Source organism: Anser cygnoides, chromosome 5 (genome assembly GCF_040182565.1).
Source record: "Anser cygnoides isolate HZ-2024a breed goose chromosome 5, Taihu_goose_T2T_genome, whole genome shotgun sequence".
NCBI lineage: Eukaryota > Metazoa > Chordata > Aves > Anseriformes > Anatidae > Anser > Anser cygnoides.
The window spans coordinates 16066477-16354834 of NC_089877.1; the positions used below are offsets into that span (position 1 = coordinate 16066477).

General features: G+C 36.2%; 1 long non-coding RNA gene across 2 annotated transcripts; it reads left to right on the plus strand.

The window, feature by feature from the left end:
- Window positions 1-23842: 23842 nt before the first annotated feature.
- On the plus strand, window positions 23843-181023 carry LOC106044287 (uncharacterized). 2 transcript variants are annotated; one of them, XR_007157497.2, is made up of 5 exons: window positions 23843-24611; window positions 105690-105795; window positions 170715-170763; window positions 171576-171710; window positions 180517-181023. It is a non-coding gene; the product is annotated as an uncharacterized lncRNA (long non-coding RNA). The 2 variants fall into 2 exon arrangements; XR_010831695.1 differs by lacking the exon at window positions 23843-24611 and adding an exon at window positions 57782-58580.
- The last annotated feature ends 107335 nt before the right edge of the window (window positions 181024-288358 follow it).

The window sequence follows — 288358 nt, forward strand, 5'->3', positions numbered from 1 at the left end:
CCTCTCTGTGAAGCTGAAAAGGAGCTCATTTTCAGCTCATTCCTCTGCCAAGCAAGCTATTGTTCAGCTATGTGCCAAGAAAATACTTGATTACTTTAGAGACTACATTGTTTAGGGAATCTGATTAACAGAGGTGCATGGCCATAGTTGCAAGTAGATGGGGAGAACGCAGAGTTTCAATTCAAAGTTTTAATATAACACTTGACAACCCTAATTAAGAGTACATTAACTTAACAAGCACAGCCCATGAGACATTATAGCACTGAAGCTAAATGGTTTGAGCTTACAGTAACAAATGTTTTAGCTATGTACAGTTTTTCATCTCACATGGTATCAGAGTGCTCTACAAACTAGTACATAGAAGAACTACACAGGCATTCTTAGCTAAGAGAATCAGGAGAGTGTAAGGGTAGGAAGCATAAGTTTGGGCCAAAGATACCTCTGCAAATACTGCTCTTGTGAAAAGTTTGGCTGAGTCCTTGAATAATGCAGCTACCTCAGAAGCAACAGCTGCTTTATCTGTTTACAAATAATTCATTCAATAAACCTTTATTTTATGAATGTCTCCCCAAATATTTATAAAATACTTTGCATATTATCTGATGGAATATTTCATGCAAGCAGCACCACTACATTATCTTGCAAAAATTAATCTGTGTACTTGTGTAATTTAATTATTAATGTGCTGTTCCTGTTTTGAATAAGTGACTTAAACTTCTTAAATTGTAGACTCATGAGCAAGGAATAATACACTTCCTGGCAGCCTATTTTTTTCCTTCTCAAGTACATTTGTCCCAAAATTTTGAGTAAACATCTATTTGATTTCATTAAATAAGGAATTTTTTCCTTATTTTAACCCTACTTCAAACACATGCTACTTTATCTTTGTTTGGAAGCATTTTTAAAGGTATTAATGGCAGAAGACACACACCTCCAGCCACATTTTTCACCTACATCTCCCCCTAAAAATAAAAAACTTTTCTTTAGGGGATTACTGCCAGTGTAACATGGGTGTTAGAAACAAGCTAATCTTTTCAGTTAGAATGCTTATTTTTCACAGAGGGCATGTTAGGAAGAATGTTTAAAATAATGTTCTTTATTTATGCATCCCCCTGCTTCTCCAAGCCACTAAAAGCCTTTACAAATCCCCACACATTTCCTCTTAAAATGAATATGCCTCCAGCCTATGTTCTTGTCAGTTTACTGTCTCACTTGAATCCAGAGTCAAAGCTTTACCCTCTAATCACCCTGGCTAGCAACCTGCATCAAGACTGCACGCACATCTCCAGTTCCGGGTGCTTCCCCCTATTCCCCTTTGCCAGCCACAGGGCAAAGGGATAATATCAGCTCATAAGAATGGCTGCCTTGAGGTATATTCACCTCCAAAGCAATAAAACAAAAGTACCTCAGGCAGCATGTGCAGACTGCTAAAATCATTCATTAGAATTCTTCTCAGCTGTTTTAGTCCAGAATTTCAGCTACTAATCCAGGTTAACAGCTCTCCAGCTTTTGAGAGAGGCAGCAAACAAGAAGATGGCATTCACCAGGCATTTGAGAGGAATCGTTGGAAGAACAAAGGTATGAGGCAGAGCACAACTTAAGTTAACTTTTTGTCATATACAAACTTGCTTTAATAAACTTTCAACTTGTCAAGATCTCAGCTGAAACATTTCTAAGGTCCAGCACCTCAGTGCAACTAATGTTCTTGACATTTTATACATTATATGAGGAGCTTCAGCTGTAAAATGCATTGTAGACAAAAGACTTTCTTGTCTCTGAAAGAAACTCGTAAAATGGTTGAATTGTCAGAAAAGTGACAGCCAGGAAGGGACAAGAATGTAAATGGATTTAGAGCTGTGAGAACTCCTGAAAGACACAGAGTTAAGTGGCAGCCTGGAAGAATCTGAATTTACATCCTCCTCTCCAGAATTCTCTCACCTGTAGTTATACCATACAAAGCCATCAGAAAGCAAAAGGCTTGAACTGAGTTAAAAACTAAGTCAAAGTAGGAAAAAGCAAACTATTGACATACAACATTTAATCCAGCTCAGAAATATTAAATTCAGGGTAAATTGATTGAAGTGTATTTCTTTGTACCATCTTTGAATCTTTTGACATGCTTATCTTTGAATCTTTTGACATGCTTATCTACTGCAAGCCAAATTCAATTGGTATTTATGCTTGCATATTAAATAAAATTCAGTGATGTGCATGGTAGCCATAGATACTAGGAAATAGCATTCCCTCGTAAAGTAAAGCTAAATAACCCCTATCATCTACTCCCAAATACATGAATATATTTGTTTGCTTTTTCATAGCTGTTTTGCCTGCTTTGACACCTGGGCACCCAAAATGAGACAGAGCCACCCGGATTCCTCTATGGTACAGCACATACATCCATTGACTTGGCCCTCTCTAGTCTTTAGTTGTCCCATACTATGTTCAGAATCTCCTATTCAAGGCATGTAATACACTGTTATATCTCTTTAATCCTTTCCACAGCACACATTTGGATCTCTGCTGAACCATGAACACCCCACTTTTGTTAAGGACACCAAAATACTGCCCACACTTTAATTGGTAGCCACACAACCTTTCCTGGTGTTCCTTCAAGCTTCACCCTGGTTCACAGTACTTCACAAAGAAGGATACATCAGTCCAAACTTTATCTCATTCAAATAAACACAAGAGAAAGGAGAATAGCTTCTACTGACATATTACATTTCTAAACAGATCTTCAAGCAGTTAGCTTAAATAGGGGCTACTGACTATGACACAGCTCCACAGGAGCACAGCCCTCCCCATCACATCAGCAATGGTTTTAAGTTGCAACAGCAGAGTGGTGTGACCAAAATCATCTGGAGAAAGAATATTTTTTTGAAAATCATGCATGTACGTGTTACATCTCTCTGCAGGAACCTGCTCATTTCCCCCTCAGAGGGAGCACAAGAAGACTAAGCTTCAAAATCAGAAGATTAAAGTCAAGCAGTGAAAAATACCCCTTCAAAATCAGCCACATAAGCTTGCCAGCAAATCCAGGTATGATTGAGCTTTACAAGTAGAAACTGCCATTGCATTTTCCTCCATTATTAAAAGTTGTAGAACACCTCTCCCTTCCCTCATCAATTCCCCTCATCAATTCCTTAAGCTTTAGTTAGATTAAACTTGTCTAGATTTAGGGCTACCTTGGCCAAAAAAAAAAAGAAAAACAACAAAAAAAACCAACAACTCATCCACAAGCAGCAAGAGCAGTCACCAGTGAAGGAAGGCCTGCAGTACCCAGTACAGCCTTACCCTCCCTGAAGGGCAGGGCCCTCTAGCAGCCCCCATAGCTACAACCCCTAGGTGCTCCCCCAGCGGGAGCTAAAAATAGGGGCCCAAGCCCGCGGGCAGGGAGGCAGGGAGCCAGGTGGGGCTGCTCAATCCATTGAGGCAATGAGTGGTCACAGAACACCTCAGGTGTGTGCGGCAGGTGGGGAGTGTGGGGAGAGCTATAAAAGCTGGAGTAACTTCATAAGAAACCTTCATTTTATTTCTTTGCAGGAAAAATCCAAAAGGTAGTGTGGAGTTTTTTGTTGTTGAACTTTTTGTGTTATTGTAAAGATCTAGAGAGTTCTTCCATTTATGTTTTTGATTTAATGCAGCTTGTATGTTTTTCTGTGTGTTGTTATTATGGGTTGAGGTATTCAAAGTTTGGCTTTTGAATTCTTAGTATTTAAAGTCTTTTGCTCAAAGCACTCTTATTTCCCCTGTTCTGGCTATATTTGATGCTTTATGGGAAAGGAGCGTCTGCTTAGGACACCTCAAATTTTCAATATTTAAGTATGTATGTAACAGTAAACAAATGTCAGAAGGCAATATGTGTTTTATAATTCTGTCAATAGAGAGAAACATTTTAAGAGATAAACATAGACTTTACTAGAAGCAAGGACTGCTTCAAGCAGAGTGCTATTATGTCATCTCTATCAATTAAACTGCTTTTCTGTTCTGTGCTAAGCAGTTTACAAAGCTGCAAGATTATTGATAGTGCAATTAATTCATATGCATGCATATATATGTACTGATGCTTATGTATAACATGAAGTATCATTTTATGAAGTTACTTTATTAAACAAGAGATAGTGAATTCAAAGGAATTGTGATATGTGCAAGGGTTAGGAGGGAAAAAAGCAGCACGTGCTTTCAGTCTTAAATTCAGGCTTCTATATCTACAATCAAGCATCAAAATAAAAGCTGCTACTTTTTTCCCAGTTGGTGAAAAGCCATAAACATAAAGAAAAAATCAATGTAAGGAGCAGGTGTTCAGGTACTGCTCTTAAGCACTGCTAATACACTTTCAAGTACACTTTTTCCACTCATAAAATGGTGATCCTACTGTGCTAGCCATGTTAGCTGCACAGGCTAATTCTGCTGTTGTTAAGACAAGAAATGTAATTTAGCCATGCGTGATGAGCTTCTCTCAGCTTAAATAGAACTGCCTGTCTATTGTGTGTCCCTGCACTTCAGAGAGTAAAGAACTGCAAAAGTAAATTTTTGAACTGTTTGGATACTTGTTCAAGCCAGATGGGAGTTCCACTTTGTATCCTTATGTAAGAAGAACATAAATGATTATCTGGTGATCTTTTTTCTCTTTTGACTATCCCTCATTTACTGAGATTAGGACAGGATATTGAACAAATACCCTATGTTTTTTTTATGGTCAAAAATCTGCAGGTGCTTATCTACTTTACCACCTTTTTAATATTCCTGTGCAGCAATGTTAGATTGAAAAAAATACATTTCATAGTGCAAAATTGGGAAAATATTGATGTAGCAACCTCTTTCTGATGTTATCACTTAAATCGTCTCTTCCTCTATTTGAACCTATCCTTACAATATTCATTTTCACTGCTTGTTTTTGTTTCCAGTAAATCTTGGCTATTACATCAAGATACATGATAGGGTCAATGTGAAAGCTTTATTTTTGCAACTCAACATGCATTCTTCCACTTGCATTTGCTCTGTCAGTGCAGTATGGTATGCTTTTGTTAATAACCCCTGAGCAGATACTGGTAGCTCATTCTGCTTGACTCTAACAAAATTCCCTGCACAGGGTGATATGATTCCTGAAAAAAATATACATAAACAAGTTTCTGTGATTCTTCTGGAGTTTTGCTTCCACACAGACTATTGCAGACGTTGTTTCTTTTCATCAGTGGCTTTTAGTACTGTACCCCATGACATTCAATAATGTTACCCAGTAAAAAGGTAATAAAACTGGTATTAACCTCAGAGACCACTGAAGAATAGAGTCAGCCAAGTAGGGGTCAATGACACTGATTATTTCTCAACAGTTTACCTCAGGGTCAAATGTAATAAAACAAAACAGTGATTTGAGCAGGTTAGAAAGGCCTGTGTAATATACTTCAATAGTGAAAGGTTTATGCTTTTTTTTTAAGATAGCAGCTGTCACTTCCTCACTGAGCTACCCATTGCATCTAAAGTGTATGTACTTCTCCTCAGCGCTATATTTAGGTATTATTTAATGTTTGATTACCAGTTCTCCAAAATTCAGTGATGAATTTGACAAAGGTCATTTAGATTATTTTCTTAATCTGGCATGTTTACATATAAAATGGTTTTGTGCCAGCTAAATTGCTAATGAGTTTTACTCACATTGGAAGTAGTATTTGTAAAAATTTCTTGATATGTTGTTGGGCTGACAATGTGTCTCATTCACTTTTGTCTTTTTGTTGTTGCTGCATGGACTTCTTAGGAAACATCAGTGTTTACAACAGTTCTGACTATATGCGAGGTCTGATTTGATTAATATATGAAAACCTTCTCCAAAGTCTACAGGGATTATATTTTACATGTACGCAACCTTTCCAGTATACATACAAGTATTTTCTGTGGGACCACTGAATGCTTCAAATGCTAGTAAAGAAGAAACTGTATCTTAAAACAAATAGAAAAGACCTTGTTATGGAAAATTACTAGTCTGATTACTTTACACAGAATTGTAAAATCCTACATTTATTTTTTTTAAACTTGAGGACTGTTTCTTGTAAAATAGAAAAATAAAACAGGAAAAACTTAGCATAAATAGGTGCCAGCTTATGACTTGCTCCTTGCTGAGGACTCTGTTTTAGTTACCTCAGGAAACCTTTTAAGATACTTGAGCTAACATGAGGGCAGAGACAGACAGTATCTGACCCTACGCTATGCCAAACTGCTCTGAGTGCAGAGCATTAGGTGAATAGATCACATACCTCCCAGAAGAGATGTGCAGTGACAAAAGTTGTGCCTTTTGTCTGTCTGTGCCTTTTAACTTGGAGTCCTGCCACCATGAAGAGGTCTTGGCAATACATGGAGTGTTCCTTGCTTAAAGTACACTTTCTGGGTGCTTTTATGTACTGTTCAAGAGCTTTCTGATGTGCAGTAATACCTCCCCACATCTGTGCCAAAAGTACTTTCTAACTGAGAAAGTATTTTTCCAGACCTGTTGATTTTGCAGGTCCCGCAAATTATTTACAGCCATGATCCAGGCAATATCTCTACTCTCAGTGTAAAGCTGTGCTTCCTTCTTAAGCCCATAAGAAATTTTTATTGTTTTACGTGAAGTCTCAGATATTGTGTTGTTGTTGTTTGTTTTTGTTTTTAGAAAGCCTTCCTGTCTGATTACAGTGCTTTCAGATCAGAAGATTGAAGTCACTCCTCCAGACTAATTTAGCTTTGTGGTCCAGAATAAATCATTGTTTCATACAAGTGTGGCTGAAGGAATTTCTTTCCAAACACTCTGAGTAAAGGCCATTAATTTATCATCTATCTGCCTTTGGGTACTGATTCTTTTTAATGATCTAGATAGACCAGTGTTTTTTTATTTTTTTTTGCCCTCAGCTAGATTGTTTTTTCTTGGTCCCAGAGTCCAACAGAACAACTGCCATCAGGTTTTCTCCCAAGTTTGGACAATTGGTATGCCCCACTAAAATGTGTCTCTGCATCCTCCACTGTTTTACCTGCAGAAATCCATTCTACTGCAAAGGTCTGAATCATTTGCTTTGTAGAGCTTATACTCTACAGCTGAAAGTTGCAGGTTTCCAAGAAAACATCAGTCTTTCAGCTTTTTAGGATAGGTATCTCTTATCTCTTGGATGGTTTCTACAGCTTTAGCTGTTGCTTTTGGCTTCCAGCTTCACCATAAACTCCTGCTTGATTTTTATTGCCCTTTAATGATGAATTCCTAGAACTGGCTTTTTTCTGGGGGTAATATCGTGGCAGGAGGAGGGACATATTACACTCAGAAATATCAACGTATTAATCTTTCTGTTACGTATGGCTACATGGTTAAAAAAGATGTTCTTACTGTGTGATGCACCAGAACCCACCTGAGCTCCAAGCTTGATCTAAACTATCTCAATGTCATTGACAGAGCCTTTAAAACCGTCTGTTTTGTCTGATAATTCCACCTGAGATAGTTTTACACTATATATTTATTCTACTCTAACTCATATGACCGTGATAAGCTTATAACTTGCCCCAGACAAGAGACAGGTCTATGTACTGTCTAAAACTGGCACTGCGTGTGTTCCCAGCATATGGTGCAGCTAGAGTGACTGACACATGACGTGTGCTGAAAAAGCACACTGGATAAACACCTTCCTGTTTCCTGCTGTAATATAATACACAGAAGAAAATGGGAGGATATGTAAGAATCCCGTACAATCTGTACAGTCTGTACAATCTGTACATCAGCATGGATAATGTAACTTGCTTAGACAGACAAGAAATCTTTTTGTTGTGCTTTATTCTTTTTTTGGCATGCAAGCCCAAACTACTCAAGTCATATTTGATATTTTAGTGTCACAAAGTGAAATAGCAGTTGCTACTTTGAAATGATCTGCTTGGGTTTGGGGTTGCAGATTTCAAATCAGGATACAGTTAACAAGGATGTCTGAAGAACAAAAGGCCTCCCTAGGAAGAGGCTTGTCACCCACTAGTTTCTTGAACAGTTTCTTTAACAGAAATCTGCTAACTACTTGAACATTCATTGAAAAAGAGATTTTAGAGACAAATTCTTATTTTGTGTGGTCCAAATAAAAGTAATATAAGGAGGTAACAAGCTGTCATGCCCACTAATAAGTTTAAGAAAAAAGAAAAAAAGCAAGAAAGAAAAGAAAAATAAATGTGCACTTTATAGCTTACCCCCTTTGTTTCACTTCTCACCTCAAAATCATCAAAACAAGGAGATGGTTATGGAAGTAGGTGCTATGTGTGCTAGCCACAGTGCTTCTGGGGGCAATTTATGTCATGCTCTGAGTAGTAATATATGCAGTAATCTAGAAGGTTTATAAAAAGCTTCTGCTCTACTTTTGGCTGGAAAACCAAAGAAGAGATTGAGTGCAAACTTTTGGTCTCTAATAATGTGAGCGTTGATGGACTGCATGTTGAGGAAACATTTTATATAATAAATCCAGATAATTTCTACCTGACGTAATACCACTGAAGTGGCATTTGTGCAAGAAATCTACTTCTGAAATTCCCCAGAATTATTCTTCAGAGAACAAGATGTTTTTCAAACTGGTGAGAAGAAGTCCCTTCAGTCTCTTTTTCTTAGGTTTTAAAACCATAGCATTATTTCTGAAGGCTTGTTTCGAAAGTAATATATTTTGATTTTGTAGCTTTACTGGTATCTATGTTAATTCACCAAGCAGAGAAAAAGTAGTTTATTTTCTGGAGCAGAAAGAGAAGGCAAGAAATAGACTGCTTTTAACTCTGCTTGGAATAGTGGTGAGGAAAAGTGCTTAGGAAGATTACATATCAAAATGAGGTTAGAAGAACAGTAGCAATTTTATTTAAAATGTTTCAGGTTTACTGTGAGTTGCCTTACTTAACATAACGGTACTGAAAACGAGAAGTAAATCTGATGAATGGGGTGATAAGTTACTCAGGTAATATGAGATGCCTAATGAACAACAAAGTGTCACCACAGTAGAAAAGTACTGAAACAACTATTTGATCACTAGATAAAAATCATGTTGGTCTGTCATTCACTCTGTTTTAGCAATGGGAAAACCAATCTTTATCCTATAGTCTTTACTCCTGAAAAATGACTTATTTCAAAGAGCACAAAAGTGACTTGAAACTGCAGTGAGGGTTAATTAAATACTCAGTTTTTCTTGTTGTCTAGATCTTTCGGCACTGCTTGAATTACCTGCTGACACTTGTTGTAAGCATTTAACGTAGCTCTTGCTTCTATTTGACTGCTGTGGTGCCATTATAACATCATACATATTTGGAACACATGAATTAATATTTAGATGTATGAAAGACTACATGCATAAGTCCTAGTTTAATTATTACAACCTATAATTGCCAAGAGTATCACTGTTTTTTTTTCTTTTTCTTTTTCTCTTTTTTTTTTTTCCCCAGATATTTTATTAGCTTTTGTAGAATCATAGAATCATAGAATATCCCGAGTTGGAAGGGACCCATAAGGATCATCAAGTCCAACTCCTGGCACCGCACAGGTCTACCCAAAAGTTTAGACCATGTGACTAAGCGCACAGTCCAATCTCTTCTTAAATTCAGACAGGCTTGGTGCAGTGGCTACTTCACTGGAGAGCCTGTTCCAGTGTGCGACCACCCTCTCGGTGAAGAACCTCTTCCTGATGTCCAGCCTAAACTTCCCCTGCCTCAGCTTAACACTGTTCCCGTGGGTCCTATCGCTGGTGATAATGGAGAATAGGTCACCTGCCTCTCCACTCCCCCTCGTGAGGAAGTTGTAGACTGCGATGAGGTCCACCCCCAGCCTTCTCTTCTCCAGGCTGAACAGGCCCAGTGACCTCAGCCGCTCTTCATATGCCTTCCCCTCTAGGCCCTTCACCATCTTCGTCGCCCTCCTCTGGACACTCTCCAACAGTTTAATGTCCCTTTTGTACTGTGGTGCCCAGAACTGCACACAGTACTCGAGCAAGTATACTGTCTGCAGTGTAATGCAAGAATAGACAGACAAATTACCCTTAGTCAGCTAATTAACCATGAGTAAATTGTCTAACAAACGCATCAGTTTGCAACCAGAGAAGTACTGATATTTTTTTTACCAGTAAACTGTTTAATTATTACTTTAATCTATAAAAATAACTCTAAGAACAGTCATCCTGAAAAACAGTTTTGAAGAGTAGCTGAAGGTAAAAATTGCCCTTAACAGCAAATCGGCAATTAAAGGGAAAATTTAGTCTTCACACTATAGAAGTGTTAATTTCATTGTCATTCTGATGTGATTGGACACTAATGTCATGGAGAAGTGGCTATCCCATGACTTAACTGCAGAATTTCAATATTGTTGAATTACAGCTCTTCTGGATTAGATTAAAAATCCATCCATCATAAAAACATATCTTTCTGACTGACAGCAAATCAGAAAATAGTGTCAAAAAAGTTTGTAGCAATACTTTTCTACAATACTTCCAATACAAACACCTCCAGACTTAATAACTTGCATCGTGCATCAGTGTTTTTGCAAATATTAATCATGGAGACCATTTCAGGTATCAACCTTTAAATGTGTGGTTTACTTAAACATTTTCAGGACTCAGTAATATTTTCAAGGAAAGCAATAGGGATGTAAATACTCCAGCAATGATTAACAGGGCTCTTCCCTCATCATTTATAAGACTTCTTTCCATAACATGTCTTAACTTGGGAAATGATTAAGAATAGATATTTCAGAAATCTCTCTCTTCTACTGCATAAGCCTATTAAAGCCCATCAGTGAGGACTAGAAGGTACATGGAAATGCATTTTAAAATCTTTAATGCATTCTGCTTGTATTAGTAGTGACACCATAGAGGACTTACAGTAATGATTTTCATCAGCTCTTCCAAATGTTTTTCAGTACAAGGCTGTATAGGCAACTCTATTTAAAGTAGACTACATAAAGATTCTGTTTCAGTGAAGTGGTTTTGTTGTTGTTTTTGTTGTGTTTTTTTTTTTCCAAAAATGCAGTTGTGTCAAAACTGATAATTTATAATTAAGTTATTTGAATCAAATTCTCACCAGAAGAGACAGTCTTGGACACCTGTCACATCACAGCCAGTACTGTGCAGTACTAGGTTAAAGGTTGGACTAGGTGACCTCAGAGGCCTTTTCCTACCTGAATGATTCCATGATTCTATTGCTCAATGTGAGTTCTGTCAAGATATGAATCCAAATGTGGCATATGCCAAGTATTGCCTGAATTCTTCTTAGGGAGTAAATATCTACGTGGTTATAGTAGTGCCTATATAAGGGTACAGATAAAGCAGGATCTGGATGCAGAGGTAATACATTCTACTCAAATAGACAGTTTATTTGGAAAATTAAAATGGGTATTTTGGGCATACATGGTATGTGTGGGAGCAAGTCTGTCATGTCTTTTATATTATTGTCACGTGCAAACAGTTGTAATTTCTAAAGATCGTTAAGGGAAATAAGTTCTTTATCAACTTATTCAAACTATGTGCTTAAGTCTGCCAAAAGCAGAAACTCTATATGCTTATTTAATTACAATGAGATTTTTCTTATCAGCATAATCAACTGTAATCAAAATTAGAGCTATATATTTTTAAAGCATATTCAACCAAATAAGCAGTTTTACTTATGTAAAACTTATGAGCTTTACTTATGTTCATATGGATACACAGACATTCAGATGATTTTGCTTCTATCTTAGCTCAGTTCTTGATGCTAAAACTCTGTAAAGCCATTTTCTTTTGAAGGCTTACATTTTAGCTCCCTTGCACGTTTCAGATTAAGTTGTATATAGCTCATGGGGTGACTTCAATTCAAATTTCAACACTTGGTACCAAAAAATGCAGAAAAAGGTTTCTATAGGCTGGAGTAGTCAAACACTTCTCAAAGCCATTTCAAATATTTCCATGCTTCATTTCAGCAAGTAATTCAAACTACTCAATTTCTGTCTTTGCACAGTTGATATTTAGTGGCGGATATAATTGCCTCTGAAAACTACCTCCTTTGCCACATTCAGATGGCAATATAAAGGTTTGTAAAACACATCCTGAAATGGTGATGCCTCTTGGATGCTGCTTAAAATGCAATCATCATGAAATAGGTACTTAGTCAAACAGCATCTGGAATGTTCTTTTCCATTTTGAACATTTTGAGAGACATTAGCAGAGAAGAAATTCAGGAAAGAGCAGTTGCAGATGATTACATATCAGGAGGAATAAAATTATAACATACAAAAATGTTTTAAACATGTCCAAATGAAGAAGCTCTGATGAACGTGATAACTGTAGTGGGGCTATTTGTCCCTTCTAAGCCTCCTTTCAATAGTGGGAGTTCAGGAAGGATTCTCAGAATCAGAATTGCTCGCCCTGACAAACCCTGGAAGGGTTTTGCACAGCCTCTGAACTCTGGGACTGTACTAGAAAAGAAAATGAAGCTCTGGGAAAGACCTTGGAGGGCATTTTCTTTTCTTTCAAGAAAATGCCCTCCAGACAGATCAGGATGGCATGCAGGAAGAGATTTTAGGACAGTGAAAGGGCAAGTTTGCTTAGGAGTTCAGGAGCAAGCCATATCGTGGATTCCCATGGCTGAAGAGCACTCCTGGCCAGGAGATGAGGGTGCCATGTTGAGGCATTATCCTTGACAACTACCAGTCCCTTTCTGTTCAAGGGAGGAAGGAAGAGATGTTAGTGATGTGGCAGAAAGCCAGAAGGATGACCTGTCCCACCGTCACTTCTGTTCAGATGGGAGTGGAGATCTCTAAAAAAGTTCCTGGAGGGCCTAGAGTTCACCTGGGGTAAGGACATCTCTGAAGAAAAGGTAGGCTCTTAGAGCAACAGACATTTAAGTTGATGCCTGCGGCAGAGAATTTCATTGCTGTGTACTTGTTCTGCTATTTGGAAGAAGTGATATTTTTGTATCCATATAGATTGTGAGTCACCTGAAATCAAACTGTCAAAGCAGCCAAGAGAAAAATCATGGATCATGAGAGGCTGAAGGAGGAACCCTTGATCTGCCAGGATGTAGAGCGCTTTTGAACAAGAATCTACAAATTTTTATTTATCTGCATACCAAATTAAAAACAACTACTTGAATTCTATTGATGTTAAAGTAAGGGTAATGGTATGGAAGAATTATAAGCAATGAAAGGAAGTAAGTCTTAATATTGAAAGCTAGGAAATGTAAGTATTACTAGAGTAATTGATGTTTATTGCATCAAATGATTCACTAAAATAACACTGGACAAGGCATTGAAAATAGGCCTGCATTAATGGGAAGATGAAATAAATGATCCAACATCAACAGTTTCTCTACTAAGCTCCTTATGGCATAAACTATTGATATGTCTGTACACATCTTTGCAACTCATCCAGAGTATTCTTTGCCAAACTAAAATAAGGGGCTCAATGCATCTTCTGTAGTATTTTAAGTGGATTTAGTAGTACTTCTGGAAATATCTCCTGTTCTTTTGAAAAGCTTGTTGTGCCATGAGAAAAATAAAAATAAAAAGTGAGAATTTGCTACAAGTCTTCATTACTTAAGTTTCTGAGTGTGAGTTATGATGCTAAAGCAGATTATTTCAATCAGTAAATAATGCGTGTTCCAAACTGTATTGTTACTGTGATATTTTAACCACTAGTACAAGCTCAGTGCTGATTATTATTATTATTATTATTATTATTACATTCTGAAAATTTTCCTCAGTATCCTGAAATTAGGCTCATATGAGAATAGGGCTTCTGTGGCTGCTCAGGTGAAGTGAGGGATGAATTGTTGTTAGAACTGTGAATGGCATTGCAGTGCCATCTGTGCTAGAGCCAAAGTTGACATCAGATGCTTACAAGAAAACATTTTTACTTAATTATTGAGCAGTGTCTGAATCCTACTTTAAGAAAGATTAAGTTTAAAAATATTTTAAACAATTCATTTTTAACATCGCAGTCAGTAAAATAATACAAAATAAAATCTAAGGAAAAAAAAGCTAGGCGTACTTCACTGTCAGACACAAACAGAAGGAAAGAGGATAATCATGATGTGTAATTAGTAGCAAGAAGAGAAATATACTCATTACCTTCACAAAATGTAAAAGGAAGCCCTGATTAGGATTTATAATTAGTGCTTTTCAAACAGAGATCTGTGAATCCTACTTATTTTATGCTAAAATATTCTGCTTGGTCTTAACTCTTCAGTTTGTTCTTGATTTGCTTCCATCTTTCTATCTGAAAAATAACTGATAGCTAAAGATGCATTAAATATTTTTCAATTATTTCTCCATGTCAGTAGTCTCTAGATTTGCCACTGGAATGTTAGGAAATTGTGGAAAAAAAAGAATTCACAAGATAATCTTTGATGAAGTAGAGTTCAGCAGATAAAACATTCCCTAAACTTTTTTAAATAACATTATATTTTGCTATGCTTTTTTTTTCCCTTTAATTTCTTCAAAACTACAACTTTAGTTAACCTAATGCTAAATATAATGATATAGAGAGATTTGATTCTACTGGGGTTAACGCAGGGGAAAGCATTTTCAGCTTTGAAAGGAAATACAGAAACAAACTATACTCATTTGTCTATAATTTCATTTTTCTTTTGAACAGTGACTTGAAAACAAGTCAGGAGTTGGATTTATCCCATTTATATAGGTTTATTCAGTTTGTATATCTTTCATGCAGAATGGTGACTGCAAACTGCCATGGCAATGATGCAAAAGGAGCCATTGAGCCCTGTCTTACATGTGGGTGCACTTTTGGTCTCAGGTCAGTCCTATGACATGAATTCTGCTGTAGCATGGAGGTGGACAGACCCTTCTTCTCATGACTGCATTTGCTCTCCAGCTCTTCAACACAACAAGGAATTCAACCCACTTCTGGAAGAAATCAGTGGGCCTTCGTGGCAGATGTATGAAATTCCAAGGATGAAAAATGTAGCTAAGTATTTTATTATTGCTTAAAACAATAATCATAAAATATTTGGATAATCTGACCTTAAAATCCTTGGAAAACTAGATGATGCCAAGGGGTTCTCATGCCATCACAGAATGATTCCTTGCTGCAGTCAAAATCTAAGTGAAAAGTCCCTAGGCTTGGAGCCTAGCACACATCAGACTTATGATCTGAGTAACTACTGTAATTCTTTTCCTGTTTTCATAAGTAAATATGCAAGCTAGCTTAATGGTAAGATATGTTCAGATGTGAGTTTAGTTTGATACTTTCTCCTTTCTCACCTAAACAATTGTAATAGGAAATAAGTCAACAGTTATTCCAAGCACATATCACATCTTTCTGGGTATAAATAAAAATCCCCTTTTGACTGATTTTGATGGCTTGAAGAAACATCACCAGCAGTAGCAGAACAGGAAAACATATAAGCAGTGTAAGTTCATTTACACACAGAAGTCCAAGTTCTTTCCAAGTAGCAGTTTCCTGAGAAAATCTGCAAGATTATTACAAAATTGACAGTTCTTATGCTCCTTGCTCCTTTCTTCATTTCCACAAGTTCAGAGTGATTTTGTAGCTTTCAGTATTATACAGCTGGAGGTCTATTTTTTTATATATTTTTTTTATTTTTTCCCTCACCGGGCAGTTTTCTAGGTATTGTTTTTGCTCTTAGAGTTCTATTTTACTGCTAACTGTAATGGTTTAACATTCTGTGTAATTTAGTGGAAATAATTATTAAAGCACCTCAAGTTAACCATATGCACAAAAGCTGGCAGGATGAAGCTCAAATGGTAATGCAAAAGAGTGATGATGAGGATTATCTACAGTTTGAAGGCACAATATCTTGCACTGCTTTCCACAAGGGGTATCTGTTCTGACTTTTTGCAAAGCTTAAGACATGTCCACTGTATGCATCATACCTCTCAACTGATTCCTAATGAAAATGTAACCGTTGGGTTTGTCGGAGCTGGTTGTTTAAGCAGAGTTTAATGGCTTTGGAATAATTTCTATTTGAACACCAAGCATTGTGCAAATAGGAGGAGAAAAAAGTACAAATACTGTATTTTGAATAGTGATGGATCAAAAAGGAACAGTGTGTCTGAAATTTAAGATTTGAATCTGAAAGAGGATTAGTAATGTTTTGAAAGAATTGGTGTAAGGTTTGGGGGAGTTCAACCAAAAGAAAGAAGTTGCAAATGTTCGGACAGTTGATATTGGTGATGCTAGTTTTCATATAAGTAAAGAAGAAAGGTTTTCTCCCTGAGTTACAGTTCTTTGGTATCTCTTTCTGAGCCAGTAAATAAAGTGGAACGAACTGGCTTCTGGCACCCTAAAAGTCGGTCTTTCCATGCATTGAAGTCATTATGTAATTTTATCAGTTATGCATTTCCATTTATATTATGACCATTAATCTTTCCTTTCATACTTTTTTTTAGCAAGCAAAATCATAATGTATGCACCAGAGTCATTGGTGCAGAATCCACTAAGCTCCTGAAGGCACATCCTCTCAGTCCATGCAAAATTGATTTATTATGCTGTATTTCACATGGAAAATTTACACTATAATTGACCTGTAATAGATTGCTTTTGATAAATGCTTCAACATACAGTGGAAATTGAATGTAAATGTGAGATTACCTTAGGGTTCTAACTGGAGTTTTCCCAAATGGAAAGACTAAAAGAAAAATGTCACTTGCAAATTTGTTCTAAACCTGCAGTTTGTAAACCCATGTCTGAAATGGGGAAGGTGGAACTAGAAAATGCAGCAATGCATCAGGATCAAACCATTCTTTTCCTCGAGACCTGTTGTCAGTCTAGTTTGCAGATCCAGCTGCAGGGAATTTCACAGTACTTTTTAAGAAATCATTCCATTCACCACTCAGCAACTTTTTTCCAGTATCAGTAAAAGCAGTTACCCCAATCACATTTCATTTACTTAGCCAAAGATTGAGATTTCCTGATGATGGGTTGTTATGGTCACCATTTGACATTGCAGATGGCTAGGGCTAATGTTTAGAATATTAGTTGTATACTGATAAATACAGTCTTTGCTCTGAAAGTAACATTGGTATGCCTATTGTAAAGACAGGCAACTTTGTGCAGGAAATTATGCTTGTATTTCTTTTTCTTCCTTTTTGGTCAAGAGGCCAGTAGGAATAAATGCAGCTAGTCACATGCAAAAGTAAATGAAGATTAGGTGTGATACATCTTTTTTATCCAGGATGAAGTTTTTCTTATTTTATTGTTGGTGTCATACCCATGACAATAAGCAGCTTTACAAATTGACAAATTTATCATCCTGACATGCAATTTTCTGTGCAACGTTGTTTTACAAAGTTGTGGTTAAGCTGTGAGGATATTTCTATTTGGAAATATAAACTGATTATGAATTTGTGCAGATTTTTACACTACATTCACATTTTTCTCTCAAATTCTAACCTTGGTCTGTTGTACTGAGGTGTCTAGATTTCTGGTGCCTGATAATATTCAGTGGTTAAGAATTGGAGCAAAAGTCATGGTGCTGTGCCGACTGTGAAAGTACTGTGATTTAGTCCATCTTTGAATAAAAGTACGGAAGCTCTGATGCATGAAATGTTTTCTCCAAAATGAAGCTATGAATTTAAGACTTGGTAACATTTTGGCCATGGAACAGCAGCATTATAAAAGTAATGTCTATGTGGTGAGCAGGAGAAGAGGGGCAAAATGGGGGACTGTCTAACCAAACCCGTGAAAACACAAGACAGATTTAAAAATCAGTGGTGAAATATGACATAAACAATTTTCCTTATAGATGCTTAAAATTAAGTAACCCTTTTAGAACAGTTTTACAGGGGTCTAGATGTTTTACTTTTCAGAAAGACTGTCATTTCAGGAAAGCTTAAGCTATTTGTGTATAACTTAAGGTATTAGAGTCAACACAGACCGTTTGTGACCAAGCTTGTAACTCTCCTCAGGTCAGTTTGCTCTGAACAAAATTCACTGAAATAAGTGAGTATTGTGCTATAAAGAGGAAATTGGCTTTATGAAAATAGATATGAACCAGCAAAATAAGTTAACTAGCTATTATGGATATTAGCTGAAGCAGCTTCAGATTATGCTGACTACTTTCCAGTGGCACTTCAGTGAAATGGCTTTTTGTACTGTACCCTTTTTTCTTGGGAGGCTGGGGCTGAAGTGGTCCTGTGGGTTGAGCCAAGCTCCTGGTAAACTTGCAGAAGGAAAACTGGGTTAAACAACTTCTCATAATGGCAAGAAGTCTAAGGGAAATGCTGAAACAAGAGAAAAGGGTATAATAGGTGCATGAACCCAGACAGTTGTGGGTGCAAATGTTCAAAGTGGTGCCATCCATTTTTGATCTCCATCCCTTTGTGGAAGATGAATGGTAAGGAAGGGGGATTCTGTTTAAAATGCAGTATAACTTCTAATGATTGAAAATGCTATTATGGGTGACTTCTTTGCAAGCCGTGCAAAACCAGTAGTGTTCTTATGCTAGGTAGTCCTAATGTTCATAAAAATAGTGGGCAAGTGTTAACACTGTTTTCAACCTCTAACTGAAGTTTAAAATAAATTGCTCTGTGGATGAACAGAGGACTCAATTCTCTTGGGCTGTCAACATAGCACCCTTCCAAAGTAATAAAATTCACTTACGCAGAAAGAAAACAAAGAAATCCAATAGCTGTAAGACCTGATAAAGTACTAGCTAAAATGGGAGACCCAGAGGAGTGCAAGTATGATTTAGTGTGAAAAATATCATTTTCACATAGTAGTGCATCATGTCAATGTTGTTATTGCCAAGGTAAAAAGAAGTAAACAGGTAAGAACATTTTAAAAAGAATAAAACAAATTACCCAATCCAAGAACCAATCTTCTCTTCGTTCTTTTTGGTACAGCAGCTTTGCTATAAAATCAAGGTTCAGAATAGGCTGATGTAAGGTCAGAACTATTTACTAGCCTAGATGACTTCGTGTATCTGCACCTGTGGGTTGCAGATATGGTTGAAAAACAAGCTAGAGAAAATTCCACCTATCTAGGATAATACCAGGTTGGCTTTATGCATATTATCAGTGGTGGTATAGGAAGCATAAAATCCTTCCATAAAAGGAATGCATAGCTCAAGTTAGAAGATATAGTGAACCGTGTTTTCCTTTGTGTTAAAGCAAATAACCTAGTTTACTAACATGAAGGTAGTTCCCTAGTACAATTGCACTTCAGTCCAGGCCAGAAAGCAAAGGACTACCGGACAGAGTCCTAGGGCATGGCAAGCTGTGGACCTTCACATTCTGTTTCCTATTTCTGATGCGTCTGAGGTCTGGTAAGGTTGTAGCTTACAATCATGAATACATCCACTGTCATTAATCTGTTAACCTTCAGATCCAAAGCAGAAATTATCTAATTCTAACATATCTGTGAAAGGGTATAAAGGAGCTTAAACTTAGAAACCAAGGTTAATGTCCAACGAACTGATGAAATAAACTGAGTATCCTTGAAAAGTAATTCACTTAAATGGTTTTGTGCCCTCAATCCTGTCAACATCTGCCTTATTCAAAATGGATAAAAATATTGGACATGTTCAGTTCATTTAGTATAATAAATACTAGTCCTGCAGTGATTTATGGAGCAAATAATTTAAAAACTGACTTTTTGGTATTGCAGCATTGTAGTCAAAAGGAATTTACATTGATAGTGGATTCAGTCTTAAATGGTCTGAAAGCATTGCAAAGAGCAAAACGATGAAATGGCTTTCCTGAATGCCATTTAGATCTTTATCTTTCCACTTCCATCTTTCTCTATAACATGATGAAATTTACTTTAAGTTTGGGTAGCTATAGCAAATATTTCCTTGCCTGCTGTCACTTTTTGTCTTTAGTCAGCACCATTTATCCTTTCTGTTGGTCTGACCAGTTTCTTCAAGCCTGATAACAGAACAAAAAGTTCAGCTCTATAAATATAAAAATATGAATTTATGTTAATCTGTTTAGGAACCTATTTTAGGCACCTAAGTTTAAAAGTTGATTTAATCTTTTTCCTTTAGGGCCTAATTCAGATATCAGTTGTTTGCTGGAATTGTACTGACCTCATATCTCTCAAATTAGATCACAATCAAAGTAGTCAGCCTCTGAAAAGAAAAGTTTTATTTCCTTGTACATAGGGTTCAAATTGTCGCAGTACCATAAATGGAGAATAACTGAATTTAAAAAGGAGGATTGGAATGTTAAGTAATGCCAACACCAAAAATTTTCAGTCATGGGTAATATCTTCAGCAGCAGTTTGGCCTTGCATTAGCTAATGCCTGCATAGCTTTGTAATTTTGTTAACGTATGACTACAACAGCCATTTATCTAGTGAGAAAAAATTTATAATGAGACAAAAGAACAGTAAGTAGATACCCTACATATTTCTAGGATTATCTTCTATTGCTCCCCTTCTTGGACCTAAAGTGGGATAGGGCCTCATTCCTTAAAATTACCTGAGAGTCTCACATGAAGGGAAACAAGCTCTTGCAGTAAGTCCTGAAGAACAAAACAATATGAAAGACCCTTAGAACTGCAGCCAGACATGTACAGTTTGATATTTCTTTTAAGTTTCTGTGATGAATAAAACACATTGCAAAAGAGATTTTGTTTTTTTTTTTTTAATGACATTGAATTCTTATTCTCTGGGTTAGAGAATACCAGCCCCCAGCAGTTGTAAGTTACAGGAGGCACCCCTTGTGTGTGTAAACTAACAAATGCTTTTACCATTTTACCCATTTTTACTAACAATCACTCTTTATGCCAGGCAGTGAGTGAGCCCTGAATATTTTTTAGTCTGATACTGATACAAAACGCCAGATTTTAATTGTACATTTTAGAGGAGATTTTCATACAAGTATGAGTAACTTAAAAGCTCTTTTGACTATCATTGAAACAAACTTCTATCTGCATTTATTAAAAATGTGATTTTGGTCTGTATATTAAACACTCTTGAACATTTCTTGACTAATATATTTAAAAATATAACTCTATAAATGGAGAAGATGCTTGCTTACATATGGAGAGGTATTTGTAAAAGGAGTGGTAGCATGAATAAATCCAGTCTAAGTCCTGGATATAGTAAATTTTCTGAATACTATGGTTGGATAAACATACTTTGTGTGTAAGACTCAATGTTAAATTGTCTCCTTACAGAGAATTCTTAGCCCAAATCCTCTTTGTATCTGAGCTGTACACTTGGGAACAACCCAAACTCACTCTCTGGTGGTAACTTAGTGGTTCTTCCACTGGCTATTCTTATTGTCCTGACATGACTAACAAACGAAAAAATATAACAGTTGTCCTGGTTCCAGTTAGGACAGAGTTAATTTTCCCTCATAGTAGCTGGTAGGGTGCTATGTTTTGGATTAGGATGAGAAGAGCGCTGATAACATGCTGATGTTTTAATTGTTGCAGAGCAGTGTTTACACCAGGCCAAGGACTTTTCGGCTTCTCGCTCTGTCCTGCCAGCGAGCAGGCTGGGGGTGCAGCAGGAGCTGGGAGGGGACAGACCCAGGGCAGCTGACCCAAACTGGCCAAAGGGGTATTCCATACCATCTGACGTCATGCTAAACAATATATAGGGGTGGCTGGCTGGGGTGGGGGGGCCGGCTGCTCGGGAATAGGCTGGGCATCGGTCAGCGGGTGGTGAGCAATTCCATTGTGCATCACTTGTTTTCTTACACATTATTATTGTTAATACTATTATCATTACCACTATTATTATTATTATTGTTATTATTATATTCCTGTCTTAATAACTTTCTTTATCTCAACTCACCGGCTTCACTTTCCCGTTTCTCTCCCCCATCCCAGAGAGGGAGGGTGGAGGGTGAGCGAACGGCTGTGTGGTGTTTAGCTGCCAGCCGGGTTAAACCACAACAACAGTCTAGACAAAGACTGAACAACTTTGTACATGCTTGGTTGTTTGGATGTCTGACTCGTGAAGATTTTTGGTTTCCATAACACTTAATGGAAATTTGTATGTGTATATGTATATATATTTCCCCCAATATATAATCTTAATAACGGGTGTTCTCATCATTTATTTGTCAGAACATATGTTTCATTTCTAGGAAGTTATAGAGCTGCATTCAGTTTAGGTGCACACCGCTGACATTGTGGGTAAGGCAGAATTATTGCAGATAGGTTGGATTGTGCTGTCAAATTAAGGACTGGTCAAATGCTGCATGTAAAACTTTAAAGTTTAATCCTTCCTAAAGTCAGCTAGTCAGCTGTGTCTATAAAATTAATCCATTTTTATGATTGTCCCTTCCATCTATTGACTCTCATTTTTTTTCACTATAATAACCAGAAGTTAATTCACTCAAGTGATCACTCTAGATCTTTGTGAGCTGAGTGTATCATATTATAGGAAGGGAGATTCCTGGAGACTATATGCTCATTTGCAAAGGAAACAAGCTTTACATATTAAAAAGTGCAATTTCCATATCCAGGAGACATAAGGGAGGGGACAAAACTAGCTAACTCATAGAAATGTCCTTACTATTTATGGATCATATGTGTCTTTGTATATTTATGTGACTGTTATGTGACTTGCAGCCTTTAAATTGTAGATTGTACCCAGTACACACTAGCCTGAATTTCAAACATTTTCAGGGTTCACTGACCACTAAACAAACAAAATTCTGTAATTGAGGTTATAGTTCAGTGTTTGCTAGGATATTTGGTGGAATATTTTGGGAATATATGAGCTCCCTCTGAGCGCTGACCAATAAGGCTTCCAGAGAATTGATGCTTTAAGACTTGACCTAAAAAGTCCTATCTTTCTATAAGATTTAGTGGTGTGCTATATTACACAAAAGTACAATTTTCAATAATTACATCTGCTATTGTGTAGTTCATAAGTAGATATAATAGCATTACTTTTAGTTCATCCATCCTTGCATGCTTCACTGTGCATCAGCAAGCATGCAATGACACTTCTCTTTGTATAGTTATTTTCAGCCAGAGAGCAGAGGCCTTCTGAAAGGTATCACTCTTTAAGATGGAGAGGTCAGCCAGATCCTTGATAGAAGAAAGGAAAAAAAAGGATGAAGGGAAACTTCAGAATAGAATTTTTCCACTTAAAAGTGGACTAAGCCAAAGCTTCATAGTATCAGTAGTCACTGTTCTTGAAAAGGTAAAGTTAAAATGGAACATGCACCTACAGCAATAATGTAGTTTCTAGAGGGTCAAGAATGTGTTCTGTGGGGAAAACTTTCCCTTAAGTTGTGAATACTTCTGTAATGGCATACATATTTTTGGTTTCAATGTGCACTGCTTTTTGTCAAAAGCAGTATTCAGCCAACAGTCTTCTAGGAAGTTCTCAAACATTTACATGACTGAAATGCAGAGGTCTTCATCTTTCCTGAAGACAGGTTGGTTGAATTAGTGACAGATTTTGAGTCTCCTCTGTTCCGTTGCAAGATTCAGTGAACCACAGTGATCTATGAAGATGATACAAAAGACCTAGTTACAATTTTCATTACTGAATGCTATTTTATTTGGCTCATCTTCCACAGAACAGCAATATAGAGAAGCTGCTGTTGGACATTTAAACCAAAGTTTCTAACAACAACAACAAAAATCAACAAAACAATACAATCTGTGTGGGGTAAAAACTTGCAGAGGTCATAGAATCATAGAATCATTAAGGCTGGAAAAGACCTCCAAGATCATCTGGTCGAACTGTCCTCCTACCACCACCATTACCCACTAAACCATGACCCTAAGTATCACATCCAAGCTTTCCTTAAACATTCCCAGGGATGGTGACTCCACCTGAACCTCCTGATGGTGACTCCACCTAAACTGTCCAACCTGAACCTCCCCTGTTGCAACTTGAGGCCATTCCCTATTGTCCTATTGCTACTTATTCCCTATTGTCCTATTGCTACTTATCTATTTGATAATCTATTTGATGAAATTTATAATAATGTTTCCTAATAATGTGATAGTGGGGAAGGACAATTATTAAGTCTTAGTGAATATCCAGAAACACCTAATAAGCAATGGATGGAGAATCCTAATTACTTTAAGGTGCCAGGTTGTACAGACTAAAATATTTATTGAGATGATGTTTAGGGGGATTAAAGTCCACATACTACAAATATATCAAGATTTATTTGGCATTTAACCAGAAAGTTCTATTTTAAAAAGTTGTAAATATATCGCATGTAACTGTTAATATTCACTGACAATCAAGGCCCATTTTAAGAGTAAATGAAACTGGTATTGGCTAGTGTAGACACAAATGAGGTTCCAATCAGTTCTTCCACTCATGGGCATTATCTTATCCTGCAACTATATGGCATCCAGATTCTGAGTTTCTTTCCTTTCCTTTCTATGTTCTGGGTGACCTTAGGGTTCAAGCAGTTGAAATTCAAGTTAGGTGGACTCTGTAGCAATTTTGGAAAGGTAAAAGCTATCCAGCATAACTTATTTTAACATATCTGCCTTTTCTTAATCTAATATCAATCAAGTTGTCCAGACTGAAAATGTGGTTAAAGTTTTTTTGTTGTTGTTTTTTAGTTTTGTTTTGAAGTTCACATTAACAATACTATCAATATTAGCTAATTGCCAAGAATGATAGTGATAAACAGAGAACATATAAATTTTCCTTTATCTTTACAGGCTTTTGGAAGCTGTGAAAGTGTATCTGCTATGCAGCAAGGTGAGAAAATGATAAAGTTAATTCAGCTGGCATATTTTGGTAGAGAGAAGGGAGGGGATTCTGAAGCTATATGGGAAAACCCTTGTGTTTTATTACCCCCAACACTCCTCCCCCCCTCCAAAAAAATAAAAAACTAAAAAAGTAAAAAATGCAAGAATGGAAATTGGTCTCAGATAAGGGTCAGAAAAATGCAACAGTGGCAAATAAATTCTGCAGGCTAATGCTAGCATTATATCACTCGTGCATTGGCCATGTTTTGTGAATTAATACTGAAGTCACTGAGACTCCTCATAGATAAGGAGAGTTGCATGGGTTAGACTTGTTAGGTTCAAGTACTGGAAGAATGTGCTTTAAATCAAAAGGGCATGGATGATATAAGTTGTGCATCCCACCTAGTTTGTCCTTAAAAGGGGTGGGTAGTGGAACCACTACAAAGCAAATCAAACACTTAGAAATACAAGTTTAGTGATGTTAGATGTTGCAGGAGCATATCCCCCAATATTTATGGTTCCACACAGCTGTTGCTCACTGTGGCACCACAGAGTTATCTCTCTGCAGCACTGCCTGACCCCACACACTGACAAATTAGACTCTTCAGGAACACTTGCCTCTAAAAGACTGTGAGAAGCACATTCTCAAAGAGTAGTGTTTTTCAAAAGCTGCAGTGTTGCTAAGGAAATTGGTCACTTTGAATTGTAGTATGAAAAATATGTCCCACATCTCAGTTAGAATGTCTTATTATTACACTGCTACGCTATAGTCAACTCATTTTTTTTTTCTTCAACTGATCTTGCAGCAATTAGCACGCCATACAAGTCAAAGGGATTTTGGGGTCCACAGAACATGGACATGTCAAATGCTCTTGTTCCATACAGGACTACAAAGATGGAGATTGCAGTGCACTGTAGTAGGCCTGTAGTGAAAGCAGAAACTTATCCAAGACATTTTCTCATTTTGCAAGATTGACTTGATTGTTCTTTTCTTCAAAAAAACTGTTCAAGGAATGGCATTGCCTTTAAGATATCAGATATGCAATGTACTTATGCATTTTGTTCCTTTATTTGTAATAGAAAAACACTCTTCCCTTCTTTTTTCAGAACCTTAGCCTTAATATATTCTACTGAGTTTTCCATTTGAAGACTTTATATAGTTTTCTTATCTCAGTACTCATTGGGCTTTATCTGTCTATATTAATCTTTGTCAATTTTAACTCAAAATTCAAAAATGTTCACATAAGGCACTACACAATAGAGCATTATGACAAACTGCAGTTTCCTCAAAACTCATAATATACAACCGTAGTTCACTTCCAAAACTTACTTTAGAATAATTATCTTTTTATTAAGGAAGATGAGTTATATGCAGGCACCCAAGTTAATGTTCTTTTTTTTTTTAAATGATATTTCTTGGAAGAAAAATATAAAAATAAAAATAAACAGAAATAATATTGCTTATACTTAAAGCCTAGCCATAGGCTGAACACCATTGTGACAGGCAGAGCACTGGCATTGGGCTAAAAAGTACACATATCAGAGAAAAGAAGACTAAGATTCAAAAAGAAAGGGAAGGGAGGGGAGGGGAGAGGAGAGGAGAGAAGAGAAGAAAGAAAAGAAAAAAGAGAAAAACAAGAAAAACAAGAAACTGCAAATGTTGTATCTATATGATCAAGGTATGATTTTCTTTGAATGCATAGTATGATGTCCCATGCATGGAATAACTAGCTATACTACATATGATATCATGTTTTTTCCAAGTGAGGTTCATTCTTTCTAACTTTGTATTTTTACTGTCTCCATCTGTACTTTCTGTTAGAGAAGAAAGGAATAACCGCATTCAGGGTGTGGTTCATCTCATTTGAAAGTAGACTTCTAAAATGTTATAGGAATTGCTCCCTAAATGTATTTTGATTCTGTTTCCTTAAAAATAAATAAATAAATAGATAGATAGATAAGCCCCTTTACACTGACTCAAAATGGGGACATCTACAGTATAAATGTTTCACTGTTCATCTTTCTTTACCATCTCAAGTTAAATTCTAGAACTCACCTAATCTGTATATTGTGAAGAGTGGGCTACAACTAGAACATCCCAGGGAATGTATATTGGTCAATATCAGCACATGCCCCTCTACTGAAGGAGGCAGCACCTTCATTAAGGCTCAACAGAAGGGTTTTTGGGAGATTAAAAAGCATGGCAGCTGTTTTTATGTGGAATTTGACTATGTAGCAATACCAAGAAGTGAGTAGGGTAGGAGGGAGGAGTTTTGCAACCAAACTCTTTTGTGGAGGCAATAAGAGTTCCAGGTTAAAAAAATAAATAACAATAAAATATATCTTTTGTAATTATTGTTTTTGGAACGGGACAATACCTCCCACTCTTCTGCAGCGTTATGACTTTTAACACATCTTGTATAGAGAACACCTGTCAGTCCTTTCTTGTTCTTCAGCACATGAGCTAATGCAATAATTATGCTTAAACAGAAATTATTGATGCTGAAAAAGACAGGTGTTCAAGTTAAAGACCAGAACTACCATATTTTAATTTGGCTACTCCGTAGGTGTGCATTACAATATAATCTCTGATCATATAATTATCATTCAGTTTTCTGAAGAAACTCATCACACTCATGGGAGACAGACACCATACTCATTAGATAAGCATTTATTTAATGTAGTCTTTTAATCTTGCTGTCCGAGTCCCTCACTCATTCTAATTCTCATTCCTAGTTACTATCTAATGGGACATTTTAATTACTGCTTATTCCAATTCTAGAGACGTATGCAAAAGAACAACTTTTGAACAACTTGAAAACTTTCCAGCTGCTGTCAATTGAATTTCTATTTATCTGTCTGTTCTTTCAATGTTCTTGTGAATACTATAGTAGAAATTCAAGTATGACCTGTCCTTTGAAAGATATAGGCAATAACAAAATCTGTAGGAAAAAGCTTGTGAAACACTTTCCAGACTTTTTCAAAATCTGACACCTAAAGTGGATGAAGCATGTTACTTGCAAATTTAGAACAGGAATCTTGTCATGCAGTAGGTGAATAGATGCTCTGCTGCTCATCTAACTATTTTTCTTTTGAAAGGACCACTAAAGTCTGTGAATAAGGCTTAGTTTAAACAGGCAGAAACTTTACCTGATGTTTAATGTCAATTTTGGTTTAGAGAATAAATATCTGTATCGCCTTGCCTAGTTTTTATCAAATTTATTCCTTGAAATATGTTGTTGATCTAATAAGCACTTTCATTCCCAGTTAATTGAAGTTACAGCCTTTGTTACAGATGAGCATTCTCCTTTCAATGAAAATCATATGTAAGAGGGCTAAGCCTTCGACCTTAGCATACTTCAGTGCATCTGTATTCTTTGTCCTCCCTTGACTGTTCTCCTGGGACTGTCAATTCCCTCAAAGGGAAAAATAGGTTCTCCCAGATTAGGTCTTCACCAAGCCTCCCTGTCAACCCACTGCCTGCTACCAAGCTTTGTACAGCCATGAAAAAAAAAACGTGTAACTTCTGTAAAAGAAAAGGAGATACTGCGTAGAGCTCTACAGCTTCTTTTTTTCAATTCATTGTTTCTCTTCCTTGCCATAGACCCATGTGTTAGAAACTTATACAAATGAATATTTATCCATTTTTGCAAGTGATATTTAAGTCTGCTCATAATTACCATTTTTTGTTAGTAAATTTTAAGTGGTTGGCTGTCTACATAAAAGGGGTACAAAAATTATTTTCAAGTTAATTCTTGTAAATACATTTTAAAAATATTGTTTATCTACTTGCTTTTCTCCATTTTACTTGGATATACTTTGGCAAAAAAAAAAAAGGAAATATCATGTGATTGAGAAAGACTAACTAAAGACTAACTAACTAAAGACTAACTAAAAATACTAAGCAATTATGAGGAAATTAGAAATCTAAAGGAGGGTAAAAATCTCATAAAAAGAAAACTAAAATGTTTGGTTTTATATGGATTTATTTTGGAGGCTGTTTGCCATATGCATTTAAATTTTTCTATCACCCTTACTCCCCTCTCCAACTTACACAAAAATGGAGTTTCTGGAATAATCTATCATGAGTGACAACACACTAGAGGTTTTTTAATTGTCAATCCTGGTTGAGTTCAGGCAAACTTCCTTATCTTTTTCAACTCCTCTGTTCTTCCTACATGCACAGAAGATGAAGAGTTTCCAGTAAAGCTAGCTGAGTTCTGTTTCTGAATTTTGAAGTGTCCTTACCAAAAAAAAAAAAAAAACTAATTAGTAACAATTAAGTTTTTATAGTTTTTGTTTTTATTTTTTTATTTTTTTTATTTGAACTGTTTAAAAGCAGGAAGTTTTGTATGTTTTTTTACTTAATTGAAACCATTATCTTTTTCATTCTTTTCACATTTTTCCATGTGATAAACTAATTTTGAAAAGTTAAAGAATTAATGAAATTAGAATAGTATGGGTAGGAACCGAAAATAAAATGCAGCAGAGAACAAATTAAGTTTAGTCAAACTAAATCGATTAAATCAAAAAGGATTAGGGAAGGAATGGAAAAACAAATGTGAAACTTTGTGAAATAACAAACACTTTCTGTCTTGGAAGTGTTTAATATATAATTATGTATTTGACTTCTAAGTAGCTTTTCACAAAGGATTGGCCATTTTAAGAGGTAAAACATTTCTATTTGAAAATCTTTATCTGATCTTTACCTGCTATAGAGTATGCATGATTTAATCTGTCTACCAGTTCTGTCACCACTTCAACGATGTTTTCGCATTGCTTATGGGAAATGAAGCATTCATTCAGATTGCAAATTTGTGGAGGAAAAAAAAAATCAAATCGAGTTACATCTTAAGATTTTTCTCATTGAAATTCTGCTTTCATATTTTTGACATGTATCATGTATCTTCTGTATTTTAGTTGAACTAAGAGCTATACATTCATAAATGAATAGATCAGCATCAGAAAGTAATATATATTAAGAGTTGCTTACCTGAAAACTGTTACATGACTGCGTTCCTGGGGTGACAACTCACCACACTATTAAAGGACAAGCATAATGGCTCTGCTCAAACAGGGTGTAACGAATGTTGCATGGAATTGATGCCCACTCGTTGTTCAACCTAAAAGGAAGAATGTCAAATGAGGAAAAGGTGTAAGTCTGGTGGCAGCAATGAGGTGCCACGGGGTCAACCATATCCTTCAGAGTCAGAGGCACCTCTAGAAAGTTCTGCATCTAGAAAGCTCCTTCTGTTGCAATAGGTGGGAACAGAGTACATCTAATTAGCTACTCATTTGCTTATCAAAAGCTATGGTAATTGAAGCAGTTTATAATTATATGACAATGTATTTGCTTCTCTGAACTCCACCTGCTTAGAACAGGGATGGTTCAGGTAAGGATACTCATGAGCAATGAATAACTTAGGAGAGAGAAATATTGCTCACTGAACTACTATTTTTCATTTTATTCCTGTAACTAAGTTGCCCTTATTTCTCATGGCAAATACCAAACTCTTCTGGAAGTTCTGCATGCTAAAAGGAGTTACTAAAACTGGAAAACTCCCAATGTTATCTTGTGCCATCATGTTTTCTCTTGGTTTTAGGGTCCTCTGCAATAGAAACACAGAAAAGCAATAATTCAAATTCCAAAGGGAATTAGTATTCCTATTACTCTTTATATATAGATAAAAGGCTACTGTAACATCTCCTAATGTGTCTAGTGTAGGTGAAGGTTCTTCTACTATTCCCATATAATTTCTCCAGAGAAAAATGCCTAGTTCTTTATCTTTTCCTGTTTGTGTTATATAACAAAAGAGACACAGGCAGTCCTTGACTCTGTACTTCAAATGAAGTTTAAATAAATAAATAATGATTTATGCATTTAGTTCAATTAAAGTCTTGTTATAATACCTCCAGATATTCCTGACCTTTACCTAAAACCTGGGTTGTGCTAGCTTGGCATGGCGTTTGGTATGGAGTAACATGACGTCTGGCTTGGCAGTACCAGAACAGCTGAGAGCTCAGGCCAGGACAGAGCCTGTAAGGTCTCTGATGTCTCAGTATGGTTCTGCTCCCCTTGCACTGCTGAAATACCATGGTAGGGCTTTATAGCTCTTCTTTACATCAAAATGTTTTTGTTCACAGCACTTAGAAATGAAGACTATGTCAAGTATTTTGCCTGTTTCATTTACTCCGTGTAATGCAGAGCATGTTTTTACATTTTATGTCTGGTTTTGACAGAAGTTTTGGCTTAAATCGTGTTTGGTTTTTAATAAGTGTGCTTGAGATAGATGCAGTTTTACACTGTTTGACATAATGTACTGTGTAGGACAGAATATAGTTATATGTTTGCAAGTAGTGTTTGATACAGAATCAGGATGGTAGTTACTTATGCCCACTTTTTTTTTTTTTCTTCTTCTTCCATACTAGTCAGTACAAAAATCAGCCCCTATATCTTCTACTAGAGTATACAAGGTTAATCACACTTAAAATACCTTTACAGGTCAGTGATCATTATATCTAATGTAAAATGATTAAATATTAACATATAGCCAGTAACACAGTTGGATTCCCTGGTTCCCACCCTGCTGTAAGCTAGAAAGGAAGGGGGAAGCAGCAAAAGAAGAAAATGATCAGGAGTGAATATAGAATATGGCAGAAGAATTACTTTTTTTTTTTTCCCATTAAAAGCTGAGCATACAGTTCATGTTGTGTATTAAATATTCGATAGAAAAGCTTATTTTTGGTTATTGGAAGTACAATTTCCCAAGTGATGGGAGAATGTCTGGATTGACCTCAATCTTTTGGGAATCACTGCATTTTCATGTAAGTAAAAATGCTTAGATGGCTCTTTTGAGTGGAAATTTTATAGGCAATGTTCCTTTTGCCTTATGTACTATATTAAAACAATGATGTGGTTAGACTGCGCAGATGAGAGAGCTGGTCCTCTGCACACTTTCCTGCTGACTTAGAGGAAATCATTTAATTTTCTTGATCTTCTGCGTAGAAATCATTTGACTTTCTTGAGCCTCTGAGTCCATCTCTACAGGACTACAGATGTCCATAGTCCTTCAGAACTCTTGAAAAGCATATTTTTCTCATGGGGAACTGCTGGATCCAATTTGATTTTATTTTATAGCAAGTGAGTCAATGACGGTAGATTAGATTTTTTTTATTTACTTTTCCCCAGTAAATCACTGGTCTCTCTTATTTCCTTTCTCCATAGTGATCTCATATATCCAATATACTTTTATGTTACGAATTTCCTACAGAGGTAAGGCATGGGCATGCAAATATCCTGAGATGGATGAGGGAGAGGAACCATGGTGTCTCTCACTCTGGATGATGAGATGATTCACTAGATGATTCACTCGTTCTTTCTTATCTTTTGTGAAACTATCCCTGATGGGTTTTTTTGTTTCTTTCTTTCTTTCTTTTCTTGCAAGCACTCAAGCCAAAACATGTAGTTGCCATGCAGATATGAGATGTCACCAGATTTGTTTTGACTTTTGTACTTTCTTTAGTTCAGTTGACATAACCAAACTGCTAAATAAATGACTTCTGGAACTAACCATGTTGCAGTTGTTTGCACGAGGCACTCTAATAATGCACCTCATTACAGGGCTTATAGTAAGGTAGCTGCTCTCAGATCCTTCTCAGTTGGAGGAATGCGATAAAATTCTGTGCCTTACTGGCTAAAGCTCCTTGCTACAGTCTGGATTGCCTTGCTGTGCTGAAACCCTGGCTTCAAGCCTGCCTTGTCCTAACCCAGGATTGCTGCTGCTCATTGTTTCTTTATTCTGTCTCCCTTTTCTCCTTGGACAGCAGGTTCCTCCTGCTGACAGCTGTAGTAGTCACGGTAAGACTGAATTTCTACGTCTGTTGGTATTATCCATATTGATTAATTTTGGAAGAATGGTGGAGAAATACCTGGTTGACTATGGTCAGAGCTGACAAGTTTGGTTGATTTTATTCACTTAGGACTCCCACTGTGCCTCCATTGCAGTGCACATCCACCTCTTTAAGTGAAGCCAGGGAATGGCAACAAATGGCTTTGAAAATATATTTGCACATGTATTGCCCAACATTCTGTATTAATTTATGGTAGTATGCCGTATTGTGGAAGCCTAGGCCCTGTGCAGCCTCAACAATCAAACTGGTAATCCAAGTAGCACAACAGAAACTTTGTAGTTGGCATTCTTCTGCATAGCACAATTTGTCTCAACGGATCTGTTCTGAGTAAAACCTTGTTGGCAGATACAGTTCTTATCACTAACTTTTATGCTGTAAATCAGTCTAGCTGTCACTTTATGTAGTTTTGAGCTTTAGTTTGAGCACTAGTTAAGTGTTAGCTTATTTTATCTTTAAACATGGAATATTTATCGATACACCACTTCATGTATACAATTTGGTGTTTAAATGTTTAGCCAACATTAGCCATGTCTTTAAAATATATTTTTAAACTCATAAATAAAGGTAAATATTGTAGAACTAATTCTGTGCCATCATGCATGTCTCTGATAATGGTGAAAGGGTAAGAGCAATTTTTATCATCAGACAAACCACAAAATCATTAATGTTCTGTATCAATCCAGGTATGATTTATGAAGGGGAGAGAAGTGCACCAGGCAGATTTTTCAACTTTTCCTGCTTTGTCTTACTGTATTGCAATGAGGCAATGTGGTTGTATTATCAAGAGTAAGAGAATTTTTCACATACTGTGTTGTACATATGAGATCTCTCATTATTTAGGTGTGATTGTACCATTTGGATTCATACTGATATTATATTATTCTAACAGTGGTCCTATTAGAACAGAAGGTGAGAAGAGGGCAGAAATAAATCCTTAAAGTGTGCCTGAATTCTGAAGTTATGGCAGTAAATATGTGGAAATAAAAACAAAGAATTAGTTGTTCTTTTATGCAAACTGCTCCTGGGTTAACTTCACAGGTGTTCTCTCCTGCTAAAGCTTCATGGAGGATGGGGTTAATGCTCTGTACAGCTGTGAGCTTCCCTTAGAGGAATACAGAGATACAGAGCAGCCCCACATGGATCGGAACATTTCTTACCGTCTTGCACAAGACTGAAGTTACGGGCAAAAGTATCCACATTCCCACTGCTGTCTAGCCTCATGACCTCTTCTCATCTCCCTTTTTACTGCACCAAAATGGAATCTTTTGTGTTGCTATGATCTTTCAGTACATCCAAATCAGTTTCAAAAAAACTATCAAGAAAATGATGCATAGCACGCACAACCCATAGTCAAGAAACAAAAGCATTCCTCCATGTTTTTAGTTCTCTAAAGAGTAATAAACGTCACTTGGAACACAGATAATATTTATAGTGACATAAAACTAGACCAAAATGTCCTGAAAAGAAATTTCATTTTTAAATTGACACATATTGTATCCTCAGAAAGCAAATATAAATCTTTGCTTTCATCTCCCTCCATTGTATTTCAGTGAGACAACCCTGCTGTGATTCAAGACACCACAACTCTTTGCGAGAGTCAAAAAATACTGTAACAGTCATCTGTTTAGGAATGGGAGGGGCCGAAAGGCACACTTAACGCTTACTTCCGTTCAAACTTTTGTTTCTTCCTGGTACCTCATATGTAAAAATTGCACTGATTGCAATTCACAAATTAAATAAGTTCACAAGCTGTTTATAGACTAAATATAGAGCCCCACATTTGGATGATCCCTCTTTGCTCTTATAGACTTTGTGATCTTCGTTAGTGACCTGGAAACCTCAAAAAATAGGCCACTTGATCAACAGCAGCAGAAGCAGTCATAAAGGTGGAAATTTCCTATCAAAAGCTTTTCAAATGGCTTTTTATTAATTATCTCCTTTTTATTAATTATCTCCTAGCCAACATTGGAAAAAGTAAGTTTACTTGCACAGAAATGGCAAATAAGTGGAAATGAGGAAGTTTGCACGAAGCTTGTGAAAGCTTTCTAAGCTGTTGCTGAAAAGGTTTGAAGGGATGGCATTGCTCTATTCGTTCTCAATGAGTTCGCAACCCCCTAGTGGCCATCTAATACAAATATGCAGGTCCACACTGAAAGCTGGAAAATCCCATTGTCATTTGGGTCAAATGACAAATTGTTACTGTTAGAGACTAAAATTTTTTAGTGATTCCATTGATTCACGTTTTTTAGGGGGTTTAAGAATCTACTTATTTGAAGCTGTTAGGCTGAGTCATTTCACATCAGCTTCTCAGATCTTTTTTTTTTTTTTAAACAAATATATTAGAAGACCTAGATATTCTACCTTATACTAAATTGCACGTGTTGCAATTGTGATGATAATTGGCTGTATATCCCCACTTTACAGTAGGCATTGAACAGCAGATGGTGGCTTGATGTCTCATTTTTCAAAAATATTGTAGTTTACATTCACTAGTGTGCTATAGAGTATCATCATAAATAATTACCACTGAAGGAGCTGGTAAATTAAAAACATGTATTATGACACGCATTTCAATAGAAGTTGCAATGCTTCCTACCTATTCAGAGAAAACTTGTAAAGTGCTGTAGAGTACTTTGAAATAGATGTTACATATTAATAATTGTTTGTGTAATACTTTTGTCTGCCTGTTTCTAGACTATATTTTGCCTGTGACTAGCCTGTGTGATATACTGCATCTGCATACACATTACAGTACATCTTTATTTCTGGGCTTTTAGTTGCAGGATTTAAATCATTCTTTAAGGTTTATTCATTTGGCTTTGTCTTTTAATTGTATGCTCTTATATTTAATTAGGCTTTTTGTGGCATCTGCTCCAGTAGTGCTATATAAATGTTATGATTCATACATTTATGAATCATAAATATTTTGTTCCAGCAAAAACCAACACACAGAGCTGCCAACACCTACACATAACTAGCAGAGTTATAAGATGCCTGAAGCTGAAAGTGTTGGTTTTTTTTTTCCAGATTTTGTGAAACAAAGTTAGAAAACAGTGCACCTATTACTAATTCTCGTTATACCACTGAATTTGTTTTAACATTAATATATTAACTATTTGAAGATCTGGTATATTGTTTTCCTTTAGAACTTGTAGAACTATAATTTCCTCCTTCAAGTAGGTTAGGAATAAACTTTTTTTGTGGAAATGATAGTGGCTGACTTCCAGATAACTAAGTATTGTTTATCTGCCTGACTGATACCATTCCTTTCTAGAACTTGAAAGCTCACTGGTAGCTTCTTGTTGTTATGTGGCAGCTTGTTGTGATACCTGACTTCTTTCCCTAATTTTGCTGGGAAGTGCCAGGCAGATATTGACAACAGTGAAGACACCAAAAGATTATCACTCTATCATCCCATATAATCTCTAACATTTAAAAATTAACATTCATGGTATTTCTCATATATCCACGTAAGCTGCTATACCCATGCAGTAAGAAAATCAGATAATAGATGTGAGTACTAAAAAGACTGTTATTTGACATGGGCCTTCATCTGATTCTGACTATTCACCTGCTTTAAAAGACTCTCAATGTTATAAACACATGTAGTCTCTGCTAGTGGCTTCTCCTGATTGCTAGTGTACAGCTTGCAGACATACAGCTCAAGTTTTCATGTGTACCAATCACTTGCTACTATGACAGTTGTTTATGAACTGTTCTAAACTGTTCTAAAGAGCCTCCAGTGTCATTGTTGACCAAAAATCAGACAGATGCAAGGATGGCCTAATTCTCCTGTACATATTTAAAATAAAATAAAATAAAATAAAATAAAATAAAATAAAAATTGTACTTCGTTTTCTTGTTCTATGCAAGACTGACATATGTTTGGATGTTCTAATCATTGCTCAACTCATTGGCAGGCATAGTTCCATTTTCATGATTCCCTAGTTTTTAATTCATGCTATCACACTAAACACAATAAATGTTCTAATTTTTATGGTCAATGTTCAAAATTTATCTGCAAAAGCTTCTTATAGACTAGGAATTAGAATACAGCATAAAAACACACTGCCACAGATCAAACAGGATTCGATCACTGAAGCTCTCAAAGGCCTGTGACAAATGTAAAGGCATGCCTATGGAAAATGCAAGAACTGGGCAAGCATAATAGCTGGATGTGTAATGTGTGTATTCTGTAACCATCTTTATTTATTCCGTTACATTATCCAGTGTCTCCCTGAACCCGTGTAAATATTTAGCAACCTCAGCACACTTTGGTATAGAGTACTAAAGTTCAACCTTCAAGTGTGTGACAAATCACCTCCTTTTTTGTGTTTTTGAATTTTCTCCTCATCTGACACCTTCTAATTCTTGCAATGTAAAAGGCTATTTTCATTTCATTCTTATCTATTCTTTCCATGCCCTTTATACTTCATAGTATATCTCATCTTCAGTTTTCTGTCTTCTAAAATGCATATGCTTGGTAGTTCAGTCATTCAACCTGTGGATATCATACCATATCTCTTTCTTATTTTTTTTAGTTCTTGAGATGGGATGCCAAAACTAAACAACAAATTTGCTATGTTAGGCAGAAACACATAGAGGCATAACTGGAGGATCATTACTTCAAAAAATTAATAGTTGCTATTGACCCGAGAAAATAATCATTACAATGGAATTTATGAAAGGGTTTCAGCAGGGGAAAAATGTCATAGGGAAACTGAATTAAGCTATGTTGCCTTTCACCTAAAGAACATGTTAAGGTCTTCATACTGGCCTTTGGTAGAGCTGTTTGTGTATTTTTTGGTCTGCTTAAAGATACTCGATACTCCTAATTCTGAAGATGGTGTCCTAACTGTTGGTCTCCACGGTTGGTCACGTTAATAGGGCTGAACTAAGCTATTAATTCTTTGAGAGGGTAACTACCTTAGGTTTGATGCTTGGCTATGCATTTGCTAGCATGCATGTCCATATTAACTTCCCAAATAATAGGTTTAACAATACTGAGGTGTAATATATGAACTGCTGCATACCCCAAATGAATCTCCAGCTGCCTTAACAGATTCCTGGAACTGATAATGCAAAGTCTTTTCTGGGAGTATAAGAGAGAAAGGGTGACCCTCAGAAAGCAAAACTAATTTACTCATGGATAAAGCTTCATGCTGTTATAAACCTCTGCAAAATTTTGCTTCTAAATGTTCAAGGAAGGTTACAAGTAGAACCGGTACTGGAAGGGGTGGCTAAGATGACCAAGAAGGTAAAGCTTATTTCACAGAAGACATCTGACAGATTGGCTTGTCTAGTCTGGGAAAATGAAAGATGAGGAGGAACTGATTCTCTTTATCAACTCATCAAGAGAATAAACATAGAGAAGAAAAGAACTACTGAGTTTAAAGAACAATGTTGGTGTAAGAAAAAACTCTCCGTGAATAAATCTAGGACGGAAATTAGAAGGTTTCTGATTGTTACAGGCATAGCATTCTTAAATAGATCTGATTTCAATCAGAAACAGTAAAGGCAAAGTCCAAGTCATTTTTAATAAGACTGTAATAGTTTATGGAAGACTTGCTTATGACTGCGGACGATCAGGTGAAAGATTTCCTGTTTGAAATTCTTAGTTCAGTTTCTGACCTTTTTCCAAGTCTCTTAAGACCTAATTCTTAGAAATGCTAAAAAAAAAAAAAAAACAAACAGGGTTAATCCTGTTTGGGTTAATCCTGTTCTTCTGTGAGCGGTTCCTTCACCTGTATAATAGCTGTGCTACTTAAGTTGAACAAGCACGTGCAACCCTAAGGATAATTTAGGATAATTATTTTTTTTTTGACATAACAAAGGAATGTCAGGTTTCCAAGGTTAATTAACCTGTAATTGATATAGGCAGCTAAACTGATAAAGGTTTTTTGGAAAATCTTACAATGCAGAGGTAAGTCTAAACCATGGCATAACCTTCTTCTTGCTGGGGCTCTTCGGTTACTTTCTACTGCGCACAAGGAAATTCTGCTAGCATAGTGCACAGTTAAGGAGCACACAGAAATTTTTTATTAATGAATACTTATAGTGAGTAGTCATTAGTAGCATACCATTAGGTTAGACACTTGCATCCTCACGGGGCAGGCAGTTACCAGCCAGGAGGGAGAAGGTCTCCTCTGTTGCTCAAAATTCTGCTGGATTTCTGCATCCAACTGAACATGCTTTTTCCTAGGCTTTTCTATCTTTTCATATCGATGCTCGTCTCTCAAGCCTTTGAGTCACTAACTATTGCCATCTGTGCTTCTGTTCTTTTCTATCTTGCATAGAGTTAGCTTTTGTTCCTTCTCACGGCTCAATGACCATTTTGTCAGTAAACCTAAGCCAAGGTCAGAAAGCTGTGTTTTAAAAAAGGCAGGCTTTGGATCACACACAGCTGAATCCTCAGGCTGAGTTATAGTAGTATCAGCTCTGAATGATCAAAATGTAGAGGTCCACAGATCCAGCACGTAGTGTAAGAAACTGCGCTCCTCCAGAACCTGTAGTACTACCCCATTCTGAAGATGCTCAGGGTAAAATCTAATTTTCTTTCCCCATCTCCTTCGCTGTAATTGTACTCTACAGACTAAAGAAATCGAAGCTTTTCAATTACTTCACTGCAGTTTTGCTGTATAAGTAGATTCCATTGTGTGTGCATGCTAGGAACAGAAACCTTTCTGATGGGAATTAATATTTTGCTTAATTGCAAATACACAAATATAACACGTGACTGAATAATAAACTACCTGGGTAGGGAAGAAATTACATTTGCCTCACTAAAAAAAAAAAAAAAAAAAAAAAGGAGGAGACAAATATAGTTTAGAGTTTACTGTAATCTTAGAAGAGCCATCCATCCAGACATTTTTTTTTTTTCTAAAATGGACAATTTCATTATTTAGGAGATGTTTTTCCATATGACAATAGCAATCAGTGTTGTTTGAAGAACAGTGATGCCCATACACTTAGCTTCTTATTTATTTTTTTTTTTGTGTGATGATTACCCCTTCAGATCTGGGGATATCAGGAAAGTAATTTAAGTGGTAGAAGGTTTGACAGCAGCATATTTGGCCTTGGCCTTGGGCTTATGTTTACTATAAACAGAGACAGCTTGGGCTTTAAGCAAAAGTTATATTTATTTTAGCTTTTGTACTGCTTTGATTTTGGTAAAGTTTCCATTTGAAGTAATAGCTCTCCTTTCTCTTTATAAATTATCCCTTTGAAAGAAGCATGAGGGTACTCCAAATGGGAGTTTAAAGGTTCTTAACTGAGGTTAGACTTTTAAACCTTGAATGTTCATCAGAAACAATGTACTCCATTTTGGATTGACAACATTATTTATTATGTATTAAAAATAGAATAATGGTTGGGCAAAAATTCTGTGCTTTTAAATATAAAACCCATTTTTATTAGGAAAGCATTGACTGATCTTCAGGCTCATATAAAGAGCAGTGTGTGCCTAGTCTAGCTTGCCAATATGGAGTGGTCAAATTAATTTACCTTTTACTTGTGGCTTATAACTCCTGAAACAGACCACTGCATGTTAATTTGTGCAATTGCACACAATTGCACTTCTATTGCAAACTGTCATAAGTAATGATTTCCCTCTGTGGTGTTCTTCCTGGATAGCTGGTAGATACATACTGAATTCATTGCTACATTTGATGTTAGGATACTTAATGGATCAGAGAGTTTTGCAAGTTTTCTCTAGTCATGACATGACATCAGCAGTCTCTTCCTTCATTTCAGATCATGGTAATTTCCATGTCTTCAAATTTGCTACAGCTTTGCATGAACAAGATCACTAGAACTATATGAATATTAACAATTTGACATGAACAAACTTATTTAAAGGGAAAACTCTGATCTCCATCAGTGCATCAGTATATTTTTGGATAAGATTCTCTCTCCCCCACACACACACACTTTGGAAAAAACTTATTTACTTATTTACTGACAGTGGTGGTGTTTTTTTGTTTGTTTGTTTTGTTTTGTTTCTGAAACTTAGTGTACTGGCACTAAGTAGACTTACAGCCTTTGCTGTTCAAAACTGACATTCTCTTTTGTCCTCAGGACAAATGCCATTTTCTTAACAGGTGTCTTAATGCTTGGGGAATGTCAAAAGACATTTAATGAGAAATCGCATGTTTGAGAAGGGATGTCATATTTCCAGGCATGATTGCAAGCCCCCACACACACACTTCTTTGTCCCTGATATCTTATTTTTCTTCTACTCTCACAGCTTCATGTTAGTCACACACTGCTAGACACAACCATATTCATCAAACAGACTATTTTAAGCTATTATCCAGCAGTTTATATTGTCCAAACTTGTCATAAACTTCATAGATATTTTTGCTGCTTCTCACTATAATGAACAAAATGGTAACAAAGCTTACTGGAACTATAGCCATAGAAAGAAATCTTGCATACTCAATGAGAAAGCTTAGAGGATTACAGGTAACAGTTGTAGCAGCAGTGCGTGAATATTTAAAGTTGCAGAGAGGTTGTACTCCCAGCTCTCTCCAACCATATCTTGCTGTACATTCCCACTGGTTATATTAGCATCTACATGCCTGGTATTTCCACAGTGCTAACTGGCAATTGCAGAAGGCATTTCATGGAAAAACTCCACCGTTTTAGATACAAAAGTTAGAGGAAATCTTGGACAGAGGCTACACCAGTTCATATATGCACACATAGGCATTTGGTGCATGCAGCAGTTATTACTGCCTACTTTACTTACAGATAGAATTTCTTAAAACAGGTAGATATCATTTAATGATACCAGTCCAAAATGGACCCACTGATTATCTATAAAATTCAACCATAACCAGTTTACTTTACAATTTATATGAAAAAAAAAAAAAAAAAAAAAAAAAAAACACAAGCAGACTTGTAGACTCATAGACTTGTACAGGATTGGTCAAATGACCATTGCATCTGAAGATTCTTCAGAAGAGCTTCTTGTTGATGTTACATGACTAGACTATAATAAAGCACCTCTGCTTATAGCCTTGTCTTTTAATATTTGATATAACTTGGCTCAAGTTATGAGTTACTTCCCACAGCATGCTTCATCTTGAAATGGGAAGTTTGTGACGATCCCATGACATCCCACTGATCTGATGTACTTTTTACATTGAGGGACAGAGGACCTAATCTGCATTAAGGATGACTGTGGAAGACTGATTATCAGCAACAGTGATCCGCAGGAAGAATGATTATGATTAATTTAAATGCCAGCTCATGATAAAGTGCTTGTAAGAAACAGAAAATACCCTTGTTCAGAAGGCAGCACTAAAAGGTGTCTTCCCAGACACCTAGATTTGATTCTAATCAGATTCTAATGTGTTTGTCATCATCATATACTATTTTTTTTAACCAAGTTGTTACTAGCTATTAAAATTTAGGCATTTTTCTTGCTTTTTGTGAGTCTGCAGTGAGCACATAGAAGATGGCAGGAACATTCAGAGCTTACTTCCATGTTATCCTCCCTGTTTGTTTTGATATTACTAGCACAGAATCTTAGAGCTTTTTCTCTTAGGTGTAATGATAGATACAAAAGTAGGTAAATTTACAGGGTCTGGTATAGATGTAAGTGACACCTCATTTTTTTCTGAAGAAATGTGTGAAATCCGTTGCCAATGTTTATCTTATTCTGTGCTACTGATTCTTGTATTTATTTTCCAGTTGCATGAGATGTTGAGATTGGTTGGTTCACCTAAGTTAATTCAGCAAATCTGTGACAGGTTGGAAAACAGCAGCCAATGGTACTCTTCTCCGGCTGCTACGTAAAAAGAGTTGACTTGATGTAGTGTTTATGAGTGTCCTAAAGAATTTGAGTCTGGTCTTGCTGTTTGTTTTTTAAACACCTACTAATTTTCATAAAAGAAAAATGGGCATAAATAATGCAATTAAAAATAATGGTATGTTAATCTTCTATCCCTAAGCTTCCATTTAATTGCTTGAAGGGTGATGGGTTTGGATCTGATACTTACTAGGGATAATTGCTTAGCCACTTACCATATTAATATTGACAGATGTCCCAGAGGGATAAGTGAAAGCATATCAGTAGTTTGCAGTCATTTAATGTTAGCATATAATGCTACTTAATACATGTTGACTTCTACATTTCGCTTCTCTGGTGAACAGAAGAACAGCATGAGAGACTTTTGCAGAGTTATTCTCATCAAATAAATGTAAAATGACATGGAAATAAACTTGCTTTTTAAAATGACAAATTTAATATTTTATTCCACTAATGTGAGGAAAAAATTGTAACATGTAGCTCTTTTACCAGCTGCATTTACACAATAGATGACTCAAGGTGTTTTTTGAAAAGCTTTTGAGCAGTAGTTATGATAGGAATTGTGCTCTCAAAGGCTGTACAAAATTCAGAGAATTAAGGGGACACAAGGTTTTCCACAAAATTTCCTTCCTAAAATTTCATGGGGAAAGGAAAGAAACAAAGATTGATAAACTCATTCATTCTACCCTTAGAGGGTGTGTTGTATTGTTCCATAATACATTTTATAGCATTTCCTCATCTAGATATGAAAATGTTGAGTGATTAATCTGTACAACTGCCCTCGAGTGATTCTCTCGTTCTCAAATGTGTGAGAAATTTTCAGTACTTAGATTTGAATGTAAAGTAAATGAAAATATTGTTATTATTAATAGTTAAAAAAAAAAGAGGGGCTGTTTACTTATTTTTAATGATTGTGAAATGGTATGAAAACATATATTGTGCAGGTTCATGTTTCTACCACAGTTTTTTAATGCAGTTCACCTGACATGCAGGCAGTAGGAATTTAATTATCTGTCTTAACACTGTTAGCAACTCTTTCCATGTAGTAACGGCTAAATTAATATGAATTATTCTGAAAGGTATCTAGGAGCTTGATACTTATATGGCTTTTCTTTGATTCATATCAGATCTGCAAAACGTAGCTAACAACGTTTAGAGAAATCGGCTTGTTGCCAGACGAGTGTCGTCACCAATATACCCTTATTGCAGAGCTTTAAAAATACTCTTTATCCCATAGTAGTGATAGCAGTTGACATAATTATTCAGGATTAGGGAATGGATTTGCTTTTGCTTTTTTAAAACATATGCCTGTTCTGTTTCCTGTCATTCCCAGTTTGGCCGATGTTCATCCATTACCTTGGAGAAGGGCACAGACTGTTTCAGCAGAGGGAGGCTATGCTGGTTTACTGTATCTTCGTTGCAGATTAAAGAATCAGCACACCTGGATAGTAAATAATAGTCTGCTCTTATTCACTACAGTTCTTCATCTGTTGCTACAGAATACAGCAGTGATTCTGGAGTAACCATGAGTCATTTCCTGCCATTGCCTTGAGGAAATCTGTATCAAATGAAGTAGTACACTGAGCCATATATCAAACTGTGATTGAACAGAGCAGAGGAAGTGCACTGAAGCTGTCTGTAGAGGAAACGGTAGGAGGGGTTGGGTTGGAACAGGTCAATGTGTGAACAAATTATTCAGCAAATGGAGCCTTTTGTTATGTTTGCCTGTAGAGCACCACTGTGGATTGGAGCCCTAACACAGTGAGCACACACAGGAGTATGGACAGAGGTCAGTTATTACAGGGAGGAATAACTTGATTGTTTGTTATTGGAAAAAGAGCAAACTCAGTAAAACAATTACAGATTTTATTCATTAATTCAAAATATAATTTGATATAAATCAATCCCAGAAGAAAAACTCTGTGGGCAGTGAGTGACTGCTTATTAAATCAGGATGAGTGGGAAATAGCTACATGCTTCAAGCTAAGCATTGTTGTGTCATATAAGTCCCTGATGTCTGTCAGAAGTTTTGAGGACCTTTTTTTATCAGGAACAACAGAAAGAAATGACAGTTTTAGAGAGAATATACAAGCCTGTTGTCCTCAGTTTGAACGAATAAATTCTGATTGGGAGAAAAAAAAAAAAAAAAAAAAAGGCACAAAGGGAACAACTCGTTTAGACGCACTTTTCCTGCTGAAAGAAGGTGGCTGATTTTCTCACAAAGCTGAAGAGGTCCCCAAGGGATTAGGATGTGTTCCACAGAGAGACTTAGGTCTGTTTTTATGAGGACTAATCACTAGGGATGCTCTTAGCTGGGTGATAGTCAGAAAATGAGAAGAATCACAATTTCTATGTAGAAACTCATATTTTTAACAAGGCGATCTTCAGTTTTATGCTGTGGTAAAGGAACATATTGGTGCAAACTGTTTACAGAGCTAAAAGGGAAAAAAACACCACAGATGCTAAGATGTGCTAGTTAGAGTTCTCCAAATTTTCTGCAACTTGTTGTATATTCAAGAATAGGCCAACAGACTGTTAACACTTAGTGATTAGTTAAAAATTGAAGTCCGTTCATAATTAAGGGTATCAGCATGCACAATCAATTCTCTTTTCCATTTCTGCTGTCAAGCTGCTCAGTCTTGGGATTTTTTATTCATTACCATCCACGGATAATTGCACATTTTGGAAAATGTCCAAATATTTTTTTTCTCATGGTGTGATGGTTATGTCATTCAGTGGTATGATTGGCATACAGCCCTGAAAGTCTTCGACCAACGAATGTTGCAGTCTCCTTAACAAACTGGCCAGGGAAGATTGAGTTCAACTCATTCAGTAACAATGAGATTTACTTGCTTTTTAAAGGATAGAAAGAAAAAAGATGGAAATGTGTGGTAAAGTTGGTTTTATACTTATTCTTGTCATTTTGTTCATTTGTGTTTCATTTCATTTCATTGTGTGTGATGGCTTTCGTGCTACATGCAGAAACATAGGAAATGCTTGAAGCTGGTGTTCCTCCTGTAAGTAGCTAACAAACTTAATAGATGTGATTTTAAGTTTGGGAGCAATGAAGCAATAGGCCCTGGGAAGATGGCTACTGTTTTACAACAAAATTATTAAGCTGCCCATGCGTCAGTTGCTCATAGAGAAGGAAAACTGATCTTGGCCAGCAACAGTCAAACGCTGTTTTGGAAGAGAAGGCTTTAAATATATATTTTTTCAGGCAATGTATAGAAGTAATTGGACCTTGCAGGTGTATTGCATTAAATTAAGTGAGTATTAATGCAAACAATTCTGTAAGATTGCTATTAAAAAAAAAGTTTCAGCTCCTTTTTCACTTTTCTTCCCCACTTTGAACATGAAACAGCAAGATTAAGACAGAAATATTTCAATTTCCTCAAGTATAATATGTGACTGTGATAATCCTACTGAAGATTAACTTCATTTTCAATGTTCCTCAGCGCCATTCACAAAGGAACACTCAATCAGAAGTGCTATAGCATTTTTTTAAGAATTTGGAAGGTTCTGATTGTGTTAAATCGGGTCAGGCTGGCAATAACAGACTTGATGTGAAGATAGCTCCTCTGCTTAGTCGTGTTTTCTCAGAATTCAATACTGTCTTTTAAAAGATTTAGTTTCCACAGTTATTTCACTCTGTTGTACCCAAGCATAAGGGAAAAAAACATAGAATATCCCAAGTTGGAAAGCACCCACAAAGATGATCAAGTCCGACTCCTGGCTCCATGCAAGACCACCCAAAAATCAGACCACATGTCCAAACGCTTCGTGAACTCCAGCAGGCTTGGTGCTGTGACCCCTTCCCTGGGGATCCAGTTCCAGTGCCCAGCCGCAAATGAGGAAAGGTAAGAAAAATAGTATATAGGCAACCAATACATCCCTTCATATTACTTATTTATATCTTACAAAGGACATTTTGATAGCTTCTGGATCTCTTACCCTTCGTACTGATCCAACATGCATCATTACCATCAGAAAGCCAGCAGGAGAAAGCAAGGTGAATGTAATTGTATAAAATTCTTTTAAGCATAAAACGCAGGAACATATGATTTTTTAAAATTACATAATTTACAGACATTAATGGCTAAGATTAAAAAAAATAATAAATAAAAAAAAAAAACTGAAGTGTTTAATCCTGCATTAAAATCAGTTTAAAGCTCTGGCTGCAGTTCAGTAAAGCATCTGAATGCGTGCTTAACTTTATTTTCAATTTTATGTCCTGCCTTGTTTTAGGCATATTTAGTTTGAATTGTGAAATGTGTTGCTTGCTGGATGATTAAGACAAAAAGGAAGAACATCTTGGCACTATTAGTTTAAATCCCAGATATATCAGAAAGGCTTCACACAAAAAAATAAAAATAAAAAGCATATGTTTGTGTCCCTGACAAAATATCTGGGGCTACGTTACCAGAATAAATAGTTCTTATTAATAACATCTTTCCTCAAACAATAAAATTTTCCTTCAGTAAATCAAAGGCTAGCTGAGAAGGAGAATTTGGGGATTATCTGTCCTATTTCACAAGTGCAAAATTTTGTTTATTCAAGCTGAATCCTTAAATTTGTTAATTTTTGTCTCTGATCACTGACTGTCCCCCTAGCATGAACATACTCTTGCATGTGCTCTCTTCAACTAGCTTCTCCTACATTTATGTTTCTGTTGTGCTCAGGTACTACAGACAAGAAAAGGGTTGGAGATTAGTTGAATTTTGCTTTACCAATAATGTATGTGTATGTTTCTCCTTAAAATTTCTGGTGTGCTATGTCAGTCAATTTGATTAACCTTTGGGCTGGGAGTTAACTTCATACCTGATGATTATTTTGATAGTTCTAATGCTGCCATTTGTTCTTATGTCACAGAAATAGAATAGAGAAAATGTGCCTTCAGTTTATTCATAATTAAACACCTAGCTGCCTGTCTGGTGTATAGCTGTTAAGCTTCAAAATCTAGAGACGTAGTCAAGTTAATTACAATAACAATATATTTTTAATTCAAATCTTCTCTCTGTTTTTTGGTGGTTTTTTGTTTGTTTGTTTTTGTTTTTTTAAGTAGACTCCTCATTAATTTGCCATCACTTGCTGAGTAAAATCTACCACAGGTTTTCCTTTGGCTTATGACTTATACTTTTCTGGAAACACGGCTCTTTGGTAAATATGAAACTTTTTGAGGAAGGCAACTCAGAAGCCAAACATGTCTCTCTATCCAAAACGTTACAATCTGTACCCAAAAAGCTGGAATAGCATTCCTTCAGAGTGCTTCACTTCAATTTAGGCTGACCTTGGTCCTCTCTATCAGCTGATTTCACTTACATGAGCACTCACCTGAGTCAGTAAGCCTCTGAGCCAGCATTTTGTGAATTACAAATGGTAACAACAAAAAATGGAAAAGATTTATTTTATCCATAGAAAAGTCAATGATTGTAGCTAATGTCCTCTGCCTTGTTTTTCTTTTTTTCTCCTATTATCCAGTACCATTTTGGACCGTATCAACTTGGTCCTGCTATGCAACTCCAAAAGGGCTGAAATATATTCCTTTATAGCTGTTTCCTAGACAACATTTACAGATTCTAGCACTGCCTCTGCCTCTCCTTACTTAAGTAACTTTGTTTGTTTTGAGGTGAGTAGTTTAACAAACAGTGTCAGGTGAAGAAAACAATTTCAAGGTAAATGTGGTAAGTGGTACTAACTGAAGAGAAATAAACACAATTAAATTGACATATTTCTTTTAATACTGACAAACGATGTTCTGAGGAAAAAAGTTCCCAATGAAAACTTACTAACAAGTTTTGGCTTGTACAAAATATTTTGGGAAATATGAAATACATTATTTTGCTCAACCTGAGATGCCATTGTTCCAGTAAACTCAGCAGGTCCTTTTTTCCCCCCACTAAAGCTAAATTCAGCTTTATTCCTGGATTCCCTTTTGCTCTTTCCCTTCTTCTACTTTCTCAATTGCTTTCCAAGTGTTTTTGTGTTTGTTTTTCTTTTATCTGGTAGAAAGTGATACTAAAGGTGATAACTACTAATAGCAACAATGGATTAGAAAGCAAATTGGCTATCACAGGAAAGAAACAGTAACTGTCCATTGTACGGATATATTAAGTGCATGTAATTTCTTAATTAAAATGCTTAAATGTGCAGACCAAAGCTCATGTCAGTGAACTCTAAATTTCTACATATTTTCCTATTAAGATGCTTGAAACTTTTATGAATATTTATTTTTTCCAAACAGAAGGAGTTAAACTGTGCCTAAGAAAGACTGAGAAAACAAGTAGAAACCCTTCTGGTGTAATGGATACATAAGTGTGGTGTGGTGACAAACTGAGCATATTAAATGAACAGAAATGACACTTCTATTGTAAAGATGTACTGTATTAGATACAGGCAATTTCATTCAAACAGCTTCATTCCATTGCTTATGTTTAAAACAGCAGATTAAATAGAAACATTCAAGGTTCTCAAGTCTCAGTTGTTTTACATGTAATGTTCTTGCGGAATACAAGTAATAGGTGTAACTGGAGACACACCAGGAGAAATCAGAGTTTGTAAGCTGTAGCTTTCATGCTGCATGACTACATTTCTTTCTGAATTCTGTGTTGAATTTGGGCATAAGATTTGCAGTCTCATTACTTTCAGACTTGTTTCACATTACATCATCACAGGAATTTGGACTTTTCACATGACTGATCAAAAATGTTTAAAATCATTAAAAAAAAAAAAGAATATGACTTCACTGAAAAAACATCCAGAAATTCTTTTTCCAGTGAATGACTGCTCAATTTTTTTAAAAAAAAAAAAAAAAAAAAAAGGCAGCATAATGTTTTTGCATTGTTGTATTAAAGGAGCAGAAGCACAGACATTGTGTTATGGAGCGTGAAGTGCCGAGAAAAATATTTAGATGATTAAAAAAAAAAGAAAAAAAAGGTGGGAATGGAATAGCCTCGTTGCTTTGTAATGCATTCATGGAACGCTGCTCTTTGCCATGCTATTCACAGAGCTCCTGTTAGTGGTTTTATCCTCATGAAGCAAGAAACTAGACTGAGTATCTCTTGGATAATATGGAATACAGGATATGCAGCGTATACTTCCAAGGAAGTTCTGTCTTCTGGCATGAAAACTACTGCTAAATGCAGTTGCACTGCCAGTATGTTTGTGAGCTGACTATTAATTCTATGCACTAGAAAATGGATTTAGGTAGGACATGATAGCAGTTAGATCTTATTTTCATATTGCTTTTAACAAAAAATTGAGGTTTACACTGTCTACGGTAATATCTTTTGATAGACAATAATTTCTCCACGTTTATTAACTGGAAACATTAATTTGAGGATTTAACCAGACTGAGAAAGCAAAACTATTTATGATGCAGGTACGTACATTTGTAAAATAATTTTTCAAAAAAATAAGATGAAAAAGGAATCAACATCCCCATTAAATTATATTAGACTTTTTTGTACAATTTCAAACACCTTGAAAATGATTCATAAAAGCCAATTAAAAGGTAGCCTGTTGGCTCAGCAGGGATTCATATATCCCTTCAACACAATCCTCATTGAGGTATGATGAAATGGGGTGAAGGTAAAGAAATAGTGAGTTTCTAAACTTAAAAATGACAAAGTATCTGGTTACTCCTTGCAGCAATTGAAGGGGAAAAATCAATTATAATGTCTCTGTATCTAAAAATACAGCTCATACCTCCTCATGGTGCATGATCATCAGAGCTGAGCAGATGAGAGCGCAAAGAGGGAATGGGAGACTGAGGAAGTGATCACCAGCAGATACATTAGAAATTTTGTGAGCTGAAAGCAATTTCAGTTGGAAACGAAGAAAGAAAAATATTTTGATGTTAATCCATTCATGCTTCAGCAGTCAGGGCCACCTGCTTTGTAGCTTATTTACTGAGAGCAAGTAATTTTTTTTATGCCTTATTCTTATCTCTCATCACGCTGAAGTAAATTGGAAATGAATCCAGTAAAATCAGTCCAGATGTATTTATATAAGATTAGTGTAAAAATCAGTCCCTTATATTCAGTGGTATTTGTGTGACACAAATCTCTAGGATTTATGACTTTCTTACAGATATCGTTCAGTTCTTTGGACAGGATGCATACATGCCATTGAGAAATTCTGCAGTTCCTTAAGTACTTGCAAGCGGCTTTATTCCTGGTTACGTCCTCTTCTAAGAGGGGAGTCAGCACTTTGCCTTCCCTTCCTGAGGGGGATATATTCATCTTAGACAAACTCATGATTGTAAGAAGTGTTTGTTTTCAGTTCTGGATGAAAGGTCTTGGCTCCTACTGTTTCCCAACCAGGTCAGTCTGTCCCATTAGAGTAGAAAGCAAAAGGCCTGCCCCAATCATCATACCCTCTCTTTGCCTATGAACACTGCAAGCATTGACTGCAAAGGAATGACGGCACTTGTGCTCTCCCTGTACCATGGGCAATTATGCTTTGTTACAGCAGCATTTGGACATCTGATACTCTAACTCTCTCTGCAGAAAGCATGGGCACTTCATACAGAAAATTCAAGGGATGCCATTCTGTGATGGCCAGACAAGGCAGAAGCAGTTATTTTAGAGATCGACACCTAACCAGTTTAAGAAATATTTCACTTCAAGCATGACACTAAATTAGTAGAAGATCCTGAAGTGCTGAATAGCATGCCTAGCCACTAGGTCGTGTTCATATCATTTTGGCAATGTTTCTTTATGACTATCACCCTGCCTATGTTTCTCTGAAACATAGTTTGTCTCCCCTTTTCAGGCTTATTCACCTCTCACCTGCAAAACAAAAAGCTTCAGTTACCTTTAGAAATATAACTCAGAGAAATCCATTTTCTCTGTGAAGAAAGACAGCTAAGCCACAGCCATTAAAAGGTTCAATACAAGGCAGCAGAACTAAAGCTCTGGCAAACCAGCAGCCTCCTTGAAATACTGTGCTTGGGGTAAAACTGCTGCAAATGGCTATTTTCCCGTTGACTTAATTGGTACTTCACCCAACCAGAGCAGGATCTTTTCTTTCATATTTTTCTGTTCAGTCACTAGGGAAAGACTCCATTAACTGCTATGATGTATACCAAACCATTAGTCAATGAACAGAATCTAGCAATTTGTTCAGTCCAGTTCTCTCTTTTGCCTCTAGTTGAGGCAAAATCAGAAAAAACCTTTAGTCCCCTTTGGTGCTGTGACTGAGCTGCAGACAGAGCTGTCAATAGAAGAGGACTCAAACAGTGCATTTGACTTAATATTTTGGACTCCATTGCTATGGCCGGAACTGAAAACACAAAACTCAAAAGGCAGATCACCTCCCCAGTATCTCTTGTGCTAAGATGTATTTTCCAATAACATACTTAGAAGAATTTCATTTTTACAACCTTTTGTTTTTCCACAAAATTTGTGATTTTTATGTTGCAGAAAAAGGTTTTGGTTGGCATATGATTATATTGTCTAACATTGTTCAGACAAGGCTTTGACCCATCTGTAGCAATGGTAAAACACCTTTTTAGAATGAAATGAGGATGAAAAAATACAATCTTAAAGCAAAAGTATAATACAAGACAGTCTTTGCTTGATGCTTTCACTGAAAAAAGTAGGGCTGAGTACTTCCACAAGAAACAGTATTTTTAACAGAAAAAAACAGAAAATTGCCTGAAAGCAAAGTGAAAAAGCAGTATCTAAAGTATGTCCACCAGGATTCCTTTTGGCATTCCTTCACTTTAACTTATAAAAAATAAAAAAAAAAATAAAAAAACTAAATTATAGAACAGAAAGTGCTAGAAATGATATGTGTATTTATCTTTCAGTGAGATTTCTGGTTTTAAAAGCTTCAGAGAAGCAAGGTCTTCATTCAAGATCAATTACCGTACTGTAGCTTGAAGCCATACTGTGCTACGCAGCTTGGCATTTAGTGTAAAGACTGGATAGAGATCCTCTAAAATAAGATGCTTACTTGATCATGGCTTCTGAATCATTTGAGTTTTTCCTGTAACAACTTCCTAGCTTATACTTGTCACAGGGGAAAAAATAACTTAAACTGTAAACACTAACAGCTGTGTGTGTGGGGTGAACGTCCAAAATTAAACTGTTGAACTCTCAAGCAGAGCCTGATGCTCGCTGGCTGCAACTGGTATGGGCTGCTTGTAAATTCTGAGAACACCAGATCTAAAGAAAAGTGGCATGTCCTGAATCCTCCAGTTAACAAAGACATGAGCCAGAGCTGTCAATTAGGAGGCTGCTCACACGTTGCGCTTTCTCATACAGATTAATCAGCTTGTGAAAATGGGGGCTTGGCATTCTTTAAACAAGAGCAGGTGGTGGAAAACAAGAGTTCCATAAATTAAGTGGTTTCTGTAGAAGGTAACCTGCAAAGAAGGTAAAGATCCTGGCTGGAGGAACGATCCTGGAAGTCGGGGAAGATCCTGAAAATCAGAGACCTGCATGGAGACAAATGCCAAGGGCCACACAGGGATGATGGCTTGTTGTGCCCGCGACAGGTGACTGTGAGCAGCGGTGCAGCAGGAGCTGACATGACTTTCTGCCTGACCATCCTGGGCCAGCAGTGATCTCCCTGCTGGGAAGCCCAGACCTAGCGAGCGGGGAAAGAGAGTGAGTGCATGAGATCAGCAAGCAGAAAAAATACTGTTGGTTCTTAAATACACCCCAGTATCCAGTTCTCCTATGGACAGTGTTTTACACTATACCGTCCATGATATAAGTGGGGTAAAAACTGGGATGCTGATGGTTCAGGTAACCTTGATATCAGGGCACTGGGGCCCTCTAGCTGAGCTGTGCGTGTGCATGAGCATTACAGCACTGATAGCTGTCCTTCTTGTGGGTGGCAGGTGCGCAGCTTACCAGCTTGTTGGGGTCTATTCAGCTTGGTGGAAGATTAAGATGCTGGTAACCACAATGCTTCTGGAGCCACAAGTGCAGGCGCTGGGCATTTAAATCAGGTCACCTATTGTGCATAGAAAGTAATGACAAATGAACTCTGGTCTCTAAGATAATCAAAGAAAGCAAAGCAGGATGAAACCAGTGCATTGAAGTCATCCATATTAGTAAGCACAAAAATATTTTAGTCTTCAATTTCATTGATGTTATTTGGATTTGTATCCATTGTTGCTTTCTCAGGAGGTAAACTCATGTTTCCTCATGTGGCCAACATAATTCCTCAAAATATGACTGAAACTGAGAGGAAGTCATATTCTGAATTTATCCACAGGACTAGACTTTGCCGATTGCACACACAAATTTAATCATGGAAAGTAGAAACAGGGAAAATTTGGAGGGGAAGATGAAATTCCAGAATATCCACATCAGTAGACTGAGTAGAAATAACCTGAATAAATTCAAGTTTTAAATTGGAAAAAAAAAAAAAAAAAAAAGGAAAAAAGGGATGACGGAAAGGAAGGAAGGAGAGAAGAAGAAAAACAAGAAAGTAAGAGTAGGTTACTCAGAGGAACATGCTAGGAAGCTGGTACAAGGCAGGCATGCTGTCTTAAATTAGACAACAAATACAGGGGTTGTGTGAGATTTAAGTCCTCTTAGGACTTAAAAACCAAAAAGTGCACTTACTCTCTGTGGCACAGTTTCACTGTATATGAAGAAACATAAGCTTTAATCATTTAATGCCCCTCAATGCTTTATCGACTTCTTGTTTTTTTTCCTAATATTTGGTTCTCTTTGTTGTACACTTAATTTCTACTGTAGGGTTGCTTAGAAGTGATGTTGATTTGTAAGTACTTAGCTGTTAAAAAATACATCTGGCTGGCATTTTCAGAGGCTTACAGTTTTTGTTTTATAAGAAAAATACAGAATTGTCTGTTTTGACAAATGTGCTTGGAATTGCATTAGGTTTTGTAAAATTCAAAAGCAGAAGATCTGTTAAAATACAGGCTGGTCAAACATAACGGTTGCCATTTAGGTCTCTGCCGATGTATACCCGTGCACATAGCTCTGTGGTGTGATCCCGAGATCGTTCTCCCGAACCTCCCCAAGATTATTGCAGAGAAAGCAACCATTAAACTATTTATGGTGGAAGCAAGGCAATTTAACAGTGAGTTCTCTAATGGTTCCTCTTAATATTTTTCTGCACCTCAGAGACTAGGGATTTGGGTGTATTGCCCTCAGGGAGGATTATTCAATTTTTGGAATGCTAACATGCATCACAACTTTTTTTTTTCTTCCATTGAGTTATAGGAAGGTCAGCGTCCCCATTCTTAGAAAGAAGGGCAATCTGTTTAAATAATAAGCAGTGGGAAATTAGTTTATAATTCAAAATCAAGTTTGGAATCAGTGCTAGTGAGCCAAAAGCTGATTAGATATATCCTTAACAGGAAGTATTGCCATAGAAACTGAAGGAATCTTTGCTAGCTGTTAGAAGCACAGAGATAGAACTTATTTTAATTGTTTGTGCTTTTTTATTATTATAAAATCCTTGCAGTTTCAGCGGAAGCAATATTTATAATCCCCTGAGATTTATACCTTTATTTTAAACTTCATCCTTCATGATGTACTAAACTCTATAAACTTCCCTGGCCTGCAGAAGCATTCTAACTTCAATTCACTACTTCATCATAATAAAACTTATTTCAAGGTACATTAGGCGTCTCCAGCCAGAGCTCTAATATGATATGTTTGTTTCCAAAACAAAACAAAACAAAACTGACAGCAATGAGAGGGCCCTCTCTTTCTCTCTTTCATTCAGCAGTCAGTGAGCTGAGACTGTGATGTCTCAAAATCTCTAGTTCGTTTCAAAGTTATTAACTGTGCTGTGCTTTGCCCTCTGCTTTAAGTGAATTGAAAGAGTAGGAACAAAGTGATTCATGTAGTTTTAGGGGCACACCTGATATCAGAAAAATATCTCAAGAAAAAACAATTCAAACAATATGAGAAAGGTAGCAGGGCAATTCCAAATGGTACTTTCTAGCTACTCTCTTGGTAACTGCATACATGGCAGAGTTTTCAAAAGAGTTAAATATATATATGTGCATATATAACAAAGGAGTTGATCATCTCCCTTCTGTTTTTCCCTATATATTATTCTGTCTAAAAGCTAACCTGTCTCCGTTCTTCAGTCAATTCCCTAAGTCCGTAAATGAATAGTATATTGTTAACTTGTGGACTTGGAGTACAGTCCTCAAAGACCAACTTTTTATTTTTCCTGAGAATCCCTTTTAAAATTAAAAAAAAAAAAAAAGAAAGATGGACCAGATCCTAATCATAATTTTATATAGTATTATAGTATAAAGAAGATATCTTCTAAGTGAGACTCTAGAATTTTGTTAAATTATATAGTAATTTAGAACGGATATTTATCCTGAAATAGTTGGAAACACATTCTGTTAGTTGAGAAAATTGAGGAAAATTTTATTTTTAAAGTTTTTACCTGAAAATGTGCGTTCATATTAATTGTACATTTGCAAGTTATCTATGCTGGCACAAATTCAAATTTGCATAAAGAAGAATTGGAATATATAGTTTTTAATCCTTTGCGTATCTGACCAAAATATATGTGCTGCAAATACTGAGATTTCTTAAAGTGTCTTGCTGTGTGCACATTAACAGATAGTCATGTAAGATCAACTACAAAATTTGTTTTCTAACATACACAAAAGATATACTTTGTGTTTCACCTATGCAACTGAAAAAGCAAGTTTTAACTGGCTCTAAAATAGCATTGAAAACTATGATTTTTTTGTTCAACAATTAGTCTATCTTGCATGGCCATTTTGAATGCTTGCTCTGTAAACTCTATACAATAGCCAAAACTCAAAGTAGATTTCTGAAGCAGGAGAATTTGACCCTGGATGTACTGGTTTACACTGGCTTTGGCATACTTCGAGTACAGAAGTTAAGTCAGTCAATCGGGAAGAATTTCAAAGACATAGAAGACTACATCGGATACCATTCTGACACAATCACTTTTCTGATCCAAAATAACACGTTTAAGAGTGAGTGAGTACAAAATGAAATGAGGACTTTTGGTAGATGAATGTAAACAAGTAGAAGTAATTCTGTTCACTAAAATGCTACACTGCGTCATTTTCTGAACAGAACAATAAAATCATACATTAAAGGACCCTTTATAGCATGAATGTTAAATAGCTTTAGTTAGGAAAACTGTCTTATCTTTCAGTTCTATGAGATCTAAACTGAATGCTCCTACCTGCCTGGATAACCTGTCTGTAGTAATACAAAGCTGTGGACTTTCTCAAGAACCATGAATAAACTTCATTGTCTATGACACTTGGGTGAAAGATAAAATGCCAAGAATATGGCTTAATTAGACAGAAAATTTATTAATGCAATTTATCAGAAAACTTCCAGGCATTATTTTATACACTGCAAGTATGGTCCACCTTTCAGAAAGATAATGTCAGTCCATTTTTGGACCCTTCCTCCCTTCCATCACATGCAGATATAAGAGACAGGGCAAGTGTTCTTCCTTGCTGTGTCAGAGATAAGTAATCTCAACTCATTTGTCAAATTTTTCCACTTAGTTCATTTCCAATTTTAGCTCCAGGAGACAGTTCCTCATGAAATAAATACATACTTGCACAAGAAAGTTCCATCTATTAAATTACAGCAACTCAAACCTAACCTGTTGGTCAGCTGCCTTAGACCCGTGACTTGCTGAGAAAGAAAACTAAATAAGAAAAAAATAAAATGATGTCCCTACTATGTTGGCAGTAAGTAAATAATCCCTTTTCAATCTCTATGCTATTTCTCTTCTTTGTTCTTCACCGTTACAAGAGATAAGGGACAGCATGCCTAAGAGCTAAGGCAGAGTTTCTTGTCAGTCCATTATTCTTAGTTCTTAATTTTAAGTGGTTGGCACAGCAGAAACCATTAAAAGAGGCATTTCTCTTTTCTGCATGCTTCCATGAGGGTTTCTGAGAGTTACATTTTAAATGTCAATAACAAAAGGGAAAAGGAATTTTAAAATAGAAAGTTTGCTTTGCACAACTATGTGACTTCTCATTTGATGAAACACTGTTCTGGAATAAAATTGTACACGTGTAACTCGTAAACTGCATCAGGGGAAATGCTAGTGAAAAATATTAGTTTGTTTCTCAGAACAAAAGCTGTCAGCTTATGGTGTTACTGATATTTCATAGTAATAGAGGAGAAGGAGGTAAAATAGTAACCTTCTTAAAGAGGTTGCCACCAAGCCACCCCTGTGAGTTATGTAGAAGACTGATCACTACGTGCATCGCCTTCCTATTCCATGAAATACAATCTCCTCTGTGCTTCAAAAGGGAAACACAGAGGTACGCCTACCCAAAACCTATGGCCATTCACCTCCATTCATGTTAACTGAACACTTACGGGCGTTAGCCTCAGCTCTCTGCATCGACAGGAAAACTCCTTTCAGCTATAAACATGAACGGTGAACCTATGAGCAGTTTCTAAAGAGCCTGCATCTTCGCTGGGCTCCTTCTTCAAAACCCATCCCGGTTTAATTGTTTCCCTTTTCTTCTCCAGCCCTATGCAGCGTTCCAAAGATTTGTCTTTCAGCTTCCTAAAGAGGCAGAAGGAGGCTTCTCTATTTCTCTCTTTTCTTCCCTGTGGTGAGATAAACTTGAGCGGCAGCCAGTTGGGGGGATTAAAACGGGAAGGAAATAACTTCAGATCAAATATTTAGATGATATCTTTTCTCCCAGATTATCAGCACGAGGTGTGAATACGTGTTTCTGGGTAAGTCACTGTTCCGCAAACCCTTTGCTTCTGATTGCAAAGCGACTGTAACAATTTTTATAGCGTGTCACTGCTAGCAACTACACTTCAAAACAGTCTGGGAATGACTGACTGCTAGAAACACAGATAAAGTACTCGCTGTTTTTACCTCTATGTTAAAAAAAAAAAAAAAAAAAAAAAGATGATACACTTGCCTCTTTGCCACTTTGGCGGGATGGTACAAGCCGCACAGCGTACTGAGGCGCGCTGTTGGCCATGGGCAGCTCTCTTCGTGTCCCCAGCTACCGGGGGAGCCCGGCGGGGCGACCTTCAGCGGCAGCCCGGGCTCCGCTCCTGTGACCCCGGCTCCCGGCCGCCGCTCCCGGCCGTGCCCGTCTCTCGCTGGTCACCTGAGGCGGGCGAGGCCGAGCCCCTGGCGCCCGAACCGGCGGCCGACCGGTGCGGCGCGCATCGCCTCGCCGCCGTCCTCAAAACATGGCGCTAAGGGCCAGGCTGCGCCGCGCCGGGCCGGGGACCTGCGGAGGGGCAGCGGCCGGTGGCGGAGGTACGGGGCCGGGATGCCGGTGGCTCGTGTCATCCGCCCGCTGGTGCCTGGAGGGAGGGGTGCAGCCGGTGGCTTAAGGCGGCCTTGCTCTGGGTAGCCTGGGGTGTGAACCTCGTGTAGACTCTGTGCTGTGGGTGCGTGGAGCTGGGACCCGAACCTGCTGGTTTAGTCAGCAGGAGGCATCCCTGTGGAGGGTCAAAACGTGCGCCTTTTGTCAGCCAAATACCGGCACTGCTGTGATGTCCCTGCAAGCCAGGAACAACAGCTTGGGCTCCATAATACAAGATTATTATGGTGTCAAACCCAATAATTGACGCTTTTAAGATAAGAGGAGTGGAGATTGTAGTGGAAGTTTCCGCTGTTGTAACCTTCTTGGTTGTGTAGGAGCAAGGGGTAAAACTCCTTACAATGTTAACAGCCTGTTATACGAGTGTGTGTGGTGGAGTTTGTGAGGACTAAATGTGATAGGCTATAGAGTAAATGTGCTTATCAGGGCAAGGAGTGGAGTTTTGTATGCATGTGCACATGGTGCCAATGTCTATTCCCGTTGTCTGGCAGGATGAGTTTATAAGGTATACATGTTAAGGTTGCCGTGGCGGTAAAAGTAGCAATTACAATGGATTGGGGTTCAAGCAATTCCAAAATAATTTGTTTCACAGAGGTGAAGGGTGGAATGTTTTGGGTATAAATAGCAGGGTTTCAGCAGTGGTGTCCCCAGACCCTGGAGGGGGAGTGGGGGCATTATAATTGGTGTGAACAGCCTCTGGTCAGTCACAGCTTGTTCCAGCCAAAGTTTCCCCAAATCAGAGGAGCACATGGAGCAGCTCAAATGTGTCTCAGAAAGGGCGGTAGCTGCTGGGGTCAGGAGACAAAGGAACAGATCTGAGGATGTACAGAAGGAAAGATGTAAGGAGACCTGAAAAAGTTTTGGAAAAAATGGAGGAAGTAGAGGAGACAAGGAAGGGGACATTGTTGGGTATACAGCTAGAAAAGACCCTTTTGAAAGAGGGTGCTCCATACCCGAGGCAGGTACCTCTGAGGGGACTGCAGATTAAAGGTGCCCTATGCCAGGGAAGGGATATCCCTGCAAACAGGGAGTAGGGATGCTCCCAAAGGGAATGTGGCCTGCAGGTAAGCCATACTGGAACAAGTACAGCACTGAAGGGACTGTAGTCCATGTGGGAGAAGAGAAGCAAGGGGCAGTGTAGGAAAAGGGTAAGAGACATGAAGGAATAAAAGAAGCCATTGTGCACTGAGCCCAATCTGTTGTTCCACCTTTGTCTCATCATTGGAGCTGGGAGTGTCTGAGTTTTATATGCTCTTGAAACCAAGAGAGACTGACCCTAGAAAGGGGAAGAAGAGTTTCTAAAGTGTTTTTTAACTTGTTTGTCATCTTCTTCCCCCTTTTTGGTGTCTAAATCAATCCTTAGATATTTCTGTTAATTAACAATAAATTAAGTGAAATTTCCTTAGTCATGGCTGGCCATGTGTAATTACAAGACAGAGTTCATCTGTGACTCTGTAGAGAAGCACTGGAGAATGCTGAAGTGGGAAACCTGGGCATGTATCCCAGATCACGGATCCAAGTTTCTTCAGTTACTGGCCTGAGTGGACAAGTTGTGGCGCAGTGCCTGTTGTGCTGTCTTGCAGTGAATGTGACCCCTGTGGGAAGCAGGGATGTAGAGAACAGCTGATGTACAAACTGGCCATGCTTTGGATGCCTACCTCAGGATTAATAACTTTCATTGAGGAATGGCCATTTCTCTCCACTGAGTCTGAACAGCTAATGCTGTTTTAAATATTTCCCCTTGAGCTGTATGAGGAGATCAGATGAATCTCACTCTAGGAGCAGTAACTGGCCTTTATGTGTCTGTTATCATATACACAGCTATCAGGGAGTAGAGCAAATTTCAGCTGTTTTCCTGCCATTGGTGAATAAAGGTTTTATACATAGCCTGAGAAACCTTTGACAGGTCAGAAACCCTATTCTGAGACCATTGATAAGAATTTCGCAAGTGACTTGAATCAAGTCCATGTGAAAACAAAAGTTATGATACTTGCTTATGCTATGGAGTGTTCTGAGGTTTAAGATACTCAGAGGAGGTTTGTTCGTATATGTAGTTCTTGTGTAGCAGGTAAAATTCTGACTGTGCTGTAAGCAATGGGAGTTTTGCCAGTGTCTTAAATAGGGCCAGGATTTCACCTTGAGGTCAATGGGATTACTTACAGGGTATGAAGTGAATTACATGAGTAAACATAGGGAGGACTAAAATCAAATTTATTAATGGTGTCTTAGAGTGCTTTATGAATTGATTTGGGGTTGCTAAACTCTAGTTACTACAGAGCTTATTTTATTACATCAGTTAGTAGGTTCATGGACTGGTCTAACACTGAGACTGAAGGTACAGTAGAAGATTTCTTTATTCTGTAGTTTCTTAAGTTGCCTATAAAATTGAAGTTGGATAAAATGCTTAAAAAAAAAAAAAGGCAGATGATTGAAACAGGTAAAACTGTGATTCCATGTTTCAAGTACATGAGACTTAGCTTGCTTGTATTTAAACACACTATCTATAAATACTTCATATTTATAAATGTGGGTAAGTGCCCGCACTCCATAACTGTCATTATGTTTCACAGGCAAAATTAATTTGCCAAATTTGTGTTCTTTTATAACTCATTTAGGAGGTGAAGTATAGTTTGTAGAATAAGTAATAAAGGTTTCCCAGGGAGGTGGCATGACCCCACAAACATGAATCATGACTTCTGTTTGTATGATGAAATATGGTGGAGTTAACCCTGCATGACTTCATTATGAGAGCTAAATGCAATATAGTGACTCTAAAATGGCTGCAGATCTAAAATAAGTTCAGGTTAATCATTTGTACGTGAGAATAACTGCAGTCATACTGATTATGAACTATATCAGATAATTCTCATTAAAAAGCATCTGATTGGTGACAAGTGAATGTTTTGTTTGGTTTCTGATTACCATCTGATCCAGGTGCACTAGCTAGGCCCTATAAGTCTTTCCCTGTGTCGATACTAGAGCAGCAATAACCTCTGCTGTCCTTCCCTGCCCTTTCCTTCCCTTCCCTCCCCTTTTGTTCTACTCCAGCTTCCTGTGCCGTGGCTCCTTTCTTGCAGTCAACTTGATCTTTCATCCCTCAGCCTCGATTTTATGGAGAGGCTTTCAGCTAGCTACAGAAAGGGAAGGTACAAATGAGGAAAAAACGAAGCCCACAGATGGTGGCTTCCTGCAGCTGCCTTATTCATGTTATTAGTGTCTTCCATATTAACGAAAACTTGGTTGCCAGCAGTAGAGATGATTAACAGAGACCAAGTGAAGCATGTTTCAAGAGGAGATTTCAGACTTACGGCAAACTACAAGCTTGTGAGTCAATGTCAATTTACCTAATACAGTTTTAGGCCGCACAGTAAAGTGGATTAAGGAACTCTGCCATCAACAAACACTCTGGCAACTTCACAATCTGTCAGCAATTTTTGTTGCTCAGCTGAGCTGAAAATAAAGGAATTGATGGTAAATCAATAGTGCTCGATTGTCATATGCAATAGTGTATAATGGCAACACTTAACAGCCAATGTATTTATGATAGTACTCTGCTTGGAGAGAGGCACCGAAAGCTATTCCTTTGTAGAAATAGGTTGTCCCTGGGTTTGGCAATTAAACTATTCCTTTCATGCTGATTTCCCAATACATGTGGGAAAGGGATCTCCATCTAGTACTATATTGAAATCTTAAACATAGATGTAACCATCTGCGGGATCCCCAGTACATTTCTAGATACTATTACTAGTCAGTAAGAACATGTAAACAGATTTACAATTCATTCATCTTTGGAAACAGTTGCAGCAGGATGTACTCTTATCTGATGCACTGATCCTTTCTGAGACTATATTTTGGTTTGATTTTTTTTCTTCATTTTGATCTTTATCTTCCTGAATGTTGTAAACCATTTTCTTCATCAGTTCAGAAATGGCCTAAGATAACACCCTTCAGCCCAGAAAAGATGGTAGTAATGTGTTATTTGCCTGACCATATGCCTGCAGTCTGATATGTCATTTGGAGAACAGAGCTGGAGTTTTACTTTGTGTTCCATCCTTAACTTTCAAATGTTAAATGTAGTAGCTTATGCTTCACAGTAAGCAAATTTAGGCTGAGAATCTAGAGAGAAATTTTCTTTTATACCATGAAACACTTAACTCTTAACAAAAAATACCTTGGGCCTAAGGCTTTTTTTGCTTTTCTTTAGGTTACCAATGAGATTTCTTTATTCTTTCTTACTAGAATTTTGTTTACAGCAGCATCGACAGAGTAAACTTTTTGGTACTTCTTTATTTGTCATTTAGCCTTTCAATCCACTTGTGGCAATGGTCTTGCAGGTTTCCATGGGGGGCACAATAACTGCACCTATAGTTCCAGTGACTTTATGGATTAAGTCCATCTCTCACCCGACTGTTCAAGATAATTTAAATATTTTATCTCCTATTATCAGATAAAAGATGCATGCTTTCACATACATGTGTGTATATATGCACAAGTATCCATAATGTTCTTATTTATCTTGTGTCTTTTTCAGGCATCAAGATACTCAACACCTGCCTGGGATGACCAAGTTATTCCAGGCTCTTGGAGATGAAGCATCTCTTCCTAGCCTGTCAGTTATACTTTGGGAGAGTCCATACAGTGAATGTAGGCTGTGATCTTGCAAAAGCACTTCACTAGAGGCATAGCTGACATTCACGGTAGGAAGTGTGCCTACCTGATATGACTTCAGAGGAACATCAATTTTTATTTTTTTCTTAAAAATAAGCAGTATGTTTCTATTGCTATTAAATGTGCCACACTGACAGCTAAGGAACCTCATTGCATTAGGCAATTACACACAGAATGATCTTTGCAATTACATTTTTTTTTATTATTATTTTTCTGGAGTACTGTAGAGGTGACAAAGCTGTGCAAAAAAAAAAAAAAACTTTCTCCACCTTTTCTTCAGCTTCCACTGTAATCAAACTGCTGATTTCTTATAGCAACACATCTTATTTAACCTGGATTACTGTAATCACCTGTGTGAAGATATTCCATTCTACTTTTTGCTTTTTTTGAGTGGCAGAAAATACAGTGAAGACAAAGTGGCCTTCACTGGCACACTGAGCATATCATGAAAATGTGTCAAAGATGTTTCTGTATATCTTGACTGAAATTTATACGGATACCAAATTTTTTATTGCCCTAGTTCATTGTGTTACCTGAAGCAATTTATTGTGGCTTCTCTGAGGTATAAATTTACTGAATTCACACTTGAGTACCAACACTTCCTATGCAAGCTTTTATATATATACATAAAGATAAGAATGTACAGCCTCCAATTTCTCATCTCTTCCCTTACAACACTGCACTCTATGATTTTTCTTCCTTTCCTCTCACTACTGTATACTTGATTTGTCTTTTTGCTTCCTATCTTGAAAGGGGATTTATATTGATGGACCACAAACCCAAATGGGCGTTTGCATAACATTCTATGATCAGTCTTTTTTTTTTTTAGTGGCAAATTGCATGCCTTCCTTTCAAAATACTTTTGCTAGATTTTTAGTTGTATTTGCTCCTTTGTCCAGTTTATCCTCAGCTTCTCATAAGCACTGAAGGGGAAAACCTAATGAGTTTTCCTTTTTTGAATTGGATGTGTGGTATACAGAGCACAGAAATAAGACGTAGTGTTACCATTACTATGTTTTTCTAGAATGTTAGCATCTCAATTTTCTCACCTGCTTTCAGAGAAGAAAACTGAATATGTTGGGCTCCATTTCCCTTATTGTATTTTACTTGTAAAGCTCTAATGAACATGAACAATTGCATACATCATGTGGTAAATGACATAGCACAATCATTGTAACACATCATGCAAAATCTTTTTTTTTGCTTGGAGTTGCTTTGTACCAATTTACTTGACAAAGAGGATGTCTCTAAAATTTGCTTACTCTGATCCCTGATTTAATGCTGTTTCAAGCTGGTTATCCATGGTGCTGAGTCACACCACACGAGTCTCTGCTGATAGGATCCTGATTCATAAAATCATTGACCTTATGACTCACAAGTCTTTCTCTGCCTGAGAAACTGTCATGTGCCAATGTCTGAAAGTTAAATCATATCTTATTTTTAAACTTTTTCTCCCTTGATAAAATGCTTACCCTAACTTTTAGCTATTCATGTGTGCTGTTGAACTTAAATCAATGATAACTTAAAGTAAGTGAACTTTTAAATTCTGGAATTGCTTAATGATTTATTGTTAATACATTCAAAATTATTTTTAATGGTTTAGTCTTAAAATTTTTGGCTTTAGGGAAAAAGTCACTTTATATATGTATACATTATATATCCCTTTGTAGTAAAACTCAGCCATTTATCCCTTCTGATGAGTTTCCATTTACTGGTGTTCAAATTAACGTATGTGACTGTATTTCCTTAGTGACATCCTTGATTTAACTTTGAATTTTCTTTATAAATAGGAGAAATGCATATATTAAGATGCCAATACCTTATGTCCTTCACCATTAACAACTGTACCACATGAAGTGAGGGGAAGTCCAATGTGATGTCCCATTGCCATTGATGTGAACGCAGGGATTATTAACTGCACTCTTGTTTAGCCCTCCATACATTTAAGTTGCAGGGGATTTTTCTGGAAGCCTGGGCAGAATTATCTGGTTTAAGAAAACAGGTATGACATCTTAGGCAAGATGGAGATAGGGAGATAATTATGTATTTATTAATAAATCCAAAATAAAACTGAAATGCCATATAGTATTCTCCCTCAAAGGAAAAACAGAATGACCTGTAGATGCTAGACATTGTTTAATGTACTATTCAAAGGTATTTAAATATTAGAACAAGGACAGTTAAGGAATCTGTGTAAAATAAAACAAAAATATGCACATTTGAATAGTCTTATGTTCCTATTTTTTTAAATACCCAAATGAGCTAAAGCTACTATGTATGTATTCTATCTATTAAAATTTTATGTGTTATGTTTCGAAGTCCCTCCTGAATTCTTACTTTCATACAAGCTTTCTTGTAGGAACTTGGTTGCCTATAAATATGCAAGTGTGTTTCTTTAAAAAAAAAAAAAAAGAAAGGAAAAATCTAGTTGAAATGGTGTACTTTGCTTTTGTACTACTAGCACCCAAAAGCAATTTCTCTCCCAAATAATACTGAGTAATCTTCATTTACAATGTATATAAAAGTTAATTGTCACTGCTGAAGGCAGTGGTACCCCTTTCAAAGTTCATAATTCTAAAAATGCTCTTTGAGCAGACTAACACTGCAGGTAAAGTTTAAGGGGCTTCTCAGTGTGATAAATCCAGGTGCAGATTATTGTGCTCACTGCAAAGAACATAACGGAAAGCGTGCGAAGCGTGCTGTACAATAGCTACAGAAAGCAACATTAGGAATACTTTCATTTGCCTGCTCCTCTAGGTGTTTGGGACTTCTTTTTATTTGAATATGTATTCCTATATTTATTCTCTTATATCCTTTTATAATAATCAGTAGTTCAGTCTTTCCTACCTGTGGCTGATTTGAGCACTGGCTTGAGCTTTATTTGCTAGTTATCTATCTATACTTTGGGGTGAGGATATTGTTGAGTCAGCATGGCAATAAATTGGAAAGAACTTCTCTGCAGATGTGTGGTTCTTGCATGTCTCACCAGCACTTACATGCTTGAGTGACTACAGCCAAATGCCCTTCCTTAGTCATTTTGAAATCCCCATCCCACCTCTTACATAATTCTAGTCCAAGCTACTTCTAATTCTTAAGGTTTTGAGTAATTTCTTTGAAGCAATGGCATAAGAATAACAATGATTCACTCTCTGATAAGCCCAAGCAACAGCAGAAGCTTGCCAAGTTAGAGAATTAAATGTTCAAGATCAGTGACAGTGCAATGCGGGGACTTTCTTTGTGAAAGAGAGAAACACGATTCAAAGAGCTCGTATTTCAGCAGTTGACTAAGCTGAAGATACTGACTTCTCACTGAATGTATATTTCCTTGTGGTCTCTAAGAGCTTTATTTTAGAAGCTCTGTAAAGGTGCATGGAATTTCCAATCTTTCATTCAGCGACGCAGTTAGAAGTACCCAGGTCCCTAGACAATTATTCTTTTTTTCATATTTGCCTTTATAGTCTGACCTTTGTAAAGCTGCATAAAATGCATAGGTAAACAGTGCAACATGGAAAATATTCCTTCCTAGCTCAGTGCCTTAAAAATAGAACCATAACACATTTTGCCTGCTTTCTCTATTCCTGTGATTTGAGTTCTCTTTTACCACGTTCTAGCCTCGTTCCAACTTCAATGGAAGGGGTCTATGCTTCCATTATTTAAACTGTTCTGCAGCTTACAAACTTGGGGAAACAGTGTGGTCCTTTGCAGTGCTCTGCTGAGGAAAATCAAATTAAAATCTCCTGTTTGTCTTGTGAAGACTCAAAATATTATGATGCACCATGATTCATGTCTCTACTTTTTCTCTTTAAGAGAAAATAGCCTTTGAAGAAGTCCTTGCAATCTGAATTCTGAGTAAAGGAAAAAAATCCAAATGCCTAAACAAGAAGAGAAATTGAGAGCTTTTTTGTCTACCATCTTCACGTCTACACTTCCCTATTGTTTCTCATTTATCAGTTCCTCTCAAATGTTTTGAACTTTTTCAGCTGGTTTTAGATTAGCCACTTGCCATAGATGGTATAAAGCATCCATATTTGTCAGTTCAGGGCACAAAATCACTGGTGGGGTCAGGTGCCAGTGTTTTGATAACATTTTTCATGTAACTATTGCATAATACCCAATTTGTGTTAAAATTACATATTACAAATAAATATTAATAGATTTTTTTTTTTTCATGTAAGTAATAATGGCAACAGTAACTCTCCCAAAAAGTCTGAAATACTGTTAGCGATTGTATCAAACTGAAACAATTAAGAGTATTCCTTAAGCTGTAAGAACTGTTGAGTTCTCATGTCAAGTAAATAAAATTTTAAAGTATAAACAATCCTGCAACATTCCATCCTGGAATCAGCTATGTCTCTGGAAATAAGCATGTCATTATAATACAGGATTTGTTGCCTTGTGTGGTAGGTTTTCTTTGAAATTCCATGCAGTAGAAGAGTTATTAGCTATTTTTAGATTCTTTAAATGTAATCACAAATTATTACCCACATGTAATAATGGTGGGTGGGTGAAGTTTTATGAAAATTGCAGTATACAGAACTGCTATTCATTTGAATGCTATTGAAGTCTCTTGCTAATAACCATATAATTTCTTCCTAATCATACAAGAAAAAAATATAGAAGATGACCCTAAGTAAGTGACTGGTAAACCTGGAAATAACCTGGAAATGATACACAACACAGCTCCCCTGCTAAGTTCATTTTATTCTATTGATTGTGAAAGAATGAGTAAATAGGAAATAAATAAAACCCCAAAGGGTTAGAGATACCAGCACTTGAAGCAGAACTCTTTGAACTCTATTACAATTTCACAAAATGTGAAAAGTACTCAAGGGGTATAATTTACATATCAGTGACAACCAACACTGCTTTTATGTGGTACACCAAAGTAACATGAAACTTAGATGTGAAAACTTGCAAAAGCAAGAATAATATACCATGCAGTGGTTTTAGAGGAATGCAGAAGACATCAGCATATTTCACCAGGTTGATATAATTATATAAATAAAGCCAAGTTTTTGATATCGCTTATGAAAAGTTACAAGCTATTGTGCTAAGTGGACAGGATCTGTTGTTGTAACCCTTGAATAACTAAATGTCACATTACCTGCCCTAAGACTTGACCTTCTTACAAAATCGGTTCATGACTAATGTGCACACAGAGCAGTTCAGTAACATCAGTGGACTGAATTCTGTCCGTAGGAAGCTGCTGGCATGTTAAGTCCCTGCAGATCATTACCCAGAAGAACTTCAGCAAAGGAAGACTGAAGGAGATAGGAAAATGTGTCAAAGACCTGATATTGAACACAGCTTCAAGTAAGACTACTTTCTGTAACCTTCAAACAGAATGAAACGGGTGATTTTTTTTTATGTTTTTTTATGTTGATGCTCCTTTGATCAAGGTGCTACAGTGATGCTGGTAAATCTTAAATCTGAGTGTGTAAGGTTGAAAGCTACAGCTCCGTGATAGCAATTAAGCACCAGTGTGTATTATCAATGTGATATATAGAATTACATGTAGGCCACATTCATGAGTCTTATACCAAGTTAACTTAGTGTATATAAGGAATCTTTACCTATAAATAACTAATTTATACACTTTTAGGGTAGCTATATATTATCAGATCTCCCTCATATAGGAAAAGAGGATCCATTAAAGCATACTTGAGTACTATTAGAACTGAATTTGCTTACCTTGTTCAAGTAAGACCTCTGGTTCTGGACAGAGGTATTCCCTGACCAATAACTGTTTGTGTATCTGGTCTCCAGTGCACTTAATCGTCTTTACACTGTAGTTGTCAGCCCAGCAGGGTATCAGAAATTGTGGGGGCTGGTGGTGGTGAGAAGCAAAGTTCTCAGGATGCTCTAAAAGTTCCTAGTCGACTGTTGTCTAGTCAGAAAATGCCAGTGGCTTTCTAAAGTTAGTGTAAGTGTTCTTGGAAATTGACTGTCTTATCTATTTCTCTTGCACATTGTGAAACACTGAGTTATTTTAGCTATAAAAAAGATCAGATTTTTTTTATTTTATTTTTTGTATGAATCAGACCTACTAAAATCTGTCAGTACAAACTGAGTAAAATCTTCCAGGTTATAAAGTGAGATATGCAAAATATAGGAAAGAATGATGTGAATTGTGGAAATATACGCACATTTTAACGTAAATATTAAATGTAGGACTAATGGATTGAAGCTGAAAGGGGGAAAAACCGGAGCACTACTTGCTTCTGCCCAACAGTGTTGAAGAGCATTCAGTGCATTCATCTCTGGTACCGTAAGTAAAGCTTAAAAAAGGTCCTTATTCATAAGAAGGAGTAATTTTAATTTTGGAAGGACTAGATAATGGGGAAATGCTGAATATACACTGGCAATTAAGGATTTTTTTTTTTTTTTTATTAAGGATTTTTGCCTTGGCTTGGAAAGATAAGAGCTCACTAAAAGGTTGGTTAGATAACTACTTCAAACCAGTATTTAATAGATAACTGGTATTCCTTTTTGCTTTAAGCATGTCCCTTTCAACAATGTGTACATCAGGGCATCCTTTCCCCAAGTAAAAGACTTTCTTTTTCAAATTAAGTTCCTATTTTAATTACTGCTTGAATAATACAATAATCAATCACACAATACAGTTCATAGTTGACTTTAAAGGAATACGTAATTTGATCAATAAAGCCCTTGTGCCCACACATGGTGCTTTCAATTCTTCTATATTATGCACTATTTTAGCATGCTCTCCTACTATTTTTGTTAAAGTAATTATTGTGGCCTTTTAAATATATTTTAATGATGTAGATCTTTGTGCAGGGCCTTTGTGTATATTTGGTGGGTGAGTGAAAGGTAGCTTAATGGATGATAAGCAAATAGAGAATGTCATGTTACACTTCATTAGCTGTCATATTATTTCCCAGTGGAAGGGGATTGTTTAAATGCTGATGTGAGAAATATGGGCTTCAAGAAGAGGAAGAGTTCTGGCATTGATTTCAGTGAGTAGGATAGGGTCTGAAGTTACTTGTTCAAATGTTCCATTATATTACTCATCAAGAAATAAGAGGTAAAAGAAAAATATATGAGTATTTAAAGTGGTTATTTTAAAAAAGCAACAAAAAAATTCCCATTAGATCAACTTTTTTGATATGTTTCTATTATAAAATATTTTGAATGTGGAAGTAGAGAATGCATGTGGATAAAGCAGTCTTAAGGAACTTACCTGAGCACTGATGTGTGATCATACTCCAGCAGGTTGCTACAACCATTCAAGATGTGACTCCAGCATACTCTGCCGAGCGCACTACTGAACCCTTTCCTGGCTAGGGAAAGGGGACTGTGGCAGTCAGCAGAGGGCACATAGCCACCTAAACCTGGAGGCTGGGGTGGCTGGCAGAGGCGCTGTCTGTTCTGTGACAGTTGATCTTGCAACAGTTCTGGATTTAATTAACTAGTACAGATATAGCCTCCAAGAATCAGAGATACAATATACAGGATTTTACATAGGGAATTTCCCTGATCCATAGATCATTTAGGGCTAATTGAAGGGTGTCAGTCTGGTTTTAAAGAGTGATGCTGCTGCTAATATTTCTCTGGTTTCTGTGGTGCTTTAATAGAACTGGAGAACTTTCCATTAAGACAAAGTGCTGAGCTTGAGCCTACTAAGTTGTTACAATATTCCTTGCCTTCCACTCGTACTTTAATAATAAAAAAAAGTGACACTGCTGATGGTAAACCCTAAAAACCTTACTCAGCACACCTTTATATTACATACTTCCACTAAAGAGCAATGAGCACCAGTAATATGCAGTAAGTGCTGGCAAGGGTGCAGCAGGCTAAATGCCAGTTTATTTGACTAAGGAACTAAGCCTCAAATCAATTAAAACTCAATTGTGTATAGTGTTTGAGAGACAAATAGATGCCGTTCCCTGCTATCCTTCTGCATTTTTTACACTTTAAATTCTTTGCTGATTTCCAGTCAACTCTAAGCTTACTCTTTCCTGTTCATAAAAGATGGTGATTGAAATAGTCTTGTCTAAAAAATAGAATAGAAAGGGAGAAATTGGGAAACAGGCAGGTGCTCTTCATGGTTATTCTTTGTTTTGGAAAAAATGGTCATCTCACCGGCTTTTGTTGGAGTCCCTTTACTTTCTCTTCAGCAATATATATTCTTCTGTTCTTCATACCTCTACCAGTTCTGGCATCAAGCAACACCAAGGAAGCAAGGCTGTGTGTATTGTATAGTTTTTGTATATGTCATTGTATTTGTGCACACACATTAGTTTTCTGAGACCACAGAGATAGATTAAATAAGCCCTACAAAGATGAGAGAATTCTGGGGAGAAAAAAAAAAATGTGGAAATAGCCAGTCTGGAATGTACTACAAACGGTAGTTAACCTTTCTAATAAAAAGAGAAAAAGCAATCTATTTTATCCACTTTAGGAAACAAAATCCTAGACTCTTGGTGATATTCTCTGCAGCATTATTAATAGACACTACAGAAAAGTGGGAAGCTGGGAGAAAAGGTTGAAAGTAGAAAAAATGTTAAAAGTCTGGCTTGTGATTTCTGGCCCTAGGTTTAAACATAATCCAGCAACACTCATCCAGCTCAGAACAAACCAGTTCACACTGGACAGCAGACCACATCCAAGCCTTGTGGGATGGAAAAATGAAGTCATGTTAATGACTGCAATATAGAGTACTATACCAGTTAGCTCAGATACACCTGAAAGTTTAATTGTGGTAACAAGGCATTCAGCGAGGGATAAAGGCCTTAGGAGTTATTCATCATCTTAGGCAAAGTTTACAGTTCAGACTGAATTAAATACACACAGCTGATGTATTCAAGCAGGCAAGTTAGTCCACTTAAGTCCACTTAGCTTAGCCCATAGACTCTAAAGCCTACCGAGCCTTCTACAAACTACTTAGGCTTCCAGGCAGCCAAGAAACTATCCCTACACTGTGTATTCTGTAGGCCAAGGGCACTCCTGACGAGCCTTTTTTTTTTCCATTTTTCTCTGTACAGTGATGTGCTTGAGCGCATTCTTGGATATTCCTACAATTGTTTGTCAGTGTCTATAATTTGGGGTCAGAAATCCTTTTACAAATATTTTATATTACTTCTTACGCAGTCTAAACTTTGAGTAGAGGATCTAAATTTTTATATGCACTTTTGTATGCTTTTGATTGTACAACAGGATATAAAGAATAGAAATAATTAAAAATATACACTTAACCATATGGAAATCTGCTGATAGTACTTGTCTGCCTATGGAGTTTTATGGTCTACTTAGAAGTCTGTAGATAATTTATGCTCTGTCTTAATAGGAGCTGCTCTATTGTGCATAAATTAACTTTTTCTTAATTTGAATGTTATTTTGTAGTATTTCTGCTTAAAAGTGACAGCATTTTTCCTCTGTTCTTAATTAAAAAAAAAAAAAAAAAAAAAATAGCCATGGAAGGATAGCTATAGCAGTCAAAAGAAAGCTGAAGTCTTTTTCATATTTTTTTTTTTTAATTATTTTTTTTTTGCATGCCGGCAATGCTTTCTTATATGAAACCTTCTGATGAAGCCAATTGACCTTCAGTGTTGTATTACCTAAATGGCAATTGCAAAATATTCATAATAGTTCCATAATTGTAAAATGTAGGATGTCTTATCTGACTTCAAGTTTTTTATTCCAAATGATTTGGTAAGTCATCAAGAATTCTAAATAGATTCACCTAAATTTAGATGCATTGAGTAAAATTAAACAGTCAGAGCAAAAAAAAATGCAACTTCAAAATATTTCATACCATACAGAGTAATATTTATTAAAAAACTGAACTTCCCTTCAGAAAGCAGATCTGAAGGAAGGAAGAAAAAGCTATTCACCTGGGAAGAAAAAAAGCCTGTAGAAATAGGTTGTGTGAATTGAACGATTCAGTGGGGAAAAAGCCTTCAATTTAATTGTCTATAAAGTAGCCACTACAATTGTTCTCATTCTGAATTTCTAAGTACCATGAATTCAGAGTTACAAGTTCAGAGCACCAAATGCAGTGCCAGTGAAGCACTCAAATTTCAGTTACCTGTTTTATAGCAAAAGATACCTCAGCAGTGGGCATTTTCTTGTCCGAGTTCATCTCCTGAATGAGGTTTAAGGGAAAAACAATGATTGATCATATAAGGTTTAAACATGTAAATAATTGAACTTATTTTTAACATAATTCTTTCTGAATTTGTTGGTAATCTAAACAAGTTTGCATTATTTATATCGTCCAACTTAAACTGCCAAGTACATCCAAATAAATTGTGTATCTGCATTCTTATTTTTATAGATAAATGTTGGTTAGCATACTGATTTTTTCTTATTTTGTTGCAAAGTACTATATTGTGGGAAGAACTAGAAACTATATAATCCTATGCCGTGAAAACCAAACCATTAGATTGAATAGAATGAAAATAGATATCTATCATTATGTAACACTCTTCAAATGTGTGAGCTCTTAATCACTGGCATTATAAATATCATTAGGAATCATCAGAATTGACTAAGTTTCAAAGCTCTGAATAATCAAATACAAAGTAAAAATAAATGAGGAAGTCAGTGGTCCTAATCCATGCTATAACTCCCTATTCCTAGTTGGCTGAGAATGCAGAATGGGTTACTTCCAGATTTTATTAGCTATTTTTGCTTGGAATTTTGTTTTTTGCACAAGTTATTTCCTGAAAAATCTCTGTATAATCCTATGTAATTAAAGGTTACAAGCTAGACGATATAGTGGTATGGGGTTAGAAGAGCGGTGTATGAGATGTGTTTTATTTGCTGCTGTGCCTTGAATCTTCAAGATTCCTTTTTATTTGAATAAGAATGGCTAATTTTTTAAATTATATTTTCGGAATACTTAGTATTTTCTGACCTTGAGCAGAGGGATCGTGGTCAGAAGCTGCTTAGATGTTTAGAAAAGGAATGACTTGAATATCCTTTGATTTGCTCTGACCATGACCAGTAACACTTACTGAAGCAATCCAGACTGAGCAGAGAGGCAGGATGACCTAATAGATCTCTTCCATCTCTTACTCCTATGGTTCTGCTATTTCATAATAAAATACATTAAAAATAGATTTGCATAACAGACTGGAACAGCTCCAAGCCAGCCATTTCAATCTCTCAGGAACATAATAAATATGTAATTTAAATACTGCCTAAAAATATATTTACTGATCTGTCTGCATTTATTCTTCCATTGCAGATTACAAAACGCATATTTAACGAAGAACTCTCCCTAAATAATGTCAAAATCTGTCTTCATTGACAGACATCATAGGGCTCATAGGAAAAACTTAGGCTTTGTCCTTCGAGCAAATTGCTCTTGTGCTTTATTTTTAAGTCAGATCTTAAGAACAACTTTTCAAAGTAGCACTAGCTTCAAGTTGCTGATGAATTTTAACAGGAATCTCTTTGACCATAGTACCCTCCTTTACTTTGAAAAATGCTTTAAGTATTAAAAATGTTTTAACCATTTTGCTAGCGTCAGACACAAGTAGTTTATTGAACAAAAATCAACCACAAAAAAACATGTACTACCTTTTGAAAAACAAACTGGTCAAATCTTCACCTAAATCCTGTCCTTGATGAATCAAAAGCCCAGCCATGTACCCTGGTTGCATCCCCTAGACGAGAAACTAACCTGCCTCAAAGAAGCAATGAAAGGAACAGATGCATTTCTACAAAGCCTGTGGAGGACAGGTCCTCCCCCTGGTGGGTGCCTGCCTGCATGCATGGTATCTTTGTCGCAAGTTCTTTGGCTGATACATTGCTTCCATGGGAGATTCTGAAGAATGATGTTTGCATTCCCTTGTTTACTTGCGTTTATTTTAGAGCTGTTTAATTACCCTTTGTCCAATACCAACTGTGCTGAGGCTTTATTTGATGAGAGTTGCAGACAGTTCTTCAGCTCAGACTCATTGGAGTGTGGGATACTTCAGAACCCAAATAATATACAGTAAGACATGTACGGGCTGGGGGACTGTGTCTCTGTATGATACTTTATCATATGAAGATGGGTTGAATGAATAGTACTACGTGATTCAGGCTCAGCATTTGTTGCCACTGCTGACTTTGAATTGATTTTTGGAAGGTCTACCTGTACGTTCCTGTAGTGAGTTCTCCAACTGCAGTTACCAGGTGACTCTCTTGGCTTAGGTTTGGCTTCATTGTCTCCTTACGCTTGTATGAGCTCCTCATTTTATTTGTTTTCTATCAATTTTGAGAGAAAAAGAAAACTCCTAATAACCAAGCTTAATTAGTTGAACCACTATTGGAAATACTAGGAGCAGAGGTAAAAAATGTAAGGTAAAAACTCTAAACGATGCATTTTCTGAGTCAATTAGAGAAAAAAATAATAATAAGAGAAAAGGAAAACTTAGTGGGGTTTGTATTAGAATGCATTTGGAATAACAAACAGGTATGTCTGGCAAAGTTAAAGCAGGATATTGCCTAGGAGGAAACGAGGTCCACAGGCTGCTCTCTACTGATGAAGCAGTGTGAGTAATGTACATCAGTACTGCTTGGTTTAGTCCTTTCTGGACAGAAAGAGCTATGTATTTTGTAGATTAGTTTCATGTTGCTTTTAAGCATCATGTTTTAAATGAATTAAGTTTTGGGGAGTGAAAATAGGGACTTCAAAATTCCTGTGAGGAAAGCTTTTTCTGTTGAGGATTTTGCCTTGTCTTACCATGTTGATTATTTCTGTTCACCTGGTTGTACATGAGCAAAACCATAATTGTGATGGCCAGGTAACACTTAGCAGAAATAAACTGAGGACATTGTACTTCCTGAATTGTCTAAATGCATGAAGTATTATACTTCCTACCACCACAGAACAGCTTGGACTGTGTCTTTTTTTCCTTTAAGTTTTCTCTTAAACTACAAGGTCTAATACGTCACTGACCAGAAATCCTAGGGGAAGCTTCATTCTTGACCAATGTCAGATTTTAGAAATAATGTATGTATTTATGGGTTAAATATAAGAAGGGCTAATACTTCTTCTACAGATAGGAGTAGTAGCCATAAAAATACGTAATAGTATCTAGATTATTTCTAACGGGCTGTAAAATCTATTGCACACAATAATGTGATGTCATAAGTTCTGAATGTCTTAAGCAATTAAGTACTCTTGAGTAGACCTGATTGAAAAATACAAGATTTTTTCACACTTCTAGTGGAAATGTAATCTTGTATTTCACATGAAATAAAAAATATGGGTGAAAATAAGAGGAATTTTAAAAAGAATTTAAAAAGTTACACTTCGACAAAACTGTCCCATTAAAAACATCTGCGTTGCGCACCTTTCTGTCCTTCTGTCTGGCTTGTTCTCTTGTGATGGACAAATAGATACTGGCACTCACTCCTTACCTAATGGTCGAGGAACTTAGTAAAGAGTTCTTTTTGTTGAAAAGACCAACTCTGTAACTTTGTCTTTATGTTCTTCTGAAAATACTATGACAGCTAAAAGAAAAAGAATTGGAAATAGAAAAAGAATGAAGGCTAATCCTCAATTTAGCAGCATGAATTAAAAAGATCACTTTCAAGGCCTGTTACTTTCATTGCAAAGATCTGAATGGCAGTGTCTCTTCCCCAGTGTGACCCTTGTTATCATTGAATAAAGGAGTGTGGTCTTTTTCTTTCTTTTTTTCCTTAAAGAAAAAGAAACAGAAATGGGAGCTTCAGTAAAGTCATCAAAGAGCATGCTGTTCTCATACAAACCAGAAGAAAAAGATCTCTTCATACAAATCTCTCTGAAGAAGAAATTAGGATTTCAAAAGCAGCTATGGGCTACTGTTTCTATCAGGCCTAATCAACTTAGTGAAATGTTCTACTGAAGGATGTTTTTAAATGATGTATTTCTATATAAATACAAGGTTTTCTGTGTTCTTTTCTACTTTCTTCCTCGTATTTCATGAAATACTCTCAGGCAGCCTACGGATACGTTGGTTTTGTGTCCATGGCCAACTGCAGGTTTCAGAGTAGCAGCTGGCTGCCACCAGGCTCTCCTTCCCTCCTCGGTGTCAGGGACCTCCTGCTCCCCGAGAGCGGTGGCAGCAGCTGCTCTCAGGATGCTTTCAGGATTGCTTTGATTGTTCAGATGCACTGTGGTGTTCCAAGTCCTATCAGCTGATCTTACATTTCCGTTCCATGTTACCTGAGGACACTGTCAATTTCCTCCTGTTCCCCAAGATTTAATTTCCATGTTACATTTTTGTCACCAAATAAATGCCATTGCAAAACACTTCTGTGGAAATCCTTAGTTTAGTGAAAAGTAGGAAAGAAACACAGAAAGAGATTTCCCCAGATAGCTAAGGCAATAAAAATAGTATGTATCTCTTTAAAGAGTTTCATTCTGGATTCCAATAAAACTGACAAATTCATCTTCCTCCCCTCCTTTCTTTTTTTCCTTTTTTAAGCTTTAATAAAGGGTTATGGCAGTGTGGTTTCAAATAATATCAGAGGATCTAATTATTTTTAAGAATCCTGAAATACTTCTAAGCTGTACTTTATTGCATTCAATTTCAAATAACATTTAATTATTATCCCCTAAATAAAAGGAAGGAATGAAAAATTATGAAGTCTGCATAGAGTGAGTGTATCTATTTGAATTTACTCCCTAAACCTCGAGCTGCTAATTTGATTATGAATTGAAACATTAGTAGGGACTACTAATTCCAGTGCAATTGTCATTTCAAATACCCTGACTGATGGTTCTACTTCTCTGAAAACTTTTTGCACTCTATGAGATTCCCCTGGGATTTTTTTTTTAAACTTTTTAACAAAGGGAGGAGTACTTTCTGACCTCATTAGATCTTGACTATTCTGTTAACAAGACAACAGATGAGAAAGCTGAAATCACAACTATGCCTCCTCTGGCTGAATTTCTAGGAAACCTTAGTTTGGTGCAGGGCTGGGGAAGTACTATGTGGCAGAAAGGGAACCGTATTATTAGCTGGACAATTTGTATGTGCTTCTGAGTACCTGAAATTGAATTAGTTGTTCTGCTTCTCTGTAAATGCTTTGGGACTTTCCAGCTTGGTTTGACTGAATTTGAAGGAGTGATTTTTCTTTTCTTCCTCTTGTAGATCAATATTCTCTTTTTCCACTGTATTTTTTTAACCTCTCCCTGCCTTCCTCCCATACCATGCTTTAGACTATCTGCCGAGTGGGTAAAATGGATTGCTGGGATGGAAATATTCAAGAGTTGCACACCAAGATAAAATATGCTTTTGTACTGGCTATCCAAAGCCAAGGAAATAACTGAAAAAAATTTAAATCAGAGATGAATGAGAAAACAAACAAACTGACAGGTGCATATAATTGAATTATATAGTAGCTCAGTTCTCCAGTGCAGATTCGTCGGTGTCCTAAGAGCGTTATGTTACTAAGATCACCCAGAAAGTTAGGATACTTTGGGATCTGCTTAGAATACTATGAGATTTTCTTATTACACTTGCAGCCTGTGATGATGTTTTACAAAGGATGTTCAACATGGCAGGTAGACACTTTTTTTCAGTGCAGCAGACACTGCCTGCAGTAGAACGGGGTTACTTTTTCTGTGTAATTAATTTGTTGTGCAGAGCATGGATTTTAGTTTGTGGACACATGGAAAAGGTTATTTTGGTTATTGAGACCTGTGTTCTTGAGTCTGCCTCAAAGAATTTAATTAAAAATTAATTTTAGTTACATTTTTCATAAGCAGACTTTCACAACTAAAGATATTAAAGATGGGTCTTGGTTCAGTCTGTAAGGAATCCCAGAACTATCTTTAACTGCTGGTATTGATACCACTCTGCTTTGAACAGAAAATAACATTGACTGATAGAGCAACAAATGTTGGCCTGAAATACTTGAGCCTGTATTGTCAATGTGAAGAGGTGTTACAACCACAAACTATGTTAGAGGAGGCAAGTTCTGGTGTATTCAGGAACCTTGAATAACCAAGGTAACCACACTCCAAAGTGAGGATAGCCTCTCCCATTCATGTGAAATATCCCTGCTGTTTCGGACGGCGGTTTCAGTGCTTGCTTCCAGCAGTATTATTTTGATTATGGCTTAATGGAAATGAAACTAATGAAACTGTTTTTAATGGGAAGGAAGGGGCTGCCTTGTATTCTTTTCAAAAAACAAGTAGTCTCTTGCGGATGCTATCTTCATTTACCTCCAACAGTTCAATTAATCTTAATTAGACTTGTGTATTAGATTTCTCTGTATGTTTATTTAGCTCTGAAGCTTTTAGGGTGCTTCTGTCCAAACAGACTGAAAAAGTGCAATCAAACGATGTGGGGAAGAGAAAAACAAAGACTGTTTCAGCAGGATGTAGGCAATATGTGATTCTAGAGATTTGTTGTGCCTTTAAGTCTTCATTTTTTACAAACCAGACAAAATGCCTCCTTAAAGTCACTCTGTGATCAGAGGCAACGCAGAGAATATATTAGTCCCAGTATCTCCATGACAGCGCCTGTATTAAAAATGGATGGACAGCTTCCGAATGGCCATTGTTTGCCGTCACCACAGATAGGATTCGGCTAATGAAACAGCTAATTAGATTTTTGTAATCCTGTCGTCATTGTTTGAGAGGTGACATTTCACTTGAATTTCTCATGTGGATCTCTTCAGCCTAGGAAGGAATACGCTCCTCTGGCTAATTTGGCTCCTGTCACTTTGCTGGAATGGCAGTTCCCTTTGTTGGTGTAATGAAATTACTGCCTTCCCAAACACAACTATGTCACTCGACATTTAAATAAAAAAAGAATAGGAAAATGACTATCCGATTAGTCAAACAGGCCTGTGTTCAAAATCCATTTCAGAAATCAAATAGTAGAATTGGATTGAGTTCATAATGGAAGAATTACTTAGGTATTATTACAAACTGTATTACATATTCATCGACTTGCTGAATGTGCATGGATTTGCCAGGCGTTCTGTGCTCCCCACTCCTCACTTATATCCGGTGCAGATGCAGTGAACGGGATAACAACCAAGTTTAAAGCAGTCTAAATTAAGGAGTGATTAAGACAAGTTTGGGTGGATGCTAAATGTTAATCTTGCAGGCCACATTCTTCTGCAACATAAGAAGGTGCAACTGTCACTGATAGCTCTTACTTCAGCAGTGCATTGTGATGAGACTAATTTATATGAGAACGTAGTCCATGAAGCTTAACTGAGTTGTGTGTGTGTGTGTTTTGTTTTTTTTTTAAGCCTCCTTGCTAATAGTATTTCTGCTGGTATTGATTTCTAATGGGATTTGGGAGCTTTATTCCCTTAGAGATTCTTATAAAATCCTTGCAATTAGAGAAACAAAATTACACTGACCAGGGAAGCTGTATTAATTGTTAATTCAGTATAGTTTGACCCAGATCATCTGTGTTTCTGCCTTGGTGGTCCCCTGCCATCTCTGGGGCTTTGAGATCCATCCACAAGAAGCCCAAAATTTTATTCAGAAAAGTCTTAACCTTAAAAGAATCCTTGTTTGCTACATAAAATAAATAAATAAATAAATAACAAGGATAACACGTTACTAACCTTCAGGGAAGTTATAGGTTGTTGAACAGCTTTGTGATGTTAAACAATTCTTCAAATTTATATAATACAGTAAATAGACTAACTCAAAAAGTGTTTATATGAATCTATATGGCAATTGACCTGTATTACTGACCAAGTTATTTTGGATTACTTGATAAAATACCTTCTCTGCTGCTGTTCTATTAACATTAACACTATTTAATGTTAGGCCTATTCAGTTTAGTTACGTAAGTGGTATATTCCAATGCCCTTCTTTTCTCTTAACACTTCTAAATGCCGAATCATAGTGAATTAATGAACGCATTATAACATATATATTAATGCTTAATGAATGCACAGATTGTATCATAACATCTCCACTGCAGGACATGCCATCTCCGTGATGTTCTTAGGCAAACTTCAATAAACAAAGTTATGTCTTGAGTCAAGTCAAAGACCAGGCAGGATCAGAAACTGGATCTCCTTGCTGAGCTCTAGCTGTTAGTGAGTCTCCCTTATCTGTTACTCTTCATAGTATGCATCAGACAATTTTGACTCTCCATTTTTTCCTTTAATCACAAGATACGTGATTTGCAGGAACTTGAGTCTAATCTTGGAGAAGAGGTACTATGGCCTTCCAATGCCTTCCATTCTCATTTTAAGTGAGAAGACAGGTATTCTGTGATCATATATGAACCATACAATTAGTCCACTTTATTCAAGGAAAAAAAAAAAAAAAAGGCTAATTGCAAAGGGCATTCAGAAGGTGTTTTTCAACTAGCTCACAGTGGATTTTATTTCTGTAAAATTTAATCAAATTTGAGTTCTATTTTTCATGATTTTTTTTTTCTGTTGTCGTTCCTTATGTGTATTTAAAACTCATGTGGATAAGTGTTTTGGTTTCTTCAGATGTTTCCAGAATACATCTGAAATGGACTAAATTACATGGGTTGTTACCACTTTCACAGAATTGTTGGAAACCTGCTGCTCTTTTGCATAGATCTTTAAATGTTTGAACATTGTACTTAGAATGCGTATGTCTGTGAGGGATCATTTCACGCCTTTGAATTTTTTTGTAAATTGCCCAGAGGACTTTTGGGGGGAAAACAAACAAATGAAAAACTTCTGTAAATAAAACAACATTCACTTTTACATGGGAATCTGGCAACTTCTAATCATAAACATCTAGTGGTTATTTCAAAGAACAGTTCTTCTTTAGGCACTGACATTTGGTTTTTGTTTTGGTTTTTACTTTCTTCCCTAAAAATAAGAATGGCTTAAGTAGAGCAAGATGAATTTGGACCTGTTCTAACCTAAAGGGCCTATACTTAGCATGTGTGGGTCACGTCAAGGTTTCAAGGATGCTGAAAAGGGCCAAGTCTCCATATTTTTATGGAGATGTTGGTTGATTCCTTAATATTTCTTAATTATGGACATTTGTCTACTAGGAAATAGAAGAAAAAATAATTTCACATTCTTCTTGAGTTTTCAGGTATTAATGACTTTGGTCACTACAGTCCTTAGTAACATAACTGTAACTTATAGCTCTGAGTCATCTAGTCCTTCTGCCTAGCTATTCGTTATTAGTGATAATTGCATGGAAAGGAAGTTGTTCATCTTCTCCTGCTGCTTATTCTCCACTGGAAAGTATAATCCTTTGTTTGTGGACAGCACAATTAGCTGCTTTGGAGATCATAATTATTTCATACCTGGGGCTTATAAGAAACAGGGGGAAAGGATGCTCTTAAGCCTTGTGTGAAAATACTGAATTTGTTTATAGTTACTCTTAAGTTTCTGAAGTGTTGGTTGTCCATGAGATATGGGAATGTCTGTAAAAGATGTTCATCTGTACACTTCACAATGTGTGGGTGAATGGGTTACTGGAATACATGTATGGAGGAGTGCTGGTCTAGTTATAGTATACAAGGGAAAACAGCAATAATGAAAAAAATAAATGGTAGAATGGTAACACAAGGTATGGCACAAAAGTATATACCCAAACAGCTTATTATCTGTTAATGGAAGTACATCTGACTGACAGAGAACAGATTAAATCTTACAAAATACCTCATGAAACTGATACAAGCTAGCCTGACAGAATTTTGGGAAAAGAGAACCAAATCCCTGAGCAGGTAGTGGTCAGTTTTTGTTGCTTTGTTTTTCTTCCCTTCTCCTAACAATTGTCTTTATTTCAATAGGTGTTGACAGTGTTCTTGGCCATTTTTGCAGTGTGTGATGGTGTGCGGATACATTTTTTCTCCAATTTATTACCTGATACAAATTAAAATAAATACAAATTCAAGCAAATTTACACGATTCAAAAGACAGGGATTTGTATTTTAAAACTTCTAATTTACCTAACGCATCTAAACTGAGAGGGATATTAAGCGACATAAGTAACACTTTCAGTTCAATTAGGGCATATTTTGGTATCCCAGTTCATATTGACTGTGTGCGTTCTGGCAGACAGCAGCTAATGCTCATTCTAGTTGTGAAAGAAACAGACAAATGTGTTCAGAGACTGGAAGCTGCCAAGGTTAAAAGGCAAATCATTTAAAACTTTTTGATTTGGTTTAGTTTCAACTTTAGCGCTTTTGAAAACTCTTTGGTGGCTTAGGTGCCAAGGATGAAATATTATTTCTGTAGGCCCAACACATTGCGAAAGAGCAATCTTGAATCTACTATGATTCCTTCATTATCAGAAAAATAACCTGCTAAATTGCAGCTTTTCCATCAGGGATAGTAATTTGTGAAGAATTTAAGCCTTGAGCTAAGCTGGTGACTAGACAGCAAAAAAAAAAAAAAAAAAAAAAAGTCCTCCACTGAAGTTATGCATACGTGCTATGCGGTTGCTGGAATGATTAATGTTAAACCTCATAATACCTTTTCTTAAGAGGCACTTTAAAGTACATAAACATTCAAACAATAGTTAAATATATCAATTAAACCATATACCTAAATAGATTTAATGGATACTGACATGTCTTTCAGAAACCAAAGTCTGTGTGTTACACATAGCAGCTTGGTCTAAGAAAACTTAGTCCAAAAGTTAGTAGTACTTCAGAGAAGAAGCCTGTCTAAAAGCTGGTTGTGAAATTAACTTGTATCATCACTTCCACTGAGGTGCTTATGGGAGCATTTCAGCCCTTAATTTAAAACAAGTAGCTTAGGAATCCAGATCGTTGAATATTGTGAATTCTCACTGAAATGGCATAACAGAGGAAAAAGTGGCCTTGAAAGTTTTGGGTTTATGATATGGAGTTTGTAGCTGGGACACCTAGGATTAAAGAAACCATTGCCCTTACCACCAACTTCAGAAACTCAGCAAATTCTGAGTGATTGCTGAAGTGATTAATATTAATTTCCAACAATAATGTGTGCTCACATAAACAAATATCCCCAGCTTCAATCACAAATGATAGCTGTCATAAAATGACATTCTTGTGAAACCTGCTAGAGGCCCATTCACCCAAACTGTACCAGCTGATATTCTGTGTGCTCCAGCTATTTGCTTCAGTTGCCTGTTCCCCTGCTAGAATGCCTTTCAAAGGAAAGGACTTTCTGTTCTTATTATATATTCCACAAAAAATACCACAGGGATATTTTCCAAAACTTAATTTGTTAGTAGTAAATTATTTAAAGGTGCCTTGAAGGTACAATTTAGGATGAGTTAAAAAAATAAATAAATAAATCTCATATCTCGTAGAATATCGTAGCATTCTGCTGGTTGTTTTTCACCTAAATCTATCTATTTTTGCTCAGAGCCCTCAGTTACCTGTTAAAGTACTTCCTGAGAACATCGCCTTCCATTCCATTGACGTATTCATTGGTCAGAGTATCTCTGAGGGACAACTGGCTGTTTACTAAGCACCTTTTAAAGACAGACAGATGGCTGAATAACTGGCTTTCTGGAAATGGACTTTAGTTCTGGTAGGGAAAGTTGTTTTTTTTGTTTGTTTGTTTGTTTTAAGTCTGTTTTGCTTTGCATCTCAGCAGAGGAAGCTGCAGTTAGATGTAATTTCTAACAGGTTAGGCCCTCAGTATTGGGCTGCATTTCACAAAATGTAAAAAAACTTCAGTTGAACAATATAGTCTGTTTGAAAGTGATCATTCACTGAAGTTGCATAGCTGGGTACAGCACATAAGTGTGAATTAGGCTTGGGGCTTCTGGAGAAAAGCAGATGATGGTGCTTTTAGAATAACTAAGGGCACCTAATACAGTGCAAACATTCGGCAAAGGCAGAAAGAGCCCTGTGGGACAATCCACAAGAACAGCTGTGTTTTACCACGGTAAAAACAGGCAGCTCATTTTGTTGCTAATATACATTGAAAATAAATATTGTGAGGGACTGAAAATGGTTTACCGAGCAAACAGACTGTGGAAGAAAGCTGCTTTCTTTTTCTTGCTTACAATGTGATTTTTTTTAATTTTTTTTTCACTGCTTATGCTTATGTGATCCATTTTTGTATAGCAGTGTGTTGGGCATCTCTTAAAATCCTATCAGGAAATGTCTTTTTATTATTATTATTATTCTTTTATTTTTTTTTAATAAAGGAACTGTCAAGTCCTTATATTGTGTAATTTTGCTCAACAGTGACTGTGATTTCGGACACTTTGTCTTATAGGAATGTGTCTTGTCTGTAAAATGGGTATGATAGAAGTGATACAGAGGTATATAGTACTAAAAAAAATACTATTCAGAACTTTTTGTAAAAACCTACTGTATAGTTGTTTAGTGTTAAATGTAATTATGATAACATAATGAAAATCAGTGCCTAACAGGGGAGAGAGAAAACTTAGGCACAGCCTCATTCACAAGTATGAACTCTCTTGCTTGCACACTGAGTGAACATTGCCCTCTGCTGATTGTGAGGAGAAAAAATTGCTGAAAATCTGGAAAAATACAGCTGAGACAAAACTTTCAGATAAGATAAACTGGAATAATTCTGTTGCTGCTTATTGACATATCTGAGCCTCTGACTGTGACTTGTTTGCTTGCTCTAGATTGTTAAAAGTATGTGATTAAATGTTTGAAGAGGTGTTTGTGAAGTCTTTGTATATACTTGTATTTGTATAAATTAAACCTTTTGAATAATCTAAAAGATGCCAATATCAATGCATTTTTCAGACTAGGATGACAGTAGGTCTTGTACTCCCTTCCATCAATTTGATTCTAAAAATGAATGGCTTTTGATGAGACTGGAAACCTGGAGAGAAAACAAAGAGAACAAGAATTGTCAGTACATTGCAGAGTATTTGCCTGCCTGCAGTGACTGCATAAAGACAGGGAAAGATTTGACAAGAGCAGCATCAGCGAGGGGTGTCTGTTGGAGCACCTCTGGGGGCAGTCCCAATAACAGCCGATTGTCCGAGACCTCCTGGTGCTGCTGCCCTCACTGGGTTCAGGCCACTCAAAAAGGGGGTGCTTTTGCTCTGAGACAGAAGTTGAGTGGGAAGGAGGCAAGAAACAGAAGAGACTATAGGGGGAATTCTCTAAAGAAGGAGAGGAGCAAAATGTCTTGCAAAAATATTTTGTTGTGATTATTTTTAGGTGTCTGACACAATATTGGAGAAAGCAACAAAAGGCTCAGAGCATATTGTACAATCATGCTTCCTGAAACTAGGCCTTTGGTGCCTGGAAGACCATGAGAAACATGTCTGGCTAAAGGACCAGAGCTCTCCTGGTTAATTTTCTTAATGAATGGAGGGACCTGTTCTAACACCCCCAAGCAGATAGCTATCAGGTGTTTTTGAGAGACACTTATTTTTCATAAAGATTAAAAAGAAGACTTGGCAATGCAAGGAATGCATGTGGTCTTTTTCCTCTGTTCTCAGACATCGCCACAATATTTTGAAATACATAACGGAAAATGAAAGATAGAAGTGTGAGGTTTTGGGCCTTCCTGAACAGCTTTTTTTTTTTTTTTAATCCACTTTTTAAAAATGTTTTGAGACAGGTTTAAATTTAAATAAGTTGTATTTATTGTTGGTGGGCTCTTTCACTTCAATATGTTGTTTGTAAGTTTTTCTTATTACTAGTTTTTAAAAGATTATCAAGGATATGGTCGTTCTGTCCAAAATCCAAATGGATATATATATTGGTCATTTTAAAAACACAATCCACACATAAGAGTTATGTACATTTAAAAATGAAGAAACCTCTCACCATAAACCTCTGTATTGATTGTGTACTAGTTAGTATTAAAAGAAAAAAAAAAGAAAAAACCAAGCAAAATAAAACACAAACAAACAAACAACAACAAAAACGCGCACACACACACAAAACCAGGCTGATATAAGGATTGCCAAATCTCAGCTTGAAAGTGATTTCTGAATACCCCGTGTGAAACAGGGTATTTAAGTTAGGAATATTTAATATAGCATATTTAGTATTCCTAGTGTGTGTTTGTATATATATATTGGAATACATTACTATTTCTAAAACTCAGAGACTTTTCTCTAATCTTTTCAGCATTGTTTTGGTCCATCACTGCATAGAGCACTGCAGTAATTTGCTCTGATGATTAATGTGTGTGTCCTTGATTCCGGAGGGACAACTTGCTGCATAACTCTCCAGCTGATCTTCACTGCTCTCTTCCCAGTTCTTTTTCTTTGCCAGAGGTGGGAATTGGAAGTAACACTCAAGAAATAGTAACTGCACTCCTGCAGGCTGGAATTCACTGGTGGTAGTGTTGGTCTATTTCATCTCTTTTTCTGAATTGTGGAGGACAAAAATTAGTGTGTCGTATCTGTGATCTGATGACAGGAAGCTCTTCTGAGCAGGGGAATTTCTAAACATCTCAAAAATACAGTCAATGGCTGTTTGACAGCAATCTTTTTTTTTCTTTCTTTCTTTTTAACAACATCCCGTGTTACCAAATGCTTATTATAGATTTATTTTTATTTTTTTATTTTTTTATTTTTTTGAGTTGGGACATTCTGTGATGCTTTGGTGAGCATTTTATTTAGTTCTTGCCTGATGCTGACCTGTCAAACAGGTGTTTGACTTGCTCCATACACTTCCTGAGGCCTTTGTGTCATTAGGTTTATTCTTTCCAGTTTTCTCAAGTGCTGAAGAATTCAAATAAGACAATGTGCAAAAGCTTTTGGTGAGATTATATGTAAAAATCAATATTAAGTCAGTCATCATTGTCTTATAGTTGTAGATAATGCCTAAATAACATTTCACAATGACAAAGGGAGCAGGGAACTACTACTCAGTCCTTTCCTGTTACTGATTCAGGCAAACAAGTGTTCTGTTCAGGACAGAAAAATGCTCTGGGATGGATCTGAGAGTGCTTAGCAAATGTCACTGCAATTCTGAAGATGCTTTTGCCACCTGCTTTATGTTAGCTTCTGCCAAGAATACCAACAGAGTGGGCTTAACACGAGGTACAATCTTAAAGCTCAGTACAATGAGGAAAAACACCAACACATAACAGCAAATGAAGCAATATTGGATCCTTTCTAGGCTATTACAATGCACTCTTCTATCTGATACGTTTCCTGGGTTTGCTTGCTTTCTCAGGACTTTTAAAAAATGCTTTTGGATCCATTCAGTAGCTGTTCTGTTCTTTCTGTTGTTTTTATTTATTTATTTATTTTATTTTTTTTCTCCAGGTCTCTCTTAGCTTTCCTTTTTCAACAAAGATATAAATTTCCAGCACGTCAACTAAAATATATGAGGAGGAAAAAAGCAGTTAATGCATTTTAGGCTTATGTCTCAGAGGAAAACATTCTAGTAAATCTCCTATTTGAATCTGAAATTTTATTCAGCTTTCTGTGTTTCTGTTTTAATATGAAGACATAAAAATAAATGTCTGGTTTATGGAAATTTGCATTAAGCAAGTGTTGTGCTTAGGTTAAATATGGTTTATAAGTGTTTTATAATATAGAAATTTTAATGACTGGACTACAGCTTGATCCCTGTTTCTTTCCAGACTGTAGTATTCTACCAGTACCAGGGATGGTACTGTGAATGGAAGAGATCTGGGGGAATGCCTTTGGGTCAGACTGGCATAGCTGGTTCTTCAGTGCCTGTTTCTGCTGCTCCTTGTTGCAGCAGGTGCAGGAGGATGTGTAAGATGTATTTTTGAGCACTTGTAGAAAGGACTGTATTCGCTACTTCTAGCTGTTGTCAAAATCTGTGTATATCCCAAATAGTCTGATGAATTTGTTAAATGATAAATGTATTTTCATTGGTTCAGTAGGGGCTTAAACTTTGAATTCAACCCTTAATGATTCACTTTATTCAACCCTTATTATAATCCTACTGGTTTATAGATAGGTTAATATGTAAACATTGATGCCTAGATTGGTCACAGAGATTAAACAACTGTGTGCTGTTATGTGCAGTATATCACATTGAGGAAAGAGTATTAATGCATTGAACTGCAGGGGAATTTTGTAGAGGCCAAATATGTTAATTTAAAAATTGGGAAGTATGCTAGGAAGAAATGTCAGGGTTTCTTGGAACTAATAGCTTTAGCAGTGTATTGTGTCTACATTGTGTCTACAGAACAAAATATCTGCAAATGTAATTTGCTGTTGCCTAGCCATGATTTCTCTATTCATTCTTCTTTGGACTTTAACTGTTGTAAAGTTTCAGTCTGTGTTTGAGAGAATTAGTCAATATTGGAGTTCTGTTCAGGCTGCTTGTTAATACTTACTGCGTTTTCAAATTTTTTGAGACACACAGTGAGAGGGTCATTTTATAGCTTGCCTGGGGAATCAAAGGCTAGTGCCTTATTCAGGGATTTTTGTTCTTTTTAGAAGGAAGCAAATACTGTGGTGCTGATGGAATAGCATAGTTTGCTATCAATGTGCTTGTGAATATTCTATTCTAGGAGAATTAAATCCAACTGTATTTTATAAAAAAATGAAACTAGGCACTGCCACTTAAAACCTAGCTCACCTTACCCATTGTGAAATGGATATAAAAGTAAATCAGGGGCAAAGGAATTGTTATTTTCATTGCACTTCTTGACCGTTCCTGCCACTACTGTGTGATTACCAGACATATCAAAAAGACTTAGTGTCCTTTGTAATGACACAAAGAGCTGGAAAGAGTTTGGATTTGGAGAGGAGGGATATGCTGAATATGTAGTAGCAATGTTTTTTGCTAGGTTTTATGAGAAGGAACATATCCTACATGAGTTTATAGTCTAAAACTAAACATTATACAAGGGGAAAAAAGATATTTATAAACTTATGAACAGAGCGAGACTGTTTAAAAATGAGTCTATGCTGCAACGTGTACCAAGAGTATTGTTAATAAACAGCACATAATGTAGTAAACCAACACAGTTTGTACTCTAATATTATGATAGTGAAAATGCTGTAAGTATCAAAACAAATTTAACATAAAGCTCAATTTATTGCCCAAGAGTAAATCTTATTTCAAAGGAGCTATGCTCAGATCTCCATAAGTGCAAGATAAATAAAAAAATTTCTCAGATTTCAGACCTGTCCATTTGTACTTTCACATATTCCCTTTGAGAGATTCATTTGTTTTGCTGCTGCTCACACTTCTTCAGTGTGCTCTCTTTTCCTGCTACAACATGAAACTGTGGTTGTACTGGAGGCATAGGAAGACAGAAAAGGTTACTTAGTCTACAGGATTATTAAAGACCTTCCAATATGAAGTTCTATTTTAATACCATGAACAAAAACAGTCACCCTAACTGGACTATCCTTTTCACTAACTGGGAGGAGGAGAGGGGTTACTGCTAAATCAGTGATGAAATTTTACTACTTTTCAATCCCTTTATAGGTTGCTACAGAGCAGATTGACTTTTGTCTGTGTTTTGAAAAATAGTATTACAAATGTGTCACAGAACTGATCTTGTGTGGTGACGATGCTATTAGATCCCTTCCAGAAGCTGGCCAATTATATCAGGAACTTTTGCTACCATATAGATCATTAGAACACTAGAAGAAGGAAGGAAAGGGAGGGAGGGAGAGGGGGTATCACTGATTGCCACCAAAAAACCCTACCTGTTGCTAATACTGCCAACTCATTTGGTAATTGTAATTTCTTGTGTTCCTTTTCAGGCTCAGGCTGAATAATTGTATCTTGTAATTGTATTAAAACAGCATTTAAAAATTGTTACTTGAATCACCATGCTCAGACAAATGTGTACAGCTGAGAAAATCTTTAACATCCTGGCACAACCACGTGGTTATCTGGATAGAAATATGTAGTACATAAACAACAACCTGAAATCTTTTAAGACCATGTGTGAGAGCCATTTCAACCTCCCTTTTATGTTGCAACCACTTGCATTCATGCCCGCCCTCTAACAGTTCAACTTTTTCAGAGCACATCACTCTTAGGTTTGTTCAGAACTTTTGCTTTCTTTTCGTTAAGAGAAATCTGGAACATGCTCCCAAACTTGTGACTCTGGCTTTTGCCATTATTTTGATCACTTCCACAGTTTACCCACCACAACTTTATCAAGATGTTCTTGCAATGTTGTCAAAGCTGTGGAGAGAATTGCCACCTATGATGCAGCCTTTTTATATGTATTTTTAGACCTCGTTTGGTTCTCACTGGCACTGGAGTAAACCAGCAAAATGGAATATTATACCACTTCATCACAATCAGATTTCAATTTGTTCATGTAAAAATATATATATATTTTGTTGTATGCTTGTATCTTCATGCTTTTGTTCCACAGTATCAATGGAAGTTTTCCAGGATCAGCAGTTCCAGGAGAGTTATAATAAGCAAGCCTAGAAAGAACAAATTTGTGCACTGCTATAGCTAAGTCATATGCACTGAGAAGACCTACTGTGAAAAAAGGAAAGAACATTTCCTAAACTAAAAATATTAGTAAATCTAATTTATTAGAGTCATGAAGAGAGGAACAATTCATCTTATGCAGAAACAATGAGCATTTCTAAATTAATACATTTATCATTTGGTGCATTTTTTGGTATTTGTATTCAAATGATTGCTTACATTAATAATGCTTTACAGAGGTTTGGTCCAAATTCCTGGGCATACTGATTTCTTATGCAGCTGTGCACATAGAGATCTCAACAGAAGTTTAGCTGTGCTGAGGACTAAGTTCTTAAAAAAGACCTTCCTTCTAAGTATCAATACAGTACAGATATGCTTAAAATGATTCACAACAATAGATTCAAAGTGCCTAATAAAAGCATAAGGCAGTCCGAAAATACGAAAGACATCTGTTGTCCAGGAAACATTTTATCAAACGTGTCTACAAATGCAGAGCATGCAGTGTTGTAGGGTAGGAGAACAGAGCAGATATGCCTTCGTTTCCAAGAAACATCACAAAAGATCTGTCGATTTAGATAAGCTTTGCAGAGATTGCATCAACTCCTAAGGGCATATGAACTGCTGATGGCCATCATTTACTCTTGTAAGCTTATTTGCTACATATTCCAAAGTTCTGTATACATGAAATTCTATTTTTTCCATCCTTATCCTTGCAGAAGTAATAATGTCAACATTATTGGGTGTGTAAAAATGTGCAAGTGTGAACTCGTGATTCTGAGATTTCTGTGAATAACTTTCAGCTCTTTGGTAATTCTGCAAAATAAAAGTTTTATTTGTTTGAGATCTGTTTGAGCTCTCTGAAATATACAGCAAACTAGAAAGTAATAAAGAAAAAGATCAGATTGGATGCTCTATTTTTCGTAGAATCATAGATCATAGATTCACAGAATGGCTTGGGTTGGAAAGGACCATCTAACTCCAAACCCCTGCCATAAGCAGCGATGCCACCCACTAGACCAAGTTGGCTTAGGACCCATTCAGCCTGGCCTCCAGAGATGGGGCATCCACAACTTCTCTTGGCAACCTGTTCCAGAGCCTCACTACCCTTGCAGTGAAGAATTTCCTCTTAACATCTAATCTAAATCTCTCCTCTTTTAGTTTAAGACCATTTCCCCTCATCCTATCATTATCTACCCAAGTAAAGAGTCCCTCTCCGTTCTTTTTATAGGACCCCTTTAAGTATTGAAAGGCACCAGTGAGGTCTCCCTGGAGCCTTCTCCTCTCCAGGCTGAACATCCCCAGCTTTCTCAGCCTTTCTTCATAGGAGAGGTGCTCCAGCCCTCTGATCATCTTTGTAGCCCTCCTCTGGACTCACTTTAACAGGTCCACCCACATCTTTCTTGTGCTGGGGCCCCAAAATCTTTTGAACTTTTCTAAAATAACTTCTAATTTTAATATAAAAAATTCTAAATAAAAATGTTTTGAGGAAAAACAAAATACTTACTGAACCCTTAAGTGATGTTGTAAGAATGAATAAAAAGTTCTTTCAAACAGCAAGTGTGTTGGACGTTAAGTGCTAGGCTCAATGTCTTTGGATAATAGTTGGATGCTTTCTTGATCTTACGTGAATACTTTCTAAACTGGATCGTGAAAATTAGTTCTTCACTATTGTTTCCATTGAAACAGTAATTTTAGAACAGCTGACCTTAGGTAGTATTTTACATGCTAGTGGAAACATGAATAGAGCAAATGTTTAATGGCTGCTCTGATTAAGTAGGCGTTCTTTAGTGTAGAAAAGCTTTGTACTTGTGTGAAAAAATAAATAAATAAAAAAATAAAAAGGTAGTAGATGTATCACTGAGATAAATGATAGACTTGAGAAAACATATTCAATGTAGTTATTGGTTTACTACATAACTAAGGAGCAACATTGAGGTTTTATCTCCATTAATCATTCAGCTCAAAGCAGAAAGATTCATATGCACTACAAAGTATTTTTACTTGTCAACCACTCTTTCTCTCATTATTGTTCATTGATCAAATGATTGATATGTGGTATGATCAAATAGAGCATACTGTTTAGAACCACCCCTGAATATTTGCAGATTTAGGAGGCCACATGCAGTCCATTTGTTTCTTGTAGTGTCACTTCTCATCTGCAAAGCCATTCAAATTAGAAGTACAGTTAAAAGCCATTCAAATTAGATGGCAGTTTCTTTGTATTTGTTGATTCCAACTCTCCCTTGGTAAAAATATTCCTATTAATAAATTTCTGGACACTCAAAAACTGCCCACGTAGACTCAGGTGATTTCTTCCAAAGTTTGCTTTTGTTTATTGCTGCATGGCTCAGTGTTTTACTGATGTGTTCAAAGAGACTTCAAAGATGGATGCATTCTCATCTCTTAAGTCTAGGACAGATATTATTCTCAGTTAAGAAAACATTATTTCTGATCAAAACCCAAATAAAATAAAAAACAGGTTACATGCCTTGGTATGTATGATTTTAGAATATTCCAATGCTTTAACATTATTACAGTTTTCTACACTTATCTTTGTCTTCTTTTTGCTATAGAAAAGAAGCAATTGGTGATAATGACATAGTATCGTGAATTATACTTTCTGTGGTTTTGCTATAGGTTGGATCAGGAATGCACTTTTGACTACAGTCCCTACTTGTGCTTTGGTTCTCAGCAGAGCTTTCCTGAAGTATTCAGGTGGAACTTAGTTGAAAGATGCAGTACATAATAACGAGAATTCAGGAAAAACTCTGCAAATACTCAGAATGTAGATGCTGAATCTTTAACATAAACTGTTCTACAGATCTGCTTCTTCTATGTAACACTAATTAACAAATGTAGACACTGTATTACTTGAACAGTAATTTGAAAACCTGTCATTTCTAGAGACTTATCTTTCTTTAAAAAGAAAAGATACACAATCTTCTTATATGTTTTTGATTTATCAGGAGTCTGCTTGAGTGATGATCTTTTGACACATCATTCAAATTTTTGTTATTTTTCTTTGTAAAAATTCTCAATCACTTCCAGTCATATTGAATCACTGATATTTCTTTTTTTTTTTTTTTTTTTTTTGGTGATTGGAGAACAAGAATGTGACTTGTGATCTAAGTAACTTTCAGAAAAGTCTGGAAGTGACACTGGATCAGTTAGATCTTCTGAAGTGATTCACCTACTGTTTTTGTTCGTAGATTGTCACCTGCCTTTTGAGTTGCTTTTTAGCTCTGTAAATTTGACGTGCTTTCACTCTGCCACAAAACAATTACATTTACTCTAAATAAATAAATAAATAATAATAATAAACCTTTTATAATGCTATAAACAAGATCAGTAGTGGTAGTTAAACAAAGCAAATGGGTGCTGTAGCATTCAGTTATCATTTCATTGACCATCATAGAAAAGCCATTTCTGTAGAAGAGTTAGCATGCTTTAAAAGACTTTACTAAACTTAATGAATAAACATGTTTCACTCAAACTTGCCTTACATGGCACTGATTATAAAACTGGTTTGTAGATTTAATCTGGAAAAAATATTAAAATTTATTTCTCCTTTATTTTTTCCACATTCCTTGTATACTTTTTCCAGCTTTCTGAAACTATTTAGAACAGCTAAAGGTAAAATTAAAAAGCTTCTGTTTAAAAAAATCAAAACTTAAACTGGATGACATGTGCAATTATGTTGCGTGAAAAACATATCACAAAGTAACCACTGGAGAATCTATAAATATATGCAAATCTTTCAGCTTGTTCTCAAAATTCTTATAATTATAGTTGTGTTAGACGAGTGTATATTCTAAGAGCAATCTAAGTATGTACAAATCACTGTCCTGGTTTGCTCTGTAAGTAGGAAGTCCAGTCTTTAAAAAAAAAAAAAAAAAAAATATTGTTGAGAGGGACTGCTTTTTCCTTTTTTTTTTCCTTGTTTTAATCTACTTATAAAACCATTTGATCACTGACTTATTACAACAACCTGAAGGCGCGTTGCTGTCACTGTTCAATATAGGCTAACAAATAGAAGCCTTTTTGTAATTGTTAAATATGAACTGAAGAGTATTTAAAATGTTTAGTATATTACTGCATGTAGATATCAAGTGTAATACTCCTTTTCAGTGGGTTGGGCAATTGCTTTAATCTACCTTGCAATTTCAGAACCTGCAAATATATGTATCTACTAGGGGAAATTTATCATATCTTCCCTTTTTTGCTTAATCTACAAGGCTGAGAATTTATTACTTTTATCTGAAGAGCCAGGTTTCTAGCTTTAACTTTGGAGGTTTCATATTCAAAGATAGGCTGGGACAGCAGCTGTTACACTAAGAAAAGAGTTAATCCAGTGTACCAGCCATGGTGGGCTTTTTATCCTCAGGATGATCTTCCTTTGAGTGGACACAAAAGGCTCACATTTCCCCGAGGAAGCAGAGTTGACTGGAACAAATCTGCAATTCTAACCTACAATAACGATTTTTTGCTACACTTATGAGAAAACTTCCCTGCTTCCCTACCCTGATGAGGTGACCTTTGTATTGATGCATCTGTTTCTTTGCTTGGTAATATATACCTGAACTTCTGAGAATTACCACCAAGTATGTGGCTGTTATGAAGGGACATAAGTTAGTTGTATAAGAACTAGCTCTTATTAGCTCCAGTCCAACAGGCTGAAATAGGATACACCAGCATCTGAGAAAGTTTGTAGCAGTAGATGTTGGTTCACAACTAAAATGATTTAATTATTGCATTTCAGTAATGAAACATTTGTATTCCACAGAAGTGGGAATATTATTATGAATATATTCAATGGGAAACAGAAATGGGATATCTGCTGTGACAGAACGTGATGTGTGGGTAATGAGTTGTCTGCAAAAGTGTTGAGTCATAGATCTAAAAAAACAGAAAAGGAAAACAATGTGAGGATCCACAACTGTTTTATAATCATCAGGTTGGATCAGGTACTCCTGATACTCACTGATACTCCTGATACTCACTGCCAACAGCAGTGTTGTCACCTGCTAATATCTCACCCTCTCATATGGGTCTTAATTTCAAGAGCACAGAGTGTCAAAACCAGCAGTCTTACAGCTCTCCACTACTAAGAACTAACTTTAATGTTTGTTTGTTAGCAGTGGAGAATTTATGATTTAAAGCCTTACTGATTTTTTTTTTTTTTTTTAAAGAGAACTCTATCTTTGAGATGGTTTGAAGAGGTCCCTCTAAAAATTCTACTTTGCAGAGGTGGCTAGTACAAGTTACTGAATACCAAGTAATTCTTTTAAGCACTTTGGGCAAAGAGGAAATCAAGGTTAAACTAAAATTATGTTCAAGAAGTCTCAGCTGTTTCACACAGTAGCCACAGTAAGAAATGATTACAGTTCCAATGATGTTTCCCTATCTAGAATGATATTCCATTTAGGGAATTTGTTACCGCCAGTTGTGATTTAAACAGTGTTGAGTAGAAGCTGGGAAATAACAAGAAGGTTACTATCTTTATTTGAATTCTACCTCTGTTTCAAGAACTTGACCTACAATATTGAAATGTTTGGACTGAAATAGTTGCAAAATACCTCTGAAAATCTTGTCCTCTAGACTACTTTTATACTCTCACAGATGAATAACCTCATCTAGGAAGTTTCAAGAAAACTTTGTAATATGTGTGCTTGCTTGACAGTATGTTGCAAAATTACTAATCATGGTACAAAATCCTCAGTAATTCTAACAGATTTAGCTCAGTTTTCTTTTACTATTGTATTTTTAACTTGTGGTCATTTTTTGACCCTAAATATATGCACTTTTAAAGCACTTTGGTGACATGTGATACAATTGTGCCATTAACTCAAATGGACTTAGGAGTACAACTGTAAAAAGGCAAGGCGTTGTACATGTTGAAAACAATTTCAGGAAAGCTGAAGACAACCAAAGTGCACATAAGCTCTTACTGTATTGTTGCTGTGTCATTCAAGGCAAAGCATGTTTTCTATATTTGAAATCAAACTGGCTTGAAATTTTCTGTCAAAACAAAGTTTCACAAAGTAGTGCCTTTGTTAAATGTGAAATACTTTCCCTACCACCAGTTTGAACTTTCACAAAACAGAAAGAAAGGTTCTAAGGAAAACTCTCCTGTATTCCTAGTGAAGGTGCATAATGGAGATTGTAACAGGAATTTCATCTTCAGGATCCGAATGATGTGTTCCTGGTAAACTTTAAGAAATATGGTGGTCAGATTTAACAGTCTCCAAAGGTCGAGTACATACTGTGGGAATGACTTAACTTTGATGTCAGTCACACTGAAAAAGAAATCTGTATTATCTGAATGACATATTGTTTTTTTCTATAAACAACATCTTATTTGTTATTTAAATTCAGCTTTGAGTTAAAACATGAAAAAAAGAAAAAAAAGAAAAGAATATGTAATGGTCATTCTTTTTACTGATTCTATAAGGGTAAGGCATTCGCACAACAGTTTATTTTTTTAATGAGTACTCTAAACCAACCTAAAAATATAAATTTCTTGAAGTAGTTTGTTTAGCTACTTAAGTCGGAGGCACTCATTTTGAGATAGCACAGGTGTTATATAACTAATGGTGTGCATTGTGTAGTCAAAAGCTGGACAGCATATCTGTGTTACCAAAAAGTCACTGATAACTTTTTAAAATCTATGCATGAGCTCATGGTGTCTTGCATTAGGAAATTAAATAATCCAGCACACTTAATGCTATTTTCAGAAAAATCTGATTTTGATTAATTTTAGCTTTAATATTTATATGCAATATAGTATTCTTGAAGTAATGTTGGTAGGGGAACTGTCTTTCAAAAAAGGACAAAATCATGGAAGGTTTAATAAATAGGATTACAGCTTTTTGGAAATCAGACTGCCATCATGCACTGCACTGAGATACATGAGTGAAAGAAAAATGCAAAATATATTTTGATATGACTGACACAAATAGAGTGAGGTAAACAGTTACAATTGTGATAGTTGCTATGGCAGCAAGTTCAAAAATTTCGTTATGTGGTGTCATTAATATGAAAAATAGATTTGTCTCAAAGCTGGCTGGGGCAGACAGTCATTTCCTTGCAATAGAACTGTATTTGTATAAAATATCTATTTAGCTAAATATAATCATGGTAGAATGAATAGGAAATACGTAAGCCAAATGTAACTCATACAAACCTCACAGGGGTGTTCATATCATGACATCCTTATTTTGTTGAACATCTCTTCCTTAGTCCTTATCAAATATATGATTTTATTGAGCAGAGAAAAATTGGGTGATACATCGTTAATATTTTGAAGGTGCTTTGAAGTGCAGAAGCAGTTCAGTGGATGAGTGAAATGAGTCTGAGGAGAGAAGAGAAGTCTGAGTCTTGACTGTGGCTTTTGTGGAAATACCAAATATACAATATATATAAATCCTTGCTGAGTTTTATATAATTTCTATAATTTCTATTTGTACAACTTTCTTATCACACAGCCATACCCTGGTTGCAGTTTGACCACAATTGCCCTTTATGGTCATTGTTCTATTTTGTCACATTAGAGATAAACTTCAAGACTCTCAGCTGTAACCTGTTTGTTATCCATCACTCACTACTATAATATCAATTGTTTCCTCTAGTCATCCAAGGATTTAAAACTGCTTCCCATGTCAATCACATTTCACAGTTTCTAACAGATGATGAAAATTATCCAACTTTAAACCTTTCTTGGCCAACATGTCTACAAAATCTAAAAGAGTAAGGCCATTAGTGCACTGAGATTCATTTCTTCTGTTGAACAGTCTTGTCTTGACATCTCTTATTTTTTCTTCTCTTGTACTGAAATTGCAAAGATTTTGTGGAAGGAATGCTACTTTTTATCTTGTAGTTGCATAACGTTTTTATATAGGAAGTGTAATGAGAGTTGCACATGCAAAATAAAACAAATTGACTTAAAAATGTTATATGTATAATGATTATTGATATTGAATGAAGTATATTGAAATATAAGCCTCTGATGCCAAATTATCAGATGATTAAGAAATTCTTAAAGAAGAGGGCATAGTTTTCCAGGGTTGCTTCACCAGTGAAACCTAGAGTTACTTGCCAAAGAAGTTTGCAGATTACCATAATAGACCATACAGACTGTTTAGGATATAGCAAAGCAAGAAAAAAACAGAATGCTTACTAGAGGAGAAAGCTTGCTTGCTTCTTTAATTGGAAGTATGGATTTCTTCTGATAAAGAAGCCAAACATTAACTTGATGCTAATAGCATGAATTTTGTTAATTCTGAGTACATATATAAATACTTGAAATGTTAGAAACCTGAATATTGCAATAAGATTTATTAGTACAACACAATTCTTTAACATAAAGATATTATGTATGCAATTACTGTTGTACTGATCATACTTATTCTAGTTTGTTAATGAGCCAGTAAAATCAAGTTTAAATATCTTTCTATATACAAATTTAAAAGTTTCATGTTTTCAGTAACAGAAACTTCGTGTTCTTAAGAACGTGAAATTGATAAAAGCAATAAAATATGATGATTATAGAAGCGCAGTGAAATTCTCCTTCCCTAGTTTTCATTTTATAAATTAAACATAAAAAAGATGAACATATAAAAACCTTGCACTGCAACTGCACATGATGTTCATCTTCATCCTCATCTGATGATACAAATAGTGCTAAAATGTTGAGTATTATAGTTTCCAGGCCCACAGGTTTTAATATGTAAAGTCTCACAAATCCCTGGTGAGGAAAGGAGGTACTATAGTAAGCCTACCTACTTTTATAGGTAGGTAATTTTACAGTTAGGCATAGAGAGAGGTGTGCTTGTCTGTGCCTTTGAAGGGAAAAGTAGCTGAGGTCAATCATCTGGAACCTCAGCAGCTAATTATTAGTCCATCTTCTGTGTAACTCCTGGAAAAATGATGGCCAGCCTATTTTACATAGGTTACTTAATTCCTTATAAATGACCTTAATGTCTTTGCTTTTCTTCCAATAGTTGCAGAGAATTAAAATTGAAGGAATAAGTGTATTTTGAAGGGCCCACTGACCTGTGGGAGACTTGATTAAATATTTAAAATAAAAGATCTTTAATTTTGTGATTGAGTTAGAGGTGCTTTCGTTAGGGAAGAATAAAGTGGAAAGATGGATCCCACTTCGTCTCCCAGTTCAATTTTACAGTTAGAAAGTTACTATTATAATACCCATCTTTTTGATTTCTGGGCAAATACAAAGCCTTTAGAACAAGAAGAGATCATTCGTATTTTTTGTAGCTGAACAGCCACTGATACCTTCAGTGTATGTGAGAGGAATTGACTTCTGTGATCTAGACCTATGCTTATTTAATCACATAATACATATCTTTGTAGTATCATGACATGAAAAAAAAAAAAAAAAAAAAAAAAGAATTTAATTAAAACTTAAATTATAATAAAGAGCTTGGTATTAATTAAAACAAGCTACCTCATCTTTCCAGAAATGTCATCCATAAAAATGTCTCTCAGTGAATTCAAATGAGGAAAAGTATCTGAGAAAACTCTGGGGGTAGCTAAGTCACAAGAATTGTAAATCATACCTGTTGCTGTCCCATTTCAAAGTCTATAAACACTTCATCTGCAGATCTGGCAGCCCTTATGCAAGTAGCTCTTGGGACCCATAAAGAAAAGCCTTTTAGAAGAATGGTTAAATTGATTGTTAAATATTAAATGTCTACCTGTAGGATGGACTCCTAAGTGCCACAGGGCTTTGAGAGATTTAATGTTGGCTCTTTCTGGAATGCTTGTGTTTCTTTCTTACTCGAATCATAGGCAGCCCTTCATCTACTCTGCTGCTTCCTCGATGGATGGCCAAAGGGTATGGCAAAGTCAGTTAGCAGACAGATGCATAGAAATTCCACCAGTTGTTAGTGAAAATCACTCGATAAGTTCTCCTTGCAGTGGCTGGCATATTGTTTTCCATTTTGAGACTGTTAAGTAAACTATGACAGGATTAATCACAAGTACATAATATCTCTTTTTTTCATTATGAAAGCACATTTAATCTCACTTTCTATCGTGCATATTTAGGAATTCTTTGGACTACCTAGAGTGGATAATACTAAAATAATTAACAGTATAGAGAATGGTTCCTGCTGAGTGAAATCACATTTTGTACTTCAGAAATAAAGCATTAAGACAAGCAAATGCGAACTGCCTGTCACAACACAAGATAATGATATGTAGTCGCTTTGTGGAGAATCTGTAGCCCTTCCATAGGATTCTGTCACAGACAGCAGTCATCCTCCCTCCTGGGTGACTTCATCCTCCCTCCTGGGTGACTTCTGCCCAGATTTACCCCAGCAAAGTAGAAGCTGTGGTCTCTGCAGTGAGTCTTCATCCTTTCTCTGAAAGTGAGAGAATGCTTCTTTGCCCTTTTACCTCCCTCTTTACCTCCCTCTTCTCTCTTCTAGGAAAGGTAAAAGAAAAACCTTGGGGATCGTAAACAGCAATAATCACCCACAGAGAGATTCTCTGAGGAAGAGAAATGTGAGAAGCAGTAATGGTAGTTAAAAAGGCAGACAAAAGGATCAGTGTAAACTAGCTTTAAACTTGCAGGTGACTTATGAAAGGAAGATAATGGTTCTCTTGTATACTTCTTTAAAAAAAAAAAAAACATACATAGAGTTGTACATTTCTCTCTCATGTGGCCTTAAGGCCATTCATTCACATTCAGAATTACTATGGCAAAGTTAAGCTATTTCATAAGCAAACTATAAAAGTTGACAGAAGTATGAAGAAATATAATTAAAGGTGAAATTGTAGCCAGGCTGGCAGTGAAGGCTGATGAGGTGATAACTGTATACACGTGTCAGGGTACAGACTTGAATAAGGGTATTTTTATAGTAACAAATCAGGAAATAGGTAGGAAAAGCAGAATTAAATTAGAAAGGAAAATTCTGGTAACTGAAGCTTATATAAAATGTTTTGGCAAATGGCGAATTTGGCATTTGGTACGTTTTAGCTAGATTCGTAAATAAAATGTAGAGCAGCAGGAAGTCTGGCACTGAAAAGGAAGTGGTTTGCATAAGCTAGATTGCCTTTTTCATCTTTTGAGTATTTAGTTCTATTTTTTGCTTGAACTGGCTAGTTGGGACAGGCTCTGATTATTTCTATTTTTGCTCATGTGATTTTAACTTTGACCATCTCTAAGCTGTGTCAGCGGAAGCAACACCGACAAAGAAATTCTGTCTTTTGAGCTGTATTTTTAGATCCTGAATGATCAAATGAGAACTGAGCTTTTCCACAGCTTTTCAATATAGCAGCTGGGCCTGTTTCAATGTTGCCTTTTAAACTGCTCACTGCAGATAGAAGAGTGCAAGGCCTGAGCGTGGGGATTTGCCATGCAAGCCCCCATCTGATGGCTGGGGCATTCATCCATCGCTAGCTGGATGCACAACGCTCCTGTGGTGTCCTCAGTAGGCAGCCTCCTACTTACAGTCAGGAGGCATGACAGGTGTAAAGTGTATTTCCCAGCAAATATATGATAGATCGGAAGACCGTTATACTCTGAGTACTGCCTAGAGACATGTATTTTACTAGAAGGAAATATCTATGTAGCAATTATCTGCTGTCACTATTTGCTCCAGTCTTGTCAGCTCTCACACATTAAGCAGAGTTGAAATAAATAATTAAAATGATAATATGAAGGCTTTTTACTTATAATTTCCTATGACGAATAGTACCAATTCAGAAAAATAAAATAAAATAAAAACAACAACAACAAAAACCACTATATTTTTTACTTCATTACAATTTTGGTTTGGCTTATACTGTATAGAGCAGATGTTCCTCGGTTGAAACATTCAGGTCCTGACCACCTGTATACAGATAACTTTGTGTGCCTAGAAACCTGCAGGAATACTTGGACAAATGCCATTGGTGAGAGGAGGTGGAATATTTTATGTGTGAAAGATTCTGAAATGTGTACTTGATACTGTCTGGTCACATAAAAGGAAACTCAATTTTGTTATCATTTATAAAGGTCTCAGAGGACTTTTCACAACGTACAAAGATGCTCCTTCTAGCATATCACCCAACAGCTCTAAATTCAGAGGAATATTATTTTTATACTCTTCTCTTTGTAGTTCTGGTTGCATAGAGCACTGTAGTAATCATGTGTGATATAGCTGGTTCTTGTTCATTTATTACGTTCCACTTTGGTAGCATAGTGTTATATTCAGGAGGAATTTTTTTTTTTAGTCCATGTCTTGACATATAGCAAACATTTGAGTGTCTCCAAAGATAAGTGCCTGAAGGGTTGCTTTGTTTGTTTGTTTGCTTGCTTTTTGCTTTTGTTTTTTTTTGCTTTTCTAGAATATCCTTAGACTCAGGCAGCCCCACAGGTGAGCAGGCAGAAAAACAGGCAGGATGCTATTTGCAGCCTTTCTGCATTTCATCAGAATTCATCAAAAACAATCTCTTTCTGCAGAATGCTTCAGTTTGGCAGATGAGTGTTTTATGACAAAAGCACAGTTTTGTCAGAAAAATCCTGTTTAGCTCTATTCATTATATGATGTGATAGAGATAAACCAGATGCATTTCAGGCTACTAATCACTGAGCATGACTGATTGACTTTCCATTTCCTCTCTATCGTCTTTCTCTTAATTGCTATTGTACAATACCAAGATGGGAGCTACAAAGTCTGCAGACTACGTTGCAACTTTTTATAATGGTTTTATATTGGTTATATTTATATTTTCAAAATTAACATCTATGTACCTAACGCTCATGTGGAGCACCATTTTCTGAGCTAATGTTGCTGGTGTGTGTTTTGCAGACAGCATTTGCACATCACTTAATACTTCAGATGAATCCCTATGCTTGTTGATAGCATCCAAAGTACATGTGAAAAAATATGCATTTTTGAAGGGAATTAATGCTCTGGTCAGGGCATTATTTTAATATGGTGTTAACTTAGAAATCAAAATGAAATTAGGTTTGTGACTACAGATGGATGAATGTACAGAAATCTCTTCTTGAATTAATGACTGAACACTGAATAACTAAAGAAAAGTACACTCTGCCAAGAATAGATCTTAAATTGTGTACTGAACCTGATAAATAAGACAGTTCTGACCAGATATATAGGTGCCCAGTCAGAATAACTGAATGAAATAAACATAATTGCTTTAATATTGAATATTAATTATTGGGAACACATCATATAATAAAATTGTTCCAACATGAAATATAACAATGAAAAAGCCTCATATTGAAGTACTCTGACTTTTTTTTTTCCTAGTCTTTTAGCTTTCTGTGTTGATGCTGTTGTTTTCTTCTTTTTGGATGAGTATTTGTTTAAAAAAAAAAAAAGGAAAAAAAAAAGAAAAAAAATCATGAAAGCCAAAACTTTTCAAGAAAACAGATCAGAAACTTTCTAAGGCTGAGGGAAAAAAAAAATCACCTTTTTGTCTTATTCTGGAGGTGTATCCCTCCTTAACAAGTAATTGTGTGGTTAGAACAATCGTGAGGGATACTGAAGAAACTGCAGTTCAATTTATTGCTTTGCCTGAAATCATTATCACTTTCTGCAAATGATTTAGTCACCTTGAAGCACAGTAGTATTATGCTATCTCTCAAGTATACAGTAAAATGTATGAAAAGAGCCTTTTTTTTTTTTTTTTAGATGGAAAGTTGTCCAGCAGGTGCAAAGGAAACACTTAATAAACCCTGAGGGCAGCTTTGCACAATCACTGCTCTGAATAACTTTCAGCCAGTACCACACAAGAAACAGTAAATGAAGTTTCCCTAGTGTTATTATATCTAAAGAAACTGAGAAAAGTAGTATACAGAGGAATTGCACTGTGAAATTTGATAAATTGCTGGAAGTCAAGAGGTCTGACTAACATATATTCCTTCAATCTAAAGCCTAGTTTTTGTTTTATGTACCAAGAAACAATAAAAAGTGTTTCTCCTCCTGGTCTCTTGCTGATTTGTTAGTGGTTCTAAGAAAGAGCTGAATTTGTGAGGTCATTTTTTTTTCCTTAGCCCTGAATTACCAGTGGGTAAAACATAAAGAAGGGGGGATAAATAGACACGTATGACTTCATTAAGGCTTGTTTCCTTTCTTTGTTCAGGTTGGAACCTAAGTTTACCTCTAGCTCTTGTCTGAGCCATGAAGAATGGAGAAAGAGAAGAGGTTTTATAAGCAGACGGTTCCTACCCTTACTACTGGACTTTATGGTATGACTTCCATCTTTATATTTTATGGTAAAAGCAAACAAAGGTTGTGGTGGTAATAAATCAAAGGTATTTCCATTTCCCACTTTTTTTTTTTTTTTATTTCTTGTATTTCTTTCCGACTTCTAATTTTGTGATTGGAAAACTCAAAAAGTAAGTTAGAACTTGGTTATACTAATGAAATATATGATGCAAAGTGGTAGGTTAGTTACCTAATGTATGACTATAGAAAATACATTAGATGATAGATAAGAGTTGAATATATAAACACAGTACTTAACCATTAAGATAATGGAGTATTTCCTATTATTTTTCATAGTGTTCTACCTTTGAAACTTGTATATGTATTAATGTGCATATATTGCTCAGTAACAGGAGCTTAAGTGTTTAAAATATCTAGAAAGAAATGAGATAATGTGGTGAATTACAGACCTCTTAAATTCATGCTACATCTCTGGTTCTCTGCCTCATCTGGAAACCCAAAAGAAAAAAAATAAATTATTTTATATCCATGAGTGGAAAAGTTCATTAAACTTCAGGCTTCCTGGGAAACAGTTTAGTATTGATTGTGGTTAAGACTGGAGGGCTAAGAACTGGAAGGCCTGGCTTCTGTATTAAATTCTCACACAAATTTGCTCTGTGACCCTGGGCAAGTGAATTACCTTAATACATTGAACAGCTCAAATCTAGTCACTTTTTTTTTTTAGTCAGTCACTTAAACTGAAATGAAGAGAATTTAATTTCTTGATCTCTTGAGTATATGTACATCTGTCTAATGTAGATGAGAATCAACAGTGCTGGCTTGTCTCTTTGAAAGTTGATTTTACTTGCTAAGAGCCTAAATATGGCTACAGATATCAGTGTAAGGCCTAAGGCACAAGGGCGCCATCACTAGGTACTTGAGACTGAACACTCTGCATTCTTTAAAGTCTTGACCGTAATCAGTTTTCTAAATTAGGATGTTGATAAAGAGTTTGTGCCCTTTTCAGAAGTGACTGTAGTTGGTTTAACAAAATTCTCGTGAAGCCAGCTACAATCTCTCTAAAGTGTTGCAAACATTTTAGCTGTGGCAAAAGTTTTCTTGATCTGGTTTTGGATTGTGGGTTTGTTGTTGTTTTTTTTGGTTTGGTTGGTTTGGTTTGTTTTTTGGTTGGTTGGTTTTCTTGACTCCTGAGCACTGTAAATACTGTCCCATTTGCCTACTGAAATAATTGTGTTGCTGGGGGATACCTTTACATCAGAGATGACATATTCATGCATATTATCAATATAGCTAGTGATAGTTTGAGCCCTGGTTTATAGCATAAGATTCTGCAGTATATAAATAATAGCTTTTGAGAAAGCTTGTTTTTGCTCTCCTTTGTAAACTCTTTTCATGATTTCATCCAATTTCTTGGTAGATGTTGTGTGCACATATATGAAATCTCTACAAATCAAACAGGGCTTTCACTGCGTTTCTTCTTAAAATCCCTGAACAATAAACATGTAAAAGCTACTGGTACTGCAACACAGAAAATGTGTTATATTGAAGCACTTTATTTTCTGATATCAGAAAAATGAATGAGTATTGTATCTTACACTGTGATGGAAAGTCGAGTATTTGTCTCATGATGACAGCCAGCATCTTCGCTATTTATTATGCAGGAAATATAAGCAACATCATTTACATAAAAAGTTTTGTACTATATTATTCCATTTCATAATAAATGTATCAGCCATACTATTCCAGAAAAAAAAAAAAAAAGAAATAGATAATCCACTAAACACACATTTAGGCATGCAGTTGTGATTACTGTATAGGGTTTGCATATTAACTCACAGTGACCAAAAAAGCTATTCATATGTAAGTATATCTAGAGAGATTTTGAAACGTATAGCAAGAAAATATCTTGTGTTGTTAAACTGCTAATAAATGAATCATAAAAACATCCATATAAAACTTCTTTCATTCTTAGTTACAGTCCTCTGGAAATCAAGCAGATATTTACGAGACAAGGATTTTAGGACCTGGGGAGTGTTGCAAAGACAAAGCTATATACCTCTTTTTTGATATGAAGTACAGAACCCTGAAAACAAGTACCTTTGCTATTTGCTGGTCAATACCACAAAATTAAGAAGCATTTAAAACATTAAATATCCAGTGCTACTGAAGCTACTGCAAACTCTACCAATGATTGTAATGGAGCTGAAATTTCATCTCAAATGCCCAGCTTTCAAGTCTTTATATAGTCTCATGTTAGCTCAGTTTTCAAAGGAAGACTTTGATGGTGGTTCTTTCCTTACACGTCAGTCCACAAGATGAATGCAAGCAAAGATTTTCTATCCTCCCTACACTTGTAGCAAGCACTATTAAGCTATTAATAGAAAAGCTTCCCAGCATTCATAATTCATGTAGCTTTGTGCATTGTTTTTGGAGATATCTTGATAGCTTGCAGATTATATACATAAGCACTATTTGACACTCAAGTCAGCTCCCAAGACGTAAGGTATCTGTAAACTTTGAAGAAATTCCAATGTTTATCCAAATTCTACTGCTGAGGAGTTTCTCATGTAAATTTGCAGTAATGCAACTGAGATCCAGCATATCTGGAGATGGGTGGTGTTAAACTCAGCTTCTTCTTGTGTTCAGTCTTCAGTAAAGCCCAGTTTGGCTTTAAAGAGTTACACGGGATTGGAATTTTGGTTAGTTTTTATCTATTGCTACAGCTTCGATTAACCACTATTTTTAATGAGAAAGAATGCTGACTGAATGCTACTTCAGATTATATTTGATTCATTTGTTTTTTCTTTACATTTAAAGGAACAATTCATTTGTTTTAGAGATCTTATTGGTTCTCTTTATTTGATTCTCCAGGCTATACATTCAGTGCAAAATTGTATGTAATGTTCAGTAACATTCGTGAGGTGGCTGTTAAACTGCCTTAAGTGTACCCTTCTGTAAAGATCCTCATCATTTCACTGCATCTTTTTCTTTAAGAGTTCATTGCATAGCTGCTTTCACACTGAGGCATTGTGATTGACTACAGCTCAATCTTTCAGTTAATTTCCTATCATCTTTAGTTTAACTAGTACAATTCAGTTGTGTATCCATCATTACATATTCAACTATCCCGTTTTAGTTCATTTCTTTTTATCTTGGATTCACAAGTCTTATCCTCTGCAGTCTCTATCCATCTGCCCTGGGTCCAAATCAATTTCAACAGCTCTGAATGGAAACGATGGCCTGAGGTTACAGGTTGCTTTCTTTCAACACTCCCTTTCTACATTTGTCTGTTGATTTCACATTAAACAACAGCCACAATATATAGTCTTAATGTAAGTCCCTATCACTTTGTGTTATTCTGTTGAAAATTTTAAACTGACCATTGTTTATGTTACCCATATCACTAAGATTCTCTCTTCATTTCACAGAATTGTTTTGCAGTAGTTCCAGTGCAATTCCCCTCTTGTAGGCTCATGTCCCATCACTTTAGATTTAATTAAATTTATGATTGAAGCAGGTATAATTTATTTAGCTATATCTTTAAGGTTAATTGTTCCATACTCATTTTCTATACTGGTACATTTTCTCAAGTTTCAAGCCAATTAATCTTTGATTATAATTTTTCTAGTTTAAGTCTTAGTGTCCAGTAGTATCATTTCATATGTTTTCAGAGGTGATTAACTGTTACTGTAGATTAAATTTCTATCTTTCACTGAAAAGACTTAAGATCAGTAACTGTTTATCTTTTCAGTTTATTTTTCATAGCTGTAGTTAGTTCTACAATTACTTCTAAGTTCTTTTGTCCTAGGCAGCTTTATAGGAAACATGATGAGCTTTATTCTTCAAAATGTTCATTGCAACATTGGAATTCATTTGCAGCTTAGGTTTGTTCTCTGCTTGTTCTCTGCTTGTTCTGTGGACCAGATCCACTCTTAGGTATGGGAATGTAATTCCATAGATTTATACAATAAAGAACAAAGTGTACATACAATCCACAGTACATTATAACCAGATATTTTTAAGATTCCTTTATTTTATTTTATTTTATGAAAAAACTCATTCAGGTTATTCTATCTAAATTCATGTCTTACAACATAAATGCCTATGGGGAGAGATTAATTCTTGCTTGAAGGGCAAGTACTTGAATATTAATTTTATGACTGTAAGGGGATTTTTGGGGTTCTGCTGAAATGAAGCTTTCAGTAATAATATTTTGTGAGATTTTATAATTTTTACAATTTTAAACTACATCATTTTAATTTAATGGTTTTGTACTACTGAGTTCAATAGCATAGCATCATTAGTTCAAATTAAGATAGTTCTCACTAATGAAGCATGAAATATCCGCCAGCCAGATTGCAGTTATTAACAGCTTAGCTTTCTATACTTTTTTTCCAAATATGTCAGCTTGCTATGTTTTACTCTTTTTGCATTAATTGTATTTATCAAAACACAGATAGGTCTGTAGATAAGACAAACTCATTCTGTATCGAAAGTAGAATCCAAAGGCAAAGTTATGTATTCTTTTGCATTACTCACATTTGCGAAAAGTCATGTTAAACACTGTAGAAAAATTTTGAACTTATGTGAATTGATTTTCCTATTATATTTCAGATTAATCAACTATAGTATAGCAATTCTGCTTAAGGCAGAAATTATACAGTTGTAGGTAAGAAAGAATGTGACTGAGTCAAAGGATTGTACAATGAAGTGAATATGCCAGTTTTAACTTACAAAGAGATTACCTTGTGCAAAATTTCACGTGCTGTAAGATGAATGCATGTGTCAGTATTTTAAGGAAAGGGTGTGTGTGCGAACTTTATTTAAAAATAGTGAACATGACATAAAGAACTTCTCTCAGCCATATTGACTGAAGAATGGAGCTAATGAGTATATGTGCTGAAACAAACTCATGGCCCATGCCCAAATGCAGCTCAGGTGCTCATTAACATGAGAGAAAGCAGGACAAAACCCAGAAAATTCTTTCAATGCATAGAGTCTTATACAACGTAATTGCTTTTCTTATACATAAAGTTTAGTCGTTAGGTCGTTAGATTTTTTTTATTTTTTTTTTTAATAAAAATTGCCGCAAAAAGTCAAAATAAACAGCACCAGGTATTAAAATAGGCTGATCACCTGCAAAAGTATGGCTGAGTAAAGTATTTATGTGCCTAGAGTGGGTAAAATTGTTGTGTTGCTGCTTCATTCTTTGGGTTGTATTTTTGCCACATTTCTCAGACAGCTGTGTAAGCAAAAACTTAGTAGGAAATAATTTTGTTACCAAAGACACCAAGTTAGTAAAGAAGGAATGTGTCTTAGCAGAAAAGTTATTCATGCCCTTCAAGGGCAACAATTTCTCATTAGCCTGATCTGTAATTTGATGAAAATTTGAACATATTGAATTAGTCATGTTTTTTCTAGCATTTTGGATTTTCTGCTTCTCATAAATTTTACACTGGGCCTGACCAAATTCCCACAATGAGAGTAACAGTCAATAATGGTACTCATTGCCTCAGTGGTACCCAAAAATCATAGACATGAGTCTGCATTTCTTCTTCTGTTCTTTGCTGTAAAGAAAAGGCTGTCCCTGCTCAAACTGTATCTGGCTGAAACTAATGAATATAGGCTTGTATGGGCTTCTTCTCCAGACCCCCAAATAAAACTGGAATTAGTAAAATATCTGCAGAATTTGGAATTTCAGACCTAACTGTATACATTAAGAAAACTCTCACAGGAGTGTTGTTTTAAGCATTTTCTCAAATGATGGCTCTATCCTTATGCTGTTTTTGCTATTACAAAACTTTCATGTGAAGTCTCACTTTCCTATCATTTATTTTTGATTATAATTTGATGAGGAAAATGTCAACAAAATTAAGTCAAATCAAGGTACTTTTCCCAGGAGGAGCAGATATATATCAAACACCTGTTATTTTTATTACTGTTTCCTATAGCAAGAAGGTGAATTTCTCTTCTAGAAAGTCTCACACACCATGTTTTCTTGACCAAACAACAACTCTGTGGTACATAGTAGCAATGATATTTAGGAGTGTGCAAAATTTGTTCAAAGATGGACTATAGGTAGCAGCACCCTGATAGCTGTTATGCTGATTAGGAGTAGGAGCAGAAATTTAGTAGAAGGAGAATGCATTAATTCCCACCCATTCTGCTGATCAGCCTGCCATCTTTTTATTCCCATAGGTGATATTTATAAAAGAAAATGTAGCAGTGTTAATGTTTCTAAAAGTACTTTAACTGTCAGCATATTTGAAGGCAGTTACTCCATCTGTTCCCATTAATTCAATTTGTTTTTAACTTCATATTGCTACAATACTTCTGTATGTGTACTTTTAATGATTATAATACTATACAGGAACATGGTTTAGAGAATAGATGTTACATTTTATGTTATTAAGTGGCAAACGTAAAATTCTAGCAGTTTTGCAAGAGTACTGCTGTCATCTTTAACAATGCTTTAGACTAAAGCCACATAAAATATCCTCACTGAATGTCAAATGTTATATAAACAGTGTGAGTTTTGTTGATACAGTTAAAAAACAAGTTATATATTCACCACTGGGAGAGGTTGTACAGCTGCCAAATATTGCTCATCATATTTAACTCACAGACCTGACTTTCAGAAACAGTGAAATGTCACTATTTTGTTATCTGATACCAGGAAATAGAGATGGCAAAGCATTTGTCCGCTATTCTTTCTTCATAAGTACTGACAAGCAGCTTTTTACTCTTAAGTTCTGCGTATTCTTCCTACAGCTCCCCAACAGTGTTCTATTATTTAGTTCATTTTCTTAAACATCTGTATAGGAAAAGCATTGCCTTTCTTTACATAATTACCTGTGATGGTGGAAAAAAAGTCTTTTTCATCATTTTAAGAATGCTTTGTTGACCTGCACCCATAATCCTGGCTGGAGTTAAGGAGAAGTGGAACTTTGTTACCTACACAACTCAACTGAATGTTCACGTTGTGCTGTTGCCCAAAGATATCTACCACAACTGAGAGGCAGTCATGTCAAATGCTCTACAAGTCTTATAGTAGTTACAATACTTTTCATAAGAACTTGGCAAAAAATCTTACAGTACTGAGGACATTACAGGCAATACTACTTTAGCTACAGGAGAGGGAGATACACTTTTCCCTAAAGAAACTATTTGTTTAATATCATAAAACATCTGCCCAAGGTCTTAATATTGAGAGAACTTGAGTGAAAATATGATGCAATAAAAGTGGAAAGTCAGTTGTAGGAAAGAAAGGAACAGGCTTCTAGTCTCCAGCAGAAAACACTGAGATGTGAAATTAGTTTGCATTTTTTGGTTCACTTTCGTAAATGAAATGCAGGATTCATTTAACAAGCTCTTTCTGAAACTTGAAGGTTTAGCAAAGAGTTACACTAATAAAAGAAAAAAAAAAAAAAAGCCTCTCTCCTACCACCATGGTGTCCTATTATTAACCTTCTTTCCTCAGCTGTCACTTTACTGGATGAAAGTACATACAGAAGAAATGAAACCTACAGATGTATTGTGCACACAGTGATACTGTTGGATTATTTATAGAACTGATGATTCAATTAGGAGGACATTTTTCTTTCTCAGGTGTGAAATCCCATGCAAGTTGAAAGGGAGCCTTAAAAATAGTAATGGGTGTAATTAAATTTGGAATACGTCAGATAATCATGCCATTTTTCAATAATGAATTAATTAGTATACTAATACTTTTCATACGCACTGTCTAACTGCTTTTCTCTGAGGATCTCAGACTGATACAAACAGTACTTAATTAGGCCTCTAAACACCTATTTCACGTAATCATTGTCTTTCTCTGCTCATAGGAAAGTGAGGTACCAGGAGGTAAAGTGATATTCCTGCTAACACACTGAGTTAGAAGAAGACCAAAGCATGAACTTGTTTTCTTGTTAGAACAGAATATATTTTCATTAGTAAAGTTCAGTTAAAGATAGGAAAACATAAGTATTAAGAATTCCGTCTCCATCGTAGAGTAGACTATGCATCTTCAGGAAAAAAAAAAAAAAGGTCTTTCAGGCTTCAGGCAGGCGTTTTAAGCTGAACAGCCCTAAAACTAATAACCACAAAACCCAGCTTTATTCTCAGTGGAAGCCACTAAGCACTTTGCCTCATCTGTAAAACTTATTCATCTAATAATTTCTGAAGACCATTTTATTCTCTGCACATGAAAAGATCATACCTTTTTCTTAATAAGAGGAAGAGGCCATTATTTATGTGATCTGTTTCTTTCTCCTGTTTGTGGTGGTTTTACCCAGCCGGGCAGCTGAACTCCAGCACAACTGCTCTCACTCCCCCTCCTCAAAGGAAAAGGGGGAGAAAATACAATGGAAAGTGCTCAAGGTTTGAGATAAGGATCGGGAGATCACTTGCCAGTTATTGTCCCGGGCAAAACAGACACAACAATAGGAGATTTATTGCCTATCACTAGCAGACTAGAACTAAAAGCAAAATAAAACCACCTTCTGCCCCCAGCTACCCTCTTCTACCTCCTCCCACTGAGAGGCACAGGGGGAATGGGGTCTTCGGTCAGTCCCTAAAGCTTCATCTCCACTGCTCCTTCAGGGTCACTCTCTCCCCCTGCTCCCCGTGGGGTCCCTCCCACGGGATGCCGTCCTTCCCGAACTGAGCCTGCGGGGGCTGCCCACAGGCAGCAGCTCTTCAAGAACTTCTCCCACATGGCTCCATACCATGCGGTCCATCCATCAGGAGCAAAGTGCTCCAGCACGGGTCCCCCACGGGCGGCAGCTCCCCCCAGACCCACTGCTCCTGCGTGGGCTCCTCTCCACGGGCTGCAGCTCCGGCCCGGGGCCTGCTCCTGCGGGGGCTCTCCATGGGCCGCAGCCTCCTCCAGGCCACATCCACCTGCTGCACCGGGGGCTCCTCCACGGGCTGCAGCGTGGAGATCTGCTCCGTGTGGGACCCATGGGCTGCAGGGGGACAGCCTGCTCCACCAGGGGCCTCTCCACAGGCTGTAGGGGAGCTTCTGCTCTGTGCCTGGAGCACCTCCTGCCCTCCTGCTGCACTGACTTTGCTGTCTGCTGGGCTGCTTCTCTTTACATTTTCTCACTCCTCTCTCCCAGCTGCTGTCCCACATCAGTTCCCCCCACACCCCTTTTCTCCAATGTGCTCTCCCAGAGACCCACCCAGCATCGCTCCCTGGCTCGGCTCTGGCCAGCAGTAGGTCCCTTTTGGAGCTGGCTGGAGCTGGCTCTGGCCTGATATGGGGCAGCTGCTGGGCTCTGCGTAGAGGCCATCCTTGCAGCCTCCCTGCTATCAAACCCTTGCCACGTAAAACAACGTTGGCTTGGCGTGTATCTGAATACCGATGGCTTTGGCTTTGAAAATATAGCTAGCTAATTTGAATATGATGAAAAAAGAAGCCAAAATTCAACTGATGATCAAATATTTGAGGGGCAAATATCCTTTAGTCATAAACCAGGTATTTTTTATATCAGTTGTAGGAAGCATATTGTATTTGCTTAGTATTGATAACAACATACAATCAGTCAAGTTTCCATTACAGTTTCTCACAAGCCCAGTAAATTTTGCCACTCATGCATTAATAAGGTAATCATCCGGTGGAAGAATAAAGCCTTAAATCTGGGTCCACATATCAGTGTTTTGCAGGATGACTAATTAAGACACCTTATTTCCTAATTAGCAAGGAGATTCTGCTTGGCTAGTGTCCTTGTCTGACACATTATTACAACTTGATTTTTGCTAGTTCTTCACCAAGATCAGCAGTCCTTAAAGGAATTTCATTCTTATGCTTCAGAATTCGATTCTATTATTCTTTTTATTTAACTTGTTTGTGACCTCTGGGACTGCTATGGTAAATATAACATAAGCATAATTGTAAAATGAAATAATCCTCATCTGTACAGAAGAATTTCTATTTTTTTCATATTTTTATATATTTAATATATTTTAATATTTATTAATATTATTTTTAATGTATTTTTAAGGAAAGCTGGATGCCTCGCAGTATTTTCAACATCTCCAATATTTAAGTACTGCGGTATCTCAAAAAAATAAAGGTTATCTTCTTTTGCTTCTGTCATTTCTCTTGCCATTTAAAAATGGCATTGAAAATGGCAATTAAAACCACAAATAGGACATAAATAGAAGAAATTGAAATACTACAGTCTAGACAGTCTTACTATTTTTCTAGCTAATGCCAATTTAGCGTTACATAAATCCAAATGACAAGGAATGACATTTTAAGGGCATGTTTTATGCAGTTGGCAATTTTACTCATCATAGTTTAGCTATTTATTTTTTCCACCTAAAATAAATCCAAACATGGCTTCAGTTATTTTAAGATTTTTAGTTTATCATGAATAATTTTCAGTTTAAATTGCCTGGATAATTGAAATAGTCCTTAATATTATTAACCCATTGAATGTTTTCAACAGCTTATTTATACAAATTTAACTGTAGGAGGTAACAATGTTGATAAAAATGCAAGGTGAATTTACCCTGAATTTCTTAAAATCATTTGTTAATGTTTCAGTCCAGTACATAGATACTGGGTCTAATATTTTTACAGTGGCTATTAATTTTGAAAAAAAAAAAAAAAAAGGAGGAGAAGGAAAAAAAATATATTGATGGGACAGAAGGTTAATTTATACAAATTGCAAACTGAACTAAAGGTAGGAAATAACTGTAACAATGATCAGGGGAATTGAAAGCCTGGCTTACAAAAGTAGCATAAAGGAGTATGATTTAAAGAATGATACATCCGATTGCTCTGTTTAAATATGTGAGTAAACTGTGAGGCACACAAAAAAATTGGTGCTTTAAACATACGGACAATGTTGAAGGAAGGGCACATGGATAAGATTGACCATAAGGAAATGTAGGCTGAAAATTAGGTGATTAATGATCAGAGGAACAAATTTCTTGGAAAAGTCTTTGATTCAAATTGCCAAGATCAAACCACAAAAAGTTGTAGTCTACAAAACTCTGAAAACAATGACAAGACATCATTGTCCATGATCACAGTACGCCATGTCTGTTAAATCTTTTGACATATCCAGATCTCATTTTCTTAGTGATTAATGTGAAATGCTATGTTTGCATTTCATTAGATAATGCTTAGGGCACGGGAATCTTTAAAATTCTTATTTTACCTATAAAACAACTACAATGAAAGTGAAAGCATTGAAATATCCTTAGAAAACAGCCAAGGATTTGGACTTCCAGACGGAAGTAATTATATATTTTGGTTAACATAAGATTTAAAAAAAAAAAAAGAAATCTCAGAGGTGTATGTGTATGGAAGTGAAACTCCTTAGTTTTCTTACTAAGGAAGTGTTCATAGGAAATTCAAATACTGAACAGCATCAGCAAACCCTCTGTGAATAGGGGATATAAAATGCAATACATTTTAATTATAGTGTCTAGTAATTTACAGCAGTGAAAGTTAAAGCCAAATGGATGAGGTTCCCATGTCTTTTTGTTTGTTTGTTTTGTTTTGTTTTGTTTGTTTTTTAGAAAGAAAAAAAAAAAGAAGAAAAAAAGAAAAAAATCAGAGTAAACATAAGCAATAGAATTATGCCTTTAAAGGTTCAGAAGCGTTTGATGGCCCTGTAAATGCAGTAGATTTAGATGTGGATTTAGAAGCAACTTCACCTACCACTCTTCCTTATCGAAATGCAAAGCACCACACTGCCTGTTTGCTTTAAATTCAGACACAGGATACAAACTGGATAGATTCAGATGAACCACCTGCTGGGTCATCAGAGAATTTAACACAGAAAAGGGTTTGACAACTACTTGTTCCAGAGACAGCAAATTAAAAGGTGAGATAATAGAAAAGGTAAAACTTAGGCAACAGCTCATGCTCCATATACTGTATCTCTTTCAAACAAGATGTGATACACAGAAATATAAGTTCTGAAGGAGGTATTTTTAAGTAGGAAGAGTGACAAACAGAAAGCCTTGGTAATGAATCTTCTAATAAATGTCATTAAAATCAAACTGAGACCCTGCTAAAGGACACCAGGAATAACAAAAAAGCAATTAAATTAAGCTGTGTTCTCATTAAGGTCCCATAATTACACATTCAAGATGAAATGTATTTATGTGTGAGGGTCAAGCCATTTTATTTCAAACATTTTGTTATCCAGATTTCTGTCACTGAAACTATTTTAAGGAAAGTCAGTCTTAAATGTTAACAAAAGACAAGCACAAATCCACCTGGAAGTGAACAAAAAAGGCCAAAATTCTTAGCACAGCTCCTTTCAACAGGCTTGCTGCCAAAGTTATTTTTTTTACCCTACAGTGGTGAATTTCATTTGCGTCCATTAAATTTGCAACAAAGAAGACTGGAAGGAAAAATACAGGCAAGAGGAAAAAGAGGTTCAGAATTTATCTTGATGCTAATTTCAATGATCATGAAAGTAATGCTCCCACTATCATACTTCATTTGAAATCATGAAAAAGAAAGCCATTGAACCTCTTGAATAGATTTCCCTGAATGGAAAATTACTCTGTTCAAGGAGGTTTGGTGAAAATGGTTAGAAATTACTGAAGGTACGTTTCAAACTTTGTTTGAAGCTCGGGAATGGATCATCTTCAGAAAAGTCACTTATCTTTTATTTTGTCTTATGATTTTTTATCATTGTTTGTTTGAAATGAGGACATAGAGAAGAGGTACTCTAGTAGTATAAAGGTGTGCTCCTGAACTTTTTGTTTAATGGTTTAGTTCTAAATAAATAAGACACTAAAATATGCAGCTTGTATTTCATTTATCACATTACAGAAGATCTGTGTTTACCTCCACAATCTTACTATCCTATCAGTACAACAATGAGATGGCAGAAGAAGGAATTTTAAAATAGCAATTTCTGTTATCAAAGTATTTCCAGTAGAATATTACTGGTTTCATGAGCTTGATTCCTTTTCAGTGACATGAGTGAAATTAACTCCTAGTACTAGAGTACACCATACAGACAATTAATAAAGGACAGGAATGTCTAATCACCACAGGAGCGGCATTTTTCGCAGAACAGCTCTTCCATCTCTGACCTCTCCAGTCCTGATTTTAAGAGGAACTTTTGCAAAATACTCCCAGAAGATGAACCTGGGAAATAAAGCTTATAATTCTGGATACTAAAAATTTTGATTTCAATAGAATTACGTCAGTTTTTATATTCCATTGCAATTCTTTTTCTGATCCATCTCTGTTACGTGAACTCTGAAAGATATTTTCTCTCTGTTCCAGATGAGTTAATGATGTATCGCATATCTCCCTGTTAACATGGTCCTCTTTTCTAGTGTTGCTATCCACTCCTTACTTTCATTATAAAATGTAACCAAATTAGTAAAGAACAATAGCGGCCTATTCTCTATGAAGTCTGTATTTTTCTCATTCTTGGCAGACCTGAGGTAAAGACTGACCTTGGAAGCTTTTCTCACCCAATTGTATGGATGAGTCTAATAAGAAATAAAATTTCTCCTGGAAGATCTCACCTCTTATATCCTTACACCACTGTGGTTGCAAGAGTATGACTGTAACAGTTCAAAACTAACGTAACTCAAAAAAACTTAGATTTGTTTTATGCCTTATTACTATTGTAAGTAATATCTGGATTATAGCAATGCAAAGAGAATATTGAAATCAACTGTTAATGTAAGATTTTCAATTTTTATTTTTATTCATTACATGTGCTCATACCTTGTGCCATTATGCAATATTGAGTCTTTGGATTAGTATTCCTCTCATTGATGCCACTGAGTCATTCATTTTACTTCCAAAGTGTTCTTTCTGATTCATAGAAGAGTATAAACAGAAAAAAAGGCCAATGCAAAATATTATTTAATATCAGAATCATTTTGATAATTTAATAGAATTATAGGTCCTGATGCCATCTCAAATTTTATCTAGTCCATATCTACTTGCTCTGCCCCATGGCAGCCTGAGCTCTATCCATGTCACCCTGACAGAGGTTTATCTAACCTGTTCTTAAAATCCTTCATGTTGGAGATTGCAGTCCTTTTGTATATCTAACCTTTTGCTTTGCTCATTTTGCACCTAGAAAAAAATAATGTGTATCTAGACGTTTCTTTCTAGTTGTATTTTTTAAATAAATATTTTATTTGTATTTTTCTAAAATAAAGTACAATCTCTTTCTAAAAGATATCCTCAGGTTTACCAAGAAGTCCATAAAAAGTTTGGTGTGACTATGTCAATACAATGTTATGTAAAAACAAGTCACCAATGGATATATTTTCAGCTGTTGCAAACCATTTCAGATTTATTTTTGAATACTTATTTTTAGCCCAAATCACTTTTTATGGTTTTACTTAAACATAGTCCCACCAAATGTCATACAGCCCAACTGGAAGGAAAGTGAATTGCAATTGAAAAATGGGGAGTAAGTAAATGGGGATCAAATTTCCTGGTTTCAAAGGCAATACCAATATTTCATATAAATACATGAACCTATGATCTTTATTATTATTATTATTATTATTATTATTATTATTTGACCTATTAATGAAGTGCATTAGGATTTATCTAGATACGTATATTCCTGTGAAAGACTTAGTCAGTCACATTTTTACTGTGCATCCATCTTCTTATATACAGCATCAATCTGGAATTCTGCCTCTTTTATGATTAGATACCTGCATAACTTTTGTTACAGAGCACTCTAAGTAACCGGGCTATACAATTTTCTCCAGCAGAGTCTGATAATACTTGTTTATTTTGTTAGCTGCCCATTCCTATATTCGATTTTTTTACTATTATTTATTTTTATTTTTATTTTATTCTTAAGACAACTTGATTATTTCTTAATATAGTATAAATAGAATTCTCCTATAATATGTCAGGCTATGCAGAAAGAGAGGCAGAAAGAGACAGTATGACTGAAAAATAGGAAGTAATAAAATAATGAAAATGAGAATAAAAGTATAAATAAGGATAATAAAAAGAGGATTAGTCTCTTCTATCATTGTGGCACCACTGATATTTGCATGAAGCCATCTACAGTTTCCACACAAATCATTCCATCTTTCACAGATTAAAATAATATTTTAGATTAAATGGCTTTGGCTTATTACAATATCACACAATGTGGAAATACTTAGACTAGAAAAAAAAAACAGACAGATGGCTCAGTAAATTAATCTATAAGCAGCAACAGAGCATAAGGTTAGTTGCTGACACTGACTGAATGTTGTGGAAGAGGGTAGCGATATGACAGTACTAATTAGTAGCAAACATATGAAGGTGAAAAAGGATAGTGTAAAAGAGGATGAGAAGGGTGAGGAACCCATCATTTAAAGCGAGGCTGGAATTTCACATTTGAGATTTATAATTGTACTTAAACTTCCACATAGTTTTGTAACATTTAGATTGAAAGCTCTGGTTAGACACATAATGAAAATAGGAACACATCTCCAGTATTAGTGACTCCAATTCTTGACTCCAATTTCAAATTCAGATTAATTTTGAGACTGCTCTTATTTTTTTTTTATTTTTTTTTTTGCCAGCTGTAAACATAATGCAGTAAAATATGTATTATTTAGAAAATAGGTCATATGATGTTACAAGGAACTTTATTGTTCTGAAGAAGGTATTCCCACATTCTTCCACATTTCTGGGCAAATTCTTCTTTCTCAGTGTTTACAATAGAAGTAGACTTCTGGGAAATATACTAGTATGAACGTGGAATTGGGGGTGATCCAAAAACTACACCTTTCCATTTGTGGTAACTGTAGCTCATGTTCCAAGCTTTATAGTGATGCATCTTTGCTTTCTGGCACCTGAAGTCAAAATCATCCTTGCTATTTAAGCTCTGTCATTACTACAGCTATAAAAATGATGGTAGATATTTTTTGTGTATTTTAAATAAGCTAAACCAAATGGACCGACTTTTCTGGACCTGTATAAAATCATGCTAGCTGAAGACCAGGCTAAGAGTATTTTTAATTTATTTCAGTCTTGTGTATGTGAGCTTGCTGAACGTGATTTTGAAAAATACTGAGCAGGTCTGTGGTACTAAGTATCACTTTCAATTGAAATTCTGTATTTTAAGCTCTTCTGATGGAGGAACAAGTGTCAAAAAAAACCTACAATAACAGAATATGAGGCAGTATTTCTCGATATGATTTTAAAAAATCTTTTAAAATTCTGCCAGCCTTTTATTCCATGTTAATACATTTATAGATATCAGAAATACATGTTACAACAGTATGCACATGGCATGTTTCTATGAGGGAATGGAACTAATGTACATGTGGATGTGTCATCTATTTATTTTCTTATTCCTAAACAATGTATTTTTTCCAAATGTATTTTGATAATGCTGGTATGTAAACCTCCATCTTTTCCTGTTCGGAATTTATTAACTGTGAAAGAAGTAAACAGGCTTGATACAGCTACACTGATGACAAATACTTAAACTGTTAACTTGCTGCTAAATTGGAAGTCTCTGCTATTTTTAAGGAATCCTATATGTTATTTTCTTACTGAGATTTGTATCTTGGATTTAGAGTTTCCTGTTATGTTGATGAGATACCTAAGAAGAGTTGCACACAGAAAGTGATCCTTGATAAAAAATGTTCTTTCATATAAACAATGGTCTTTTTTCATTTGTTTGTTTGTTTGTTTTGTTTTTGTTTTTGTTTTAAAATTTGAGTATTACCCTGACAACTTTAGGTTCACTTTTACTGGGTATGATAATCATTGCAGTCATTTCATTAATGATTTCAGCTTGCTTTTCCTAGTTTTGTTCTTAGTTTAAAAATATCCACACAACCCCAACAACAGATATGGCACGGATGTGGAGGTAGTCTCATGTAACATCCTTGTGGACTTAATTGAAATATTTGCAATAATATTGGTCTCTGTGAACTTTAAAATGAAGAGCACTTTATTGCAGCTCCTTTAAATAGTCCGCCTGGCAGACTGGAATGATTTTTAAATTAATGTTCATATTCTGAATGTGATTGTGTAAAAAACAGAGGGTGCTTAGAAGAACAGTAGGAATGATTATTTTATGACTCTTTGTAATGGATTCTTCATTGAATTAAGTAAGTTAAACTTTGGAGAAATATTTTTTCAGCAGTTACTCTGAGTGCATGATGCAGGCTCCTAAAACTTTGCTCGCTTATAATAAAGCATTTCAAAAGATCTAGTGCTTAAGTCACCATTTAAATGCTGCCTTGAGTCTTTCTATCTCAGCAGAGAGCAACTTTGAGACTTGAGTCCACAGCTCATGAATAAAGCATACCATGTATGTGAAGGTTTGTAGGGCTGCAAGTCAACTGGGAAGCTCAATCTTTCTTTGATAAAAACATTTTGCTTTTGCAAAAGTGCTGGAACAAGAGCCCTGCAGTTGGAGCCTTCATTTTATTCTTTTCATTTTATTCAAAAGGCAGTGTGAGTTTTCCTCATACTGTGCTGCCACTCTGCCCCTGTCCTAACCTCAACAAAATGAACTCCTGGGAGATGGGGTTAGAAGGACAGAAGTACAAATTTTATTCTACAGAGATATTCTGTTGCCTTCACCAAATGAGTTATCTCTTAGTGTTGTTTGGGAAAGACAGACTTTCTGTTTGGGAAATTGTTGGGACTGGAGTGAAGGTAAGAAAAATACTTAATTTTATGTAGGTTCATACTCTCATTAAGGTGTAAAACAAGCAAACAACCCCAACACTTTATACTCCCTAACAGCTTCTCTAATTCTCCAGTATAGTGAAGTTTCAGGAATAGTATTATTAGAGAATAATTCCAGAACAGCAAGTCACAAAGAAGACATGACAGTGTTGCACAGGGAGGTCTTGTCTATAGGTCAGGTAGGGCAGCCTATATAGAACTCTGAGATATATGAAGCACAGATAAAATTAGAAAGTTTCATGACTGCAAAATAATATGGGAGTAACTTGGATTGGACCTGTAATCAGTAAACATTTTTCTGTTATTTTGCTAGAGTTTGTGGTATATGGACTTGTATGACAGCTTTGGGCATCTCTCTGTTAAGGTTTTGAACTCTTGACCATTTGCATATTATCAGTCAAAATTTTTCCTCATACTTTCAAGGTTGCATTTCTCACATTACATACATGTTAGTTTTCTGACAAATTAATACCAGGCAAGGTTACCTGCTAAAACTGAGACTGGAGCAGTAAATCAGAATGTAATATCAAAGTATAGCCATGGTAGTTCATAGTAGAGTCTGATTCTGCAGTAACAGTAGTTCAAGTAATGAACAGTCACATGTAGGGATACATTATAATAAAGTGATGATAAAACTCTTATATAAATCAATATGCCCTAGTCAGTTTCAAACCTTTTGAACTGAAAATAACTTTTTTGTCATTCAGTTATTTTTTTGAACTCATATATTCTCCCTTTCAAGCAGGGAAATCTTCCTGGCTCAATGTAATAAAACATCTCAAATTTTTATCCAAATAACCAATTATCTTGCTTTATATCTGTTTTAAAAGGTAAACATTCCCTCATCTGTTTTCTAATGACATTTGACACCACTTTTCTTCATTAATAGCCTAGTTATTATTTCCAATGAGTAGACTAAAAAAAAAAAAAAAGTCAAATACCTTGCTGAATAATAACATCTTTGACATCAGATGAAGAATTCTGCCAGCAAATTTGGTTTGCTGAATGGGAGAAATTATCCCTTGAGTTATCTTGATAGACAGCTATCTTAAGTGCTCCTCTCTGAAGGTTTCACTCTTTTCAGAGATATCTATCTAAATTAAATGAAACTGTAAATAATGTTTTCTTACTTATACTTACCAAGTCAACAAGAGTGAAATTTGTCAGAAAGCTTAAGAACGCAGTTGTCTTCTGCTTTAATCATACTGCATCTCACTGTCTTTTATTCCAGGTGGCTTATGTGTTGAGTGTATATACTCACACATTTTTGATTAACCCATTTCTGCTTCCATACATTCAATTTCTTTCAAGTTAAAAAGATTTTTCTCTTCAAGAAATAGAAGGAAGAAAGCAATGTCTCAGCCTCATCTGAGATTTACAGAGACCAAGACTGGCCATAGGAAAGCAAATGCTTGGATCTTTTTCTGTTTGTCAGCTCTTTTATTTATAAATGATAGTGTCACAAAAAAAAAAAAAAAAAAAAAAAAAAAAAGGAAAGAAAAGAAAAAGTATGTTTAATTCTGTTTATACGATAGAGATTTTAATGCAAATATAATGCTTGAAAAGACTAAAGCATTTGACACTATCTCACCAGTGATTTGAAATTTTCAATTTGCTTATTCATTTTTTTTCTCAGCTGGCACTTCAGTTTAATTCTGTGCCCTTAAATCCAACTTTAAAGCCTCAGAAGAATTTGGCATGGTCCATGGATCAGACAGACATGAGAGGAATCAATTTGCAGAAGCTAAGGATCGAGTATTTAGGAGATGAGAAGGGAAGGAGATGATGGACTGTGGGACGTGTTCCACCAAAAAATGTTTGATGCTGAAACTCAGGTCCTAGAATGGAGTGTTTGTAAAAAGAAAGTCATTTATAAAAGAAGGGATTGAAGGCATAACAGTGGTTGGATGCTGATATTAAGCATACAGAATGAATGATACACCATGGTTCTGAAAAAATAATATATGCCTCCATGTGCTGGGATACTTTTCATTAACTAATGATTGTTAAATCCTTTAAAAGAGAGCCTGGTTTCAGTAATTACATATGTGAAAGCTTATGCATATCTTTACACATTTACAGTTTTATTGTTTAGAAAAAATACCGAATTTAATATTTTGCAGTACACATTTAACCTAAAAGGGTATTAGATAAAAACATCACCATGAGAGGGTAAGTATCCCCTGGGATGGTTTACACACTAGCGAATGTACAATGCATTGCTTGCTTCTATCCACAGAAGTATTTTTAGAAAACAAAGAGTTATTATGTTGAAACAAAATCAGACCATTATGTTTTGTGGTTGTTTTTTTTTTTCATAGCTGTTAAATTTCAGGTAGCATAAAGGAGATGAAAATAAACAAACATCCCAGTGTTTCAAAAAGACGTCAGGAAAAAATTGTGGCACTTTCTAGCCTGAGTCATGGCTGAATCTGCAGCTCTAGGAGAGGGTATGGAAAGCTATGTCTGGGTATGTGAATGCCAAAAGCAATAGCTGCTTGTATATTCCTGAAGAAGAGCTGTGCTGTCTTTCAGTTCAAAGTGTTTGTAGACATTTCACAGCTGTCAGTCCTATTCAAGTATTGCTGCCAGACCATGAGAAAGAGTAAGGAACTGCTTATGGCTAAACCACACAGACCCTATTTTTTACGAGCTTACATAGCTGGTCATCTACCTGACATACTGAATTATCTGACAGGGGTTAGTATTGTACATAACACCTGGCAACCTGCATATGAGAATGAGTGTAATAGTCTTTTAACATTAATAATAGCCCATATTTGGAACCCTGTGTCAAGTTGTATCCTATTATTTCATTAATGTTTTCCAAATGCATTTTTAAAGCTTTTCTACATAAATCTTATTGAGAACTAACACATTTTTTTTTGTTTCCCTGCCCCCCTAAATCACACCCTTGGGCTGGAAAGAATTAGGCATTGTTTACATTATTGCTGAAAATCTTTTATAAATTCATTCCTTTAAATGGTTGTAGTTAGCAATGTTTACCTCATAAAACAAATGCTTTGTATCCTCTGAAGACTAATTTACACATAAATACACACATTCCCCAAGCCTAATGTGCATAGTTCTCTGTGCACTAAGACAGTATGCAGTATAAATAAGCATGTCTCAGTAAAACCGCATTTTCTAGTTCTAAAAATTGTTTATAACCTTGACTTTCAAAACTCTATAAGACTTTACAGAGATAATCCCTACAGATAAAAACTATTACCTTTGCTTTTCTTTTTCCTTTTATCTTGCTTCAAAATAAGTTTTAAAAAAGGCCTTCAGGTTTTTGTATAAATGGAAGAAGACACAGACGCTCACGCGCGCATGCGTGCACATACGCACTTTGATTTTTCATGGACTCTCCTCAAGAATCTGATTTGCTAAAGCCCTTAAGGTTTATCTCAAAAGTGCACTGAACACATTCCAAGGATCAAAAGACCTGGGTTCTGAATGTTGTTTTTTTCCATTTCCACTATTTCAAATAAGAGCAAGTATTCTCCTGTAATAGACCCAGCGCCAGTCCTGGTTCTTACCAGCTATTTCAAGGGCAGCTGGTCATCTGTAGGCTAACTGTTCTTTATCAGTGATTTGTGCTAAGCTGAGCAATTAAACATCCTCCTCCTTTTTTCTAGAAAATATATGAACACAATATATTTCTTTTTCTTGAATCTGCTTAGTATTATAATCTTCATCAGATTTATATTATTAAATTAGAAAAACATATAAAAGAGTGGGAGTAATCTAGTTCATTATTGATGAGCCTAACAGAATATGTGATCTTGGAATACGATCTTGTTTTAGAAAAATATCTAATCTATTTCAGACTAGACCTGTTATTTTATTACTTGTCAAAGTGTTGGTAAATTCTGTTATTTGTAAATAATTGTTTGGTATACTTGATCCAATTTACTAAATTATTATTCAAATTCCTCAGTAAGTTTTCCTTTTCCTATTCTTTGATATGAGGAGACACACGATAATGAGATATATGAAGGATTTACTGCCAATTGTTCATTATGACTTCTGATGGGGGCCTGTACTAGTCAAGTTTTTCTCTCTTTTCTTATGATATCATCAAAAACTCTTGACTGATTTAGGACCTGGTAATACATTCATTCCCAATTACATTCCATTATCCAAAACACATTGATAGTAAAAAGGCCTTCTCCAAAATCACCAGCATCACCTTGATTTCTGCAGATGTTATTTAACAGTGATTGTACTTTTCCAGTTTTATTGTAGAACAAATTGCTTGTGATCTTTGATGGCATGCAGAAGGTAATGCAGGTGCATTTATAACACAGCCTAAGGAAATAGATTGAATACTTGAAGCAATAAATCTCATTTTGATCTCTGTAAGAAGGATAATGTCAACTCTTTTTCTCTCCCTCTTTTCTTCATCTATCAATGAGAATTTATAAATGCAATGATTTGAAAGGCAGTTTAAATTAGGAAAGGAAAGGCAGGTGGCAGGCGACAATGGCATCAGAATTGGCAAATACAGTAAATAGACTATTACTGTAATAAACATTGTGAAAGCTCCAATGTAATGAATATTTTGGACCATACTAGCTTTGCTTTTACTTTTGAGATTATCCCAGGTGAGCCTATTACATGATTTTGCAGTAACATTTGGGAAATAACCAACCATTTATCTTAGCAAGTAGTGACTGGTTTCTAATGTTTGTACAACTGATTTTCCTCTGCACATTTTATCTAACTGTTGCAGGGGATACTGAAGAAAAAGCCAATAGCAGAAATGAGGGATATGTAGTTAGCAAACCAGTGGCATTGACAAGCAGCTGCAATGTAGCTCAGCTCCAGTATTTGGGAGAGCTGCATGGTCAGTAGACCAGTCCACAGGCATTAACTGTTATCATACATAGATTCATAGAATCATCAAGATTGGAAAAGACCTCCGTGATCATCTGGTCCAACCATCATCCTGCTACCAATGTCACCCACTAAACCATGTCCCTAAGCACCAGGTCCAACCTTTCCTTAAACACCCCCAGGGACGGTGACTCCACCACTTCCCTGGGCAACCTGTTCCAATGCCTAACCACTCTTTCTGAGAAGAAATGTCTCCTAATTTCCAACCCGAATGTCCCCTGGCACAGCTTGAGGCCATTGCCTCTAGTCCCGTCACTGGTTATCTGTGAGAAGAGGCTGACCCCCAACTTCCCGCAACTTCCTTTCAGGTAGTTGTAGAGAGCAATAAGGTCTCATTGCTGGTTATTATTTTTTTTTTTCACCTACAGATTAGACAAAAAATGAATGGATTTTCAAACAAAATAAAGAGTGATCAGAACTTCGAAATCAGTAAGCATCAGGAGCATCTTTCAATAATTCCTTTGTTAAAATGTTTAAAAGAAATGATGAAAAGAAATGATAGAATCTCACAGTACATCTGAAATGCATTATCTGGTTATAGGAACTCAGGTAGTTCAAGAAGAATCTAATGTCATCTACCTCATTGCATTTTATATTCAGTAAAGACTGAATATATTAATGATACTTTGAACTGTTATACCCTTTTTGTAGATTTTTCTTTTTCATTGTAAAGGGGCTATATGAAGATAAAAATCAGCAAACTCGTTATGATATTCAGATATTCTTTTTCCAAGGACCATTCTTAATTTGATTTAGCAGTGTGATTTAAGCCACCAAGTAACTTAAAGATGTGTTATTTAAATATGCAGGACAAGTGAAACAACTTGTGTTACTTTTCTAAGACATGAGCTTTTACAGATACTTGAGATGACAATTTTTACTGCAGTCCTTATAATTTAATTAAAGAATAAAGCAAAGGAATTAATTCCTAGAGTGGGTTTGATCTTGCTTAACATTAACTTTCTCTGGTTAAGGTTCCTCATTCCCAGTTAATCATCATAGTTCCTAATACATTCAACAGAAATATGGTCAACATAATTTATGGAACTTAGGGAATGACTCTTCTGAACAAATGTATGCATCTAGTTTAGTATCAGATGAACTGCTATCACAAAGTTAACTTCTGTAATGACAAGATTTTGTCCATAAGACCCGTGAAGTAGCAAGTATCTCCAAAGGAGAAAAAAATAGATAAGACCATGTTCTAATAACAAGGGTCCTGTGCTCCAGGTGTTACTTTTGTATGTTGTTTTCCTGAGATTTGGCTTTTTTGAAAAGAAGCCAAATGATAGGGTTCAGTCGTGGCCTTGTATCAAGATGTTCTCATTATGTTGCTGTACATGTTGACTAGGTTAACGGCCTTGTAAGTGTCTTGAGGTAGAAAGATTTGTCTTAGTACGCAGAAACCCACAGAAAAAAACAGCAGCATTTGGCAGCTCAAACATAAGATACTGAATGTATTGGCTGGTTAATTTTACAGTTCAAAACTTATGTTAAATATACAAAAGGTCATAGGTGGCCTAGCTACAGCGCATCATAATTTAGGGAGTTAATTATGGAGAGCCCCTATATATATATATAAAATATATAGCCCACTATATATATATATATATATAGTGTGTGTATTTACTGTCTTTACTGTCTTTAGGGTAAACAAAGGAGGTTCATCAATCTCGTATCTAATATTTATGTGTTATCTGTTATCTTAATGTGATTTACAAACATTTCATTCACTCTATGTATTTTACTGTTAGGTAACTGACACACAGAGAAGATAAACTGACTTTCCTAAAGATTTAAGAATTATTCAGAGGTAGATCTCAATGACAGTTACCTATCTGAATATGTTTGAGGATCTGGGCCTCACCATTTCATGGCTTCTAATTCTCTGCTCTAGCATTACTATAATGTTATGTGATTGCTGCCACGTGGCTGCCATTCTTGATTGTTACTCCCTTAATAGCAACAGAGATGTGCTTCTTCTTCACAGTTTGTTATTAGATATACACTAGGGCTACTTTGCCACTTGAGCAATTGCTGTTCAATTCTGAAGTGCTTCTTTTCGGGTGAGGTACAGATAATTATCTGCTAAATAGGAACCTCTAAAGGGAGATAACCAACCTCTCCAAGTTTCCAAGAGTGCTGTGAAGCTGTAAATGGAACCACTGCTTCTGTCAGTTATGATATTGGACTTAAACTTAGAGTGAAGAATATGTTGCCATCTTAATGTAGTGCCATACATTTCATATATGGCACAGCTTGATACAAAATGAGGAGAGGAGCAGTGTGAGACTTGCTGAACAAGCTGCTAAGAAAGAAGTGTGCAATGTCAGGTGGGAAAAGCACTATCAAGCCAAGTAAGAAAAGCACTGTAATGTATCATGTTACGAAGTGGCTGATTCTTCACATATACAGCTATGTTGTTACACCATTACAATCAGTAGAGAAGAAGGAAAAGAATATTCATGGTCTAGTTTTTCATGTTTTTGTGCAACTAGTGTCGAAAGCATAGTGTGTACCAGATAAATAATTCAAAACAAAGCAGAATTTAAGAAGAGTTTCAAACTGGAATGATTACAGCTGAAGTGGATGATAGAGTGTGAAATCATAATCATTACTATATTTTCTGTTATTTCAATATTATTATTTATGGGACTTTCTTTCTCATTGCAGTCATCTAAAACCTAAGGTATGTCAGAAAATCTTGATTCACCACAAGTTTCAATTTATAAACTGTCAGACTGCAGATATTTACAAATTATCTATTGAATCTTTTTCCCTTCTGTTCAACATTTCCAAGAATTGTGTTACTAGTATCCAATCACCTTGTGGATTTTAATGTTTTCTAGGTTTGATTATCTCACCAAAGTAAACTCAAGAAAATAAACATTAGTAACATTTTTGAAGCAATTTTCCTTGAAATATTTTCAGTCGTGAAAAATGAAGAAAGGAAAAATGAAGAGAAAAAAAAAATCTATCAAGATTTTCATTTTCTTCTTTAAAACTGTTCAGTATCTTGAGACTGAAGTAGGAAAGATGGATTCATATGGCCAACTATAGCTTTTTGAGGAGACTCAGTAATAGCATATGTATATTCATAAGGAAAAACATTCATTTAGTTCATCAGGAGGAGGGTAATCACCTTAGTATGCAGATTTTTGCAAAATCTTGTTCAGTCACAAATTAACATCATCTATATATAGCTCAGATATGATAAATCCACAGAGCTTACACACATCCACTTGTGTAACATTTGGGGGAAAAAGAAAAAAAAAAAAAAAAAGAACCTGCAACAGGCAGTTAAACAAAAGGAGTATATCCACATATATTTGACTAATACAGATGCCAAATCACTAACAGTATTTTTAGTGAAATATATTTTAGTATTATTTCTCATTGCTGTAGAAATTAATTTAGCAAATCTGTATACTTTCAGTGTAGTTTTCAATTAAAATCTCTAAAATCAACTTTCAAATGTATTTTTAATCTCACTATACTTCAGATTTGAGAGGTTGTATTTCTGAGAATAGTTAGGAAATGTAAAATCTAAATTCAGTTTTGAAAATGGACTTCTATTTGTATAAGGAGGCATTTTCTTATGGTTCAGTACAGTCTCACTTTATGACCACACAAGTGACCTGCTCAAGCATTTTCTTACTTTCTTGGGGATATTATTGTAGTGATAATTGTGAATGCACACATTAGAAGCACTTTTTAAAAACTGCTTAGATTCTCTAAGCACCTTTGAAAAATCAGTGTATACAATTTATGTTAACATCATTTGTTCAGAATTTCAGGTCCAATGAGCAATGCATAGTTGTGCATTGCATATTTTATGTTTTAATAGATTTTCATTATGAAGATGTAGGCTTTTTACTATAGTAATTGCCTGAAAAAGAGTAATGATAGCTAAGAAAAATGGTAGCCTTGAGTAACATGGTCATTCCAGTGCCATTCATTTCACCAGTGGGTGATTTTAAATAAAAAATTCTGGACCAGACCATCACCTAATAAAATTAGCTCCACCAATTGATGCTTTGAGCCAGGATGTGTTAGAGATTGCTCAGAATGACAACAGGCATGAGGTTCACTAACGTGCAAAGGCACTGAGGCATTCTGCCTTCCCCTTCCACATATGAACCTTTCGTAAGAATATGAGAATGGTGATAATATTATGAAAAATCTTTTTTTATTGCCAGTGTTTGCAATCAAAGTCATGCCTTACTATCCCTTTATTGGCTACTGCACAAAAATGTAATAAAGGAAATAGATCTTAGAGAGCAAACTGATCACGTATGTGTCTAACTTTAGCCGTGTGAGCAGGAGCATCAGTTTTAAAAATTACTTTTATGTTTAAAATCAAGATCTCCTTCTATGCCTGTACTTGTGGCCCACAATGGAGATAATTTAGTAACTCTGAAGGTACTGAATCCTTTAAAATATTGCAAATTGCAGTCAGTAAATTGTGTTAATTATTTACTCACATAACTGTTTTAGTGTTTCATAACACTAAAGAACAAGGCACAAAAGCCCTTAGAACTATTTAATTATCTTAGTACGTGAATTCTAAAAAGGCCTACAGATTTTTCGTGATGACTTAGGTATTTTTGAGAAGCAACTAGATAGGAATGTGTAATTCAATAAAAAAGCTGTGGATGGTGAAAAAGGAAGGCAAATGAAGAAAGAAAAAATATATTTAATCTAAATTGCTCATAGGACTTTTTATGCCATCTGTCAAATACGACTGGTGTCATTTGACTGATACAAATTGCTGTTGATTTCCAGGATCTGATAGATCTCTTAGGCCCTGAACAATCAAAGCTTTCTATTTTTATTTTTTTTTACTCAGACTTTTTCTTTTCAATTGTCCTTTAAGGAAGGTTTATGAAGTCATACTTTTGATTATCTCACAATAATGGCTGCAGTTAAAGAGTACATTCACAGAAGATGAGAAGGAACTGTCTTGACAGAAAGAATTTTACTTCTGGAGATAAGGCCCAAATCCATACAATCTGTACAATACATATTGATGTCAGTAAAAAATTCAATTTCTCATCAGACTAAATGAAAGCATTTGATAGAATTTGTGTCAATATAATAAACAGTAACTCCTTGGAGGAAAGAAAATCTAAATAAGCTAACAGAATTCATGGACCTAATACAGTCTTTTAAGAATGTGTGATAAAAAGGATCTTGAAAGCCTTCTCCAGAAGCAAACCCCAATATTCAGGACTCTAAAAATGTCCTGAAGGGATGTTCACAACCTGATGTTACACTGTCTAGATTTAATCCATAATGGACCACATCATATCCAGCTCTAGTAGTTAATATTCAATAGACTAGCAAATATACAGGCACTAGACTCTCTGGATTGCTAACATCTGTGGGCTGTTTGTGTCAGAAGGTTGGATATTGCTCATTCCTATTTGAAGCTATGTGGAAGGAGAAGCAAGTTGAAGCATTGGTGAAAGCATTCCTTCTGGAGGAAAGTCATGAACAAGTCTGGTCTGTTAACCTGCAGAACTTGGGAGTTAAATGAACAAGTATACACAAAAATGTAGGATGTTTGAGGACATAAGAGCTTTAATCTATAAAGCTGGCTAAGCTTTATTTTATTCTTGCTACAAAAGAAGAGTAACTTGGAGGTCACATGGTAACAGTCACTCTCATGATCTATTAAAAATCAATAGGAGTCTGTCAACTGACTTTGTTGTATTTTGGATAGGGTCCCAGTTCAACAATAGCCTCTTATCTGCTGAAGTACAAGAGCTTGCAAATGTTGCTGTGAAGCATCACCTTCTGTACATAGATTCTGTAAAATTATAGTAGCCATATTTCAGCCATTTATAGTAGATCTTAAAGGTAATGGCTGAAAATTTTTCCAGCGTACCTAAGTCAAAAAGCCCTGCAGATCAAAATAAGAATTTCAGTAGAAAATCAGTGCTCCAGAAGGAAAGTTGGCCATTTCAATAGGAATCAGCAGAGACAGAGTTAAGTACAGTTGATGTTGCTATGTGAAACATCAATGCATGACATATCACAGCAGTTAGCGCGCCCAGATGCCCCCAGAGCCCAGCTCGTTCCTCCTCCATTCTCCACTGCACTTTGAACAGTAAGACACCGCTAACAGGCAGCTAGCCCATGTGCTTTTGAGCCACTTTGCAGTAAAAGAGAGCAACACATGAACTGGACTTTTGTCAAATCCTTTCTGGAAATCTGAACATGACATGTCCATTGAATCCCATTTTTTGTCTCCTACGGTAGTCTTGTCTTCAAAGAAACCCAACCACATGGTGAAGCCTGCCTTTCCTTTCTTAGAGGCCATCAGTCTTTCCTCACACTGTGTATTTCTAAGTGTTTTTCCTGTTTTGATCTCTGAGAAAGACTTTGTAAGACACTTCCTGCCAGTGAAGTTTAATGAGATTCTCAGGTATGTTCCAACTCTTTTGTTAATCCATGGTTTCATGATAACTACCTGAACCTACTGAACTTCAACTAAGACATCTTGCAAAAGTAATATGTGCAGAAGCTTCCCTGTGACTCTTGTCATATACCTCAGCTCACCATGAGTAAATAATAATGACTTCCACTTACAAGAGCACCTTTTAACCCCTACAATCCCAAAGGTTTTAAACTGTTGTCCTGATTCTGCAGTCATTTAAGTCTCAATAGAGAGAGGACAGTCTCAATAGAGAGAGGACAAAGTTCTACTCCCACAGACAGGTAACTTCAAACATCTCAAAATAGCAGAAAGGGTAAATTTTTTTTTTGTGGTGCAAAGTAGAATAAAATAACTAGTTAGGAATAAATTTATATTGCCCTCATTTTAGAAATTTCAAATGCAATTTGTTCAGCAAGTTGAAAGTTATCACTCGAGTTAGAGTTTGGCTGAAAAGTAGAAGATTCCAACGTTTACACTGAAACCCAGTAGTTCTTGAATCACAATGCATTTTAAATGTAGTCTTTGAACTTATTTTTCTGTATTTCCTATATTTCATAAATATATGATCAATGCATACTCAAAGACTGTCCTCTACTACTGAATTATGTTACTATGTCAGAGCAATTACATGTTCTTGGGGAATCTCCTATTCAGATGCCATCAGGCCAATCTCTTGTTAGCCTTTAAGACTGTCAACGATGTTGAATGTTATGCTTGATCATGTTATTCTTTCATGACAGCATAAGAACAATAATAGTGGTGAAATTTTCTCCTTATTGCTTTTTGAAGGAATAGTCTTTCAGAGCCTCATTTTTTTATTAGTCTTTGCTTCTCTTCAGTCAGAAAACAAATATTCTCCATGTGGAATTAAGGCAAAATCAGAATTTTAACTGGGAGATTGTTGAGCAATATGAGTCCATTTCCTTCAAATGATATAAACAAGTGCATATTCTATGCCAATATTTTATAGTATGTAACAGCAATATAATCTCTTAGAGATATTTCATAGAAAACTAAGTAAAGCTGTTATTTGCTGCTGACACTTATATTGCAACTGAAACAACATTCTGCTGTGAGATAGGAAACACCCAACAGACATCATTACTGGTAGAGCTAGATGAACTATTTGTAATAAATAGTTTGACAGTTATAGCTCCCTACTGTCTTTGGAATTAATCAGTAAATAGAACACAGTATCATTATCTTTATTCACTGTAATTAATATAATTATCAAAAAAATATTGATTTGAATTTCTGTTATTGATTAAGTCACTTAGGGTACATGGTATTGCTTCTATTCTATGAATGAGTAAGTGGGATTCTTTGGTGAAGGTGTAACTAATGGCAATTCAGAATATAAGCTGTTTATTCAAATACAGGCACTTTGAATAATAATACTGAGAAAAATTTGCACTTTCCCTAAATGACTGTTTGCACAACTGTAACATACGGGTAATAGGTACTCAGGTGACTGAGGAGAAAGTTGTAAAAAGACTAACTGAATGACAAGTCAAATTTCAGCTATTACAGCATTTCAGCATATTACAGCTATTACAGGGGTGGAGAACCCTCAGTTCGGTCCTGTTTAGTGTCCTCTGTGTCCGTGTAAACTTCCAGCATCTACAGCATCTTTTACTCAGAATGAAACAATACAAGTAAGCCAATCCAAACGACTCATATCCAACTGTTCAATTAACAAATACAACAAAACAAGTTTTCCTTGACAAAAATACGACTAGTCAAAAATGCAGATCTTGTAATTATAATCCAAGGCATAGGAAAAGACCTAGTAGTATTTATTTCTCAATCCATCGGTGGTGCCAAGATTTACAGCAGGATGGCTGGGTGGAAAACCGTATACAGGCAAAAGGAAATATTAGCCTGTGTAGAAGTGTAGAAACACTTTTTCACTTTTTTTTTTTTCTTTGACGGAAATGACAGGGCTTTGCCATAGAAAACTGGTATTGGCGAGGTATGTCCATGTGGAGAACTGCATTGTCTGCTTGTTTTCTCTTTGCCTCTATACCAATATAATTTTATTATCATGGTGCTTAACCTGTTTTCAGTTTCATTCAAAGTCTTCCCTATAAGCTGAGTTTTTCATGTAACAAAGCTTCTACATTAAGATCTCTCTTGATGTTGGTATGTAATTCAAAAAGACACAGTGGAAGGAAGTGTCCTGCCCTCTTTCTACATATTTCTTCTAACTAGTACCTAAATGGGGATACTATCTGATAACTGTCATCACAGAATAATAGTCACTTGCTGTTGAAACTTATCATTTAGGCTATACTGATCTGCATTTTGAAACCTTACAAGTACATCATTTGAATTCACACATTTGTGAATATTAGAAATGCTGTAACACATCTGGAATGTGACTATCACTTACTTCATCATGTCACCTTAGCATATGCATATTTCACATTTACATTAGCACATTACTTCATGTTTTGCCCTGGCTTGATTGACATTCAACATACTCAATTACCTCAGTTCTTGAATATCTTTAACAGATTATAGCCTTGAGACACCCTCTGATAAATGGCTGTGTTCTAATTTTCAGAAGCAAACACTCTGATAATCAAAGAAACCTTCTGTTTATGCACTTCTCATCTGGCAGTATCACTGAACTGCTTTTAAATTAGTCTGGGAGCTTTAAAATTTATAGGCTTATAAATACTATTATCTAGTTTCATGTTTGAAGTTATAAATCCTTTTTATTCCATGTCACTTAGTTTGTTTTAAGTTTATTCAGATTTCCATATCATGTGATTGGCTTCTATTCCAAGACAATTCATGGCCTGGAGAAAACCCTTTTAATACAATTTTGAGAAAGATCTAATTATGACAGTAAGATCCAGCTAGTAACCAGTTATAAGATTCATAAATCATCTTTCTCAGGATGATGAGCTGATGTAGAGACTATAAAGCGTTATAGAGTAGTGCGTTCTCTGAAAGCCTCTCTATATATCAGCCATCTAGTTCTGAGATGCAGCATAGATTTTAGGGCAGACCAAAACAAGACTTTTACAGTCAGTTTTCAGAGAAGTTTTAAGAAGCAACCACCAGAAGCAACTAGTGGTAAGAAATATGTTACATTTTATTTATCACTTAGTGCATGAAATGACCATGAATTCCGATCACTGTTTGGAAGATCCTTGAATGTAATTGATTAGTCTGCTAATTCTATTTTTAATTCCTATTACAAATAAACAGTACTTTACATTCACTGTGTTCTTCCATTTCTACAGACGCCATGTTGTGTGTCTGGAAAAAGCACAAACTAAAGAGTAATGTGGAATCTGAAAACACATTTCCAAAGAAATTACAGGGAGATAGAAGTTTTAAAATGTAAAGAAAGCATAATCTTGAATCTTCTGCATGGTAAGTGTTGTAAAAATTCATTAACAGAAATCATGCTGGGATATCTCTTCAAGTCACCGGCTTCTGGAGCTGGGTTTTCTGAAGTTCTTGAACTGCTTAGCCAAGGCTTCTTTTGAGCTGCTTCTGGGACAATCTATTTCAAAAACTTTGTTGAAGAACCCTTGGAAATTTTAGGTAAATAATCTACAGAGGACACAGGGCTGCTGGGAAAAAAATAAAAATAAATTCAAGAATTTTTAGTTTGAAATTTATGTTTGCTCTTCATCATGACAGAGTCAAATCATTCCGCAGTGTGAAAGTAAATCCTTTTTGTTATTACTTGTTATTCAACTTCATAGTTAATGACACTTATCCCGCAGGTGCAGCTTACCTGGTCAGCACATCTGAAGGGTTTTCTCTGTTCTTGGAATGGCTTCTGTCTGTCTCAGAAATTCCATCTTGATTAAAATTAATCGTAGCTAAAACATATATCTTCATGATAAATTCTAGCTGTGATGAATTCCCAGTTTCCCATAGACAAATATTATTTTGGAAGAAATTCCTATTGGAACCCAAACCCAGCATCAATATGACGCCAGATGGATAGAGGATTTATTATTTTTTGCATCAGTTTAGGAAATAAAAAAATTGATAAGACTATAAGGGAATAAAAATCATTGATAAAAGCTAGTAAGAGTTTAACATCTACAGCCTCACAAATAAAAATAGTGCAGCAAAATCTGATTTTCCGTGTTTTTTTCTTTTAAGCATCAATAATGATATGTTAAAAATCAGGCAGTATGGTGTCATGGTCTAAATGGTTACCAGGCCTGTGCACGTGTAGAGATGGCAACAGTGGATTTGTACAACTTTGTGCCACAAAAGGACACAGAGGCTTTATTTTAAAAAATTTCTATTCACTACAGATTACCAAAAATCACCAGTAACATGTATGTAGATAACAAGCTATTATACATATTACCAGGAAGCAAATATATATATGTAGTAGATACTGAATGAATACCACCGACTAATAGCAGCAATTAGAGGTAGTAGGGAGGCAATTAGATGTCGTAAAAGTCAGTAATATAGCAGCAAATATAGATTAGTATTATAGGTTCAACAAACTTATCGGTACTCTGTCAGTGAATATACTTATTATGGTTAAACAAACTTATTGATACTGTAACAATGAATATACTTATGATAGTTTATACTTATCAAGATTATGCTTATGACAGATTATGTATATATGTATATATTTCATTAAATTACCAGTACCAAGTGCATCACACTGATCCCAGAAGTGCAGGTCAAACCAACCGCAGAAAGGCCTAATTAAGAAAAGTGGTCTCAGAAGAGACAGCTCTCCAGAAGTGGGCCCAGCAGTGGAACCAAATAAATAACAAGCAAGGTCTCATTTCAAAGATGATCTGTGTCAAGTTTGGAGTCAGCCAGGCAACACTAGTGAGGTTTCATTTTGTTTAGGAAATGTGGTAAGAAAAAAAAAAATCTTGCAGCACTGGAAGTTCTCAGAGAGAGGAGTGCCATTATAAATGGTAAATGAGTCATTTTTATATCACAGAGACATAAAAAGATGTAGGACACCACCTCTAAAGCAGCCAACAGATGCTGTTAATTTTTGTTTCAGCCGAAACAATCAGAGGATGTTTCCTATTCTCTCAGGGAACAAAAAAAAAAAAAAAAAAAAAAACCTTCCCAGGCTATTTTCTCCTTCTCAGATGATAAGTTACTGTTACATTTCCTTGGTTTTGCCCTTACTGATGGTACTTTTAAGATGTCTCCAGTTCTTAGGTACTCAGCTGCACTTCGGAGAGGCCAGCTGTGCATTTCAAGGAAGCTCCTGGTCTAGTTCTCAAACCGGCAGGTATTTTCTTCTGGCAGTGTTTTAGCAGGCATTTTCTGTCAGTATTTTCCCTGTTATAGCCAGATCATCTTTATGGCTGCTTCCATTACATGGAGAAACAGAATAACATTTTTGAATCTAGTAATGATTAAATTTGACTTGTTTGGTTTGTTTGTTTGTTTTATGAAGAAATCATACAAATGATTTCCAAATAGGAATGAACGAAAAGAGCAAATTAGGCTGTAACTTTGTTACTTTCCAAACATGTGTGGTCTGGTCACATTAACCTTTACCTCTGCCATATAAACTAAAAGTTTGATTTTCAGCTAATGTAATCTTATACACTTGTCGTAGCATAGCAACTTTCATCTATGGATTAGGGAGTGATTTACGTATGTTAGAAAGCCAAATTTCACTATGCCTCATGAAGCTCAGTATCAGAAGTTCATTACTGGAGCTATACAAATGATGATGCTTTCATCAAGCAGTATTTCTGGAAGATCCTTGTTTAATTTAAGCTAGCAATTACAACTTTCTTTACAAACAACAAACAAGGCCTTGGTCTTGTGAAATAAATCTCAACTTCATGATCCTTATTGACTTGTATACAATTCTAGATTAGATTTTCAGTGTTAGAAAAATTAAGTAGTTTGTTGGTTTATTCTGAGTATTTTGCAAAGCACTTATAGAACCTTTGTAAATGGATCTCGAAGGGTGCTGTGCCAGTTGGTCTAACTTTTATGAGCTTACAGTTAAAATGAAACATGAAATATTTCAACATACCACAGTACAGTGCCATTCGGGGATAACTAAATTAATTTTAAAGAAAGACTGGAAGGTATTGTCTAAAAAGCAGTGTAAAAATATTACTGTCAGTGTATGTAATCTGTTGCTGTATTAAGACAGATTAAATACTTTCCTTGAGGTCATCTACTCCCTGCCCAAAGCAAAGCAGAACTAATTCTTGTGTTAACATTTTGATATGAATAGTCTGTCCTTAAGAACACTATGCATATTTTTAAAATCTCAAAAATATTACAGGATAAAACAAAAGTATTTAATCTATTTCACCCACCTACACCCTCAAAAGCAGCTCATATGGCACCTTATGCTTGTAAATTCAACACAGCAGGGCTAGGGCTGGACATTTAAAATGTGTTTTCTTCTTTCTCTTCTCAAACTCAAATAGATCGTAAAGTGATTTACAAAGCTGAATATTCTTTTTTTTTTTTTTTTTTTATTTTTTACTGAAAGTGATAAAATACCTGAGGCTTAGATACCTTGGAGCGACTTGCAAAATTTCAAAGAGCTTATGACCTTGCCAGTCAGTCATGGAATAACAATAGAAGCCAAGATCACTGGCACCCAGAAATTGCCACTAGGCTATGCCTTGCAGCAAGGCTTGTTGTAGAATAAAAACATTACGGAATCACTGAATACAGAATTATCAGTTCAGAGAAAAAGCAAAAATATTAGGTCACCTAGTCCGTCCTCCAACTAGCATGGGATTTTTAAATTTTTCAGCATTTTGTAGAGTATAACATCAACTGTTGATCTTCTCAAACGGCAAACGTATGAAATAAACAGAGCAGTGTTTGTGATGTAAATGCATCACACAAATACTCTTTTTGACACTAAAATTCAGAAGGAAGTCAAATTAATTTAGTGACCTCCTTTTTTCAATCACAAACTACTATCCTCTCAGATTATAGTTTTTTTAGTTTGTAGATGAACTAAGATCCTAGATACTTCACACTAGGTATTGGAAGTTGCTATTGGCTTTGCTGAATTCTCTCTTATTTCGGTTGTTACTTTTCACAGATGACACTTTCTATTACGTCCACAGAGCCTGGCTTTTATCCTTTTGTGTTGAAAACAACAACTAAATAAATAAATAAATAATCACCAATCTTAGTTTCAGAGACAATGTCTTCCTCCTTCTGAACACTTTTGAATGAATTTGCATTTTCAATGATATCCAAGGTCAGATGACTCCCTTGACAGTTTTTTTTTGCCTTCTTACCCCCAGCAATTCTGACAGCCTAGGACGAAAGGAAGCTCAGGTTTCAGCACTGTAATTTGAAGTGTTAATTAGGGAATAGTGCTGTGCCCTTGAAATCCCTATTCTCCCATATTTTCTGTTAGGATGGTCTAGGAGAGTAGAATTTCACTTTTTTTTTCTTTTTTTTTTCTATTACATCTGTTAGTTATTGTGATTAAAGATCACAGAATCACAGCGTGGTTGAGGTTGGAAGGGACCTCAGAAGATCATCTAGTCCAACCTCCTGCCAAGCACGATCACCTAGAGCACATTGTGCAGGATGGCATCCAGGCAGGTTTTCAATATCTCCAGAGAGGGAGACTCCACAACCTCTCTGGGCAACCTGTTCCAGTGCACTGTCACCGTCACAGTAAAGAAGTGTTTTCTCATACTCAGATGGAACTTCCCGTGGTTCAGTCTGTGTTTTGTCCTGCCGCAGGGCACCATTGAAAAAAGGTAGGCCCCCATCCGCTTGACACCCTCTCTTCAGATATTTATTATACACATTGATAAGATCCCTTCTTGGTCTTCTCTATGCTAAACAGGCCCAGCTCTCTCAGTCTCTCATATGACAGATACTCCAGTCCCCTAGTAGCCCTCCTATGGACTTGCACAGGTAGCTCCATGTCCGTCTTGTACTGGGGAGCCCAGGATTGGACACAATACTCCAGGTGTGGCCTCCCCAGGGCTGAGTAGAGGGGGAGGATCACCTCCCTAAGCCTGAAGGCAACATTCTTCCAAATGCACCCCAGGATACCATTGGCCTTCTTGGCCACAAGGGCACATGAAAATGTTGTTGCACATGTACAAAACTGAATACTGTCCTACTGTAAAAAATAATTTCTGGTTGATTGATAAGATAGCAGAACCTCTGAATTGTTTTCTTTCCATATTTATGTTGATTAAACAAAGATTTTAGCCACAATTCTTGAGTTATTATTATGCAACTCAGGCAACTTTTAATATCTGAGTCTTCTGGAACACAAGTGCCTAGGCAGCCCTAGTAATTATACCTTAGTTTATTTTATTTTAGTCTATTTCAGGAAGTCCATTATCCTGAAATTCCTGTGGCAAGCAGTTGGTATAACAGCACAGCTGGTACCTCTCACATTGAATACTATGGCTTAGGTTAAACACTTTATTTTCTTTTTCTTTTTTTATTCCTGTGCTAAGTAGGTCAAAACAGGAGTTTGTAGAGCAAATTAAATCAATTTCACACTTAGAAGAAATTTCCAAACAACCATAACCATTTATTTCTGACATTCCATTTAGCAGAAATGAAATTGTGTACCCTGCTTTCTATCATTTTTTTAAGCATTCTGGGAAGCCCAGATCTGGCAGCCTCTGTGAAAGATTCCATCTGCTTTGATGTTTTGGTTTTTTTGTTTGTTTGTTTGTTTGTTTTTTCCCTAGCAGAGACTTTCTTAATCTAACTGCATTTTATATTGGGAAATTATTTTAGATTCTACCTTCAGTGAATGCATTGGCTTAGTCTCCTGTTTCTTCAGCACAGAATTGTTATTCTTTACATCTCTAGCATATAGTATATTTACCATTTTCTTTTTTTTCTTTTTTTCTTTGTGTTTCTGGTTGATACATTCTCGTTCCATTAGGGATAAATATGCATTAGCTGTTATGAACTCTCATGTGTTTTTCTTAATAATATAAATAAATCTAAATACTACATTAAAATTTCCAGTAAAAACCCCCATTTGCATCAGTATACATGACTTGGATTAACCTAAGGCAGCAGTAGGGCTACAATATGTAAACCTTGAAGGGTTGCCTTAGAAAAATAAAATGATAGAGTAGATAGTAAGCTACCAATAGTGTGCAAAGTTTCCTTCCTTCTCTGAGAATGGTCAAAAAAGATTGAAAAAAAAAAGATAAAAAAAAAATTCCAGACCACCAGTATATTTGAAATACTCCCTAAATTCTACTTCAAGGTAAAGTATCAGACTTATTTTTTGAGAAACAAAGATTTTTTCAACTTTTCTCAAGTTGTAAGGTGACTTTTGCTAGCCTAAACAGCTCCTAAGCAAAACTGTCGTTCAAGGTACATAGATAAAGCTGAAAATTTTCCTTTCCAAAATATTGGCTGGGTGTGAAAAATGAAAGAGTAACCTTAACAGCTGTGTATGCAAGGATCCAATACGCTTACCGAAGGGTGTCCTTAAAAATTCTCAAGTTTTCTGCTGTGAGCATAATTCGTCACTGGTGTGCATTTAAAGCCAGCCTCACATACAGTGAATTTTCTAGGCAGCCTAATGATCTGAATTCAGAAATAGCAGCTTGAGTTGTGATTTCCTCTCTTGAAATGTGTTTGTTTTTCTATTGGAAAAGAAAGGAGTAAAAACTACCAGAAAAGACAATACTAGAGAAAAAAAAAAAAGTAATTGTCATAATCATATTCATACCATACAGTGTCCCCCACGTATTAATTTTTCAGTCTAATCTTAAGTCACCAAAGCAACTATGATCTATCCTCAGATGATTTTCCCTACTATGCCACAATTAGGAAAAGAAACTGCATGGAACCATTTTCTCCTGGCCCTCTGGATGAAATCACAAAGATCAATGACTTACCGCATAACAGCCTGTACGTGTTTGACTAGTATCTGTATTCCTCTCCCTCTCAATGAAACAAATGACCCTCCCAATTATTTTCTTAGCTTCTGACTTGAACCCATCAACACTCAGTAACCAAGAGCCAAAAATACTCTGACTGTGAGTGAATATTGTCAAAGCTGTCAGTCAATGACAAAAGGCACCATAGAAAAGTCTCAGGTACATAGTGCGATATAACCAGACAGAGTAAGTGGAGAGTATAGTCATTCAAGAAGTCTTTTTGACACAATGACCCATAGTTTCCATTTTCTAATGTAGTTTTAAAATTTTTTTAAGTGTAGAGCTTATATCTCTTCTTTAGGGAGCACAAGTCATTTCCAAAGTGTCTGTAGCACATGTAGCTTTCAGAGGCAAAAATGCTGAGTGTTTGTCTTCTGCAATTCACACTGCAAACAGAAAAAAAATCTGAAATCTCTGTAGGATAAAAATGGTTTCTTGTTTTCCCTTCCCCCACAGCATTTTTTCCCAGTAGGACATATATTGCTGTGCTTCACTGCTCACTGACACTTCCAAGGAAACTACGAATTCTAAGCGCAGAAAAGCAAATGTTCAGGAAACTCTGGATAGCGTATTCATACCATACTGTTTTCCTAGTAGTTCGGAGACTGCAAATCACTGCTCAGAAAATAGCTGTCTCCTTTTAATGCTAGTTATGAGATGAGGATTTGGCTGGGATTTAGCTGGGCAGTGAAGAGCCTGATCTGCAAATATACAGATTTTTAATTTGTGGCAGGACTGTGCTTCTACATGTGCTTCGATGCTCCTTGCTCCTTATTTTTTTTTTTTTTATTTCATTCTTTCACATTCTTTAACTAAAGAAAATGTATCAAGAAAACGTATATATCATCTTCATTATTTTCATACTGTTATTTTTATGTGTTGAACACTAAATTCACTTTACCTTTTCCTATGTCTCATTATCAATTACTACTGTTCACATTGTATATGAAAGTGAACATCTGGAATAATAACACTTGGATTGGTGCCACAATTTTCTATCTGTTGGTAAAAAGTAGAGGTTGAAGTCAGAGAGAAAAGCCCTCCAAGACCACTGCAATCATGCCTCTTTCACCGTTTCTACAATCTTATGACCCATTTACCAAGAATGGATCACTAGAAGTGAAGTAGCCTCTTTAAAAGATAAGTGAAAACAAGCTTGAATGATGGCAAACAGTTTAATATTTACCAACTCTAAGGACACACCTTTAGAAGAAAATGTGGTAAATACCCTTGAGCACTTAAGTGGATAACTACCACGGAATTCTTCAGTGTAATATTTTAGGGAATGAGAATCACAGTTAAAGGAGGGAAAGATGTAAGAAGAAATGTACTCTGAATTGTACAAGAGTAGTATCTTACTGGAAAAAGATCTCTTATTGCTGAAAACTGCTAAAGAATGAAGCAGTGTCTATGAAGAAGTAGTGAAAAGTTCATTGAGTTTTATATTAAAGAAGAGAAAAAGCCTTTAATAAAGTGCTCTGATGAATACAGTGAAAGAAATATGGATTTCATATAATCTAATATATTTCTAAGCTTCAAACTTCTTAGAGGGTATAAATTAATTACAAAGATTCTACCTCAATTGTGCAAAATATTTTGTTTTGTTTTGTTTTGTTCTCTTCTGCAGGTTGTCAGTCAAAATATAGGGAATATTCTGAATTTAAAATAAGGATAAAATAAATACCCTTTCTTTTCTACATGATAGGTCTTCACTCTCTCTTAATATCATTAGCCTGGAAGACAACAGGAAGATAAAAAGAAAAATAGCTCAACGATCAGGTGGTCCTAAGTATTATAATGTTCTAATTTTTGAGAAAGTCAACTGACCATGAAAAAATGAATTGCATTCAACTACTTCTACTACTTTCTGATGACAGTTATGTAAGAGTCACTAGGGCTCTTCTGAAATACTGGGAAGCAGATCTTGAAATGTCAGCAGCTGCAATTTTACATACACTTGATGATCTTGAGCCTGCACTGGGGTAACACAGGGAAGCGTTGAAGTGTTTAGTTCAGAATTCTGCATACAGCTGCAGGAACATGTCCTGAAGGAGACTTTTGGATTAGTGAAGTCTTGTCTTTTCATAGCCTATGTTTGTTTACCCATGCTTAATCCATTTTTGGAGTAGTAATTCATTTGAAATTCCAAGAAATTTAACCTTAAGAAGCAGAAATCTCCTGGCCCTCCTAATTCTCCTTCTTTCCATTATACTCTTTGCAAGTTGCTGGTGGTATTTCTGCCTTCCAACTACACAACAAATCTAACCTAATCAGAAAACAACAATCTACCTTTCCTGTAGTGTCCATCTCTTGGAGAGTGGCTGTTTCCTACAGTCTGTCACTACGCCAATGTATTACATCCAGTTTCCAACAATTACCACACTCCAGAGTCAAAAAAGACCAATATTATCTCAATTCTTTTTCTTCTTTTCACCAGTGCTAGCTGTAATGTCCTCCTTCTCATCTTTCTGGTTTTCTTATGCCTAGTCTTAATTCACAAAGTTATCAAACTGGAATATAAGAGCACATGGGGAAAAGTAAGTTTTGTTAGAGATCTGTGAAGTTGCAAGGTGGAATTTGGACTAATTTTTTCAAAAATTGTAAACTTCCAGTTTACCTTATTCTGACTTACTAACTTTGCATATTTTTTGCCTTCCAAGGTTAGGATACATTCTTACATTATTTGTAGAAAGCAAGATGCTGCACTAAATACAGTGGACATGAAGGCATCTCATCTTTAGTAGCACATTCAAAGCCATCATATAAAGAAAAGCAGCTAAGCACTCAGATTGCCAACAGCTTTGCCTGCTCTGCAGGCAATAATATTTTGTGTCAGGCGCTATCTTTAGGATACTTTGTCCTGGAAGCTCAAATAGTTCTCTGATTTCTTTGTAGGCAGCAATACTACTGTACATGACTTTAGTGAACTTATCTCTCTTGAGAAATATTATTGGAAATGAGAACAATTCTTGCTGTGATTGGAGAAGTTTGCAGAATACATGCAGTAGTCTGACTTCTGTGGTTGCACTTTGGCCCTAATTTGTATTTAACACCTTTGAGCTTATTTTTAAATGGTTCTTTTAAAAGGTTTGGTAAAAATGGTTTGTATCAAATGGCTGTAACAGAAATATTCTCTTCAAAATCTATTTTCTTCTTTTTAAAACTTACATGTTTGAAACTTGCATTTGGGTCACTTTTGTGTGTGTTTGTGTGCATATCCGTGTTTCTGTGTATGAAGCACAAGCAGGCATGGACATCCTAAGAAGCACACATCTTTATATAAGCATTGTGTTAGAATCAGCCTTTAATTTCATACCGTAGAAGCAATGAAATAGCTCATTCCATTTGAAAGGCTTTCCAGATCTTTAGAGATAAGGACGTAAAATATTTAATAGAATTACACAGATCCATGGCCTCAGTAATTGGCTTTTATTGCCATAAAACGATCCTTTTTCAAAACAGAGAAAGAGAGAGGGTAAAAGGCAAATGTATTATTGTCAGCCTCAGAAAAGCCATTTTAGTTCAGCATAGAGCAATGATTATATATGAATAAACATGATGGGATTTTTTTAATATGTGAAAATGTGATATATAGAACAAGGGAACCTTGGACGATGTAAGGTGGGGATGTCATAGTTTACCTCTAGTAACCACATAGCCTCACATTAAATTACATAACCTTTTCCTGATTGAGTAAATAGTGTTCAAAGGCCTTATTAACACAATAACAAAATGTAATTAATTTGTTAGTATTATAGAAAAGTTGTCATTTAAGAATATTCTTAAGAATATTGATAGTAAATCTCCAATATGATACAAAGGAAAGTGCATATCATAGTTGTCATTTTAGTGGATTGAGGGGGGCAAATTAGAAAAAAATGTGGTGTCTGATTGATTCTACTTTCACAGTTCTCTCCTTTCTGTGTAAACTGTTCTTTAAAGCAACATACTCCTTTGCTTTTCTAGTGCAGACAGCAAAGACAGCAAATTTACAAGTATACTGGCAAAAAGACAGAAAAATCAGACTTCATACATTCAGATAATGTCTTTTCAGAGGATCAAAAAAATTATCATTGAAAGAGAGCACTCTTAATATATACATTGTCAGGTCCAATTACAGCTGCTACTATTTCAGAGTGTGATTTATAGCCTTGATAAGCACTTAAATTGCTTGATAAATCTGACATCAACATAGCTGCAACAGCAATGTTTTCTTTTTCATTGTCCCTCATCCTCATGTTGCTACAAAATATATTTATAATTTTGCTTTTTTCTTTTTCATATGATTGTAAACACCTCCTCCTCTTTTTTTTTCCTTCCTTTTTTCATTTTCATTCTTTCACTTTTCTATTTACATGACAAATATATCTCTATTTCTATTGGCTTAAGTATTCCATAAATATTAACATTGCCAGAGAATGGTATTTTTCAGCAATGTACATGAATAGAACTCCTTAACAAAACAAACCAGTAAGTCTGCTTCTTCTCTTTCTGCTACCAATGCTATTATTTAGGGAGCTAGAAATAGGGCGCTACAATTTTGGCCCCTTCAATTTTGTCAGATTATGTAATAAGGAAATTATAAGTGCTACCATACATGATGAGGAACCAAGACAGAAGTATGTAACAGGAAACACAGCTATTGTAATTCCTTAAAAAAGATACTGGCAAGTAGAAGGTACATCCTACTTCACATTGCTATTGCTTTCTGTGGTTGAGAAGTAATACTAAGAGTTACATGCTGATATGATTGCGTAGCTCTGAGTTAAAGGCCAGGAGCATTAAAGTAGTATGAGTGAAGAACGGTTAATAGCAGAAGTAGGTGTATCCGCAGTATGCATGAAAAGAATGGACATGTCAACATTTGAGCTGGCAAGCTGCACCACATGGAAGTTACAAAAAATCAGGGAAATCAACCAGAAATCAGTATTTCTAACTAGAAGTGATATCCATGCTATGAGGCTGATGAATCCAGGATGATCAATAATCAGCGTTTCTGCCCATGATCTGAAGAGTTGCTCTGAGCAAGAAAGTTGACCATTCACCTGGTATTTCTTGTCCTTGGAGATTTTACATTTACTTTTCCTTCCTCTGTCTTCTGTGTTTTTATTTACTACTTTCATAATCAGGGAAAACTTTGAAGGCTTGAGTCAGCAGCAACACATAATCACTGGTTGTTGAGAAAATGCATAAATGCATAAGTATTTATATGAATAAAGATATGAGTAAAATTATGAACTTTCCTGACCTGTTACATGCAGTCCTTTAGATATTTTTCTTAATCTCTTGGAATACTGTAATTGTATTATAGATTAGACTAAAGTATCATCACTGCATATACTATTTTAAAAAGTTCTTACATATTGCTAAAATACTTTTTATTCTTAAGCCAAAATAATTGCCTGCTCCTACGGTTTGGTAATTTCTAAATGTGTTCACTTTAGAAGATGAAATTATACTAAACTGTTTCAGGTATGTCTCATGCATGTGGGTACAATTCTGGATTTGTCTTTTGAACATATCTTTTCATGTCTTTTCAATTCCTAACGACTATTTACCTGGGTAGGTATCTCCCTAAATGAGTAGACAGCATGGACTTAACTGAGGTCAGCCTGGATTCCATTTATTATAATTTAAATTAATATCCTATCAAGATTTTAATTTTATCAGCATAGCTTTAACCTATATTTTAGGGTAAATGTCCTAGCCAACTAAGACCTGTCTTTAAAATATTTTTTACAGTTCTTTATTCTGTTGAACTTAATGCTAAGAAAACAAATTAAAAAAAAATAAAAACATAGAAATATATCTAATCCTCAGAGATACATTTCAGCCATGAAGATTAGATTAGGTTTTTATAACCTGCTAGAGTTTATTGTTTTTTTCTGCCATTAGTAGTGCTGGTAAAAGGCTATTTTTCACTTTGTGACCTTTTTAATCATAGAATCATAGAATCATTCAGGTTGGAAAAGATCTCTAAGATATCTAGTCCAACCTTTAACTTAGTACTGACAAGTCCATCACTAAGCCATGCTACGAAGTTCCAAATCTACACATTTCTTGAAGATCTCCTGGAATGGTGACGCGTCACTTCCTTGAGCAGCTTATTCCAATGCCACACAACCCCTTCAGTAAATAATTTTCTCCTAATATCCAGCCTAAACCTCCCCTGGCACAACATGAGGCCAGTTCCCCTCGTCTTATCACTTGGAATGTCATACAGTCACATATTAAAGGTCACAAACAATTCTGACGTTGTAGATCTTCCCAAAACACCCAACATGTGGTAACGTTCAAGCATTTAGAAAGTGTTTAGGGCTCCAACATGGGTTACCTGCTGATGTCACAACAGAAAGCAGTTGATTATGCCATAGAACCCCACTCCCACCCCTGATATAATTGCACTGCGAGTGTGGCCTTGCTGAATTCCAGTACAATAAGACACAATGACGAAATACAGTCCCTTGCAGGGCTTGTATAACATAAATTTTTAGTGCTGTTGCATAAATTTCCATTTTCATGGCTCAGGAATTCTCATGGCTCACTGAGTTCTCTGTTTCTTATTCTGTCATGTTTCAGTCATGATATTATTTATCTTCCTCATAACGTAATTTATGTTGTGTTAATGGTTCTGGACATTAATTTCCTGTCAGCTCATCCTTCTTTTTTCTTGATCATATTACTCTTGTTTCTACCTACTCTTTCTTCACGGATTATATTTTTCAAATCTTAATGCTGTTTATCTCCTCCAAACAATTACTCCATTTTATTGATAAAGATTTTGAAATGTAAAGCCCAAAGCTCGCTATAATACTTCACACGAAACCTACTTAGTATTGCATGAAAAAGCGTAATTACCTGGTTTATTTTGTGAGTGATGTTACTGTTACCATATCCCATTACAGTATTTTGCTTTTTTTTTTTCCCATCTACAATCCCATTTTAGACTTAAGAAATTTATCATGTGCTATGATCTTCAGTTTTTCATAAGACTGCATGTTAGTAAATTTGGTTTTCTTTCTTCTCTCTCTCTCTCTCTGTTTTAAATTCTTACTTATTTAAAATTATTTCCATCAAAGATAAAATAAGAAACACCTGGTTAAGAATTCTAGATTTAGAATACTTCCTGAGGATCACAGCACAAAGATGAGTCCAAGGTAAGACTTGGAGTTGAATTCAGTAGTATTAAAATCCTAACAATGATTTCGTTTCTCATTTGTTCTGTCATTTGGCTCCTTGTCTGATTCCAAACTCTCCCCAAAGTCTTTCTTCTTTTTAATCTTATTTGTAATACAAATACCAAGAGATGGCTGAAACTCCAAGAATTGAAATCTAACTTATCTGTTGTCAATTATATGGAAGAAAATTGAATTCTTTTATTCCTCCCTGGTCTTCATTTCCTACTGCCTACTATTGGGCAACATTCTTGCTAGGATTTGTCTGGGTTTTGAACTAGACATATGCACAGAGTATGGGTGTAGTTTAAAATTAGTAGTATGTATTGATACAAACATACTTGTTTCACAAAGTTGCAGTCATTCACTTATTAATAAAGTAATGCTCCATTGCATACAGTAATCAGAACTGAAATGGGGCAGATTTATTGAAATACATATCTCCTGGTAGACTTTCCAAGAATTTGCTGAGTTATGTCATTTTTCTCCCCTAAGTTAATCTTCTTTTTCAGTTAGTCATCACTGCTGTACTGAAACAAAAGAGGGACAAATATGCCTCTGGCCATCTTACCTCTTTACGTCAAAACTGTAAATTTTGCCTGCTAATGGTGTTGAGCTACTTATCCAATTCATATGCAAAGACTGTATGAAAAATACAGCAGTGTAAGATGCACTCCCTTGATGCTTGCTGTGCGTACAACCATGTTATCCAGCCTCACAAAAGAAATCGTTCTTTTTATGAGATTTCAATAACAGATATTTTGGGCCAGAGTTGTTTGGATCTAAGCTCAGAAGTTTAGAAAGCAATTTATGGTAGGGAAACTGCTTCAGTTTAAGAAATTTCAGATTTGCAACCTGGAGGTACATTAAATTCAAAGCAATGTGCATATAAAAAGCACTGGCAAATCTCCTTCTCTGTGGAAGACTAGCTGTGAGTGAAAGAAAAAGCTGTTCAATCAGAAATGGAATCTCATAGCTATAAAATCATAGAATCATAAAATCATTTAGGTTGGAAAACACCTTCAAGATCATTGAGTCAAACCATCAACCTGATCTACCCAAGTCCCATCACTAAATCATGTCCCTAAGTGCCACAACCATGTCTCCTAAATACCTCCAGGGATTGGGACTCCATCACTTTCCTGGACAGCCTGTTCCAATGTTTGACCACCCTCTCTGTGGAGAAATAACTTGACGGGCCCAAAAGCTCCGTTGTGTCCCTGTCCCATTATAGGAATGCATCTGGGTATAGGATGTTCGGAGCACTGAACACTGATAGGTCTCAGAGACCAACCAGAGGGTTGGTTAGACCAGCAGGATGTGGGGTGACACAGGAGTGTGTATAACAAGCATCTGTTAGGGTTGATAATAAAAGAGAGAGGAAGTCATGGTCTCTTTGTATCTAATAGATTTTTTTCATTGACTTCATGAAGTCACACTTAGATTTCTTTAATATGGACTTTTCTTTCAGGAATGAAATATATTCCCAAAATCTATTTTCATAGTTTATTCTCACCCATAGTTTTATTATAGTTTAAATAAAAAAATATATTAGTTACTTTTGTTTTTCTTCAAGCATCCATGTTTTTCTTTGTTAGCAGGGCTCCATCAATTGTACAGTTGTTTTCAATATAGGGTAATGCTGATCTCTACAAAAAGCTGTAGCAAACTGCTCCTCCCCTTCCCCAGCACCTCAATTTAACCGTAGGATTAAGATTAGTAAGAGTTAAGCCGTGGTAGTTCTGAGGGTTAAATTTAGATAGTTTGGGTTTCTGCCCATCACCTGGAGATCAGAGCTGCGTTAAAAGCAACTACTGACATCCAGAGGTGGCATCAACATTGCTGGGGGGCAATCAGCACTGTATACATAACAGCCCAGTTTGCCCTCTGCTACACTTCTCACATATTCTTTTTAAACCCTTCTTTCATAGACCACAGAATCAGCCTTTTCTCCAGGCTGAACAGACCCAGGTCTCTCAGCCTTTCCTCATAGGGAAGATGCTCTAGGCCCCATATCATCTTTGTGGCCCTCCGCTGGACTCTTTCCAGGAGATCCCTGTCTTTTTTGTACCGGGGAGCCCAGAACTGGACACAGTACTCCAGGTGAGGCCTGACCAGAGCAGAGTAGAGGAGGAGGATCACCTCCCTTGACCTGCTGGCCACGCTTCTTTTAATGCACACCAGGATCCCATTGGTCCTCTTGGCCACCAGGGCACACTGCTGGCTCACGGTCAACCTGTCGTCCACCAGGACCCCCAGGTCCTTCTCCTCAGAGCTCCTCTCCAGCACGTCGTCCCCCAGCCTGTACTGATACGTCCGGTTGTTCCTTCCTAGGTGCAGGACTCTACACTTGCTCTTATTAAACCTCATTTGGTTTCTTCCTGCCCATCTCTCCAGCTGGTCCAGGTCTCGCTGAATCGCAGCAAAGCCTTCTGGCGTGTCAGCTACTCCTCCCAGCTTTGTGTTATCAGTGTACTTGCTGAGGGCAGACACTATTCCCTCATCAAGGTCGTCGATGAAGATGTTGAACAAGACCGGACCCAGCACTGACCCCTGGGGAACACGGCTATTCACAGGTCTCCAGCCGGACTCTGTGCTGCCGATCACCACCATCTGAGCTCGGCCAGTCAGCCAGTTCTCAACTCACCTTATTGTCCACTCCTCTATCCCACACTTTCTCAGCTTTGCTAGCAGGATGTCATGGGAGACAGTATCGAAAGCCTTGCTAAAGTCAAGGTAGATGACATCCACTGCTCTCCCCCCATCTACCCAGCTGGTGATGCCATCATAGAAGGCAACGAGGTTGGCTGAGCACAACTTCCCCTTGGTGAATCCATGCTGACTACTCCTCATAACCTTCTTCTCTTTCAATTGCTTGGAGATGGCATCCAGAACAAGCTGTTCCAACACCTTTCCAGGGACAGAGGTGAGACTGACTGGCCTGTAGTTTCCCGGATCCTCCTTCTTGCCCTTCTTGAAGACCGGAGTGACATTGGCTATCCTCCAGTCTTCAGGCACCTCTCCTGTTCTCCAGGACCTTTCAAAGATGATAGAGAGTGGTTCGGCGATCACCTCTGCCAACTCCCTTAGCACACGTGGATGCATCCCATCGGAACCCATGGATTTGTGTGCATTGAGCCCACTCCGATGCTCCCGAACCACTCTCTCGTCAACCAGGGGGGAGCCCTCCATTTCCCAGACCCTTTCTCCTCCCGCCAGGGTCGAGGAGTCCCGGGTGGGAGACCTTGAAGCAAAGACTGAAGCAAAGAAAGCATTCAGTATCTCCACCTTCTCGGTGTCTCCCATTACCCGTACACCCATCTCGTTCAGCAAGGGACCGACATTATCCCTAGTCTTCCTTTTACTGTTTACATACTTAAAAAAAAACTTATTATTATCTCTTATCTGTTTTGCAAGCCTCATCTCTAGGTGGGCATTAGCCTTCCTTGTCGTGTCCCTGCAGGCCGTGACAACACTTCTATACTCCTCCCAAGAGGACAGGCCCTTTTTCCACATTTCATAGACCTTCCTCTTCCTTTTGATCTTATCGATGAGCTCCTTGCTCATCCACGCAGGTTTCCTGCCACCCTTCCCCAATTTCCTACTCTTAGGGATGCAACCAATCCTGAGCTTGGAAGAAGTGCTGTTTAAATGTTGCCCAGCTTTCACAAGCACCCTTGCCTTCTAGCAACCTAGCCCATCAGATACCCCCAAGCAGGTCCCGGAAGAGGTCGAAGTTGGCTCTCCAAAAGTCCAGGGTAGCAATCCTGCTTTTTGCCTTATTTCTTCCACCAAGATCTTAGTTTTGCAAATGTTTCTGTATGCACCAAGCGTTATTCTTGTGAGTAATGGGAGGCACAGTGTTATCTTGTTCACAGGATTGGGTCATATCCATTAGCACAGGACAAAAATGACTGAATGTCAGGGAGGCAGGCTATGGAGTGGCCTTTCAATTATTATACGTGTGTTCATAATGCAATCTATCTAAAAGACAGCTATAGTGTTTACTGAGCAGGTAATAATGGCAAAAATCTTTATTTTTTACATCTGAAAAGATTATGAAGGACAGGAAATTTTAAGATATCATTTTATTATTTACAAATAGTTTCTTTTTTGACAAAAATAAAAAATAAAAAAATAAAGGCATTTCACCAGTGTGAAAGGCTTCAACGTTCCATACTGAATAGCTTGAGAGGAAAAAGATAAAAAGAAAATCAAATAAATTAAGAACTGGTGTTCAGTTAGAAATAACACAGTTAAAAACACAAGATATTTTGGAAAGATAAAGTAGATTTCCAGTGTTTGATAGCATTATTATTATATTTCTTCTAGTCACAATTGGAAAAAAAAAAAAAAGTTTTTTCTCCTAGATATGTGGATCTCTTGAAATATATATTACACAGGAGGACAAAATCAAAGTTACTGTGGTACAAAACAGCTGGAAGCAAGTAAAGCCTTTTATCAAAGTTAACCTAAGACTCATTTTTAAAATAATGCAATTGCTAACCTTACCGTCAAGATTTTTCCTACAAAAAATATCCACCTGACAAGGGATGGATAGCAGCTTAATATTACTTCTCCTGATCTGCTCAGAACTGAAAACTGATTCAAACTGCACGTACAGTTATTCAATGCAAAATCATCCTTTTTCCTTCATCCTCTTTTCTCTTGCTTTATTGATACTTGATTGTTTACACATCCTGTCTTCTCTACAAGCCTATAAAACCCCATAGCCAAGAGTTAATATTTGCTTTGTGTCTAGTGAAATCTTCCTGATCTAGCTAATGCTTCTGGTCACTGCAGAAAAATAAATGGTAAATAATAAGTAATAATTGTTTTATTCGTATGGATAATTGCATGACAGCAAAGGAAAAGTATTAACAGAGACTGCAATACATCCCCATCTATAAGATGAATGCTTTAAATCTCTGTATTCTAATTCTTCTTCAAATGACAGAAAAATGTCAAGACAGGAAATAGACAAATGAGTAGTAAATCAGGAGGAGGGCTTAGAGGGAAGATGCAACCTCAAATTAACCATTTTAAATTCTACTTATTTTTGATTTAGCATGACCTTTAAATCTGTTAATAAAATGACAGTATCTCTGAGAGTGTTGATGTTAGTTTAATATCTCTTATGACAGTAAAAAATGGACTGAGGCTATGGGCTATGTCATTCGCTGGTGAATTAGATAAATCTTAAAGTTTATTTTCTGACTGTATAGTTAGCTTTTGCAGCTACCCCTAAGACATTAATCTATCGAAAAGGAGAAGATATCATCTTTCAGGAGAAACATGTCATAAATATTTTGATAAAGTATTTATAATCCTCAAAAACAGATGGCTGTTCCATAAAGATTGCCAGCTGAGAAGGTTTGCTGACAGAAACATGTTAAACAACTGTTTTTTTGTTTTGTTTTGTTTTGAGGAAAGGCTTGCACCACAAAATCAGATGCATTCTTCTATTAATCAATCACAGCTGGGTGATTTTTGACAGCTGGAGCATGCTAGACCTAATTTGATTGTCTTGCACTTTTTCTGATTAATAAATTCTGCATAAGGGGAAACTTGATGGAGACAGTATAAAAGCAGATCACTTGCACAAAGTATAGGTGGGATGAAGGGGAAGAAAATAATTTGACATGTGCAGGTAAAGGAAAATCCATGGGACTGTGTTCATACATACAAAAATTAGTTCTGTTTTGTCTGAGATGCTAATAAGACAGCATTTAAACTCTCAGGTATAAATTCCCCCAAAGAATACATGTTAAATAAGCAGGGTATTTTATATGAGATTTCACATAGGCTTTGAATCTTTTCTGTATATATTAAGAACCTTTTTGATGGAAAGTAAGAGAAACATATGGCAAGGCAGGGCTCAGTATAAAATGTCATATCACTGCATTCATTCCCATGACCAACAAGATCACGTAGTCTAGAGCACAGAAAGATACTGAGCGTGTGAGAAATATAAATCAGAAGAACAGTAACTGACAGATATTCTCTTCCTTGTGTGATACTCGATAGTGAAAGTCTTGTCATTTGAGAATATTGGTGTTTCCACAGCTAAACAGTCTCAGATGTCACCTTGGAAGATCCACACATTTGTCTTTGCCACTCATCTCCCTAAGGTGTTTGTTGTCGCTTCTGGGTGGATTGGAGGCTATTCTACCACTGAATATTGATGAATTGTATGAAAAAAACTAACCAGAAGTACTTTGTCCACATTGGTAACTTCCATGATACATTGTATTGCTGCTGTTAATTTTGGTCAAGCAATGTTATAATTGGAAAACTTTTAATTATTGCATCACTGAAGATGAACAGGACTATAGCGCTAACATTCAAACAGCAAAGACATTCAGAACTGTAGTAAGACGTGTTGGTACCTAAGTCTCGTCTCCCTCCCCCTTAAGAGTCTGAGGCACTTTCATTCTTTCACTATGAGAGAGAGGAAATGTAAATGTGGTAAACCAACTTCTCTTGATCTCATCTTGATATAGTTGTGGTCATGCCTGAGACTGTTGCTTTGAAGAAGATTGGTAAAATAAATTCCACTTTGTTCCAACAACAAATTTTCTCTGGGCCTTGATGGGACTGCCTTGTATATGACTGAAGAGCTCTGTGCTCACAGGAAAATAAATTCTACCGAGTATTGCATAACTATAGAACATTTTTGCGTTTTAGATCAGAAATGAATGCAACTAACTAAGAATAGCCAAATACTTCAGGGAGACTTCTTTGCCAAGCAATCTCTGAATGCAGTAAAGACAATATTGTTTTTTGTTTTGGAACAGAAAAAAGTGGTCCTACAAAATTGCTTGTGGTTGATATGTCCTGAAAATATTTTAATTTTTGGTAATTTTTTGCCTAATCAAAAATATGACTAAGGTTTGAGACCTTTCAAATGACTTTGTTGTTGTGGAAAGAAAAACACGTTTTAGAAAACATTGGTGAAACCATTAAGATTACTTATCTTTCTTGCTTCCTGCAGGGTATCTTTTAGCTGCAGCATGATAAATATTTGAAGTTCCTAATTATAAAACAATGGAATTCTTTTAATTAATATTATCTCATGAAAAATGAACTTAACTAAAAGGGATTCATGACCCCTCAGTAATGTTAAAGAAGCAGACATTCTTCAGTTCCCATTCTTAATTTCTACTTCTCTCAGTATGCAAAAATTATTTTTTTTCCCGTTACGTATGGGGGATTCTTCCTGCTTTTTACAACTCAGAAAATTCAAAGATTACTAAGTCAGATTTAAAGTATCATTGCCTCCTGGCACTTCTACATTTAGAAACAAACCTGGAAAGCATTGGATATTGTTACATGTAAAAATGAAGCTCCTGAAGCATTTGAAGTCAAAGCTCAGTTTGATCCATTACTGTACTAGGCCAAAGTGCAAATATTCAGGGAAAAAAGTATTAGCTATATATATTCATAATTCTTTACTTTGTCTCCATCATTTAAGATAAACCCTCAGGGGAGTCAGTTATTTGAACACATTAGCAAGCTAATGCCATAGGCAAGAGTTACAGTATTACCCAATGGAGCTCATCCTGCTCCCAGGGAAGTTAAAAGGTATTTTGACATGAGCTCCCATAGAAAGAGTAGCCAGTACAATATTTGCGATTCCTGCAATAAACCGAGGAAAAATGCAAAACCTGTTGCTGCATGCTTGCTAAGTCTTTTACAAATATAGCGGATAAATCTTAAGAGCTGCTTTGTATACTCAAATATTTACATAAAGTTAGTCTGTTGTTTCTACAGATGTTGATGTAAGCATACTGAAAATAAATTATTTGAGGCACATAAAAGGACTCCAGTCCCCAACAGAGAAAGAAAACCATGATTTTCTGTATTAGAAATGCATGGAACTGATATGAATGGACTTAGGTTAGCATAAGAAGACCGTATCTGTTGTCAAATACTAGCATGTCAAGACCTTGATTGAATTACAGTTTTGTGTTTTTTGACATTTATGCTATCGATATATGGAATTCTGTGTCCTATTAACTCCATGTTTGCTTTATACTGAAAGCTCTTTTAAAGCTGTGCAAAGTCTTTGAAACATTGGAAGGATGCTCTAAGTAAAGAAGAAAGGGAAATAATGTCTGTGATGTGAGAGTTTTGCCTTTCATTCACCTGTGTTTTTTCTTGTTGTAAACATCCTTCCCATTATCACAATAACATTTTACCTTGCCTTCAGTTTTCACAACTCAGTCCATCACTAGTATCGTCCCTGAGTTTGAATGATGGATGGCCTGTACATGGTGCTTATTGAGTGCTGTGCATTTTACACAGGACATGTCAATTAAGACCATGATGATTATAATATTTGACACTTACAATGAACTTAGTGTATAGGAAACATGAAATCAAGATAGCAAAATACCTACCTGCACATCAGTATTCAAAAAAGGAACAGGAAGTCATGTTATTCTCATAGGTTTTAATTTCTTCTATCTTCTTAAAGCAAGGATATTTAGTACAATTTATTGGAAGTCACTGCTTTAAAATTATTGTTTGCTCTTAATTATGTTTTTATTCTCTGCTTATCTAGCAATCTCCAGATATAGAAGATTTTTCTTTTCTTTTTGGTCTCCGTAAATATGTGATGACTCAATGTATGAGTAATGCTTTTGCTATGATTTTGGCATGATAATGTCTAATTTCTGAATCACTTGTTTAATGTAAGATAGGCCCTATGATAAATTAATTATATGAACACACTAGTATCTAGCTCCCTTAGGTAAGGATTACAGACACAAATTTGATCCTATTGTAGTCAGAGAGAGTCTGGGCCTGAATTCAGAGTTACATGGTGTTATAAGAGAAAACACAAATATACATTAGTAATCTCTGTGTTTTGCTAGTGTATTCCAAAGAGAAGTGAGACTAATACTTGATTGTCTTCACACCTTAATATTCTATTTTACAAGTGTAAGTGGGAAATGATCAAGGACAATAATAATAAATAATAAAAAAAAAAGCTACATCAGATATATGATGTAGGAATCGTTGAGAGATTAAATAGCAGTAAATCTGCGAGTTGAGTACTCTTACTTTCATTTTAATAGGCATGTGAAAATAAAATGTGGTGGGTAAGTTTATCCCAAATGTGCACTACGAGGCGGAGATTTTTCAGTCAGACTTTAGGAATCATAAATGCAGCTGTTTGCCTTTTGTTTGTTCTTTAGCTTATAGCATAAATGGAGTGACCCTTTGTCGTGTCTCAATGCAATTCAATTTTACTTTCCCTGATGCCCAAACAGTCAGTCATGACCAATAAGCAACATCATATTGTTATGTTTCCCAAACACCACATGAATTAAGATATTACTTGTAAGATTTTTGTACTTTGTAGTCCTAAATTGTAGTAATAGAGATGGTCTCAAGAAAATTCAGAACTTACTAAAGTGATTCAAAGTTCATTTGAACCACCTATTGAGATAATGTTCAATGTTGCAACAATGGCTATTAATAAAATTATATAAATTGCTGTGTCTGATGTTTGGTCAATCCTTGCAAAACTTAAAATGCATCTACATTGAATTTGTGATTAATTTGATTTTTAATGTAATAATGAAAACTATTGTTACTATTGTTATTATAGCCTTGGAGACAGTCTCAGCTATCTTTTGGTTGTCTTTTCACAGTTTTACTCTAATTTTGGTCTAGTATTTTGTTCTTAATTACTTGGAAAAGAGAACACCTCCATGGCTGAACTCATTCTCAAAGGTGAGTTCAACTTCCTGAATGAGTGATAGAGAAAATATTAAAACTTCAGCAATTATTGTTCATGACTTAATGTTCTAACACAAATTTTTAATCTTTATTTCTTGAATAAAAGACTTATTTTATCTTTACTCATCAAAATAATGGCAATTGAACTCTTGAAGATTAAGCAAGAGATTTCTTAATCTCTTGAATTAATCCCATTATTTCTACAAATACCCTACCTAATTTTAAATTATTCATACCTTCCCTTTTTATTATTGTTCTTCAGATCTCATAAACTGTTACTGTCCATCTTATAGTTTTAACCATGCTAATTTATACTTAGTTATCACTTTTCCTTCCCCAGGTTTTGAGATTTGTTTTGGCAGAATTTAAACAAATAAAATAAAAAGTGCAATATATAGAGCACAGTCATTGATTGCCTTCCAAGTAAATATGTATTATCATTAGTATGGCTTATGAAAAACAAATAGGTGTATATGGAGGGAGGTGATTTATATTAATAGATTAATGCACAGAGCTGTAAAAAGCAGTAACAAGATGAAATTATGAACAAGAAATTATAGGATGAATGTCAAGAAAATATATGGTCATGGCAAGTTATATGTTCGTATGCAGATAGAATTGCTGTACACTATCATTTGAATCAACTGACAGTGTAGTAGAATAGTATTAAATAATATGTTGTACAGAGTAACTTCATTGACAGAGGAAGATGACACAAGGGATAGGCCATTCAGGTCTCTTATCTATGCAGTTCACTGCCTGAAAATGAGTAATTGTCTCACAGCAAAAGACTTCTAATCCGCATACCAGGTTCAAACCATCTCTGGTTTAAGCAATAATAATTTAGCGGAATGTTTCTTAAGCAAAAATTTATCTCTTCATCTTAAATGATTAAAAAATAATCAAAATTATAGTTCAAGCATAATTCAGCTGTAATAATAATGCCAACAAAGACATCTTGAATTTTAAGCAAATCCTATTAAACAAGGATGTATTTACCTTGGATTAAAATGGGATATAATATGTAAGAATAGCTCTAGGAGATGATGCACTGTTTCAGACAAATGCCAGCAAACAAATATATGATCTTATTGCTGCATGTAATGTATATCAGATGAGGTAGTGAATATCACACCTTTCCACCATGTGCAATTCTTTAAATATTCTTACTTTTTTATTCCTGCGTTGGAGGTGGACAAATTACAACATTACTCTTTAGAAAAGCCTGCTACTACTGACAGGGAGAAATATTTCCTGTAGCCAGCTGGCGTCTAGTACAAAGCTGTATGAGTGCATACTCTTTCTTCCTTTGGAGTATGAGAGAGTATAATAGTGTTCAGGCACTAATTAACTCATTTAAACCTTGCCTTTTTTTTTTTTTCTTTATGACCCAGGTGCCCTCTTCTAGTTAAAAATAATCACAGAGAAATAACAATTTCAAAGATTTAGAAAAACGGTCTGCTATTCAGACAACCTCTGGTAACAACTCTTGCACAACCATGTGCCTGTGTGAGTGAGGATTACAATGGAAAAACTCTCTGTCATGACAGTTCTACATTGGCAGGAAAGTATGTGGTATTAACAATAAAAGTGTATTGTTTTTTTTTTCTTCTGCAGTTATAGAGAGAATTATGCATGTTTTTTTTCTTTGGTAAGAAGAGAGTTTTCTTGAATGTGTTTCCTCTGTAGAACAACTCAGCAATCCATGTATAAGTAACCAGACAATGCAAGAGACAGGGTTAATTTTTTTTTTTTTTTTGACAAAAGTAAGTTTATAAGTAGGCTTAAGGAAATGCACTCCATTTGGGAATAATAATAATAATAATAATAATAATAATAATAATAAAAGACCCAAGCCAGAAACCTAAAAATTGGGCAAAAAATTGACTTGCACATGCGAAATATTACCATGATATTACTAGTAGCCACACAGATGAAAAAAGTGCCTCAAGCTGGTTGGTAAAGCGAGTGTACCTAGAACTCACAGGAGGACTGATTGCGGGTGCTTGGCTTTTACCATTCAGCATATAAGTAGCATGGAAATTTTACCTTTTTAAGATAAACTGATCTGAAAAGCTGTTATTGATCATCATTGTATTTTATTTGTAGGAACCAAAATTTCCCAAAGTCTGGTTAGCAGATAGAGCGGCTTTCAGTGCTCTCATTGGCTCATGTGGTTTTCAGCCCTGGCAGTAAAATCAGTGGCTTCACAGAAGCCCCAGTATTCGCCCTCAGCGACTGTCCTCTTAAAGAGGAGTGGTAGTTTATCCAAGGTACTAAAATGTTCTGTTCTGTGCTGCTCCTCAGTGAATATGTTCCTTCACAAATGCGGTTATTATTTAAACCACACATTGCTTTTAACAAGGCAATGTTCTTAGGGAGAAGCAATATTTCACTGCATTTCCTGAGATATTTAAAAGAAAAAAAAAAAAAAGATCAGGTTTTCAGACACACATGACCTTCTTCAGATTTATAGCAATTATATTTGTGATAGCCACCTTCAAGAAGGAGCAGATAAGCACTTGGAACAATAGAAAAAATATGGTAAATACTGCACTCTGCAAAACTTTCCCAAACTGCAAAAAGCCAAGCAACCTCTACCCCTGACACATGCTCTCAGGTCTCAGGGTTGAGTTAGAAGACCTTTCCCGCAAACAGCTGGGACAATGCAAAGCACTGACCATGAGTTTGCCAATACACTGACATTTCAGCTAGTCAAGGGGTGAGCCTGTTATTTTTAAAACTCTTGCAGTGACAGCATCAGTTGGTGCTTCTTCCGTTGTGAGCTGAGCCAGGTATGGTGGTAAAACAATGCCAGAGCCTGATTTCTCAGCTTTTTGTATTAGTGTGTTAAATCCAGAAAAAGCAGAAAATGATGGGGTTTGTGCAGACAACCATCGGGAACTTTGTGAGACTTTTTATGCATTTCCCAGAAATGTCTTCTTTTAATCTAGTTGATTTGATCAAAATTAGATAAGCCCATCTTACTGAGACTTTATGTGTGAATGTTGGTTTCATGTAAATTATCTGTCTGTATAAACCCCTAATACTTCTCTATGCATTGCTATCTTTCTAGATCTTTGCATAGTAATTTTTTCTTTCATACTAATGGTATCTACAATCAAACAACTATAACTGAAGTTATATTAAATACTTCTAACCTATTTACTTGGTAACTTAACCTATTAACTTGGTAATCTTAACACCAACCTGGGGGTACTCACTATTTTGTCTTGAATAAGCTCTGTAAATTCCTTACATGCATACCCAGGAAAATGGTTTCGTTATTCAGTATTTTCTGTCTTTCATTCCAGAAATGGTTCTCCGCTTCTTTTTCTTGGAAATCTACCCAGTCTATTTGCAATACTTTTCTACTTTAATTTTAAGCTGGAATGGAAAATGGCTTGCATCTGTAGCAGAAGCCAAAACTGCAACAACTAAGACTACTGTGTCTTATGAAAACAGATTAATTTTAGATGAGTTTCTAGTGAATGCAAACCCACCCAGAATAAAAGGAAAGGATTGCATAATCAACAGTGGAAATGTTGATGAAGTGCTAACCAAAACGTGATCTCTTCAACCCTCAAGCATTCAGGTTACTGTCATTGGCATTAACAGGATTTTTGTTCACACATTAAGGAAAAACAAGTCTATAGAGCATTAGCAGCCATTACTACATATTAGTCCAAAATGAATAGTAACAGAAACTAAAGCAACCTTATGCTTTTCTTTCCCACAAGTGGTGTACAATCATTGGTAATAAACACAGAATAATACAGGAATGACTATTCACAACCTTATTCAAAATGTTAGTTTTGTATGTAAGCATGCTTGTTTCTCTGGTGAGATAAGCTTAATCTGTTCTGATGATCCTGTTCTGTAGCCCTACGCTTGTCAAGATTTCTGTAAATGTTCCATCATGTCAAATATGCATTTTTTAATTTTGAAAAAGTTGCTTTTGTTGTAGCCAGGGCTGTAAACCCAACATTTATAAGTCACCTCCTATCTTTTCTAAGAAGCAGTTTCTGCCTTTGTTAATGCACAAGGAATTTATATCAACAGAACAAAATCACAGGACTTGTATGTTCCTAGAGGATGAGGGCTAGAACTGGTTTTATTATCTACAGGTCAGGTTCAGAGATCTTCTGAAACATCCATGTGCATAGTTTACCTTAATACTAGAGATGATTAAAAAGAGTATGAAGAAAAAAAAAAATCTTGCATAAGAAAAAAATCTACAGCTGTTTTAAAATCTCCATGGAAACAGAAATTATGATCATTCAGACCTTTAGAAATGATGAACATTTCAGTGTTTCAAGCTTTGGCCTTAATTCCAACTGAATCCTTATGCTGTCCTAATTCTGAGATCCAGGTTGTTCACAAGCAAGTGAAATCCATCACCATGAAATCTGTCTTAGAAGGCCCTTTTTTTTGGCTTCTTTTATAACATACTGTGGCAGGCAGGTGATGGAAGTGCAAAATGGAGACTGGTCTCATACAGACCTCTCAATGTTCTGACATTATCTTGTCTCCAGACAAAATCTGCGTCCTAGAATGAAGGATTGAATAGATACATTTTGCAGTTGCTTATTGGTGAGCCATCACTCAGTGATGTGGTAATGCTAAAGAAAACATTCAGTTCCTCCTAATGATCATTTTCTCCTGGGCAGGATATCTACTCGTACAGGAATATTTCCAGCCTTACCCTGCAATTCCTGGTAAATGAAATATTGTCACGCACACAGAGCTGAATCTCAGGTCAGGTGTGTTTCAAGTAACTAAATTTAACGCTGTTATTGTTGTATAGTTCTTATGTGCCTTTAAAGATAGAAGCTGGGTCTCAGGGCTCGTGGTGAAGGGCAGTAGCAACAGAGTGAACATCAGGCGGCCTGTGACAGGATTGCTGTGATGAGCCACCTCTGTTGGCAGGCTCAGCATGGGAGTCCCAAAGCAAACAGACACAGAAGGTAGGGAACAGCTTAATTCCTTTTGAATGACTGGTATGAATACTCACTAGAAGTGATTTTTTTAGGTAAACGTGTGTGTCTACAGAAACTGAAACAAACTTTGCAGGATTTAACAAACAGCTAAGAAACATTTATCTTACTTGAGGAAATGATACATTAATGTTTAAATGGCTTTTTTTCGTTAAGTGACTTGGTGACATAAGTGGCCAGACATAGCTATCTTAAACAATCAGAATTTGACAGTTTACAGATTTTCCCCCAATTAATCAAGTAGATTGTTGTTCACAAAAAATATATCTTAATCTGCTTTCAGTATTAAAAAACCTGCTAAGAATTTTTCCTGTGAAAAAAGGTCCAGTTTCTCTAATATCATTCTTTAGCACAATCTAATACTAGAATTATTTTATTAATATTATTAATATTATTTACTCATCTAAAAGTAGGATTTTGGTCTCAGTTGATCACATACCCTCCAGTTACAATCTGTAGGACAGATGGATGTTTTTACATGATGACTTGTCACACCCTACAAAAAAATGCAATACACGCTCTCTGGTGTGCTTGTTCCCTCCTTTGACTGGATGGGATCCAGATGATCAGTCGCATGTTTTTCTGCCTTTGACTTCCTTACATTAAAGGTAATCAATGCCATCTAAAGTGCACAGTTTTGTATACAGTTAAGCATGTATCTCCCCAGTTCTAGCTTTCTTTATTAAAGACGTTGTACAGTGCTGCTTGATGCTGTGCATTTACCTGAAAAGGTTCAGGCAAAAGAAGACCATAATTTAACTAAAAAACAAGATATTGTTTTTTGGAACAACAAGGTTATTCTCATAGATAATGACTGAATATCTGTATTGCATTTATACCATTGATTCAAGTTGCATAGTCTTCTAAAAATTTTAAAGCTTTCCCTCAACCAGATGAAGAGTCTTCTCTGTCTGTCTCTTTGATATGAATAGTTACAACAAATTGTCTTTCACAACGGGTACACATTCAAGCACTGCAGGAACGGGAAGGAAAGCTTGCAGAACCCTGTGGGCATCGCACAAGATTTTAGTAAAATATTATAAATTATACAGTCACAAGAACTGTGTGAAATAGTCTGAATCTCTAGCGAAATCAAAGTGAACATCGGGTATCAGAATTAATGATTTTTGTGAGAGTCCTGGGCTCATTAACACAAAATCAGATCATTAGCAGGAATTTCTGACTCTTTGCCTATCCTCCTTATCTTCTGTGAGAGGCACTTGTCTCCTCTTCCCAGCAATCCAAGTGACACTTACAGGCTTTTGTGGTGTTCTTTTTGTTGTTGTTGTTTTTAATAGGGGAATTACTGGAGCTAACTTAGGAGGTTGTTGGCCCTAGGAAATACTCTGTGGAATATTGCACTCTCAATCCTTTCCAGTCAAAGTGATAGTATTGTAATTTAGGATGGCAAACAAAGTGTGAGCCACAAGTAGTCTGGAAAAGTATTCAACTGAACTGTTTAGCCTAGCAGAGAAAGGTGATAAATGCATGCTCGTTATGTGTGTCACCCTGTTAAAAACTACTTTTGTGCTTTATAGTATGATATCAGGTACAGTGAAGCCTAAACGAAATGTTTTCTGTAAGTAAACAGAGAGAAAAAGAAAAAATATATATCCTTTGCTAAGTCCAAAGTTCAACATATACTGATTTTGATTTTTGAAAAATATAACTATCATAGAAAATAAATGTGAAAATTAATAGTGAAAATTAATTTCTCATTTCACTTCCAATATGTGAAAAAAAATAATGAAATACTAATACCGATGCAGAAAATAAATGGAGGATTTTAGATAATTCCAAGAGATTAGGGTTTCATCTTTTTTTTATTACCATTAAATACTAAACAGCCTCTTAAAATGAAAAAAAAAAAAAAAAGAACTTTTGTTTGTTTTTCCTCTGTATTCTCTGTTTCAGCTCCTCTTGCAATCAAGTTTAGGAGATTTGTTACTAACAGGTTCATGAGAACTTTTGTCTCCTTAAAAAAAAAAAAAAAAACAGAGAGAGAGAAATGTGAACACAAAGCATTTTCAGTGTCTGCTTTTCACAGCTGATGTCCTTTCATTCCATAACTTTATTTGCCTGAAAGTCCCTGTTGACCAGGTTTCACGCTGTGGTTTGCTTGAAAATTATGGAATATTCACACTCTGAATGTGACTCTAGAGACTTGTATTTTTGTGCACAAACTCACATCCACTGCAAAGAAAAACCTCCACTGACTCTAGTAATAAATCACCATATTACAACCATCAGGGCATTTAATTTACAACTCAAATCAATTGGGACTTGCTGATGCTAGACAGTAATATACTGTCAGTTTAAAAACCTGGATATTGCAGCTCAATGCGGATGGGCTGCCAGTCAGCAGAGTGACAAAGCGACAATTTATGGTTTGTAAAAATACGGCAGATAAATTGCAAGAAAAATGCACTGACTTCAGCAGCATAGTGTGTGCAATATGTTTGTGCTGAAAGGACTGGGAAAGGTGGGAAAAAAATACCTCTATGAAACTGAAATATTTTATTCACTTTAATATATGCTGGTTTAAAGGATCTGTTTAATGATTGAGACATTTAAAGAAAAGTAGTGAAACAAAATGTATATACTGGATATTGTCCTGGATAGTCATCTGACGTAAATGGATGTAACTTCCCTAGAGCTCACCTGAGCTGTATGGAAGGGTGATAAGCACAATGCAGAGGGTGCAGATGGATACTGTTCATGCTGCAGGCTGCTGCTATTGCATGAAAATAGCTAGGGGTTTATAAGAAGCAGGATAATTCTTCTTAGTGGTAAAGCAACATGAAGAAAACAAGAGAAACAGATCTGTACCTAGACAAAGGCTTAATATGTCAAATGTCATATGGTCAAAAAGAGGAACAGTCCTTTTGCACTCTTGCAAATGTTTTTCTTCTCGAACTGAAAGAAAAAATGTACATACGGCTGCTACTTCCACTGTACCTCAGTTTTGGACAGGAACCCCATATAACTTCTGGTTTTCTGACCTTGGTGTTTTGTTGTTGGCATTATTGGTGGGGTTTTTATTTATTTATTTATTTTATTTTTAAGTCTGTCTGGAAATGTAAAAATAGTTTTAAAAAAACTGCAAGTTTTCTCCATACCAGCACTGGCCAGGCCTGGACAAATGGCGTCAGCCATAAGATGGCCGAATCACATCACTGCATGTGATTTATTTTCATGAGATTTTCTGCCTCTTCCCTCCTTAGAAACAATTTTGAAAGAAAAGAATTTATTTGCTTGTGCATTTATGAAAAGGTGAAATGTTGAAAATATTAATGCGTATGGCATGCAAATTATGAAATATCATGTATAGTGAGTATGTATAAAGCATTCTTTAACCTAATTTGTAGGAAACTGATTTTTTTAAAGTGATCTATAAATAGGAAAAGGAGGCAAATTTGTCAAATACCACTTAATTGGTGTATTTTTAAACAATGAACAATCTAGTTAGCTTAGAAAAATCAGCAACCAGAGTTTATATAGAGTCATTTTTATATTACCTCTTGGAGTATACATAATTCACATCCTAAACACATATTCAGCTGCGTTGTACATTTTTAGTGCTGTTCTGGTCTATTGCATACTGTAATTAATGTGCATTTTCTTTTTTTGATTGAATTCGACTGCCTTCAAAAGCTATTAGAATATGAAGTCCCCTACTACACTCTCCAAACAAAAGAATATTAAAAAGCACATTAAACAATTCTTGCTGTACACCACCCCACTGTAACTCAATCTTGACCCTCAGTGTTATTTAGTTTCTAAATTAGAATAGGAGGGTTGTTATTTTGTACTCATATCTTTTCAAGGGTTAGCCATTATCCTGAAATTCTCAAGTCTGATGACAAGAAAAATGATTTTTTTCACATGAGCTATTTCTGATAAGACTGGTGGTCATAGAAAAGTCACTATATAGCTGTTGGAAGTGGCACAGGGAATTATGTAAGTGGCATAGAAGTGGAATTATATGAACTCCTTTAATCCAGGAGTATTGTCATCATTTACACATTAGGACACGGTAAACTATTTAGCTGTTATTTATTGAAAATATTTATACTTTTTTTTTTTTTTTTTTTTCCCAGAATGGTCATAAATCCTCAAGATATTTGAATCATTACCCTAACTGCATAGGTAAGTAACATGGGGCTCATGAGATTTAAGTAAATGCTTAATGGTCTCACAGTTACTCCAAGCAAAATGAAAAAAATACTATGTCATCTGACTACTTCTAAGTGCAGTAGACATTTTTCTATCATGAAATGGATTGTAATTGACAGCATTTTTCAATAACAGATTAAAGGACCTTCATTCTTCAAAGACTTATCTAGGTAGAAGTCATGATAAATATGTAATCCAGAAGCTCTTGAGGTCCAATAATTCTATTTTAAATCTTATAACTCTTTTTAAAACATTCAGTATTCCCCAAATTCCAAATTAAATTCTAATATGTCTTCTGCCCAGACACAGTCTTGCATTTCTACTGAAGCCAATTCTTGCTGGGGAAAAAAAAAAAAAACAAAAACAAAAACACTGCTGATTTGTATTTTTGAATGCTTGTATATTTATTTTTTTATTATATATTTTTTATTTCAGAGGGAAAAAACACATTCAATAAATTCACATGAATCAGGGATATCTGAAATACAGATTGAAGGTTTTTTTTTTCTCTCTCTGTTTTTCCTTATTCAGCTAAGTAAAGATTTCTACTAGATGTTGCTGAACATAGTCATTAAGAGTTAGGGTTTTAAAAAAATCCAGTTTCACATCAATACTGGTCCTTTCTATTGTGAAATTACTTTTTCTACCTCATTTAATGTTAGAAACTTGGCAATCATTATGCACTTTTATTTTTAACTTCTTTTTTGATAGATGCATGTGTGAAAAACTTGAAAATTACAAAGATGGTTTTGCTGCTTACTCCGTAGTAAGCTGCTGCTTTTTAGTTTGCAGGAAGATGCTGAAATAATACAACAAACTACAAAACTTTCAGTAACTTATAAATGAATTTAAGCATTTGTCCCAACCTGTGCAGGACATTATGTGCACAGCTGAGACCTTCTAGGGATCAGCCAAGCAGGGTAAGTAGCCCACCTAGTAGTAAGGAGCTCATTAAGGGACATTATAAACGGAGCTTGAGGAGAAGGGAGGTTTTCCTTCCTTCCTCCCTCCCTCCCTGTTTAGTAGCTGCTTTTTGTAAGAGCGTATCTAGGAATTACTACAGAAGCTGCACTGCATGAAAGGATGTAAATTTTTTGCTTATAAAGCCTTGGTGAAATGCATCGGTCTGTGCTATCAGAAGTGTGGTTTATCTGTTCTGAACTTCTATTGTGAACTAGTAGATGAGGACTTTTGCTTATTTTCCTCATGAAATTAGTAAGTCAGAAAAGAAACATAATTAGTGGATCAACTCCTTCTAAATGTTGTTTAGGGTGAGATTTAGGACTATGGAGTCAGAAAACAAAAACTTGAAGCTACAGAATAGAAGCTGGCTGTCATAGGAATGGCTTGGGTGCTGCTGTTTGGTTACTGCAGGCCCCCATTTACACCTGGGAGGGCAAAACACCCTGTGCTGGACTGGTGGAGCTGCTCAAGTATTGCAGGCCAAGGTATTGATGTAAGTTCTTAAAAATGATAAAGGAAAAATGTTTGGCATAATATAACAAAAGGTGAAAGAGTCAGTCCTTTGTTTGATAAAGTAAGGATATATCTCCTGTCAGTCAGTTGGCTATTCTTCTCTTGATTTTTTTTTCTGCAGCAGGTAACTATAACTTCCTCATGGTTGCATAGCAACTGAACCATGACCGCATTAGTGTTTAGCGGTAATTATAGCTTTACTGAAATTGTTTCAACAGAAATAAGTCTTCTCTGCCCATCTTTCCTCCCTTCCCTGCATGTAGGTTATTTACCAAGATTTTGGCTTCCTCTTTGAGATAAATGGCTATCAGGCCGAATAAAAATTAGCGGCTGTGCAACACCTCATTAATAAAGCAGGTCTGTTGTGCTCTATAAGTGATAAATGTGTAAAGCTTCCCAAATGGTGAGGGTACAGACAATCCTTTGCTCATCTCTGTATACACATATTAATGGTACAGCCCAATTAAAATTTACATGGGTATCTCTGAAGGCTGCCATTCCAAGTATCAAGAGGCATTTATGTCTCTAACTTGCAAAGTGGAGAGCGTTAGTAACTGATATTGTTGAATTATCAGTTGTCCCTGGAAACAAAAGGCTTTCCAGGATCTGTGCATAATGATGAATTTTAAAACAAAGTGCACTGCTAATATGTATTACTTTATCCTCCAGTTAGATTCTGTAATTTAAAAATTTGCATTGTGGAGGCATAGTCTTTCTCCTAAGTGGATACAACTTTCACTGCATTTTGAATTGTAAGCAATCAGACTTTTAATAATGTTGTCCTGATATGGATGAGACAATCTCTGCTGTGAACTTTCATTTCTGCAGCCTCTCTCTACTCCAAAACAATACTTTGCAAGACTTATTTAAACTTTTTAACCTGAAGACTTAATTGGCCTGCCTTTTTCTCTACATTCCATGCATTATCTTACGTAAGATGACAAACATCTCAATGGGCTAGGTGAAAAATACCAACAGTATCCTTACAGTTTCTATCTACATCCACCTGTAAGATTCTTAACTTATGGAAAAACAGTACTAAAACTTGTTAGGATCATTTCACAGAAAGAACAAAATGGTATTACAATAGCAGCTGATGTATAACACAAGAAAAATAAGAATATTTTAGTACCCCTTATCTACCTGTTCATCAATAACTTTTGCTGAATCAGTCACTAAATACACAACAAATTCATACTCAGAACGTTTCACCAACCTCTTCTTGAAGATAGAGCAGTACTTTGAGGTTGTATCCTACATTCTCCTGCATTCAAAATGAGATAACAGTAGGAGGGCTTTTGTCTGATTCTAGCTAGCAAACTGTGCTAAATATCTTCCTTGACTGAACATGGCTTTTCAGTCAGATTTGCAATATAATTTGAACTAAAAGAGAATACTGGTGTAACATACTATTTACTGGACTGTTTTACTATACCACCTCTAATGTGACTGGTATCAGGAAAACAGATTTTTCTTCCCTTGCCCTTCTTTAATTAGTGATGAGCTTGATTAGGACTTAGAAACACAACAAGTAATATTAAAGTCAGTATGTTTCTCTCTTTTTTCATTATCAGACTTTGAGTAGAAAAAAGGAATAAAATGATTGGTAATGCACCTGGAACCCTTCTTATTTTCAAGTTGATTGATACTGCTACTACTTATGGTAGGGTTGGAAGGACAGAGACGAATGCTGCAATCCACTCAATAAAATTATGCAACTAATGCATAAGTAACAAATTAGCTGCAAATGTGCTTAAGTAAAAGCAGACCTTTTCTTTTTATTCATTGGTGTACATAAATTTGGAGGAAAATTCAAATCTCTGGCAGCAGTAATACATCATTTTTATCTTTGTTTCCAGTGTCCTACAACTGTACAGAAAGGAGCTCTGCCTGAGGTGATATAGAGCAATACAAAGAATGTGCTATAAGCATAAAGTGGAAATATAATTGCTCTCTAATCAAAAAGACATTTTTGATGTCTTTCTCTATAATTATATTACTCCTGAAAGAAAAAAAAATGTGTAAACATCAAATCCAGGATTGAGCATGGTTAAAAACCCCCACAGGAGATACTTTTCATGAGACTCTCACTCCATTTAAATAAAAGGTAGTATATATCTCAGTGAGGAGCAGAGCTCAAGATAGACTCATGAGGGACACTGCTGACTAAGTAGATTTTGTGGGCTCAGAACAGCAATCTTATCTGTATAAATGGGTCTTTTGATTTAAGATTGATGCATAATGGAAAACCACTGTGCTGGGTGCCTCTATAAAACCTAATTTTCGTTAAGGATTCTGGCTCACTCTTTGGTGTTTTGTACTGATTCACTTATTTTGTTTAAAATGTACTCCTCAGTAAGCAATTCCATTCTGTCTGACAAGTGCCGCAAAATCAGAGCACAGGGACACCTTTTCTTCTGATCAGTGTCTTACTAGACAGTATGTGTTATCTGACAAATAACTGCATAACCATGGTTTAATCTCTTCTTTGTCAGTGTGTTTTATTTTTTCCATAATGCTTTGAGACTCAATTGCTCTCTCCTCTATGTCCATTACTTTAATCTACTACTGCTGTAACTATGCTTTGCTTTTGTTTTCCAGGATCAGTGTAGATCAAAGGTTAGTTTTCCTGAACAAGGAAATACTAAAGTGTTCTTAAAAATAGAAAAATCAAGGTAGAGCTCTAGTACATCAAGTTCATACTTCTATCACAGACATCACTAGCAAATTCCTATAGATTTAAAAAGTAAAGCAAAAACACTTTTCTCAAACAGTTGTGTTCTGAGAAGGAATAAGTTTTCTTGAAACTTGGAGCAGTCACTTTTTATTCTGAAGCACAAATATGAACCTTAGCAATCATGCTTGAGAGTCAAAGATATACAGAATAATAAATGTACAATTCAGTTGTGGTACCTCGCTTTTATCCTTTACTTGTACGTCAGTTGGAGCCTAGTTTTCAGTCCAAAGTGCCAAGTTCTTTTTTATGTACACTGTTTGATTTTTTTTTTCCTTCGGTGTTTTTCTGCTCAGTCTCACAATGCTGATTTGCTGAGGTCTTGAACTCCTGCTGTTTTCTGTAGTTGACAAGGCTAATCCATACAATTCTTCTATACATACTAGTGTTAAAGGAACAATCACTTTCCTCTTATCTTTACTACCATGTAAACTCATCATGGAGACTGAGTTGATAAGGAAGTGCTGATTCGTCCTTTACTTTGGATATCAAGGCAGAGACCCTTAAGTGATGCGCAGTAGGTTTATCTTAGAAATGCAATGAAGCTTGCTTGGGTTTTACTAGAGAGGGATGTAACCCATATCCCAATTAGCTGTTTATTAAATGAGGTGCTTGATGGGAGCTCGCTGCTGTGCTAGGATAGGGACATTGTTTTGACAGCAGTAAGAAAACCTTTTCAAATACAAAAGTTAAGCTATGGTTAAAGAACATTGCCTCTGATTGACTAAACTTTGGAGAAGAAAAGCAGTGTCTTACTGTGGTAGAAACTGTTAAACATGGTGATAAATACTCTGCATAGATTAATAAAAGATTATCTTGATAAATTTTAATATTATTTCAATGTGAAAATTAATTATAAAACTAAAGTCCTATTCAATCAGAAAAAAGGAAGGATACCTTACACGAGCTAATGTTTTTCTACTGTCTTCCTGTAAATGTCCAGAAATACAATGGATTTTGCTTACTTCATATGAAATCTAGAGGAAATAACATACATGAGAGAGGTATTAAAGTGGAAATCAGAAAAAGAAACTGTTTTGGCTACTGCGTTCTCCTCTCTTGATTCTTCATGCAATAATGAACCCCTTTTCAGTGAAAATAGGCATTATACAATAATACAAACTGACAAGAGAGCTGTAATAATTATGCAGGATTTGAAAGGCCTCGCATACTCAGATGACAGGGATATAAAGGAAATGCTATTTAATGCTATATATCATGATTTTATATTCAGGATAAATGAATAATTAACAATGATGGAACAGCTAATGCATGCATCTTTGACCACAACAGAAAGAAAATTCCTAATGCAGATCTCAGAACCAAATTAGACTGAAGAATGCACAATGCACTACTGACTTGCACATCAAAATGTTCAACACGTTAGATTTTAATAGAAGTTGTCCAAGTTAGTGACTATGTTAGTGACTATGAAGTGACAAGTCTATGACTATTAGTGACAAGTTAGTGACTATGAAAGTTCTAGCTTCTCCTGGTGAATGAACATCTGTTGAAGTCTGATGCACCATAGTTACAGAAAATGTTACCTACAATTTTTAATATTTGCAGTGTTTTTCTCTTTGTAAAGTCACACAAATGCCTAGACAGAAGGGAACAGGAAGATCTAGCTAGATCTCCATGCCACTGATGCTGTTACGCTTTGGTTTTTTTTTTTTTCCTGGAATTGTTCTTATATTCTTAATATACATTGTATATTGTTAATATACATTGTTTAAATATCCCAAATTCACCCAACCATGATTAATGACTTTTCAGTTAAAATGCTTTTTCCTAATGTGTGAACTTTATGTTCTTCAAGATTACTATTACAAAACTGTGGTAAAACAAAAATCAAATTAGAGTAGTACAGATGATTACTGCTATAACCACCTTTTTATGTATGGGGGAACCATCCTGTGTGGTTTTTGTTGCTTTTCCACTTCTACATATTTATACCTTAGTATGGTAGGAAAACTTGAGAGTAGGATATCCATTGAGGCTGTAATAATGCTGAGTGGGCGAAATAAGTCCCTCGAGTATCTTGAGCTTAATACATCCATGAACTAAGTTTACCTCTTTTTTCCCTCTGAGGCAAACCACTCATGACTTGAATTGGCTGAAATCCACTGAAATCTGTAAGCCTTTTCTTCAACACCATCTATGATCAGATAATTATTCCATATTTCTGCTTTGGAGCTGTCTTTTAATGGAGGGCACAGAATTCTACATTTACCTTATTATATTTCCTTTATAGATTATTTTTTCAAGTCCATTTTGAATTCTTATCACTTTTATTGGAAGTGCTGAAGCTGTTTCTCAGGTGGATGACATTCACAACTTTCTGTTCTGTTGTGCAAAATCGTTATTCAGAATATAAAAGAATTCAACTAGAAACAAAACTGTAATGGATCCCACTTGAAAAGTCTTCCTAGCTTCTCTAACAGTTACTAGCTACAGTTTGAATTTAGATTTCCAGCCAGCTGTGCATACCTTATTTCACCCAGTTATATTTCTTCCCTTCACTTAGAAAAATGTCATATGAGACAATGTCAAATATCAGATTGATTTGACTGGATTTGTCCTTGAGAAATCTTTTTCAGTTACTTCTTAGCTTAATTTCAAAGGAAATTAGGCTTCTGCAATCACACTGTGTCTGTTCTTCCTGATTAATAACCTCTTTTCAACCAAATTTGACATTGACCAGAGGGATAGAAATCTCAAATATAATTAAATCTCTGTGCACTGCAGGGAAGTAGGCAGCTAGGTAAATGAAAAGTGCCTTTTATAAGATAAAGACTGAAGATTCAACTCATCCAGAGACTAGAGAATCCATACAGGGAAGATGTTACTAATTGCCTGACCTTGGAGAAGTTTCACTGGGTGCTCAACATCTTATGGACACCATGAGCCATAATAGCAGAGTGCTATTCTATATAAGAGAAAAAACATACTTCTGATCTTATCCATGTTTGAGTGAAATACCTCATGTTTTAGTACTTTCTTCAGGCATCAAGGTTAGTGATAGGTTTATAACTTTTCTGAAGTTTATATGACTGTTTACTCTCTATTTCTCTTGAAAGTTACCTTGCATGATTTTTTGCAAAGAGTTAGTAATGGTTCAGAGACCACTTCTGAAAGTTTCTTAATGATTCTAAACAGGAATTTTAGCAAGCTGTACCAATATAAATACAATTCATATTCATATGTCTGAAATGTTACTTTATTAGCTTGTCTTTTCCTGAGAATTAATTTTGCTATCTGATTATTTCTATGAAAGCTAAACTAAGGAAGTTGTCTCTCTTCATATATTGTCTATTATGTACATAACCAAACATGGACAGAAAAAATACTCTTCTGCTTTCCTTCATTTTAAGGAATTGTATTTTGTTGCTTTTTATGTCTCTAATGTTCTTTACCTACATTGCAGCCATTACTCTTTTTACTTTTCCTTCGGTAGACAACTATTTCCATTTACTACTGAATCAAAGAAGAATTAAAGAATTCTTCTTGACTTTCAGACTAATAGTGAGGCTTTGATGCAGACATACCTCTGAATTGTGGTTCTACCATGTGTTAGTGTAAGTTCTCCATTATTCCTTTTACAGTCGATACTATATTGATTGGCTAACGCAGAGCTTGAGATAGAAGATTAAGAGGCAAGTCTTGATGCTGTACAGATTACAGTTTACTTAGATATTCAAATATTTTCCAGATGTCTTTTGTTTCTCTAAATGTTAGTTTCTGTGGGTGGAGTAGAATTCAGTTTTAAGTTTATCAGGGTTTATAACAGCTATGTCAGGGATCAGTACAAACTTAAATAATAGTTACCTTATATCTATCTTCAGAATATGCACATATAACAATGAAAAAATAACCTTTCTGCTTACACAAATGATGTTTTGTGCAACTATTCCCTTAATACTTGCTTTGTTATTACTTGTAATCTACAATAGAAAACAAAATGTACAAAAGTAAAAGGTATATTAATTTGTTTTATTTCTAATATCTTACCAAGACCAAAAAATACAGAAAGAAAAATTTACTTATTTTTGTGTATTTCTGCTCAATTTTCTGATGGCTGAAGAAAGTTGTCTGCATAGCAAAAGGGCAGATGGAGCTGGAAAATTAGTCTGCAGAGCATGGCTAGTAGTGCAAGCTGCAGATCAGAATCACATGCTGTTAAACTGTCCCCAAGTCCCTTTCTTGCTTTATTTTACAGTCTGCTGAAAGATGCACAATTCAGGAAGGAGTTCTGGCAGTTTAAATTAACACAAGCAGAAAGAAATCCTTTAATTTTGCCTAGTTAAGTTAGCTGCTTGTGGTAAATATTTTTCTTTCATCCCACCAAAATGCCTTTGGTTTTGCTCATGGAAGGTCTTTACTATATTGCCCTAATTAATAAATAAAGCTTAAGATAATGAATGAGGGAAAGAAAAAGCAGCTTAACTTTTCCATAAAAGTTGACAACATTGACTATACATACAAAAGTGTTCTAATAAACTGGCTTCAAGAGGCAATCAAAAGATATTCCTGAACTCCTAAAACTATACCAAGTCTCTGTCTCTGGTAGACAAAAGCAGGGATCCAAGACTTGAGTGTATTCCTGAGACTGAATAGCCTGCTTTTATTTTCAGTTTTGGGTTGCATTTCCTTGTGTACATACAAATTCATTAGGTTATTACTGAGGTTCCCAATTTATATTGTTGCTTAGTGAACGGATGGTCTTGCTACTTCAGGGACTTGGGCAAGGTAATTCTGTACTTAGGTATTATTCATAATGACATAGATAGCATGGCCAAAGTATGTCAGAAATGGTAGGGACAGTTTAATTTGTCAACTCCAGTTCCTGTTTACTACAGGTACCACATCATGCAATCCATTTCAGAACTGATAGAGTTTTTCTTTAAATGTAGTTCAACTAAGGGGGAATTTCTGACAGAAAATTGCCCAATGCCTGCAAAATCAGCAGTTTTCTACTTCTTCTTTCCCTTTTAAAAGACTAATATTCTCACATATACTGTTGACAGCAAATTCCCCACCAACCCTTCTGCTGATTTTTTTATTGTCCTTATTTAATAGCTAGCTAGATAAGAGAGCATAGCAAACTCAGAACTATTAATTTAGAGTACATAATGGTATCTCCATTTCTGATTGTAGGCTGAGGAACCACACTATGCATTTGAATGTACAAATCATTTTAGGAAATCCTTAATTATCCAGAAATTCTTTAACTGTAGTTATTTGAGGTTAAAATCAGAAGTGCACGCATCGGTAAGATGAATCCAAGAACAAGTTGTTAAAGTTCTGAACTTGATGGCCTTTCTACAACCTTAGTTAATTCTAACTTTTGGAAACTGCAGTCTATCTGGTATGTTCATACTATCCTGTAATACTTGCAAGTGTAGAATAATATTTATATAACATTCTGAGAAACTACTGATGGAAGAATACTTCTAGTTATCAGGCTTTTCAAAAGTCAAGGAGTAATCTTGGTACCTTCTTGTGTTTTTTTCCAGTTGTAGATAGCATATTGACATCAGTTACCTTCAGCTGGAACTGTTGCTGCTATGGAAGAGTTTCTTATTAAGTGCTTGAGAAGAAACCTTGAAAAGAAGTCAGAATTAAAAAAAAAAAAAAAGTTTCTGTTTGGCTCCACTTGCTTTCTAAATGCAGAATTTCTATTACTGAATCGCACACACACAAAAAAAAAAAATGGAAAAAGATGTTAAGACTCCAGCAGATATGATTCAGTTTTATCCCTGATAAATAGAGCTGCGTTAAAAATACATAAGGAAGTGAACGAACTCTTTCCTTTTACTGATTAGAGGTGTGACTTATCTTATTCATCACAAATGAGTGTTAAATTTGTTTTTAGCACAGCTTTATAAAATGATCCTCTTTGTTTACTTACCAGTAGTAATCTAGGCCAGACTTCAGTGATAATGAGAACTCCAACTAGATGACCACGCTTCTGGCAGAATATCACGCATTTATTTGTACAAATAACTTCACCTACAGCAGAACCTTTTAGATATTCATCAGTAAAACAATTGTTTCCATATACACAGAAAAAAAAGGCAGCAAAACCAATGAAATGCAGTTTTATTATACTTAAGCCAGTTCTCCAAAGAATATTAACTTTTTTTCCACTATTTGATCAGTTAAAACTACAGTAGCTAAAGTGTAATACACATTACTAAATATTAGAAGGAATTAGATTGGGAAGGCTTTTTCAACATGAATTTGCCATACTTGCATTCAGCTGGCATTGTTAATCTTTATTTACTTCACTATGCATGTACATATATTTGTATACATACATATTTATCTGCTTGCGTAAATATATTAGTTGTATTTATAGAAGCCATATTAAGGGTAAGCCATATGATCAGGCTGATAGGAATGTGGCTTGGCAGGATGCTGGTAGCATCCACTCCTTTCACAGTGGAATTGCTGCTCAGCCTCTGCCAAGTTTCAAGGTGTGATTGAATGGACGGAACATGCTGTGGCTCAGCAGATATAATGTGCTGTTATTTGGGGAGTTCACTGTTGAATTTGTTTTTTTAAATCAGCAGCTATTCATGCATGGATTCAGTTGCAGCATCCCATGTCTTAAATTTTTACCTGGTAGGGAGGATTCAGGACCTAATTTATGGAACTAAAAGGAAGAGAAGAATCAGTCCTTGCCCTCGAATGAAAACCTACCCACAGAGTATCTCTGCAGCTGCACTTGCTAGAGGCAACAAAGCCCAACTATACAGGACATCATATATCTTTAGAAAGATGAATAAAGAGTAAAAAGCTACTTTATGGCCCAGTGGATTGTTTTTCTCTTGGACAAAGTGCTCTCACTTGTAGAGCTCTGAATACGTTTCCTTTGTACTTAGTGAATAATAAGAGTACAAAACAAATGCAGGCTTTGAATACACGAGAAACCTTTTTTGTGAAGAAAGTGTTTCCTTACAGATGATCAGTTGCACTATTCTAGGTGATTATGCAAACTCCTAATTCATTAAACAAGATCTTCCATGCTCTTTATCTTGGAAAGGGAATTACAGTGAAAAATGCTGGAAGTTATAAAACTAGAATGAATAGTAGGTATAGATATCTGTACCAGAGTTTATTTGTATCTTTGTGTAGGTGGATTTGTTTTGCTTTTATAGAGCCATTTGCAGGATATTCTTCAGTGTATTTTGTCTCTATTTTATGATTCTCTACTGAAACTCCAGAAGAAAATGCTAAAAACTACTGCATACATCCTCTAAAACCTTCTATAAGGATATATATTTGTATGGCATTACATCTTAGGGAACTATTCTTTTGATGTCTAGAGATTTCAAAAGCTGTACCTGTTTAGCCCTATAGTAAGAGTTAATTCAGCTACAATGAGATGTAAAAGCAGTGCTGTCAGAGGAGGAGGGCATAGTTTTCACTCAGATCCTATGGAGATACACACCAGCGTTTGGTTAATGAAGCTAAAATGAAATGGTAAAACTGATGCCTTTCTCAGGCTTCTCCTCGATTAACTGGTCTGAGATCTTCCTTAAGATAAAAGTATATGGGGAACTATTGTTTTGGTGTACCTGTGAACTTGGACATGACTAAATTGGCAATATTTAGATAATATTCAGAAACTTCTAAATGTTGACACAGCTATTACTGGAATGGGATTCTAAACATCTTTGACTCCCTGGAGAAAGAGAGCAGCCCCCTGCAGATATGATAATCATGCAAAGAGCTTAATCTTTTACTATTAGTGTGTGCAGATCAGACTAGAGTTTAATTTTATAGAAAGCAAAGATATTTTGACAGTAATTTTTTCAGTTGATTTTTTTCAGTAGTAGTATTATGATTATGGAAGAGTTCTGTATAGCTTTAATGGCCATAAAGGGGGTGGGGTGGGTGGGGAACATTCACAGTTCTTTAATACATTTACTAGCTCTTCAGGTGAGATCTATCCGAACATTCATAATATATTTGGCTGACTTTGCATTTATAGATCCCTAACTTAAAGGGACAATTTAAAGGGACATTGTTAATGTAAAAGACTTGCATATCTATCTTGGCCCCTTAAGGCAGAAATTAATCCACTTTGAAATTATTAAAAAAAAAAAATCCATGCAATAATCACCAAATACAAATCCTCCTTTCCCACTTCCTATGTAGAAACCTGAGTAGATTAGTAAAGCAACGTGAACAAAAGAGAATATGCTCTGGAACAAGAGGGGTGAAATCTACTACATATGTGAAATGCAAGATTCTTAATCTTTCCTCAATTTCATGTCACAAATCATTTAAATACTAAATGGAGAATTATATCTTGTTTTAATTTTCAGTACATATTCAAAATTTGTGAGTTTTGATTAGAGGTAGATATCTGATTTGTACAACATGAGAATTGCATAGTTCTTATAAAGGAATGATAGAAGATAGAGCTGTAAGGAACTGTTATAAATAATTCATAATTGCTGTGCCTATGTTAGGTATGTCAAATCAGCTAATATTGCAGCTCTTTAACAACAATAATCATAATTTAATATCTTTTTTTTATAAGGGCAGTGGATGTGTAGCAGATAGCTTGCAAGTAGAAAACATTCTGGTACCATTAGGTGAGAAAATCACATTGGTTAATATTTTACAGGCAGTGTAATATAAGCCTAGTTAATTAGAATGTTTCAATGTTTAAATTACAAAATCAAAGATAGATGCCCCCCCGCAAAGTAAGCAAAGTAAATATAAAATAAACCAACAGTAGCCAACTCCAAGCAGTTGCACATTTGTCTGCTTCAAAGAGGCTTTCAGTTACAGTTGTAATTTCTGTTGGGGTAGAATCTTTCATTTCAAAGCTTTTTTCAAGGAAATATTTTTTGAGCAACTCTTCTCTGTGTGTTGTGATATAGGAGGGAGCCACCTCTACAAAAGCTCTGCTCTGAGCTTAGTGTTGGACTGTACGCTCTCCAGACATTGCTCCCAATCTGAATTATTTCATGAGTCCCTGAAGTGTCATGGCTTTTTGCAACAAGAAGCACTGTTTCATTAGTGGCAACTTCAAGGTAACAAAAGCTTAACCCCATTTGTACTTAGTTGCTTATCAGAAGCAAGATTTTTTTCTATATTTCATCAGTAGTATTTTCAGTTAGTTTAAATGCAAATAACAGGTATATGATGTAGAGAAATATAATTTTGTCAATATGCTGCTGGGATGAAATTGTGTTCTTAAACACTAAAAATAGTGCTGATAAACATGCTAGCCATGATGATTACCAAAAAATTTGTGAAGAGCAAGGAAGTTTGGACAAGTATTAATCTAAACAAATGTTCTACAACAAATAACCAGTAAGAGAAGGTGAAGTAATCAGTACAACAGATGTCTATAGTGAAGATGTTCCTTTTGATGTGTTCATACACCTAGAGTTCTGAAGAGTTGGCTTCAGGGCTTCAGTCAGCCCCAGGATAATCCAGAAAGACAGCAGTGTTGATGAGGTAGACCTGGCCAGATATATTCGGGGATGATTTTTTCCCCAGAACATTGGTGACTGTCAATGACTTGTTAGATGCAATAAGTCAAGTTTACAGAAGACACAGTAATCTGTTCCTTGTTTATCTAATGGTACATCTTTCTGCCTTCATCAGTTAAACTGATCTTCAGATTTGAGATACGGAACACATTTGCTATTAAAAAAAAAAAAATGACATTTACCCTGTATGTTTCAGTGTAGGTGTTTCACCACCTAGCTGCTTCTGTGTGCATTTCATTTAATCCCCTCAGGCTTTTCATTGTTAGGCATTTTAGTGTCATAATCTGCCTGCCTGAAGCTGTATTTTTTTGAGGGACTGATGTTCTTAGTTAAATTTTAAGTTGAAACGGGTGAACAGATGAGATCTTATCCTCTGCATATCATAGTTAATTGAGTCAGTTTATTTTTGTCTTAAACTCTGAAATGGATAGTTTCAACAAACATTTTATCATTTACAGCAGCCTTTTATTTGTCCTTGTATTAACAAAGGTCTCACCGATATGTCACTACACATGAATCCTTGTTTCAGCTCAATATTAAACCGTAGTGATTAGTATCTTCAAACCAAACTTCTCTGTGCATCAGTTCTTTAAGAAACACAATTCTTTTGTTGGAGAGAACTTTTAAAATAGTAAGTTTTGTGTGCTGTATGTTTCCCAAACATCCACAGTAGAGACTATCTAATTTGTTACACATCTTATTTGTAGAGGTTGACCTACAATAACAGTTCTTATATTTCCTTATTACAAACTACAGGATTTGCAATACAGCAATCATGTTGCAAAGCCTGAGAATCTAAACGGATTTTGAAAGAGGGAGGGGGAAGAGGTCGGGCGGAATTATGTGCCCACTGCCTCTGCTCTTCCTTCCTTCTGACATTCCCTCACTGGCAGTTAAGAACATCAGATGTTCTGAAATCTCCTGGTTGGTGCCAGCTGATTGTTCTGCCCTGCAACCTGGGTGATGTGCAGGTCAGCCTCTTTATTGCACCTGACTGCTCAGCTAGAAAAATGGAATAGTACCTAAGATGTCCAGGAAATCTAAGACTGAGCCCCAAGTGGCATTTGTAACTTAGAAAAAAAAAAAAAAAGCTTTTATTTTGGTAGTTTAGGGGGCATTGTTTGAAATGCAGCTACTTCAGTGAGTAAACAATACAGTCCAGAAAGTTTTTCAGTTAAATGTCAATCAGACTTTTCATTTCAGCCAATAAGCAATTTAATTCATTTCAATTCTGTAATTTCATTTCTATAAATATTACAAAATTTTGCTCTACATTTACTATATAAAATAAAACCTCATACCATCTAGCCCCTCTTGCAGCATTTCTAGAAATACTTGAGCCAGATATGTATGATGAAATCTAAAACCTCTCAAGTCTATCCAATTTACCTTTAATTGTTGTTTACATGTGTACTGCATAAGCACACCTATCAAAGGGAAATGTAACTCTGCCCTACAGTCAAGTAATGAAGACAAAACACAAGTAAAGAAACAGTAAGAAACAACTCCTTTAACTTTTCAATTTCTGAAGATCCTGCCTGAGAAGATCCCCTTCTCAGGGGACCCACTGCATATCTCCAGGTTGCCTCTAGGGCAGAAACCTGAGTTTCTTATCAACAAACAAGCAAAGAGCTGGTGTAAATATTAGATGCAGCATGTGCCCTAAGCATGAAAAAAATAGGATGCTGTAGCTGTGTTTCTCAGATTCTGTCACAGTTCTGTCTGGGCATTGTGTGGTCCCAAGATGAGCAGCTGCCTTTTCAGCAAACTTACTGCTTTTTCACCTAAGCACCTAGAAAATTTTCTTCAGCGTTGTCCAGGAAAATTACTTGTTTCTGGTGTTGGTCACTGCAGTGAAGAATATTTGAGTGAAACATGGTAGGGAGGCAGCAACTCCTTACTCACCATGGGTAGAGGGCAAATACAGACTGTGTAGTTATGTGTATGTACACATGTATGTAGGTATATTTGTATTACATGTGTAAGTAATTGATTTAAACCGTAAGTTCCAAGGCAAACTTGTATGTAGCCTTATTTGGGCACATGAGTAAATTAGAGCTCTGAGAATTGTTACGGTGTAGAAAAAAAATCTGGAACAAAATGGACCTGTACTAGTGCTAATAAACTTGCTGGCCTCTAAAACGAGGCAAACGTGCCCCAGGTATAAAGTGGCTGGAGTCTTATCTGGCACTATCCCATAGGCCTTATAGAAACACTATCCCATAGGCCTTTTTGTGCTCCAACACCTTGCCAGCAGCACATGCTTTCTTTTTTGTCCCAACGAATGTGTAGACACTTCTGTAGTCACTTCAAGTGACACCAGTACTGTGCTTCCTCCTCAGACTGGCAATCTGAGTGCCCAGTGCTGATAGCTACTATTTAACATAAAGATCTTGAAAACAAGAATGCCCTTTGTTCGTGTCTATGCTAGGTTTCATAGGGAGGAAAAAACACCTTCCTTGCCTTTGTCAGCTAGTGTAAGCTTCTTTCATAGAATGGCTTGGATTGGAAGAGACTCTAAAGATCATCTAGTTCTAACCCCCTGCCTTGGGCAGGGACACCTTCCACTAGAGCAGGTTGCTCAAAGCCCCATCCATCCTGGCCTTGTTTCTTCAGAAAGAGTGAGCTGTTCCTTCATAGAGCCTGCACAGCATGCTTGCCTTTACCCATCTTCTGTGCAGGCACCTGCATCACAAACTGCTGTCTGCAACAATAGTAGTGTGGAATGCTTTATTCCTCTGCAGAGTACTTCTTGGGAGAAATTGGGTCATAATGGGTTTCCAGAGCTTGTTATGAGTGGATGGCAGCAATTTTGGTGTCGTGCCTAGTCACAAAGGCTTCCCTACAGCGTGAAGGGAAGCAGGATTGGATTAGGGAGGCGGAGAACATGGAGCCCATCCTTGTGGTTTAATGTTTCCCCAATGAGCTTTCTGGACTGCTCTGGAGAGCCACTGAGCCCCTTGTGCCTTTGCAGGCTCCCCTTGGGAGCATGTTACTTCTCAGCACTGCCACATGCGCTGACAGTGTGTTGCCAATTACACAGTTTCTACAGGCTACCCTGTTTCATTGCTTTTCCCTCTGCTATTACCTCTCCTCATAGAACTGCAAATATACATCAGAAATATGCAAAAGATTGAAGATGAGGTGGTTCTTCTAAAACAGTAAAGTTGGAGCAAAGATACTAGAAAACCCTTTGAACTACATTATTAATCTTTGTTATGCAGCTGACTCTTTCTTCCTTTACATAGCTTGAAGGAATTGTCCTTCCTTTTCTGTCGGGAGGTCTTTGCTTTACAATTCTCTCTTCAATCTCCTCTGCCACTGTAAAAAGACTGTTTCATAATACCCTTGAAGTCATTCTGTCCCCAGCGGGTGCTTGACTTGAGTTTAAATTCACCCCCAAGTAGATATGTTATTTTATGTACTTCTGACTCTTTGGAGAGCTGCCTTTGTAGAAGTCTCTGAGCCTAGGGGAGAAAGGCCGTTGTCTTGTAATGGGCTCTTTGATTTCATCAGAATGGTTGTGTATACATTTCTGGGAAGTTGGTGAAACTGGATTTTAATGCATGTCTTGGGACAAGGAAGTAGAGTATGTCCACTACAGCAACTTAATATCATGTGAGTTTCAGGGTAACAGTCTTTTCTCTGACGCAGCAATGCACTATTTACTACACAGAGTGAATTTCTGAGAGATACCTTAGAGTGGCAAAGAAAAACATAAACATGAGGGTACGGATCAGGAAGGCAGTACATGCCATCCTTCAACAAAATTGTCTCAGCTCTATCTTACAACTTAAAAACCTTGGTTTGAAGCATATTACCTTATTTTATTAACTCACTAGGAAATGGCTAAATGTTTCACTGGTTTCCTAAGCTAGAAGATTGCCTTTCCTAGATTGTAGGACAGCACTTAAAGTGGCTTCTGAAATATATGTGTATGTGTAACAAGAAACCAAAAGCTTGTGTGGAAAAATTCAGAGGAAACGTGCATGAATAAAGTTTATAGCCTAAGGAACAGAGTCTGTGCTTGCATTTTGGAAACATTATTTGACACTTTTCGTTTTCAATATGCTGTTGAAAATATTAACAAGATAAGATTTTCCCAACCTGCAGCTTCTGACTTTTGAACATCTTGGTATTATGCAAAATGGTCTACTATTTTTAGCAGCCTAACTGCAAATGACCTAAAGGTTTAGCATAAGTCTTATGTATTATAAATAAGGTACCATAGACTTCCACTGTGCAAATGAAACAAAAGTCTGTGCAGATTACTCTCAGAAACTGGCCACAGTGCTATTCTACATAGGGATATATTAATTCAATGTTGATTACAAAAATAAATAAAAAAATCACTTCATCTATGTAGCATGTTTCATAATGAATTAATTTGAAGATAGCACTTCCAGCAAGCTTACTCTTTTGCAAGTCATTACCTTAGAAATAAAAGCATCCTTGGAAATCAAAGTATGGATGCAATTTGAGAAGAGGGAAGCAGAGGAGGCATCGACTACACAGTTAAATTTCATGTTTATTTAATAAAAAAAGGAAAAAAAAAAAAGATGAAAGATGCCGCCATGTTGGATTTGGATGCCCATGAGGTGATTTACTATAGTGCACTAGTCTCTTCTCTGTGACTGTAGGCTATAGCCCTGACTCAAAATGAGTTAATCAGGTTTTTTCTCAGCATTTCTCTACTCACTTTTCCATAAAACCTTGAAATAACAGGAAGAAGGTGAAACTGTTTGGAAAGGTAGCAGGCATGAAAGTCAAGATGTGGGATCTGTTACTCTTAAGGTCTCTTTCCCATATTCTACTCAGATAAAACAAAAATAGTGTTCAAAATTTTTGGCTGGGGAGGGCAGCATATCTTGCCAGCTTAATTTATGAAAACATAGGAGTTTATGTGCATAGATTTTGCATTAAGATTCTGATGTAGTACTGGAGAATAATGTAAGGGAACAAAGGTTAAAAACTCAGCCCAAAGATGCAGTAACGTTTTTGTTGCTTCAGCAGCAAATTTGCATAATGTGCAATCCTGTCAGACACATTCCCAGGACAGGGAATCCAAAAGACTAATTTATAAAAGCTGGCTGCAAAGAAAGCAAGAGTCTATTTGTGTGAAACAAATTGAATCTGACCCTCAAAATCCAGAGGACTGTTTTGATATTGCTGACATCCACAAGCTACGTATTTGCAGCTAGTGAATATTTGAGAAGTGGATAGGATTAAGTGTAATACACGAGCCTTAGAAGATGCAGAGCTTAGTTTAAAGCTTTAGGAAGGGGCCTTCAAAGTATAATTGGTGGAACATAGTTTGTAACATATGAGGCAACCTTTCTTACGCTGGCCATTCACTAACATTGAGAAGAAGTAAAACAGAACAAAATCCTTGTTTCAAGAATAAAACAATTTAGCTCAGGCAAGGAATGATGTCAGGGTGTCCATTCTCCATGTGATATATGGAGTAATAATTCGTGTCAAGAAGATGGTTGATGTTAATAAAGAAGGGGGAGATGTGGGAGTGTGGCCATGGGGGTCGGCAAGCCCCATGGTTGGTGATAACATCGGACTCTCAACGATGAGGCCATCAGGAATGTAAAGAGTTTAGAGGGAACAAAGAAGGGTGATTCAGGAGACGCCATGCCGTCTCGGGTTGCTTGTTCTCCCGCCGTTAAGGCATGGAAGTTGCTGGGGGTTTGCTGGTTGCCGGGCAAAGTTGTTTGACCAATGTAGAGTTAGTGGAAAAGGACCGCTGTGGGGCGAATGGTATAAGAAGGGAGCCTGTCCTCAGTATGGGATGCAACACGATATGATGAAGTTCTGTCATCAATAAAGTAGTAGCAGTTACTGATCCTAAAAGAACCCTGGTGTCCGTGTGGTCGTTACGCCACAAATGGCACCCGAACAGGGATCTGAAAAAAACAAACAGGGACATGAAGAAAAACAGGGACGTGAACAACAGGAAGAGGGACAGGCTAACAGAACAGCGACCAGGACAGGAACAGGGACCTTGACTGCCTAATGAAGATAGGTTCGGCCAAACTCAGCAAACCGCTCTAAGAAGCTCGTATAGAAAGTCGCTGGAAATAGGCGCACCGGAGCTGGAAGGAAGCTCAAGCTGAGAGAAGAGGACCCGCGCGCACAACTGCCCCTCGCTGGCCGACGGTAAGCAGTTGCGTGCTATGGGGAATCATACGTCCTTAGAAACAAAGACTGTCCTGGTAACCTTACAGCTTATTCCCTTTATTAACAATCAGACAGTTTATGATCCTGAAACACGGGACCAAATTGAGGTCAAGGTGTGGGACTCTGCTACTAAAAACGACAAGGTTGCGGTGGGATTGCTCGGCACCTGGTAGCAATCTCTGAGGCCTTAAAGAGCCATGTGCGACCACAAGCAGAAACGTATGGTTTGCCAGATAGTGAGGGAGCTGCGGGCTCGCCCACCGATCCTTCTGCTACACCATCGCCCCCCCCCCCCCGCCGCTACTGCCATCGCAGGCCTTCGCTGCTACGCCCCGTGGTGACCTGAACGTTCCTTTTGATCCAGGCCCTACAGGCCCTGAAAAAGGAGCCGGATCTGTTTCCCTTCGATCCGGGACGAATAGGATACATAAGGCCCGAAGGCCGAGTTGCTTAACAACTTAAAAAGCGAGACATATTGTTCCCACGACCAGCCCTGGAACTCTCCGGTGTTTGTAATCAAGAAAAGGAATGGAAAATGGAGACTGTTATATGATCTGAGAAAAATTAATGAAGTCATGGAAGATATGGGAGCACTTCAACCAGGATTACCAACTCCAACTATGTTCCCCCAGTCATGGACATTAATAGTAATAGACTTGAAGGATTGTTTGCTAAACACTTGCCAGAATTCGGAAAACTTTGCCATGTTTATGTTTCAATTGATAACCTTTTCTGATTGTACATATGTATAGGCGTACTCGGGTTTCTTATGAATACGTAAAAGTAACGTTCTATATGTTTAGAAAGTTCAACGGTTGTGTGTGCGTGTTGGTAGAGCGTAGACTCCCTGTGCACCCAGCGCTGTTTACTTGCCTTTTATAAATATTACTAAATTCAGATTGAGCTGTATCTTCATTTATAACATCCAGAAATAATAATCTCTCCAAATGATCGAATCTAAGGAAGTTATTTGTCCTTGGGATCTAAGAGGTGCTTGCCATGTCTCTCTTCTGTGGGGTGAAAACCAGCTATCTGCAGAGAATCGCTGATTCTCAATGTCATCTCTAATACTTTGGATTTACTGAGGCTTTGAAACGGTTTCAGAGAGCCGCCTCAAAAGTAAACCAGAGAGGGAAACATTTTTCGTGAAATTAACACTAGATACCAACTTGAAGATAAATGTTGTTTTAAAGCTATGAAGGTTGGAGGACCGGCAGATGAGATTTGAAAGTAGTGTAAGTATCTCTTTAGACCAGTTGATAGAATAATTAAACAGCCTTTGAGGCAAACATACCTACTTTTTAGGTCTGAAACAGAAGGAATGATTTCAAAACTCAACACAAATTGAGGAAAAACTGCATACTTCCTCAGATTTCAGGGCTTCTGAAATAAAGGTGGCTGGTACATATGGAGCAGAACGAGTGAGGAGAGGTTAGAAGTTATAAATAATTTAAGCAAGTAGACAACAGGAAATTTATGACATGCAAAATGGAGAAGGTAGGAGAAGAGGAAGATTATAATGTATCAAACACAAATCATAAGTTTTCTAGATATGAAAATAACACAAATGAATTTTAAGTTGCAGGCTTTTTTTCAAAAGCTTTGCAGTATCCCCTCAGGGCTCAAGACTAAACACATTACGGAGTGTGAATTTCACAGTAAACGTTTCTCTGGAAGTACGTGGTCCTATGCAGATTTTGTACGAGCTATTATTCTTGTATTGGGGAAGTTGTTTAACTTCACCTCCACAATTTTGTGAATGTGGTGTATGAAGAACGGAATTATGAAGAATGTGGATGGAGCATCCAGGAAGGCCAGTTGTAATATTCACTGAGTACTACTTGTTCTGCTGTTGAGAACATTTATTGTGGTATGACAGGGATATGTTGGTAGATCTTCTGTTCTTTACTCAAGCAAAATCTATATTCATTTAGCGTTCTTGAGAGCAACAGGAATTCCTTTTCAAAACAAATTTAGTGAGGCTGTACGGCTGTTTGAAGAGCAAGACGTTTCTTGTATTACAAGCTGTAATTATTTAATGATATTCTGCGTGATATTCTGGGGTAGGATGGGAAGTGACAATAGAAGGTGCATGTTCAGTGATGAGGGGAAGTGTCGTCTTGCTAAAGTAAACACCATGAGTATGCTCCTAGTGGGTGTGAAGCACAGGCTTCAACTGCATATAAAGGCTTCTGGAGGGCTACTTTTTATGTCTGCAGGTGTGGTGGCCTTCAGTTTTCTATTTATCACACTTGCAAGTTACCACTGCTGATGTTGCTGTGGGAAGGTGGTGCTAGTGTATGAGTGTTGCAGTCACAGTGACAGTTTGATGGAGAGTGGTGATTATTGAATTTGTGGTAAAAATCAATAAGGGAGTCCAAATTTCCAATCCAGATAATAAAGATGTCATCTATAAATCTTAGGTAGAATGTCGGCTCAGTGATGCAATTATTTAAGAACTGTTCTTCATTGTAGTTCTTGAAAAGATTGTCATAATGCAGGGCTGTAGAGAGGCTATCAAAAGAGAAGGATGTTTTCGTTAAATTTTGCAGATGGCTGTGGATTGAGTGCTATTCAGTAATTTCATTGATAGTCTAGATGATGGAATAGAGAGGATGGATGTCCTCTATTTGGTGCAGATGTGAATGATATTAAACTATTGAGATCTATAAGACCTGTACAGGGTTGGAATAAAAAATACTCTAATAAAATTAGAATAAGGGCTTTATGAATCAGAATGTAACTTTTTTAAAAAAGTGCAGCGTTTTATGCTTAGGAATAGGAAGAAACAATGGTTAGCACAAATACAAGGAAAAACACAGCTAGGGAATGGAAGATGACAGAAACATACCAGCTCCCAGTATTGGGATGTTGCAAAAAGGGGAAATATCATTCAAGATAAGACTGAATTCTACTTAACATTAGAATCAGGAAAAGAGGGATTACAGACCAATACATACATCTTAGAATAAAAAATAAAAAAAAAATAAAATAAAATCTAGAATTGCACAATTCCAGCAGACAGCAAAATACTATTCAGCTATTTTTTTCACTTTTTGTCCATCCTACTTGTAGATTTGGTGTTGAACTGTAATTTACACTGAGGCAACATACATTCAGTTGTCTATCGACAAAAGTTTATTGCTGGTAGTCCTTAACATAACACAGATCATTTAAAGATCTGTACTTTCAGACTTCATGAATTATTTGATTGACATTGACCTTCTATCCTTGTAGAGTAAAATCGAGTGCAATCAATCTACAATACTTGTGTAATGAAAAGCTCTGTCCTTAATATTACAACCCCCCTTATTTTTCATGGCAGCACTCAGATTGCTCCAACTGTTCATTTAGATTACTGATTCATCTTTAAATCTCATTCATATGATGAATAATTGTGATAAATAAGTAGATGTATGAGCAATTTACAACAGTAAACAAAGATTCTTGAAGTGAATTATTCAATTTTGGCATATATAATGACTAAAAATATTCATAAATATGAAGAAATTGTTTCTTTTATTTACATGTGTATACACTTTGTAGCTTATTACATCATAATTGCTCCATAATTGCTCAGTGACTGTAATATTTATATTTTCTTCTGTTAGATCTATTCGTGCTGATAAACAGTTCTTGCATCATCTGTTTCATAACTCAGTGCAGAGTACTCTGCATAGTATTCACAAAACAGCTAATTTTAAAAGAATTTTGGATGCCACATTGAAAACAGGAGGGACAAAAAAGATGATAATGGGTCTTTATCTTTTTCTTTACATTTGTTTGTTCAGGGTGCTTAACGCTACATTATAAACTCTTATTACCTCAGTGTCCATAAGCTCTGTTGATCAGCAATGACCTGTGGCTGTCTGAAGCCCACTGCCTTAAATAGCTTCCCACTAGTTGAACAGCTAATGTTAGAGAAAGGGATTGATTGCTGATAGGCAGAAAGGGGATAGAAGGAATATTTGGGGCTAAAGGAAGAATTTTTAAAAGTTTTTGATGTTATCCAGTTAGTCTACCTTCAAAATACTTGATCTTTCTGTAATTTTTAATTTTTATGCTACTATATATATATATTTCCAATATGTGTACCAATGTACAGTGGAAAATAGGAGTCCTAGAGAATTGAGCCTGACATGATTGCTGCCTAAGATATCACCAAATGAGAGTTTCATACATCCGTTTCAAAGATATTGAGATAATTTTCTATGTTCTTTGTGTCTAAGTTTATTACTGATCTTTGCCACATCTCTCAGCATGAAGAACATCATTGCGTAGAGATAACTCCACTTGGAAGGGGAGGGGTGGTCAGGGGCTGGGCAGAAGGGGACTTCCCTGTATCCCTGATCCCAGAAGATGGCATAGGAGCAGGTAGGGCAGACAAGGTTGCATCGGTAAATTCTTCCTAGAAAACAGATGCCTGGATGCAAGGAGTTGGGAGCTGTGAACACTTAGGGTTCTCACAAGTGCCCCCAAGGGTAAGTTGTAGTGGCTCTGGCTGGGATGTTAACTTCCCTGCAGTGTAGCTTGACATGCCGAAGCCAATTTGAGCTGTACCAGGATGTCTGTAGGCATCAAAGACATGATGACTTTTTTTAGCTAATGTTGTTACTACTTTTCCACTTGTGTAAGTAGTCAGCCTGACCAAGGTATAGGTGAAGCTTCCTCATTCCCAAGCCATTTTGTGCTTATGTTCCTGATCTCTTTGGCCCGTACACTGGCCTACTCTGTGGCTGGAACATGATGCATGAAAAAAATTGAAACCGCTGACAACTATACATTTGAAGCACAACACTAGAGCTGTATTTGGCATGCCCAGGGGCATAGTGTGAGGACACATAAGGGAGTATAATGATATAAAACATGTTGATATAGTTTGAGCACTATGCCTGGCAGAACAAGGGAAACCTGATTGCTGCTTGGCCATACTGGCTATAGGACATAGAATCCTAAGTGATCTGCCCCTAAAGCTGCATAGGGTTTTGGACTGATTCTACCAACAACCTTTACAACAAAGTAAGGCTCAGGAAGGTCAGGGGACCTACACCTGTGTTTTCTTATGAGTGTTGTTATAAATGAAGATACAGCTCAATCTGAATTTAGTAATATTTATAAAAGGCAAGTAAACAGCACTGGGTGCACAGGGAGTCTACACTCTACCAACACACACACAACCGTTGAACTTTCTAAATGTATAGAACGTTACTTTTACATATTCATAAGAAACTCGAGTACGCCTATACATATGTACAATCAGAAAAGGTTATCAATTGAAACATAAACATGGCAATGTTTTCCGAATTCTGGCAAGTGTTTAGCAAACAATCCTTTAAGTCTATTACTATTAATGTCCATGACTGGGGGAACATAGTTGGAGTTGGTAATCCTGGTTGAAGTGCTCCCATATCTTCCATGACTTCATTAATTTTTCTCAGATCACGTAACAGTCTCCATTTTCCATTCCTTTTCTTGATTACAAACACCGGAGAGTTCCAGGGCTGGTCGTGGGAACAATATGTCTCGCTTTTTAAGTTGTTAAGCAACTCGGCCTTCGGGCCTTATGTATCCTATTCGTCCCGGATCGAGGGCAGTAGCGGCGGGGGGGGGGGGGGGGGGCGATGGTGTAGCAGAAGGATCGGTGGGCGAGCCCGCAGCTCCCTCACTATCTGGCAAACCACACGTTTCTGCTTGTGGTCGCACATGGCTCTTTAAGGCCTCAGAGATTGCTCACCAGGTGCCGAGCAATCCCAGCGCAACCTTGTCGTTTTTAGTAGCAGAGTCCCACACCTTGACCTCAATTTGGTCCCGTGTTTCAGGATCATAAACTGTCTGATTGTTAATAAAGGGAATAAGCTGTAAGGTTACCAGGACAGTCTTTGTTTCTAAGGACGTATGATTCCCCATAGCACGCAACTGCTTACCTTCGGCCAGCGAGGGGCAGTTGTGTGCGCGGGTCCTCTTCTCTCAGCTTGAGCTTCCTTCCAGCTCCGGTGCGCCTATTTCCAGCGACTTTCTATACGAGCTTCTTAGAGCGGTTTGCTGAGTTTGGCAGAACCTATCTTCATCAGGCAGTCAAGGTCCCTGTTCCTGTCCTGGTCGCTGTTCTGTTAGCCTGTCCCTCTTCCTGTTGTTCACGTCCCTGTTTTTCTTCATGTCCCTGTTTGTTTTTTTCAGATCCCTGTTCGGGTGCCATTTGTGGCGTAACGACCACACGGACACCAGGGTTCTTTTAGGATCAGTAACTGCTACTACTTTATTGATGACAGAACTTCATCATATCGTGTTGCATCCCATACTGAGGACAGGCTCCCTTCTTATACCATTCGCCCCACAGCGGTCCTTTTCCACTAACTCTACATTGGTCAAACAACTTTGCCCAGCAACCAGCAACCCCCAGCAACTTCCATGCCTTAACGGCGGGAGAACAAGCAACCCGAGACGGCATGGCGTCTCCTGAATCACCCTTCTTTGTTCCCTCTAAACTCTTTACATTCCTGATGGCCTCATCGTTAAGAGTCCGATGTTATCACCAACCATGGGGCTTGCCGACCCCCATGGCCACACTCCCACATCTCCCCCTTCTTTATTAACATCAACCATCTTCTTGACACGAATTATTACTCCATATATCACAGTGTTATTTAATTTAGCAAGTTAGTTTTACCCATACGCCATTTCAAACCTGGTACTTGTGTACACCATGCAGGAGTAGGATGAAAATGGGATCCCATCACAAAATATAACATTATCAGTGGAAGAACAAACAGTTTTAAAGTGTTCAAGAATTATCAGAAGCTTGAAAGTAAAAGAAAAATTCCAGTCTTTAGTAATAAGGCAATGAAACAGTTTTCCAAGGGGTTAAAAAAAATACCACCCTCACATTAAGGTAGAGCTTTGTCAGTTTCTGGAAGGTGTTATCTAATGCAGTTGCTTCTAGTGGTAAGAGCTGACTCAAGAGCTTTTTCTCCTTTTTTTTTTTTTTTTTTCTTTTTTTTTCCAAGGCTTATGTGTCTAATTGCATTTGGTTCTCCCATTTTCAGAGAAAACAATACAGATTTTCTCTTCCATTTTTCTGCTTCTTAATTTAGAATATTCTATAAAAGCACTTTAAAAAAAAAAAAAAAGCACATTCCCATGACTTCTAATTAAGAAGTCCTTGAGTTAACAGTGATAGTATCATTTTAGTCTGCCAAGTAAGCAGTGTTTGTGTTAATCTTTACAATGCAAAATGCGAAACTAATGTCAGTGGTGAGGATTCTTGTTGTTGTTGTTTATGGTCTGTATAGGGCCATATTAACCTTTAAACTAAACACACCAGTTGATGAACTGACCAGGTGACGATCATCTGCCTTTTGAAATCAAAAGAAATCTTGCATGTGATTTTAGCGTAGCAGGACCCAGCAGATGAAAATGCATGCTTTTTTTTTAACTTCAAGATTCTTACGTTTATCATTAGTCTTGATAGTACAGAGTTGCATATAATGCTTTTGGTGTTCTTATTATGGCAAGAAGATAATTTTGGCAGTGTTATAGGTACTGCTGAAACTTTATACAATATTATTGGCTACTTAAGCTATAGGATAGCTGTATTAAACTCCAAATCTGAGTAATTCAGTGACTTACATTTTCATTTATTTAGACCTTACTTTTGCTACTTTCAAATGTCACCTGCTCTAATTTGGATGCAAAAAAAAATTGTCTAACTCATTCTAAACTGAAAAATGTGACTTTCGTCCATTATCTAAGTAATACGTTTTTTAAAATGTCACAGAAGATAGAAAAGATTTTCTCCTCTTGCTCTCATTCTCCGTTCTGTTCAGTTTTAGCTCAGATTTGTCTCTTACTGTACCAATCTGCCATCCATGATTATATGGATTTTCACTGACCTGAGGTACAGGTGACATTTGGTCTCTTAAGGGATAGTAGTTGATTCCATTCTGGTGTGGTATATTTTACCCGGAAATATTCACCTTGGAATTCTTGTTACAGATCTGAATAGACTCCTCTTGTATCAAGGTACTGATACAAAGACTGTGGCTTGGCACACTTCTGGAAAGTGCAGGGTATATCATTATATTGAGGGTAAAAAAGATCAACTAAAAGTCCAGTTTGTTCTTATTTGAATAAAAATGTATTCTTAGGAAGTTGGTAATGGTATAAATCTGTCTCAGAAATGAGATCAGCTTTCAAGCTGCGTATTAAAATGCTATCAATTTTGGATCTTCCTTTCATACTGGTAATACATAGTGTCCTCTTCTCACCAAGGACATGCAACAATCTAAATGCAAAAAGGGAAAACATCTGCTTATTTAGTTAACAAAGAACACATATGCTTCAACTTCATTTTAAATTTAACTGGAAATCTACATGGAATTCAGAAGCTCCTACTCTTGGAAACAGGAGTAATTGACTGGTTAAGTCATACCATGTGTAACTAAAGCATAAAATTATTGAGCATATGTGTTCCTCATTATCTTAGAATACCTATAAAAAATCAAATGGTGCATAAGTCAGAAAGCTCTGTATATGTTATTTCCATTCTGATTGCACATCTTTCATGTGAACTACTTTGATAGACAAGATCTTTCATCAAACAGTAAAAGCTTGCTCTGTGGCAAGAGTATTGAACTCTTCCTTATTGCATGTGCAATTACATAATTCTCTAATGAATCGTTTCCAAACTTCACACACAACACGAGCACTGTGAGTTTGCAAAAAAGGAATTTTTAAAAACACCAATCAAGAAAACTGGTTGGTTTTTGTTCTCCAAGTGTCCACATGCCTATGAACGACAATTAAAATGGTAGCATAGTGGTATGAAAACTAGCTATGCAAATATGGAAACCACATTTTTTCTTTATTGTTCATATTACTGATTAGCAATTTTTTTTCAGAGCCTACTTACCAATCAGTTGTAGTGTTCCTCCTGTTACGTTTGTGACTGAAGTATAGCATATGACCAATATTATAAAGGTTTGGACTGAACTGTCAGATGGGAAAATTAGTTAATTTCTAGGTAGCGTTAAATTCCATTTCAGATTCCCTATCTCTTAGTATCCTTGTCTGTGCATGTATGTGTTTTGCTCCCATTTTCAAGCATATTATCCTATGCTGTTGTGTGAAACACCTATACAAGCAGCAGGAATAATGGAAAAATTAAAGCAGGCAAAATACTTTTTGCTCTAATCATGCCAGTAACATTTGACTATTGCAAGTAGTAGATGGAAAACAAAAACAAGCTTCAGTAATTTTCATGTATAAATTGACAGCATGCCTTTAAATTAGAACTCATATTAATTAGTTTCTGCTGTCATATAGCCAAAGAATGTTATTTTTCATTTCCTTGGCACATGAAGGTTTAATGAGAGATTGTCTGCTTGAATAAGCATTGCCAAAAGTCATTAAATGCTTTCTAAGTGTCTTTTTTTTTTTTTTTCCTTAATAAACTACACAAGACACATTCAACAATCTATATAATATCTTGGTCATGGATCATCCCATATAATTACAGAACACTGGGCTGTCTTAGGTATCCTTTCATCCCTTCTATGTGAGTAGATGCAAGGAAGTCATTTTTAGGCAGTTAACTCTGCTGGAACACTGTGAGCTTGTCTCAGTCTTTTCCTTCTGTTTTCTAGCTACCCTCTCCCTTGTTTTCTGGGGAAATTGATTCATTTATCAGCACAAGGCCAAGCTCATTTTAAGTTATCATCTAAGTTTGGAAGCAGCAGATATTTGTCCAGTATTTTTTCACATTTTATCACTACTTCTGTGATAATGTCAGTAATTCTGAGAATGTTTTGCAGACTCTTCATTAGGCTGCTTGTTATCACTGACTTTCAGTTGTAAAGTTTTGCTGCAGTACAATAATGCTGAAATTATAATTGCATCAGATAGTTTTATCTCATGTTGAAGGATTTGTGCTTCATTCTACCAATGTCCAAAGCAAGTAGGCACTTTTCATATTCATGTGTTTTGTTCCTCAGCTTGTCCCTCTCAGCTTATAGCATCATTCAAGTACGTAAGAGGGTAGTAATTTTGCTGCAGCTCACTTAATAGTTATTTTGACCTCTTCTTCAGGTTGGAAATAACTTCTTACAAAACTACATGTTTACTGCTTTGTCCTGGGCTGTCAGCAGCAAATGTCCACCTCCCAAACTCCATGTGCATCTCCAGGTTAAAAGAACTATATGTCTCTGTATGAGGACAGCAAAGCTGAAAGTAGGTTTTTGTGTTGGTTTGAGAGGATGCTCACCACACTTTTGCTAACCTGAAACCCTATTAAGTCTGGCAGTGATTGTTAAACTGTTCAAGGTTTCACTGTGCATGGGGCCAGAAGTAATCATGTCAACATCCAGCCTCACCCTTGCATACTATAGGCCATTGCAGTTCATTCAGTTACCCTTGTGTTTCAAAAAATATTATGCACTCACATAAGTGCTTAAACTCTTAACTCAATATATCAAAATATGAATAATATGCATTTGCAGTTAGCTAGATCCATTTTCTCTTTTTCTAGTACCATTTAATATCTGAAGCCTAATTTTAAATACAGTGGATGCAAGCAAGAATTTTTCTTCAAATTATCTATTCTAAAATTGCCAGGAATATCTAATAGAAGGGATAGAGGACTCCTATGTCCTGTATTGAGGAAGCAAGACTCTTTAAGTAAATATCCACCTAAGACATTGATTTTAGCTGAATACCTTGTGGGTTTTCTGTTGTCTCTTCTAATTCATCTGTGATATATGAAGAAATAGGAAAAGATAATTTAATATAAAAATAAAGGGCTAACAGAACCTTGTCTCAGACAGTTCTCTTCAGAAAGAGCAGCTTAGAAGCTGCTAATACCTCCTGAGATCTTCATAAGTATAATTTCATTGAGCTAGAATATTTCAGACATTTTCATACTGTAGGAAACCTGGTCTGCTCATGCAAACTTTCTTACTTGTGTGATATAATAGTAGGGAGCTCTATCACTCAAAAAGAAAAAGATCTCCAAGTTCAACAAATGCATTAGCATTTGAGAACTTAAAAGCAAATTTTGCATTTACAAAGAAGGGGGAGAATACTTAAGAAACACGAGTAAAAGCAAAATACATCTGTTGTGTTTTCTATTGCCATTGACTTCTATTTGTCATTAGGATACACAGTCATGATGATATTTGGGAATTGCACTAGCATGGTGCTTTTTAAGGCTACAATTAGCTAGTTTGAGAGCAGTGTTGATTTAACTTCTAGCCTGATTATCAACTCAATTCACTTTCGTCTTTTAGCCAACACAATAGTAATAATTTACCTCACAATAATATATTGTTATTGTATATTGTTCACAACAACAATAAATGTGAACAGATCTTTTTTTCTCTAGTGCAGATTCATGATTCTCAGTTACTTCTGGAAAATGATGCTAGTACATGTACTTTAGAGGACATTGCACAAATACGAGGAAGCAATTACTATTAAAAAATACAGAAAAAATGGCTAGCATAAACAGCAAGATTGCTGTCCTGACAGTTACTCATCTCATGCTCCCTTGGCATTTATATTTGAGAAGTGCATTGCTGCTCAGTGTACTGTTCAAATTTCAGTTGGGAAATTTTCCTTACTAGTAGCAATTTGAAATTCTTTGGTATATAGTGTGCTATTTCTCAGTTGGCTGTGTTTTAGTGAAGATGAGGAGATTCCCTGAAGGACATACTTTTTTTTCAATAAAATTATCTGGATACTTGTCCTCCACTCCACCCCCCCCCCCCCAAAAAAAAAAAAAATCTATGGCAGAATAAAACTAATCTTTTAAGATTTCCCTCTTCATCTTTTCCCAACTTCTGAAAAGCCTTCAGCTACAATAGGTCTTCTCTCATTTAGTCAAAGCATTTTTTTTGTCTCTGGTGCACATTCCAGCTTTGCATGGATTGGTTATATTGTATTTTTCATTTCAGGACCACACAGCTTTGCTTGTAGGAGAGTGTCTATGATGATTATGTAATAGGTAGGATCAATTATTGAGAAAAGCTGGTGGTAGGGACAGAAGCTGCTGCTTTTAAAGCTTCATCTGTGCTGTAAGGAGATACCAGTAGAAGCTATAGCCAAAGCATAAGGTCCCCCGAACTTTATTTGACTGAAAAAAAAATGAGTAGCATAATGCTCACCTGGATTTCAAAAATGTCTTTTACAATACTTCTCACTGAAATCTCATTAAAACACAAAACAAAACAATTATGTTTTAAGAAGGAAGGTTCTATCTTGTTTGAAATATTGGTTGAATTTAAGAAGTAGCAGAAGTAAACAGTGTAGGGTAGTCACCAGTAGAAATTCCTGAGGGATCTGTGCATATCGACATACTGATAAACAGTCTGTAAAAGGAGTGGCAAGGGAAATATCAGAAAGAAATATTACTAAGATATTCAAAATAGTGAAGACAAAATCTAGGCATAAAGAATTTTGGAGGCTTTAAAGACTGTGTGGCTGAGCTCTAAAATGGTAGATGTAATTTAACAGGTTAATACTAAGTGATTAATGCAGAAAAATATATATATTTATATATATATATATTATATATATTTTTCAATGCAGAATGAAATCTAGGGGCTATAACACACAATGCTAGGAAAATGTTAGTTTGGTGTTCAGTAGTGGCCAGTAACCAATCACATAAGGACAATAGCAGGAAAGATGACATACAGACACTCATTAGGATGCTATAAATACTACTTAGTTAGTCCACTCTTCTGATACAATGTGCAGTATCTGTTACCACATCTCAAAAAGGATAAATAAGCAGAAAAGTTTCAGAAAAGTGCAATAAATATGGTCAAAGATACAGAATAAATTATATACAAGGAACAATTGCATAGAGTAAGGCTTTTCAGGCTGGGAAAGACAATTAAAGGGAGATGTGTTGCTGGAAGTCTATAACATCCTGAGCAAAAATGAAAGATTAAGAACAGAGCTTTTATTAACTGTATCTTCTAATACAAAAACTAGGCTGTATTAAAACATAAGTTTCAGTATAAACGCAAGATAAAATAGGTAATGTTTTAGCATGCTCTCCAATTTTTTATATTTATCAAACAATATAGTCATTCAAATTTCCCTCTTTTTATTTACTCAAACACCATCTTTTATTTCTAAAACGTTGATATTTTTCTTTTAAACCTCACATCTCGTCATGTTCATCCTTTCAAATTCTTCCAATTCTTTTTTCTAAATTCCATTCTTTTTTTTCGTTTAAAGAGTACTTATTCTTCTGTGAAGAACAGACTTATTATTTTAGTGACTTTTATAATTCAGAGCAAGAAAAAATGGGAGATTTCAAGCAGCCATTTCTGCATCATAGAAGGTCAGCTGCCTTATCTGCAGACAAACCTGTCGATATTTCACAGGTTCAGTATAGACAAAACAAGATCATAAGAGTTATAAGTATCATCTATTGCAAATATATATATTTATTTGAAGGGAGCAGACTACCAAAAGGCTTAGTTTCTTTTTTCCCTAAGCAAACTGACTATATTGTCCTAACCTTTTAGTGCTGTCTGACATATATTTACTGTTGGGGGGGAGGGGGGGGGATAAAAAAATGTTAATCTGTAGTGATGTGTCATGTTCTCCTGTGCCTAATGCTGTTCTTTAAACCTATTCTTAGAATTCTAGCTCAGAAACCTTGAATACCTTTGCATTAGTAAGGTCAGACACTTGCAAATATTCTCAATAAAAAGGTGAAAGTTCTTGACTATATAAAGTTTGTATATTCTGTAGGTTTTAAAACTGACAGAAAACTGGCAACTTCCACTAACAAATACCAATCTGTAGCTGCATCTTGAGATATATTTTTGGCTAACATTTGACAGAAGCTACTCTTCAGATGTCTCTTTCAGTTCTATTTTTCCTGGCTTTCTGTGAGTAACTTCTGTTTGAAGACGAGTTGCCTGGGTGTCTCAGGGATCAGGATAAATCATCTGAAAATATACCTTTTTTTTTTTTTTTTGGTAAAGGTAGTGATACGAATAGCCCTAACATAAAACCTGACCTATACCTGCATAGTCTTAAATCTATCTTTACGAAGGCAACCAGTGAGACAGGGAGTCCATCCAGTTATGAGACTCCATCAGCAGCGTACCCACTGCAGTTCTTTGAAATATGTAGGAGCACAACAGGAGGATTCAAAAGGAAATGTGCATCTGCTGTCAGGCATTTGATCCTGTTTCTTCTTCTAGGGAGGTCACACTGGTACAATGACTGAGGTGGAATCCTTATCTTTAAGTCAACAGCTGAATTCAGAGACAGAGTCAGGGTCCTTGAATCTGTAACTGTGCAAACTACCTTAGTCCCTAAGAGAGATGGGGCCTGGAGTTGTAAATGTGAATACAGATACAGGTAAAGTTTGCTGTATCAGCCCTGCAATAGCATCTGCCATGCAGTATGGAAAATCTTTTTCCCTTGCAGGCCATGAGTGAAATCCAGTTCATCTATAATGGCTGTAACTATGCCATAGTACCACATACGTGCACATCCAAGCAACTGAAAATTAAGTACTTAATCTTTGTTCAGAAAGTCATGGTACAGGCTGTCATTTGTTTTCTTGCAAGCTATTAAGAGACTTGCTCATTGATTTTGTTATGGCATTTATCATTAGCAAGTCTTAATCCATCTAGATGTAAAATACTCTAGAAAAAGTATTTCAAAATGTTTTTTTTTTTCAAGACTGAAAAACTAGAAAAGTTGATACAAGTAGAGAATGGATTTTCCTATTTGTTTTGAAAGACTATTGGATCCCATATTAGATAGTGAGGAGCAACAATGACTTGAAGGCTAAGGATTACCATGCATTTCAGCACAGAATAACTTTGTAAGCATATTCTCCAGGCAGCTTAAAAAGTACATTAACAATCTGGCTTAATTCAATGATTTTCAAGATTTCCTGCTTTGTCAACACAAATGCAAATTTAGTTTAGAGAGTCATCATTTACTGTAGTGATTAACATTTAAAAATGCATAGCATGTTCCTTAGCTTCTTAAAACTTTGTTGTGATGAGTTGCAAGTCTTTTTTTCTGTTTTAAAATTATTAGCAATTACTAGCAACTATATATATATATATATATATAAAAAATATATATTCTCCAGACATATATCTGGAGAAATGTCTGGAAGCACAGATACTTAAGTATCAACCAAATTGTTATCCAGTAGTCCTACACAAGTTTGAGTCTTTTCATTCTGATGCTTCAAATACCAACTAAAAAGTCCAAGTAGCTGTTTGCTACGGTGAAGGTTTTGATGCTGACCAGAACTGAATGGAGAATAGACAGGATATTTCTCTAAGACATATGAACCCTTACAGATTAACACAAAACCTTCCACTCTTCCTTGGAGTGAACTGATTCATTGCCAAATGAGAAGATCTTAACATATCCTTTATCACAGAATTTTCCTTAAGAAAGGGGCCTATTTATGTATTAGGAGGAACTACAGACTCATGCTTCTGTCCTCTAGCCTAACTGGAACTGGTTTAAAAAAAAAGAAAAAAAGTCTTTGTGCTTCTTGTGGTATAGAATAAAAGGCAACCATTGTTTTTAGAATAAGGATCTTGTTGTCTGTTGTTATATAATATAACAGCAGTATAGGTATCTACAGAAAGAATCTAGAAAAATAAGGATATATTAAAAGTAGGGATATATAGTTGAAAGAAGATGGTTTAGTTCATAATGAAATAGTATGAAGGACCTTCAAACATGAAGAGAAAGTGTGCAAATAGGAGGTAGGAATGATTATGAAGAGTAGGGTGACTGAACTGATGAAGGGAAAAAACAGAACAAGAATTTCTTTAAATGTTCTGAATTGTCTGTTGTGTTGTCTCCTACTCTGAGTCTTTATGATACTGTGTAGTAGAAAATAATATACATGCAATTCATGGAAAATGTAAACAGTATGAATACACAACAAAGCAAGCTTTGCCTTTTCTGTGACAAGGTAAGGCTTTGGTTACAATTCATAATCCTTGACAGTTCTATTATTCGTTGATAGCATAATAGCTATTACAGATAGCAAAGTTGTCTGGCAAAAATCAATGGGTTACTGTAGTACATTGCTATCAACTCTGCAGGAAGGACATTTAGGTCATGGAGATGGGGAGTTTTAATTCATACCAAAGATTCGGAATTTGAGATCAACTTAGTGAGAGACTGTAGTGGAACACCCTTGGTGCAAAAATACCAAAGCACAAACCTATTATCCAATTTCTGAGGAGAAACAGGATATCGAGTGCATAATAGGAATGAAAATAATACAGATTTCCACATCTGGCAATACATTAATAACAATCTGTGAGTACTTGAGTTGTTCAGTTGGCCACAGATTCATGGAGAAGTTGCTTATAAGATCGTCTCGTCCCACTTTTCCCTTACAGTGAGATTATCACACAAAATAGATCAGGTCAGCTGAGTCCTGAAGGTCTGCAACTTCCTGGTATTTATCAGTAGTGCTTTGCCTTTTAGACATTGTATTACAGAAAGTGTTAACTGCCTCCCATCTGTACATGATGAAATAAATTTCAGATTGAATATTTCCTTATAAGCCTGTGATACATTCTGTTTAACTTCAAACTGAGGAATTATTCTTGACCTTGGCTGAGATTGGTATTTTAATATTACAAACAAGTTAGTCAAACACAATCATTGCTTTAGTTGTCTGGTATTCATAAGGAAGATTTATATTTGTGTTACTGAGTATGGGTAATTATAGGATGGTGAAAATACTTTGCACCAATGGACTGATCTGGTGTGGTTCAAGTACTAACTTTCCAAATCAGAAAACTTGGCAGGTTTGGTACCAAAGAGCAAGTATGAAGTCAGTGAAACATGATGAAAGTGAACATCTGTAAGACGGGCTTCTTTTGGCCTAGAGGATTTTTGGTACCCAACTCAAGGACTTCAAAATAAACTTATTATGTAGAACAACTGTTCTACCTACTTCAATAGAAGGTTAATAATAAAATTGCATAAAATGCTTTCAACAAATGGTAAACCTATTTAAGAATTTATGGGAAGAGCTGGTGAAATGGGCAACGTTATTCTCATTTAATTGAATCTGTTGAAATAATTCAGACAAACATTGCATGCTTTTTTAAAATGAAAATATTTATTAAACTACATTAATTAAAAGTTTTACCTTAAGCTAATTAAAATTAATTTAAAATAACGGTTAAAATTAAATGCTTCATCTCATACCCAGACTTTCATTTCAAATCTTATAGAACTGAAATATTTTATAAAAAGCTGTCACTAAACATCATTTCTGGTAGATGCAAAACTGCCTCTCCACTACTTGTCATGAGATTTTTGCCTTGTAACATATTTCTGTGGCAGAAAATATAATGAGATTACTGGATGTGATTCAGAAATTTTCTCCTCAGCACAAACTGTTGGCTTCTTAACTTTGCTGTCTATTATAAGGAGTAGAAAACATCACCAAAGCAGCGTAAGCTAGCCATGCCACAAAAGATGATGTTTACAGTCATTTCAGTGACTCCTGTTCCATGCTTGTCCAGCTTGAATTGGCAGTAAACTGTCTCTGTGCCAAGGCAATGTTAGAACACAGTATTATGCAAAAATCTCATTGATCTCTACAGAATCTTACCTTATTTATTACTTCCAAGAATTATGTGAAATTATGTAGTGTATTCTCACAGCACTGCCATCTTGTCCAAAACCATTACAATTTTGAGCCCTCAGGAAGTTAGGTTTTAAATACAGTTATGAATGAAACAGAAAAGCTAAAGCAATGTCCTAATGAAGCAATGCTTAATGCTGACAGAGTTGATAATCTTTTGCATATATTACTTTGGTCCTTATTTCTGATGGTAGTGTTATCCCAGTTTCATCCAGGGAAGTTCCATCTACTGGAATGATCTTAAGACGAGAAGGGTCTCTTACTTCAGGCCTGTGCAGGAGAACTGAAGATTCCTGTGGCTTAAGTCCTTTATCCATCTTTTTTTATTATTATTATGCCTCCGGGATGCAGCTCAGGACCTGGACTTTGGTGTTTGTAGAACAGCTTTTTGTGTTAGCCTCTCCTGTTGCCATGGAAATCTCATACATTTTTGGCAGTTTTCATCTGTTGTTTAGCATTCCAATCTGCTTTCATGCCATAAGCACAATACTCTTCTCTTACAAAATATAGATTTTCAATATCAAAGCCATTGTTTCTTTGCTGTCTATACATTGTCAGCCAATGTTCTCTGTACTTTCTTTCCCTTTATCAGTGTAAATTATCTCTTCCAAAATTTATCTTGTTCATTGAGTCCTAAACTGAAGTGGCATTTGTTTTTACATATGAACCAAGGTTTCTTAGGCTTAAAATGAAAAAGGAAAGAAATACCAAAGATACTACTGTAACTTTGGGCAAATTTTTTATGCTACTTGCTGTACTTGAAGTATGATATATGAGCATATAAAATATGCAGTCACTATATGGGAAATAGCATGTAAGGAAATAAACAGCAGATTACTGCAAGTAATATAGATATGCTTATGCACCCATGAAATAAGATTTCTTGATATGCTTAGGTACAGGTATCATCTGGACGAAGAGTACTGTGCATTCATAAATGAAGTGATAAAAGACCTTTTGCTCCTAAGGTAAGCCTTCAGGAATGGACAAACAGGGAAGTATGACTGTCCGGATTTAAAATGAAGAACTGTTGTGTCAAATAGAGTACAAAATATTTAGCCATATTCCTCAAATGAAGCAAAAGCAAAGTAAAGTGTTCTTTTTGCTCTAGTGAAACAAACAAAAAAAAATCCACCAGAGCTGCTTCTACTTATTCTCATACTACTTGATCCAGATAAACATACTATTTTTTTTCACCTCATTCACCTTGTTTATGAGCTTTAGAATTTCAGGAAATGAGTGAAGTAACAAGCAGGAAAATCACATAGGCAAGGTATCTTTTCTACTATGCATACTAGTATGTCCCTAAATTGAAGTACTGTGCATAGATTCTGCTAGAATTTGAGAAGGTTGTGGACTGATAGGAAAGATTCCAGAGATTTTGTTAGAAAGTTGGAACAATTATAGAACTAGAAAATATGACCTACAAGGGAAGATTGAAAGAGGAAATATTTTTCAGATATCATGGGAGACTTTTAAGAAAAGTTCAGACTATTAAGCAGAAATGACGCAGGCATAATTAATCTTGCCTACAGACAGGAGAATGGATCCTTTCCAGTTTGTCCTATAAAGATATGTGTCATAGATGTCTACAAAGCTACGCATTTCTCTTTCAGACTTCTGTTTTGCAGGATATCTATTTTCAGCAGAACACACTCTTGAATCCCATATTGCTTGCCTTTGATTCTAGCGCTGCTCCTTGGCAAGTAAAGAATTAGTCTTTAATTACAGGTACTACATCTTACAAAACACTTTGCTTCTGACTATATGTGGCCATTAGGAGTTTCATATATATACCTGTCTGTAAAAATGCCCAATTCAGTGTTTCAGTGCCCAAATGTGCAGCTCAGACAACGATGCAGTGATCAACAAGCAGGAGAGGACCTATTTCCAAAATGCATCCAAAGCCAAAGTATACTTCAATCTCTCTACACCTTCCTGAGGAGGGGAAGCGCAGAAGCTGTTTTTTTTTTCTCTCGTTACTGATGACAGGAGACTTGGGAATAACATAAAGCTGAACCAGGGGAGGTTCAGACTAGATCCAAAGAAAACTGTCTTTACCGTGAGGGTGATCAGTCACTGGAACCGGCTTCCTAGTGAGGTGGTTGATGTCCATGTCTGTTCAAGAGGCAGTTGGACAATGCCCTCAATAGCATGCTTTACCTTTTGGTTTGTCCCGAAGTGGTCAGGCAGTTGGACTTAATCTTTGACGGTCCCTTTCAGCTGAACTGAACATTCAGTGAATGTAGGAACATTATCAGATATTCATAATGCTCCAAACCACAGCCAGGAAGGTCATATTGCTTTGGGGCACTTTAATCCCATAAATACTAAGAAGAACATTTAGAAGATCACTCTAAGTAGAAATGGTCTATTGGTATGAGAGAGCTGTGAAGGTTTGTAATAGGAGGAAAATCCTTGCAGTAGTATCTGGAATCCTCTTGCAGCCAATACAATCCAATATATCAGTATCACTGGTATCATTAAATTATATAAATATGGCATCCTGTACATTCTTCAAATATTACAAAACATGGTATCCCTTTTGCTGTGAAAAGACCTTGTCTACTGAATGCTTGTTAGTGGCTGGAACACGATCTGTGATGTGGGACTGCATTTTTCAGTTTACTTTTTCCTGAAAGAAATTCAGTTCATGCACTCTAAGACTTCTCCACAATGTGAACTGAAGCATAGTAAATGGAGATGATTGGAACATTCACTTCAAAAGCACATTCCTTCTCCAAACTAAAATGCTAATGTGCATTCACATTTCAGATTTTTCCCTCCTGTTTAGAATTGTAATTAAGCCTACAGGTCTAATACTTAACTTTGAAATATATTTTTCATGACAAAAAGCGTTTAAAAATTTGTTTAATTTTAGTGCATGTTTTTTCTTTGCTGTAAAGTCAGGATCTCTGGAGTATGAACAACTTAAAAAGAAAATTTTCCATAAAAAGGAATCTCTTGATGTGCTGAATAAATCACTTAACCTATTTTCTCAATGAATTGATCAATTCTTATCTCTGTGTGTGTACTCACACCATTATAATGACCTGCCCATACATTGCACTGAGTGAAGAAAAAGGATTTTAAAAAACATCATTTTTGACCTTTGCTACTGGGTGATCTACAGACTTGAAGTAATAAAAATATACATTTTGTTTAAAGTTGTTTATTTGCCGATTGACCTTTGGTATAAATACATGATCTTCAAATTTCACATCAAACAATACCACCTGAAGGAAAATTATAATTTCTTCCATTACTGAAATGCAGTTCCAACTTTGCCATGTAAAGTGACAGTCTTTAAGCAGTATTAGTTTAGGGGATAACAACTGGAGAGGTTAAGTGTCTAATTGAAACTTTCAAGGACATTTAGGTCGATGCTTAGCCAAGGCAGATGGACCTTCCAAGAGGTGTAAAGTGCATTGTTGATGTTTATTTTATATCTCAACCAAAAGAAAATACATGTGGTCACAGGCTAGACCCAAATTAAATTAATGAAGAAGTAAGATTACACAATCAGAATTAAACTTTTTGTGTAAAGTTAGGGGTATAAACTCTAGAGAAAGGAAAACACAACCACTGTAGAACGTGGAAGGACAAACAAAGAGGAGGCTACAGACAAGTCAGCAGGCAGGCTTCATCTGAGATGCGTTTTCTGCTTTCTGCTGCACTGACAGAGTTTTACTCAGTTGTTTTTTGCATGTTGAGCATAGACAGATAAGAGAGTCCCTTTAACTTTCATCACTAGGAGCCTGTGTGTTTGTCAAAGACAGGTCAGAACTCAACTCTTACTCTTGTTGTGGTGATCCAAATAGTGATGCTCTGTAACATAAAATTGCAGAATATTTGCTAAGAATCTTCAACCTGTTAAAAATTAGGAAGAGAGAAAAAGGTTCACTTTTTTCTATTGAGTGCATTAATGCTGTACAAAATCCATTATTTCAATACTTGTCCCACTTGGACGTTTAACCTGGCCACTTCAGTAGGAGAACACTATTTGACTTGCTATTAGGTGCTTAGTGCCTGCTGAGAGTGGAGAAATCATGAATGTGTGAAAACTGATAAGAAAAAGATTATGTTGGATTTCTTAAGTTTGCTGATTTTTCTGTTTGTGTGTGTTTACTAGTGGCTTCTTTCATATCATTGTTTTTTTAGGACTTAAAAACTAAAACAAAATGTAACCAACACAGATGTCATCTTAAGTGTCGACCATCACAGAATCAAAGCACAGAACAGGGTTTACATACAAGATGGTTATTGGCCAGCTGAAGCTCTGTTTTGACTTGTTTTGTCACAGAGATATCCAGATTATGATTTAGGATTGTTATGAATGTTAATATTAGCTGTCCAAAAATTAGTCACGGTTTCATCGATGTAGACAAAAATAAGTCTTAAGTGGGTATACAACTCTAACTCCTCTTAGTTTGCATCCGAAAATGTATAGTTTGAAAAGTTAGAAAATATTAACCCCATTCTGTGTGCTATGCCACCTCAAATTGTTTATACTATTTTATAATAACGTTTTTCACGTAAATGGGACAGGTCCTAATCTTTTTTAGGCATTTGAGACTGGAAATAAAAGGAAATTCTATGATGATTTCGTATATTTATCTGGATTATAATGAAATGCATGCAGCAATGCTTCCATTATGACAGGTTCAGGGAAATATGTTCCTGAAGATGGAATCAACAAAATCATAAATCACTTCTATATAATTCTGATCTAAAATGGTAATGTTTCGTTTTTTCAAAGGGTGATCTACTGATAGAGCATCTCAATCTAAGTTTAATGTTTTAAGAACACAAGATAGACCTATTATCTTTTATAAGCAGCTTTTTGAAATGTATCCTAATTGAGAACCCTGGATGGTTCACTGCATCTTTAACAAGCTCAAAAATGCTTTAAAGTATTGAGCGGGGACAAGGGTAAACTTGTTGAGATGGAAATCAGGTCATCTTATTTCCCTAAGAACATTTTCCTTGAAACAGACATCTCTGCATGTCATTTTTTCAAATATTTTTGAGACAACTTAATGATTTCAGTGTATTCAAAGTAAAGGCTCTTTCAAGATAGGATAACTCCCATTTTTGATATTTGTTTCCTCTGGGCTTTTGTTTTTCTTATAGTGCTGGTAACCTTTTCTCTCTAGGTGAATAAGTTCTTCCCCCAGCTTTCTATCCTTCACACTAGGAGCACTTAGATCTCATTTAAACTTTTTTTTTGTTAAGGTTTTTCAGTGAGTTAAAAAGAATTAATGGAAACTTACAGATGTTTGGGGGAGACTGTCTATTTTTTTAATTGCATCAAGTGTTCCCTTCCTTACTAGCTTTAGCCAACTGGGAGAATTTTTAGAATCTTTTTTTTTTTTTCTAACTTGTGTTTTTTGTCTTCAGAATTGCTACAGAACATTCTTGTAGCCATAGATAGGACAATTTCAATAATAATTAGAATAATTTTTCTAGGACAATTTAAAATCCCCAGTCAAATTCATGGTCCTGTTGCATCTCTTCCATATATATAAATTTAAAATTGTACTTTTGTGAATTGAATTCCTAAAAGGCAAGTTCTTTCAGCAAACCTAGACAGATGAGTAAGTAAAATGTGAAAAACATAAAATGATTTCACTGCTTCATTTTCTTTACTCTGTAACTTGCAAGATGGAACATTATGCTATATAGATGTGAAAAGTAATGTGTGGTACCAACAGACTGGGTTTTGTGCACAGTGCTCTGTCGATTTGTTTCGAGCAAGGTGTGCAGCATACATCATGTGACCAGCAACATAAGTCTCTCACACGTGAACTGACTTGGGGTGACGAGAATATGTAATTTGGCTAAAGGCAGGGATATGCTGCTTGTCTAAGCTTCTAGATTTGTGCTTACCGCATTTGTTGTTCATATAAAACTAAGTCCTTTTTATATACAAATATCAGAATAGTTTGTATTCTGAGATTTTACTAAATAGCTAGGGAGGAATTACTTCCCTCTCACTGTCTCTTCTCTTTATTTTTCCATTTGCAGATTGTCTAGGCTGATTTTTCAAGGTTTAACCATTTATTAGGTAAGACTAAAATTGCTTGGAATATAACAGACTTCTTTAGAGAACCATTTTAAAATAATCATAAAATTACACTATGATCCTCCAAAGGAATTTAGAACTTGAGAAAACTTAGGAAAGTGACCTGAAGTTAAAAAGGAGAAATGAGGAAAGATACTCAGTTACTATCAGTTTCTTAAGGCATTGGTAATGTTTTAACTATTCATTTATGCAAACTTACACAGCAGGGACAGATGTTTCTAAAATATGCTCTGTGTCCTTTTCTCTGTTGTCCTCCAGAAAGTTGTTCAAAGCAAATTCTCCTACATAATATGGGGACTGTTGACAGCTAGGTTTATCTCTTCTGTTCATATCATGATATCTTAAACAAATATTCTGACAGCAGTTCTAGACTGAAGTGGGGATTGATCTGTTTAGGTCTGTTGCAGTTGTTCCCTATTTTATAAATTATCAATATGTTAACACTCAGACATCCAAAGACCATCATTCAGAAGAACCATGGACTGTAATTTATTTTGATGCACATAACTTTAATTCACAACATCTGGTAGTAGAATATAGCTCAAGATAGCTGAGGCATTTATTACTGGAAGATATCTGAGCAAATAATGTTTCCTTTCCCCACTCTAATCTGTGTCTTTAAGCCTGAGGTGAAAAACTGAGAGTTTACTGGGAAAGAATTACTTTTTTATTAACCTTTATTTTATTCTCAGTTATTTATGTAGTAACTTTTCATCTGAAATATTTTTGTCCATATTCAGTGATGTTTTTAGAAGTCTTTCCCTCTTGTCCTAGCCAACAGGACTGTTGTGGTTTAACCTGGCCAGCAGCGAAACACCACACAGCCGTTTGCTCACCCTCCCCCCTCCCTCTCTGGGATGGGGGAGAGAAACGGGAAAGTGAAGCCTGTGAGTTGAGATAAAGACAGTTTATTAAAACAGGAAAATTAATAATAATAATAATAATAATAGTATTGCTAATAATAATGTGTACGAAACAAGTGATGCACAATGCAATTGCTCACCACCCGTTGACCGATGCCCAGCCTATCCCCGAGAAGCCGGCCCCCCACCCCGGCTAGCTACCCCTATATATTGTTTAGCATGACGTCAGATGGTACGGAATACCCTTTTGGCCAGTTTGGGTCAGCTGTCCTGGGTCTGTCCCCTCCCAGCTCCTGCTGCACCCCTAGCCTGCTCACTGGCAGGACAGAGCAAGAAGCTGAAAGGTCCTTGGCCTGGTGTAAACACTGCTCTGCAACAATTAAAACATCAGCATGTTATCAGCGCTCTTCTCATCCTAATCCAAAACATAGCACCCTATCAGCTAGCAGGAGGAAAATTAACTCTGTCCTAACTAAAACCAGGACAGATATCCACCCCTTATTCCATACCATTTATGTCATTTTTCTTCCCTGCAGTTGTTCTAATGAAGGTTACAAAACTATCTTTGCACTTCTTGGGTAAGAGTATCAGATACTCTCTAGTTAGTACACCTAGAGCAGTGTTTCTCAAACTGTGGTCCATGAGACTTTGACAGAGGATCTGCAAAAGGGTTTCAGTAATATTTTTTGCATATACAAGCAAGAAAAAATGAAAAAAAAAAAAAGGGAGGGGGGGCAAAAAATGTAGAAAGCGGTGGTAAAAGACAAAGTTTAGCTAAGTTGCCACATCAGTCTGTTGTGAATGAAAGCCAATGTATGGAGCAGTACGTAGCACAAGGATTTTTTCAAAAGGTTAAGTAAACCCTTAGTTTTAATAGTTGAGAATCTCTGGAGTAAAGCATTCATCATAGTCTCCTAATTTTGATTACTTTGCTAATCAGATTGCATCTTACAATTAGACTTAGTATTGATCAGGTGAGATGGGTGATACAAAATTTAGAGGGAAAAAAAAAATAGCTCTTAGGCAGCTTCTGCATCTACACTTGGATAAGTTTCCCAGTAGCTGTACTGAAAAATCCAGCCAGAAGTTATTTAAATTAGTATTTTATACCTCACTTGTTCCATATATATTTTTCTACTTTGAGCATTCCTACCTTGTACTTCACATTTAAATATTGGCCTGGGGTACATCACCAAGACTGCCCTTCCTTCATTCTGTTCAAAGTGGGAAAAGCAGTTCAGTATTTTTGACTTACAGACTGGAGAAGTATATGGATCTGACATTTCCCTTCATACAAGAAAGTTTACAGATGAATGGTCTTACACATAGTAAATAGTTTTTTGTAGCAACTGCGTCAAATCAAAAATGTGTGAAAGATCTTTTCCTTGCTAAAACATTTTCAAAGTTATCAGACTACTATGAATATATCTTTTCATTCTTTCTCTCGTACCTCCCACTGTTAAATGTATTCCTTTGACTACGCACTGAACAGGGACTTAAAAGTGTCTAGAAAGAACACCTTGGCAAAGAAAAGTTGGAATAAAAATGGAAACTAACACAAAAGCATCATTTGGCAAGTAAACTTCTGGATACCCTTTTACTTCTACCACCATGCTCTTGGGGTTTACAATACAATTACATTTTTAAAAAGCAGAATAAAAGTATATCTAAAGATCAGATTTCCACCTGAACATTATGGAATTCCAATTTCCTTCAGTACTTCCATATCCAAATTTAAAGTATGCTTTGGAGATAATTCACTTTCAGGAAAGTGTCACAGGCTGCTCTTCAGATAACATTACAATTTTTATCTTAAGACCACGAGAAAAATATTCCAAGTTTTCTTCTGTGCCAATCTTTGAATCATTTTTTAGCAATACCTGCTTGCTGTAGATCAAATGACAACAGATCATTCTGAGGATGATTAATATGCCTGAAAATCTGTTTCCTACTTGATAATTCTTACTTTTTTTTCTCCTAAGTATATATCTAACCAATTAAAACCATCATAGAGATTTAACTAAAACAAAAATGCATCAAGCTTTGTATATAGTTTATTAACTGTTGTCAGCACCTTCCAGGAGTGTTCAGTATGTTTTAGGCGCTTTAGATGAGATTCAGATGTAATGTATATATGAAAGCTTTTTTGTCCTTGACATGCGATGTACAGGAACTGCTGAAACAGAAAAGTTACAAGTCACTGATGGACATTTTACATTTCTTGACTAGCATATAAACTGTTAGAAATAAGAAATCTCTCCTTGGAAAAGTGAGAGGGAAATAAAAATCTTAAAATCAGAACTTTACTTCTAATGTAGACTAAGAAGGGTGAGTAATATCTCTGTAGATGAGAGTCCTTGCTTCATAGCATATAAATCTCAGTAGGAATATTGGAAAAGAGTTCAAGGTAGAGACGTTTTTTTCCTCCAAATATCCTTCTGAAATCATTTTACTGCACCAAGTAAAACCATGTAAGGATGTTTTTAGAGCCTATAGTTTCTGCAACTGCTCTGATAGTAAGTAAGAAAAACAAAGGTCACATTTAACCAGCAGCATTGCAGCTTGCAGAGTTTTAGCTTTTTTTTTTTTTTTCAAAAAAAAAAAAGTAGTCTTCTACATAGAAGCTGGTGTACTTAATTTTAATGAGTGGATCAAACTGGATTTTTTTTTTTGAGGTTTTGTAGAAATTGGTATTTACTGCATCAGAAATAGTTTATAGGGATATATCAGTTTTGATGTGATATAGAGGATGTTCTGTGTTCAGTGGAACAAGGAGACTTTATTAACACCATAATGTAACAGAACTTATTTTAAAAGTTCTGTATTTGGTATTGCAAATGAACAAAGATGAATCCATCCTGAGTGAACACTAGGCCAGAGTTGCTCAGATAATGTCTCACCAACTTCACATACAGTGTTCCTAATGGAGCAGATCAAGAGAAGGGTACCCCAGTGAAGAGTATGATCAGTGTGAAGTCACTCCAAATACGCAGAACAGCTCAGTGTGTCTGTCTCCATTCACCCTCCCTGTGACCTATATATAAAGTATTGAACTCTATTAGTCCTAGTGTTTTCCCAACCACTTTGTTATGATTATTAATGTGGAAAAAATATTACATATTGTTGTGAGAAAAACTAAGTGATGAGGTTGTGCTTCTGCAAAACTCATTCTTCTAAGTTTAGGAAATCCAAAAGAATATGAATTCCCGGTACAGACCCAATTCTTGGTGTCTATGAGGGAAGACTTTTATCTTTTTTCTTTTTTTAAACCATTTTGATTTAGTCAGGCAACTTACAGTAACAGGATGGGAAAATAAAACTTATTAACATTATTTCTTCCCTGCCTAAAGTGTTCAATCCATCTTTCTCCTTGTTGGGTTACCAAGTTTCATCGCGGTATCCTGACATGTCTTCTCCGTTTTCCAAGGTCAGTCTCACGATCTGCATCCTTTGGTTCGTATTCCCTAAAAAGTAGTATTCAAGCATCATCCCCTGCATTAATTTCAATATGTGAATGAAACTACCTTGGAAAAGTTCTTGATAATCCATTTGCACAAATCTGTTCAGTATATCTTCTGATAAATCCCCTATTTCACAATATGTATGAACCCTTTCCATTGCAAAAGGCACCATTATAGAATTGAAGGGAGAATAACATTTCATATCCCCAAATGATGCTCTTCTCTACTTTGTGAAGACAAGACATAAAATCTAACATTAAGAACAGAAATCTTTACAACAATACATAGATTACAACAGATTATAATAGTATCAAGTGCAATAATTTTTAAATAAACTTCAGATTTTCAATGTCAAGACACATTTAAAATTTGTTATTTTTTCTCAGTACAGAATTTAATACTACTGCATATAGAGTATTAGTATGTAAATTAATTTAGCAGGTAGTTTAAAATGACAGTTTGATACTGGGAAGAAAGGAAAAACTGATTTTCATCACTGAAAGTGAGAGTAAACATTTTTCTCTTTGGATATATATTTTCCCTATGTGCTATCTTCCAATAACACACCTGCAATGTGGTGTATGAATATCAGTGTGCATAAAAAGGCTTGTCATAGTTTAAAAGCAAAGACTAAATTAAATCCCCTCTAAATATCACTATTTATAAATATAGATAACTTCCTGTAGTCTACTGAAAAGTTGCTAAACTAGAAAGAGATCTGCACAAGACCAGCAGAAGTCTTTGCTTAATTAATGGGTGCACATGAAAACCAGCTTGGCTTTAAAGCCTGAACAGTGGAAAAGGAGTACAGATAAAATGCCGGTGTGATTTGTTTTCAGTCAAACTGCAGGTACCATGCTTGGCTGTCAATATTTGCCTGCAGGTAATGGGTTGGAAAAGAAGTGTCTGTGAAACAATGTCTGGCAGAAAACATAGCTGGAGATTAAGAGCGTTCTGGACACTGTGTGTCTTACTTATCAGGCAGTAAGAGCAGTCCCAATACTTTTGTTAAATAGGTTTGTGAGGTATATCCCAACAGTGCCTATACAGACCTTTGGAGTGAAGCTCCTGATCACGGGAGATTGCTGTCCATCCTGTAGCATACTAGCTACTAGGGAAGCTTCTCCAATGTAAAATTTCATTATGAAATCTGAGCTGTTTCTTCATACATCTCCCACTAAGGCAAATGTTTGCAAGTAATCAGAAAAAATGAACTCTTCTGTTGTACAGACTGCAACAAATTTTGTCTTATAGAAGAGGAAATAAAAGTACCAACACAACTTCCTCGACTGGTTGCTTCCTCTCATTAGCTTAAACTTTGGGCATGATTTTTTTTTTAATCTTTGAAGTCCAGATAATATTTAGTGCTGCTACCATCCCATTATACTATGAACTGGAAGAAACATCTTTGAGACTGAGAGACCTTCTGGAGTTGTGTGTTCTCTTTTTGTTTGTTTTAACAACTGGGCATAAGGCAAGTAAAAACTTTTACTTTCACCAGGATCACTTTATATCCAAATATTTTCTGAAAAGCAAAGGTGATTTAACCTGTGCATGGTTTGTAGGTTGTCAGAATAGTTTGGCGTAGATATGATCCTGAAGGTCCTCCTATCTGAGTTAATATAAGAATGCTCAGGAAGCAGGTTTCAGGGTAGGTAGTTTATTATAATAATGGGATCAGCTTTTTTCAGGAGTTCCTTAACGTTTTTCCCCATCGCGTTGCATCATACCCCATCAGCACACTGCATCTGGCTACATGCAATGAATTCATTTCTTGCAGCTTGTGATAGGCATGGCTGGGTTATGCATCCTCTTTCATAGTGAAAAGACACAAATGTCTGTTGCTACTTCTTGAAAGGTAGTGTGGCTCCTCATACTACCCAGGGTGTCCTATGTAAAATGTTAAATGTTTCTAAAGAGAGATGCCAGGGGAATAAATTTTAATTCTATTGAGATCTATTTGTAGGCTTCGATCCATCCGTGCCATGTTAGGAAAGTGTACCAGTACCATGAAAACCTATGCACTCAATATTAAAGCAAAATATCAATGAAATGTCAACCTTTGTCTTGAAAAAATTCCTGCTACAAATAGTAACATTAGAGTGGATTTTAATTTTGAACTGAAGAATTGTTTAAAAAACATTTATTTTAAACGTACTATTCTCACGTTAGTGCAGCTGCCATTTTAGTTCATCTGGAAAATATATTAGAACTTGAAGGAAAAGCAAAATCCAAAGAAATGAGAAAAGCTTTCTTACAGATAAGAAATTGTCAGGAAACACCAACAAGGACAAAGAGCAAACACAGAGTGATGAACCTAACTTTTGTCGTTTGTGTTGCATTCTTTTAGGGTCTTTATCACATGAATTTTGATTCATAAAAGTGGTGCAGACAATAAGTAATCTGTGGTTTAAAGGAACACATTCATCAGTGGAAAGTCCTATCATTTTTCTCTGACATGGTAGCCAAATATATATCCTCTTGAGTGTGATGCTGTGACAGACAATCTGCTACTACACACTTATTTTCTTCCCATTCTGACCTTGACATTGCCTTTCCCCCAGTGGTAGCATGTTTGATGAAGTTCATTTGTAATTCCAAGAATTTCCTTGCAGCCATCCAGCCTAGTCATTTTTTTATTGATTTGCGTAAAGAAAATGAGAGCAAAAATTCTGAATTCTTGTCTCATAATGGGATTTTAATGTCTAAATCTCTGGTTGTCCCTGGTCAGAGCACACAAAGGAGCACATGAAGAACATTTTAATGTTTGTATTATGCTATCTCATTTTTATGCATTATATGATACAGGACCCAGCGTGCACCCTATCTGCCTTATTTTATCATATGCAAATGGGACCAATCTCTTTTTATTATGACTTTGAAAACACTTTTCTAAAAAGAAGCAAGCATATTAAGAGTCATTTTGTAATCAATTTTTTAGATTATGTGGTGTGGTGTACCTATTAAAAGAGAGAAACAAGCAAGTTATGATATGAATAGGCTGCTACGTTTTTGACATTACATTTTTGTGCAGCACAGCTGGATTTTTTTTGTTTTCCTGAAAAATGTTTAAAAGCTAGACTGAAAAGTAGACTAATAATATTCATTGTGAGTCTTTTAAATAGCTATCATAGATTCAAGCAAAGACAAAGCCATTGCTCAAACACTGAATTTTGTGTGATTGAAAGGAACGTTTAATGTTTGATTGAAGTTCTGTTCCATTAGTTTAAAATCTCCAATACAGTTTTCATGGTATACAAGTACTTTATATTTTTTGCTTATCCTACTGAGCAGCTTTATTGTAGATCAAGGTGTCTCCTCCCTATGCAGTAATATCAGCCTTCACGCTCTTGTGACCTTTAATATGGTACACTAATTTCCTTCGTAATTCCAGTATTTCTTTCATCATAGTCCAAATCCAATGCGGAACAGCAAATACTTTAAACTTATGTTTCTTCTGATACAGTAAAACAATATAGTATGGATAGTATCTTGATTCTGAAGAGAAAGTCTCAAGGAACTCAGTGTTAAGAAGCAGTGGGTATAATTCCTTACATTTTTTGAAATGCATATTTTTGACAATTCCCTTGAAATAATTATTTTCTTCTTTATTTATATGCATTTTAACCATTGCCCTCAACCTCATTTTGTGATAAATTTCTACAGACCAGATATGCAGAATGAGTTTTTCTCTTCAATTTTAATAGCCTCTATTATTAAATAAGTATTATTGACAAGTGCCATTTTCTTATTTTATTGGAATCAAGCTAAATGTCTTTCACTAAATGTAAATATTGCTAAGTTAACCTTCATTTTTCAAGGTATCCTAAGACACAGTGAAGCATGTATTTTCATAGGTAGGACGACTGTGGCTGAGCATGATAATTGTGGTAGTTTTGATTATCTGCTTCCAAAGCATACACACTTGGCTCATAACCTTTCCGTTTTCACAGTCCTTTTTACTTTCATTTGAAATTTCAGTTTCTTTCTGTCAACTTTCTGTTTAAAAGTAACATCTCTCTCTTGTTTAAGTAGTCCTTCTGCTGAGAATAAGGATTTTAATATCAACACTTGACTCAAAGGTCTGCAGCTAGCTTCATCTTTTAATTTCTAAAACCTACTTCCCAAGTTTTTTTCTACAATATTGGGTATGGACTGATGAGCAAACAGGCCTTTTTAGGCCTATTTTTAGTTTCAATAATGGTCTGATCATTATTCATATTCTGTTTACACAGAATTCAGTTTGTTTTTACAGCTAGTGTAAAGCTGAAGCACTTGATGAAAGTGCTAAAACTAAAAGTCGATATCATGTAATTTCCAGAATCATAGTTTTGTGGTCTCTTGTCTGAGGATCCTACCACCCTGCTATCTTACCTCTGCATCTGGAAGGGCAAGTAAATGGCCTTTCACTTCCCATCAGACTCCCAGGTGTCCTAAAGAAAAACATTCACCTCTGTAACCATTTTGTACACTGTGCTAACAATAAAAGTTTTACAAGGATTTCTTTGTTTCTGAAGGGCATCCCTAAAAGCCTATAACCTCCATTTTTAACTGTCCCAGAACAACTTCACATAAAATATATTGGCTTTGTCTCAATTAAGGATTATCAGGAATGTTTCTTCAGCAGATTTTGAGATTCACTTGCTGTGATTTCTCAGTTTTGTCATTTGGAAATTGAAAGCAATGACAAAGAAAATCTCTTTAAACATAAAATGAAATGCTGTTAACTTCATGTGAACTTATGTCATTTGTTTCTCATAATAAGATGCTGTTCAACTTGGTATAAAGTAACAGTACGTCGTGTAACTTTCAGTAAAGCAAGTCTTGGTGCTTGGAAGCTTTATTTTTCTATCATGTAGATATACTCACGCCACATGGTCATGAAGCTATGTTTAAAACCAGCTGACTGTATATTAAAATTCAGGTTGATTCTGGCCTTGTGGAAATCAGACTATTACAACTGTTCAAGGACGTGCATGAAGCAGAAGGGTAGAGACTGCTCCAGGGCATCTCCAGGGTGATTGTTAGGACACTGTTTTGAAGTTGTCAAGATATGGTGTGCACAAATGTATCCCATCTTCTGAGCTTGTGTTCTAGTTGGTTAAGGAGAAAATGCTATGACCTCGATGTAAAGCTATGTTTTTGTCTGATTAGTGCTGACAGCATACATTGATTGTGCTCAAACCATACATCTTTCATATAGGAACTTCAGGCTTGGTACAGGGCAGGACCTGTCTTGTTAGACTGAATTGGATTTAAGCATGAGTTAGGTACTAAGATATCCAGCTTTGTTAAAGTAGAAGTGCTTCTGGACATGCAAAGGAGTAGAAGTCTATGTCCTTCCAGATTGTTACGGCAAAAAATTGAAAATGACCATAACCTCTCAGATACTAAAAAAGACAGGAATTTCACTTACTCAACTCTGAGATTTAAGCACATGAATTTCATCCAAGTTGTCCTTAAAGTGTTAAATGGTTTCATATTCTTTTTTTTATTTATTTTTATCTTCTTGCTCTTCTATTTAGATCAGTGAACTATAAGTATCTCAAATTGATATTGGCTTTTCTACTTCGCAGAAGTCTGTTCTTCTCAGCCTTGCAGAAAGTGAGTCAATGTTAGAGCACTTCCTGGTTGACAGATATCTGCGTTGACATATATCAAATATAGTCAAGATTTTGCTAAGTCTCAGGAGAAAACCTAAGAAGTGCTCAACAGAAAACAACCTTACCTACCTACTCTTACAGTTGCAAATTGACGCACACAAAGAAATCTCACTTCATACCTTTGATAGGAGGCATAAGAAAAATGTTTACTTTGTATTTGTTTTGTAAAAGTCTTCAGTCCAAATGATGTTGCTTTCTTCATTTCATCATCCTTCCCATATATTACAAAAGAAATTCTCCAAAAGAGAATAATAGCTATATGCTGAAAAGTTTTGCCAGGAAGAAATTCTACCAAGAGTTGTCTCACTCTACACAAATAGCTGTTCATGCATATGAGAAATTTGAGTCTGCAAGCACCTTGAAAAGCAGTAGAATTAACCATAGTTTAAATGAAAATAAAATTTTGAGAATTCTCAATGCCTACTGAGGAATATAAAATCTGTGCTGTGAAGGTTTGATATCTCACAGGCAGGGAAGATCATGATTAAAATATTTCCATGAGAAAGCTTAAGGGTTGGTCTAAAAATGAGCATAGATAAGACCAAAGTCATAACAGAGCAGCAGTTGGAATCAAAGGGATTTGTCACTGAAGGACAGAATTAATAGGCTTTGTATGTTGTAGAAGAGAAGCTATGCATGGGCCTAATGTTTAAAAGAGGTTAAAAAGAATAATAGTTTAAAAAAGCGGCAGCATATTTGAATAACTTTATTACACTAAGATATAAATATATGATCTCCATGAACAGCTGGTACTTATTCTTCTGTCCTATAAGCATCTGTCCTATATGACAAGGTCAAAATACTAGTATGCATTTATGTTGACAAAAAAGACTTTTATATTTGAATTTTACATGTGTATATATAGGCAATTCATATGTACAAATTGGAATGTATGTATATACTTACACATACGTATTTCAAGTGCAAAGCCTGAAAAAAATCAACCAATGAGGTATCTAGTAAAACTTGCTTGTTTAAAATCATTCATTTTTCATCTCCAGCCTTTCAGTAGCTGCATTCCTGCCTCTTCTTTGCCAACACAAAAGAGAGAAAGGACTAATATGCATTTAAATGGTTACTAGGGGAATAATATTGCCTCTGTATGTAATCTTCAATGGTCACAGCAATGAGATATTGATGGAATTCATAGTGCGCCAATGCATTTATTCAGATGTGTTGTAAGTTTGTAAATTAAATTCACCTACAAGAGTCAATAATGCATGTATGATTCTTTGTTTTGTGTTAATTTAACTTACTTTTAATCTACCCTGGAAAGCCTAGTACCCATTAATAGCTCCCTTTTTGAAGTTTATAGATGATTCCCAAATGTCATGTCTTTTCGCTACAAAACAATAGCTTGGACAGGCATAAACAGTAATGCAGACTCACCTGACGCTTGTTTCCAATTAATGGTAGAATGTCTGAGAGCTTTTTTTTGAGCATTTAGAGTCAAAGTCTGGAGCCAATAGCAGTAGAACTTCAAACATTGTATCACTTCTCCCTAACTTACTAGAATATTTTGCAAAGTCAGTTTAATGTCTTCAAAATTATCCAAAAGAATTGGAGACAGTTTTACAGAGACAGGACATTGTGTGTATCAGTGCTAATGAGGGACTTTCTTGAAGTGAAATAGTGAAACAAGTCATTGAAGGAGTCTACAGGTCTAGGCAGTGGTCCACTTCTACAAAGCTTCTTGGGCTTTTAGCAGATACAGCTCTTGCCATGTTCTCACCACCACTGGTTTTACCTGGGGGAGTAAATAGACGCAAATAATATTCATTTGAAGACAATTTCCGTGCACCAGGTAAAATGGTTTTCATTTTGTTTCCTGACTTTCATTTCAGGCTTTTTATGCTGCAAGGCTGCTTTCTATTTAAACCTTTCTAGGTTCTTTTTTGCACTGCTGAATTGCCCCATCTGGTTCCTGTGGGACATCATAGCTTTGAAATTTTCTGATGGGTGACCAAGTTATAGCTAAATGAAATGGACAGGGACTGGGCATAGGAGTCACAGTTTTACAGCACCACTTTCATTTTGCAGCAGCGGAGGAGCATACAAGCTTCACAGCTACAAGATGCTGAGGTGATTAGCAGCGTGAAATTAGTGCAGGAAGTGGAGAAGAACAATAGTTTCCATGCCTCATGTTTAAAAGACCTTGTTAAAATTTCCGATGCAAGTCATCTGGTTTTGATCTGCTGAACGTACATAAAATGTGTCCTATCCTAGGAGAGAATAGGTAAATGACTAAACTGAAGTACCTTCCCTTGGATAATTAGAATATACACAGCAGGATAAAATAGAGAGACCAGCTCAGGAAGAAGTACTAGAAATAAATAAATAGAAGTTAATGCCAAAAAATATACTGGCTTTGAGTCATTCTTAACCTTTGCAAGCATTTTTGTCATAATTTCCACCATCTAATAGATTTTTAAAGATTTTTATTAAAATCTCACTTTCTGGCCAAAAATATTACTTAGTTATGACTAGCTCTACTATTTCATCTTTAAGAATCCTTCTATCGAAGACAGCCTGTCTGCATGAGAAATAGGAAGGATCCATCTTCTGTAAAGCTCTGGCTATTGTAAGAGCACCTTCAATTTGTATGAAAACTCAAGCAAAATGAAGTAACGGTCTTCAGACAGAATTCAAATAATAAAGATTCAGTGTTACCAAGAATTTAACTAGTGTTTCTACAGTGCTTGTATCTATGAACATAATTAAAAAAAAAAAGGCAGTAATATCCTGGTATGATAAAAACAGAGTGGTTTGTTTTGCTGTATTTGCTCTTCTCTACAGCTACTTTCCTAGCATAACACATTCTGCACCTGTTTCACATGCACCAAAAGGAAATTCCTTCCTTCTAGATGGCATATCATGAAAACTAAGTGTTAACAACAAAAAAGAGTTATAACTTAAAACTGTGATTTATTTATAATCTTCTCATCCAAAAGTACTGTTTGTGGGCCATCAAGATTATGCCAGGCACAAATATATCATATGCCATTGTGTCAACACTACAGTAAGTTAGCTATGCAGCCAGGTGCCAGCACAATTATGCAAATAGCGGTACTATTGGCTTATCAGTCAAAAACACTGCCAGAATGCCTGGGAGACAGATTTCAATAAAGGAGATACACTCTATCTCAGCGAGGCTGACATTAATAATTTATGATTAATCAGTTTATGGAAACATGTTAACAGCAGAAAGCTGTGGAAAGCAAGATGGATCTCTTGCCTCTGCTTTTCCCATTTCTTTTCCTCTTAGCTGACTCCAATCTTGTTATTACTAAAAGCTATACAGAGTTCTTCACAAAAGAATGGATTAGCTTGTAAAAGAACCAAATTTAAGTGCAGGGCTGGGGAAGAAGTGATGAGAGGACATCTGCCTTCTTACAAGTAGGACTGAAGTGGAGCTGGGGCTTAATTTGTCCCACAGCCAGGCCTATTCCAAGCTGTGTTACTAAGAGCTGAATTAGTATCTCTAGGCCTTAACTACAAAATTTAAAACACCAGAAATCTTAGTGTTTGCATATTTCAACATAATCTTCATCCACTCAAATAAAAGGAAATCCGTGCAATGTTCGCTCAACAATGAACCATTGCCAAGAACATTTCTTATTCTTGGAGCCCATACAGAAAACAATTAATAAAATGTGAACTTGGAAGATGTGGATAAGATCAGTAATTCAGAAATAGGAAGATAACCCTTGAGAACGCTTCAAACACTCCATTATTGAGATGAGCCTCTGAATTGCTTCTGCAAGTTCTTTAGTTGAGATCTAAGTGTAAAACAACTAGACCCAACTGGAGCTGGATAGCAGGAATCTCTAAGTAACATGCATGGACATTCACTTGAATAGGTTGGTTTTCCACTCGAGCTTGCTTCGAGAAACCTACTGAAATGATCTGTGCAGATGAAACTCATAGATCAATACCAGGTTTTTAGCACCTACTAGATTATTCTGAAATTAGCCATGAGATATTCAGTTTTGTATGTTGATGAACTCATGTTTTGGGAGAGGGAAGAAAAAATAATGTTGTGTAAGTAATCAGGCTGTCTGAAATTTATTTAAGCATGATTTTTCTTAAAGGAATGTATGATGTTAATAAATGTATCCCATAAAATTATTTTTCCCCAGTATTTTTATGAGTCTGCAAACTTTTTGAAAACTCAGTCTTATTATGTAGTTTCATCTTGTTTGATGCTCAACAATATACAACATTGCAGAGTGTTAAAAGAGTGAAAAGCATATCAAAATGCAATAAGAACTGAAACATAAGTATATCAACATCAGAATATATATTTCACTATACTCTTGTGCTTTGTAGTATTGACATTTGAAATTCTTAATTTATATTTTCAAATTTTAACCTGAATATAGTTTATTATTATTAACCACCAGAGATTTCTCTGAGTGCCTTAAAGCCTGTACTAATAGACTCTGATGTGATTAAATTGAACCACGTTGCAATGCAGAATGCTTCTGGAACCATCAGTGACAAAAGTAATTGATAAATCAACCAGTAATTGACTTGAGATAATGAAGGTACTTTTAAGATGGATTAAGATTGTCACCTAATTAGCTTTTTAGAAAAGGAAGTAAGGTTATGTTTACTACAAGAGCTGTGGTAAGTCATCGATTTAAACAAAATTGGATAAATATGCCATGTGGTAAAATGGTATATCATACAGGTCAGGATTGTCTTTATGTACAAACAAGCTTAGTAGCCGTCAAGGTCTATAAATTTTATTTTCTGATTCAGATATGTATATCAAGAGGTGAAGTCTTATATTATGCTGTGCTTTTTAACTGTTTAGAGGAAACCTGGAAAATGTTATTGTTTCAGGATTTCCTAAGGAGCTATTTATTTTTTTCAATATCATCTTTTCCTGGAACTCCTTCTGTAGATAAAATGTTCCATGCATTTTAAGGTGATTTAACTTCTAAGTGAGTGCTTCATCCTTGTGGACTGATCTTGCTTATTGCTAATTTTAAGAATGCTAAAACTAATTTCAATACAACTTTAAATACAGTTCAGAAGATTAAGGCTTCAACAGATCCTTTAGAAACCACTTGGACCTGAAGGGATATAGGCAGATCTGTAATTACCACTTTTATGAGTGAAAGAGTCAAATATGCTATTGCTTGTTACCATTTTTCAAAACTGATTTTCCCATTTCTTAAAGGATCAACTGAAAATATCTCAATTACATATTAAAACAGACTGCTTCTAATAGTAAATGAAGATATTTATTCTTGGTCAGTCCACAAAATTGATTTATTTTAGAGCAAAATTGAGTTTCAATGAGCAGCTGCCTCCAGCCCATGAGAGAGACTGTGCTGCAATATCAAAGAGCAGAGGAAGAGAGCAGGTCTTCCTCTGACCTCCAAAAAGAGCATTCCTAAGTGTCAGGGCATCTTCCCCAAATCGTTTGTCACTCTTAAGTAACTTGCTTTCTCCTTCAATGGGAACTGTTCCATGCTTTGAATCCTACTGTTGTTTTCTGTTTCCTGAACGTAATGTTAAAAGCTTTTTTACAAAGAGAACACCAATCACCTGTTTTCAAACTAGAGTATAACAAATGGAAGTTGACTTCATTTATAAAAAGTGGAATTTAGATTAGATTTGAGGAAAGCATTTCTGCTTCTCAAAACAGTTTCAAAACACTGTAACCCACACCTCGCAGAGATTTTAAAAAGACAAATTTGGCAAACATCCTTTTAGTCATGGTTTAGTTATATTAAGCCTGTCTCAAATCCCGTAGAAGTAAAAGGATGACCTAGAAATTTATTTGGGAGCTCCTTTCAGCCCCATAGCAAGGAATACATAGCTTATAATGTATCATGTCCTGCAAGAAATTACTTTCTCACCAATTTAAATGTCTGTAAAGTCCATAAAATAAGTCTACGCGAGTGAAAGTGAACATTTCTTTTCTGTTAGTGCCAAAATCTTTAGATCAAATATTGAAGCTACTCTATAAGCTCAGCTAAGGATTACATTTATAGCACAGAAATAAAATAAAATTTAAATGCAAAAAGCCATTACTCTTTCAACAGCTATGTGACCCAATGCCTCAGACAAGTTCATTACCTTCTATTCATTTCACTATCAAGCTACAGATTACCCTTCCTTTTTTTTTTTTTCCCCCTCTAATACTTTGTGCACTCATCTTAAACTAACCAGTGGTACTTGGATCCTATCAAAGCACTGATTTATTCCATACACATTGTCTTTCTCTGGATCTCATGATCATAAAATCATAGAATATGATTCCAAATATCCTTCCTGAGTTGGAATGGACCCACAAGCATCATCAAGTCAAACTCCTGGGTCCACACAGGACCACAAAAAAAAAAAAAAAAAAAAAAAAAAAAAAAAAAAAAAAAACCACCATTGTCCTGAAATTCTGAAATCCACATTTTGCTCTGGATATTCTTACCGTACTTAAAGATTTCATTGTTTGTGGTTCATCTGTCCCCTTCATCTCTACCACCTCTCATTACTTCCTGTCTCAGTTTCCTATCTCAGCTCTTTCTTGTCTTTGCATTGAAAAAGATAAGAGCATTAACTGCACAAAAATCAGTTTGATTGGATAGTAAGTGGAAGGTCCACATGTCAGTGGTCCACATGTCAGACCTTTTCTACTCTTTGTTCGAACGTCACATGGTCTCCGAATGCTTTTCTTGTTCTGTACATTTCCTAGCATATGTGAAGGTAAAATCATCTTGATACCTTTTGAGAAACTCGTTTTCTATGTTCCAAGAATGATATGTTGTGGCAGCATGAGTTGTACACCATTTTATTTCTCCCTAGAAGGAAGTGTTGTAAATCATTCATCATAAATCTGCACTTTGCTGGTGATTTAAACAGAGCTTGAGTCGAAGAATTTTCACCGATACAGTACCTCTTTCTTGCAAAAAAGAGCAAATATTTGGAGCAATATTGGTGCTGCACTCTATCTTCACAAAAAACTCAGTTGCAGAAACAAAATCAGAGAAGTTGTTTCCTACATGTCAGATGAAAATTAATGACAAAATAGTCGGACAGTTGGATATAGATTTTTTGACCTTGTCTTTTTCACTTTTTCTAACTTTTGCCCAGTAAAAACAAAATTACAAAGAGTAATTTTGCATTTCTCTATGCATAATCATTGTATTTGATATTTATGTATTATAGAGATGTTTAGTTTGAACTAAGAGCTGCATTTGGATTAGCACTTCTCAAAAACTTTTAATAGGCACTGAAGTCAATGGAAGAATTTGGTCTGATTTCAGAAAGTTGAGAGTCAGGCTTTAACTAATGAAATAATTTTATTTTATGGGGGGTTACGTGACCAGTTTTCTGAGACTGCTCCTTAGTGTTGCTAACTTAATAAGACTACCATGTCACAGCTGAGAGAAGAAGTGAAAGGCAGCTGTCGTAGATCAGCCAGCAATATTCTAAGCTGATCTGAGAAACGATATATTAATTTCACAGAGGAGTATCAATTTCCCCTTGAAAGGGTATAAAATCCTACTTACAGGACAGCATTTAAATCAACTGATCAATTCTACATTTTAATTACTTAATATTTTCATTTTTGGTTTCTTTCACAATTTGCCTCATCGGGATTATCTGATGTTTGATTTCCTGAACCAGTGATTGAATTACTAGCAACGTCTGGAACTTAAGAAAAGAAAGACAGAAAAAAATAGCTTGTCAGTAGGCTAGGAGCAGTACTTCAAGGGACCACAGTGTTGGTGCTGTTTCCTGTTGCCAAAAAAACATGCTCACCACAGGTCATGTCAAATTCATGTTTAGGAATATTACTGGCTTCCACAGTGGTGTGAAGGCTCTGGCATATAATGTCAGCCATGAGCAATAGCGTATCATTGGCTGTACATGCTTTTGTTACTGTGGTCGTTTTACTCGGGTGGGCAGCCGAGCTCCACCACAACCACCCTCTCACTCCCCCTCCTCAAAGAGGAACATGGAGAAAATACGATGAAAAGGGCTCAAGGGTTGAGATAAGGATGGGGAGATCACTCAACAATTATCGTGATGGGCAAAACAGATTCAGCATAGGGAGATAGTAAGATTTATTGCCTGTTACTACCAAGCTAGAGAAGTGAGAAACAAAGGAAAGAAACCAAAAAAACCTTCCCCCCATCCACCCTCTTCCACTTTCTTCCCCCGAGCGGCGCAGGGGAATGGGAGTTATGGTCAGTCTATAGCGCTTCTTCGCCGCCGCTCCTTCTCAATCACTCTCGTCCCCTGTGCTGTGGGGTCCCTCCCACGGGATGCAGTCCTTGCTGAACTAATCCGGTGTGGGCTGCCCACAGGCAGCAGCTCTTCAAGAACTGCTCCAGATATGGGTCCGTACCACAGGGTCCATCCCTCAGGAGCAAACTGCTCCAACCTGGGTCCCCCATGGGCAGCAGCTCCTGCCAGGTCATCTGCTCCTGTGTGGGCTCCTCTCCACAGGCTGCAGCTCTGGCCCGGAATCTGCTCTGGCCAGGGGTCCTCCACAGGCCGCAGTCTCCGTCAGTGCAGGTCCACCTGCTCCACCGTGGTCTCCTCCACGGGCTGCAGCGTGGAACCCTGCTCCACCATGGTACTCCATGGACCGCAGGGGGACAGCCTGCTTCACCATGGTCCTCACCACACGCTGCAGGGACTTCTTCTCCGGTGCCTGGAGCACATCTCCCCCTCCTTCTTCATTGACCTTGGCACCTGTGAGGCTGTTTCTCACTCCTCTCCCAGCTGCTGTATGGCACAGCGTGTTTTTTTTCCGTCTTAAATATGCTCTCACAGAGGCACAAGCATCGCTTATTGGCTTGGCTCTGGTCAGCAACGGGGCCCTTACCTAACATGGGGCAGCTTCTAGATTCTTCTCACAGAAGCCACCCCTATGGCCCCCTGCTACCAAAACCTTGCCATGTAAACCCACTATAGTCATGTCTTTACAGTAAAGAAAAAGAACCACAAAAGGCTCAAACTTGAGCAAGGACTCCAGTTAGTACAGAACATTATGGCACACTTCCTCACAAGAAAAGGAAGGCTGTGAGCAGACACAGCTGTTGTTCTCATTTGTCCCTACAGCCTGACTTCAGTCTCGTTAAGTCATCTGCTTGTTTGAGTCTTCCTCTAGATAACAGCATCTCTTCATCATATATGCAATGACACAGAAATACGGATGCTTTCTATCCCTGAAAAATTTCTCACAGGTACAAATACTAAAGCTATTGAATACATGATGTTAAGCCTTTAGCTTAAGTTATTGCAGACAAGCTTGATGTTTTTTTATAGCTTCTTCCTTGACTTAAATGATCAGTCATTGGTTCAGAGTAATGCTTGCCTCAGGTGGTGGTCATTTTTCTTGTAATCTATTCAACAATAAGCTTAATCTTAGGGACAATTAATAAGCCTTGTTAGTAGTCTCTTGTCACATTACTTCTACTAATATAATTTTAAGCAGCCAATTGAGCCATTCATCTCAAATGGCTAAAGACGTGGTGAAAATATAGATTACCAATGCCAATTAAGTATTTTTTTGTCTCACTGATCTGGGATATATTCCACAGATGGATGACAAATTAATTTTAAAATCTTGGAGGTTATCTATTCTATGTGCCTTATAAAACTCTTCTCTCCAGTATGTGAGCACATGTATTATACAAGTGACTTTTAAAGAAGGCATAATTCAATTTCCTATTTTGGGTCTATAAAGACTACCAGAAAACACATGCAGACAGTTATCTCTTAAGTACAGATATGAACAAGTACTAAAAACACTTCTCTGATGTTTACAAAAATCACGTGGTTTCAAATCTGTATACAGTGTCCCACACGCATAGGAAAAAACAAAAACACCTGCAATTGCAATTAGAGAAGTCTCTTTAGCTTTCTTTCTTTTTGGTTTTATTTGGAGGGGGAGGCAGGAGGGGAGCAGGGCAGGTTGTTTTTTCTTTTTCTTTTTCTTTTTCTTTTTCTTTTTCTTTTTCTTTTTCTTTTTCTTTTTCTTTTTCTTTTTCTTTTTCTTTTTCTTTTTCTTTTTCTTTTTCTTTTTCTTTTTCTTTTTCTTTTTCTTTTTCTTTTTCTTTTTCCTTTTCCTTTTCCTTTTCCTTTTCCTTTTCCTTTTCCTTTTCCTTTTCCTTTTCCTTTTCCTTTTCCTTTTCCTTTTCCTTTTCCTTTTCCTTTTCCTTTCTCTTTCTCTTTCTCTTTCTCTTTCTCTTTCTCTTTCTCTTTCTCTTTCGTCTTCTTTTTTGTCTTCTTTTTCTTTAATTATGTCTTACATAAACTTTGTTTAGATATATTTCATATCAGTGTTTTAAAGTATTTTATGATTATGGACCAGTTGTCTAAAAAATGCATACATTTATTTGATGTACTTAATAAACTTGAGAAATACAAATATGTTGAGGGCATAAAGATTAACACAGCCTGTCAAACATAGCCTGAGTGACATGAAATAACTAAGCCTAACTAAGGGCTTTTAGCACTTTTCATATTTCACCACTATAACACTTAAGATCACATTATCTTCTTTTTTACTATCTTATAAATAGCTGTCATGTCCTATAACACATGGCACCTTTTTAGAGTTAAGCATTAACTTAAATGCTTTGACAAATCAGAATCTTAGTCTGTGCATGGAGAATGCATGTGGAAAATCTTAGTTCTGTCAATACAAACAAGTTCAGTTCAGAGAGAAACTCTACATTCTACACAGCATTCCAGAGTGGAGATAGTTGAACATATCTGATTCTTCTCACTTGTACATTTTCTCCACTATAATTTACGCATATCTGTTAAGTGAAATGAAGAGAATATTAGCAGATGTCTGTTATATAGAGTAAATGCTAATAATTTCCTGTTTTCTACATTTGTATCTACAGTGTTCAGTAACAGTAATGCAATGTTCTTCATTATTTTCCATATAATACTCAATTTATTCCTTGTTCTTGTCACAATTAACAGTCGGCTGATTCGTTTAGTGAGTGTAAGGGATGATTGTGGGATTGAAGCACCTTTTATTTCCTCATGGAGGATGTGATGGACTGTATACAACAAATCTTTTGCTTGATCAATCTTGACTTCAAGAGATTTGTACAGTCAACTGTTCTATTGGTACTCTAAATTGTTCTTTTATTGTCATTGTTTCTTCTCTGGAATCCTAACGACCAAAGACCTCTGTCCATAAAAGGCTATCTTTAAACACATATTCAAGTCACTGTTTGGAACCCTAACTCATCTTCTGTTCAAATTGGAAAAGTTCTGCAAAATACACAGACTATTCACAGAATCTTGAAATTGCAAAGAAGTCTCAAAGTTAACATTTTGGGGCAGGCTGTTTTTTTTTTTTTTTTCATTTTTCGGTTTGAAAGCTGATTCTCTGACCTATTTAAATTGCCGGCTGACACTAGTCCAAAACCAGAGGAGAATAATCTCAGTTGTAATTCATGATGCTTGTAAAACTAATTATAGGTAAGATTTAATTCAAGCTGATATAATGCAAGCATTCTTTATGATGCATTGGTCTTATGTGTATTTATTTATCATCATTTGGGACGGTAAAGATTAAATACAAATGAAAACCTTAAGTTTGCATCATCCTCTCAAAAGACCTATGATACCTTCTCAGTTCTGCATGTTGAAATTTCCCTCTTCCTTTACTTCTATAACTGTAAATTACTATTTAGAGATAAGCCCAGAGTTATAAACGATGCAGTAAAAGTTTGTATTTATGACATTTTCAAGTTTATTTTGCAAAAGCTACTGAGGTAGAAAAATTAACTGGAGGCAAATTCTGAATCCTGAACTCTGAACTTTCTGATTCTTCTGTTCTATAGATTTAGATGTCTTTGAAAGAATCAGGCCAAAAAGAAGATAAAATCACACACAATATTAAAGTTATAATTTCTTGTTTACTATAAGATAATGACACAGTGTTGACTGAGCTGTTTTCTTAACTACTAAAAAAATGATCAATGTAAGCCATAGAATGTTTTTTCTCTGCATGTTTATTCAATTCAGACTTCAAAACAATTGCTAGAAATTAATCACAGAAACAGAACACAGATATGAAAGAGTTCCAGAATGCTTTCTACCCAGGATCATTATTCCTGTGTCTATAAAGTCAATTACTTATTGTAGAGTCTTGTCAGATGACATCTTCCCACATTTATTCATTATTCTTTATCTCCTAATTACCTGAATGGCAGCAAAATTAATTTGCATGAGTGAATCCTACCATGCTCTAAATCAACTAGAACAGTAGCTCTGTTATAGGATGCTTCTGAAATAATTATTGCAATTAGCTTCCTAAAAATTTGTCCTTTATGAAAGTAGTTACAGAATTTTTCAGCATCAGAAAAAAGAAATTAAAGATGGGAGCCTCAGAGTTATTTAAATTGCACAGAGGGCAAATGAAAGGAAGCAGAAATGTCTGAAGTGTTCAGTCTCCTATACCGCTTAGCCTTTTAGGATGAAAACCTTTAATTTGAAGGTACCACAGTACTTAGGAAATACTCTTCAGTATTTCCATTCAGTACTCTGAAGTAATATCACCAAATATCTCTGAAGTGGTGTAGCACAGGACTTTTCTTAAGTGTGAGCAAGTCTACCAGAAGGATCTTAATTTATCAACAGGAGAACTTCATGTAGAAAAGGGAGCTTATGATCTGTTTTGGGGAAAATCTTAACATAAATCAGAAGAAGAAATCAACATTCTGAATCCATGCACCTTCTTTGCATGCTGCTGTGCAGTGCACTCAAATGTGGAAAGTCAAAAAATATCTTAGATTTCAGCTGGAAAACTAAAAAAGAGAAATTAAACAGTTAGGAAAGTATGTAACAGTTTTCTATGCTTCCACTTCATGTAGAGAATTCCTCTGTGATACTATTAGATTCTTCACTATGGCTATTACTTTTGACATTTCACATTTTGCAGTATTATTATATAGCGCTGAAGGACCTGTAGGTCATTTTTATGCCAAATACGTCTCTACAGATTCTTCATGGAGTTTAGGGGAATTTGATTATTACATTTGAATCATATCAGAGAGGAAATAAGATAGAAGTCTAACTAGAAAGTGCTACTCTGGGGCAATGGCTCAAGGTGTAATCATTTTTTGATACTTATAAATTAGAATTATTAGATTTCTCATCTTTACATCTCTTCTTGATTAAGTCCATGAATCTGTATGGCTATCTCTCCAGTACTTTACAGCACTGTCTGTGATGAAAATGTTTTAAGAAAAAGATAGTTTGAATACTCATGGCTTATTACAGTGTATTTTAAATTCTGCAGCACACAATTTCAGAAAATCTTTAAAAAATACTAGTATTCCTGCAACAAGTCTCTAGCAAATATTTTTGCACTTTTGTGTAGAACTTGTTATCTCAGAAATTCACAGCACATTAATTAAGCTTAACAACATTCCACTGAGTCAAATAAATATTTTCATATGCAGTAAAATATTTTTACATGAGGCTGGTATGATCAGATTCCTCCAGCGGGTCAATAATGAGGCTGAATATAAGCATGGTGAAGTTCACATTCTCAGTGTCTTTGCATAATTCTCTCTCATTTAATACTGTGGAAGCATTTTTACATCATAGGAAAACAAATGAGACTTTATTCCATCCTAAAAATGCCAAAAAGTCACAGTGAATTTGTACTGGGCTGCAGCTGCAGAGGCTCCTGCCAGGAGTGCTTGGTAATACATAAATTGTCTCCAGCCTGAGAGATTTAAAGAGACATTAATAGTCCAGTCACTATGTAGAATTTTAGATTAGCACAAAAGATGCAAAAGAAAATTTGAAATTCCAAACAAAGAAGAGTCATTTGGGTAAAAAAACATTCTGTGTTGAACCGAGAAGGGCCATGTAGATGTCATAGATGAAAAAGGAACAGCGAAAGTTTAATGTATGAGAATATGTGAGGAAGTACATTGAGAAATAAATTTCAGAAATGTAAATTGGAAACAAAGTCATTTAGTCGAAATTTTAATAGTTAATATTTGAACCAGATACAATGAAAACTCTACACCTGTGCTGTGTGCACAAATGTCTACATATTTCTTAGGCAAAATCCTAAACTATTCAGGTATGTGCAAATGAACCAGGGAATAAAAGGGTATTTCTGAACTCTTCCTGCAATCGAATAGGCTGCATGAAACCTGTGATTTTAAGCAAGGTGTTCAGCATACGAAAAGTATTTCTGGAATTAACAATTGTTAGATTAAATTTAGATATATTATGTGCAGTGATCACCTGAAATTTTAATCTTTTATACTGTAAGTGGCATTTACTGACTTCATTCAAGGAGTGATGAATCTGGCTTGAAATTAATGATCAAATATTTTTTGCTGGTCTTACAGGGTCTCACGGTATATAGTGCCTAACAGAACATCCCTACTGCGTAATAAAAAAATCTGCATAAATTGATCTAATTATTTTTGAAATTTATTAAATGAATGAGTGCTGCAGGTACAGCAGTTTTGGTGTTTCCTGATGATTTTGTTAAATTATTGTGGGTTTGAAAACCACTGCTGAAAGGTGGTTGGTGGTTTTTGTTTGTTTCTACTGACCTTTATGATTAATTACTAAATAAACTCAACATAATTAGCTTCTTTAGCAAGTGAAAAAGCTTTTTGTTCTTATTGTTGCCATCTAAATAGTCCTTTTTGATCATGGTTTTTGAGTACCTCCAAAAGAAATAAATCCTGGCTTCTCAGACTCCAGTGGTGTTGCAATCCATTTCCTTGGACTTGGGGAGAGGTTACTCAAACAGCAAGAAGTAGTAACAATCCTTTTCTTTGTTTTTTTACTAACTGATAGAAACTAGTTGGAAGTTGTCTACATACTACAAAACACACTGCTCTGGGGGCTTACTTTTAGCTAAATGTTTGTAACCTATGCAAGTAGAGAGCAATGTCTCTAAATGCTTTGCTTGTGGCACTATAAACTACTTTACTGTAAAGATACTGGGTTAGTTGACCTCCTCTGCTTCAGAAAAGAGAAAACGTCATTATTTGCTGATTCTGAACATGTACTGCAAAAATTGCAGCAGTTCAGAAACTGCTGAGAATGTCTCACTGTTTTGCCTGCCCTAATTGGAGTAGCCACTTTTCAGAAAATTCAACCGCTCTTCCTGTCTCTCACTATCACAGGAGTTTTATTTTGAAACATATTCTCTACTGAGACAGGCACTTGCTGTTCCTACTGTCAGTTCTCATGTTAAACATTTGAGGGAATAAGGTGTGGGGGAAAATTCACTGGGAATTCATTCCCTAATTCCAATAATTGTGTCCCTTCTGGGCTATTTATCTATGTATATCTTCAGCTTACTGCCATTTGTTATTGCTGGAATGAGCCTAAGATGGATACAGAGGAGTGTAAGAAGGCTAAAGCATTAAAAAAAAAAAAAAAAAAAAAAAAGCAGACAAATGAGGAGAAAGAAATTGAGACTGTGCAATATGTGCAATAGAGACAAAACCAATAAATATTGAGCCTAAAAACATGGTTTTCACAGTCTAACCATATAAGCAACACAGTATGTGGATGCCAAAATTGATCTATAACTTAAGTCTGACTTTGTTAGTAAATGGAAACAGAAATTTGAATCCTTAATTTCATTTCTGAACTTTGTCTTTCTTTCAAATACTTCTTTTCCTTCAGTTTCACAGTTCTTCCTAACTAAAAAGTGGTTCCTCACTCCAAGCTTGTCTGAAATTAGCTGGTAGGTAAGCATTTAGTAGATAATACATAATGTGGTTCAACAGGCACCATGACAAAAGCTCTTTTGGCCAGGGGAATATTAAGATGGAGGATTTCTTTGTGGTCCCCAAGCAGCAGGAGTTTCAGTGACAAGCCCAGTTCTAGAGGGAATGTATCTTACCTTGTTAGAGGGAGAGGTCGCACTGAAGTGGGAAACATCTATAGTCAGATTTGACAGCAGTTGTTTTTTTTTTTCAGAATTAACTAGTTTCTCATGGGCCTCAGCCAAAAGCTCTTTTGTCCTGTAACAAGCAGAGACGTGACCTCTGTCTTGCTCTGTTTTCGTCTAGAGAAAGAAGATTATGCTTTCAGCATCACCACAAGGACCAGATGAAATGCCATGTCCCAAGGAGGAGTGAGCAGTGCAAGCTATACCTTGAATGGCCTGACACTGTTATTCTTGCTGCTGTTGTCAGACTACCAAGATTCTTGGTGAGTAGAAAGGCCTTCATGGCAAAATACAACTGGTATTCATTAAGCAGTCATGATCATGAACAAGTACTGTTGCTGAGATTCTAAGTGACATTCGGAAAACACAAGACATTACTGAAGAACATCTTAGTATGACTGAGTATCATGCTGTTATTGCATTAGAGGATTCATGCTTCAAACTTGTCCAAAAGCCTGCACAGAGAGGCTGAATTCATAAATCTGTTGCTCTCATTTATTCTAGTGTTTTTGTCCCTACATCATATATCACTCCATCTCTAAGTTTACATCCTTTTCTGCTTCAGTCTCTCCATGTTTCTATGCCTTGCACATTTTGCAAGTTACCATTACATGATTTCCTTGTCATGAATATAAATGTCTTCACCTAAACATGGAAAGATTGAAAAAATTTCTTCATTTTAGGCAAAGCAAAGAGTGTTAGGATTCAATAATTAGTAAGCTGCAGATTATTAAAATGTAGCTCTATGGATCTCTAATATGTTCTTATTGGAATCTGGAAATTTAGTGGTGACCTCTGACAATTTTATTGCATATACACACATGTACCCTAAACATGAAGTTAGGGTTAACTAATTTAACTTCTTTCTAACAGTTAGAAAAAATTCAGACACACAAGCAAAAAAAATGAGTAAAATATTTGTTTTAAAGCGGAAATTTTGAAAGATATACAAAACAATGGTATGAAATGGGATATCCAGAATACTGTTCTCATTATACATCCCACATGTACAAGCAAATGTAATAGATAGCACATACTAAGTTCGTATCATATTGTCACTCACAGAACTGTATTTGTATGCACAGATGCTAAAATTCCCTGAAAGTGAATCAGCAACAAACCCAGTAAACAGTTTTCTTGTTATTCAGTCCCTTACACTGTCCACTGGACCATGCTGACTTCTTGATGTTTATTCAAGTAGCTAAGGACCTTTCTAAGATGATGAGAATGCTCTTTGCCTTAAGCCCATTCCAGTAAATATGTAAGGTCTCTTCTAGCTGCAGACAAGCCTACAAAATAATTTTATCTGACTAATAGCACTAGTAGAAGTGACTTCACTTTGCCAAAGGGATGACAATTCTTCTGGGTCATCTGAAAAAAAAAAAAATCTCTTTTTAGCAGTATTATAAGTGCTAATTGTTTTCCTGCCATCACACATGCACAAAAACACATTTCTGCAGAGTTTATGGGCTCAAATGGGTAGCAGAAAACATTCCTATCAGACAATGGCATTTTGAAGATGGGATAGCCTACTTAATTCTTCACATGCAGCAGAGTTTGACACCACCTTTGGAAGCACTGTAAGACAATTTAAAATGAAGGTAATCTTTCAACAGCTTGAAAGGTTTCTTTTTTCCTTGAAACAGACTATGTGCAAAGAGCTAATGACAAAAAGAATTAATTTGAAATCCTTCTAAAATATCATCAGTTTAGCTATCCAAAATATGCAACTTCAGAAAATGTAAAAGGTGGTTATCTTTCTGCAAAAGCAATTTAAATAGCTTTCTAGAAGCCATTCAAGTGCATATATTTCTCTCATTTGTCAGTGCATTATATACATACAAGTTTGTTTGTTTGTTTGTTTGTTTTTTTTTCCTGAGGAAAATTACGTTGTTTAGGTTGCTAGCAAAAAAATATCTATTAAGTATTTCATATCTTTGAGAACTTGGTTTTGGTTTTAGATGTTTTTAACGTTTTAATGAGAAGTAGTGTGTTTTGTTTTGTTTTGTTTAAAAGATATAAGAAATCTCTTAGAGTTTTCAAATGGTACTCTCTTCCCTTCCCTCTTACCCTTGTTCTCTATTTATTCAAAAATGCAGATGGAATCAGCTGTTTAGCTGTTATGGTCAAGATCTTTAAAGAAGATTAGACTATTTCTTTCTCATTAGTTAGAAATCGTTATTTATTAATGCAGTCTTAAGCAATCTCAGATGGCAGTATGGATAGACTCTCAACTAAATATTTATCTTAGATCTAATGAAAACAGCAAAGTGCAAAAATAATTTCTGTAAGTGTATTGTCCTTCTTGAATCAAATACAGGGGTGGCTACCCAGGGGACTAAATAATATGTCAAAGGCTGGGGTCTCTCCCTAATTTTTATTTCATGGAAAGTTAAAAAATAAAAATAAATAAAATCTGTAAAAAGGTCTTGAAAAGAGGGCTAAAAATACTGATGCAGGCAAAGGTAATGATCTGTATTATGTTTTAGTGGGATTAGGGTATTGAAATATTATCTCGAAATGTTTCATTGTAAACATCACAGAAGAGAACTGCAGGTTTTATGTATGTTTTTTTTTGAATGGAGAAGACTGTTCTGAATAGTGGAGTTAATAAGCAGGTACAGACAAAGAGCTGGGTTTGCTAGTGCAGCGTTATATGGACAGACTAACAAGGGAAGTTCAAAACAAGAACAAATACATTTTTCACAGATGGGGGGGTGGGGGGTCTGTAGCAGAGAAAAGAGTAAACTTCCTCTGTATACGCTTTTGCTAAGCTGTCTTCAAATACAGTATGCAAGCTGCTGCTTTGAGTTTACATGGGAAGTGTGTGCCAACTGACCTCAAAGATCTGAAGCTCTCTCAGCTGCTAAGGAAGCTCTGAGGGTTGTTCTCCAGGTATCAATCAGTAGTGTTAACAGCAACATGATCTGGGCTAAGTGAAAGGCATTGCTGTATGGAGCAAATTAAAATTAATTTGCTCCATACAGCAAATGTTAAAATTAATTCGGACATCATCCCCCAAATCCCAGTCTGGTGCAGGTCCAAAACGCTGATTCTGGAGGAATTCCACTCAACAAAATCCCTGTCCCGAACAGAGCCATCCTCATACAACTGTTCTTCACTGGTGCCATCAATAGCAATTTCTATCTGACTTTTTCCTCTCCACTTTGGTTCCACCACTGATGGTTCCTCGACCAGTCTAACTGGTATCTCCATGGAGACCATCAGTCTGAAAAGACCTCTTTGTAGGCCCTTTCACAAAACTAGAGTCAACACATCCAGACCAAGAATCACAAAGCCACTGGTCAGATTTTTGTCTTTATTAGCATCAGCTTTGACCATTTTTGGCACAAGTTCTCTCTTTACAAAACCAAGCTCCATCAAAAGCAAAGTCCATTTCTGTATTCTCAGGGTGACCTATCACTTCTATGTTCATAAGACATTTTAAGAGCTTAAGGTTTTAAAGGGGCTTTAGTACTTAAGCACCTTTTAATCCGTAAAGCAATTTATGCACAAACATCTTTAAGGAGATAAAAATGGCTTTGTTTCTTAAATGCCACATGTTTAAGCTTTCTCACTCTTAAATCTTCTAAAGTGGTTTATGTATTAAAAACACTAACACCAGTATTGCTGCCGAATCAGTCTGTGGCTTTGGACATACCCCTTGCACTTCTTATCTGTTTCTCTATCTGTGAAATGGGAGTAAGAACATTGCAAGTATTGTATTGTGTAAGTGGTTACTGCCAGAGCAGGAATTTAAATATGAAAAAAAAAGAAAAGAAAAAAAAAAGCATAAAAATACCTAGCAGCTTTATTAAACACCAGAATATTAGTGGTCAACTGATCGGTGCTAAATCAGTGCACACAAACAACATTAGAAACCATTTTCCAGCAACAGAGAAATGAATTCAGTAATGTAAAATAAAATAGTCTCTTGTCTGGTACAAAGAAATGCTAATCATTGTCAATACTGTTAAACAAAGTTTCCAGGATTATGTATATACCTACATTTTGAAAGACAGGATCACATTTACACGTACTCTCTTGAAAGATCTCTTGCAGCTCTAGCCCTGCCTTTCATTTGCTCTTTCCCTGCACGAAACCACGTAGCTGTTTTGGATAGTTGTCTGTCCTTCCTGTGAGAAATGATCATGGCATAAAAATGTTGTCCTTAACACAGGAACTTATCACTGGTATATGCAAAGGTCAGTATCATTATTTTGGAAACAGATTAACATACCTGTCTGAATGTTTGGTGTTTTTTTTTCCCTAGAAAAGTTTATTAGAACTTGGGTTGTAAAGTAAAGGGACAAAGAGATGATTTTTTAAGGTTATGCATAGAGTAAGAGATGACAATTCATGGAGAAAGATTGACACTTTATTCAATAACCTTTAGAGAAAGAGGGAGAGGCTACAGGCAATGTAATGCTGAGAGACAGATGAAGCGACTTTAGGTAATCAAAGTAAAAATTGCTGCCTGACAGAATCCCAGCAGCAAGGCCCTTGTTTTCTGAGATACTTGATGAGTTTTTACAGGGTTATAGTGTTTGAGTTTTATGTTGTATGATATTCACCAAGTGGCAGGGTGACCCTCTTCTCCCCCAGTATGTTAGCACTTCTCTGTGGCAAAGTAATTCTGTTGCTGTCTTACCAGAGATGAACTCATGAATCAGTGATGTGGGCAGGGGTGGCAGTCCGGATAGCACTCTGTCAAATCTATAACTCCTTTAAAAAAGACTGTTTTTCTGCTTCCAGCAGTTATTACTGTGTCGCAATCAGGCAATTTCATTCTGTAATATTGGGTGGCCTGGATTTGAGTATTAAAAGCATAACAGCTACCAGAATCAGCACATCAGATGATCCAAAATTTGGCAGTGAGTCCCCCCCTTTTTTCGTCTGCTCTTTCTAGTTCATAGTGATCACTACTCCAGTGAACACTGTGTTTTCTTTAAGTCATAACCTTTAATCCTATCTTGTAGAAGTTGTCAAAAAGTTTTAAGAGAGAACAAAATAACTTTTTTTTTTTGCCATGTCTTGTATTAACCATGGATTCACTTGCAATTTGTAAATTTTCAATAATTAAGCCACGCCATGTCCATGAAAGGTCATTCCAAACATACAGCTTGCAACCCTTTGCATGCTTAAAACTCAGATAGGTCAATAAATCCTCATGGACTCACTTGTGCAAGAGTAACCACACAGCATAAATAGGTAAAGATTATTAGGTTTGAGGACAGATACATTCTAGTATTTGATACACCTGCTCATGACAGGAAATTGCTGATTTTAAATAAATTACATACTTTGTCTTACACCTAAGAGCAAGCGAATTGTATCTCTGAATGCACAGAAAGGTGTCCTGAATCCTGAGCCATTGTCATGCCCAGTAGACTGAAGTCAATTTGACTGCTGTTCTTCTGGGTTCCTCCAGTAACTCTGTCAAGCTGAGTTTCTTCCTGAGCTCAAGCTGTCCTTAGCTTTCAAGAACATCTCACAGCAAGCTTAATTCAACCTTGGTCTACTTTTAACTGTTCTTTTAGTAAGACTGAGCACATCAGAAAGAGGTGCAAAATAAACTCTCAGTGTGTTTTCAGGGAAAAATCAAGCACATCTGAAGAACGCCTTGAGAATCATAGTACAGTCTGACATTGTCCTTTGCACTTTAATTAAAATTGTTAACTAGAAACAATAAAATAAGAATACTAAAAAAAAATAAATTGCTGCACCCTGTTGATGCGCTAGATCAGAGAGAACAGCCCTACCTCCTTACTCTTTTAGTGGTATGTCCTGGGATAAAACCTTTTGTTTGTTTGCTTGTTTTGTTTGCAACCTTTGGAAATTTTCATTTTTAAATATCCCTCATAGTGAGCCAATGAAACTTGGTAGGATCATGGAGTTGTTAGCTTGTTTTAATCATGGTTAACCATTTCTAACCTTTGTTAACCAATTTTATTTTGCCTATAACATTTCTTAAAATACCTAATAATAGAGAATCTAGTGTATAGTGTCTTTATTGAATTTAGTCTGAAGAAATGAGAGTGAGAGAGGAGATTTTTCCTGCTAAAAGAGCTTTGCTTGACAAGATAAATTTATGAATAAAATAGTGCATAACAGGAGCTCCCTTTTGGCTATATATATTTTTTGAATAATTAATAAAGCTATAGGGTATAATTTCTAGCACTTGATGTAATGTTTACCTATAAATTATTATAATATGTGGTGACATAGTGCAACTTGCTATGGAAGTGTGAAGGATGCAGTGCATCAATTTTGGTTGATATATTATTTGGTGCTAGCTCTTGTTCAAAATCTAAACATTGCAGAATAAGGGAGAAAAGAAATTTACTGGTCTGTAAATACAGTTGAAGGTTCTGCTTGTCTTCAGTGGAAGCCACTAGTAGCTGTAATATAGCATCTGATACTACATGAAGTAAAGCTGAGCAGACTCTGAAACTGTCGGGCTTTACCCAGTCCTTCTGAAATGCTAGTTATGCAAGAGTATTATTTCCTAGCACTGTTCAAAAAACAGTAATCGGCAAGACTTAGCTTAGCTTCTGGTGTTAAGAGTGACCATGGGTGGAAGATTATGCAATCATTTACAGATCCATTAAAATCATTTGTAAAATAAATTTCCTAGCCATTAAATATAGGTAAATTTGCCAGTATACCATGGATGACTAATGTTTATGAAAATCTAGATTTCTAGCAGCCTAGAATACAGTGGGTTCCTCTGGAAGCCATACCAGTGAGACACTGAGCTTTGCAGATGTTAGAAAAGGGCACTGCAGAGACATATGATCAGATAAGGATCCCCTTCAGTGCGTTTGTGTTCAGAGAAAAGACTGCTGAACGCTGCAAGTGTTACTCCTTGAGAACTAAGCTAATCAGCCAAAGGATTACATTTTGATTTTAGTAAATTTAAATAAAATTCTTGGTTATGGGATTGGACTAGGCCTATTGGAAAATGAAATTTTGAGTAACAAAAATTAGCAGAAAAATCAGATAAGGTCTTGTCTTTATGGATAGATTGTAACACTAACTAAATATTATTATTACCTTTTTGTGTAAAAATAAAGGTGTTTGTATGCACACACAAACACGTGCACATACACACCACACACACATATTGGTATAAAGCAGCTTTGTACCTTTATAACTGATTCTACTTCTGTGGTGATAACAATTCAAATATTTTGAAAGAAAAAGTATAACCTGTAATAATAATCTGTTGATAGATTAAATAAATCTCCCTGATACCAGTTCTAAATAAACTGAGCTTTTTTTTTTTTTAATTAAATGTGATTGTAATGCATATTGTGGTGACATTAAACAAATTCCCAACATTAGCTGGATAACTCATAAAATGTTCTGTACCACAGGAAATCTCTTACAGCCACTTCTCTCTTTCTTTCTCACACTTTGATTGTCTTATGGAGTGATATCTTGGACCTTTGGATCTAATTAAGGGTGATATGGTTGACAACTAATAAAGTAGTGCTTTAGTAATTCCATATCTGAGTTAGGTGAAAGATTGCATTTCTCTCCCCACACACACACAAATCTTGCCAGGTTGAGAATTATTCATTGCTGGTATAAAATAATAGGAATTAGAAAGCCTGAAAGGATCTCTGCAGTAGGTTACTCGTTTCTCCTCAGTGATTACAAACTAGGCCTTTTCCTTGCTGTAGGAAATGAAAAGAGAATAAGGGTTCACCACTTTCCTTAAAGGTTGAGAAAGAAAAAGAAAAAAGAAAGCCCACATCTTGTACTGTGTAAGTTTAAAATATGTTATGAGCTATCTAGAAAAAAATGAGGAAATGAACTTCTCTAACATAGGGGATTTAAGGAGCACAACAGCATCCATCTTAAATGAGTAATTTGTGGGAAAGTCTATTAGAAAGTGGAGCACTGAATACCTGTTGCTGTTCTTTCAGTTCGAAACATTTGTTCAGAAGGATTCACCCCCTAAAGGACTTTAGGGGACTTTTAGCTAAAAGCTAGCCCTTGAGTTTAATACAGGCTATATTCTTTGAAGGGGCAGTGTGGCCAGTATTTAGCAAATACTGTAGTTTATGGGCCTTGGCTTTTAAAGGTTATGGCAGGTGTGACAGTGAGGATACAAACTGCCTATACACTGCTGTCTGTCAAGAGAAAGGGTGGACTTTGTCCCAAAAGGTGAGTGACATGAGCTGAGGTGAGTTAGCAAGCAGTTTGCAACTGCAATTGGAAGCAATCAGAAGACTGAAATGCAGCTATCGCCTCTGTCAGCAGTACCCTTCAGAAAGCCAAGCTTATAGCAGCTTTCGCAGTCTGGGTTTCTGAAAGGAGTATCTCCCTGGGGTGAATAGCCTTTGCTAATGCAAAGAGATGCCTGTGGGGTTGCCTGTGACCCTAAGGCTTTATTCTGTTTTCATTCTAGCACACCATCAAACCCCATGAAATATTTATAAATGCAGAAACTTCCAAATGATGTTCTATTTATAACAGTAATAAAATGACATCTCTCTAAGTACATTTCCTCTAAATTTTTAAGTCGTGTCATACACCCAGGCTAAGATGATAAATTAAAGAGTACTCCACAACTCATGGGAAACAATGAATAATGTTCAGCTGAATAACAGTTCTGATTCCTTATCACTTCTTAAAACATTTCCTTCCCCCTTCAATTATTTTAGGACACTTCCCTGCAAGTGGAATCGTGTTTGGCTCATATTTAGATTTTTTACTCTTTCTCTGTGGTAGTTCAAACCTTTTACCATTCAGCTTAATGTTTTGTGCTTTTGTTCTACATACATATAATGACTCTATAAACATGATTCAATTATTTTCTGTAAAAATGCAAAGAATAATGCATGTTTTTTTGAGTTTTGGAAAGCTTCATAACTTCTGAAAAACAGGTTAGTGAAACCATTGGAAGGGGTCCGGTTTCAGTAGAAGCTATGTACCATTGGAGACTAAACTAAACCTCTAGATCAAGTCATCAGCATTTAAAACATGCTGGAAGGAAGAAGTGAAGGCGGCACCTTTTATTTTTTGCCCAATTTACACTAGATGTCAGAGTATATATAATAGTGTTCCAAGTCAACCCAAAGCAGGAAAGAATCTTGATAAAGGCTATGCTACTACAATTCATCCACGTTGAACAGCTTCTGCAGGGCAGGCTGCTTGTGACTTCAGCTTTTGAGATGAACTTCCCTCTCACAGACCCATAGGAGCTTGTGGCTCTGGTGCTTACCGGCCTTTGCTGAGGTCTCCTGGAGGCCAGGTGACACTGCTGAAGCAGAGATTACTATCTGTTAATAGTAAATGTCTTTCTTTTTGGATTGCCAAGACACATGTCAATTTATGAATCTGAAGTAGTTGTTTGAACTACTGAACTGGAAAACCAAAATTGTTTCCAGTTACAAATCTCAACGTTGTCTCAGGTGGGAGCGGTCACAATTTAACAACAAAGATACCAGAGGGAAGAGTGAGAGAATACGCACTGTTAAATACAACATGCTTTTTATTGTACATGAGATGCAATCATAAATCTATTAGCTCTAATCTACTTTTATTATCTGAGAGAAGCAGCACAGTGGCAAGCTCTCAACAGAGCCTGGATCATTAAACTTTACAATATATTTACAAATACCACTAAAGAGGTGATTCTCAAGAACATCATAACTGAGAGAGAAAAGAATCTTTGATGTGCCTGTTATGATTAACACTCTGCGTGATGATGCAGATAACTCCAGTTAGGTTTCTTGTCATCGTCCAAGTCAAGGAGACCCCACTTCAAGGAGACCCCACTATTGTAGGAGTAACATTTACATTTGACTAAGGATTGTAACTCTACAGGGAATCTTGTTTAAAAGTGTTGATGTTCAAGCATCCATACTGTTAAATGAGGAAAATGGGAAGTGACTGTTCTCCATGAAATCATGTCGTTTAAGAGAAAGCCTCAAGATTTTGCCCATCTCTGTTCACCCCTTGCTTGCAGTGCACACAGAAGTGTATCAGTAACTAACAAAAAGCTTCAGCAATGAAAGAGAGATGTGAATTAAGCACAGGATTACTTGTCGTTTTCTCTCGGTACACGAGACATGCTGACAGAAGTAATTCTCCAGGGTCATCAAGCCCCACTGAAAAACTGGGGAAGCTTTTAGCCTCATTTTTTAGAGGTCAGTAATAGGTTTTGTTTGAGAACATTTATAACAAGGCCAGTATTGTGAAAAGAAAAAGTCTGACATGACATACACCTTTATAAACATCATTGAATTATGTCTGATTGTCTCAATTTCATCTCACAAGGATATTATAGACTGTATAGTCACTAACACACGTCTCTTACAGTAATTTTATTCACAGGCAGAAGCAAGCAGTAGTCAAACTGCCAAACAGTGCATTTACTTTGCTTTTCCTCTGCCAGCTTTCCATGCCAGGACAAACCCTTTTGAACTCAGTGACAGGAAAGTAAATAAATGGAAATTGGTCCCTAACAAAGCCACTGTCATCCCTCCTAACAAACCACAGACCTCTGTCCAAACTTGCAGAAACAAGAGTTTTCCCCTGGCTGCTCAACAGCTGACTTTACACAGGGTTAAACACAAAATGCTGTGAATGTTCATCAATTTCATGCCAGCCTTCATTCTAGTTTGTGTTTATGTGGCTTAGTAACTACTGGACCTCTCTTTGGTTTTAGCTCAGAGTCTGACATGAGCCCAAACTAAATAGCTCTACTTTGTCAGATATGCAAAATGCAAAGGTGGTATTTGCTGAGATCACTAAATGTCTCAAAATCAGCTGCCCATGCCCTTTGTGGCCTAGAAGTTCGGTAATGAGACTACCAAAATTATCACTCACAGTTGGCTGTTCTTTCCACTGTATAAGGGTATTTCAACATGCATACTACCTCTGAAGCATATTATGGAGCCAGTTCTTTGAGGATGGTTTTGGAGAAAGTGCACTATTTTGTACTTGTTACTCAAAAAAGGTCATTGAGATTGTCTTTCTTACCTGATAGAACATATTGACCTAGTGATGCTGTGTGTTTCTAGCATCAGCGAAGATTTTATTCGTATGTGACTTCCTTTGTGAGAGTAAGAGACGCTGAAAACCTTTTGTAGTCTTGTGGTTCTCTTTCAAAATATTGTTCAAACTTGAAATAGATGAAGGAATTCTTTAAAAATATTCTCTAAGTGCTCTAAGTACCTTCTCAATTATTAGAGTTAGCTGTTGTGAGCCTTCTTATTTTGAGAGGTTTCTTTCAGCCAGAACTAAATTCAGGTCAATTCTGTGAATAATTTCAGAACTACAATAATACTTCCAGGGAATTTACTATCCGCTGGTATTTGTCCAGTGCTACTTGCAAAGACCTATTCCCAGTTCGTGCTTATTAATTACTAAGAGCCTACCAAATCTGGTATAATGTTTTCACTGCTGGTACTGACAGCTCCTGCTGAAATCCAACAGGAATCATTCAGTTGTTCACGTTCAGCATTTCTGAAATCAGAGCTTTACTCTGGAAAAGCAAAGTACTACACCTACACACTTCCTTTACCTAGTGATTGTTGCCTATGCAACATACACAGAATAGGCTTTCAGCAGCAGTGAATACTTTTTCCAGTGAATTATCACATTCATTTTATTGATGGAAAATTCTGCTAAAGAAACTTGTCCTTTCTGACCTCCTACAGAGTGTAATGTGCTAGTCCTACTTAGGTTAACGGAAATTCTTAAGCTTTGTCCTGTATTTATTAATGTTAATGAAATTCAGCAAATGGCTGTTTTCAGGGAAAGCAGTGAAAGCAGAGGAGAGGGTAATGGCAATAATGAATCTGTAATTATTTGTAGAAATAAAAGAGAGAGTTCTTACACAAGAAAGAATTCGTATGTAAAGACAATATTAACAGACATGGCAAGACTACATGCAAAGTTTTTTCCAAAATTGTGTAAGGAAGAAAGAGGATTAAAAGAGGAATTAGCAAGAGCTGAAACATCTGCTATTCGTGAGTTAAGAGCATTAGGAGAGTCAGTACGTTATCTGTGCTACCACCAGTCTTTAATGTAATGAATAGAAACTTTATCTCATTAAATATCAAGGAAGAGGCTCTCTATCTCTAGTTTAATCTGTATACTGTAATAATGCAGCTATTTTAACAAGATACATTAAAGAAGGAATTCAGTAAAAATTAAATTTTTAAATGTGAAATTAAAGTAAATACTGGCTGTGCTGAAATAGTAAGTAAAATAGGAAGACAAAAAATATAAACTAACTAAAATAGAGATGTAAGCCTGTATTATTCTTTACTAGAAATACAAAAGCCTGTATTATTCTTTACTAGAAATACGAAGGTGTGTGTAGTAAGTTGCAAAACCTGGGTAGTGAATAAAACCTGGTAGAATAAGATATCCAGTGAAGGTTTGAATCATTTCTGGTCACCTCACTATGCAACTGACCTACTTTCTTCTCTGAAAGCTTCTTACCACCTCTCTTGTTCTGTTGATTCTATGAACTTTGATACCTACGTAGTTTGACTGAACAATATAAGTAGGTAACATAGTGCTATGCCTCCACCTAATGCCTGCTATACCAATATAATACATATAAAGATACTAACAAATGGGTCATTATGCATACCACATAGATATTTACAGTGATATTGCATGTCTATGCACAGTTATTTTGCCACTAACGTTCATATAAGATAGATCTGTCTGTACACTCCTTTGTGTTGTGTGCAGTGACATTACCTATTGCATCCCTGTTCTTCAAGGGAATCTGCTGAGAAATACCAACATTTACTTTGCTCTGATTCAGAATGATGAGTGATGGTTGTGTATCTTTTTAACCTGAGACATAAAATTTTGGGGGAAAAAAAGTGATTTCATCATGGTGTAGTATTCCAATATTTCATTTAGAATTTCACATTCAAATATATTTTTGAATATAAAATAAGTGTATACTTCAAATTACAGTATTTTAAATTGTCTCAAATACTTTTTGGAACTTTAGTTACAAATTAGGAACTATATAGATGTTGATGTATTTGTTCAGGTTATTTAAATATACATGCAACTATTAAACTCAAAAGATCAGACAATGTAAAATTCAATGTGCTTGAAAAAATGTATAATGAAACTGTTTTTCAACAATGCAACATTCATGAAGAAAAAAATATTCTTCAAATTTTACAAGTCTGCCACACCAAAGTGCGTCCTTTTTCTTTGGCCTAGACAGAAAATCCTGAAATGTTCTGTTAAAACAATTCCTAGCCAATGTATAATGTTGCTTATTATTGTATTGAAGAAAGCTATGATTATTAATCACGTATGTGTCCATGATGGTATCTCTGTATTACATTGTTAGGGTCTAAAGCTGCATCAGTTTCAACAAGATCTGGAGCTGGCACAAAATTTGCAGTGCTGCGTTAATATTCCATCTATTATATATTCTGACCCGAACCTTCATAAACGTCACGCTTTTTTTTTTTTCTTTTTTTTTTTTCTTTAATGTAATCTCTCCATTGTTGTACCATTCATATGTGTCATGTCACTTTGACTCTCTTCTGGCTGAGAGAGCTAAAATGAGCTTCTGCTAAAGTTAGGTTAATGCCACTCCTGATCAGCCAGTGCTGTGAAATGATGCAAAACTAACACCTCTTCTTGGAAGCTGAGGTCACTGCCAAGAGCAATGAGATTTTTTTGTACCAAAAGCGAAACTGACACTTTTTTCCCACTTTTCAGTGTTTCCAGCTGGGAGTGAAAAGGGGTTTTCACAAATGAAATAAACCACCTGCTTTCTCCAGTCATACACAAATAGCCTTTTCACTCAACCGGGATGCCAAATATATTTTGCGTGCTTTTAAGTAATCTGTACAATAGAGAAAATTAGGAAAGAAGGTGAGTGGGACTGGTAACCATCTCTCTTATCTTTTTTTCCCCCATTGGATCCTGACTGTCTTTAGAAGTAATGGGTATTTTTGGTTTTATTCTACTTATCTCTGTGAGAATGTGAACAAGAAATCATAATTTAAAGTGGGCAATGAATTTTCTAATTTTAAGTATTTTCTTATGTAGTAATACCTTCCGTATCACCCTGTACCCAATAATCTCAGAACAAACTTTAAAACTAGGCTGGGATTCCCACCTATCAGGTGGCTGAATATGCCAGCTTTGCATATAATGCAACAGAAGCAGAAAAAAAGGTTATGGACCTACTGCAAAGGTATCTGTGACAGACAACAAATTTTCCTGCTGACAATCATGCATTTTCTTTGATGTATCTTGGACAGATCATTTCCACCATGATTACTGCAGTATCACTCAGTATCTTTCCAAACTTTTGTTTAGAGTTTGGAAACGGCCAGAGAAGAGTTTGGCCAAAGGATCTCTGGCAGGACTTATACTGCCTTATGTATGATGTGACTTTGTAAGTTTAATCAGTTCTGAAATAATACATCTCTTCCTCACTACCAGAAAATCAGTTATTTGATTTTGACTCTTTTAATCTCCCGGATAAAAACATTCTGCCTGTTGCAGAAGGCAATTTGATATCCAAATAACTTTCAGGTCAGTGTTTGATGTAACACTAAAGGAAGCCATCAGCCAATATTTCCTCAGGAGGAAGACCGAAGTAATAAATATATTCCTCAAGCTTACTTCTCTGTAATAGTGTCTTTGAACCTGTAGTCTTAAACCTTGGTGTTCACTAGAGATAACTAAGGCAATGTCTGCATCAACAAGTAGTCTTGTACAACAGGAAGGATCTGCAGAGAATTGGAGCTGAGGACCTGACATGCACACTCAAGCAGAGGACAGGATGCTGGGAATTTATTTTGACCATCATTGCACTTGTCGCTCAGACTGAAAACCCACTAGCAGCTGGTGCATATCTGTTTGTTTTCATCAAAAATAACCCAGCTCAGAATGCTATGCGATGCAAATCATAGCATGCAATGTGGCGACAGCTCTGAGATTGCCTTAAAAAACACATTTTTCACCCTAAAGCTGAACCACATTTTTTTAAAAACCACATTTTTCACCCTAAAGATACAACATAGGCGAAAAAAGCAGGCTGTTAGAATTCCCTGCATAGGGCCAAAACACAAGGTTGCAAGCAAAGTTTAAAACTACTGCAGTAACAATATTATACTTTTTTTCTGAAATGGTTACCATGGAAATACAATAGATGCAATATTTATGAAAAGAGTGTATTTATGCAAATCTTATGAAGTAATATCATACTTCTACCAAGGTTTCTCTTTGTGAGTCTATTTCCAGTGTCTTCCAAGACTGAAGGGAGAACTTAAATGTAAATGTCAAACCTTGACTCTTTAATATGATTTTCTCTAGTCCTGCTGGCCTATGTTTCCTATCTCTACATGATTACATGTTCTGACAGAGCTTTCTTTATCAGCAACAAGTCACTTGCACAGTGATAAGAGAACATTGCTGTGTTGCAGAACATACTTGTTCCTGAACTAAAGGGTAATGGTTAATGTTTGCCTTCACTTTTAGGCTTCTCCTTAAATTTCCGTTTGGTTCAACATCCTTTTAAGTGGAATCAGGCTACTGAAGTGGGTAACCTTGGGCAGCTAGCCAAAAGGAAGAAAGCTGAAGCAGATGATGGGAATATGGCTGTTCATTTACCCTTGTTAATATGCCAGTGGTCTCAGCCTACTTCCTAGAAGGCTTTTCAGGGCACACATAAGGTATTTCTAATTTTCATATCACAGTAAAATAGAAAGGAAGAAAGTCTGAAGGCTCAGGCTCTCATTAAGGCCACAGGCACTTCACCTTGTTCTGGAAGCGTAAAGGCAATGTGGGTTTCATCTACCTCCTCTTTCACATCTTTCTATTCTGCCAGAGTAATGTGAAATTGTTTTAAATTCACAAAGACCTGGCCTGGACTTTATTTTTAAAAGATAAGTAAAGATTAAAGGAGGGTAACATTTTATGAAGTGTTTAGAATTAAAAAAAAAAAAAAAAAGAGAGAGAGAGAAAATCTATCCTTGTATTAGGCTGAAAAGTGATGCATATAGATCTATCAGTGGGGATAACTCCAGACTTACACTTCAAGAGCTGATATGCATCATCTAAGCCTGACTGTGATGGGTATTCCATGCAGCAGTATCCCCTTAAATCAGTGCACCAGTGGGCAGGTGCAAGAGTTACAAACATACCTTGTATATGTAAATATTCATACATATATATACACACACACATATATATACTTATATATGCTTGTGCATGTGTGTGCCTAAATATACATATATAAAATATACCCTATTCTTGCATCAGACATAATGACAGTTCTCCTGACAATATGTTCAAAGCCTAATGAAACACGTCAGCTCCTTATCTGCGTATGTTTATCACAGCTGATCAGTCAAGAAATAGAGACATGAATTGCTCTAAATGGGGCAAGAAGTACTGCAGCCCTCTGAACAACAATCCCAAGAAACCATTATTGTACCTCAGTGTTGGCATATATATATACTAATCCTTTCTCAACAGATTGTCAGATTTTGTACTCAGTGAAGAAGTGTGGATTTCCTCAGTTAAAGAAAATCCTTTTTTTTTTTATTTTTTTTTTTATTTTTCATTTACTGAGATCTCTAAAGCTCCTCTTAAGTGCTGTTCATTATCTTGGTTTCCTAGTAGAATTAACATATATAGGTGTATAAGAAATGTAATTTGGATGCTGGTACAAAAGATTAGAGAATTACCTATCACAATGGAAAAGACTAAAATGTAAAATCCCTTGAAGCAAAAGAGCTCACGCTTCCTTCCTTTTTATATCTTTTTCTTTTTTCTTTTTTCCATTTAATTTATTTATTGAAGTGTTGAATTCCTATTAGTCTTTTAAATATTTTGCAGCCAGCTGTAGGAAAACATCTGAATTAAGCTAACATGGATGAGACCAGCTTTTTCTGCTCCATAATTATCCACTGACCTGATTTCTAAAAATAATACCACTTCACCTTAGAACATTTGTCAAACAAATTGGTTTGTGCTAGTGCTAGCAACTGCAGTTCTAGCCTATGCAAGCTGCAAGATACATGTTAGCATTTAAATCTTATAACAATGGTCTAGAGTTATACAGGCTCATAAAAAAGTCAGCATTTTGACGATTATATGAAAAAGTAGAAAGGCAATCTGATTGCAGTGGGTTCTGCTTCCTTGAGAGGGAACATTTTGATGTTCTTGTGGCTGCACACACTGCAACAGGAGCAGGTAGCACTGTGAAATCAGTCTAAAGATAGCCACCAGGCTGAGCCTGTGCTGTCCTAGTATCTGTACTGAAGACTGTTTGAACAGACTTCAGAGGAAACCAAATGTGCCTATGTACATGCTTCATTTATATAATTGTGAGTGATTCCAGTGTATTATTTGGGTGTTACATTGACACTGTAACAGACTATCTTTAAATTGTATACAAGAAATTCAATTCTTCATGGGGAAGTCAAAAGCAACTATGCATTAGGTCTTCTGGGACAAAAGAGGGTGTCCTTGAAGGATTTACCTCAAATATCATTTCCTCGACTATCATTGGCAAGTCCTCAGAAGTGGTTGGGTGTCATTTATGGAGTGATGAGAAAATAACAAGGATAAATCAAAAAAAGAAGCTCTAATGAATATGTAATCCTCAGCTGCATCAGTTCATGGCAGTTTTCATGTAAGTGACAGAGCCTGCTAAAACAAATCAGAGTAATTACAGCACCATAAAATTTTCAGTGCACTCTATGTGTTCTTCACAGGGGGTGACTGAGAAGAAGTTTACATTCATTCATTTTTGTTTGATTTAAGTAGCTACTTGATGGCACAAGGGTGTCTCGATGCAAGAGTTTTCATTTCATTTTTGAAAGAGAAGTACGTCAATTTTTCTGTTGACCTTTTTGTAGTTTTTCAGTAACATACCTTCTGAGTAATTCATCAATTTTCTTTGAAAGGATCCCAACTTAAGATCGTTATTATTGAAATCTCATACTACTAAAATACACTGGGTAGAAGTTTCTGTTGATGGCACTGAATGAGTTATCAAAGTGGTAATGTCATTTTTGTACTTCCAGAACAGGAACTCTTTTTGTGTGGTAGCCAGAGACTGCTGACAGTGCCCAGAAACAGCTATCATCTTGTGCTTGTGCCCATTAATAACTGACAGAAGAGTCTTTTAGAATTCAGATAGAGAGAAAGTCAAATACTAGCCCTGAAATCAACATTATCCTGACAGTTTTATGTGCAATCCAGAGCTGGAATAAACCTATGAACAAGTTTCATTCAAGACCAGCACTTTTATATATAACTTCTCAGCAGAAAGGGGTCTACACAACTGTCCTCTCTTAGTGCTACTTCTACTGGAGGCTTCCCATTAGGAAGGTGTGACAATGCACAGAGGCAGAATTAGGCTCTTCTCCTGAAGGATTCTGCCACAGCACTGTGAACAACTTCCATAGTGAATATAGAAAGACCTCCAAATCACCATTAACTGTGTTGTACCCATACCTGCACATACAAAATGGCCTCTCTTCTGCCAGATCACTTTATTCTCAACTACTTTTTACCACCACAAAATGTCTTCTTAGCTTAAAAAAAGGAATACATACATCAAGTGAAAGATGTATCATTACGATGACAAAAATATATAAAAAGCCCTTGATATGTAATGTACACAGTGCAAATTATAATGTTTCATCTGTTAAAAAAACAATCAAACAAAAAAACTAGCTTTTCATTGTTTTGAAGTCAAAAGCAACTGAAAGTTGACTAGCTGAAAAAAAAATAGTAAAAACACCTCCTGCCTCTCTGCAAATCTATTCTGTAATGTCGTTGGCAGCTGCCAATTTAAAGGAACAAGCTTGTTGAAAGAAAATATGATATCCATGTAGCAAGGTTGGGTGTTAAACAGAGTTATTTTATGTTAGGTTGGTTCATTTTGAGAGGCTGCTGAGACTGATTGTCAGAAGGAGGCAAGTTTTCTAAATAGGTTCAAATGGTACCTAATTAAATAGAGCTATGGAAAAAGTCCAGAGTGCTCCTTCCAACTCTAATCTCTGTAATTTCAGTAGTGAATGTTTACATAGCATTTTGAACATATAAAGTGCTTTTCATGAAGAATTGTTGTTTACTTAGCATATATAGTATAATAGTGAAGTGTTCAAAGCAGATACAGTTAAAAAAGTTAAAATGTTTTAAAAACAAAACAAACAAAAAAAAAGAGAAGACAGTAAGTTTCTCTCTCAAAAGAAAAAAAATGGCAATTATAATTGTTATAAGAAAAAAAAACAGTGAGCTATTAGGTCTATAGTGACTCAAACTGAAGATTTTTTATTTTTTTTTTATTTTTGAAATGGGCAATACGGTTTTGAAAAAAGTAGCATATGGGTCCTTCTTCTATATATATCTTTCTTCTGCATGAAAATGTTGCAAATAGAATATCTACTTTCCTTCTTTTTATCCATCTTTCTGTTATTATTTGTTATGCTGCTGAAATAAACTCCATTAACTTATGTGTGGCATCTTCTTCTGTCTGTCAGGTAGACCTTAGATATTCTGTAGCCTATAAGAAACAATACTAGCCACCTGCTGGAGTGGAATTTCAATAGGTGCAATGTTAGGATGTGAGTGACAGTACTGGTAAATATTTACATTTCAGTAAACACCATGGAATTTAATCATGAGCTGGAGTGCATTTCTAATAGCTAGCCTAGCCAAACATTTAAACTACTTTTCTTTTGAGCAGTTGGAAATAACATAGTTGGAAATATGAATTTGTGTATTGTTTAAAATGTTTTTCTCCAATAACAACAAAAAAACAAACAAAAAAGAAAGTGGGGGGAGAGGCATTGCTAAAATTTCAAAGCCTTTTTGCCTGCTTTTTGATTTTTTTTTAATTTATTTTTTTTCCTTTGTGACACTAGGAAAATGAGGTGATAGTAATGGGTAAAGGTCTCTGTTTGCTGAACCAATAGTGTGATGGCATTCTTGTTTGTCTCAGTACTTCTGAGCATCTTATAATCAATTTTCAATCTCAAAACAGAAATTCTCTTATGTAAAGTAGTGAAAATAAATGGAGAAAAAATTGGTGCTCTTCAAAAGAATAAAAGTGTTATTAACTACTGTGTCCTCTTGAACAAATTCTGATGAGGATACTTACTTATGCTTTATACTAAATTCTCCTTGAAACTCCAACTGGGTGTAATAATCTTCTTCACTTCCTCTCCAAATGTGCTCGCTGATGCAAGTTGTAGGAGGTATTAAACATCTGCCATCTTCCACCCAGTTCCAAATACTCTTTAGTGTTTCAGGAGTACAGATACAGCTGAGTTATGGCTGTTAGATTTTTTTTTTTTTCTTTTTTCACAAATGTAACAGAGGTGACAGGTCTCAAGGAAGCTTTCCAGTGGATCAGTTTGTTTGGTCTTCTTTAGCTGGGTGCAGGGAGACTCTGCAAGCAGAATATACCAAAGTTAAAGATACCAAGCAATTATTTATTGCTCATGTCCTCTGCTACAATACCTGAAAAGTCTTTGCTGGTCAGGCAGCCCCAGTCAAGTGGGGAAAGACTGGCCCCTGAAGCTCTTGTGAATTTGCTTCTCCGTGTTGTTGAGATATAATTTTCCACCACCTTGTCAACATAGGTGATGTTGATAACTTGATGTGATGACCCAATAACACAGCCCCAGTCAGGCTCCCATTTTTTTCTCCAATAGATATTTATACCTTCCCATGATGGAGTTTTCCCTTTAACTGCTTGATCCAATGATTTTATCCTAACGGCCCTGTCTCTGTCTAATTTCTTATCAATCTATGAACTTTCTCACAGCTCTTCCTCAGCAGACTGAATGAAGGCTACGCATCTGTGCAGCATCAGAGCTGGGCCTTTGGTCCTTGGTACACAGGAAGCTGGAAGCAGGCAGTGGGAAGAGTATCTATGGATTACAGAGAGAGGTTTACACCAGAAATAATGGGCTGGTTTAATTTCCCTGTACAAGAAAGCTAAGTGAAGATCTTAGGCTCCTGGTGATCATTTAATAAATAGGGGGAAAAATGTATTAGTGCTGATCTAGGGAGTATAAATGTACAATTTTTGCATTATTAAATGCCTTTCCCACTTAAAAGATACTTTGAGAGTGGTCCCAATTTAGTTTTTACAGAGTTTGTTTGGAAGATATAAATGGATTATTCTAGATAGAATCAGGTGATCTTTGCCAAGCTCTGCGCTTGGTTTCTCACTGATGTCATTATATGACACCGGTATTGCTATGCGCCAGCAACAGCTTCACTTGCAGCCTACCTCCAGGCACAGAACGTTAAGCTTCAAATCACACTTAAAAGTGAGACAAACTCAGAAGCAGGGCTCATCTGAAAGCAAAGGGCTCTGTTCCCTGGTGAACCGAAAACAAAGTTCAGTGTTTTATACTCTTAAAACGGAAGTCGTTACTGAGAAGCAACAGAAAGGCGTGCGTGCAGCAAGGCTCAGGCTGCACACTGCTTCTGTGCATAGAGATCTCCACTGGAGAGCAAGTCCTGCATGTGCTACATGGAGGTTTAGCTTCGTCTATGTCATGTTGCACTGCGTTTTGGCACTGCATATACTTAATTTTCCTCGAGTCTCTGAACATAATTGAATTGCTCTTGCTGTGCTCTGTTGAAGAGGGTAACACAAAGAGATGACAAGCCTGGAGGGAATATCTATTTCAAATGACCCAAAGTGCATAACTGACACTGGGCACAATCAGTTATTCTGTCAAGAGTTCCATGGGTAGTCACAGCTCTTAATCTACCAGCTTTGTTCTAACATGAACTTGTATTGGGATACTGGCAAAGAAGAAACCTGTATGCAGGATGCCAGAATTTTTATTTTCAGTGCTCTTGACACAGGAAAGTAAGTGGTTGTCCCCAGAGTCAGTTGAAGAACTTTCACTTAAAGAAGAAGAAATAAGAACAGATTTCTAAAGCTTCATATTTAAAAAATGCATTGTAGCAAAGAATTTAATAGCTCTTTATTCATATGTTCCTTAATTCTTTTTATTTTTTTTTTTCCCCACTAAGTTAATTATGCTATTTGCTTGGTTTGTAGTCTTGAAAACTTCTTTTCTGGCTCTGCAGAAATAATTTGTCTTACCATTTCCTACATTCAGCAGTACCTCCTTTCTTCAGTGTTCCGTTCTTAGGCAGAGGGGAAAGTGTTAGGATTCAAAGGCCCTTGGCTTAGTCTGGGTTCAGTCTGTGCAGTTTTCTTCCCAAACCTGAATTCACACATCGTTTAGTTCTGTCTCTGCAACACAGTGTGCCTCTGGAGTTTCCCTGTGAGAAGGATGTTAACTGTAATTTCCAGTTCTTTCTTTGCTGAGCTGGAAGCTTTTAGGTGAGTGACTGTTTTGTCCTATAACTTTTTTTATGAGAAAAAAGGACATGGTACAGACAACCTCAGGGCTCTGATTGTGAAGTTAGCAGTAGTCTATAGGCTAAACTGTATGTCATACCCAATTTTTTAAGGTAATTTCCCTTTGTAAGATGAAAAGCGCAAACTTTAAAAGTGCTTGTTGTGAATATACTAGTTTATCTGCTATAGAATTGATAGGTAAGATATAGGCATGTTACTGTAAATGTGTAGCTATTCATATACAAAGACTAAGAAGCAAAGACTCCTACAGCTACATAAAAATGCACGATATTCTCAGGTTTCTCTGCACCTACATATCTTTCTTAATGGTTTAAGCAAAGGTCTGAGACCTGCACGTGAGTAGGGCTAGCAGTGCATATGAACTGCACATTTTCTGTATCACACAGAGAAGATTGGAGCATGGAGCTAGACAAGAAATTCTGATTCATCATTACAGTCCTTGGAAACTGCAGGCAACAGTGGAACTGCTGATTGCAAACAGAAGTAGCTCCTTCGTAAAACTAATTACATATTTTTTCCTCATTTTCTCTTGTTCAAAGGCTTTTTTTTTCCAGAACATCGTTCCCTTAATGGTTAGAAACTTTCTTCCAATATCTACCTTATTTATTCATAGTCTATTTATACTCATTTATTCTTTTGCCAAATTTGTCCTTAACTTTAATAGCTTTTCCCTTTCCCTGGTGTTTATTCCCTTGATGAACTGATAGAGAACAATAAACACCACTCTCCTCTTTCCAGACTACACAGGCCAAACATTTTTAGTATCCTAAGTTAGACTCTCCAATTACCTGTTTATCTTTGTAGTGTTCTTTTGAGGGTGTCCTTTTCCAAACTAATCTTTCTTGAATGACATATCAGCTTGAATATCAGAAAACAGGAGTTCTAAAAGCTCTCACTTGCAGCACACATTGGTATTTGTTTAAATTAAAGGATGAAAGTTGCCATCTTCAGTGGCAATGTTGCAGGTTTCAAATAAACCAATCCTCAAATGTTTTGAGACGTGGGAATCAGTTTTAAAAATAAGGCAGGAGTTAGAAGACACTTTCTGCTCACTCATTTAAATCTCAGTCATATCTATTAGCTTATTTTTAATAATAGATATTTGTTAAGATATTTGAGACAATTGAATCTCTTGGTTAAGTGGTTTGGCAGCTGAAGCATGCAGTTTTTACTACATTTAACTTTCTAATTCAATAAAAGATGACACCTTGTTTGTTAAACAAGCAGACTCCTAAAAGACATCTACTACTTTGCAACTGAAATGTGGTTTTAAAGCAACCAACCCATCTTTTATAGCTAAATAATAAAGACTTCAACTGTTGTTATACAGACAGAAAATAAAGACTTTAACAATTGTTTAACAGGCCTTTCTGGGTCTCCACTGATTACTGATGCCAAATTCACTTAAGTCTTCAAAAAACCCTGATTACAGCATTCATCTATTAATTTCTTAGTTCAGGTTTTATATAAATGTCAGCACCTCCTTTCATGACAATGCAGTAGAGGGGATCAATGTACAGAGATCAGAGTGCAAACAATATACCCTGTATCAGTGTGAAATAAGATGGGTAATTATCATATTCTGGAATAAGACAGATAATTCAAAGAACAAACAGCTTTGTTTTTGACAAGTCTGCAGAGTTATCGTTAGTGTCAGAGTTTTGACATTCTGCACAGTTATATATAACACAGTGGAGAATCTACCTTGCTAAACCAAAACATTGTTTCAGTACAGCAGCAGCACAGACAATTTGATAATTTTAGCCACATCCTGAAAAATTCAAAGCTCTCTAGTCAGTTTTCACAAATATATTGTCTTACAGTGATCCTTATTTGAGCAAAAACATTATGCTATGAACTTCTGTTTTTTTCTGCTTATTCAGTTTGTAAATACAAAAACCTACCAAAAAAGAGTTCTAACCACAAGACATGCCAACACCTTTCATTTTCACAGCTTGAGAACTGACACACAGCTATTCAAGACTGACAAATATGGAGAGAATATAAATGGAAAAAAAAAGGCTTTTTAATCATTTTATCATTTTATTTTCATATTTTCTATTATTCTTTTATCAAGAAATAACGTGCATCACACAAATGGAATCTGTTTTTCAGCTATATATTTATATAGTTTAATCATTGACACCTCCTGTTCAGCTTTGAAAGTGGAGGTTACCTGAAGACATTTCTCCTGAATAGAGACTCCTCTGGTTTGGAGGGGTGGGAAATCCAGTTGTTTCGTCCTTTTCACATTATATGTATATATCAATCCATGCAGTTTTTTAAATCAGAACCAGACAACTTTCACAATATATTCTACCCTTCTCAGCATCATCCTCACTAGTTTTTACTTAGTTCTCTTAAAAAAAAAAAAATAAACACCATTAAAATCTTAAAACTTATGTTACAAATTTTATTCCTAACCCTGTATGGCTTTTACCAAAAACAGCATATGGACTGTCATATCAATTGACTCCATCCTCCATAAATACATATGTACAGCTGTATACTTACTAACTTTTCCTTTTTCTTTTTAAGAGGCAGAAACCAGATGAGTTGTGAAGACTCTAGGGAACTTCTCATAGAGCTAAAGACAGAATATGCCCTTAAAGCACTTCGAAGAAGTGTTAATTACTTTATGGCTTTTTAGAAGCTGTGTCAAATACACCCACTAGCAATCTCACAGTGACGAAATCGATACAGTTCATGAAAAGTCTCCCTTTATTTTCATTTTACATGTTAAATGAATAAGACCCTGAGGCAGATAAATACTGAAACAGTGCGGTTCATTTGCCATAGCTGAAACTGTTGACCCTTGAAAGATGAAAGAAAAGCAGGGGATTTTCAAGGTCTTGCTGTAAGTTTCCAAAGCAGGGCAAAGCACGTCTGATGAACTGTGTCTTCAATACAGACATTCTTGTACTGTAGATACTGCACAGCTCTGTGAACATGTGTGTAACTAGCATTTGCGGTAAATCAGAGCAAGACAAAAAATTAGTAACAACAATTCAAGTAAGTTTTAAATAATGAAATATCAATCTAGGAAAAAAAAACCAAAAAGATAATGACTATGTGGCAGATCCCTATTAGTAATACCATCAGGAATTGATACACCGTAACAGCATCAGCAACAAAAATAAATACTACTAAAACAATTTAAAAAATAAATTCAACATGTTGAAACAGCAGAAGCTTAAACAATGTGGAAGAAAAACTTTCTGAAACAATATATTTAAAAATCTGAGCTAACTGAGCTATTCCGTATTGGGTGGCCCCAGTCCCAGAACTGGCCCAAGTCCAACTTCTCTTTCCAGCCTTCCAGGAGAGGCAAGCTAACAGGGTGGTATAAGCCAGAGGAGATATTTTAAGCCTTCCCTTGATCCTGCTGCCTCCTTTTCTGCTTCTGGGAGGCAGCAGCAGCAGCCATGATAGTTGCCTGGGCACCACTCACTGCGCTCACATCAATTCCCCATCTCTTCCCAAGAAAAGACAGTGAGTTACACGGAGGGGTACACAGGCTTGAACCTCGTTTACGTGTTGGCAGTAGACTTTGGATGCAGAAACTAAATACAAGAAAGTCTACAACACATGCCTTGCTATTGCAGACAGTACAAAAAGACCCATGCAAGAAGAATGAAAACTTGCAGATTTAGAAATAGGAAAAACACATTCATCTAGAAAGCGTGAGGACCAACTTGTTACAGGAACATTTTCTGATATCAGTGAATATAATTTCTTTTTTGAATTCAGGTCTAATTGTGTATCTCTTTTTTTCAACTTCATATACAACCAGGTATATTCTTAAGGTAGTAGCTAGGGAAATTTGGTGAAATTCCACGTAAACTTTTTGAGCTATATGTGACATCCTAAAAGAAAATGTTTGTAATTCATTTCCAGTGGGTGTAATACCCTCTCATAATAATATATGGAGAAAACATCTATATCTACAAGTTAAAACTAAAAGCCATACAAATGATATTTTGTTCAAATCAATGTAAAGAAAAGATTACTATGTTCATACACATTCTCTCCCTAGAGTTCAACAGGAGGGGCCAGGCTAAATGCAAACCTTTGTTTACCTGGCAATAAGGAATGAACGTTACTAATGTTTGTTTCTGTGACTATTCATAGACTTTATTTTTACTTTTACTGTCTTCAGCATATGCAGGATAGGTTTTTATGTCCTATCTCTGCATCATATAGAGGCAATGGTAGAGGAAAAGCGTGTTTAAAGGGAAATTTTGTCTGGAATTTTAAGAGAGGTTTTATGAGCAGTCCTGTAACCAAATGCATTTTTGCTATTGGCGATACCTAAGATTATTACATTAATTGCGTCCTAAGGCAAGTAATCCAGAGAAAAATAGAAATGGACTTGACAGTGAATAACAAAAGCTTGCACATGAAACTGAGAAACTGAAATTGTTTAATAGATCATAGAATTTCCTGCCCAACAAGCTCATGAATTTTCATAATTTGGGAGTTTTAACCCACAGATTCACCTCCATTTCACCCAGGAGAATTTACTGTGTTTTCATTAAGGCTTAGAATCAGGATTTATTAAAGAAATTACAATGTGGAGAAGAGATGCCAATCTGTGAACTGGCAGCAAGCTAGCTGTCAGAAACCTACCCCACAAAGAGACTTGGCGAGTTTCTGTCACCATTATTCAGAGAAAGGCCTACCTAAAGCTCAGAAATGAAGTCATCATTGTGACCCAGGCTGGATTTGGTAGCCTGGATCTCTGAGGAGGCAATAACAGGCTGGTCAGCTGTGTTTCAATGCCTACCTTGACATACAAGCCCATGTACCAGCTTACATTTTTGGAAGCTAAACAGCACACCATTCTGGCCCCTTGACAATAATGAGTAAAAAGAAAGAAAATCCACACCAGCTGTCCAGTTGCTACCATACAATGCTCACAGAGACAATCTGCAAATCTAACATGGCTTGTGGGATTGAAAAATGCCACTAGGTTGTTACATTTGGATGGTTATGCTCCCTTCAACCAGATCATAGAATCATAGAATATCTGAGTTGGAAGGGACCCACAAGGATCATCCAGTCCAACTCCTGCAGATACCATTAGATTTGAGTTCAGTGGGTGTTTTTTCCATGTTTGCCCAATCTGTTACTGGAAAGAAACTCCAGTTCTGCGACAAAGTGACATATGGCCTCCTGCATGATCAGAAAGATGGAATATTTTTTTTCAGACAGAAAAAAAATAAGAAGGCAGAACAGGGAGCTTTGCAGGGACTTAACGGGGAAAAAAAGAGAAATTGCATATTATTGAAGCTAATGATCTCTTATGGCCTTTGATATGGTGAGATGGCCTTTGGAGAGCAAATGATGAATGTTTGAATTACAACCCAAAACTAAGAAAAAAAAATCATTAGTAAAAATATACTAGTCCATGTTCTTTCATCAGTAAATATGTCTTATTGAATATCCTGACATTATTTATGAAACTACCGAGGAACTTAGTAATCTGAGTTGGTTATGGCTAAGTGTAACTATTCCTTAAAGTCTGCCTCCTCATCATCCTACTAACTCTTTATTTTTCATCTGACATTTATGGAAATTAAACTTACAAGAACTTGTGCATCCAAAAGCAAATAAAAAATGTGAAATGTTATGCGGCGTATAAAATGCAAAGTCAGATAGACTTTCTAGGAGTTTGAAGTATTAGTCAAATATACATATAATGGTTTCAAAGTATATGCATTTACAAAACAAAAAGCTTCTGGGTATGCCAACTTCTGTAAGAAAGAAATAAAACAAAATATATATCAGTTTAGTGTTAGAAATGCTGCACATGATAGTATCAAATATCCATGGACAGTGTTAAGATATGTTCTTCATATCTATGGTTAAAATTTCTTATATTTAGATAGTAGATAAGCCAGTTTGATAGAGATCTCAATATATGTTTTCTTTTATTTCTCACTTATGATTTAAGGATCTTCATATTTTTTGAAAATTAAATGGTTCTGCTGTATTGTACACATGCACAAGCCTTCCACCTATTATCCTCATATCTAGTTTACCATAGTATAAATTCATGGCTGAATATAATTTGACATAATTTATAATTTTCTTACAAGACACATATCTATATCAGAGTACAAATGCTGTATTTTTGGGAAGCAAAAGGGGAATTTGTTCTTCTCTCCTGGTGGCTGTATCATGTGGTGGATGTGAAGATTATTCTTGGATCCACTGAGAGGACCAAAAACTTATTTGTAGAAACACCAAGGGAGTAACATCACTAGAAATATGAAATAGGGTTTCATTAACATTAACAAACAGCCAAGAATAAACTTACAGATTTTTAAATCCCAGAAGAAAATTCATCTTGATCCAACAGCCAACCATTATGACAAGTGTTCAGTAGAAATCAACATACTGAAAAATCCCTGCAGGTCATCTACAACAACCTTTATCCATTTTGGGAGGTGTTAAATGTTCCTTCAGGTTTTAACTGCCCTGATGCCTTATATGTGGACATACTTTCCTACATCATCAGTCACATAGATTCCAGTGATGAAAGTCATTTCAGAAAAAACATATCCAGAGAATGGAGAGCATATTATTGTATGTGCCAGAATATAGAAATGGTGACACGGGTTTTGGTGACGTTTTTACAAATATTATAAAAGTCTCTGAAACTTGTCAGGATGATGCTTACAATTTTCAACAAATGTCTTAGTCTGCTTAATGGAGCAGACTTTTACTGGTGAATTGTTGACCTCCATTTATCAAAAAGATAAGATCAGGAAACCTTTGGTACAAATACTCTTACAAAACTTAATTATAGTTCCCAAGCTTAATTGTATGAATTGTTCAAAATGTAGATTTTTTTTTGGAGTGAAAACAATTGTACTGTATTACAGCGTTAGATCTATGATATTTTGTAATGGTCTGAAATCAACTGCATTCAAGCCCTCTGATAAAACATGCTGTGATACAGCTACAGAGCATTCCTTCTTGCATCTGCTCAGCTTGCTCCTTCACTGGCTAACTGACCCTGGTTCCAAAATCATTGTGCATGACCTCATTTTTGCAGTGGTAATGAATCAGATATTAACTTGGATTTCTAGTTTAATCAGCAAATCTCTTGATAAAATAGGCAGTTGAAACAAGCAGCACATTTCTAATGATACATAAATCACACACAGCAGCAGCTGCCTGCTCTTGCTTGGGCTGAACATCAAGGCAAGTGTGTTTCCAGCAGTAGTTCTCCTCTAACTCCTTATAGGACCGTATAATGGATATAGTTAACACTGAGGGCTTCTGTTGATCTATGGAAAGAAAAAAAAAAAAAGTGCAATATTGTTAAAAATCCAAGTTTAATCATTCCCATATGGGATGTCAGGAAAGGATTGTCCTTGCCAATCTCTCAGTTTGGTAGGTTACATGGCACTAGCCACCACAGGGCCTTGTCTTGGACACTATAACTTTATTGTCTCTATTAAGCCTTCACTTTGATTGTAGCTGATGTCATCTTCCACATCCAATAGAAAAAAAAAAAAAAAAGTGGTTATAATGAATATAAACATCACACCAATGTTTTTTTTTTTCTCCCCATTATTTCTCAGAAAAATATGCCACTGTCAAAACGGATCAAATAAATCCAAATATTTGCTCCCAGACATTAAGATATCCAATAAATTACCAAAGCCAGTATCTTTTTTTCTCTTCAGAATATCTCCCAAGACTATCATTAAGGAGCAAACTATAGATTGTGCAGCAAAAGTAGTGATGTCATTTCTAGTGAAATGAGACATGCATAGTCGTAATTGTCACACCTATCAACCATTTTGATATGTGCCACTGTATCTAAAGAAATGGACCTTGTTTAGACTTTGAAAGGATTGGTGATTTGTTTCCTAATATTTTAAATTCTCAGCTACCTATAGACCTTGATTCTGTGTGTAATATTTGGTCTTATTCGGGACAGCACTTTGTTAAGGATTTCCTGAATTGGAGCTTTGAATAGTTTCACTGACTTAGGAGAACTTTTCAGTGTACTGAGTTCAAAACAAAATGTTTTTTTTCAGTTTCACGTTTCTAAGTATTTTCTTCATTTACCATTTGCTGCAATGAAAATGAAGGAATGTTCCATAAAATTACAGAAAGTAAACTTGATAAGAATAAATGCAACATACAGCTCTTCTCATAAGAGATTTGATAGAGTTTGTAATTTAGATTCTTCAAGACAGTCACTATAAACCAGAAATATGTATTACTGTGTCTAAAACATCCCGTGTATTACTACATTCATAGAATCATAGCATGTCTCGGATTGGAAGGGACCTTACAGATCATCTATTTCCAACCCCCCTTCCATGGGCAGGAATGCCACCCACTAGATCAGGTTGCCCAGGGTCTCATCAAACCTGTTCTTGAACATCTCCAGGGATGGGGCATCCACAACTTCTCTAGGCAACCTGTTCCAGTGCCTCACCACCCTCTGAGTGAAGAAGTTTCTCCTAACCTCTAATCTAAATCTCCCCTCTTTTAATTTAAAATCATTCCCTCTTGTCCTATAGTTACCTGCCTGAGCAAAAAGTCACTCTCAATCTTTTTTATAAGCCCCCTTTAAGTACTGAAAAGCTGCAGTGAGGTCACCCTGGAGCTTTCTCTTCTTCAGTCTGAACAGCCCCAGCTCTCTCAGCCTTTCTTCACAGTAGAGGTGCTCCAGCCCCTTGATCTTCTTCATAGTCTCCTCTGGATCCACTCTAAAAGGTCCTCACCCTTCTTTTGCTGGGAGGCCCCAGATCTGGATGCAGCAGTCCAGGTGGGGCTTCAAAAGGGCAGAGCAGAGGGACACAGTCACCTCCCCTGAGCTGCTGGTCACAACTCTTGATACAGCCCAGGACGCAGTTGGCCTTCTGAGCTGCAAGCAACCAGTGCTGGCTCATGTTGAGCTTTTCATCCACCAGAACCCCCAGGTCCTTCTCTGCAGGGCTGCTCTCAAAGAGCCTGTGCTCATGTCTGGAATTGCCCAAAGCTAGGTGCAGCACCTTGCACTTAGACTTGTTGAAAAAAAGAGCATAAAGTTTTTAAAAACTCATTCTGAATCAAAAGAAATTTTGTACAGTTTAAAATATAATTTAAGGAATATAGCAATTTATGGTAACATGAAATTTATTTTTTATGTTAACATTTTTTAAAGTTGCTCAAATTTATTCTGTGTTCTATGCTATAATTAAAAACCTTAAGGAACCATTTTTCAGTGGGAACAAGATGAGCTTTTAATAGTTGTTCTAAGTAAGATGTTTTTCCAAGTAAGGTATTTCAGTACTGTCAAGCTTATTTCTTGTTTCTTCTTCAGAAAACAAAGATGTAGTAGGAGCTTTACTATATGCAAAGACAGATTTCCATCTTTCTGTTTTACTTTTTTATCAATAGTTCCATCCTCAATTTCCTTACAACATGATGAGAATGTGAGAAGTTATATTAGTTTTGAAATTTTCAATGATAAAAGCTTATCTGTAAAACACCTGTTCTTTGATTTGTGCACAGAGTATATGGCTTTTTACCCCATATTTTGATATGATTTTTTTTCTCATGTGTGTATTTCACAGTGCGGTATCTTACGTTATTCTCTATCATTCTGAAATATCATATGTTCATAACAGAAAAGGAATCATTCATATTAATATACTAGTATAACTTGAACATCTTGCACATCTTTGGATTTAAGCAGGTCTACTTCTCTCATGCTGTTTAGCTGCTGATGTAGCACATTTTCATATGACAGCAATGACACCAAAGACCCCAGAGAAGGTGGTGTGTGGGCACTGTCATGGCTAGAGGTTCTGTGGTTGTGCCCTGATTTTAAGTAAACTGGAATTTCTAAGTTCCAGTAAGATGTAGACAATTAACAAAAAGTTGCAGTACAAATCTAAACTCTTAACCTTGCTTCCTATCTATCAAAAAATAACATTTATCTGTTCCAAATGCAAATAAATTTTCCCACCTTGTTAATTATTTTTTCAAAATTAAGAAAGATATATGGACATCTGATTTGCCTGTTATTCTAAATTTGTCATTTTTATTATCTTCCTACCCACCTCTTATTAGGTCTTCTTTTAATTATTACTTTAATTATAACCCTATTACTAGGGTTTTGTTTGTTTGTTTGTTTGTTTATCTGTTTGTTTGTTTGTTTCTGAATTCCTGTGATAAATACTGTAGAGGTTCCACATGAGAAGCAGTATGAATTTTCTAGGCAGGAAACAGTCAGCGTTATAAGTGATGCATACACATTACAGATAATTTCATACAAGTCAGCATTCTTCTTATCCAGAACTTTGAACTAACCTAAACATTCTAAACAAAGTATGCATAATGTCTATAAAAATGCACAGTACACACGCTCCCTGCTCAGAAAACTTGGTACATTCACATAGGCGCTGTGCAAAGATGCCCAAACTGCAGCAAGCAAATTTCACGTCCATTTGTTATCACAGGCTGTTTGCAGATAGTAACCGTGTTCGTTGTACAAATTGCAGCCAAGTTTCTCTGCAGCTCATTTAATTACGAGGAAGGCAGAGGTGGACCAGCATCCGTGTGGAACAGTGCCCTCTCCTGTTCTGCCAGGCTGTGGTTCATCCTGAAAGATGCATTGCTTCCTTTGCAAATGAACAAGTACTTCACGTGAGCAATCAGATATGTAAAGCTCAGTCACTCAGACCTTCAGCAGAAGAATACATAAAAATACTTAAAACTAGATTTTTCACCAAGTAGAGATCATTTGTAGGTTTCTTATAGTTGCATTCATTACGGATACCATAAAAGGTAGACACGGTTATTTATCCATTGTCTACCACAGGGACTTTGGGTCATGATTTTTAGCATGTGAAGATCATCTGTCTTTAAATAAAAAACAGTATAAACCTACAGATTGGGATTGTCTTCGGTAATGCTTTTGTTCTGTTTTGATGCTTTGATGACAGTTTTAAAAGCCTTGGCTGCTGTGCTTTTTCCACAAAGCAATTGTCACACTTCTTGAATTCTTGAGCACTCACAGGACCAGCCGTTGATAGACTCTCTTTTATCTTTCCATTGAGGCTCTGACATTATTTGTTGGTATTATTCCTTCAAAATTCTTTTGATGTTAGCCTCAACAAACAGCAACCAAAAACTATAGTAAAAATGGCTAGGGAAGAGGTTGGTAAGGGTAAGAGAGAAAGAGAGATTGCAGTCTACTCAGTGTAACAATATTCTGGCTCCAGTTCTGAAAACAAATGAATCCATTTATCAAAAGGCCAGAATGTCACCTTAGTGAAAATTTTCCCTAAAGAATTTGCATTTCTTTTTGTAGTTTTTAATTTTTCACTTTTGCAGATTCATATACCAATAAGACTGTTGTGTGATGCAGGGGAGAAAATTTACAGACAGAATAGCTAGAAAATAATAATAATAATATATATGTTAAAAACAAACAAACAAACAAACAAACAAACCCACTACATATTTAGAGCACATGCACACAATGCAAAAGAAACCTGACACTAGGAAATCCTAGTTTTTCTAATCTCTAGCTGAAGTCATTCTTTGACTGTTAACTGGAAAATAGGCTGCACCTCCCAAAAAAACATCTTTAATATCATGCAATGAGGACTTTGTTCTGGACAATAGTTAGAGGATGACAGGATTCAGACTTCAAGGCAGCCTGTCAATCTATTGCAAGTTCTGTGTTGATTTCAAAGGAGAGAATATTTTGAATGAATCTTGGGACAGCTCTCCTTGTTTCTTGATATTTCATCCTTTGCTTTGTCAGCTGAAATCTGCCTTCTTAGTCTTGTTGACTTTAGTTGACTCTACTGTAATCTACTTGTCTCAGAGCAGGTCTCACAATCTTTTGCTATAGATAAGCGTATAACACAATAAAAGTGGGCTGATGCTGCTCTTGAACAGAAACAAACACAAAATGTGCTGATAGTGCATTTTTCTTTAAAAAATCTAACAGTATTTTAGCACTTGTAATGCTGTGTATATGCAGTGAAAATTATTCTTTAGGTATTAGACATAATCAGAACAGCTTAGCTGTATCGTAGGTCCAGCATTGGCAATAATTCATTGCAAATTAGCTTATTTTGTTGTGGGGTTGCTTTTCTTGGTGAATTTTTTGTTTGTTCTTTCTTTCTTTGTCTAAAGCCTAACTACCTGGGCAAGGTGGTTAAAGACCAAGTAACTGATTTTTACTGCTAGTTGGGTGGTAGTGAAATCTGAGCCCTTCTGACTGGATTATGCTACAATTCTGTAAAATTCCCAGTGGACTCATGGATAGGATTTTTTGGTAATTTCTAAGCAGCTGGTTTGTGAAAATTGACAGCTGACCTTGAAGACATTTATGTAGCTTCTTTTTTCATTTATGTTGATAAATATGTATTTAGGCTTTCATTCTTTTTTCTCCAGAAGTTTTCTATTGCTTTTTGCTTCTGATTTTTTTGTCTCTTTTTCCTACCCTTTTTTTATGTTGAAGGTTTTTCATGCTTGCTGTTCAACATTAGGTTTCATTATTATTTAATATCACTTCATTCTAAGTGAATAAAAAAAACATGGAGCTGTTCAGACTACGAATATTTGAACAGTGAATGTATGATATGAAAGTAAGTCATCACAGGTGCACAAGTTTATACTAAAATATTCATATATCTGCATTTATACCCATTTGTGAACACAAAAGCTTGTTTTTCACAATTTATAACTGACGTGAACCAGCTCATTCAAGTACTATAAATCACATTCAATTAACTCCCAGTCCCCTATAGACAAAATGAAGTTGTGTTTTTTTTTTCTGTTAGAGTCTGAATTATTCAAATCCTCATACTTTTTTTTTTTTTTTTTTTTTTTTTTTGTCAGTAAGCGGTGGAATTGGATTCATTTACACCAAAGCCAACCTGTTGAGTGGAATAGGGTTACTTCTAATGCTTTTTTTTCTCTGACTGCCTGCAGACAAGAAATATTGAAAAGCTTATGTTCCAGTACAGGCTGTAATGAAGTCTGAGTTTGAAATTCTTCTGTATCTAAGAGGTAGCAGGTTTATTTTGAAGACATTGGACACTTGGTAGAACTGTCCGTAAATGTAACTCTCCAAAGACCTGTCTTTAAATCAGTGTAATTTCCACTCAAGCTCAGTCTGAAGCTCAATCTTTAAAGCAAAAATGTCTTACAATGCCTTGAAAAGGCAGAACAATAATAAACAGACTGCAATTCCATACTCTATTATACCTCTCTGTTTTCTTGATTGTGCTTTCAAGTATCTATCCAATTATTGAAAAGAAAAGAAAAAAAAAACTATGTGGTGTGGAAAACACTGGTAAATTAAGATGTGATATTGAGATAGATTTGAAGAGCCCTTCACTTAAATCAGATTTATTGCTTCCACCTTGTTAACCTTTGTCCTCAGTCACTGACCATTTTGTTATTCACTGGGCCATAGGCTTCACATTTATGGCTTTTTTAAAGTGCACTTGTCAGCTTCCACTATAAATCCTGACATTTGTATCATCTCAGAAGCTTAATATAAAATGCCGTGAGTACCCAGAATGGTGTCAAAAGTATAAAAAAGCATTTCACAACACTAAGGAGCCATCACAAGTGTCCTTTGCTAATTATCAATAGAACAAATTGAATTAGATTAATGTGGCACAAGGCAAACATTGCAGCCTTTCCAGACTGGAAAAATAGGTAGTGCTTTAAAATGCCCATTATCTAGAGATAACCCTTGGAGTACCTCTGGCAGCATCATTTTTAAGCAAAACTAAAGAATGAAAATAAAAGGCTGGTCCTGTCATTGTCCATCAAGAACCATGAGAAGAAAGTGGGTTTTTCCTGAAGCTATTTTTCATAACATAAGGACTGTGTTTCTCGGTGCAAATGGTCAGCCCAGAACCCATCATTTTATATGTGAAACTAGAATGCCTTTTTCCCATGCGCATCACTTTACAATTCCTTACACTAAATGTGCTCCACCAGCAGAGGAGCTGGCCAAGCCGCTTTCCATCATTTATCAGCAGTCCTGGCTATCAGGGGAGGTCCCAGTCAACTGGCAGCTAGCAAACGTGACGCCCATCTACAAGAAGGGTCGGAGGGTAGACCCGGGGAACTATAGGCCTGTTAGTTTGACCTCAGTGCCAGGGAAGCTCATGAAGCAGATTATCTTGAGTGTCATCATGCAGCACTTACAGGGCAACCAGGCGATCAGGCCCAGTCACCATGGGTTTATGAAGGGCAGGTCCTGCTTGACGAACCTGATCTCCTTCTATGACAAAGTGACACGCTTAGTGGATGAGGGAAAGGCTGTGGATGTGGTCTACCTTGACTTCAGTAAGGCTTTTGACACCGTTTCCCACAACATTCTCCTCAAGAAACTGGCTGCTCGTGGCTTGGACTGGCGTACGCTTCATTGGGTTAAAAACTGTCTGGATAGCCGGGCCCAGAGAGTTGTGGTGAATGGAGTCAAATCCAGTTGGAGGCTGGTCACTAGCGGAGTCCCCCAGGGCTCAGTACTGAGGCCAGTACTCTTTAATATCTTTATCGATGATCTGGATGAGGGGATTGAGTGCACCCTCAGTAAGTTTGCAGATGACACCAAGTTAGGTGTGTATGTCAATCTGCTCGAGGGTAGGAAGGCTCTGCAGGAGGATCTGGATAGGCTGGACCGATGGGCTGAGTCCAACTGCATGAAGTTCAACAAGGCCAAGTGCCGGGTCCTGCACCTGGGGCGCAACAACCCCAAGCAGAGCTACAGGCTGGGAGATGAGTGGTTGGAAAGCTGCCTGACAGAGAAGGACCTGGGAGTACTGGTTGATAGTCGGCTCAATATGAGCCAGCAGTGTGCTCAGGTAGTCAAGAAGGCCAACAGCATCCTGGCTTGTATAAGAAGCAGTGTGGCCAGCAGGTCTAGGGAAGTGACTGTCCCCCTGTACTCGGCTCTGGTGAGGCCGCACCTCGAGTACTGTGTTCATTTTTGGGCCCCTCGCTACAAGAAGGACATGGAGGTGCTCGAGAGAGTCCAGAGAAGGGCAACGAAGCTGGTGAGGGGTCTGGAGAACAAGTTGTACAAGGAGTGGCTGAGGGAGCTGGGATTGTTCAGCCTGGAGAAGAGGAGGCTCAGGGGAGACCTCATCGCTCTCTATAGGTACCTTAAAGGAGGCTGTAGCGAGGTAGGGGTTGGTCTATTCTTCCACGTGCCTAGTGACAGGACGAGGGGGAATGAGCTAAAGTTGTGCCAGGGGAGGTTTAGGTTGGATGTTAGGAGGAACTTCTTTACTGAAAGGGTTGTTAGGCATTGGAATAGGCTGCCCAGGGAAGTGGTTGAGTCACCATCCCTGGAGGTCTTTAAGAGACATTTAGATGTTGAACTTAGTGATATGGTTTAGTGGAGGATTTGTTAGTGTTAGGTCAGAGGTTGGACTAGGTGACCTTGGAGGTCTCTTCCAACCTAGAAGATTCTGTGATTCTGTAAATTTCATATGCTATTTTCATTACTCAGCCAGTCTTCTATAGTCCTTTAGCAGTGCTTCACTGTCTGCCCTTATTCTTTCTATCTTGAGTAAATTCATATCAGAAGCAACCTCTGTCACCTTCCTGCTCACCTCCCATTCCACATCCTTTATAAATGTGTTAAGCAGCATTAAGCTGTGAGACAGCACCCTGCAGAACTGCACCAGGGACCTCCTTCCAACCCAACAGGTGACTAACTGTTCTTGTTTCCTGTATCTTCTGTGTTTTAAGCAGTTATTTGCCCATGACAGGTCTTTCTCTCTTACCCCATCATTTCATGGTTTCTTTAAAGACCCTGAAGAGTTGCTGTGTGAAAAGTCATTCAAAACAGAGGCATCAAGGTATGAAAGTACTAAGGGTGAAAGTAGGAGGTCACTGCCTGTTTCAGGTTTCATTAAGTGAATCCCCTCCCCTGCGAGTACTGGCCTTTGAAGTTCATTATTTGTTTTTTCCATAAACTTTGCCATAGAAGAGAATATTTAACCTGAATGTGCTCAGATAGAGGGGAAGAGATAGGAGAATTGAAAAAATACATACAGTGGAAAATAAGCATAACAAATAGTATTTGCTTTCTATTATTACTGCTTTGGCAGTGGTCAAAGTCGTTTGAGAATTCTGCACTCTTGGCTGTCTTTGAACAGTTCTCTATTAGCTGGGGAAGTAATTGACTTCATAGTGTCAGGGGTTTTTAAGTCCTTTCATAGTGTTCTCTCTGCAAAAGCTTCTGCCCTAATTTTTCCTCACATAACCTCAGCCCGTCATGCTCTCATTTCCATCCACTCCACTCATTTGGCACTTCACCATGCTGCTTCCTGCATTTATATTTTCTCCTGCATACCAACAGTTTCCCATTTTCTTCTTTATCCTCTTTCTTGTAGATTCCTGGTTTTGTGTTTCTGATTTCTCTGCAAGCTATAACCATTCAATTTAGTCTCCTCCATGCAATGTACTAAGCAATTCAGTATTCCATATAACATGCACAGAAATCAAGTGTATACTTGTTAAGAGTGTAGCCACAGGACTCTTCTGAGTGCATTTCAGGATGTTCCTCTCTCTGTTCCTCAGAAGGCTGTGCTTGCAGCTACTTAGGAAGATTTCACTGAATACTGAGCACTGCATTCAGTGTTATCTGAGTAAGATGCTGCATTCTAGGAAAAGCCTATGGAGTTCAAAGCTAAGTTCACCTTCATTTACTTGAGAATCAAAACCAGTCTGTTCTCAAGAAGCTTCCTGCTTGAAAGGGAATAAAATGTGTAGGTTTATGAGAAAATTCATATATATATTGCTTGTTCTTAAGACGTGGAGGAGTTTCTAAACAGCTTTGACCTTATATTAACTACTTAATTGGACAAAAGAAATGCAATGACAGTATAAATCACAACTACTCCAGAACAGAACATTTTGCAGGTGTCAGATACAATGGCACCAGTCAATGCCATAAGACAGGAGATAATCTAGTTTGTTTTGTTTTGTTCTCTGAAAGGTACACAATATAATATTTCTCTGTTTCATCAGACAACACAATTGTGACTGCTTTTGTTGTGTTGAAAGTGTTTATTTTCAGTTTTCAAGAAAAGGTTTTTATTTCCCAATGCAACCTCACGTTCTTATAAAGCAATGCAATTGCAACACATAGTATGAGGATCAGGGGTTCAATAATCAAAGATTTAAATATCACAGTAGTAAGAGCTGTACTCATAGCTCTGATGAATGAATTCAGTGAAAATGAAGTTCTCCCTCCAAATTCTCATATCTGCGTGCTGTATAATTCTTTGTGGTAACAAGTTTACAGCCAGGGTCACTGCAGTGAGAATCAACTGCTGCTCACCCACGTGAAAAAAGAGGTTGCTGAAGCCCCATTAAATACAGACGCCTAACAGAACTGCAGAGGTCTTTGGCATAAAGGGAGCTTAGTCTATTTAAGGTTTTATAGCTAAGGACTGTGATCTTCAAATGGATACGGATCTGAAGTGAATCTTAATTTAATGATGAAGTAATTAATTCACATGGTAGAGAGTGGTTTGTTGTTTTGGTTTTGGTTTTGGTTTTTTTTTTCTTTCCTTCCTTCTCAAAGCAGCCTGAATTTTATGTTATCTTTACTTTCTAGAGAGTATTATAAAAATTCAGGGATGGGCTTACCTGGGTGTTATTAAATATGTTGCCCTCCTATTTCAGTCTTCAAGTTGTTTTTGGTTTGTTTTTATTTTCACAGATTTTCTGATGAAAAATCTATAATATTAATATCAGATTTCAAGCCTTTTAAACAATAGTGGAAATTCTTGAGAAAATCATTAGGTTTTTGCAATTTCTATTATAATAGGAATGCTTGGATAATAACTGTTCTGGGGAAAAAAAAAAAAGAAAAAAAAAGAAAAAAAAGAAAAAAAGGAAAAAAAGAAAAAAAAAAGAAAAGAAAAAGGACCAAGTGTATATTTATTTTGCAACTTTACATCACGCTTGACACTAATAAATATTAACATGGAGCCTTCTATTATTTGTCTGTCACCTCTAGTGCCCATAACTCTTTTCCAATGTTTCGCACTGAAATTAAAATTGTAATTTCAGTCCTAACCAGGCTAGCTCTTAGTGAGTCTATCATGCTGCAAGTCCAAAGAAGGGATGGCAAAAAGCTGTTTTCACTAGTCTTCTTTCATAAGTACAGAAGTGTGGGGATCTAGGGCTAGTTTCCAGACCTACTCTCCCATTCAGCTCTAACATAAATATTTTTAGCAGATTTCTTCTCTGATTTCCTGTCCATCAGGAATATATTTGCAGGTTAATGAAAAGTTTATGCTTAGCTGAGATTTATAAAGTCTAAAATCAAAAGCTAAGGAATTCAAAGAGAATGCGAAAACTGAGTGAAGGAACTTTAATTGTTCACAATTTATTTGGCACATGATGTTCTTCAGAATGAGAACTATTTCTGTGTGAAGAGCTTTCCCTCCCAAAGACCTGCTCTCCTACAACAAAAGCATTAGGCTTGCTTTGACATTAAGCAATGTTTACAGGATATATTTCCTTCCAGAGGCTTTTATATATATATGTATATATATATACATATATATATACTGTCTTGCTTATTTTCCTTATCCCCTGTATCTCTGTATGGCATTACACACTGTCTTTAAAACTGGCTTGTAATTGATTTTTATGTAGCCACCGGTGTCAACAGAAAAGACTGAGACAATAAAAGCTTTTATTTTGTATACGTAAGAAAACGAATACATGAAACACTGAAAAACACACAATTTTGTGCCAGAAAAAAAAATAAAAAAATAAGAAAGACAATAATTAAAATTCAGAAATAAGCTAATTGATGGTCAGAATCCATTCTTCATTTTGGTCAACACATTATATACACAGTTTCTAATAGCTTCTTGACTATTATTGATGCTTCTTTAAAATCTTATCAAAGAAGAAAAAACACCAACTTTCTTTTGTCTGCTTCTTAACTACTGCTTTCAAACCAAAGCAAAGTCTCACCTCTGTCCCTGGAAAGGTGTTGGAACAGCTTGTTCTGGATGCCATCTCCAAGCAATTGGAAGAGAAGAAGGTTATGAGGAGTAGTCAGCATGGATTCACCAAGGGGAAGTCGTGCTCAGCCAACCTCGTTGCCTTCTATGATAGCATCATCAGCTGGGTAGATGGGGGGAGAGCAGTGGATATCATCTACCTTGACTTTAGCAAGGCTTTCGATACTGTCTCCCATGACATCCTGATAGCAAAGCTGAGAAAGTGTGGGATAGAGGAGTGGACAGTAAGGTGGGTTGAGAACTAGCTGACTGGCCGAGCTCAGAGGGTGGTGATCAGCGGCACGGAGTCCGGCTGGAGACCTGTGACTAGCAGTGTTCCCCAGGGGTCAGTGCTGGGTCCGGTCTTGTTCAACATCTTCATCGACGACCTTGATGAGGGAATAGTGTCTGCCCTCAGCAAGTACGCTGATAACACAAAGCTGGGAGGAGTGACCAACACGCCAGAAGTCTTTGCTGCCATTCAGCGAGACCTGGACCAGCTGGAGAGACAGTCAGGAAGAAACCAAATGAGGTTTAATAAGAGCAAGTGTAGAGTCCTGCACCTGGGAAGGAACAACCAGACGTATCAGCACAGGCTGGGGGACGACCTGCTGGAGAGGAGCTCTGAGGAGAAGGACCTGGGTGTCCTGGTGGATGACAGGTTGGCCGTGAGCCAGCAGTGTGCCCTCGTGGCCAAGAGGGCCAATGGGATCCTGGCGTGCATTAAAAGGAGCGTGGCCAGCAGGTCAAGGGAGGTGATCCTCCTCCTCTACTCTGCCCTGGTCAGGCCTCACCTGGAGTACTGTGTCCAGTTCTTAGCTCCCCGGTACAAAAAAGACAGGGATCTCCTGGAAAGAGTCCAGCGGAGGGCCACAAAGGTGATACGGGGCCTGGAGCATCTTCCCTATGAGGAAAGGCTGAGAGACCTGGGTCTGTTCAGCCTTGAGAAAAGAAGACTGAGAGGGGATCTCATCAATGTGTATAAATATATACCTGAGGTGTGGGAGACAGAGGGATTTGGCCAACCTCTTTTCAGTGGTTTGTGGGGACAGGACAAGGGGTAATGGCCACAAGATGGAGCACAGGAAGTTCTGCACCAACATGAGAAAGAACTTCCCGGTGAGGGTGACGGAGCACTGGAACAGGCTGCCCAGGGAGGTTGTGGAGTCTCCTTCTCTGGAGATATTCAAGGCCCATCTGGACACCTACCTGGGCAGCCTGCTGTAAGGAACCTGCTTTGGCAGGGGGGGGTTGGACCCGATGATCTTTCGAGGTCCCTTCCAACCCCTACAATTCTGTGATTATGTGATTCTGTGAAAAACAGTCCAAGAACAGCTTCAAATCCATCCAAATCCATCACTGCAAAAATTTGAAGTTTTCAGCCACAGGTGTTTAAGGACGTGAAGCCTGTTGTAGGATGTTACTGACTCAGAGAGAAGGGGAAACACTTGGGGCTGGATCTTGTGGGATATTGTGTGACAGCCAAGGACTAAGGTCTTTGCTTTCTCCTCTGTCCCTGCAAGTCAACCAAATTGCATTTTCAGTCCTCTTTAATCTCAGCACTATACATACATCTGTGGAAAACAACTTGGAAGAAGGAAGAAAGCAGTGTACTCACATCTGAGCAAGGCATGAGGGCGAACCTCCCAACAGGGACTGACCAGAATTTACAGCCCTGTGCACAGATAGCCAGGAGTTCCTACTGATGGCGTGAATGTGTTGACTTTACAAGTTCAGCACATAAATTAAGTAAGGTGCTTCTTTCAACAGCATCCCACTTTTCTTTTGAAAGTGTAACTGATGTACTGGCAATCATCACCGATTCTATGTAAAGATCATGCTGTTACTCCCAATGACTTTCTGAAATGAATATGCAGTTAACCAGTGGTGTAAAATGCAATACTCATGCGGCCAATATTCATTTTAAGGCATCTGATTAAATTTCCCTGGATCATAAAGCAAAAGATAAAAGTAATCTTAAATGGTTATCACAGTTATAAACATTTTGCATTAATTTCTAGTCTCTTGTATGTATGAAAACCAGATTTTCAATAAAAAATCAAGTGTGAGAAAATGTGTTTCATACTAAAATATCTAAGATCTTAAAAATATTTTTCCAAATCTAACGACTAGTTATGCTAAAACTTTTATCTTTTAAAGTATTCATGTTTTAGAAAAGTAGATTTAGAATAATTATTTCAGCTGGAAAAAATCATAATTTTAATTTTCATTTAAAATGCTTGAAATGGGTGGAGAAGTTAAAACTGTTAAAGAATATTCCATCGTTTCAGATAAATTTGGAGAAATTCCTTTTATTCTTACAAAAAGAAAAGAAAAGAAAAAAACATTTCCAGCACTTAACAATTATGGACTGCTTACCTTCAATTCATATCTTAGGTTTTACTCACTCATATAAATTGTTTTTATTGTCGGAAGCTTCCAATTCGGCACATGTTTGAGTGCAGTGTAAGATATTATTACAGTACAAAATTAACTCCTCCCCCAAAAATAAAATAAATCATAATCATCAACTTAACATTCTAGGTTTCTAGTAAATATTCAGGATATGTTAAAGTTAGGATGTTTTTAAAAACTGGTGGCTACTTAACATTACCTTTTGAAATGACTGCTGTGTGGTTGGGTTGGCTTCTCATTAGCCAGAATAACCATCCATGATTCCTAACCAACTTGTAGAAGAAGTTAATATGAACCACTGTGACAGCACATCTGAAGTAAATGCATTTGTGTGATACAAAAGATCTCTGATATGATCTGCATTATCTTATGAAATGGAACTTTGCTGGAAGCCTTTAAAAATAAAACTATGTGAAGCATTTTAAAATAACTAAAAAAACATAAATATCAAAATTCGTTGTATAGAAATACAAGCAAAGAAATTGTCCATGTATACTGTTCTTACTTCATCCAAAGGATTTGCCACAACTCAAGAGATATCCAGAAATGTTTCAAATTCTGCTAACCAGGTATTGTTTTCATTTAAAGGAACTGTCAGGAAAATATACTGATAACTACTTTCATTGCATTTTTTTTTGCCGTTTAATTCATTGCAAACCATTTGCACAGTACCGCAAATTTAAAGGTAGCTTCAGAAACACACTGATAAAACATGTTTCCCTCCCAGTCCTAATTACACTATATGATTTGTGACCAAATATATTACTGTTTGCAGAGGACTCACTTTTATGTAATTCTAGGCAGCCTCCAAGATGGTGTGCTGATTTTCTGGACTCCTGGAGACCAGGCAAGGAGCTGCCTACATGAAAAGAAAAGGTTACTCCCAGGAAAATGTCCCCCTAAAATGCTGTCCATCCACTCTTTAATACTGTAATTGGTGCTGGAAAGAAGGTAGAGTGATCCGTTCAAAATACGGGATACAGAACTTTCTCTTTTTTGAGGATACTTGCCAAGAATTATTTTTTTTCCGACAATGGGATCCGACATATATTGAAGCTCGTGTTCAAAGTTACAGACTGCAACTGAAGCCAAGAATTTTAGAAGAAATTGATTTTAAGGAAAGATAGAAGAATTAAATTGATATGAAGACAATTGCAAAATGTTGTGAAGATACCCTTCTGTGAAAGCACACAATTCTGATTTTCAGCATGTTTTGTTCAACAAAACAACCTTGAAAGTTTAGCAGGGTTCAAACAAAAAAAAAATCTCAGCTAACCTGGAGTGAGCTTTATAAATGTCAGCCTGTCCTCTATTTAGCAGTGAATGTTTTCATATTCATTTTTAATATTTGTAAATATCTACATTCGGCTTGCTACCCAGAACTTCTGAAAACTCTACAGATAACCAGGGAAATGATTTAGTGCAGCTATTGGAAAAGTAAACAGTGCAATTTGATTACCTATTCAACAAAGACATACTGATGGAAGAATACGAACAAGGCAAAAAAAGCACTGCAAAGCTATTTTTCATTTAATAAGTAACAATTATTAAGGGCTAAATTCCTGTTCAAATCACAAGTTTAAAATAAAATTCAATTATTTTTAATGGTGCAAATAATTAACCACACAGTGGAAAGAAAACATTGATTCTTTAACTCGATGGCTGCATATGAAGGCGGATCCCTTTCTGACAGATAATCTTCAGCCATGCAAGAGTCATGTCTTTATGAAACCAATTTGTTGAGCTGAGTAGAGGAGTAAGTGTGTCAAATTTAAGGATTCCTCAAACAGAAAGGCTCTGATGAGATGACAGGTGCTTCCAAATACAAGCTTCTTGAATCAAAGAAATGAATATATTTTTAATTTTTTCTTAATTTGTCTTCAAGTTTTAGGTTTTTTGTATTACAGCCATATCACTAGCCTTTTACAATAAACCAGTTACCACTGGAAGATACATATTCTGTTCACATCTTTGAAGATAAAGCTGTTCACTTCAGCAGTCTTTTAGGCTTTGTGCCCCATTATGTATCTGTAACTTGAAAGCATAAGTAATCCTGCTGCATTACTTGGTACAGCTATTTAAATGATTTATACTCATGTGTATTGATACAATCTCATTTTAGATTTCCTCACAGCATTTGTCAGATTTGTCTATCAGACCTGCTATCAAGGTCCCATTTATCTGTACAGCATATTCACAGTTCTTAGTAAAATTGCCTAATTCTTCAATGCCATTTTATTACTGCTATAATTTTGCTAGGTCAAAATTCATCCTATTTCAAGACTTTTTTTCAAGCCTTGTGTACCACTGAAGCTTTCAAAACAAGGGTTTGGGCCCATGGATGAAGTAGGATCCCAGCCTCTGAGGCTATTTGTCAGTTGTTTGTAATTATTTTTGGGTGGCCACTTTAGAAATCTTTGGAAAACATCTATGCATCTTGTCTATTAAGAATTTGTCCAACATCTGTAATTATCCTTGTCTTATTCAGAAATTAAATATCTATGTCAGGACTTGCTGATCTTGTTGTATAAAACTCACTTTAATGAAAATGCCCAGAGAACTGTTTTGCTAAACCAAATGCTGTTTAGAGCTGGAAGAACCCAGCTACTACTGATCTATTTTCGGTAGAAGTTTAAAAAGGGCTCTCTATAAGGGACTAGGTACTTCTGTTTTGCCAGAACACAGTAGGTTGTGGTATTTTTGTTTGTTTGTTTTTTTGTTGAAATTAAATTTGTCACAGAAGGATTAAATAAAACTTCTGGACCACACAAGTACAATCTTTTACTTCCATTTATAAGGATTATAATAGAAATAGATTTGGAAACTTGTATAAACATTCCTCCAAAACTGGGATTAATTTTCTGTTTTGGCAGTCTCCCACACTGTCCTTCAGTTACAAAGTCATTCAGAATGAAATGGTAGCTTAGATTTCCACTCATCTACTGTGGGATTCAGAGATTTAGTATTCAATTATTCTGACATCACACAGAAAACATAGACAGAGATTCCATTTTCTATTAGCTGTTTTATGGTGCTCCCAAATAAATCATTGGCATTTACACCCATGGATTTGGTGTCCTGAATCCAATCAACAGATAGAAAAGAGGGATCATTAGATGGTCCATTAGATTGTTCAAAAGAGAGTCCATTAGATGGACGAAGTGAAAACTGTTATTTGAATAGAATATATTTCACGTTATTTAAGCATAGTTGCTTCTATTCTGTAGTCATTTCCCTCACACATGCTTATTTCTTGACAAGTCCAAGGTAATGACTGGGGAATTTAGTAGTATGGTCTTCCTAGGGAATTGATTTTGTCTGTCTAGAGAACTAGCATTCTTTTTAAATTACATTGTTCCAATGTTTAGTTAAAAATTGGACATCTATGTTACATTTCTTATTTCAAGTAAACTTTACCAATTTCCCCTATATTTTCTAGCATAAGGTGATAGTATTTTACATTGTTGCAAATATAACCTTATAGTTAATGTGTTATGCATACATATATGTTGAACATCATTTAACATATTGGATAAATCAAATCCACTCACTTCACTGTGTATTTACCTATTAGAATAAGTGGCTGATATATTACTAAACCAGAATAAATAATGAGATACATTAAGTAATTGTCACTAGCTACTTTGACAGTAATGCTGAGATACCCTGATCATCCCTCTTCTTCCTTTAGAATTGCTATATAATCTTATTTGGAGAAAAAATGCTAAAGAGATGTAACAAAATAAATAACAATGAAAGTTGATAAGTCTATTATTTCACTCAACTTAAAGCTGATTTAGGTACTTCTGATGGGCAGTACCTAAATGTCATCAGCTAGAGGTATTAGTGAATTCAAATTCTGTGAAATAAAAGAGTAAGGAAAGTAGTTTTTCCCTATTTATTTTATTACCCATGATATAAAGCAGTTGAAAAACAAACACCATGACCCCAATATTTTTTCTAACACACTTCGAGAGGTTTCAATATCGGTTTTGCTTTAATGCATGCTTCTTTCTCATTCTCCATATATTAATATAGATTCTTGAAAATGGAGAATCATCATGTGTCTAGGCAGGGCTATGCTTGGAATAAGGTGCAGAATGCCACGAGGTTCTCTTTTAAAGTACTGAAGATTCAA